This window comes from Dipodomys spectabilis, unplaced genomic scaffold (assembly GCF_019054845.1).
Source record: "Dipodomys spectabilis isolate Male_0828 unplaced genomic scaffold, ASM1905484v1 ptg000360l, whole genome shotgun sequence".
Lineage (NCBI taxonomy): Eukaryota > Metazoa > Chordata > Mammalia > Rodentia > Heteromyidae > Dipodomys > Dipodomys spectabilis.
Window position 1 is genome coordinate 4,458,000 of NW_024871037.1, and position 261,099 is coordinate 4,719,098.

The 261,099-nt window shown below is 45.3% G+C and overlaps 6 protein-coding genes and 1 non-coding gene across 8 annotated transcripts; 4 read left to right on the forward strand and 3 right to left on the reverse strand.

The window, feature by feature from the left end:
- The first annotated feature begins 7,691 nt into the window (after nt 1–7,691).
- On the forward strand, nt 7,692–38,654 carry Acp3 (acid phosphatase 3). The gene is made up of 11 exons (XM_042665918.1): nt 7,692–7,811; nt 13,078–13,173; nt 15,327–15,413; nt 16,105–16,257; nt 16,961–17,059; nt 19,480–19,572; nt 21,171–21,303; nt 23,549–23,631; nt 24,973–25,076; nt 27,520–27,689; nt 37,981–38,654. Exons 1-11 carry the CDS (start codon nt 7,692–7,694, stop codon nt 38,097–38,099), a joined length of 1,257 nt encoding a protein of 418 aa, XP_042521852.1. The 3' UTR covers nt 38,100–38,654.
- Nucleotides 38,655–58,389: 19,735 nt separating this feature from the next.
- On the forward strand, nt 58,390–148,035 carry Dnajc13 (DnaJ heat shock protein family (Hsp40) member C13). Of its 2 annotated transcripts, none has more exons than XM_042665875.1 (56): nt 58,390–58,410; nt 66,733–66,813; nt 77,926–78,001; nt 78,653–78,802; nt 79,316–79,357; nt 82,389–82,589; nt 85,383–85,589; nt 85,680–85,775; nt 86,678–86,769; nt 87,659–87,825; nt 87,911–87,990; nt 88,097–88,266; nt 88,684–88,783; nt 90,387–90,494; nt 91,233–91,388; nt 92,706–92,762; nt 95,043–95,164; nt 97,620–97,695; nt 97,946–98,041; nt 98,614–98,757; nt 100,138–100,220; nt 101,729–101,882; nt 104,771–104,874; nt 104,958–105,117; nt 106,844–106,906; nt 109,469–109,570; nt 110,410–110,514; nt 111,408–111,610; nt 112,451–112,535; nt 114,133–114,287; nt 114,958–115,003; nt 118,044–118,198; nt 119,601–119,802; nt 120,925–121,040; nt 122,045–122,123; nt 124,068–124,203; nt 124,418–124,602; nt 125,280–125,354; nt 126,105–126,224; nt 126,829–127,008; nt 128,125–128,292; nt 129,874–129,987; nt 131,379–131,495; nt 131,785–131,962; nt 132,419–132,510; nt 134,115–134,214; nt 134,479–134,553; nt 135,147–135,259; nt 137,497–137,666; nt 137,846–137,888; nt 138,389–138,562; nt 139,759–139,938; nt 140,249–140,389; nt 141,815–141,958; nt 143,233–143,332; nt 147,164–148,035. In XM_042665875.1, exons 2-56 carry the CDS (start codon nt 66,746–66,748, stop codon nt 147,268–147,270), a joined length of 6,732 nt encoding a protein of 2,243 aa, XP_042521809.1. In that variant the 5' UTR covers nt 58,390–58,410; nt 66,733–66,745; the 3' UTR covers nt 147,271–148,035. The 2 variants fall into 2 exon arrangements, with proteins under 2 accessions (XP_042521809.1, XP_042521808.1); XM_042665874.1 differs by lacking the exon at nt 58,390–58,410 and adding an exon at nt 58,558–58,654.
- A 2,920-nt stretch (nt 148,036–150,955) lies between these two features.
- Nucleotides 150,956–179,346, forward strand: Nphp3 (nephrocystin 3). The gene is made up of 27 exons (XM_042665879.1): nt 150,956–151,315; nt 152,204–152,329; nt 152,942–153,092; nt 153,612–153,764; nt 155,432–155,565; nt 155,897–156,057; nt 157,377–157,533; nt 158,646–158,720; nt 159,061–159,234; nt 160,298–160,401; nt 161,904–162,018; nt 163,222–163,365; nt 164,088–164,185; nt 165,112–165,214; nt 165,793–165,875; nt 166,877–167,015; nt 168,918–169,082; nt 170,258–170,352; nt 171,444–171,566; nt 172,579–172,768; nt 172,871–173,112; nt 173,412–173,487; nt 174,265–174,392; nt 175,236–175,476; nt 176,032–176,157; nt 177,153–177,268; nt 177,677–179,346. Exons 1-27 carry the CDS (start codon nt 150,956–150,958, stop codon nt 177,849–177,851), a joined length of 3,954 nt encoding a protein of 1,317 aa, XP_042521813.1. The 3' UTR covers nt 177,852–179,346.
- Nucleotides 175,762–175,864, reverse strand: LOC122095758. The gene has a single exon (XR_006145192.1). It is a non-coding gene; the product is annotated as a U6 spliceosomal RNA (small nuclear RNA).
- A 2,077-nt stretch (nt 179,347–181,423) lies between the features above and the next one.
- Uba5 (ubiquitin like modifier activating enzyme 5) lies at nt 181,424–191,343 on the reverse strand. The gene is made up of 12 exons (XM_042665882.1): nt 191,131–191,343; nt 189,648–189,693; nt 189,451–189,540; nt 187,602–187,711; nt 186,336–186,422; nt 185,964–186,048; nt 184,692–184,796; nt 184,157–184,284; nt 183,408–183,543; nt 182,501–182,585; nt 182,266–182,372; nt 181,424–181,557 (listed from the first exon to the last, which is right to left on the reverse strand). The coding sequence occupies exons 1-12, from the start codon at nt 191,316–191,318 to the stop codon at nt 181,474–181,476; spliced, it is 1,251 nt and encodes a 416-aa protein (XP_042521816.1). The 5' UTR covers nt 191,319–191,343; the 3' UTR covers nt 181,424–181,473.
- Nucleotides 191,344–191,898: 555 nt separating this feature from the next.
- On the forward strand, nt 191,899–230,253 carry Acad11 (acyl-CoA dehydrogenase family member 11). The gene is made up of 20 exons (XM_042665881.1): nt 191,899–192,079; nt 196,736–196,835; nt 197,858–197,983; nt 198,767–198,928; nt 200,052–200,216; nt 201,712–201,853; nt 202,375–202,496; nt 203,187–203,293; nt 205,205–205,331; nt 208,034–208,111; nt 208,682–208,820; nt 210,583–210,690; nt 211,636–211,734; nt 221,172–221,238; nt 221,922–222,007; nt 224,147–224,218; nt 225,013–225,167; nt 227,537–227,653; nt 228,354–228,463; nt 229,704–230,253. Exons 1-20 carry the CDS (start codon nt 191,931–191,933, stop codon nt 229,816–229,818), a joined length of 2,346 nt encoding a protein of 781 aa, XP_042521815.1. The 5' UTR covers nt 191,899–191,930; the 3' UTR covers nt 229,819–230,253.
- Ackr4 (atypical chemokine receptor 4) lies at nt 213,130–217,078 on the reverse strand. Its single transcript, XM_042665883.1, has 2 exons — nt 216,984–217,078; nt 213,130–214,599 (listed from the first exon to the last, which is right to left on the reverse strand). The coding sequence occupies exon 2, from the start codon at nt 214,597–214,599 to the stop codon at nt 213,532–213,534; it is 1,068 nt and encodes a 355-aa protein (XP_042521817.1). The 5' UTR covers nt 216,984–217,078; the 3' UTR covers nt 213,130–213,531.
- Nucleotides 230,254–261,099: the final 30,846 nt, after the last annotated feature.

Here is a 261,099-nt window from a genome sequence, read left to right on the forward strand (position 1 = left end):
ACCTAGCGCTTCTCTGTTTACTTGAAGAACCTCCATGTAAGATTGAGATCATTCACGAGTGTCTCGATAGAGCTTGAATCTCTGGAGCTTCTGAGTCAGATCTTTTTCTATGTCTACATGCCCCATAAGTAAACTTGACCATGTATGCATCTTCACAAATATACAATCCAAAGAGCGAGGACTGGCTCTGTCCGGCCAAGGGTAGGGTAGAGCACTCACAAATCAGAAGAGGTGTTTGTTGTAACATTGCTTGAGTCTCCACAGGCTTCTGATGCTACAGGTGAGAGTACTTCTGAGTGCAAAGTCTCAGGGAGCTCTTTTATTTTTCGTGTTGGTTGTGGGGCTTGAACTCTGGGCCTGGGCGCTGTCCCTCAGCTCTTCAGCTCAAGGCGAATGCTCTACCACTGGAGCCACAGTGCCATTTCTGGTTTTCTGGTAGTTTGTTGGAGATTAGAGTCTCATGGACTTTCCTGTCCGGAGCTGCTTTGAACCACGATCCTCAGATCTCAGCCTCCTGAGTAGCTAGGATGACAGGCGTGGGCTACCACCCCTGGCCCGTCAAAATATTAAAGCTCAATAAATATTTCAGGAGGAAGAAGAGATCAAGGGAAGGAAAGAGAGGGAGGAAATATACACACTTAATGTCTGGCTTGTGAATGGCATGTCTTCAAAGTGCCGAAAATGAATAAATATCTTTTAAAGGTAGAATGTGTGTGTGTGTGTGTGTGTGTGTGTGTGTGTGTGTGTGTGTGTGTGTGCGCGCACGCGCGCACGCATGCGCAAGTGTACATATGTGCACGTTCTGGGGCTTAAACTCTGGGCTTCACACCCTTGCTTAGCTTTTACATTCAAGGCTGGTGTTTTACCACTTCTGGCTCTTTTTTTGCTGGTTCATTGGAGATAAGAGCCTCACAAACTTTTCCTGTTTGGATTGGCTTTGAACCCAGGATTCTCAGATCTCAGCCCCTTGACTGAGATCTAGGATGAAAGGCACCGGCCTATAGCACCTGGCTCCAAAGGCAGAATTTTAGTTGCTGTTACTTGGGTCTCTTTGTAGCAGATAAAGTCCCGTTCATGGAAAAAAATTCAAATGTTTCAATAATAATAATAACAATAATAATAAAGGTGGTGGTGGTAGTAGTACTTAAAAGTTAGTGTGTGAGGAAGTGGCGCTGTGGCTCAAGTGGTAGAGCGCTTGCCTTGAGCTGAAGAGCGCAGGGATAGCACCCAAGTCCAGAGTTCAAGCCCCACGACCGACCAAAAAAAAAAAAAAAAAGTTAGTGTGTGACCACGCTGTAGGCTAACATAAGGTCATAGAGACGGGCACAGGTGTGGCCTGTACATCAAGAAATAGAATGTGATTTTTCTCCTAACTGGGCAGATGGCTCAGCAGATCCGCTCTCCTGCCCTCAGACAGCGGTCTGTGTGTATCTAGCTCTAGCAAGTCCACAGCCCGCGCCCCTCCCCCTCCCCCAGGGATCAGGTGTTCATGGTGCACCTGTGGTTTCTGGAAGTTAAGGTTAGATGAAAGACAATGCATTCTAACCCTACAAGTAGCTGGCAGGTGACTCAGAGAGCCGCGTGTTACCACAGGGGTGGATTTGAGGAAGGAAGCCATTTACGCTGACCACATAAAGGATACAGGAAAGGAGCTGGGAAGGTGGCTCAGTGGTAGACCACTTGCCTTGCATGCATGAGGCCCTGGGTTCGATTCCTCAGCACCACATAAGCAAAAAGAATAAAGCCAGAAGTGGCACTGTGGCTCAAGTGGTAGAGCGCTAGTCTTGAGCTGAAGAGCTGAGGGACAGCGCCCAGGCCCAGAGTTCAGGCCCCACGACTGGACCAAAAAAAAAAAAAAGGAATCTCACAGACTTTTCCTTCTCCACCATGGCTCCTATAACCCCTCGGATCTCAGTCTCCTGAGTTAGCTAGGATTACAGGTGTGAGCCACTGGTGCCCAGTATAAGTTCATAAGGCTTTTTTTTTTTTTCTGGTCAGTCGTGGGGCTTGAACTCTGGGCCTGGGCGCTGTCCCTCAGCTCTTCAGCTCAAGGCGAGCGCTCCACAGCACCACTTCTGGCTTTTTTCTGCTTATGTGGTTGATGTGGAGGAATTGAACCCAGGGCCCTCATGCATGCCAGGCAAGCGCTCTTACCACTGAGCCACCTTCCCAGCCCTCCAGAATGATTCTTGATGATGCCATGGCTCTAGTCTCTCAAGTCAGTGGGTTCTGATGATGAGAAAAAGCAGGTCCTGGAGAGATGGGAAGGTTTATGGGGGAGGCCGGCCCCAGGCAGGTAATGAAAGTGCGGTTTGTGCCTGAGAGAGTTTGCTCTGTTCCATCTGTGAGATCAAAAGCACGCGTTGTACCTTTTTTCAGTTCTGAAGCCCTCAGTAAACTCATCCACCCAAACCTGTATTTCCTTGCAGAGGAAAAAAATATCAGAGAAAAGTTCAATCGTTTCATCTCAAAAGGAGACAGAATCCACCCTGTCCTGATCTTTGAGTCATGGCTAGAAATCAGAGTGAGGTGAGCAAGACATTTGCTTATTCAAGAAATGCACCCCCAAAAACTTTTCAATCAATACATTAAGTAATGCTTGAACATAATACTTAAATGGAAAAAAATTGCTAAATAATTTGTGATGAATACAAAAAAAATTTTTTTAAAAGATAGCTAAATCAGGCCAGATGTCTGTCTGTAGGTCATGCCTGTAATCCTAGCTACTCAGGAGACTTGAGATCTGAGGATTGAGGTTCGAAACCAGCCCAGAGATACAAAGCCAAAAGACTCCTTTTTTTGGGGTGGGGGAGGCCCGGTCATGGGGCCAGAACTCTGGGCCTGGGCGCTGTCCCTCAGCTCTTCAGCTCAAGGCTAGCGCTCTACCACTTGAGCCACAGTGCCTGGAGCTGAAGAGCTGAAGGACAGGCCCAGGCCCAGAGTTCAGGCCCCACGACCAGACCCCCCCCCCCCAAAATAAAAAAAAAGAAAAAAGAAAGACGGTGTTTGAGGATTCTCTAGCTCCTCCTCTGCTTGCAATCTGTGACCAACCAAGATGTCACCATATTGTCCTGATACAAAGAGCCAGGGGCCTGAGGACAGACAGCCTACTGATCTGATCTCACCCAACAATTCAAGAACTCCATGCAGCAGCTTGCAAAGAAACTCTCAATCCTGCCAACATCCACACGAATGAGGAAATGTCCCGGGGCCTGGCTGACACTTAATTATAGCCTTGAACAAAGAGCTTGAGTAGAGACTCATTTTAACCGATACCCAGACTCCTGACACAAGGAAAAAAATGTGATGATAAACTTGCCGTCTCTTCAGCCATTGTTTGCTTTGATTTGTTTTAGAGAAATAGATGAATACTCTTAAGTTGTTTTATATATATACAAATATATATATATTTGTGACTTCCAAACTGTTTCAATTATTATTTCCATCTGTTAACATTCATAGAAGTTGTTTTTTTTTTTAAATTTATTCAGGATGTGTGTGTGTGTGTGTGTGTGTGTGTGTGTGTGTGTGTGTGTGTGTGTGTGCCAATCCTGGGATTTGAATTAAGGGCTTGGGTGCTGTCCTTGAACATTTTTTTTTTTGCTCAAGATGTTCTACCACTTGAGCCACACTCATTTCCAGCTTTTTGGTGGTTCATTGGAGATTAAGAGTCTCGCAGACTCTCTTGCCCGGGGTTGGCTTTGAACCACAATCCTCAGATCTCAGCCTCCTGAGTACTTAGGATGACAGGCGTGAGCCACCAGCTCCTGGTTTCGGGCTTTTTTTTTTTTTAATGTGAATAAGTAGAGTGTGACCAGTAACAAAGTAAGAAAAGAAATAATAATAGTTCTTTCATGGAGAGATAACCAAAAAGTCTTCTTCAATTAAGTACATCTTGATTCCCACTCAATTTCAGTTAACTAAGTGAATGATGTACACTCCTGTTTGTCACCACTCTGCTTCTCCTTTGGTCATTAAGTTATAAGGGGGAAAAGAATAAAAATTTTACACACGAGTTTTGAAAAGCCATAATATTGAGTCTGAAAGATTCTCAGATAAAACACAGTCCTGCATGCTCTTTTCTTGAGCTTAGAACTCATAAAATCTGCTCAAAGAATTAAGAGTCAATGGGAATTAAAACAACAACAACAACACAAAAACATATGGATAGCTGGATGCTGGTAACTCATACCTGTCATCCTAGCTACTCAGGAGGCTGAGATCCGAGGGTTGTAGTTCAAAGCCAGCCTGGACGGGAAAGTTGGAATGAATCATACCTTCAATTAACTACCCAAAAAAAGCAGAGCTAGGGCTCAAGTGGTAGAGCACCACCCTTGGAGGAGGAGGAGGAGGAGGAGGAGGAGGAGGAGGAGGAGGAGGAGGAGGAGGAGGAGGAGGAGGAGGAGGTAGAACAGAGCATACAAAAGTGCCGCACGCAACTTTGACAGGAGGTCAGGGCTCCTAACTGGATTGAAGGCTGTGTCTAACCTGTCTAGATTCCGTGGTTTCACAACTGTGTTGTTGAACTCTCAGTGCCTAATAGATGAATGGATAAACTTAGACAGAACAGCTTTGAATAGAAGGGCAGAGTATTTCCTCAACGCCTTGTTATCAGGAGAGCCGATCTAGAGCAAAAGCTAATTGTGAGGTTGAAATAAACGTTTAATCAAGGGGCTGGGAAGGTGGCTCAGTGGTAGAGCGCTTGCCTCGCATGCATGAGGCCCTGGGTTCAATTCCTCAGCACCACAGAAGCAGAAAAAAGCTGGAAGTGGCACTGTGGCTCAAGTGGTAGAGCACTCGCCTTGAGCTGAAGAGCCGAGTTCAAGCCCCACAACCGACAAAAAAAAAAAAAAAAAACTCATCAAAAATAAGACAATGAGGCCAGGTGTGGGGGGCATATGCCTGTAATCCCAGCACTTGGGGAGTCTGAGATTCAAAGATTGAGAGTTTGAAGGCAGTTTGGGTTACATGGGTAAGAGCCTGTCAGAAGGAAAGAACAGGCAGACAGAGAAGATGAGAGAAAGAGACAAGGAAAGACAGAGAAAGGAGAGAGAGAGATGAGAGAAACAAAGAGATAGAGACAGGGGAAAGAGACGGAGGGAGAAGGGGGGAAGAAAGAAGGGAGGGAAGGAAGGAAAGAAGGAGGGAAGGAGGAAAGGAGGGAGGGAGGGGATTGGCAGGTAACTAATGAGATAGCCAAGAAAAGCTCTTGCAAGGTCCCTCAAGTATCTAACCCTAACACACACACACACACACACACACACACACACACACACGCCACTAATTCTTCACGCTAATTTCTCCATGCCAAAAGCACCACGGGTCTCCCACACACTACATTCCAGGGCATTCCATGACCACACAACAATGGGAGGATGTGGGGATGGGTGTGTGTCATCACCCTCCCTACACGCCGTGTGGGAAAAACCCACTGTTCCTCCTCCACGTTGCAGGTGGGGACGTCAGAACAGACGGCTTTTCCTCCTCCCACTCCTACAGACTCCCAAGAATCCGTGTCATCTTAGCCTATGGGATGGGACTGCCAGGAAGGGGATGGATGGAAAGCTAGAACTTCTCCCAGATGGTCTTCATCCACGCCCCACCCTCACCCCTCGTGAGAGGCAGGGGCGCAGCTCACCCCGAATGAAAGGCTGATGGGTCCAACCAGGTGACTAGGCTTGTGTGTTGAAACAATGTCAGGTCTGGAATGGAACTTCAAACTTGATGTTGAGATGCTGCAAGGGTTCCCCAAATGTCTTCAGGGGTGACTTAAAATAAAACTTGTCAACAGACTTACTTTTTTTTAAGGTTGGTTTGGGCTTGGTCTTTTGGGGTTGGGGTGTGTGTGTGTGTGTGTGTGTGTGTGTGTGTGTGTGTGTTGGTACTGGGGGGTTTTGAACTTAGGGCCTTGCATGCTTGCCTGGCTTTTGACATTTGAGGCCACACAGCTCTCCTTCCAGCATTTTTGTCTGTTAATTGGGGCTGAGAACATGGCTCAGTGTTAGAGTGCTCGCCTAGCACACATGAAGCCGTGGAGTCGATTCCTCAGTCCCACATACACAGAAAAAGCCGGAAGTGGCACTGTGGCTCAAGTGGTAGGGTGCTAGCCTTGAGCACAGAGCAGCTCAGGGACAGTGCCCAGACCCTGAGTTCAAGCCCCTAGACTGGCAAAAATTAAAATAAAGAATTTCATGGGCTTTTCATCCCAGGCTGGCTTTGAACTGCCATCCTCAGATCTCAGCTTCCTGAGTAGCCAGGAGGACAGGTGTGAGCCACTACAGATGGTGTTTTTGTTCATTTAAAAACAAAACCAGGACTGGGAAGGTGGCTCAGTGGTAGAGTGCTTGCCTTGCATGCATGAGGCCCTGGGTTCGATTCCTCAGCACCACATAAGCAAAAAGAAAAAAAGCCGGAAGTGGTGCTGTGGCTCAAGTGGTAGAGCGCTAGCCTTGAGCTGAAGAGCTGAGGGACAGCGCCCAGGCTCAGAGTTCAGGCCCCACGACCGGACCCAAAAAAACAAAAACAAAAACAAAAACAGGGGCTGGAAAGGTGGCTCAGTGGTAGAGCGCTTGCCTTGCATGCTCGAGGCCCTGGTTTCGATTCCTCAGCACCACATAAGCAAAAAGAAAAAAGCCGGAAGTGGCGCTGTGGCTCAGGTGGTAGAGTGCTAACTTTGAGCTGAAGAGCTGAGGGACAGTGCCCAGACCCAGACCGGATCCAAAAAAAACCCCCAAAACAAAACAAAACCAAAAACAAACAAACAAACCACTTCTATTGGCTATGTGAGAGCTTACAAAGTCCAAATACCATGTATGGTAGGAAAAGAGGCCATCGTGACTTCCAGACTTTTCTTGCTTACAGTTGTAGGATCAATATATAGTATATATTATATAATATATTATATAATTATATAGTAATATATAGTATATATTAGTATATATCATTAATATGTTATAATATATAACAATATTATATATTATCACTATATGTTATTATATATAGTATATTATATTACATATATGTTATATTAATTGATTATATTATTTATAGTATATTATATAGTATATTATAGTATATTATGATATAGTATATAATGATATTTGCTTGTTCATATTATGTATTATTTATAGTATAAGTATATTAATTAATACAACTACTACATTAATATGTATAATCATAAATATATAATATATAACTAAATTTTATTTTTTTATGTATTACTGGCCTAAACCTTCTAAAGCCAGGCTAGCTAGTATTTCTTTTCTTAAGTGACCCCCCACACACATCCAACACAGTATCACAACATTCCCCCCCCCCCAAAAAAAAAAAGAAAAAAGAAAAAAAAAGTTGCAAGATACACTGAACATCAAAGAAACACAGGCTCTCTGAAGGTGAGCCTTCAGTTCACAGCCTGGCCTGACCTCCTCCCCCCCTAACCCCCGCAGGGAGGCCTCTGTGGGAGATTGGGACACCCTTGAATTCAGAAATATTTGGACGCGATTTGCATGTCAAGCCCTACCTCCAACTTCCTGAAATTTTTTTTTCTTTACTGTTTATGAAGGTGGCTCCTCCCCCTATCTGTCAATCCCTTGATTAAATAGCTTCTCTTCCCAGTGAGTTCCCAAGCTGTACTCTCTTGACTCCTGCCATCAACAGGTTGGTTGGTTGTTTTTTTTTTCCACCCCCCCAACATGAGATCTACCTTCCCGGGCAGGACCCCGACAGCCCAGCACCCCGGCTTTCTGCTTCTTCTGCTCTCTCTCTGGCTACACTCAGGTGCTGTAGGCAAAGAGCTGAAGTGTGCAACGCTGGTGAGTACACTTTTCTCCTGGCTTTTCCTTCAGAAACCCTGGTACCCAGCAGAGTCATTGTTTTCTTTTCCCTCCCTGTGTCATCTCGGATAGAGCCAGCTTCAGACCACTCCGTGAATAATCAAGTTTCACAAGTTCCTCTTCATGAAGACAGAACATGTCTTGACCAGAAAAAAAAAAAAAGTTGTGCTGATTTTTTTTTCTTCTTCTCCATTTGCTTTTTGCCTACATTGTTGGTTATTGGCTTTAGGACTCTCGAACTCTGATTCCTTTCTGACCAGTCACACCTTCGGTCCAACCAGTCCACACACGACACCGGCCACAGCAGGTGCTGTTTATATAGTAAGAGATAACCTGGTTTCGTAGCATTTAATGATTATTTGTTTGCAAACCAAGAAAACTGTGTCTCTCTTTCTCTCTCTCTTTTTTTAAATTAAATAGCTCCTTCTGCTTACATTGGTCTGAAAATAGGAACACCTACTGGGTAAACAGTCTTTGTAACATCAAAGAGAAATTAATCTCCAGGGTTTTAGAACAATTTCCTGAAGTATAGATCTAGTGGATCCTAAAATGCAGGTTTTTTTCCCCTACGTTGTTTCTGTGTCTTATTTTGTTGTTGTTGTTGTTTTTCTTTTGCAGTTTTATCAACTTCGTGGGTAGGCAAAATGCTACGTGTTCATTTCTGCCTACAGGACAGTTTGTCTGTGTCTTATTTTATTCCCCTGTTTCCTTCTCTCTCTGCTCCTCTTTTCTTTCTCTTGCTTTCTTGCATTTATACATAGATAACCCGATCTGGCAAAAATGGACTGATACGTTTTCTTTCTGTACGAATACCCAAACTATTTTTATAGTTTGGAGGAAGGTTGTTATTATTATTATTTTAGTTTAGATATGAAACTTAAACATGGAGTCTTCTCTAAGTACCGTGTATTCAGGGCTTCCGTCTCTACTGTCTACAAAACAGATGATAACCATATGTTTATGTAAATCACGGTTCTTGGCCTAGTATATCTTGACCAAGTCAGGCGTCAACAACACTAGAGTCAAAAACCCAGAGAACTGTACTCTGTTAAAAGGAAACTACCAGTTCGTTCTTTGTGTTGTTGTGTGTGCTGGTCGGGGAGTTTGAACTCAAGAGACTGAATTGTTGTTTTTCTCTGAGCTTTTAGCACTCTTACCACTTGAGCCACAGCTCCACTTCCAGCTTTTGGTGATTCACTGGAGGTAAGAGTCTCATGGGGTTTTTGGCCTATGCTGGTTTGACCCTGAATCCTCAGACCTCAGCCTCCCAAGTAGATCGGATTACAGACGTGAGCCCCAAATGTGTGGCTATACCAATTAACTCTCAAATGGAGACTACAAGTTAATACTTCCCTCAGGTAAACCCATATACCAAGATAGCACTCTCCTGGAACTAAAAACAAACAAGCAAACAAATATTACATGAAGGGAATGTAAGCTGATTCCTATCATGGCTTGTTCCCTTTAATGGTAAATAAAGGGAAAATTAACCCTTAACAAAACAACTTTGCCCTATTGACTTAAGCCAAAAAAAAAATCACTCTCTTCTTTTTATTGGTTATAGAGACTATGTAACTACAAATGATTAAGCTGTATACTCTGGATCATCCTTAGAAAATTATCATGAAAGGGCTGGGAAGGTGGCTTGCCTTGCATGCCTGAGGCCCTGGGTTCGATTCCTCAGCACCACATAAGCAAAAAGAAAAAAGCCAGAAGTAGCGCTATGGCTCAAGAGGTAGAGCGCTAGCCTTGAGCTGAAGAGCTGAGGGACAGCGCCCAGGCCCAGAGTTCAGGCCCCACAACTGGACCCCCCCCCAAAAAAAAAAAAAAAGAAAGAAAGAAAGAAAATTATCAGGAAAGCCAGAATGAAAGTGCTAGTGTTTAAGTTGGGCACTGGGGGCTCACATTTGTATTACTAGCTACTCAGGAGGCTGAGATCTGAGGATCGCGGTTCAAAGCCAGCCCGGGGGCAGGAATGTCTATGAGACTCATCTGCAATGAACCACTTAGAAAACCAGAATTGGCGTTGTGGCTCAAGTGGTAGAGCGCTGGCCTTGAGCTGAAGAACGTTCGTTCAAGACCCATGACCACCACCACCAACAACAAAAAAAAGAGTACAAACACAAGAATCAGACCACATGAGCTTGAATGCCAGCTCAATCCCTCATGAGCTGTGTGATTTTAGGTAATTTAGCCCTTTCTGTGCCCCCAATATCTTCATCAGCAAAATGGGGATAATAGCACCTCAAGGACTCGTTGTAAGGCTTCAGTTGATACGTAAAAGTTTTAATAAGCCTATTTGGTAAATGCCTCAATGGTTGTTAGCTATTATTAATGTTGCATGTACACACAATTTCTCTGCATGGGTCTTAACAATGTTCACATAAGCAGTTCATTAAGATGCCAAGCATTTTTCTAATTATTCTCAAAAAGATAAAGTATGTCTTTTAAAAAGTTTCATCAGTTTTATTCTCAGCTTTGAGTCTCTGGCCTGATCAAATACATGATCAAAAATGTGATTCTAGAGCTGGGTGCCAGTAGCCCACACTTGTCATCCTAGCTACTCAGGAGGCTGAGATCTGAGGATCACAGTTCAAAGCCAGCCTGGGGCAGGAAAAGTCTATGAGACTCTTAGCTCCAAATGAACCACCAGAAAACCAGAAGTGGTGCTGTGGCTCAAGTGGTAGAGCGCTCACCTTGAGCTGAAGAGCTGAGGGACAGCGCCCAGGCCCAGAGTTCAAGGCCCAAGACTGGCACATGTGTGCGCGCGCTCTCTCTCTCTCTCTCTTTCTCTCTCTAATGTGTTTCTGAGAGTCACACAGTATGTTCAGATTTTCCTTGACTTACCACTCCATTGACTTCCTTTAAGACTTTTGTCTGGAAGAAGCTACTGCCCTTTTGTTTGCTTTTGTTGTTGTTTTTTTTTTTTTTGAGTCTGGTCATGGCTATCCCTCAGCTCTTCAGCTCAAGGCTAGCGCTCTACCACTTGAGCCACAGCGTCACTTCCGGTTTTTTTCTTTTTGCTTATGTGGTGCTGAGGAATCGAACCCAGGGCCTCCGGCATGCAAGGCAAGCGCTCAACCACTGAGCCCACCTTTCCAGCTCTGCTTTTATTTTCATTGTTCAGATTTGAACAACATTTATCTACAGGCACAAAACTTCTTAAGACCTACAAAATCTTTGTTTCTTTCACTTCTATTAAAGTAGCATTGCAACGATAGCTAACAGGTTATGAACAACCACCAGATGCCAGGCACTTAATTTTTTTCTTCTTTTTTGAGTTTCCCAAGCCTCCCTCAAGGCATACTAAGCTAATATAAGCTCAGTATTGCATATGAGTTAAAAAAAATAAATAAAAGCTGAAGCTTACCTTTAGTGGACCAGAGACTCAAGATGTAATTGTGATAACGGCATATCAAGAGCTTCCGGCCTGGCACAGGTGTAGTCCCAGTTATTCCAGAGATCTGGAGGATGACAGTTCAAAGTCAAACCATCAGAAAGCTGGGCTGGAGGCATATCTCCAGTGGTAGAGCACCAAGGAGGAGGAGAAGGAGGAAGAAGAAGAAGTTTGGGCTGAAATGATAAGTGGTGTCTATGTAGATGAATTCTACTCCCAAGGAGTAGCCTGCTGTGAAAGGAATCAGTGTAAAGACACATCTTGCACTCCTCAAGATTAATAAACCTTTATCCAGGGCCCAGGAGGAAGAAGAGGCCTGTAGGAAATGGAAATGCTCTGCAACGCACACACACAGGCAGCAAAGGCGTGGCGGGCTTTCCAGTTTTCAGGTCACATTTCAAATTCCTGCTTTGACAAATAGCCAGTCACTAGGTCACCCTGGGAGAATGACTTAGACATTCCCCGACTCAGACAAACATTTGCCTTATCCTGGAAAGGCAGTAATTCTACTAAGTGGCTTTTTTTTTTTTTTTTTTTCATTTTCCTGTGCACATAAAGTGTCAGTAGGAGAGTCGACTACAGGTTAGATAGAAGCATGCCAACAGTTAAACACACACACACACACACACACACACACACACACTAAAACAATAGTACTGGGGTTTGAACTCAGAGCTCCACACTTGCTCAGATGTTACTCTACCACTTGAGCCATACTCCCAAACTTGCCTTTTGATGATGATGACTATTATTATTATTGGTCAGTTGTGGGGCTTGAACTCTGGGTCTGGGCGCGGCCCCTCTTCAGCTCAAGGCGAGCCACAGCACCACTTCCGCTTTTCTGGTTGGTGGTTTACTGGAGTGAAGAATCTCATGGACTTTCCTCCCCAGGTTGGCTTTGAACTGTGAACCTCATATCTCAGCCTACTGAGTAGCTAGGATGACAGGCGTGAGCCACTGGCACCCGGCTTGATAATTTGGGGGGGGGGGGGAATGGCATAAATGTTTCTGGCTAGGTTGGCCTCCAACTGGGATCTTTCAGATTTCAGCCTCTTGAGTAGTTAGAATGACAGACATTAAGTCATCAGTGCCCGGCTACATTCTGTATGTAAAAAATCAAAGAAGTAATGCATCTAAATGGCCAAATAGCTCAAGATCAAGAGCAAACGTGGCCTCCTTAGCTGAGTAAGTGATAAAAGAGCAGAGCCCCAGAATATCATCATGAGGACTTGGATATACTTTCTCTCTCTGACCTGTATTTAGATGTAATTGTACTCGGCTACGATCCAGTCGGTTTGACGTGTTTCTCTGGGAGGCGTTGAGACATGTTGTGAGCTCTTTGGATGGGATAGCCCATAGAAACACAAATAAACCATCTCTCTTGGGGAGGAGGGGGAGGTGTGCCAGTTTGTACACATTTGATAGACTTGATAAAGATGACTGAATGAGTCCGGGCACAGGTGGGTCACGCCTATCATCCTAGCTACTCAGGAGGCTGAGATCTGAGGATCACGGTTCAAAGCCAGACCGGGCCAGGAAAGTGTGAGACTCTGATCTCCAATAAACCACCAGAAAACCAGAAGTGGTGCTGTGGCTCAAGTGGTAGAGTGCTTACCTTGAGCTGAAGAGCTCAGGGACAGCGCCCAGACTCAGAGTTCAAGACCCATAACCGACCAAAAGAAAAAAACCCTCTACAATGGGGTTTGTGTGTGTGTGTGTTGTGTGTGTGTGTGTGTGTATGTATCTATGTATAGATACATACACACATATATGTGTGTATATACATACATGCATACACATATGTGTGTATACACATATAGAGAGACACATATATTTTTCCCCCTTTAGGTGTTTCGGCATGGAGACCGAAGTCCCATTGAAACATTTCCCAATGACCCGATTATGGAGTCCTCTTGGCCACAAGGATTTGGCCAGCTCACCCAGGTTGGTTGGTTGGTTGGTTGGTTGGAGTTTTCAGCCCCAGATGCGAAGGGGTATGTGGAAGCTTCTCGGTTGGTCAGTTCATTCTCCGTGCAGCCAAAGGCTGGAGAGCACTGTCTTTAAATGGACCCTTAGCCCTCATGGAGAAGAGCCAAGGGATGTATTCGAGGGCCACCTCTGTCCCTTCATAGCCTACCATCTTCTAGCTCTTTAAAGAAGAGATGGGGCTGGGTGTTGGTGGCTCATCCTAGTTACTCAAGGAGGCTGCGATCTGAGGATCGTGGTTCAAATCCAGCCCAGACAGGAAAAGTCCGTGAGACTCTTTATCTCCAAGGAACCACTCAGAAAACCAGAAGTGGTGTGATGGCTCAAGTGGTAGAGCGCTTGCCTTGAGCTGAAGAGCTGAGGGACAGCGCCCAGGCCCAGAGTTCAATCCCCATGTATCCTTCCTAGGATCTGTGGTCCCAGTTTCCCCTGGCTTGTGCTTTATCCAGTGATACCCAAAGTTTCTTCCAGCGTATGGGAGCTGGGGCTCTTCCGGGAAACTTTAGACTAACCACAAGATTCCCATAATGTACTTGTTTCTCAAGCTCCCACATGCAAACATATCACTTGGGTGTCTCACTCAAATATAGATTGGGGCCAGGCATGGGAGCTGGGGTGCCAAGAAATCAGGAGGCCAACATCTGAGGATCGCGGGTTTGAAAGCCAACCAGGGTGGGGACATCCATGAGACTCATCTCCAATCCATCACCAGGGAGCCAGAAGTGGAGCTGTGGTTCAAGTGATAGAGCACCACAGCCTTGAGCAAAAAAAAAAAAAAAGGGGCTGGGAAGGTGGCTCAGTGGTAGAGCGCTTGTCTTGCATGCATGAGGCCCTGGGTTCGATTCCTCAGCACCACATAAGTAGAAAAAGAAAAGCCAGAAGTGGCGCTGTGGCTCAAGTGGTAGAGCGCTAGCCTTGAGCTGAAGAGCTGAAGGACAGTGCCCAGGCCTAGAGTTCAGGCCTTATCACTGGACCAAAAAGAAAAAAAAAAGCTAAGAGACAGCATCCATGCCCTGAGTTTGAGTTCCCCATAACTGGTACACACACACACACACACACACACACACACACACACACACACACACACACACACAGAGCAGATTCTAAGGCACAAGGCTGATTTGTGGTAAGCTGAGATTCTGTATATTTAGCACACTTCCAGACAATGACAATGGTACCAGTATGTGGACCACTTGTGTGTGTGTGTGTGTGTGTGTGTGTGTGTGTGTGTGTGTGTATGTGTGGTAGTACTGGAGTTTGAACTCAGGTTCCCATACTTCCTAGGAAGGTACTCTACCATTAGAGCCATACCCCAAGCCCCCCCCCCCCACTTTTTTTTTTTTCTCTAGCTATTTTCCTATATATAGATCTTCTACTTTTTCTCCAGGATAGGCCCCAGATAGGCAAGCCTCTGAACCTCTGACTCTAGCTGTACTGCCATTACAGGTGTGTATCACCACCCGGGATGTTTGTTGGCACAGAAGCTTGCTAACTTTTTTTGGCTTTTTGTCTTTGTTTTGGCCTGGGCAGCTGGCCAAAACTGTGACCCTTCAGCTCTCGGTCCCCTTCAGTAGCTAGAATTACAGGTGTATATAGCATACCCTGCCCTAGAGACAGTAACAGGTATCTGGAGGTCAAATTCCTATCCTCAGCCTGGGTGTTTTCTTTTTCTTTTTCTTTTTTTTTTTTTTTTGTCTGTTGTGGGCCTGGGCACTGTCCCTCAGCTCTTCAGCTTAAGGCAAGCACTCTACCACTTGAGCCACAGCACCACTTCCAGTTTTCTGGTGGTTCATTGGAGATCAGAGTCTTATGGACTTTCCTTCCCTGGGCTGGCTTTAAATTGTGATCCTCAGATCTCAGCCTCCTGAGTAGCTAGGATGACAGGTGTGAACCACAAGCACCTGGCTGGGTGCTTTCAAATCATGGTAATGATGAGTGGGGGAAATCTCTCCAGCACCCAAATCTCCACACGTGCTCACTGGTTAGCAGCATGACTTCACAGCTGTCAGGAATGCAGATTCCTGGGCTCTGTCCTGTACACAGTGCGTCAGAAATGTATGTTGTTGCTTTTATTTTTATTTTGTTGTGTTTTTCCCTCCTCCCCCTTATAGCTTGGCATGGAGCAGCATTATGAACTTGGCCAGTATATAAAGAAAAGATACAGAAAGCTCTTGAATGAGTCCTATAATCGTGAACAGGCAAGTTGAGGGAGTCCACTCTTAAAATAATGAAAATAATATGTGGGGGGGAAAAAGGTTTTCCTGTTTTTTTTGTTTTGGAAAGGGAGGGGGAACTTGTATAAGTCAAAGCTTTCATTTACACATGAGATCGTTTATAAGATTGTTTATAGATTTTTGTTTATAGGATTAGGGTTTTTTTTCCCTCTTAAATTTTTTTTGTCAGTTATGGGACTTGAACTCAGGGCCTGGGCGCTGTTCCTCAGCTCTTCAGCTCAAGGCAAGCACTCTACCACTTGAGCCACAGTGCCACTTCCAGCTTTTTCTGCTTATGTGGTGCTAAGGACCTCATGCATGCAAGGCAAGCACTATACCACTGAGCCACCTTCCCAGCCCCTCCCTCTTAAACATCTGTAGGAATATAACTTCAAATCTCTATGGATGCCTGTGTAGATACTTCGGCTTGGCAAGTAGCCACTTCATTGTCAGTGCCATTTTGTCAATCCATATTGGCCTACCAGGCTGCCCTGTCCTATGATAGGATCATAATATGATATATATCATGATTGGTTACGATGACCATGCTACACCGAGTCTGCTTATATATTTCGATGCAGATACTCAGCTCTTTCTCTCCCATACACGACAGAAAGAAAACCTGGAATTCTACTAACGAGGCTTCTGCTTTCATTTTTTTCCCCCCACATGCTAGGTGTATATTCGAAGCACAGATGTGGACCGGACTCTGATGAGTGCCATGACAAACCTCGCAGCCCTGTTTCCTCCGGAGGGAACCAGCATCTGGAATCCCACCCTCCTCTGGCAGCCTATCCCCGTGCATACCGTGTCTCTGTCTGAAGATCGGGTTGGTATATTCTGGGAGATGCCATGGGTTGGGAGGAGGAGGGAAGATTCCCGGGGAGAAGGAAGACTGTCTGTCTGCTCAGGACCTGTGGCTGTACCAATCTCCACATGCGCCTGGGTAGTGTTGCTTTAAATTTTGTTTTATTAGCCAGGTGCCGGTGGCTCACGCCTGTCATCCTAGCTGCTCAGGAGGCTGAGATCTGAGGATCTCGGTTCAAAGCCAGCCAGGACAGGAAAGTCCGTGAGATTCTTAGCTCCAATAAACTACTAGAAAACTAGAAGTGGTGCTGTGGCTCAAGTGGTAGAGCACTCACCTTGAGCTGAAAAGCTCAGGGACAGTGCCCAGGCCCTGAGTTCAAGCCCCACGACCAACCAAAAAAAAAAAAAAATGTTTTTAAGAGGGAAAAAAAAAACAATCCTATAAAAACCAGAAACTGTATCTACCAACAGTGTGTTCCTATTTAGGCACATTTATGAAAGTTGGGAAAATTAAAAAAAAAGTTCTACAGGTCAAGGTATATATCCACTAGTTTAAGACCCACAGGCCATTTGAACTTGTTCCCTCCAACTTTAAACTTTCCACGCAGCTCGAAGCACATTTGGATCTTTTAGACCTAATGAGGTTTGAAATTTTGGCATCGTTTCTTTGGCAAACATCTCCGGCTAGCTAAGCCTTTGGTGATCTGACTTCTTCTGTTTTTCAGCTGCTCTACCTGCCCTTAAGGAACTGCCCCCGTTTCCAAGAACTTGAGAGTGAGACTTTGAAATCGGAGGAATTCCAGAAAAGACTTCACCCATACAAGGTTAAAAGTGGCATCATCTTGTGGGGGTGCTAGCCTCTGAGGGCCAAAGCAAACGATGAATGTTTGATTCTTGGAAGGGCACCCTGAGCCAGGCTTCAGTGGTTCATGCCTGTAATCCCAGCTACTTGGCAGGCTGAGATCTCAAGATCACAGAGGGCTACTTGAAATACTACTTTTCTATGTGTGTTTTACTCCTCCCTCCCCCCAAAAAACAGTATATTTTTCCTTACTTTCTATTACCTTTTTTTTGGGAGGGGAGGGTCGGTTGTGGGGCTTGAACTCTGGACCTGGGCGCTGTCCCTCAGCTCTTCAGCTCAAGGCAAGTGCTCTACCACTTGAGCCACAGCGCCATTTCCAGTTTTCTGGTGGTTTATTGGAGGTAAGTGTCTCACAGACTTTCCTGCCTGGGCTGGCTTTGAACTGTGATCCTCAGATCTCAGCCTCCTGAGTAGCTAGCATGACAGGCATGAACCACCAGCACCTGCTTTCTTGTAATTATCTTAAAGATGAGCTTGGGACTTTAGTCATGTATCTACTTTTTTTTTTTAATGAGTTTAGGCTATATTTACAATGATATGCCTCTGGCTTTCTTACATTTGCACACCTCATTTTTTTTGGGGGGGGGGTCTACTCGTGGGGCCTGAACTCTGGGCCTGGGTGCTGTCCCTCAGCCCTTCAGCTCAAGGCTAGTGCTCTACGACTTGAGCCACAGCGCCACTTCCGGCTTTTTGCTTATGTGGTGCCGAGGAATCGAACCCAGGGCCTCATGCATGCTATTTGCATTGGCCAGCACAGATAGCACCATGCTGTCACTACCCGGTGCTGTAACAATGTTACACTGTCACAATGTGGTGATGCTACATGGTTGAGATGCTACAATGTTGTGACGTTTCAATGTCATTTGTTACAATGTTGCAGGATTACAATGTCAGTATCCCTTTTGGGCTTCCTTGCCTTGTCTTTGATTTTCCTGGGGTTTTTTGTTTGTTTGTTTGTTTGTTTCCTCTCCCAATTACATGTGTTGGCTTTTGAACTAGAATAGATATATTTTTGTTTTCCTTCCTTCCATCTTTCCTTCCTTCCCTCCCTCCCTTTCTTCCTTCTTTCTTTTTTTGTGAGCCAGTACAGGAATTTGAACTCAGGGCCTAGACCTTGTTTCTTAAGTTTTTTCACTCAAGGCTGGCACTCTATCATTAGAGCCATGGTTCTACTTTGGAAGCTTTGCTGGTTAATTAGAGTTAAAAAAAAAAAAAAGATCTCATGGGCTGGGAAGGTAGCTCAGTGGTAGAGTGCTTGCCTTGCACGCATAAGGCCCTGGGTTCAATTCCTCAGCACCACATAAGCAGAAAAAGCCGGAGGTGGCGCTGTGGCTCATGTGGTAGGGTGCTAGCATTGAGCTGAAGAGCTGAGGGACAGTGCCCAGGCCCAGAGTTCAGGCCCCACCTCTGACAAAAAGCAAACAAACAAACAAACAAAAAAATCTCATGGAGGGCTGGGAAGGTGGCTTAATGGTAGAGTGCTTGCCTCACCTACATGAAGCCCTGGGTTCGATTCCTCAGTACTACATACACAGAAAAAGCCAGAAGTGGTGCCATGGCTTAAGTGGTAGTGTGCTAACCTTGAGCCAAAAGAAGCTCAGAGCCAGTGCCCAGGCCCTGAGTTCAAGCCCCAGGACTAGCAGAAAATAAAAAATCCACTTGAAAAGTTTAGTGCAATTCTTCCAGGAAGTTACCTCACCCTAGAGCTCTTGTGGTTTTTTTTTTTTGTTTTTTTTTGTTTTTTGAGGGGAAGGGGGTCTTTAACCATTATTATAAAGCAAGGAATTTTATGGAAACCTGTCAAGGTTAGAACTAGCACAACTACTTTTCTGGGGGGAAAAATATATGTATATGTATATATGCAGCAGACAAATTCTATCCTTCCAAAAGACCCCAGAAATCACTGCTGATCTCATCAGTCAGATAACTAAGCACGGGTCTCAGCAACCCAAGAATGATCCAAGCGCAAGCCAGGTGTGGTGGTGGCTGAAGCCTGTAATTGTAGCTAGGTAGAGAGGGAGATCACTGTTGGCTAGACTCCATCTCGTCTAATGTCTGGGCATAATGGCCTACCTACCTGTTATCCCAGCGAGGGGAGAAGTTCAATGGGGAAGACTCACAACCCAGGCTGGCCTGGGCATAAGACAAAATGTGATACTAACCAATGCACAAAAAAAGGGCAAGGGGGGTGGAATTGGTAGGGTGTCTCACATGGTAGAGAGGGATAGGAAGTCAGTGTCTATCGGCTGTTTCTCCATACTTACCAGACAGGAGACATCAGGGCCCTGTTGAGGTTACTATCTGCAGATTTCTAGGATGAATCCAAACATGTGAAAAGACCAGAAACTGGTGTCATGAGTGTCTTTTTTTTTTTTTGGTTAGGACTTTATCGAAACTTTGCCATCGCTGTCAGGATTCCACGGACGAGACCTCTTTGGGATTTGGAGCAAAGTCTATGACCCTTTATATTGTGAGGTAAAAAAAAAAGAAAAGAAAGAAGAAAGGAAACCATGGTTAATTTGCAACCTGATGTAATGATACATGCCCATTTGCCTATACTTCTTTGGATGGAGAACTATAATTCTCATCTTGAAAATGTTGACTTTTCTCCACTGTTGACATTTTCATCCTTTTAGAGAATGGTAAACAAAAGCTGCCCTTTTCCCCCACACATTGTCACTCATTATCTGGCAGAGATTGAAAATGCTGTGTGCTTGCCTTGCATGCATGAGGCCCTGGGTTCAATTCCTCAGCACTACATAAGCAGAAAAAGCCAGAAGTGGGGGCTGTGGCTCTAGTGGTAGAGTGCTAGCCTTGAGCTGAAGAGCTAAAGGACAGCACCCAGGCCCAGAGTTCAGGCCCACAATTAACAAAAAAGAAAGAAAGAAAAGAAAAGAAGGAAGGAAGGAAAGAAGGAAGGAAGGGAGTTGAGCCCTGATCATGAGGGTTGTTTGTTTGTTTGTTTGTTTGTTTAATTGTGCTAGTACTGGGGCTTGAATTTAAGGAAGAGGCACTTTTGTGCTGAAGGCTGATGCTCTAGCACTTCAACCACAACTCTACTTCCTTTTTATTTCTGATTAATTGGGAGATCAAAGTCTCATGGACTTTTCCTGCCTGGCCTGGTTTTGAACCTTGATCTTCCAATCTCAACCTCTTGAGTAGTTAGGATTACAGATGTGAGCCTGTGGGGCCTGGCTGAAAATGTTAATGAAAGAGAAAGACAGACAGGCAGACACAAAAGCAGACAGAGACAGGCAGAGAGCAAATGCTATATAACATTATACAGAGAAGTAAATTACCCAATTTCTAGAACTAGAGCTATAGAAATAAACCAGCCAACTGTAAGACAAGTCGTCAGACGTGTCAGAGCAGGAAAGACCTGTGCTGTGTGACATGACGTATTTGAAAGGATCTGTTGGATAAATGACTGCTGTTTCTCTTACGACTATAAGGTAATTTCCATTCAACAGACTCCATCTCCTGGCTAAAGGAGTCATTGCTAGTCTGCTCTTCCCAGCCAATTCACTAAATCCTTAGGGCAAGTTTCTGACCACCCAGCTGCTTTGTTCCCACTTTGGATTTTTTTTCCTTCCCTTTTGTGTTGTGGCTTGAATTCAGGACATAATCCCTTAGCCTTTTTGCAAGGCTAGCACTCTTACTATGTGAGACACACCTCTGCTTCTGTTTTTTTGTTTGTTTGTTTGTTTTTGTTTTTTTGGTGGTTAACTAGAGATAAGAGTCTCATGGATATTTCTGCCCGGGCTGGCTTTGAACCTCGATTCTCAGATCTCAGCCTCCTTGAGTAACTAGGATGACAGGCATGAGCCACTGGCGCTCAGATTCCCTTTCTTCCTGACTGCAGAGTTTGGCTTGGGGATTGTTGGTCTTGCTTGCCGTAGGTATTAAACCTAGGGCCTGAAGCATGCTAAGAGTTCACAGTCTCTCACTGAACTCTACTCAGTTTCTTGAGGTATCTTCCCACAAGTCTTTCATTGATTTCTTTTGTTGTGCTTTTTACACACACACACACACACACACACATACACACACACTTTTTTTCCCCTCTGCTGCAGGGTGTCCACAATTTTACGTTACCTTCCTGGGCCACAGAGGATACCATGACTAAGCTGAAAGAATTATCAGAATTATCTCTCCTGTCTCTCTACGGAATTCACAAGCAGAAGGAGAAATCGAGACTCCAGGGAGGTAAGTATTTCCTTTTTCTTTTTGGCAACACCCAGTATTTGAAGCTTGCTCAGCTTGTTTTTTCAGCTGGTGCTCTATCACTTGAGCCATGCATCCAGTCTATTCTTTGGTCTTTGGCTATTTTGGGGGTCCTGCTGACTTTCTTCTGCCTAGGATGAGTTGGAACTGTGATTTCCCCCAGATCTTAGCTTCCTAAGTAGCTAGGATTACAGGTGTGAGTCACAAATGCATGACTAATATAAATGTATGACATGCTTGTGTGTGTGTGTGTGTGTGTGTGTGTGTGTGTGTGTGTGTGTGTGTGTGCACATGAGGAGAGTGGTATTTGGTTTTGTGGTTGGATGATCAGGTTCTGAATCCTAGTGAATAATCTAAGACATGCTTGAACTCAGGGCCTGGGGACTGTCCCTGAGCTTCTTTAGATCAAGGCTAGCACTCTACCTCTTGAGCCTCAGCACCACTTCAGGGTTTTTCTGTGCATGCAAGGCAAGCACTCTACCACTGAGCCACCTTCCCAGCCAATATGTGTATTCTAAAGAAGAGGCTTAAAGAACGCAGCATCTAGTACAGCACACAAGTCAAACATTGCTGTGTTACTATAATCATTCTTTTATCTCCTCTGGGCCTTGGTCTTCCCCATGCTGGCTCAGAGCTGAGTGAGCATTTCCTTCTCTTCCATATGAACATCACTGCCTACCCTAGAATTCAGGCGAGGGGTCCGAGCCCCAGGAAAATGAAGCCACTGTGTCTGAAAGATTACAGAGTGAATTTCCAAGTGGCTGGTTTGACCAAAGTAGTTTCCTTTCCTGAAACCCTGGCTGGTGGTCATTATTCAAGCTAGCAGAACATATTTTGTAGGTTAATTATGCACCACAATTTAGCATGTATTTCAATTGGCAAGCTTATGACAAATGTTTCCACTAGTGTTGAGTTTTTTGTTTTTTTTCTTGGTCAGTTGTAGGGCTTGAACTCTGGGCCTGGGAGCTGTCCCTCAGCTCTTCAGTTCAAGCTAACACTCTACCACTTGAGCTACAGCACCATTTCTGGTTTTCTGGGAGTTCATTAGAGATAAGAGTCTCAGGGACTTTCTTGCCCAAGCTAGCTAGCTTTGAACCACGATCCTCAGATCTCAGCCTCCTGAGTAGCTAGGATGACAGACTTTCTTGCCCAAGCTAGCTTTGAACCACGATCCTCAGATCTCAGCCTCCTGAGTAGCTAGGATGACAGGCATGAGCCGCCGGTGCCTGGCAGTGTGGAGATTTTTTTTTTTGGGTCCGGTTGTGGGGCCTGAACTCTGGGCCTGGGCTCTGTCCCTTAGCTCTTCAGCTCAAGGCTAGTGCTCTACCACTTGAGCCACAGCACTACTTCCGGCTTTTTTTTTCTTTTTGCTTATGTGGTGCTGAGGAATCGAACCCAGGGCCTCTGGAATGCAAGGCAAGCACTCTACCACTGAGCCACTTCCCAGCCCAGTGTGGCGATTTTTAATCGATGATGTTCTCCTTTAACTTGGCCTCTTTGTGTGCACGCATGTATGTTCCAGTCCTGAGGCTTGACCTCAGGGCCTTCTATTCTTTTGGATTGTTGTTGTTGTTTTGCTCATGACTGGCACTCTACCACTCAAGCTACACCTTTACTTCTGGCTTTTTGCTGGCTAATTCGAGATAAGAGTCTCTGCATACGCTTGTTCAAGCTACCTCCAAACTAAGAACTGTCAGATCTCAGCTCCTGAGTAGCTAGGATTAAAAGCATGGGCTGCTGGCACCCAGCACACTTGGGACACGTGGTAGCACGTGACACCTTTTCATCACACTGGCAGATACGGGCAGGAAGATGCTCAGTCCTCACAATCAGCCTAAGTGGAATAGAATAAAGAGTCCAGAACCAGGCAGGTTACAGCTAGAGCCTGAGCCCTACAAGGCCAGCTGACAGGACAGATCATGACACCAAATGGGAATTGAGTCCAAATATAATCAACATAGCTATTAAAACTGATGCTAGGGGGGCTGGGAAGGTGGCTTGGTAGAGCGTTTGCCTAGCATGCATGAAGCCCTGGGTTTGATTCTGCATATACCATATATACAAAAAAAAAGCCAGAAGTGGTGCTATGGCTCAAGTGGTAGAGTGCTCTTGCCTGAAGCTGAAGAGCTGAGAGACAATGCCCAGGCCCAGAGTTCAAACCCCACGATCGACAAATATATATATTTCTGATTGGTTCAGCTCCCTGGTTTTATCTACCTCCTTCAAGGTGTCCTGGTCAAGGAGATCCTCAAGCACCTGAAGAGTGCAACTCAGACAGAAAAATACAGGAAACTTGTTATGTATTCTGCGGTAAGTCTGGCTTGTTTTCATCTGTTCAAGCATCCATTTGTTCAAGCCCATAGTCTTTAGGAGGGCAACACCCCATCGATTCAGTGTGTGTGTGTGTGTGTGTGTGTGTCTGTGTGTGTGTGTCTGTGTGTGTGTGCATGTGTGTGTCTGTGTGTGTGTGCTGGTCTTGGGTTTTGAACCTCAGGGCCTGGGTGCTGTCCTGGAGCTTTTGTGCTCAAGGCTAGCACTCTACCACTTGACCCACAGTGCCACTTGCAGCTTCTGTTTATTTATTTATTTTGGTGGTTAAATGGAGATGAGAGTCTCATGGACTTTTCCTGACTGGGCTGGCTTTGAACCATGATCCTCAGATCTCAGCCTCCTGAGTTGCCAGGATGACAGGTGTGAGCTGTCAACACCCAGCTTCTACTTTGTCCCTTTTCTTCTCAGATTGGCTCATGTTCTTTTGCACTATATGTACATTGCCACATGGTTTAGGCAGCCAAATGTTGGCCCTATTTTATATAAGACGTGGGCGATGAGTCTTACCTACAATTAGATAGCTCACTTGTGTCCAAAGAGGAACTGAAAACCAACCCCCCACCCCCTGGCTTCTGTCCACTGTCAGGCAAACACTTTATTTATATGAATTACGCTACACTCTTTACTTCCTTCTATCTAAACTTCCCTAAACATGTACGGCCCTCCTACGCTCTTACAGGACTTTAAAACCTAAGCTGAGCGTGGCAGCATACCTCTGTAATCCCAGCTATACAGCAGTTGAAGATAAGGAGGGCTATGTCCAAAACTGGACGTAGGCCAAAAAGCAGAGACAGTACCTGAAAACTAAACTAAAAGCAAAAAGAGGCCGGAGTTGGGGGGGAGGAGATGTGTGGTTTCAATGGTGGAGTACTAACACAAATCCCTGAGTTCAAACCTCAATACTGCACTTCCCTCCTCCCACCAAAAATTTTTTAAATGACCTTAATCTTCAGAAAAATATAATTTAGCACTAATATATTCCAAATCACCTTAAAACTTTAATGAAAAACAATAAAAATTAGCAAAGACAGAGATTCACCTTACTGAGATAAGGCAGGAGAGTTAAATTCAGAAGACTCGATTCAAGTTCATTCTATGTAGGATTAAATGACATTCAGTTAACTGGGTCCTGTAACTTCATCACCTGGAAATAATCCATATACAGATCTGTATAGCACACAGTAGTGTTGCTCACTACACTCCCTTACATATTAAGCCACTGGGAATTTACTTGAAGGTCTGGGGGAGAGGGGGTGTACTGCATCCAGTATGAGCCAGAGGTGACCTTTGACACATGATTTCCCTTTGGAATCCCCATAGCATGACACTACTGTCAGTGGCCTACAGATGGCACTAGATGTCTACAACGGCATCCTTCCTCCCTATGCTGCCTGCCACTTGATGGAATTGTACCAGGAGAAGGGGTAAGCAGCTCACCAGAGCATGCTGGTTGGCTTCAGGGGTTTTTGCATCTGTCTGTCTGTCTGTCTGTCTGTCTGTCTGTCTGTCTGTCCGTCTGTCTTCAGTTTAATACTCAGAAGGAAGAAGGACAGTAACAGGATCTTTGCCCCTTTCTTCTTTGTCTTCATTGAAGTCCTTTATGGGGCTTTTGGATGTGTAAGTCACCTCATTCAGGCACTATAGAGGAAAAGGTGTGAAGAAAGCATTCTCAGTGATTTAAAAAAAAAAAAAAAAAACATTAAAAAAAAATAAAATGATGCCGGGCACCGGTGGCTCACGGCTGTCATCCTAGCTACTCAAGAGGCTGAGATCTGAGGATCGTTGTTCAAAGCCAGCCTGGGCAAGGAAAGTCAGAGATAAACCACCAGAAAACTAGAACTGGCACTGTGGCTCAAGTGGTAGAGTGCTCGCCTTGAGCTGAAGAGCTGAGGGACAGCACCTAGGCCCGGAGTTCAAGCCCCACCATCGACAAAAAAAAAAGTCAAAAGTTGTCTAGTGCCCCAATTTACTCCCAACTAAGTGGCTCCCAGAACATGGTAGTCTCTAGGTGTGAACACATCAGGAACGAGCAATAGTGCATGCAAGTGTCTCGTGATATACCCCCACCAATGTTGACATCCAACATTCTTTCATGTTCTCTGTCTCTGCCTGATTCTTGGAACAATTATAATATGGACTTTATAGGATGAGTTTGGTAGCATTCCTTCCCTTTTTATTTCATGAAAGAATCTGGGAGATACTTATATTTTTTTTTCTTCAAAAGACTGATAAGAGTTTAGCAACAAATCCATTCAGTCCTGGGGTTTTGTTTGTTTGTTTGTTTGGGACATAATTACTGCTTCAGTCATTGCTTTTATGGGTCTGTCCAAGTGGTTCATAGCCTCTTGGTTCCATTTTGGTAATGATGGAGAGGAAATATTGTCTAAGGCATTGCAAGCAGGTATGAAGAAGTGTATAAGGAATCTCAAAGAACATCGTGGCTCAACAGGGAGATAAGAGGAAAAGGAAGCAATAGGTTTATTTGAGTTAATCTATAACATATGCACTTCTAATTATACTAAGAGGCCTTAGTACAATTATTACAAACTAAAAGAAAAAAATGTTAATGGCAGAAAGTAAAGCAGACTTTGTGGTGGGGAATGGGTATCGGAGGGAAGGAGGAAGGCAAATGGAAAGAGTGAAGAAGGATACCTATGGCCATAGGTGTTTATTTACATATGCTTAATAATATGTATTACTGTACTGAATATGCAAATTGATGTGTATTAAATATGAAAATTGTGCTATTTTTATTTTCATATATGAAAACGATGCAAGCTGTTGAAATTGTTTTAGAGGGGGAGAAGGGCTGAATGAGAATGATAGAGGTGGGGCTGGGAAGATGGCTCAGCCATAGAGTGCTTGCCTTGCATGCCTGAGGCCCTTGGTTCGATTCCTCAGCACCACATAAGCAAAAAAAAAAAAAAAAAAGCCAGAAGTGGGGCTGAGGCTCAAGTGGTAGAGTACTGGTCTACAGTTGAAGAGTTGGGGGACAGAGCCCAGGCCCAGAGTTCAGGCCCCACCATCGAAAAAAAAAAAAATAGAGAGAGGGGCTTGGAAGGTGGCTCAGTGGTGGAGCGCTTGCCTTGCATGCCTGAGGCCCTGGGTTCGATTCCTCAGCACCACATAAGCAAAAAGAAAAAAGCCGGAAGTGGCGCTGTGACTCAAGTGGTAGAGCGCTAGCCTTGAGCTGAAGAGCTGAGGGACAGCGCCCAGGCCCAGACTTCAGGCCCCATGACCGGACCCAAAAAAAAAAAAAAAAAAGAGAGAGAGAATGATAGAGGTGGTGAGTTTGATCAGGAGATACTATATATGTCATGGGGAATACTCTTCTACAATTAACATGAGTTTTTTTTTGTTGGTTGTGGGGCTTGAACTCTGGGCGTGGGCACTGTCCCTAGCTCAAGGCAAGTGCTCTACCACTTGAGCCACAGCACCACTTCTTCTTTTCTGGTGGTTTATGGAGATAAGAGTCTCATGGACCTTCCTGCTCAGGCTGGCGTTGAACTGCAATCCTCAGATCTCAGCCTCCTGAGTAGCTAGGATGACAGGCGTGAGCCACCAGCGCCCAGCCTCATATGCTTTTTTGTTTTTTAGACTCATCAAAGTCACATCCAACCAGTCTTACTAACCATCTTATTTCAGTTTCTTCTCTGATCAAGGGCCTCTGTCCCCACCTGCAATGTCCCTCACAAATCTCCCCCACCAGCTCTATTCTGCCTCAGTCTCCCTAAATCTCCCAGCTAAATTGTCCACAATCTCTCTTTGATCCCACCGCTCCTCCCATGGACACGTGACACAGCCCAGGTAGGAGTCTGATACCACAACACTCACAAGCTCCCCTCTCCTCCGCCTCCCCCTTGGCAGAGAGTACTTCGTGGAGATGTATTACCGGAATGAGACGCACCGTGAGCCCTACCCCCTCACGCTGCCCGGCTGCACCCACAGCTGTCCCCTGGAGAAGGTTGTAGAGCTGCTCGCGCCTGTGATTCCCCAAGACTGGTCCACAGAGTGTATGACCACAAGCAACCACCAAGGTACTGAAGACCGAAGGGGTTGAGTACATACTTTGGCCCCGATCCTCAGCTTAGAAGGAGATGGGTTTAGTGGTGGTGGTGGTGGGGGTGACGATCATATATTTCAGGGACCTCCTCACCCCTCAAATTATAAGCGATTCCTCTCTCTTTAGCCCCTGCCTCTACCTGTCATAAACCTCAGCCTGGGTTTTCGTGGTCACTGTTAATATAAAAAACAGTTATCAGTACCCAGGTAGAATCAAGGCTAAGACATCGGGGCAAAGTTCATGGTTCCTGCTGTGAGCTAGGTGATTGGTCACACAGGATTCTATTGTTTAAGGCCTGGGGGGGGGGAGAGGGTGGAGTTGCTTGAATGAGATTGAGATGAGGCTAGGCTGGTAGAGGTTGAAGAGGAGCAGATTTCAGGCAACACCCACAAGGTTAGATGAGAGACCACAGTGAACTCTTGTAAGCCTAAGCTCAATAGCAAAAGGGTCAACCTATCAGCCCTTGCCTTGTCTGAAGGAAAAGCAAACAGGTAAGATACACAGGAGTTTTCTGCCCTGGGAACCTGGTTCTCGGGTTTGACATTTGTGTTGGCACATTCCAGGTAAGCAGAACTTGAAGGGAGAGAGAGAGATGGAGGGAGGGAGGAAGGAGGGGGAGAGAGAAAGAGAGAGAGAGAGAGAGAGAGAGAGAGAGAGCGCCTTTCAGTGGTGTCCTTTGTGTGTACCTTTGGAGGAACCCAAAATGGAGTTTCCCAGAGAGCTTTGCTGTGTGTCAGACTTACACACAGCAGCTCTTGAAACACAGGCATCGCCGTAAATAGATGAAATCTGAAAGGAAGGATTAAACTAGTGGAAAGAGGTGGACGAGGCATCTCTTGAAGTTCCAATGCCAGGAGATATTCTGGATTCTAAAGAATCCATTCAAGAGAGGACATCATGCCACATACCACCACCACCACCGCCACCGCCAACCTGTGGGAATGTTGAGGGTGGAGGGTGTGAGATCTGTTCAGAGAACAAAAAAGGCTTTGATTCTGGTGAATTCAGAAACCCCTAATCAAAACTCACAGGTCTGCTGAAACTGCTCACTGTGTAAGAAGAACTCAGTGTTCCGATAACACGGCAGATCTTGCTACCCAGCCAGGTGAACCCATCTAGAGAAACCGGGCTATTATTTCCAATTACGGATAACGCTGAGACAGTTTCCAGTGGATGCCTGAATCTAGCGCAAAACCCATTCCCTCTCTCCTGGTTAGTCACCAGAAGACTGACCGACACAAGACACGGACTGAATGATAAGGTCGCTTCCTGGGGTTCTCTTTCCTGTGTACGATGTTTGTCATCATTGGGGCCACTTGTAATCTTGCTCTAGCAGTGGGCCGAATGTAAATAACAACTTCTGAGAAGAGTGTGTGTGTTTCTATTTAATTGGAATAAAATTCCTGCAGGTGGATAGAAGGAGTGCTCTTTAAAAAAATACATAATATGTATATATAGGGATATATACATATATAGATATAGATCTTTGTTCTAATGTATCAGGAAGGAATATCTGAACTTAAATTGACTTGACCGGCTTAAATGCACATTTTAAAATCCAGACTTCATTCCCTGACATCAAAGCTAAGCTGCAGATGGCTAATTTTTCTGCTTCTTATTACTCTGGTTGCTGTGGGAACAAGAGTTACCCGGATTTGGAAGGGAGGAAGGAAGGCGGGACATTCTGCAAAGGCTTTCTGTAACAGGAAATAGTGCCCTTATGCAAACTCCAGCTGGACAAATGTTCCTAAGGGTGTACTACCTTATCCCATGTCCCAGTGACTTGAAACTGGGAATGGAGTGGAGGGAGTGACTAAGCAGAAAATCAGGCTTCAAAGCAATTCCTGCAGGTTGCATTCAAGGGGCCATTTCTGATAAGATAACATGATCAGTTCTATAAAAAGCAAGGCCTTATCTATTCCCCCATACCTCGGAGAGCCTAGGCCAGCTGTCAGGTGGCGCACCACAAATATTTGTTTAATTCATGTGTACTTAAGTTACCTTTCCTCCCTGAACCTACTCTTTATGTCTTTTTGTTGTTGTTTGTTGTTGGTCATGGCGCCTGAACTCAGGGCCCCTGGCACTGTCCCTTAGCTCTTCAGCTCAAGGTGAGCGCTCTACCACTTGAGCCACAGCGCCACTGCTGGCTTTTTCTGCTTATGGGGTGCTGAGGAATCGAACCCAGGGCCTCATGCATGCCAAGCAAGCATTCTACCACTGAGCCACCTTCCCAACCCCTTTATAACTTGATTAGCAGCAATACCACATCACCTGGGAGTCATATTTACTCCATTCTCTCCTTTGTCCCTCCATGATTCACCTCCTCTTGCTAAATCTACTCATAGTGGCTTTACAGAAGTCTTTTTTCTCAAAACAAAATGTCAGCCAAGGCACTGGTGGCTCATACCTGTATCCTAACTACTAAGGAGGCTGAGTTCAGAGGATCGTGATTTGAAGCCAGCCTGGGTAGGAAAGTCTGTGAGACCCATTGTCTCCAGTTAACTAGCCAAAAAAAGCCAAAAGTGGAGGTGTGGCTAAGTGCTCAAGCAAAAAAAGTCAAGTAAGAGCAAGAGGTCCTGAGTTAAGCCCCAATCTCTCTCTCTCTCTCTCTCTCTCTCTCTCTCTCACACACACACACACACACACACACACACACACACACACACATACACACACACATACACAGAGCATTCTCACACACACACAGAGCACACACGCACCAGTATCAGCAAGTCCATATCTAAATAGTACAAATCAAGCATTGTTGATGTTTAGACTCAGCTTACCAGCCCACCACTGATTTTAGCTCAGAGGACGTTTAAAAGCCTAGGCCACAAGGCCATGAGTTCTTCATTTGAACTTCTTTAAGGGAAAGAGACTGGACCTGTTCCGTACTGTCTACGTAGAGATGCGGGAGGCAGCAGGTGAAAATCGCCTGAAGGCAGATTGTCACTCAGTGTTGGGAAGTGACTGTCGCACTGGGAACTTCGCCTTGGATACTACAGAGCGAGTGAACCATGGAAGTTGGGGCCGAGTGATTTCTTACGAAGGCCCCCAGTTAGAAAATAAAACTCCAAGAGGCCCAGATACATTTGAGAAATATCTCCGACTTGAGAAATGTAATATTATTATTATTTAAGTGGAATACAGTAGGTATTGGTGGCTGACGCCTGTCATCCTAACTACTCAGGAGGCTGAGATCTGAGGATCACGGTTCAATGCCAGCCTGGGCAGGAAAGTCCATGAGACTCTTATCTCCAATGAACCACCAGAAAACTGGAAGTGGTGCTGTGGCTCAAGTGGCAGAGCACTAGGCTTGAGGGAAAAAAGCTCAAGGACAGTGCCCAGGCCCTGAGTTCAAGCCCCAGGACTGGCACACACACATACACACACACACACATACACACTCACACACACACATGCGTGGAATACAGGATACCTACAGTGTTTGCAGAAAACCAATACAGGAACTGAGGCAAAAGCATTAAATATATGATGTGTCCCGCATTCATTTCCACCCAAGAAATTCTACCCAGTCACCAGATCATTATCAATTAACCAGAGTCTCGGCTAGAAAATCCATGACAAGTGTAAATTCTATACTATGTGTCTTGAAAACAATAAATTATTTAAAAAACAAAACCAAAGCTTCTTTAATTTCAAAGTCTTACTAACCAGACTTTCTTCCTGAGCTGTCTCCCACTCCTACCTCAATATTTCATAAGGGACAGATTGACTAGTGAGAAGTTTCAAGACAATCCGTCTCCCTCTCCATTATCTTTGTGAGAAACTGCAGTCCAGACCCACATGCCCAAGAGTTCATTGTGAGCTGTGTATGTGTGTATGTGTGTGTGTGGGGGGGGGGAATCCTGGACACTATCCCTTAGCTTTTTCACTCAAGCCTAGCATTACTCTACCACTCAAGCCACAGCTCCACTTCTACCTTTTTTTTTTTGGTCAGTTGTGGGTCTTGAACTCTGGGCCTGGGTGCTGTCCCTCAGTTCTTCAGCTCAAGTTGAGCGCTCTACCGCACAGTTTCAAAACTGAGGGCCTTGTACAGACCCAATAACTAGCTATATTTACATATGTATGTGCCAGAATGTGTGTTACTTGACATTTACTTTCAGCGTAAGTAACGATGGTATTCTCCCCACCCCCGCCATTTTTGTTCTGGGAATGTAGCTTAGTGGTAGATCACTTGCCTACCAAGTACAAGGCCCCAGGTTCAATCCTAGCAACACACACACACACACACACACACACACACACACACACACACACACACACACACACCCCTCCCATACACTCAATAATATTCCTTCCTGCAACTTTCCTCCCTCAAAAGATGAAGACATCTGGTAAAGCGCCTTCGGCAATGCCTTCTTGCCATTGTCTTTGGTCTTTAGTTTGCCAGGCCATGCCTCTTTGTTCAAGATCTTGGAATGGATGCTAGTGTGTCTCAATCCACATCTCACTCCCACTCCTGCCCTTGGTGGAGGCAACTCTGATGTTCATTCAGTCATGACCTGGCCTCTGCCCTGCCCATCACCCCAGTACCCAATTCCAGATGGAGCCCTGGCTTGAGATTTTTTTTTTCCATTGTGATCTCTGACAAGTCAAGCTGAAAGCAACCAAGAGTGTGAGCCTCCTGCCACCATTTCTAGCTATGAGTGTTGACATTCTGATTCTAGGTCTTTCCGCATGGCTTGATTACATTGACCCTCACGAGCTGGGTGCTGGTGGTTCACACCTGTCATCCTAGCTACTCAGGACAGGCTGAGATCAAAGATGGTGGTTTGAAGCCAGCTGGAGTGGAAGAGTCTGTGAGACTTTTATCTTCAATGAACCACCACCCTCCTCCCCAAAAAAACCAGAAGTGGGGCTGTGTGGCTCTAGACGTGAGCACAAAATCTCAGCAGCCTCTAAGCCTTGAGTTCAGGCCTCATCTCACTCACTCACACACACACACACGCACACACACACACAATCTATCTCTATCTCTATCTTTATCTATCTATCCATCCATCCTCATTGGATTCTTTTCCTAGTCTATATAAGAAGGCCTATTTATTGTTCCCCAACTTCAGATTCCATTTCATCTTCTTTATTCTGATAAGGATAAGTAAAAATGTGTGTGTATGTGTGTGGGCGTGTGCACATGAGAATGTGAGAGAGAAAGAGAGAGACAGACAGACAGACAGAGTGAATTCAGGGCCTGGATACTGTCCCTCAGCTCAGCTCTTCAGCTCAAGACCAGCGCTCTACCACTTGCGCCACAGCACCACTTCTGGCTTTTTTTTCTGCTTATGTGGTGCTGAGGACTCGACCCCAGGGCCTCATGCATGGGAGGCAAGTGCTCTACCACTGAGCCACCTTCCCAGCCCCTGAACTTTCTTGTGTTCTCAGACTCTGTAGCCAGCTTCTCTTGGAAAGAAACCTTCTAACACCCCTTCATCCTGTTTCATATCCTGCGCTTGCTCTCCTCAATCCATGCTCAGCATGAGCGAAATGTCCAGGCCTTGGCCGTCTAAATCTACAACCCTTACTGCCACATCTAAGTAGAGAATTCTTTTTTTTTTTTGGTCGGCCCTGGGGCTTGAACTCTGGGCCTGGGCACTGTCCCTCAGCTCTTCAGCTCAAGCCGAGCGCTCTACCACTTGAGCCACAGTGCCACTTCCAGTTTTCTTGTGGTTTATTGGAGATAAGAGTCTCACGGACTTTCCTGCCTGGGCTGGCTTCAAACCTCTATCCTCAGATCTCAGCCTCCTGAGTAGCTAGATGACAGGCGTGAGCCCCTGCCTGGTGCCCTCTGTATCTTTTTTTTTTTTTTTTTGGTCCGGTCATGGGGCCTGAACTCTGAGACTGGGCGCTGTCCCTCAGCTCTTCAGCTCAAGGCTAGCGCTCTACCACTTGAGTCACAGCGCCACTTCCGGCTTTTTTCTTTTTGCTTATGTGGTGCTGAGGAATCGAACCCAGGGCCTCTGGCATGCAAGGCATGTGCTCTACCACTGAGCCACCTTCCCAGCCCCCTGCGCTCTGTATCTTATCAAAGATATTTCCATCACTCCCTACTAAGCCTAACACATCTCTACCATCTTCTCTTTTCCAGAGATTTTTTGTTTTGTTCTGTTTTGTAAAAGAATGGGCTGTGACACCTCCATGTATAATAGTAGCTCACTACATCCACTTATTACCCACCCCACCCCCATGGAAACTAGAAAACAACTCGGCCTAAATCCCCTGAATGTACCTTTTCCCATGTTCCAACTGGCCTGTGTGATACACCTCCATTTCAGTATCAGTCGCATGACTCTCCCACAGCTCCTTCTTCAACCCTATTTAACCTCCTAATGACATATGCAAGACCAATGATACCATCCTCCGGGCTCTAACTGAATTACTATTTGCCTTCTTGTGACACAAAGAAGCATCTGGCATCATAGAAAAAACTCTGGAGTAAGTTGGCAACCTAGGAGTTCCAGATTGCTAATTTTTCTACACATATTTATTAGCTTCTACTATGTCCTAAGTACCACAAATGACAACAACACACACACACACACACACACACACACACAATTCATAGCATCCTTGAAGCTTATATTCAATTACAAGAGTGGGAAGATAATTTGAAAAAAAAACGAAAGCCGGGTGCCAGTGGCTCACACCTGTCATCCTAGCTACTCAGGAGGCTGAGATCTGAGGATCGTGGTTCAAAGCCAGCCCACGCAGGAAAGTGTATGAGACTCTTATCTCCAATAAACCACCAGAAAACCAGAAGTGATGCTGTGACTCATGTGGTCGAGTGCTCACCTTGAGCTGAAGAGCTGAGGGACAGCGCCCAGGCCCAGAGTTCAAGCCCCATGACCAACTAAATAAATAAATAAATAAATGTAATAAAAATTCTCTGAAGATGAAAGGTCACAATTGTCAAATTGTCAGAGGGATATAATAAAGAAGGGTATATGGGTACAGTTTTTTTTTTTTTTTTTTTGGGTCTGGTCATAGGGCCTGAACTCTGGGCCTGGGCACTGTCCCTCAGCTCTTCAGCTCAAAGCGAGTGCTCTACCACTTGAGCCACAGCGCCACTTCCAGCTTTTTTCTCTTTGCTTATGTGGTGCTGAGGAATCGAACCCAGGGCCTCAGGCATGCAAGGCAAGCACTCTACCACTGAGCCACCTTCCCAGCCCATGGATACAGTTTTGAATAGTCACGGGGAAGACAAGATTTACACAAAGATGATAAAGGCTATGACCCAGTACAGAAGAGACCTGCGGGAAGAACATTCAGGCAATGCTAACAGCTGTTGCCAGAGTACTTAGGAAGTGTGTGTGGCTTGTTTGAAAACCAGTAAGAATGACGGTGTGGCCAGGGAGTGTAAGGAGAGAATGATAGGAGAGAGAGTGATGGGGGGGGGGAACAGATGGTTTTGAAGCCTCATAGGATGGACACCATCACCCACTGCCTACTTGGCTTTCGCTACTGTAGTGGCACGGCTGACTTGAGGTGATTCCGCTGCTGCCTTTAAAACAGAGTGTGAAGCAAAGGCCAAGTGGAAGCTAGAGAACAAATTAGGAGAGGCCGTTGTAGTGGTCCTGGCAAACTACAGTGATCCAACACGGGGAGAAGTAGGTGATTTACGGATTGGATTTTTAGTATAGAACCAAGAAGCTATTCTGACAGATCAGATATGGGATGGGAAAGAAAGAAAGGCTCAGGCTGGGAAGGTGGCTCAGTGGGTGAGTGCTTGCCTAGCATGCATGAAGCGCCTGGGTTTGATTCCTCAGTACCACATACACAGAAAAAGCCAGATGTGGTGCTGTGGCTCAAGAGGTAGAGTGCTAGCCTTGAGCAAAAGAAGCTCAGGGACAACGCCCAGGCCCTGAGTTCAAGCCCGGGACTAGGGAGAGGGGGAAAGGAGAGAGAGAGAGAGAGAGAGAGAGAGAGAGAGAGAGAGAGAGAGAGAGAGGAGAGAAAGTCTCTAAAAGTTTGATGATTATTAACTTTTTTTTTTGTCAGTCCTGGGGCTTGAACTCAGGGCCTGGGCGCTGTCCCTGAGCTTCTTTTTTGCGCAAGGCGAGCCCTCTACCACTTGAGCCACAGGGCCACTTCTGGTTTTCTGAGTGGTTTTATTGGAGATCAGAGTCTCCCGGACTTTCCTGCCTGGGCTGGCTTTGAACCGTGATCCTCAGATCTCAGCCTCCTGAGTAGCAAGGATGACAGGCGTGAGCCACTGGCGCCCGGCTTTGAATAGGTTTAATTTATAAATTATGATAATAAAAAAACAGAACATACTGCAACAAATGCTATGTGAATGCTAGCAGTATTACACTTATATGTCCGAGGGGAGATGGAGAGGGATGCGCAGAACTGTGCATCATTTAAAACATATGCATTATTTGTAGAATTTTCCATGTAATGTTTTCAAACGGTAGGCCAACATGAGTAAATGAACCACAGAAAGCAAAGATACTATAGATAAAGGAAAGGGGGTGGGGGGGTAGGTCCTGTCTGCCAGAGATACACTGGATAGGAGGAGCCTCCATCTGGAGAGAGATTAAGGCCAGAGATTGGAGCTTGCAAGTCATTAGTGATAGATGGTGTTTGAATACGGAGACTGTCCAAAGCCTCCAGATATATTATCTGCATAACACCCTGCCCCCCAACCAGATTATCTAATCTCTCTGCCTGTTTCTTTCCAACTACAAGGCAAAAATCAGTGACTTTTCATCTATGTGCCTGAAGTACTTGGGAGAGGTACTGGGATCAGAGAGGTTTTCTCTTCATTTCCTAAACCAATAGAAACATGTTCTCACTCTACCTCCTCTCTCTCTCTCTCTCTGTTCTGGAGCTTGAACTCTGGGCTTGGGTGCTGTCCCTTAGCTCTTCAGCTCAAGGTGAGCACTCTACCACTGGAGCCACAGTGCCACTTCTGGTTTTCTGGTGGTTCATTGGAGATAAAGAGTCTCACTGACTTTACTGCCCAGGCTAGCTTTGAACCATGATCCTCAGATCTCAGACTCCTGAGACAGGCATGAGCCACTGGCGCCTGGATCTTTCTTTTTTACAGTGATAAGAGAACTAATGGTCACTTTTCTGTGCTCACTGTAGTGGATGAGGGTGTGTGTAGAGGAGACAAAATGTTCTGGTGTGATAGTGATTTTGTTTTGTTTTTGTCGGTCATGGGGCTTGAACTCTGGGCTTGGGTGCTGACCTGCACTCTTCAGCTCAAGGCAAGCACTGTACTGCTTCAGCCACATCACCACATCCGGTTTTCTAGTGGTTTATTGGAGATAAGAGTCTTACTTTCCTACCCAGGCTGGCTTTGAACTGTGATCCTCAGATCTCAGCCTCTTGAGAAGCTAGGATGACAGGCGTCAGCCACCAGTGCCCGGCTCGTGATAGTAATTTTGTATCTGGTCTTTAAAACTACCCCATATTTTCTCAAGACTGAAGTTATACATATCATAGGGATATGTATAGAGGCTGCGGATACAACTCTAGTGATTGAAACCTGCCTGGCATCCTACAAGGCCTAGAATAAACTGAGTTCAAAACCCCACTGCTACCAAGGAGGGAAGGTGGGGGAGGTTCATGTATCATTAAAGGTATAGATTAACAATAGCACATGATCAGCCTGAAAAATGCTTTCCATAGCCCACACACGCTCAACATGTCCTTCCTACACCGTATTTACCTGAAAAGAAGGCTCAGTAAATGGAAAGATTACATTTCTTTTCAATTCAGTTGATTGCAGTGGATTGCTCAGAATTTTACTTGGACCTGGTGAACAAGAATAATCAGTAATTTAGTTACAGGGGAAGAAATGCAAAACATTTACTCAGAAGGCTAAGGCAGGAGGATCTGTAGTTTGAAGTCAACCTGAGCTATACAGTGAGACTCATTAAAAAAAAAAAAAGGCAGCATCATAAAGTTAGTAATGTGAGAGGACCATGGGAATTTTTTTTTTTTTTTGTCGGTCATGGGGCTTGAACTCTGGGCCTGGGTGCTGTCCCTGAGCATTTCAGCTCAAGGCCAGCGCTCTACCACTTGAGCCATAATAAACCACTTCTGGTTTTCCGAGTGGTTTATGGAAGATGAGTCTCATAGGACTTTCCTTGCCCAGGCTGGCTTAGAACTGTGATCCTCAGATCTCAGCTTCCTGAGCAGCTAGGATGACAGGCATGAGCCGTTGGTGCCTGGCTTCTTCAGATTTTCTTAATGCACAGATTTTTACACGAATGCCTTCCTCTGTCTTTCCACAGTTCTAAGGGTGATCCTCGCTATTGCCTTTTGCCTGGTGTCTGGTGTCCTCGTGGTGCTACTGTTCCTTCTCATCCGTCACGGGCCCTGCTGGCAGAGAGATGTCTATCGGAACATCTAAACTACAGCCGGACAAGAGCAGACAAGCAGGGCCAACTCTGGTGATACCTCATGTCTTAAGTGATGCAGAGTTTCTGAAGGACAGGCTTTTTGTTATGTGAGCATCGCTTGACCACACATCCTTTCTTGTGAACCTATCTATTTGGAGCATGGTGTGAGCTCACAGGTATCAGGGGCAGCTGCTGGACTCCCAGAGTACTTAGCTAGGTCTTCTCACCCTGAGCATCACAGGGTACTGAGCTAGGTCTTCTCACCACTGGGTATTGAGCTAGGTCTTCTGGTCACTGGGCAGGAGCACACCCTTTTCAAGTAGCCAGGAAGTCCGGAGAGAAACAAGAAGCCAAAATGCCACTGTCTTTTGTCTGGAGAGAAAAATAAAAAAGCAAAAGGTTAGAAAGTGAGATAAGGACCTAGGTTAGATAAGACTGGGTAACAGGGAAGGTTAGAATAGAAGTAGCATTACGCAGGTGGTCTTGAAAGAGAAAGCCCCCAATAAGAAACTATAAATAAACCTTCCTTTTAGCTATTTAGTAGTTTAATACCATAGTCATACACATCTCTGTGAAGCAATTACTTTCCTTTTTTTTGGTCAGTTGGGCTTGAACTCTGGGCCTGGGCACTGTCCCTCAGCTCTTCAGCTCAAGGCAAGTGTTCTACCACTTGAGCCACAGCACCACTTCCGGCTTTTTCTGCTTATGTGGTGCTGAGGAATCGAACCCAGGGCCTCATGCATGCAAGGCAAGCACTCTACCACTGAGCCACCTTCCCAGCCCCTGTGAAGCAATTTCGACCTAGTGTTTGATAGCTAGGAGACTTCTGTAGGTGTGTCTGTCACCTGCACATCTATACACTTATATCTGACATACTTCCAGGAGAGGTCTTAGTTCTGAGAAATAGTAATAGCCAGGTCATATTCACTGGCCCAGCTCAGGTCATTTCCCCACAATTTCAATACTGGGAAGTAACTAGAAAATTCATATGGCCACAATTTGGGGTTGTGGGTTTTTATTTTTTGTCTCCAGGATTAGAACTGGATTTTGTTTGTTTGTAGGTCATGGGCTTGAGCTCTGGGCACCTGGGCACTGTCCCTCAGCTCTTCAGCTCAAGACGAGCGTTCTACCACTTGAGCCACAGCACCACTTCTGGTTTTCTGGTGGTTCATTGGAGATAAGAGGCTCATGGGCTATCCTGCCTGGGCTGGCTTTGAACCGTGATCCTCAGATCTCAGCCTCCTGAGTAGCTAGGATTAGAGACGTGAGCCACTGGCGCCTGGTAGAACTGGATTTTTAATACAGTTTATATTACTTTTTTATTGAAAAAGTATGAGATCTTATATTGATAAGAACTGTTTCTGGCTATGATGAAATGATCATTTTTTTTTTAACAAACGTGTGTGTGTGTGTGTGTTTCTAGGAATCAAACCCAGGGCCTTGTACAAACTGGGCAATTACTCTGTCTCTGAGCTCAACCCCGAATTCTATCTAAACTCCATAAATGTTGAAGCAGGAGAAAAAGCTGATTGAGTGATGACAATCTGTCACCTCAATTCTGCTCAGGTTTTGGGGTCAAAACTTAGAATCAGTTCTTTCCTATCTTAAATCTTGATTTCCTAGCATACCGAGAGAGAGAGAGAGAGAGAGAGGCAGACACAGAGACAGAAAGACAGAGAGACAGAGACAGAGAGAAAGATCTGGACTAGATTAACAAAGAAATCACATCAAAATTCCATGTTCTAGGAGCAATATATATTTTTTTCATCTTATGCTCAGATGGGTCATCATCTGAGGCAGTGCTGTTCAAAGATGGTACTGTTGTAGCTTACTGCAAGGAAACTCACACAAGTTTACTCTAAACCATTTTGCCTTGCTCTGAATGCCCAACCGTTAGGTTGATGGGCCATTAGATCTCATTCCTCAGTCTGGCAATCTACCTCTTCTGATTGGACCAAAGATCTTAGATGGCACCTATGAGAAAGTCCTCTAGACATCTGTCAGACGCCCTTTTCTCTCAAGTCTCAGAAATCTTCCTCTCCATTGGGCCTCACAGCTTCTACCTGCTAAACACCCAGCACTTCCCTCCATGTCTCTAACTTTTTACACACTTCTCATTGAGCTAAAACTATTGCAAACAAAAGTCTGAAAAGAAACTGATGTTTCCTTTCCCTTTCTTTCTTTTTTTTAAAACACTGCTAGGGATGGAACTCTGGGTCTTGTGCCTGATATTCAAGTGTGCTGAGTTGTTTTCTGTTGCTGACAACTTCTGCAACACACACACACACACACACACACACACACACACACACACGTCATCTAAAGGGAAAGAGAAACAAAATAAGCAAGATCTGGCTACACTGTCTAGTTGACATTTTAATAAAGTAGCCATATCATGAAGCCTTATTTTCTTCTGCTAATAAGTGATAAGACTTTTAAACAATAATATAGAAGAAAAAAACACAAGTCATGGGCTTTTTCTTATTTATTCAATGAACATTGATGGAGGACTTCCTATTTGTGTTTTTTAAGATTTATTTTATTTGTTAGCATATATTAGTTGTGCAGTTTGTGATCTTGAGAATTTTTTTGTTGTTGTTGTTCGATCACGGGGCTTGAACTCTGGGCGCTGTCCCTCAGCTCTTCAGCTCAAGGCAAGTGCTCTACCACTTGAACCACAGTTCCACTTCAGGTTTTCTGGTGGTTTACTGGAGATAAGAGTCTTATGGACTTTCCTTCCCGGGCTGGCTTTGAACTGTGATCCTCAGATCTCAGCCTCCTTGGTAGCTAAGATGATAGGCATGAGCCACCGGCACCCAGCTGTTGAGACATTTCTATACATGCACACAGTGTATCCTCTTATCAGTCTTTTTTTTGTTTTTGGTCGTGGGGCTTGAACTCTGGGCCTGGGTGTTGTCCCTCAGCTCTTCAGCTCAAGGCGACTGCTCTACCACATGAGCCACAGTGCCACTTCCAGTTTTTTCTGCTTACATAGTGCTGAGGAATGAACCCAGGGCCTCATGCATGCAAGGCAAGCACTCTACCACTGAGCCACCTTCCCAGCCCCCCTCTTATCAGTCTTACCCTATCACTACCCATATCCGTCTTCCCTCCACTCTTAAAACAATTTTAATACGTTTTGTTTGTCCTCCTTTCATACATGCATGTAAACTATTTGCTACTCAATAAGCTAGATGCTAAACTGTCCTTCTCTGTTGGATTATTAAGATGTTGACTCCAATGGTGAATGCACACAAGGTTGGAAGAATGTAAAGGCAAAAGCTTTTTCTCCCATACTGACTTCTAATAAAGTGGTTTCTACTGTCTGTTCTGAGGGCTTTCCCCCACCGCATTTATCAATTTCCCTTCCTTCTACCATCTCTTTTGATACCTGTCAGGAAAAAGCTGGCTCTATTCAGCTGTTTCTTCTACTCTCTCTAGAGTAACTCTGTTAGTAAACAGTGTAATTGGTTTTTTTTTTCATATTTTATGACAGAATAAAGAATCACAAGTGACAAATGAACTGTAGTGCTAAAGTGAAGAGCTCAAAATGTACCATACCAATTTCTCAGGAAATAAGCTCATCTTCCAGTTTCAAAGGGAAAGCCTGTAGCAAAGTCTCTCTGCTGGTAAGAGTCAGATGGGTGAAATAGAACCTACCTATCCAGTTGCCATGATAACAACTATTGTTTGAGAAGATCCCCCTCTGTTCCATTTGAATCACAACAGAAAGGTTTGGACAGAATTCAGATTCAAGTATTGCACGCCAATGATAATTACATAAAAAGTAAGATGAGCTTATTTCCTGCACATATCGTGAAAAAATATCAATCATCTTCAGTATGTGTCTTCCTGGGCTATCATGTCAACTTTCTGGCGGGGGGGGGGGGGGGGGGATTAGTTATGAACTGAATGTTCTGTATACCCAATAACACTGTCAATCAAATGTGAGAAGACAACAACCACATTTTACCATGTGGGAGAATTCAGAAAGTTGATTTGTCAGATACATTTTGAGAAGTTAATTAAAGACACTGGAAGCCAGGCGCCTGTCATCCTAGTTACTCAGGAGGCTGAGATCTGAGGTTCAAAGCCAGCCCGGGCAAGGAAAGTCAGTGAGACTCTTATCTCCAATAAACTACTAGAAAACCAGAAGTGGCGCTGTGGTTCAACTGGTAGAGCGCTGGCCTTGAGCTGAAGAGCTGAGGGACAGCGCCCAGACCCAGAGTCCAAGCCTAATAACTAAAAACAAAAAAGACACTGGAATCTATGGGCAAAACAAAGAATGAAGTCTGAAGATCTGAGCTACCGGGGAACTGGATGAAACCGAGCACCCGGTGAAAGGAAGTGAAGACTTCTTGGCACCTATCCCGGAGAATAGCTGGCCTGAAGCTGTCGAAACACTAGATGGTTCTAGAAAACAAGTCTTAAATAACTACATCGCCTCCCTTCCTGTGGGTGAGATATACTGATGGGAAAATAGTCAAGTCTTGGTGACTTGCTGAAGGCAAACAGTAAAAAATAAATAAAAACCCTTCCAGTTGTAGGATCATGAGCAGTGTTGACACAGTTATAATGGTGAAAATATTATGTCTTTTTTAAGTTTAGATTCAGCCAGTAAATGAATTCTATAAGGATTAGTTTTGGTTATAGAAGAAATGATGACAACGGCCAATGTTGGGTACATTTTGGTTATGTGGATAGAAAACAATGGGAAAAGGGGTAGAAGGAACCCACATTTTCAATGGAGAGATAGGATACTGGAAAACAGAGTAAAGGATCTGGGGAAACAATGTCATTGTCCTGTCAGAAAATGACCTCCTCAAACTACTCCATACTCAATGTTAGTTCACTCCAAACAAAACAAGTGCATGTTAAGAGAGAGAGAGAGAGAGAGAGAAAGAGCCTCTAAAATCACGTAGACATGCCAGGCACTGGTGGCTCACACCTGTCATCCTAGCTACTCAGGAGGCTGAGATCTGAGGATCACAGTTCAAAGCCAGCCCGGGAAGGAAAGTTCGTGAGACTCTTATCTCCAATGAACCACCAGAAAACCGAATGTGGCGCTGTGGCTCAAGTGATAGAGCGCTCACTTTGAGCTGAAGAGCTGAGGGACAGCGCCCAGGCCCAGAGTTCAAGTCCTAAGCCCAACCAAAAAAAAAAAAAAAAATCTTGTGTTGGGCTGGGAAGGTGGCTCAGTGGTAGAGTGCTTGCTTTGCATGCATGAGGCCCTGGGTTTGAGTCTTTAAAACCACATAAGCAGAAAAAGCTGGAAGTGGTGCTGTGGCTCAAATGGTAGAGCGCTTGCCTTGGGCTGAAGAGCTGAGGGACAGTGCCCAGGCCCAGAGTTCAAGCCCCATGACCAACCAAAAAAAAAAAAAGATGAGGGCTTGAATAACTTAAGAGGAATACAGTAACTACCATCATATAGGAAAATTCAGCTTAAATTGTTTAATTAGTGAGTTTTGATGGAAGAGCATGATCACTGAAGCTCACCAGGAGCATCTCTGAATTTTCTTTTCTTTTTTTTGTCAGTTGTGGGGCTTGAACTCAGGGCCTGGGTGCTGTCCCTAAGCTCTTTTGCTCATGGCTAGCACTCTACCACTCTACCACTGTGAGCCACAGCACCACTTCTGGTTTTCTGGTAGTTAATTGGAGATGAGTCTCACGGACTTTCCTACCTGGGTTGGCTTCAAACTGTGATCCTCAGATCTCAGCCTCCTGAGTAGCTAGGATGACAGGTGTGAGCCACCAATGCCGGATACCTCTTGACTTTTAATCAACATCAGCGAAACTTAATTACATATTGAAGTTATTCAGATAACTGGGTTAGTAGAACACAGGTTATATGAATACTCATGTCTATTAATTAAACTGTTCATTGTTAAATTGTTAATTTATTTGAAGAAGAACAATTACAACTTTTCATTTTTATGTAGTAGACCTAGTTCCTGGTCTCAATTGTGTGTGACACAGATATTAATTCATAACTCAACAAGTAGCATTCGTTTTTTGTTGTTGTTGGTCATGAAGCTTGAACTCTGGGCCTGGGCACTCTCCTTCAGCTCTTCAGCTCAAAGTGACTACTCTACTGCTTAAGCCACAATGCCATTTCTGGTTTTCTGGTGGTTTATTGGAGGTAAGAGTCTCATAGACTTTTCTGCCCGGGCTGGTTTTGAACTACAATACTCAGATCTCAGCCTCCTTGATAGCTAGGATGATAGGTGTGAGCCACCAACACCCGGGTCTCACATTCAATTTTGAGAGCATAAAGCTGTATTATTCAACTATGAGAACAGGAGAGGAAGATTTTTATAATGATGAAGTTCAGAGTATCATTTTTTTATTGTAAAGGATTTATGCTATTGATGTCATATCAGTAAATTTCCCATTATTTCCTCTTCTAGAAAATTGATCATTTTACATATAGACTTATTTGCTTGAAATTATTTATTTATTTATTTAATTTTGCTGGTTTGGGGGCCTGATCTCTGAGCCTAGGCACTGTCCCTCAGCTCTTCAGCTCAAGGCTAGCGCCTACCACTTGAGCCACAGCACCACTTCCGGCTTCTTCTGCTTATGTGGTGCTGAGGAATCGAACCCAGGGCCTCATGCATGCAAGGCAAGCACTCTACCACTGAGCCACCTTCCCAGCCCCTTGAAATTATTTTTTAACATACATTGTAAAGTTTAAGTTAGGGTTCTATTTGTTTGGCTTCAAAGTAACAGAAATTTATTTCTTTAAAAAAGTTTTTTTGTTATTATAAAAGTGATATACAGGGCTGGGAAGGTGGCTTAGTGGTAGAGTGCTTGCCTAGCATGCATGAAGCCCTGGGTTCAATTCCTCAGTACCACATACACAGAAAAAGCCAGAAGTAGCTCTGTGGCTCAAGTGGTAGAGTGCTAGCCTTGTGCAGAGAGAGGCTCAGGCCCTGAGTTCAACTGGCAAAAAAAAAAAAAAAGTGGTGTACAGCTAGGTGCTGGTGGCTCCCGCTTGTTATTCTAGCTACTCAGGAGGCTGAGATCTGAGGCTCTCAGTTCAAAGCCAGCCTGGGTGGGCAGGAAAGTCCATGAGACTCTTTTCTCTAATAAACCACCAGGAAACTGGAAGTGGTGCTGTGCTCCCTTGCCCAAGTAGTAGAATGCTCACCTTGAGCTGAAGAGTTCAGGGACAGCGCCCAGGCCCAGAGCTCAAGCCCCACGACCAACAACAACAACAACAAAATTGTAAAAAGCCTGAATCTGGTCAGCTGGGAAAGTATCTTCATCCAGGCTACTGCTACCACTGAGAAAGACTCGGGGAAGACACAGGCACAAGTCTGGAAAGATGACAGTATTTATTTATGATCATGGGAAGAACCTTGGCATGGACTTGGGGGTGATACCACCACACGGGGTTATATGGAACCTGAGGGACATAAAACACTCAAGGGGTTCACAGATGTCTTCAAAGGATGTACCAAATATGGGAAGTCAGGGAAACCAACAAATCATGGTTGCTGTGGTAATCTGGGTGTGGCTGAGGATGACTGTGATGAGTTCTGGCGGGGAGGAGGGTCCTGGGGTTTTGACTACTGAGGACTTGCTGGAAGTGGGACAAGAATGTGTGGGTGGGGCTGGGAAGGTGACTCAGCGGTAGAGTGCTTGCCTTGCATGCATGAGGCCCTGGGTTCGATTCCTCAGCACCACATAAGCAGAAAAAGCCAGAAGTGGCGCTGTGGCTCAAGTGGTAGAGTGCTAGCTTTGAGCTGAAGAGCTGAGGGACAGCACCCAGGCCCAGAGCTCAGGCCCCATGACTGGCAAAAAAACAAAAAACAAAAACCAGAATGTGTGGGTGCCGAAGAGACGGGAGAAAAGGGGTCTGCAGGGGAGCGGTCGCGCCCCCTCAGCCCCCACCAAGAAGATTCACAGTGAAGAGTTTAGCAGAAACCTTTGCAGATCTCAACATGCTCCTTAAGGGTAAAAATAAAACAACCCAGCAAAGTATCAGTGGCTCACGCCTATCATCCTAACTATTCAGAACACTGAACTCTGAGGATTGAGGTTCAAAGCCAGCCCTGGCAGTAAATATCATGAGACTCATACGTCCAATTGGCCACCAAAAAGCCAGAAGGAGAACTGTGGCTCAAGTGCTTCATGCTAGCCTTGAGGAAGAAAGCTAAAGGGACAGCACACAGACCCTGAGTTCAAAGCCCCCCACCCCCACATACACAAACACACACGCATACACAAAGACTCTCAAAAACAAAATAGACATGGGGACTCACACTTGTAATCCTAAGGACTCCAGAGACTGAGACTGAGAGAATCATGGCTCCAAACCATCCTGACCAAAAATTCATGAGACCACCACTACATCTCAAACAACACAAAACAAAAAGAACTGGGTATGATGGCTGTCATTCTAGTTCAGGTGGGAAATACACAAATAGGAGGATTGTAGTCCAAGCCAACTTAGACAAAGAGTGAGACCCTCTCTTTAAAACATATAACCCCAGGTAAAACTGGGAACCAGTGGCTCATGCTTGTCATCCTAGCTACTCAGGAGGCTGAGATCTGAGGATTGCAGTTCAAAGCCAGCCCGGGCAGGAAAGTTCCTTGAGACTCTCATCTCCAATGAACCACCAGAAAACCCGAAGTGGCACTATGGCTCAAGTGGTAGATTGCTCACCTTGAGCTGAAGAGCGCAGGGACAGCACCCAAGCCCAGAGTTCAAGCCCCACAGCTGACCAAAACAAAAAACCACAGGTAAAAGGGTTGATGGCATGACTCAAGTGGTAGATGCCTGCTGAGCAAGTACCAAAGGCTGAGTTCAAATCCCAGTACTGCCTTCCACCCCTAACTGTTGAAATCTATAGCCCCGATGTTGAAGTTTTCTTTAGTGCCTAAGAAGTGACCTCCTTCCAAGCACATTTTTTTTTTTAATTTAATTTTATTTTATTTGAGAACATACTGTACAGAGGGGTTACAATTACATGGGCAGGATGATGCATACATTTCTTACCAAGCATTGCAGCCTCCTCCTTTGTTTACCCTTGACCTCCCTTCCCAGCCTCCCCCCTCCCCCCCACCAAGCACATTCTTGATGTTAAGAAAGAAGCACACCCCATGGATATATTCTGGCAAGAGGGATGCTTCCTCAAAGAGAACCTTGGGCAAGCACTCAGGACGATTTCAGATGGAAGTACTGCTCTCAGGAAATGACATTACCTGTGTGTGATTTCCCCCAAAGGCCTTTCCAGGGGGGAAAAGGGTAGAACAGGTTCAGGAGGGAGACAGACTCCAGAGCCTGAGTCCTTGTAGGCTGAAGCTGGGTGTGTTTATCTTGTTTTTTAACAGAAAAAAATTGACAAAGAACAGAAATATGTAGGGCAGTGTGAGGGGAGGGGCCCGCAGGGGAAGTTTATAGAGCCAGGACGTGAGAGAATATTTTTATCCAAGTATGTAATGCATTTATGCTTTAGATTGAGGGGAAAAAATGTACAAGATAAGCTACTAGTAGCTCACGCCTGTCATCCTATCTACTCAGGAGGAGATCTGAAGATGGTGGTTCAAAGCTAGCCCAGGCAAGGAAAGTCTGTGAGATTCTTAATCTGCAATGAACCACTCAAAAACCGGAAAAATGGTGCTGTGGTTCAAAGTGATAGAGCATTATTAGCATGTAGCACAAAGAGGCTCAGAGACAGTGCCCAAGCCTGGAATTCAAGCCCCACAACTGACAAAAAACAAAAAACAAGAAAGTTTGCATCCAAGGTTAATTTCTTATGGAAGGCACATATTTTCCACTAGGAAAATCAAAGGAGGGGTGGGGATGGGGGAGAATGGTTAAAGGGGAGAAACTGATTGAGATGTATTGTACTCATACACTGACACATAGTGTGATAATAGCCCCTCTGTACAACTACTTAAAGATAATAAAAAAGACACATATTTTATATGAATTAGCCTAAGTGTGCTATAGTCACATGCAGTAATACCCCAGACCCTACCAATTATTCACCGCTCACTCACTGACTCCTTCTTTTTTTGTGGGGGGGGAGGGTCTGGTCGTGGGGCCTGAACTCTGGGCCTGGACGCTGTCCCTCAGCTCTTCAGCTCAAGGCTAGTGCTCTAAATCACTTGAGCCACAGCGCCACTTCCGGCTTCTTTTTGCTTATGTGGTGTTGAGGAATGGAACCCAGGGTCTCATGCATGCAAGGCAAGTGCTCTACCACTGAGCCACCTTCCCAGCCCCACACTGACTCCTTCTAAAGCCAACTACCACTTCTCTATCTGTACCACCAAATGTCCTTCACAGGTGCACTATTTGTATTTCTGCTGTATTTTTTTTTCCTTGAGATATAATTATGTGCAGGAACACAGATGTTTCCCCTTGCATTACAACCGCCTTCAGTGGTCAGAACACTATCTTGCTATATAGAGGAGAGTCAGCAACCATCTAACCCTTGGACACTCCCACAGGGATGAAACCACCTGATGATCCTTCTTCTTAGAATGCATTCCTCGTCTTTAAGCGATTGCCTGGCTGGATTCAGGCAGAGAATGGAGAGGTTACAGTTTGTGGGTATGGTCTGCCATCTATTGTCTGTAAGTGTTCTTTGCATGCTTGCTTTCAGTTCAAAGATAGGATTCAAAATGCAAATATGGTTTTGTGTGTGTGTGTGTGTGTGTGTGTGTGTGTGTGTGTGTGTGTGGCTTGTGGGGCTTGAACTCTGGGCCTGGACACTGTCCCCGAGCTCTTCAGCTAAAGGCTAGTGCTCTACTACTTTGAGTCACAGCGCCACTTCCAGACTTCTGGTATCTTCATTGGAAATAAGACTCTCATGGGAACTTTTCTGCCCAGGCTGGCTTTGAACCGGATCTTCAGATCTCAGCCTCCTGAGTAGCTAGGATGATAGGCGTGAGCCACTGGTGCCCAGCTTGTTTTTTTTGTTTTGAAAGAGCAAGTGGTTATTCTTGCCTTTAGTATAAGCTATTCCTACATTAGGAAAATTTTCTTCTTTCTGCTTATGTGGTGCTGAGGAAGGAAAAATTTCTACAAGTAGAAAATAATTTTTTTTTTTTTGTCGGTCATGGGGCCTGAACTCGGTCTGGGCGCTGTCCCTCAGCTCTTCAGCCCAAGGCGAGCGCTCTACCACTTGAGCCACAGCACCACTTCCGGCTTTGTCTGCTTATGTGGTGCTGAGGAATTGAACCCAGGGCCTCATGCATGCAAAGCCAACACTCTACCACTGAGCCACCTTCCCAGCCCTAAAAAATGAATTCTTGTATACAGAATGCATATTCTACAAACCTTCTGACTCTTCCTGGCCCAGCTAGCGAAAATTACTTCTGACTCACTGAACACGAACAGCTGCTCTAACTGTAGTTTCTTTATCTGTACAGTGGGGTGATGGTATGGTTCATTTCATAGAACCAGGTGAATATTTCATGAATTAAAGCACCTGGCATAATCAACACTCTATACTGAATGACATTTACCATGCACAACAGGGATTGCAATACTTGATCCACTTTCAAACAGTTTGTGGGAAGCAAGGGTCAGGGTCAAGGTTTACAGTTGACAAGGATAGTACAGTAGACAGTGACGTGTAAAAGTGGATAAATCCAAAATGTGTAAAGAAATGAACTTTGTCCTAGCTACTCAGGAGGCTGAGCTCTGAGGATCATGGTTCAAACCCAGCCCAGACAGGACAAGTCCATGAGATTCTTCTCTCCAACAAACCACTCAGGAAACTGGAAGTGGCGCCGTGGCTCAAGTGGTAGAGTGCTCTTCTTGAGCTGAAGAGCTTAGGGACAGGGCTCAGGCCGAGTTCAAGCCCCATGATTGACCAAAAAATAAAAAGAAATGGGCTTTGAACAAAAAACTAGCAGGGTGACTGGCAGGACCATTTCTGCATCTGGGCTCTGGATCTTCAAAAGACTCAGAAGAACATGGAGGAGGGAGACAAGCAACATATCACAATGCCAGCTAGCTCAGAATAGGCACAGACTTGAACATTACACTACATGCCGATCAAGATACTGTTTCTTTTACGAAAAGTTATCCAAATGTTTTAAGCCAAGACCCTAAATTAACCACCTCTTAATTCTCTAGAGCAGCCCTGCTCAGAGTAATTGAAATGGTCTCCTAAGCAGTTACAGAAGTGCAGGGAAAAATCTGCCCTTTGATTTTTGTACCTCAACTCTCCCTCTTTGGGAAAAAAAAAAAATCCAGCACTGGTATTTAGCGAAATGCAAGCAAGAAAATGGTAGACTATGCTACAAAAGGGCAACACAATCCCTGCTCCTAGAAGGCCTTTTCTCAGCTACATCAGATGGGAATTGAGAGCCACAATATTGTTGATGGTCAGCACGAAGGCTTCAAAGCAGGAGATATTTTTCCTTCCTGAATGGGCTGGATTTATAAAGAGAGAAATGGGGAGCTGGGAAGGTGGCTCAGTGGTAGAGTGCTTGCCTTGCATGCATGAGGTCTTGGGTTCGATTCCTCAGCACCACATTGCAGAAAAAGCTGGAAGTGGCGCTGTGGCTCAAGTGGTAGAGCGCTAGCCTTGAGCTCAAGAGCTGAGGGACAGCGCCCAAGCCCAGAGTTCAAAACCCACGACTGACAATAAATAAATAAGTTGTATTGAGCAAATATGAATATGGAGCATAGTAGGAAAAGAAGAGGGTCTGAAGCATAAGAGTGGAAAGTGAAGGACTCACAGAGAAACAAGTACCTGTGATCTACCAATCTATTATCAATCCATCCTTCCATGTCATCCATCTATCATTCATCCATCTATTCTCCTTCTCTCCCTTCCTCCATCATCCACCATTAATCAATCTATCCACCCATCCATCCTTCCCTCCCTCCCTCCCTCCATCCAATCAGAGCTATGGACCAGTTCTCAGATTGGCTACTTAAGACTCTGTTTTTAGACAAGAGGAATGGGGGGTGGGGGGAGGGCCCTGGGAAGGTGGCTCAGTGGTAGAGCGCTTGTCTTGTATGCATGAGGCCCTGGGTTCACTTCCTCAGCATCACAGAAGCAGAAAAAACTGAAAGTGGCGCTGTGGCTCAAGTGGTAGAGCACTGGCCTTGAGCTGAAGAGCTGAGGGACAGCACCCAGGCCCAGAGTTCAGGACCCACGACTGACCAAAAGAGGAAAAAACTGAAAGTGGCGCTGTGGCTCAAGTGGTAGAGCACTGGCCTTGAGCTGAAGAGCTGAGGGACAGCACCCAGGCCCAGAGTTCAGGACCCACGACTGACCAAAAGAGGAATGAGCAAAAACCAGCTCCATTTTTTTTTTAATGATTAGAAACAGAAGTGTCAGCAAAACGTGTTGTTTTTGTTCTTTTTTTATCCACAGAGCTAGTGTGTTGTTCTCACAAGGCACTGGAGCTTTTTCAGTGAACAATCTCCTATTCTACTGCCAAATGCTGAGTGGACAGCCTGGTGTTAGCCACAGCTTGTTTTAATGAAGCTGGACAGTTTCTGTCCTAGCACTATACGAGGTAACAGGAGGAGGCGGTCCAACAGAAAACAGGATGAGGCAGACATTACATTAGCACTGAGAAGTCTAGCTGGGCTGGTATCCGGTCAGTTGCTCTGGAAGGTGAAATTTGGAATTACTCTTGTATCTTGTTATTATTTCCTCTGGTACTGGGGAAATTAAAAGCTTCACAAAGGCTTCACCACCATTTGCTGGAGTCCATTCAACTATTCTCCCTCTGTCTTTCTGTAATGTGCACAACATTCTGATTTATTACAGCATCTTTTCTTTTTGGGTCTGGTAGTAGGGCCTGAACTTTGGGCCTAGGCACTGTCTCTCAGCTCTTCAGCTCAAGGCTAGCGCTCTACCACTTGAGCCACAGTGTCACTTTCGGCTTTTTTTTTTTCCTTTTTGCTTATGTGGTGCTGAGGAATCGAACCCAGGGCCTCCTGCAATGAAGGCAAGCGCTCTACCACTGAGCCAACTTCCCAGCCCCAGCATTCTGATTTATTGATTCATAGAACTGTGACAATTCCACCTGACAAGCCCAATCAGTGTGGATATAAAATCCAATAAACAGCCAGGGACTGGTGGCTCACACCTGTCATCCTACCTACCAAGGAGGCTGAGATCTGAGGATCACAGTTCAAAGCTAGCCTGGGCAGTAAGGTCAGTGACTCTTATCTCCAATGAACCACCAGAAAACCGAATGTGGTGCTGTGGCTCAAGTGGTAGAGTGCTTGCCTTGAGCTGAAGAGCTCAGGGACAACGCTCAGGCCCAGAGTTCAAGCCCCACGACTGGCCAAAATAAACAAATATTCAATAAGCAGCCTTGGGTGGGGGCCAGAGGCTTGTTAACATGTAGAGCGCCATATGGTCCAGGCTGGTCCCTTAATACGCAGCTATGAAGTTTAGTGCTCATAGTCTCTGAGATGCTAGAGAACTTAGGGGAACTCATGTCTATAAGTGTGAATTAACAGTGATGCCCTGTCACTGAAGGTCAGGCTATATTCCCAAGGGGGGCAGAAGATCTGGGCTTCCTTTTGGGCTGTTCAAACTATCCCTCATTCCCATCAGGTTTATGATATTGGATCTGTCACCTGCCAGGAAATATACAGCGAAAGATGGTCAAGAGAATCATCTTGAAGGGACAGCAACAGGGAAGCATCGGTTAGCTTTCTCAGTGAAAACCACTCTGAATGATCCAACACCATGTGACCAAATGCCACAGGAGAGTTCAAGGGACCCTGAAGAACATTAACCTGGGTCTCTTGGGTAATAAATGTTGGTGGAGTAGTGAACCGACTCTTCAGGAGGTCTCTTTATTAAGCTGATGGTTGAATGCTTTTGGTCAAAGTCCCTTTGAGTGAGGTTGGGAAAGATAAAAGTAAGGCAAGAAAGAAAGAAAGAGAGAGAGAGAGGGAGGGAAGGAAGAAATGGAAGGAAGGAAGGAAGGAAGGAAGGAAGGAAGGAAGGAAGGAAGGAAGGAAGGGAGGGAGGAAGGAAGGCAGGCAGGCTACAAAGAGTAAAAAAAAAAAGATTAAGCACTCTTAGAGATAAAACCAGCAATCCTTATCCATACTTTGTATAGGTCATTACCTTTGTTCACTACGTATATAGTAACAGATTCATGTTAAAACATTGGGAGATTATGCCTAATGTTAAGATACATTTCTCTTTTTCCTAAAGACAACATTTACCAAAGGGAGTTAAGAGATGTGTTGGGGGGTAAGGGCAGGCAAGGTGATAGACACCTGTAAACCCAGCTTCTCAGGAGGCAGAAGCAGCGTGAGGATTGTGGTTTGAGACTGTCCCAGGGAAGTAAAATTTATGAGATTCTTATCTTCAATTAATCAGCAAAAAGGCAGAAATGGAGGTGTGGCTCAAGTGGTAGAGCACCAGCCTTGAGCAAAAAGCTAATTGAGCATGTCAGGCTCTGAGTTCAAACCCCTATACTGACACACACACACACACACACACACACACACACACAATGGAAGTCTAGAAGATGATTCTGCTTGCTTCAAGCCCACCACTTCAACTTAAGTGTTTTATTTATTTATGTCAGTTGAGGGGCTTGAACTCTGGGCCTGGGTGCTGTCCCTCAGTGATTCAGCTCAAGGCAAGCACTCTACCGCTTGAGCCACAGCGCCACTTCCGGTTTTCTGATACGTTCACTGGAGATAAAAGTCTCATGGCTTTTTTTTTTTTTTTTTTTTTTGGTCCGGTCGTGGAGCCTGAACTCTGGGCCTGGGCGCTGTCCCTCAGCTCTTCAGCTCAAGGCCAGCGCTCTACCACTTGAGCCACAGTGCCACTTCCGGCTTTTTTCTTTTTGCTTATGTGGTGCTGAGGAATCGAACCCAGGGTCTCAGGCATGCAAGGCAAGTGCTCTAACCACTGAGCCACCTTCCTAGCTCATGGCTTTTTCCTGTACTGGCTGACTTTGAACTGAGATCCTCAGAACTCAACTTCCTGAGTAGCAAGGATGTCTACGGCCATACCACCCTGAACGTTCCCAATCTAGTCTGAGTAACGAGGATGACAGGTCTAAGCCACCGGCACCTGGCAACTGAAGTGTTTTCTGACACTCACTTGTGCTGTTCAATGCTGTTCAAGAGAATTTTATATTTTCTAGCAACTCCACTTACAAGAAGAAACAAGTAAAACTAATTTTAATAATGTATTTGATTAAGATATTATCTTTCCAACATGGGACAAGGATGGTTTGTTTGGCCCCTAACTTTGGTTAGGCCCCTGAACCTTCTTCTAAGCTCATTTGTGCAACACTTTCTGGTAAAATCCAGTTTTAGCCAAAAAAAAAAAAAAAAGTCTAGTTAAATCAGTTTAACCACAACCTCCTATCCTTAGTAACTGATCATTCTTGATATCTGAACAGGTTCCTCATCCTCCATCCATTCCTTAACCACCCTAGTGTGTCTTAAGCAAGAATCCTGTTAGATGGGTTTAGCAAGAATTCTCCTTGGCCCCAATATTTCTGCTTAGTAATTTTCCATCCGCCTGCCCCAATAGTTATAAATTCTTGGTTATGAATTCCTACTTGTGGGCTGATTATTGTTGGCTCATACCCGTTATCCTAGCTATTCAGGAGTCTTAGGTCTGAGGATCATGTTTCAAAGCCAGCCTGGGAAATATGAGAATCTTTATCTCCAATGAACCACCAGAAATCCGGAAGTGGTGCTGTGGCTCAAGTGGTAGAGTGCTCGCCTTGAGTTGAAGAGTTCAGGGACAGTGTCTGGGCCCAGAGTTCAAGCCATATATATATATGGCTTTTGTCTATAAAGCTGTGAATTATAAGTGTATATCACATAAGCCAGGCTGTACAATTGATATGCCTGAACTATGAAAGTGTCAAAAACGAATGTGGATTTTTGAATAAAAAGCCAAATCCAGAAAGAGAAGTTTGGAGGTTTTCCTTGAGTTTGTTTCTCATTCTCAAAAGAGGAGGAGATAGGGACAGACTAACTTAACAGAAGTAGGGAGAGAAGAACCAAGCCTTCCTACTCCTGCCAGACTCTTGTGTTTAATTCTAGTATCTTAACATGAATAATGACAAGTGAGGGTAAATCAAAGAGCCCCCAGGGGAGTTGTAAAAAGGCTTGAACACCTCTGTGAACCACAGATAAAAGCATTAACAACGTGGCTTCTAAAGAATCCGTGGCTGGGCAGCTAGTGGCTCACGCCTGTAATCCTAACTACTCAGGAGGCTGAGATCTAAGGATCACAGTTCAAAGCCAGCCCAGGCAGGAAACTCCGTGAGACTCTTACCTCCAATAAGCCACTAGAAAATGGGAAGTGGCATTGTGGAGACTCTTACCTCCAATAAGCCATTAGAAAATGGGAAGTGGCATTGTGGCTCAAGCGTTAGAATGCTCGCCTTGAGCTGAAGAGCTGAGGGATAGCGCCCAAGTCCAGAGTTCAAGCCCCATGACCAAAAAAAAAAAAAAAAAAAGAATCTGCAGCTGGGTTAGAGGGAAGCAGAAGAGAAAGAAGGTATAGCATAGATAGCCATATTGGTAAATACTTAAAAGGGGAAAGCAATAGCAACAAATAAAACTACTCACTGAAGACAAGGTAAGATGGATGAATGCAAGGCAAGTGTTGTTTTTGTTTTGTTTTTTTTGGATGACAGGCATGAGTTACCAGTGCCCAGTTGTTTTGTTGTCTTATTCATTTATTTTTTAATGGAGAAAGATGTCACAGAGGCAGGAAATTTTTCACTCCGTAAGATAGAGGAAGTTCATATTACCTAGGGCTCCTCCCAACACTGAGAATAAATTTTATTGGTCCCAAATCCTGAAGAGAAAGAGATGGGGTAGAGGTTCAGTAGTTCACTGGCCTTGATGTTACCAGTCGTGTGAACAAATCTTGGTTTATCTTTTACGAACCAAGGTCACCTTGAGCAAGCCACTAAGACTCTCTAAGTGCTTCCTCTCTCAAATACAGTTCATCTCATTTTTACTTCTGCTATTATTCAAATGCTTTGTAAGTTATAATAAACCACATAAATAAGGTTCTGTGATTGCAGGGGATAAATGATTTTTTCTTTAAAAAGCCCCTTAACTGAGAGCTGTTCTTCTCCCCCCACCTTCCTACTCTATTTTGAGTCCTGCCTTCCTATACCCAGCTATTCCTGTTACCTTCATTCAGATTCTTTATTTTACTGTGAGACATAGAGTTTACTCTAAGGAGAAATGCAAATAAGTATTTTTTTGGTCAGCGATGGGGCTTGAACTCAAGGCCTGGGCATTGTCCCTGAGCTTTTTTGGTCAAGGCAAGCACTCTACCACTTTGAGCATAGTGCCACTTCTGGTTTTCTGGTGGTTTATTGGAGATCAGAGTCTCACAGACTTTCTTGCCTGGGCTGGCTTTGATTGCCATCCTTAGATCTCAGCCTCTTGAGACAGCTAGGATTACAGATGTGAGCCACCAAGCTTGGCTAGTCTTTCTTTTTTTCTTCTTCTTCTTCCCCCTCAAGAGGTAGGATAATGGATCAAGAGAGTCAAAATCTGTAAGAACTCTTTTTTTTTTTTTTGTCGGTCGTGGGGCCTGAACTCTGGGTCTGGGCACTGTCCCTCAGCTCTTCAGCTCAAGGCTAGCCCTCTACCACTGGAGCCAGAGCACCATTTCCGGCTTTTTCTGTTTATGTGATGCTGAGAAATAGAACCTAGGGCCTCATGCTTGTAAAGCAAGCACTCTACCGCTGAGCCACCTTCCCAGCCCCTGTAAGAACTCTTTTACCACTGTTTTCAGCCTGCAATTGCCATCTATAAGATGAATCAAGCGCTGAAAGGAACTCCAGGAAATTATGAGACATGCTACATATAAACAATAGAAAACTCCTTTTCAGAGACCTTTCACTGTCATAAAAATAATCTAGCCAAAAAGGTATTGCTTAAAAGTTTTTATAGATTTTTTTTCCTTTTTTTAAAGAAAGGATCTTTTTAGGTAGCCCAGGCTAGCTTTGAACTCTCTATCCTCCTACCTCAATAATGGAATTACAGGTGTGAACCACCTATATATATACATACATACATACATATATCTAATTGTTTGCCAGTGCTGGGGCTTGAACTCAGGGCCTGGACACGGTCTTTGAGCTTCTTTTTGCTCAAGGCTAGCACTCTACTACTTGAGCCATAGCACCACTTCTGGCTTTTTCTGTTTACGTGGTACTGAGGAATCGAACCCAGGGTTTTGTGTATGCTAGGCAAGCACTCTACCACTGAGCCATCTTCCCAGCCCTATATGTGCATGTGTTTTTAAATGGTGGGATTCACATCTCAGGTCTTGGAAGAGGAGACTGACCTTTCCTTCCTTTGCCAACAAATAACCCATCCTCCCCAGCTGAACTTTTTTCCCACATTAAAAAAAATTTTTTTTTAAATAAAGTTTGTGCTCTAAGTGTCTCTTGTTCAACCCCCCCCCCCCCCCCATAGTTTCAGGTTGCTGACCTCCAAACCCCCAGTTCTGGAGTCCAAGGACTGGAGTTTCAAACACCAGGTTACTTCCAGGCTGGGGCCCTGAAGTCTATCTGTCAGAGGAGGGTGATTTCCCTAGCTCAGAAGAGTTTTGAAGGATGACGTGTATTAAGTTCAACCCTAAGACACGTGAGCAGGATTAACCTTGTCCAGTACAAACCTGTCTGGGTTTTTCCCTCGGCTTCCAGACTGGGGGGGTGAGGAGGAGAAGGGTGGACACTATGAAAATAAATGACCACTTGTGGGCAGTGTGGGACGGGAAGGAGGGAAACTGAGGAAAAGTGAAGGAAAGGGGGTCTAAAAAGAGTCTAAAACAAAAAAAAAGGAAATGTACACATCACTCACTTCATAGACACGAAAACTGTATTTAAAGAAAAAGACTGAAAAAAGAAAAAGAAAAAAAAAAGTCTGGGCCTGAAAAATTACCTCAAGTCACGGAAGAGAAACCCAGAATGGAGGGCGCCGGGCCGTCCGTCCACAGGTGAGCAGCCCGGGAGTGGGCGCGGCTCACCGGAAGGGGCGTGGCTTGCGCCCGCGCGCGCGCCCGCGCACTACCCTCCGTTAACTCTGCGCATGTGCGCTGCCTAAGAGGCGGGACTACGGGCGTGCGTGGGGCAGGAAGAGGCCGGAAAGTGGGGCGGGACCCGTCTGGAGTATTTCCAGGAAGGGAGCGAATGAGAGCGCAGAGAGGGCGGGGAAAAGAGATTATACGATGCAAAACTGGGAGGGGGCGTGTCCAAGAAGGCGGAAGCAGCGCTATTATCAGCTGACCGGGCCCAGTGGCCTCGTGACAGCCTGGGGCGGCGAAGACGCAGGCGCAGTGAGCCCGGGTGAAGATGGCGGCCTCCAGAGTGAGCCTCTTGAGAGGCTGAGGGAGGAGGCGGAGGGGAGGGGGGTGGCGGGGGAACCCGTGGCGGTCGAACCTTCGAGGCTTGCGGCTGGTAGGGGGGGGAAAGGATAAAGGAGGCCGGAGAGGGGCGTCTCCTCCCCCTCCCCACACACCCACCCGCCCCTTCCGCCCCCAAACTTGTGGACGCCGCGGCCCGGCGGCGGGAGGAGCTCGGGGCCGGGGCCGCTCCGGCCTCCACCGCGAAGGTAACAGCCGCCGGCTCCGCGTCGCCGGGGCGGGGTGCGGCGAGGGCGTGGGGGGTCCCCGGGACGGGCGGGCGGCGCGGGGACCCCGGCTAGGCCGCGCCGAGGGGGACGGGGTCTCCGTGCACCCCGCGGCCGGGGCGCCGGCCTCGGCCCCGGTGACAGCCGACCTGGGCACGGTCCCTGTGCACACCTGCGGAGGTCGGTCTGTCGGTCTGTCTGTCAGTCTGTCACACATACACATACACACACACACACAGCCTCGCTAGTCTCTCCCACTCTCGTGTTCTCTGTCTGTCTGTCTGTCGGTCGGTCTCTCACACACACACACAGCCTCGCTAGTCTCTCCCACTCTCGTGTTCTCTTACACACACAACCCTGCTAATTTCTCTGTCTGTCTGTCTCTCTCACTTTCTCTCAGACACACACAGCCCTGCTATTCTCTTCCCTCACTCTCACACACTCACAACCCTGCTCATCTCCTCACTCTCACACACAGCCCTGCTATTCCCTCCCCCTGCACGCTTACACAGCGCTGAGGTTATCTCTCTGTCTCTCTCCCACTTTCTCTCACACAGCACTGCTATTCTCTCTCCTCTCTCTCACTGACACTCACACACAGCCCTACTAATCTCCCCCCCATCCCTGCCATTCTCTCCTCTCTCTCTCTCTCTCTCTCTCTCTCTCACACAGACCAGCCCTGCTATGCTCTCTCTCCTTCACGGTGTTGTTGTTTTTCTCCCTTCCAACCCATCACTGTCCCCCTCTGCACCTCCTCATTCCACACACACGCACACCCCACCCCATGTTCCTCCCGCGGGCTCCACCCTCGGGATTCCCATCCTTCCTTCCAGGATATGCCGGCAACTCTGGTTTCCTTAGGTCAGCCTATCCTTCCTGCCTTCCTTCCCCTCCTCCCCCTCCCACCCCTGCGTCCGGCTTAGACTTTGACTTTTCTTTGCTCAGCTTTGTTTCGTTTTACTAGGAAATGAAGAACAGCTGTGTCGTCTCTTCTCCAGCCCCCCTCTCTCTCTCTCTCCCCCTCCCTCTCCCCCTCCCTCCCTCTCCCTCTCCCCCACTCCCTCTCCCTCCTTCCCTCCCGCTCCTTCCCTCCCTCCCCTTGCCCCTTCCTCCCCTCTCTCTCCCCCCCTTTCTCCCTTCCCCCCTCCCTCTTTTTTTCTCTCTCTCTCCTCCAAATCGAGTTATTCTGCCCTTCTCCACCCCTCCAACCCCCAGGCTTCTTTTTGCAAGGAAGTTTTTTTTTTTTTTTTAATACAGTAGCCTTTCCTTGGCTGCGGTGATTTCATCTCTGAGTGGGGGTTGGTTGAAGTACAGCCCAACAGACCTGCTGGCTGGCTGTTAAAGGCATGTTGGAGACTTAACTACACTCGAAAGTGACATCTGTTTAAAACAGACAAAAGTCCCCCAGCTGTAGGGTGTGCAGCTTGCCACTTGTTTGGAAAACTTTTTATTGGTTGCTTCCTGCAGGATTCAGGTGTGGGGGGGTGGGGGGATGGAGAATACGGATAAAATCTCCCCTTAGCATAGCAGTGGTCTCCACCTAACATAAGTGGTCTTCCCCCAAGGGGATGATTTCTCCCTTCTTTCTCTCTGCCTTTCCCCATTTTATTTTTCCTTGTATCCTCCTCCCCCTCCAAGCAGGATCTTAATTGACACTTTAGCATCTTCTGTGAAGGACTTTATACACCAGAATTAGTTTGAACCTTTTGGGTGACTTGTGTTCGAAAAGTGGTTAAATATCAGAATCTCTCTTCAGGATCTCTTCCTAATGATTGTCTTTTTTTTTGGTGGGTGGGGGGGCAGTTAACAGTATTTTCTCCCTCACTTTATAAACCTCATAGATTTGTAGGTTTGAACCTACTGTCCATAGGGTGTCAGGAAACTGCTCACTGTGGTCAGATTCTTTAGTATATTACCAGTAATCTGCAAGTCTGTGAGTATTTGCAAAAAGGGAATTTATAGAAACTGCATGGTCAGAAATTCAGTATCCTGAAAATTCTGGATTCAACAGTTCTGGAGTTTCTGGGAAATTTGCTTCATTGTTTGATTTAATTTTGCTTGTAACATTAAAATCTTGTTAATTTTTTATTTAAAATATCATGTGAAACAATATTTCAGTCATTATTGGTCCAAAGTGATTTGGGCTATTAATATCATGATGCATTCAGGAAGCATAAGTCCTTGTTTGGAAAACATTGCATTTATACTCCTTTGAAAACAGGAAGCAGAACACATTAGGGAGGAAAAAAGAATCCGAGCCTTCTTAAGAAATAGGAATGTAAAGAACCTTAAAGCTAGAGTTCATCCAGTTCATGGAAAATACCAGCATTTGTAGTCCACTGAGAGGCTGTGGATACTTCTTTTTAAAGTAGCAATAATGAATAAAAGATGTTCATTATATATATATATAAATAAAACATCATATATAATGTTAATAAGTTTAGTTAGAAACAAGTACTTAACCTAAAAAGTAAGTAGACAAAATAAACATGTCATTAGTGAAAAACATTTATGGAATTGGGAAGAAAGCATGAGTTATTTGCAACAGTTTAGCTTTATCCACATATATATGGAAGCTAATTGTCCTAGTAAACTGTAATAATAGTAACTTTCTTGGAAAAAGGCTGGTAGCTGAGTCTAGTTCTTAACAGATACTATGGAGTTGAAAGAAAAAGGTGTGTTTTAATTTGGTTCCATTCCTCAATTAGTTATATTTGTACAGGTGAATTGGTAGTTTTTGTTGCATGTACTTCCCATTGCTTCTCTGACTGATGTACTAAAGATTAGTAAATTAAGTACTTAAAATGTGCGAAGTCGAAAAGAGGCTATGCAGGAAAACAGAGACACCTTTTTTGTTTTTTGGTCGGTCATGGGACTTGGACTGGGCCTGGGCACTGTCCCTCAGCTCTTCAACTCAAGGTGAGTGTTCTACCACTTGAGCCACTTCTGGTTTTCTGGTGGTTAATTGGAGATAAGAATCTCACAGACTTTCCTGGCTGGGCTGGCTTTGAACGGTGATCCTCAGATCTCAGCCTCCTGAGTAAGAGGCACAATTTTGATTGCTACTACTAGCTTTTGGCCGCAAGTGTTCACTGTAATGTTTGGCAATAAAGGACATTTTTTTGTTGTTGTTGTTGGTCATAGGGCTTAAACTCTGGGCCTGGGCGATGTCCCTCAGCTCTTCAGCTCAAGGCTAGCGGTCTACCACTTGAGCTACAGAACCACTTCTAGTTTTCTGGTGCTTCATTGGAGATGAGAATTTCATGGACTTTCCTGTCTGGGCTGGCTTCAGTGATCCTCAGATCTCAGCTTCCCAAGTAGCTAGGATGAACCAGTGGCACCCAGCTAGAAGAAATACTTTAGAGTTCCTCCTCTTCCTCCCCTTTCTCTATCTCTCCTCTTTGTGCAAGGCTAGCATTCTATCACTTCAGCCATACCTCCACTTCTGGCTTTTCATAGTTACTTAGAAATAAGAGTCTTATGGATTTTACTGCCCTGGCTGGCTTTGAAACATGACCCTCAGATCTCAGCCTCCTTAGCTAGGATGACTAGTGTGATCCACCATTACTTGGTTAAAAGTTCATTTTGATCTGGCAGTCAGTAGAAGGGCTCTAATATTGTAAATTCTAGGTAGTTATTTGGAGAAGCTTTTTTTAGTTCTAAGTTTTTTTTTTTTTTTTGGTCGGTCATGGTTCTTGAACTCTGGGCCTGAGCGCTCTCCCTCAGCTCTTTAGCTCAAGGCTAGCGCTCAACCACTTCAGCCACAGTGCCGCTTCCAGCTTTTTCTGCTTATGTGGTGCTGAGGAATGGAACCCTGGGTCTTATACATGCAAAGTAGGCACTCTACCACCTTCCCAGCCTCCAAGTTGCTATTACCACTGGTTTTCTTATTCTCTAGCGCTGAGTTCAAATTCTTAAACAAGTTGAGGAGCCTAAGCCAGGGTGTATTGAAACCTTAATTTGTGGTCAGTTGATGATTATTTTAAGAATTGTACATGCATTAATTTGTTGTTCATTAGAAGGATATACTACTTCCACCTGTATTTGACACATACGTTAGAACAAAAATTAAAAAGTGAGCTGTGTAACAATGACTTGGGTATAATTCTGGCTATTCAGGAGGCTGGGATCACAGGATCTTGGTTTGAGGCCAGCATGGTCAAGAAAAGTCTGAGAAAAAAAAAAAAAGGAAAAGGGCTGGGAAGGTGGCTCAGTGGTAGAGCGCTTGCCTTGCATGCCTGAGGCCCTGAGTTCGATTTCTCAGCACCACATAAGCAAAAAGAAAAAAGCCAGAAGTGGGGCTATGGCTCAAGTGGTAGAGCGCTAGCCTTGAGCTGAAGAGCTGAGGGACAGCGCCCAGGCCCAGAGTTCAGGCCCCACCACCGGACCCCCCTCCCAAAAAAAAAAAAGGAAAAGTCTGAGAGACTCCCATCTCTAACTAGTAAAATGTTGGACTGGAGGCGTGGTCAAATCACCAAGCAGGTTTGAAGGCCTGCCTGCGTTCAGGCCCCAGTTTGTTTATTGCTAGATAGTAAACCAGTAAAGAAATTTATAATGAATGCATGAGTGCACCCCTGTAGTCCCACCTACTTTGGAGACTGAGCCAGGAGGAGTGTTTGAGCTCAGGAGTCCAGCCTGGATTACATACTGAAACACTATCTTTAGTAACAAAGCTACCACCTGAAAGGAGGGTTAAAGTTCTCCTGTGCTTCCTGTATACAGTGCATCCAATTTAAAACAGTTTAAGTATAACGTTTTTTGGTTGGTCATAAGGCTTGAACTCAGGGCCTGGGTGCTGTTCCTGAACTCTTATCAGCTCAAGGTAAGCGCTCTACCACTTGAGCCACAGTGCCACTTGCAGGTTTCTGGTGGTTTGTTGGAGATAAGAATCTCACGGACATTCTGACCTGGGCTGGCTTTGAACCGTGATCCTCAGATCTCAGCCTCCTGAGTAGCTAGGAAGACTGGTGTGAGCCACCAGCACCCAGCATGTTATTCTCAGTCTTTACCAGAGAAATAGTTCTTCCTCCTGTATTTTCTTGAGATGTAGCTGTACAAGGAAGTGCTTCATAAATTTTTCCCATCATATGAGTGTGTCTATCATATTTTTAGATGCGGCTTCACAGTGTAGTAGGTAAATAACATTTTTCCACTGCAGGAGAGTTTGACCAGTCAAGGCAAAGTCAGTACTTCCCTAGTGGTGCATGCCTGTAGTCCCTAGTCACTCAGGAAGTGGAGATAGGAGAATTGCAGTTCTAGGCCAGCTGTGGCAAGAATTGACTGAGATGCTATCTCAAAAAGAAGCCAGATGTGGTGGAGAATGTCTCTAATTCCTTGGGAGATCAAGGCGAGCAGGAGGAAGATACTGATCCAAGGCCAGCCGGAGCAAAAAGCAGAAGACTCTATCTGAACAACAAACTAATTAAAACAAAAGCAAGATGGAGGTGTGATTTAATTGTTAGAGCACTTGCCCAGCAAGCACAGAAGCCCTGAATTCAGTCTCCAGTGTTGCCAAAAACAAACTTAGTTTTCCTTAAACATATAAAAAAATTTCACCTACCGCCAAGTTAAAAGAACTTTCCAGGAGGCACACATACTCCTACCTCCAAGACTTTCACACTAACATTTAAACTATATTTGCTGTAAGACAGGTGTGTTTATCTTTGTATCTACTCAACAATCCTTCCCAGTTTGATGCATTTCAAGACCAGCTCATGTTTTTAATTCTTTTTTTTTTTTTTGGTCCAGTCGTCGAACCTGAACTCTGGACCTGAGTGCTGTCCCTCAGCTCTTCAGCTCAAGGCTAGCGCTCTACCCCTTGAACCACAGTGCCACTTCCAGCTTTTTTCTTTTTGCTTATGTGGTGCTGAGGAATCGAACCCAGGGCCTCAGTGCATGCAAGGCAAGCACTCTACCACTGAGCCACCTTCCCAGCCCCATGTTTTTAATTCTTTACTTGAGAGCAGAGCTAATTATGAGCAGAGTAAATTCTATTCTTAAGAGACCAAGTGAGAAATTAGTTATCTTACTCTGTCTCCCAAATGGTTACATTTTCATCAAAATCACTTCCAGCTGAGTGTATAAAGTAAGTGCTGTAAACAGAATATCCTTGTTCAATTCCAGTTTTCTTATTCGCTAATTGTCCTATTTTTCTGAGTGTGTATTCTTTCATCCATGGCTATATGAGTGTTCTGAGTTTCATCTAACCCAAGCCTTGTGCACATACTTAATCTTGCTGAGCGGGCGGATTCTTCTGCTCATTTGGTGACTGTAGGCTGCCCGAAGCTCTGCCTGTCCTGCTGTGTTCAGTTGTCAGTCTGATGTCAGCTCCTGACTGGGCCTTCCAGTCTTGAGATTTTGTGTCAGATTCATGCATTGTCCTAGATCCTGATTTTATTCATAAATGATTGTAAGTGGATGCCAGCGTTACTGCCAGTAATAAAGACTGTTAAGACACTTACTAGAAAGCAAGAAACAGTGAATTGCACAAGGGGACTCTAGCCAAGATGCCCATTGCCCTGGATTTTACTCTGTGTGTGTGTGTGTGTGTTCCCAAGGATTGAACCCAGAGCCTTCTGCAGTCGAGCTAAGCACTGTACCACTGAGCTACATTCCCACCTCTTTTAAAACATACTTAAAAACTTCTTGCTACATAGCCAAAGCTGACCTGAAACTCTTGGTCCTTCTGCCTTAGGCTGTTCTTTAGCTGGGACTACAGGTGTTTGCTCCCACACCTTCCTAAATTGGGTTTTTTTTTTTTTTTTTTTTAACCCTCGTACAATTCTATTAAAAGAACCACCCGAGAAGTGGCAAAAACAAAGACAGCTCTGGTGATGTAATATTAGGATATAGAATGGAAAACAAGTAAGGCTGACTTGAAATATTTGGAGATGCCTTCAATGAAATAAAGGGCCTGTGAACTTGAGGTTTTTCTCATCCAAGTAAGCAGTGTAGGTCCTTGAGAATTTGAAATGGGGTTCCATCACGGGTTTGAAGGAGACTGAAATTTAAGTGATGAGTGGCAGAATGGCAAAGCCCAACAACACAGCTAACTACCAAGAGCTCATCCCACAATTTACATGGGTTTTTGGTTCTCTCTAGCTATTGCTTGATGTTTGAGCTTCTCAATACTAGAAATTCAACAAGATTTGCCACTATGGATCATGGAAATTAATGGTGGCTTAGAGGATTTTGTTGATAAGCAGTGATATCTAAACCACTTTTAGGGCTTATTAAAAATATGTAGAGGAGCAAGATGCAGTAGCTCACATCTATAATCCCAGCCACCTAGGAAGCAAAGGTGTGGAAGATCATGATTTGGGGGGCCAGTCCAGTCAGAAAGTTCACCAAGACAGCATCTCAACAAATAACATGGACATGGTGGTGCAAGTCTATGATCCCAGTTGGATGAGACGTGTATGGGTCCTGGTCTAAGATTGGCCCTGGGCAAAAACTCTGAGACCTTCTCTGAAAAATAGCTAAATCCAAAATGGCTGGAAGTGTGACTGAAGTGTGGATTAGACGTATAAGAAGGTATTGATCTGCGCAGATATTTTACATTTCTTACTCTGCGCATGCATGACTTCCATAATGGGGAAATTATTATTTGTAAATCGTTACTTACCCTTCTGAAACATAACAGTGACAGCCATCTTGCCAGCAAGCGGCTCAGCAGAAACCTAGGATTAATTTTGATGTCTCTGGCAAACGTTCTTCAGTGTTGTTGGGCGCTGGGAGATGCTTTCATCTGGCATTTCTTACTACTTTCCACGCTCAGAGGCTGCTGACTGAGAGCAGTTCTGCTCCTTAGGCAGCCCAGGATGCTGAAGAAGAGACGTGATTGAGGGACAATCACAGAATGGTGCTTATGTCCAGGAGGCAGAGAACAGATGGTCTTGCAGGTTGTGTGTGTGTGTGAAAGAGAGAGTGAGAGAAAGAGACACAGAGACAGGAGGGAGGGGGAGAGAGGGAGAGGATGAGAATTATTTGTGGTGTGACAGGAAAAAAAATTGAGCAACTGTGACACTGTATTAACTAGACCCACACTTTTTATTTTCCAGGTTTCAGCACAAAATGAACATAATTAGGGAAAATAAGGATTTGGCTTGTTTCTACACAACGAAACATTCATGGAGGGGAAAGTAAGTACTCCCGTTGGCTTTATTTCTTTCTGCTTCTGTCAAGTTACCATCTGAACACTACTGTCTTTCAGCATCCCGAATAATGCACAGTAACCCAGTAGTGCTGTTTAGCTCTTCCCTTCTGAAAAGCATATGTGTGTATTTTAAGTGCAAATGCTACACTTAGAATAAATTATTGTTCTTTTTTTTCTCTTGACATTTCCGTATCTGCTCTGGAACAGAGTAGTTTTAGGTTTTTGTTGTTGTTTTTGTTGCTGGTCCTAGGGCTTGAACTGAGGGTCTAGGGTGCTGTCCCTGAGCTTTTTTGCTCAAGGCGAATGCTCTATCACTTGAGTCATGGTGCCACTTCCAGCTTTTTGGTGGTTAATTGGAGATAAGAGTCTCATGGACTTTGCTGCCAAGGTTGGCTTCAGTTCTCAGTTCTCAGCCTTTTGAGTAGCTAGAACTACAGGCATGAACCACAGCTGCCTGATAGGAAGGAGTCTTTTCAGAAGTGAAAAGTAGGCATTAAAAGGAAAGAACTAGTTAGCCATTTTGGGTTGCTATCAGTGTTGAGGTTAACCAGTAGTGGCAGATTTGTTAAGTCTGCAACTTCATTAACCACATTTGAGCCTGCGTGCAATAAACACGTTTTCATATCTACTTGACTCTTGAAAGAAGTATCCTATTCACTGTAGAGAGGCTTGTAACCTATACTAAAAATTTTAAATTGGGTTCGATTACTTTATTTATGGTATAAATGCTTCTGTTTCCTCTGTTAGTTGGATGCTGATTCCTTCCCCATAGTGTTGTAAAGATTCGATGAAGTGGAGTAAATAAAGGTTTCTAAATCTACTTTGTGTGTTTGATGAATGGCATCCATGTACCTATAGAACTAGAGTTCTGGTCCTTTTGAGTGGTAATGGATAAAATGAGTATGTCATTCATTGGTGAATAGGTTTGCTAACTTATTCTAAATCAAGCCACAAGGAAAAATGTGGCATATGTATGTGCATAGCTTTTGGTTTTCTTTCTTTTTCTTTTTAAAATTTACTTTATTGTTGTTATAGAGGTGATGTATAGAGGGGTTACATGTACATAAGTCAGGTAATGAGTACATTTCCTTTCATACAGTGTCATCTATTCCCTCACTCTCTCCCAGTGCCTCCCTCCCATCTCCACCCACAGGTTGTATAGTTCACCTTTATCAATGTCCAGCGAGCTCTGCTGCTGCACTTTTTCACCCTTTTTCCCTTGAGTTTGTTCGTATTCCTAACTCTCCATTTTTAGTTGGGACAGAATGTGCCAGCCTCTTAGAGTGAGTGGTACACCACTCACACCTTGAACCCTTAGTGTTTAGTGGTAGATTACCCTGATCATCATACCATAATGCAATTTTAATGTGTATTACATACTGATACACTGATTTTCAAAACAATTTACTGTAATACCTCTTGTGAGTTTGCCAGTAATTGTGATCATCTGGAAACTTTAAAAACTCCATCTTAGGGAATAGTGACTAATGCTTACTAATGCTTAATATAATCATTTTATTTCCTCTTCTTTTTTTTTTTTTTTTTTGTAACAGTTTGAAGCAGAACTGTTTCTGTGCTCTTAGGACAATTCCTTTTTTTTTTTTTTTTTTTTGTTCGGTGGTGGGGCTTGAACTGTGGACTTAGGTGCTGTCACTCAGCTCTTCACCTCAAGGCTAGCACTTGAGCCACAGTGCCACTGCTGGTTTTCTGGTGGTTCATTGGAGATAAGAGTTTGATGGCTTTTCCTGCCCGGGCTGGCTTTGAACCGTGATCCTCAGATCTCGGCCTCCTGAGTAGCTAGGATTACAGACGTGAGCCACCAGCACCCGGCTTGAAACTTTTTTGTATGTTTTTTTTGTTTTTTTTTTTTTTTTGGGTCTGGTCATGGGGCCTGAACTCTGGGCCTGGGCGCTGTCCCTCAGCTCTTCAGCTCAAGGCTAGCACTCTACCACTTGAGCCACAGCACCACTTCGGCTTTTTTCTTATGTGGTGCTGAGGAATTGAACCCAGGGCCTCAGGCATGCAAGGCAAACACTCTACCACTGAGCCACCTTCCCAGCCCCCTCATACTTTCCTAAGTATGAAATTCCTTTTTTTTTTTTAGCATATTGGTGTAATGATGAAACATCACCACTGTTAGGATACTTTCAGCACCCAGAAAGTACTTCCTCTAAAAGCTGCTATAAGCAGTGGCAGTTTTTCCTCTTGCCCTTCCCTTCCTAGCATTTGGCTGGCACTCTCTGCTTTCTGTCTCTGGATTTGACTTTGGAACATGTCATAGAGATGTAACGTTACAGAACACGGCCTTCTGTGAATGCTTCTTCCCCACTGTGTTTTCAAGCTTCATCCATGCTGTAGCATGTGGCTGTACTTCATTGTATTACCACATAGTATTTCATTGGATGGATGGATGTGTCATGTCTTGTGTGTTCATTCATCAATAGGCATTTGTATTACTTCTGCTTTTTAAATATTGGGAGTAATGCTCCATGAATGTCCATGTAGGAGCGTTTGGAAGAATCTACATTTCTAATTCTCTTTGGCACATACATATTTTCACACCTAGGAGGGTTTATACTTGATGGCTTATCTGATAACTCTGTGGCATTACATTGCCAGCATCAAATGTATGAAAGCTCCAATTGCTCTTCATTTGTTTGTCTGTCCTGTTCTGACCATTTTCTATTGTGGATATGAACTAGTATCTCGTTGTGATTTTCACTCTCAATTCTCTAATGACCAGTGATGTTGAGTATCTTTCCATGTGTTCCCTTGGCTGGTTCTATAAATTCTTTGGTGGAATGTCTTTCAGATCCTCTGTGCTCATGTTTACATTAGTTGTTGTTTTTTTGATTGTAGAAGTGCATGAATTCTTGATTCTGAATACAAATCTCCTATTTAATGTGTGATTTATAAATAGTTTCTTCAGTGTTGCAATGGTCTTTTCCCTGTCCTTGTGATATTTAATGAAGTTTGTAATTTTATAATTATAATTTTGTATGAAAATGTAATTTTGATGAAATCTAACCTATCTACTTCTTTTGCCACTGTGCTTCTGGTGGTATCATTAATGGTAGAAACCATTATCTAATCTTAAAGGCACACAGACTTACTCCTACATTGTCTTCTAGTTTTATAACTTTAATTTTGAGATAATTTCTGTATGTTGGCATGAACCAAGGATTTACATTCACTTCTTTGTATGTAGACATCTAGTTATACCTGCATCATTTGTTTAAAGGAGTTGTTTTGAGATCTTGTCAAAATCATTTTTACTATGAATGTGGCTCTTAATTCAATTCCAGTGATCCTAAATGCGCACCTATCCTTAAGCCAGTACCATATTGCTTTGATTACTGTATCTTTGAGCTGTTTTGACATTGAGAAACAGGAGTCTACAACTTGGTTCTTTCTCAAGATTACTTTGACTATTTTCAGTTTCTTTTATTTCTGTAGGAATTTCTTAGTGAGTTGGTAGCTTAACAACAAAAAAAAACCAGCTGGGATTTTAATAAGGAATGTATTGAATCTGTAGGCCAATTAGAGGAGTATTGCTGTTGTAGTAGTATTAACTTTTCTGGTACACGCACACGAGGTCTTTCCACTTATTTGGATATTATTAACTTTCAACAGTGTTTTGTTATTTTCAGGGTTCAAACCTTTAATCTTTTAGCTTCTTCCTGAAGGCATTTACATTTTCCAGATAGTAATGGTTATTTCATTGTACATGTATATTATTATTATCATTAATTGGTGGTACCAGAGTTGAAATTCCAGGCCTCAGGCTTGCTAGACTGGAATTCTACTTAAGCCACATATCCAGCCCTATTTCTTGCTGGGTCTTTTCCCTTTTTATTTTTGCTTGTAGTAGTGAGGCTTGAACTCAGGGCCTCATGCTTTCGAAGTTTTCTTGCTCGTGACTGGTTAATTGGAGATGAGTCTCCTAGACTTTTCTGCCCCTAGACTTTTCTGCCCCGGCTGGTCCAAACCCTGACCCTCTAGATCTCAGTCTTCTAAGTAGCTAGGATAATGTGTATGAGCCACTGGGTATCTAGCTAGTCATTTTCAAGATACAGTCTCATGATAGGCATCATCTTTAAGAGATACTGTGCCCATGTACGCGGTGCTAATTGGTCCTAACATTTTTTTTGTGTGTGCCAGTCTTGGGGCTTGAACTCAGGGCCTGGGTGCTATTCCCCAGCTTTTTTGTGCTCAAGCCTAGCACTCTACAACTTGAGCCACAGCTCCACTTTCAGCTTTTTTTGGGTGGCTACTTAGAGATAAGAATCTCATGGACTTTTCCTGCCCAGACTGGTTTCAAACTGCAGTCCTCAGATCTCAGTCTGGTAAGCAGCTAGGATTACAGGTGTGAGCTACTAGTACCTGCAACCAGCCCAACTTCCAGCCCTGACATTTCAGGAAGATGTTTCTGATGATGGCAGTGAAGATGAAAACATTCTTTCTCTTCATATGCCTAACTTAGAGATATCGGATGTCCAGATGTTTCCCTCAAAGGTAAATAAATACTTTTGAACCATTTCAGCTTTGACAAAGTCTCCGTTGTGTCTTGCTTTGTGGCCTCCGCACATGTTGGCTAATGTAAATCCATCCCCTCTAAGTACAGCCTCCTTGCCTGGCCAAGGAACTTTTCTTGCAGTTGTCTTTTTGTTTCCTCTTGCAAACAGATAATTTATGTTTGTCTAAGAGGAGCAAGGAAGGGGACTAGACCTTGGGGAGGGAGAAACCCTTTGCTTTCATGAAAGCAAAATTTCCTTTTTGGCCTAAGAAAGCCATTTCAGGCAGGAAGGAAGGTGCAGATGTTGCAGTTAAAGCAGAAGTGAAGATTCACTGTGGAAAATTTCAAAGTAATAGAAGTTCTTAATTTTCTTGAGATGGGAATTCCAAATACTTCCATATTGGCATGCTTTAATTATGGCATTTGCTCTGAATGTAAGTAGCAATCTAGATTCTGAACAAGTTTTTATGACAGCACTTTAGGATAAATGGTAATCAGTCTATGGCATTCAATAACAGGTGTTCATGATGTTTTTAGTCTATATTTATTGACAGTCTATGAAATGATATGTACAGCGGAGATTAGAGCAAGTGAAGCCAGTGTGTTTGGATGCTTTCTTACAGATAGAACGAGAGTTGAGAAGGTATCAGTCATAACCTTGTGGTAGGTGTTTCAGCTCTCGGCACTGCCTGCCATCTTCTGTACCTCACAGGAGTTCACCCTTAATCCTCAGGCAGTCTGGAACTTAAACATCTTCCATGCGGAAGTACGAACTGGACCACATCTTTATAGAAGCATTGCATTCTAGATGCAGCGGTGCGCTAAGAACTAGCTCTCCGACCTGGAAGAGATAGCATTGCATTCTAGAATGGAAGCCCATAATGTCCGATGGTACATAGAATGGCTCTGAAATTGTTCCATGAGAAGTAGAGCATCTTCCTTGTTTAGTAGGGTAGATGTTCGTAGAGTATGTCCTCTCTTTCCTCCTTTCTCTTTCCTTAGGAATACACTTTTTTTTTTGTCTTGTCTTTTTTGGTATTGAAGATCGAACCCAGGACATCATACTTGCTAGGCAAGCGCTTTGCCACTGAGTTACGTCCCAGCCCAGGAATACACCTTTTTTTTTTTTTTTTTTGCCGGTCATGGGGCCTGAACTCAGTCTGGGCGCTGTCCCCCAGCTCTTCAGCTCAAGGCTAGTGCTCTGCCACTGGAGCCACAGCGCCACTTTTTCTGCTTATGTGGTACTGAGGAATTGAACCCAGGGCCTCATGCATGCAAGGCAAGCACTCTACCGCTGAGCCACCTTCCTAGCCCCAGGAATACACTTTTGATCAGAGTAGAACCTCTTAGGTGAACATGGATTTGTAGCCACACCAGAGGATTGTGGTGATAACAGCCCAGATGAATGACTGGTTTGCCCATTCATTTTGTTCTATGTTTTAAATATGAGCTTGCTATAAAGTAGTCATGGCTGTGGGAGGAATATTTATGTTGTGACACTAATTATTTTTAATTTTTGCCAGTCCTGGAACTTGAACTCAGAGCCTGGGCACTGTCCCTGAGCTGGTTTTGCTCAAGGCTAGTGCTCTACCACTTGAGCCACAGAGCCACTTCTGGCTTTTTTCTTCTGTGTATGTGGTACTAAGGAATGGAACCCAGGGTTTCATGCATGCAGCCCTAATTCTTATTAATAAACTTATTGTAGTGGACTTTGGGATCTCTTCTTTTCCACCATTATTCAACTAGTAGAACAATAGCAACCAGAAGAGCTAATGTTTTTTGGCTGCTTATCGGTGGGCCAGGCATGTGGGTTTCTTCTTAACACTCACATTATGTGATGATATGTGTATTATCACACTGCTCAGATGCAGAAACACACTTAGAGCTGTGAGACGAGGTATGGGAGAGGACACAGCTGGTGAGCAATCCAGGTGGCATTTGGATACAGACAATGTGTCTTAACCACTAAGCCACAGTGCTCCCTTTAATGGTGCTCACCAGTGATCTCCTGCCTTCGAGAGGATTTGTAATTCAGTTGTCCTTAATTCCTTACCAGATGGAATACAATTTTAGTTAAGTAGTGAGATTTTAAAATTTTAGTAACAAAAGGAACAACCACAATCATAGATTTTGTGTGGATCCTAAAGGTTTTAGTAGCCAAAACCTACCTTCAGATGGTTGAAGGAACTCTGGTGAGTGCGCTACAAAGGAGGAAGAATTCACCATGAAGATGTGAATGGTGAAAGAATTAGGTGTGGACTGTTTGAAGCTGAAAGAACTTGGACAGATTTGTAATGATTTCATTGGCAGATTTGTAGTGATATATATATATATTTGCCTTAGTGCTGACCAATATCTGATGGTATCAGAATACCTGATGGTATCCGTAGAAGGAAGTGAATAGAATTGTTCATAGGGAAGATTAGTTCTTTCCCTTATCAGTAGCGAACAACAAAAATCAGCCAACCTTGATACTCCAAAAGTTTTAAGCTGTATGTTATGGCACCTAGGCTGGGTGACATAAAAGGCTTCCTCCTACTCTGATTAGATCTGTTTGGCTCTTTTAGGGCCCTTCATTGAGCTGAGGACTTCGAACTTTAAAAGTAGTGCACACAGGTCTTATGACCTCAAGAGTTTGAGAACCATTGCTTTATACTCAGCATGAACTATTTTGTTAGTGTTTATCAAAAGCAAGTGATGCTTTCTGTTATAAGAAAAACTAAGCAATAATGGGTTTTCACTGTAGAAGAGTAGGATGTTGTGATGTTAACCCAATATTTTTGTGGTAGCTCTTTGTATTGACACATGTATATTTCTAACTGATATAAGCTGGTTAAGCATTCAGATCTTTGAGATGAACTTTGAGACAGTAATTGACAAAAATTCCGGCTGGTAGTACTTTGAAATTCATTGCAGATGTCTGAGGCAAGTAGTAATAGAATGTTGGAGGAAACACTTTTAAAGGACTGCTTATTTATTTATTTTTGTCATGGGGCTTGAACTCTGGGGCTTGGGTGCTTTCCCTGAGCTATTCAGCTCAAGGCAAGCACTCTACCACTTGAGCCACAGCACCACTTCTGGTATTCTGGTGGTTCATTGGAGATAAGAGTCTCACAGACTTTCCTTACCTTGGCTGGCTTTGAACTGTAATCCTTAGATCTCAGCCTCATGAGTAGCTAGGATTACAAGCATGAGCCACAGGTGCCCAACAAGCACTGTTTCTTATTCACTGCCAAATTATCAAAAGCTCAGTGTTAGACTCTTATTTAAATATTGGATCAGTCTAGGAAATACCTAATGCAGTTCTGATCTAGGTAAATGTTAAATTTCTTTTCTCAAAAGGAGAAAGTGATCACATCAAAAAAAAAAAAATCATGGTATAAAAATTGTTTTGAAGGTGGGGCCCTGGTGGCTCACGCCTGTAATCCTAGCTACTCAGGAGGCTGAGAGCTGAGGATCCCGGTTCAAAGCCAGCCCGGGCAGGAGAGACCGTGAGACTCCTATCTCCAATAAACCACCAGAAAACCGGAAGTGGCGCTGTAGCTCAAGTGGTAGAGCACTCGCCTTGAGCTGAAGAGCTGAGAGACAGCGCCCAGGCCCAGAGTTCAAGTCCCACGACTGACCAAAAAAAAAAAAAAATTGTTTTGAAGAAGAAAGTATTCATAAAGGCTAGAAAATTTAAAGATGTAGCATTTTTGTCTGCAGAAAATAGATGCAGAGGTATATTTATTTTGATAAGTTACAGTTTTTGTCTATTAAAAAACCTAAGTGCTTTAAATATGGACAATACCGCTAATCAGAAAAATGTAAACTAAGCTACATGATATATAATTCCTGATATCAATAAGAAATGACATATATATATATATATATATATATATATATATTAAAAAGCCTAATGATAACAAGTCCCAGTGAAGATGTAGCGACAAGGGAACCCTTATACTATTGATAGGAATGTAAATTAGTGCAGTCATTATTGAAAACCATATGAAGGGTCTCAAAAATTAAAAACGGAAGTACTATATGATCCAGAAATCCTACGATTGGGTATAAATGCAAAGGGAAAACAAAATCTAAAGGAAATAAAAAGACATGCAGTCTTGTTTGTTGTAGACTTATCCACAGTAGCTAAGAAATGGAAGCATTCTGAGTGGCCATTAACTGATGGATGCATAAGGAGAATGTGGCACATATATACAGTACTCACTCAGCATACAAGACAACGAAACCATGTTGTTAGTGACATAGATGCAACCGAAGGTCAAAATAAGCCCAGCATGAGCTTACTGATAGGTGGAGTCTTTTTTTTTTGGGTCCGGTCGTGGGGTCTGAACTTCTGGGCCTCAGCTCTTTTAGCTCAAGGCAAGCACTCTACCACTTGAGCCACAGCACCACTTCCGGCTTTGTTCTTTTTGCTTATGTGGTGCTGAGGAATCGAACCCAGGGCCTCATGCATGCAAGGCAAGTGCTCTACCACTGAGCTACCTCCCCAGCCCTGATAGGTGGAGTCTTGAAAAATTGTTCTTATAAACTTGAAAGTAGAATGGTGGTTACCTTAGGTCCGTGAAGTGGGGGACACGTGGACATGGAGAAAGATTGATCACTTTTTGTGCTTAGTAAGAAGTTCTGGGGGGTGGGGACATAGCACATGCACCAGACTCTGGGTCCCATCCCTACCACCACCCAAAAAACTTCCTAGTATGTTGTTATACAGCAGAGTGTATCTAGTTAAAGGTAACACACTGTTAATTTTTTAAAAAGCTACAAGAAAAGTTTAAATGTTTCCTAATAAAGAGATGATAAATGTCTGAAGGAATGGATACGTTTTAACTGGACTTGAGCTTTAAAGTTGTATACATACAGTTTTTATGTGTTAGTTAAAAATAAACTTTGTAAGTATGGATCTTAGGGGCTTAGATGTGGCGGAGAAGATTGGAAAAAGAAGTAGAAGAAAAAGATTTTCTTAACTGATCCTCATGCATATCATAGCAGTTAGCATTAGGGGCCTGTCAGGCATTACATTATATTAGTTTTGGTATATGTGTGGTGGTGGTCTGGTTTTTGTTTTTGTTTTTGTTTTTTTTTGCCAGATTTTTTCCAATTGGCTTGAACTCTGGGTTTGGGTACTGTCCCTGAGCTTTTTTGCCCAAGACTAGCGCTATACTGCTTGAGCCATAGCGCCACTTGACTCTTTTTCTGAGTAGTTCATTGGAGATAAGAGTCTTACGGACTTTCCTGCCCTGGCTGGCTTCGAACCGTGATCCTCAGATCTCAGACTCTCCTGAGTAGCCAGGCTTACAAGCGTGAGCACCAGCACCTGGCACATTTTTTTTAGCTTTTACAGAAGAAAAGAAATCCTGTAGTTTCAGGATTGTAAAACACCCAGTGCGAGACTAGAAGATAGAATTTGTGAATTTATACTTCTCTCAAACATTTTGTTGTGTCGTAGTGTTTTGGGTCATATACGCATTGTTTTGGTTCCTGTTAGTGGTTAAGCCTTTGAACTTTTGTGATTTTATAGCTGTTGAGATAAATCCTTGGGTCCCAGTGCTTTGGAGGGTGTAATTCTTTGTTGCTTTCTTAAAGTCTTCTGTGTCATGGTTGATTTTATGCTTAATTTTGAAATTTATCAGCATGGCATTACAGAATTATTTTTACTTATGCATCTTAGGTGGTGAATTTTTTTCTTAATTTTTATGTTTTCTTATCTTAATGTTTTTACCTATTTAAATATTCTGTATTTAAAGTACTAATTCTTCATCTTCAAATGTTTTTCTAATTCAGTGTCCACTTTTATACTTATAAACTCCTCCCTCTTCTAAAGGATTACTGATAATCCAAATGCTTTTCTTATTTATTTATTTTTTATTGTGAAAATACTGTACAGAGGGGTTACAATTACATGGGCAAGGTAATGAGTACATTTCTTATCAAGCATTGTAGCCTCCTCCTTTGTTTCCCCTTCCCATCTCATCCTCCCCCCGCCCCCACCCCCCAAATGCTTTTCTTGTTCAGATATATTACTTTAAGTGAAGGACTTAAGCCATGAAAATTTTGTGTTTGGGGTGTAGCCTTCCTATAGAATTGCAGCAACTAAATGCAATAAGGAGTTGCTCAAGTAGATATCAGAAGGCTAGGCTACGGCTGTGTCTGACCATTGCAAACCATAGTTTTTCCCCTTCCTTCCCATCATAGTTTTGTTGAAAGGATATTTCGAAAGACTGGGTAGTGTACAGTGTCTTTCATTGACATAAAAATTTTCCTTTAACTGTCTTTGTACATCTTCAACTGATAGCTTGTGAACTTGGTCTAGGTTCCATCCATGGGCCATATTTTTCTAGGTAGGAATCTTAATAGTTCACAGTAAAATGAACGATAGGTAGATTTTAATTCTAATAACATTTTAGGACATGAAAAATGTGAGAATGAAATAACAGAAGGGGTGGTTATGGTCAAGATAGTATTCATAAAGGGATATGTTAAAAATGTAGGAATAAACATTCCTTTTGTGTTTGATATCATGTATGTTTTCTTACATGACTTTTTAAGATTAAAGTAAGCACATGTCTCCCTTCACAGGTATAAACGAGTCTTTTCAATTGGAACCCATGCAATTACTACATATAATCCCAATACCTTAGAAGTAACAAATCAGGTAATTATGTTTTTAGCTGTTAAGAGTTTAAAAAAAATTTTTTTTTTGCTGTTAAGAGTTTGTATATAAAAACCTCCTGAATTTTAAAAGCTAGGATAGAACCCATTCACCATTTCCTGAAACCAGTATCTCTGGATACAAATGTCAAATGTGAAAGATGTTTCTGTACTTCTATATCATACTTTGTGCTCAGGACCAAAAATAAAGAAAGATATGGGGGGAGAGGGATATGTTTACATCTAAATTTTCAAGGGTGTAACTTTTGATATATTACTATTGATTGTAGCCATCTGTCTTTATGTGTACTGTTATTTAATACAAGCATAGATTGATTAGTCATACTTCAAGTAACTGGTATAAAATGCTTGTCATGGAACTAGGATTACTTGCTTTTAGGCAAGATTAACTGAACCTGGGTAATAAGTAAACATACTTAAAGATATTCTAACTTAGGCATACTTACAAGTTGTCTTTCCTAGTGGACACAAGTAACCCTAAGACCTTTTTTAATTCTTTTCGCTGTTTTAGACGCTTTATATTAATGTTGGTAATATGGATTTTTGTTGTTTCTTATGACTAACCTTGAGGGAATTTGAATTGTAGAACTGCTTATAAGATATACCTTCTAGACCATCCCTTTCTTCTTACCAGTGGCCTTATGGAGACATTTGCAGCATCAGCCCTGTTGGAAAAGGACAGGGAACAGAGTTCAACCTCACATTTCGTAAAGGCACTGGGAAAAAGTCAGAAACTTTAAAGTTTTCTACAGAGCACAGAACTGAACTCCTTACAGAAGCGTTGGTAAGAAAGGTTCTGTTTCTGAACGAAATCTCCTTTCTTTTTTTTTTTTAATGAAATACTTAGTGATGTTTTCATCTCATACCCATTATGCTTATTTTTTCAATTATATTTTTATTCTCATCCAAGTAGTTGTACAAGAGTTACCATTTAGCAAGTCCATTTATGAATACAGTGCATCTTGATCAGTATTTTTTTGTTTTTTGTTTTCTCATTAACCATTAACTGGATACTGTGAGACATTCACTTTCTTTAACATAAAAACTGGAAGTCTCATATTTAGGATTTTATTAGCTTTTTAAAATGCATGGTCAGGACAAAGCATTGCATGTTTAATCTGTCCTTGTTCATGGATAAAGCTCTATATTCTTTAGATTAAATATGCCCAACCTATAACTTTGATAGTTACCAAGTTAACTCCATTGTGATTTTTACTTCTTTTGGGTAAGCAGGGGGGGCGAACCAGGTCTCTTGCCAGTCTGTTTTCACAAACTATGGTTATGTTTTCTCTTTCAGAGATTTAGAACTGATTTTTCAGAGGGAAAAATCACAGGAAGGGTAAATATTTGACATTTTAAAACTACATTCTTTTATTTGTTGTCCTTTACTGTAGAAATCATGCCTTATAACTTCCATGTTATTTTTATGATAAAGACAAAAGGAAATACAATTTTGACAGCTCCCAATGTCACATAGAGAGAGAAATCTATCTGAGCAGGAAACTGTTGTGTCAAGAAGAAGACTTAATTCTGGCAAATGGGGGAAAATGTATCAAGTCAAACACATTAAAACCCTGGGATGCTTGTGGTAGGCTCAGGTATGGTGATGGATGTCTATAATCACAACTACTAAGAAGGCAAGAACAGGAAGATTGCTGACCAAGGCTGGCCTGGGCAAAAACATGAGACTATCTGAACAACAAATCAAAAGCAAAAGGACCTAAGGATGTGGCTCTAGTGGTAGAGTCCCCAGGAAGAGCAGGGCTTTGAGTTCAAACTTCAGTAGCCACATCAAAAGAGCAAGCAAGAGCCGGGTGCCGGTGGCTCATGCCTGTCATCCTAGCTTCTCGGGAGGCTGAGATATGAGGATCTCGGTTTAAAGCCAGCCCAGGCAGGAAACTCCATGAGAAAAACTGGAATGGTGCTGTGGCTCAAGTGGTAGAGCTGCTAGCCTTGAGCTGAAGAGCTGAGTGACAGCGCCCAGGCCCAGAGTTCAAGCCCTGCAACTGACCAAAAAAAAAAAAAAAAAGAGCAAGCAAAAAACAAACGCACACCCATGGAACATTACAAATATATAACAATCCAGGTGCTCCTTATTCAGTACTCTACACAGCAATACTACTATGTGTCGTACTAATGGTAAAGCTTATTGGAACAGGCAGTATTGCTCGACACAGAAGTTTCTTATTTGCAAAGTATGAAAAGTTCTAAGGTTTGAGCACACTGCAGCTGCCTTATTATGCATTCTTGTCGATCTGGCCCGTTCTAAAGCTTGGCATGGTGCACCGACAACTTCGGGGGAAATCATGTTGCTCCCAGCATCTTCACTTCCCCAGGCTGCAGCCATACCATACAGTAGCACCAAAGCTAAGCTTCTTGAGCTATTACGTTTATTACCAGGTATTCCTTTTTTTTTTTGTCGGTTGTGGGGCCTGAACTCTGGGCCTGGGCACTGTCCTTCAGCTCTTCAGCTCAAGGCTAGCGCTCTACCACTTGAGCCACAGTGCCATTTCTGGTTTTTTCTGCTTATATGGTGCCGAGGAATCAAACCCAGAGCCTCATGCATACAAGGCAAACACTCTACTACTGAGCCACCTTCCCAGCCTCAGATATTCCTTTTTCAGAGGTGGAAAATAATGCCTAAATTTACAGTACCATTCAAAACCATGGCTTCTGGCAAAAGGCAAGAATTGAATTCCAGTATGCTGGCAGCACCATTCCTTTCGGTCCCCAGCTCTCAGCCTCTCTGCAAGGATTCCACCGCTTGTATTCACCCACGGCCTGCCTGATTTCAACTCTAGCAATTGGCACTTGCCCAGCAACCGTTTAAAACTCTTGCATACAGAATGGCACAGTGCTGGCCTGTGGCTCCCGATGAGCCCCCATCAGATTTCTACAAATCCTAATTCAGTGTGCTTATTTTCATTATCTTATGTTGGCTGCTGGGTTTCCTATGTATCGCCTTCGTTTGGAAAGCACATCCTTCTAAAAGCCAACTTGCTTTTGTTCAGAAGCTTCCTTTTAGGTCACTTGGCTTCATTCACTTAATACTTTTCAGACCACAGAAGTTGAACCAGTATCATCACATATGTTAGGAGTGAGCAACTGCAAATGACACTTAAACTTCTTCCCCCGAAATGGAGGCTTCCCCCTCTCCCCCCGCCAAAAAAATGCTGTTCTGGCCGAGCAGCTCTTATATAAGTTGAATTTGGCCCCGAGGCCTTCCACTGTCCTAGTTAGCCTACTTTAAATCAGTGTCTCCCCAAATCCTTTAGGCTTGGCCTCTGCTACAGTTGTTAAGGATAATGACATGTTCCCATTAGCCTTTCTCATTGTGACAGCTGATCATCAGCTGGGAGGAATGGAGAAAGTCCTGTGCAGTGGGTTTGAGACACGTAGCAGTCATAGTTTGAAAAACATCGTCTCTTTTGTGGCCTGCCTCTCAACCCCATTCCTGCATCGACCTGTCCTTTAGTTCACAGTCAAGGCTCTAAATATACCCTTGGCTTAATGCAGGCACTTTCGTTTTCCTGCAGAATTCTTTTTTACAGAACTGGGCAGGGCATAGAGCTATAGGTCACTCATGTGAAATGACCCCTTGAAGGTCACTGCGGAGTTCAGGGTTGGGATGGGGATGGTTGCACAGGTGTACCTTTCTTTGAGTGTCCTGCTCTTTTTTGAAACTTACCAGAGAATTTCTTCCCTCAGTATCAAAACGAGTTGTTCTCTGGAGTGGCCATTTTTACCTTTAGAGTTGGGTAAGTGGCCACACATTGATATCCATCTAGATGGATAAAAAAACATTGTGGCATTTGGGTGTAGGAGATGATACTTATTTCGAATCTGGTGCATTGTTACCCTTATTTTTCCTTTAAGTTTATTTTTATTGGTACCACAGCATTTGGCTTAGTAGCCTCAATGAAACTTTCTGCTCCATTTGTTGCTTGTTGCCCAGGTTGCTCCCGGACCCCTTAGCTCTGACAGTCAGTTCCTGCCTCAGCATTGAGTAGCTAGGACTAAAGACAAATGCTATCATGCTCAGCTGGATTCTCTCCCCCCTCCCCCGCCACATACTCTATCTATATTTTTATAAAAGTAGCTTAAAGTTGTTTTACAAACTGTAACCCTTAAAACTTGGCTAATTAAAGAACATGTTTTCAATTAGAGTGAACATTCCTTATGAAATAAACAGCACCCTCCCCACCCACATGCATGGAGATGAACGTTTTGACAGTTTTGATAGTACCTGTACATATTTATATTGTTTAGATTTTTCTTTTTGATTGTTTTTTGACGCATACATTTAGTGAGGTTTTATTTTCTGGTAAGCTTACATTTGAACTTTGAAAAATAATAATATTTCTCTCTAGAGATATAACTGCTATAAGCATCACTGGAGTGACACAAGGAAACCTGTAATTTTGGAAGTAACTCCCGGAGGCTTTGACCAAATAAATCCTGCAACCAACAGAGTACTGTGCTCCTACGACTACAGAAACATTGAAGGCTTTGTAGATCTCTCCGATTATCAAGGGGGGTTTTGCATACTTTACGGAGGATTTAGCAGATTGGTAAGTAGTATTTTAGAAAGGGAACAGGATCTTTTACACTTCATTTTGATTTTCATATGAGTTTTCTGGGAGGAAGTATAGTATAAAAACAACAGGCTTTGATGTCAATGATAACTGAGCTTGAACTCTTTTGAAGCCTTGTGCATTGTAAGTTCTTCCTCTTGATTGGTTAAGACACTTTATGTAAAATGTCTTTTTGCATGGTGGGGATTGGTAATGTTATTGTTGTTATTTTTATTAGTGCTACTATTTTAACCTGAAAGTTTCCATTTTCTTTTTTTGAAAAAAAAAACACAAGTAATTAGAGGCAAGGTGTGCATGGCAGTTTATACCTATAGTCTTGTTTAGCAAACAAACAAAAGGAAACAAACCAGAAAAAACAGGAGATAGGGTTCAGTACCAGTTGAGCAGGCATGAGGCCCTAAAGAGTGTTCTGTCTTTTATCAAACTGTTTATGAAAGGAAATTTGGATATTTATTGAAATTTTAAATTTAGAATTGCACGATTTCATCTTCTAATTCTCACTTATTGATTAACAAATTATGTGAGTTACAGCAAAAGCTACTGAAGAGGCCAAGATCCTGTTTATTAATCACTAATAAAAACTGAAATACAGATTATGGCCATCTTAGAAAAAAATACCTTGTGTTAATAAAATTGAAACATCAGATCTCAAAGATAAGCAGTTAAAATCTTTAAATGGCACAAAAAATAAAAATTTAAAAAAAAAAAATCTTTAAATGGACAGGCCCAGCTGCCTTTGTTTGCAAGATTTCTTTCTCTGGAGTGTTTTGATTCCAATAGCTATTTTAGTATCCTGGTAACACTACACTGAGATTTAGTGTTTTGTGGACAAAATATCATTGCAGAGCAAGGCAAGCCCGGAATATTTAGATAGGTAAGAGCATAGATGGCAGCAGAAGAAAGGCTAACAGAATAATGGGAATTATGGATAATCTGGTTTGTGAAGAATAATTTGCTTTTTAGAGTTACAGGCCTTTTTCTGTCCTAGATCTCACACTGTCCTCACATGATAACAGGTGCCATCCTTGTTTCTCTTGATTAGGAACATCAGCTAGATATCTTGGTACATAGTTTATTCGAGACACTGAAGCAGAAGGCCTAAAGAAAAGCACGTTTCCTTCCCACCTCAAAGCAACCTAAAGCCTATTGTCCTGGTGCTCCCCTGACCGCTGTCTCTTCCCTGGGCAACGGATGTTTGCACTGATTTACCTCTTGGTAGAAAACCTGCTGGATTATAGGGATATGTTTTTTAAGGCCTGGCAGCACGACTGTCCAGATAGTACAACCAGCCATACAGTGGACATTAAAGATGGATATTATTTGATACTTTTTTTTTTTTTTGCCTGACCCGGGGCTTGAACTCAGGGCCTAGGTGTTGTGCCTGAACCTCTTGTGCTCAAAGCTAGCACTCTACCACTTGAACCACAGCGCCAGTTCCAACTCTTTCTGGGTAGTTTATTGGAGATAAGGTTCACAGACCACAGACTTCTTTGCCCAGGCTGCCTTCAGACTGTGATCCTCAGGAGTTTGAGATCTCTTGAGTAGTAGGATTACAGCTGTGAGCTACCTGTGCCCACCTTTGACATATTTATATACATATATATGTGTATATATATATATATATACGTATATATATATAAAACATATATAATATAACATATTGTTTGATAACAGCAAGAAGCTTTTGTTGGGATTATCCATTTTGTAAATACAGTAATTATTCCATGTGTTATGGGTTCTAGATCCATGGATTCGACCAACCATGAATCAGAAATATTCGGGAAAAACTTGCACATGTACTGAACAAGGGCAGACTTTTTTTGTCCTTGTCATCATTTCTTAAACAATATAAGAACTATTTGCAGTCTTTAGAGATGATTTAAAGTACATGGAAGGATATGTGTAAATAACATGCAAATTTTATGCTATTTTAGGTAAAGGACTTAAGCATCTGTGGATTTTGTTATTTGGGCTGAGGTTTCCTGGACCCAGTCCCTACGTAGACTGAGAATTAACTGTCTTGCCCTTTAAAAGACAGGAGCTACAATGAAGCAGGTCACTACAAATGCAAATCCCTAGCATTCAGCAACTTTTTTTTTCAGTATGTTCTGCTGCTACTGTGATAAGTTGCTAAGGAATAAAATTAAACATGAGCTGATCTAGTGCTTCTCAGCAGGAGAACTGTCGGCATTGTGGCCAGGACAAGTCTTTCTTGTATGGAACACTGCTACCTATCCTTTGCAGGACCTTAATGCATTTTGGCCAAGTACCAAGTGCACTTTGCATCCTTTTTCTTGTCAGTACAGCCTTGAAGGTTGGTTTGTAGCATCAGTAGGCCAATGACTGGAAGATGTTTCAACAATCTTGAATCTTTGCAAAGAAACTCACTATGTAAGGCAGATAAAACCAGAACTTCCTTGATTAAAAATAGAGACTCCTACCCACATAGTACCTCCCCCCACCCCCAATTGCTTGGGGCCCATTCTTAGAAGCCATGCTTACTATTTTTGCACATATGATAAAACTTAGACATTTAGAAGTTAGATAATTTCCATCAAATAAGTTCTTGCCAGACTCTTCTACCTCAGACATTGTGATTTTAACTGAGAAATTTCTAACTATAAGGTCTTGTGTATGTACCTCTGGTAAGTTCTATGGCTTTTTTTTTTTTTTTTCTTCTAAAATGACTAATCTCTTTCCTCTGGTTAAATATGGGCCATATTTTACTTATTTCAACCCTGACTCTTTTACATTTTAAAATTTGTGCAGCATTTATTTGCATCAGAGCAAAGAGAAGAGATTATCAAGAGCGCAATAGACCATGCTGGCAACTACATAGGTATTTCATTGAGGATCAGGAAAGAGCCTTTAGAATTTGAGCAATATTTGAATCTTCGCTTTGGAAAGTACAGCACAGATGAATCCATCACATCTTTAGCAGAGTTTGTGGTCCAAAAAATATCTCCTAGACATCCGGTAAGATCTATGTGTTGAAAATTTTAAAAAAATGTTTTTTTCTTGTGATTTGACAATTTTTATAATATATTTTAATTTTATTATTTGAAGGAACCTATCAAAAGAGTGCTGGCACTTACAGAGACATGTTTAGTAGAAAGAGATCCAGCAACTTACAATATTGCCACATTGAAGCCTTTGGGAGAGGTAAGTTTTCTGCATTATGAGGCTAACTGCACTTTCTTCTGTTGATCACTTTGACTAATTTTCTTTCTGTTTACTCATACCTAAAGAAAGGAAAACATGGGCTGAGAATGTGGCTTAGTGGTAGAGTGCTTGCCTAGTATGCGTGAAGCCCTGGGTTCGATTCCTCAGTACCACCTACACAGAAAAAGCTGGAAGTGGCACTGTGGCTCAAGTGGTAGAGTGCTAGCCTTTAGCAAAAGAAGCTCAGGGACAGAGCCCAGGCCCTGAGTTCAAGCCTCAGGATTGGCCAAAAAAAACAAACAAACAAAAAACAAGGATGGAAAACAGTCAGAATCTGTATTATTTCTTAATATTCTTGATCTTAGGGGCTGAGAAGGTGGCTCAGTGGTAGAGCACTTGCCTTGCATGCCTGAGGCCCTAGGTTCGATTCCTCAGCACTACATAAGCAAAAAGAAAAAAGCTGGAAGTGGCACTGTGGCTCAAGTGGTAGAGCGCTAGCCTTGAGCTGAAGAGCTGAGGGACAGCGCCCAGGCCCAGAGTTCAGGCCCCACGACCGGACCCCAAAAAAATTCTTGATCTTAGAGTAGCAAAGACTACAAAAAAGTTACTTTCTGAATACACAAAGAGTGGAACCTCTTGTTTCATAATGTCAAAAAATTTGAATGGGACTTTTAAACCTTAATTTTTTTCTAAGCAGGTTACATTTTTAGGATGGTTTTGGGTAAGAGTGTAGTACTAGGGTTTGAGCTCAGGGCTCTATCATTTGAGCCATGCCCTCAGCCCATAAATTACATTTTTTAAAAATAGTGACTTTTGTAAGCTTTGTGATGTCATTCAGTTTTTGTAATGATACACAACAAAATTAAACATCCTTTGTTGAACTTCCTTTCTGTTTTCATTAGGTATTTGCTTTGGTTTGTGACTCAGAAAACCCACAACTTTTTACCATTGAATTTATTAAAGGGCAGATTCGAAGATATTCTTCAACTGAAAGGTATTTTTATAAGCTTTTAAGATCTTAGCATGTGCAAAGCAGAGAGCTCAAAAAAAATCTCAAATGTTTATAATCTACAACTTTTGGAATTACTAACATATTTACATATTTAAAATGGATGAGTTTTTCAAATTCTTAAGACATGAAAAATGGCTTGTTTTTAAGTGAAACTGATGAAAACAAAGTATATTTTTTATAACTAATACCCTTACAAATATTTCAAAATAGCACTTCTTCCATGGTGGAGTTGTTTGGATATAGCTGCAAGTTAGTTTAAATGCATGTGAAGTTATTTCTTCCTTAGTGTCATCTGTAGTTACCAATTTTCCAGTGAATTGGGCTGGCCTGATTTTATATTGTAAAACCTGGCCATTCCTGTGGAATCATCATTAACACAACATAACAAAAATATTAAAACTACTGTGCTTTAAGTAACTTCCGGGCAGGGAAGGTGGCCCAGTGGTAGAGTGCTTGCCTCGCATGCATGAAACCCAGGGTTCGATTTCTCAGCACCACATAAATAGAAAAGGCCGGAAGTGGAGCTGTGGCTCAAGTGGTAGAGTGCTAGCCTTAGCAAAAAGAAGCTCAGGGATAGCGCCCTGGCCATCAGTTCAAGCCCTAGGACTGGTAACAAAAAAGAACAACTTCTGGAGCAACAAGGTAAAGGTGCAGTATGAGAACTCCTGGCTTTCTCCCAAAGCTCCATGCTTGCCTTGTACCTGTAGTGCATTTCTGAGCACATCACTTGCTGAAGTGCCTGTTCTACCTTCTACATCAAAATCCTCTTTAATTTTCAATCCCAATAACTTCTTTATATAGAGACACACACACTAAAAATAAATGTTTATATATACTTATTTATTTATTTTTATTTTGTACCTTGCTTTAGAGATTCCCTGCTAGCAAGTTTGCTGGATGGAGTAAGAGCCTCTGGGAACAGAGATGTCTGTGTAAAAATGACACCAACCCACAAAGGTCAGCGATGGGGTTTGCTCAGCATGCCCGTGGATGAGGAAGTGGAGAGCCTACACCTCCGATTCTTAGCTACGCCTCCCAGTGAGTATTTGATTTTTCATGTTAATTATCTTACGAACTGGAAGTGGAAGCCTCTAAATCTTCGTGTTGGACTTTTTCCTTTCAGATGGCAACTTTGCAGATGCTGTATTCAGGTTCAACGCTAATATTTCCTACAGTGGAGTTCTACATGCAGTAACACAGGATGTAAGATAAGTTTTTCATGTGTGTTTTTTTTTGTTTTAATCACAGTGTTCATTGTCATCAACTTTTGGTATGGAAATTTGCCTGAAAATACTCTTCCTTCACCTAGGGTCTGTTCTCAGAAAACAAAGAAAAACTGATCAATAATGCTATTACAGCACTGTTGTCCCAGGAGGGCGATGTCGTCGCCTCAAACGCAGAGCTAGAGAGTCAGTTCCAAGCTGTGAGGAGGCTTGTCGCTTCCAAAGCCGGGTTTCTGGCCTTCACTCAGCTTCCAAAGTAAGTTGCCTTTAGAGCTTCTCTTAGAGACTTTGAACAACTCAAAATAGAAAATGCTGAATAATTTATTTGTTTATGTCTGACTTAACCCTGGTACCTTTGCATGACCGCTGGGTAGTTTCTGTTCACGAGCCAAGAATAGGACAATTTGTGGGGTTGATAGGAGATGCTGGTCCCATACGCACTAGTGACATTACTGACTTGTTGTAGAAAAGCTGAATAGGAAATAATTTACCTTACAGTTGTATTTAACCTTAAGAACATTCCTGCTCAAAGGAGCTGTGATTATGAAAGCATCTATTCCAGAAAAGGTATTTAAAGTCTCCCATACCGCAGTGGAAACTTAAGAAGGATCTGTTCCGTTGTCGGAACAGATGTACTGATAGTGATCCCATGTGCTTGTCCTTGTTCCACAAGGTTCCGGGAGCGTCTGGGAGTGAAAGTGGTAAAAGCACTGAAGAGGAACAACAACGGTGTCATCCATGCGGCTGTCGACATGCTCTGTGCCCTCATGTGTGTAAGTTGTGTTGTTCTGAGGTTTCCACGAGCCCAGGTTTTCAGTGTACCAAAAGACATGCTTCTGTATTTCCTAAGTCGTTCTTGGTTTGTTCACACAGCCTTAGTTTTGCACAGGCTGTGTGTGCTAGAAGTACAGAGATGACAAGGCACTGTTACTAACACCGTCAGTCAGGTTGATGTATGTCCACAATATAAAGCAGTAGACCTTGGCATCACTCAAACACAGCATTTCAGTTTTCTTTGGTGGTAAGGAGAAGGTGAATTATTGTCAACCAGCTATTCTGGAGACATTACATTTAGTCTGAATCTTGAAGGTTGAGTAAGGCCTCTTTTAGTTCCAGGTAGGTTATCCTGAGACAGAGTAGCATATTCAAAGGCTATCTGTGAAAGGAGCAAGTTATTAAATATGGGTTATGAGGAAAAAAAAATAAATATGGGTTATGAGGTGTGTTCAGGGAGCAATTATTTCAGTGAGAGTTGTCTATAGATACTCATTGAAAACCTCTGTGTCAAACCAAGGAGCTAGATTTGTGTCTTTCAAAGGAATAGCTGAAAATTTGTTAAACGGGGGAATAGTAACGTGATACGAAGGACTGTCAAGGATAGATTATAAATATAGTTAGAAGTAGATAGGCCAAATCATCACAAAGGAATGAGATGCTGATCTATGGTAGTAAAAGGTTGGAGAAGGGACACTTACAAAAGTGGTTGAAACAATGAAGATGTAACTTGGTGACAGACTGTACGGAAAGAGGTAATTAATTGTTCAGTATAAATTTAAATTTAGTTTTTCACTTGTCAATTTTTGTGTGTTCTATCTGGTGCTTTCCCTTACATAAAGTGTTTTCGGCAAGTTTAATGATAGAACAAACCTAAGTCATCACATAAAACCTTGCTCTTATCCCCCCTCCTCCAGAATTACAATCTGGTTTGTTTTTTTTTTAATCATCTTTGCTCTTCCAAATAATTCCATAAAAGAATTAAACTAGAAACTAAAAGTCCTCAGTAGACACTAGGAATTAATGATGTGATTTAAGTAAATCAATGATCATTTGTAGCTTTCTGACAGTCTGTGAGGGAAGTACTGCCTCTCTTGTGTTACAGCCGAGGAACAACATGAGACTATACCTTGCCTGAAGTTGTCGCCCTCCGGAGTTAGTAGGAAAATTAGGACCTGAACTCTGTTTGCCACCATGCTTGGGGCTGGGGGGCTGAGCAGTGCTTGCTATTCTCACCATCAAAAGATAGTCACCGCGAGACAAAGAAGTATTGCTAATTTCAGCACTCTCTCAAATGTTCGGTTTTGTCCTTTCACATTTAAATTGCAAAATACTAGAGAGTAGGGGTGTTGTTCGCCTTTTAGCGAGTTTGGCCTGTAACTCCGAAGAGGGGACCTTGTCCAGTAATAGGCTCATTTACTCTTTGTTCTGATCGGGCACCAGTGAAACATCAGTTCTGCCCATTCATCACGAGTCCCCTATCTGCCTTGCACTTCAAAGACTACGTTTTGCGTCTTTCATAGTGTAGCAAATACTCAAATGACTTTTTGTGTGCTGCCAGCGTGAGACTGCTTATGCCTTATCACTATTTTTAATCAATAGCCCATGCATGATGACTATGACTTAAGACAAGAACAGCTAAACAAAGCTTCTCTTCTCTCTTCAAAGAAGTTTCTGGAAAACTTACTGGAGAAATTTAATTCCCATGTGGTAAGTGGTCATTAAACTTGTCTTCAAAAGATTGCCTTATGAAAACAATGTGTCTTCATTTGGAAGATACTGTTTGATTATTGACAGGCATTCTGGAAGTGTAACCTGGGCTGATTTTTGTTGTGGCCCCTGAATTTGGTCAAATTTGGCCTACTAGTGTTCATATAGTTCAGCTCAGTCACTGGCAATACAATATTTTGTTTCAGTAAAGTATCCCCTCGGGAACACATGCATTGCAAAACCTTTAAGTTTGTATAGTGATATTCTAAATTTCTGTTCATTTTTCTTCAAAACTGTCACTGATATAAATGTTGCTAAAAATAAGTCAGAGCTTCCCCTTAACTATCAATTCCTCTGTTAATGGTAACAGTTTCAGAGATGAAAATTCTATAACATTTAGCAGGAACATCAGCAAATTGCTACAGTTTTGCAGTATTTTCAAAGACTGTTTTTATTCCAATACATACTAACTTCAGCTAATATATACATTTGAGAAGTCTACAAACCTGAACATTGCTTATGTTGCCTTGGAGAATGATGGGCCATCGATTGGCTGCCAGGGTGTAGGAAGTACTGCTTAGGCTCACCAAAGTTGGAACCTCACTCACATTGAGAAACTGAAGGCAGTGTTTACACGTGACATTCAGAAGTAAGCGAAAGAAGCACATGGTGTCCTTGTGTTTTAGCTGAAAGCTCCCCATGTCTGAGTCTTTAAGGCCATGTGTTGTTTTGTTTCAGGATCATGGGACTGGAGCCCTAGTTATTAGTTCACTCTTGGACTTCCTTACCTTTGCCCTGTGTGCTCCGTACAGTGAGACAACCGAAGGGCAGCAATTTGATATGCTCTTAGAGATGGTAGCCTCCAATGGAAGAACCCTCTTTAAGCTCTTTCAGGTGAGACTTTGAATGTTTCTTACCAAATGACCACTAATTTAAGAGGAGCACTTTTGGAGTCTGTCGGTTTGTTCCCCTGTGCTGCGCTGGCTAACTTAAACCATACCCTGCACACACTGTGAAGTGTTCTACCAGCCTGGTCAGAATCTTTCCAATAATGTGTGTTTCTATTGTAATGATGAGTGTGGCCATTCACATTGCCACATCACAACGTGTTTGCTCTCAGGTTTCTTGATGCTTCGTGAGCCCTGCTGATGGCTGTTGACCACTGTCTCATCTAGTTTGCCCATCTTTTCCATCTTAGATGTGGTGGTAAACACTTCGCCCCACTCCCTGTGGTTGGTTTGAAGTTCTCTTTTCTTTACAAGTTCCCAAATAATGAGTCTTAGCAGGACTATTCATAAACACTGGAAGGACATCAGTTATTCCATACAATAGCATCCAATTTATTGTGTACGTAGATGCTTTTTTTTTGTTATTTTGTGACCCATTTCAATTCAGTATGTATCGTTTAAGTAAGTATAATTGTTATTCAGATAGTTGTATATTCATATTGTGGCTGCAGTCGTAGGTTAAGGGACCCAACTCCTGGGTTTCACATGTCAGGTCCAGCCACTCACCTCAGCGGGCCAAATAAAGAAACAAGTAGTGGTGGAGGGGAGGGAAGGGAAATTTATTCACCTGTAAGGGATACCTCAGGAAGAGTAAAGACAAGGGCAAAGCAGCACTGTGGTCCATCTCCACAGTCCAGACTTGAGCTTTAAGTCTAAACAGAAAGAATTGGCAAGGGGGGTGTGAAGTATTCTTATTATTATTAAACAGTCTAGGTCATAGATGGTCTGAAGTGTTCAGAGCTACTGTCTGGTTGCTTCTTACCTCAGGACTGATCAGACGGGGCCTGGTTACAATAAGAAAGCCATTGTTGCCTGGCAGGAGTAACTTCATCTCCTTTTTATCCACCAGTCCTGTTGGTCCAGGCTCATCGCAGTAGACACAAAAGCACCCAACTTTTATCCTGCTGTTAGTTACCCTTTGGATGTTTGCAGTCCCAAATCAGAAGAAAAAAGCAGTTTCTGAGTGCCTGTTGCAGTATGCGTGTCACCCTGTTTCTTACTAATGTGTGCAACTGATATTTGCATAACGGTCTCTGAAAAGCTGCGTGGTAATAACACCTGAAATATTTAACCAAGCTGTGATTTTGATGTGTCTCCCCTCCTAATTTCTGGCTCAAAATTTGCTCTTGAAGAGCAGCAACTGCAGGTGTCAGAGTCACCTTGGTTTTTGTTCACGGGTACTTTCTCCTCCTCCATTTTACAGCATCCTTCCTTGGCAATTATAAAGGGAGCTGGATTGGTGATGAAGGCAATCATAGAGGTGAGAACAATTTTGAAATTGTAAACTTGAGAGTTGATTGACTAGTTCAGTTGTACTGACAGAATTTGCCATTTGGTCTTACATGGAAAGCAGCCTCTGGGTAAGAAAAACATTTAAATCTTTATTCAGCATTTAGTTTTTAATCAATTGCAGAAATAATCCTAAAAATGAGTTTCAAGCTCTTAAGTTTTTTTTTTCCTGCCTTGTTTTATTTAAAAGGATTAAAATTTACCATTTTCTCTTCCTCATTCATTGAGGGATGATATAATCTTGAGGTATTGAGATTATGTAGAAATGTACTTACGGAGTTAGTTCAGAGCAAAATGATACCAATTAAGAATGACAAGCCGGGCACCAGTGGCTCACGCCTGTCATCCTAGTGACACAGGAAGCTGAGATCTGGGGATCATGGTTCAAAGCCAGGCTGTGCAGGAATTGTCCAGTGAACCATCAGAAAACCCGAAGTGGCGCTGTTGCTCAAGTGGTAGAATGCTTGCCTTGAGCTGAAGAGATCAGGGTCCAGGCCCAGAGTTCAAGCCTCATGACCTACCAAAAAAAAGGATGACAAAAAGCACATATTTAGTTAAGCTGTAAGTCTGCAGACATGCTGTAGTAGGCCACATAACAGTGCTCCAGGATTAGTTGCTTAACATGGTTATAAATGCCATCTGCATACTGTGATGGTTACAATGACATCAAGCTATATGGCTTTTGAATTCTTGTATTTTGTTGTCATGCTAGCAGCTTGGATAAAATATAAGATGTTCTATTCGCCAAAGAAACTTAGCCATTGTGATGTATAAATATAACTCACAACTAAATAATAAGCACTGATTTTGGATGGGATAAAACATCAATGTTGGGGTTGGGTTTTTTGTTGTTGTCGCATTTTTAGTATTTCATTACTACTAAGGCTACATTTCTCCCTCTACCTAATGAGTTCTGTAGTTAGTTGAAGCTTCCAAAAGTAAGTACCACATCTGTCATGTTTACAATGTATAATGGCCAAAGAAATTTAGGACTGTGAGGCCAAATGAAAGTACTTTGGCTCTTGACCTACCAACATGCTACCACCATTCCTATAATATGCACCAGTCAGATATTTATTACATGCAGAAATACTCGTTGATTGCCTTGTAATGCCAAAACCATTCACTTTGGGCTTCCGTTCAACCACATGTGTTAGATTCATAGCTAGTGATTAGAATCAATATCTGTGACTTTCTTTATATTCAAATCCTGGTAAATCTCATTATTTTTTTCTGATTGTAAAAGCAAAATTGGATTATACAGAAAAAAAAAAAAACACAAGAACCAAACAAAATTAAATTTCTGTATTCTTATTGCCCAGAAATATGTTCATCTCAGACTACATGTCATTCGCAATGATGCGAATGTAGATTACATACATGTGTCTTTGGAATATTTGTGCCAAATCCTCCTCTTTTTCACTAATGTGAGCATTTTTGCTTTTCCGCTGATGGCCTTAAATATCACATTGCTTATTTCATTCATAGATATTCTATTACCATTAGTTTTTAGTAGCCCTCTTTGTGATTGCCAAGTGAGTCTTTGTAAGCCAGGTGAAATCAGAATAGAAAGAACTGCCTGTATCACATCATCTTTAAAAAACAAAGGATTTCATTCACCACGAAAATGAACATACCATTACTAACGAAAGCAAGCCAGGTAAGCAAGCAGGTGCCTTTGACAGGAATTGCTGATTTCTTTGAGTCGCCTCTTTGTTGGCTAATATATATTCAGGAAATGAACCTAATTGTAATAAGAAATTCAGCTTAGTTCATAAGGTAAATTCATCTGGAAACTTTAAACCTCATGCCAAAGGCAAACATCTTAAAACCTACTTCTGCTTACTCACTCTATTATTTTGGGATACTCAGATGTTGTATTTGGAGTTTTTTTTTTTTTTTTTTTTGGGTCTGGTCGTGGGGCCTGAACTCTGGGCCTGGGCGCTGTCCCTCAGCTCTTCAGCTCAAGGCTAGTGCTCTACCACTTGAGCCACAGCGCCACTTCCAGCTTTTTTCTTTTTGCTTATGTGGTGCTGAGGAATCGAACCCAGGGCCTCGAGCATGCAAGGCAAGCGCTCTACCACTGAGCCACCTTCCCAGCCCTTGGAGTTTGTTTTTTGTTTCTTGTTTCTTTTTTTTACTGTGTAGTAGATAATTTAATTTTGTTTAGAGATGCAAAATTAGTTTTTTAATGTTGTGATAGCTTCTTGGAGATTGCTGTCTTAGGGATCATCTCACCCTTTTTCCAAAGGAAGGTGACAAAGAAATTGCTACCAAAATGCAGGAGCTTGCCCTCAGTGAAGGCGCCTTACCTCGACACCTGCACACTGCAATGTTTACAATAAGTTCAGATCCGAGGATGCTTACCCATAGGTAGGTGACTTAATTAATTCCCTCTAAGTTAAAGGTATCTGTTGGAGAATGGATTTAGGTCTTGTATAGAACAAACACAGGTGGATGGCACGAATGTTCCCATTGGTTTTGGTACACCCATTCCGTTTCCTTCCCTTAATGAAGGGTAATTGTTCATATGATCATTGCATAGCTTGATCAGGTGGAAAACTGACCCTTTTTTTTCCTCTTGCCCATACTGGGACATGGAAGACTTGAAGACACTTTATGCAGCTGTAGTACCCTTTCCTTCCTGTGACTTTGCACACACACGACCCTGGGTGGAAAGCGTGAACAGTTAATTTTTCAATGACTTTTGTCAGTTCGGTCTTCAAAACAAAAGGATGGAGGAGAAAGAGAAGGAAAAGAAAGAGAAGGAAGGAAAGGGGAAAAAAAGTAAATGTAAATGTATTTCCGGCCTAAACTAGCCTTATCCTGACTCTCTTTTAGTTAAACAATTAATTCTCCCTTGGCATATTTCTTTCCTCCAGTAGCCATCCAAATACAAGGAGCCACACAAATCTGCTCATTTGCTCTAGGCCACATGCACGGCAGCCCTAAGCAAGCCAGATTATGGCATCAGTAAAAAACAATGTCCATCGTAAATATTGGACTTGATGAGTAAGAGCATGAGGTACTGACCAAGCAGCCCTGTAAATCTGCCTTTGTCATTGCCCCACGTCCAGCTATTGTGTGTTGTTTTATATTCTTACGCTTCTATTGTTGACAGTAATAGAATTTGAACTCAGAACTTTGCGTTTACCAGGCAGGTGCTCTACTGCTCAAACCACCTCTAGTCCATTTCGCTTTAGTTATTTTTCATTTGGAGTTTCTGGTTTTGCCATCACAAGCCTTAGACTGCAATCCTCCTACTTATGACTCCTGTGTAAATGGAATAACAAGTGTGCACCACCACACCCATGTTGGTTGAGATGGGAGTCTAACTTTTTGCCTTGCCTGGCCTTGAGCCATTATCCTTTCCATCTCTGATTCCTGCGTAGCTGGGATTGTAACAGTGAGCCACCTTGCCCAGACTTGTTTAAATCTATTGCAGGAAGCTGTCTGAATCCCTCACTTGTAAAGATTAACCACAAAAAGTAACCTCCTGTGTTGCCTGAGAGGATGGAAAACTGCACAAGGAAGTCTGTTTCCTCGGCATTGTCTTACTAGGAATCCATCATTAAAATGGAGACTTTGTTACCTTGCTCACTCCCTCCTTGCGTTCAGCATCTGTTGCATTCTGCATTCATGGCTAACCAGTTAAATTCTCTAATGTGATTAGTTAGTGGTTTTATCAGAGAAGCGTTTTTGAAAAAAAAATCCAAAATGTTAATAGTAATGAAATTTACAGATAGGGTAGACACAGAAACAAAATTCTAGTGTCCATTTTCTGATGGAAAAGTAGTTTTACAATCTGAGTTTTGGTATTAATGTGTTAATGTATAAACATGTATGTCAGAAGGTGGTTATTTGGCTATTTCCCTTATAGTTTTTATGACCACTCTTACTGTAAATGTTCAAAGTTTAGAAAGGTCAACTGTGAGTAAAACAGTTCTTGCTAGTAAGGAGCTCTCATTGGAGGAGATATCCTGGAGATTCTGAAGGTTAGTAAGTGGCCAGACTGCAGAGTCAATGTGGGTCTTAAATGTTTCACTTAGAACTAAAAGTTGCTCTTACTGCTAAAGCAGCGTAAGTAGAGTCATCTGCTGTAAGTACTCTAGGTTATTATCTGTACTCCAAAACTGAAAATACATTGTGTTTCAACCTTTGACCTTGTCAGAAAAGGTATCTCAGAATGTGACTGCTGTCTTTTGCTTGTGGTCAGAATTCCAGAGTAGATGGATGGGCACCTGCTGTTCACGCCTTGGATATTCTTTGTAGGCTGAGATAAGAAGAATTGAGGTTAACGAGCAGCCTAAACAAAACAGATCACCTTGTCTCTGAAACTTCATCAGCAAAAAGACAGTTTGGAAGTGTGGCTCAGGTGGTAGAGCACCAGCCTGTTATCAACCATGAGACCCTGAGATCAAACCCTAGTATCACTCAGAAGAATTAGTAATTCCTGAGAGGGCTACAGTATTGTGTTATTGTCAGTTTATCCTGACTTGTTCAACCAACAAGTTGTATCATCAAGAATTTACATTGTTCCTTTTGCATTCTTTAAATGGGGAAATTCTTCATCTTCTGGTCCTTTGAAAATTAGCATAGCTATTAGAGAAGTATGTTAATTTAGAGAAAATTCTAGAATATTAACATTTGCATTACTTACTACCTTAACTATTTCTCCATACTGAATACTAGTTTTTGGTAATTTTTAACATGAATGACTTTTTGACTATAGTTGTATTATAATTCTATGATATTTTGTTCTTAAAAATTCCTTTCTGTTCTAGCTGAGATAAAGCAGCAAACCTTTCTCAACGTCTGCTTTTTTCAGACAGCTAAGTAGACATTTAGTGGGACTCTGGACAGCTGATAATGCAACCGCGACAAACTTGTTGAAACGCATTTTGGTAAGTCAGTGTTTTTATCCAGTAAGATGTAAATATGTTATTTATACTGCAGGAGTGGACTTGATCACTGAAAAGTTACTTATAGGACTTAGTATCTTGTAGGCTCCGTGTTCCCCCTCCCCCCACCAGTGACTTAATCATAAGTTTAATTTATCTGGCCTTTGAAGGCCAGATTATCTCTTGTGTTGTTTGTTTTGGAAATGGATTTTTTTTTGTTTTATTTTTAAAGTTTGTTTTTCCTTTTTTTTAGCCCCCAGGCTTGTTGGCTTACTTAGACAGCTCAGATGCAGTTCCTGAGAAGGATGCTGATAGGATGCATGTTCGTGATAATGTGAAAATTGCAATGGTAAGTACGCCATCCTCCATGACCCATCCGCATGAAATCACTCACACACGCTCCACGCTGAAAATTACCTCAGCATCTCTCCTGGTACGCTCTTAGGATAATTTTTTTTTTTTTTGGGTCGGGTCGTGGGGCCTGAACTCTGGGCCTGGGTGCTGTCCCTCAGCTCTTCAGCTCAAGGCTAGCGCTCTACCGCTTGAGCCACAGTACCACTTTCGGCTTTTTTCTGTTTGCTTATGTGGTGCTGAGGAATCGAACCCAGGGCCTCAGGCATGCAAGGCAAGCGCTCTACCACTGAGCCACCTTCCCAGCCCTGCTCTTAGGATAATTCTTGTCCTGTCCTCAGCCCTTGGTCTATACCCATCACCCACTTGCCCCTTGCCTCACTTCCAAAAAGGAGTTGTTGTGAACCCACGGTAAAAAAAGTTAGCATCTCTTGGGCAGAAAGTATAATTTATGTAGAAGCTCTCTCTTCGTTTATTCACCAAATGTCATTTGAAGTACTATCCTGGGCCGAATATAGAGCACCTAATTTCACAGCTAGGTGTGTAATGGCTTTCAACATTCTTTTATAGGATCAGTATGGAAAGTTTAATAAAGTACCAGAGTGGCAAAGACTAGCTGGAAAAGCTGCTAAAGAAGTTGAAAAATTTGCCAAAGAAAAAGTGGATCTCGTGTTGATGCACTGGAGAGATAGGATGGGCATTGCTCAGAAAGAGGTAAAAAAGAGTGTCTGCTTCCTGCCTTCAGCCATTTCCTCATGTCATGTGTCTGACTACTTGTTGCTCTTCACAGATGGTTTGCAGGTATTTCTCAGGGAATACTTGAAGCCCCTGATCATGTTGTAATGTAAAATATTACAGATATTTCTGTTACACACCTCTATGTACACAAGTACATACATATCTCACATTGTGAGCCAATGTTGATGCCAAACATGCCGCTTAAAAGATCTTTGTGATGATTTTTATTTGGGCCTGGTTTCTGTTTTTAACCCTAATTTCTTTAGGATGCAGTGGATTGTCTTTGTGTCTGTTTATTCCTAGCAACACTGCCATCCAAGTACAGAAGGATCTTGTGCTTTAATCTGACAACTGTGGTCAAGACCAGCTGGCTTGTTTTTGCAGTCTGATGCATTTCTTACATGATCTGCACATTAATTTAAGTCTTTCCTTTATATCTGCAGCTCTCTGTCGGATCAGGGATGATCATCATTGGCTAGTGTGTAAAATGGGTGTTATTTCCTATGTGTTTCACTTTGGGAATGTTTAGCCAGTTATGACTCTTGCCCTCTTCTTCAGTGTGTACAGTTGATGGGGGGGTGTTGGGTTATTCTTTTTCTCTATGGCATTTTTGTTTTCTCAACATTAGATGACAGCTGGTCTTTTGTCTTGGACAGTAGGGAGTTAGTTATTTCATCTGTACTTTCTCTTTTTGGTGTTTTGTAGGAGTTGAATAAACGGTGATATTTTGCATTTGATATCTTTTTATGACTGTCTTAGTTGCCTGCATGCAAACGTTTGAAACGAATCACTGGTGTACTAGCGATCACTAACCTTACAAGATTCAGTGTTTGTTTACAGGAGTTCTGGGCTATATTAAAAATATTCTATAGGAAGTGGTGCTGTAGCTCAAGTGGTAGAGCGCTTGCCTTGAGCTGAAGAGCTGAAGTGCCTAGGCCCAGAGTTCAAGCCCCATGACCGTCCAAAAAAAAAACCCCCCAAAAAAGACTTGGAGAATAGGGCTGGAAAGATGGCTCAGTGGTAGAGTGCTTGTCTTGCATGCATGAGACCCTGGGTTCAATTCCTCAGCACCACATAAGCAGAAAACGCTGGAAGTGGCACTTTGGCTCACTAGCCTTGAGCTGAAGAGCTGAGGGACAGCACCTAGGCCCAGAGTTCAGACCCCACAGCCTCCCCCCCCCCCCCCCCAAAAAAAAATTCTATAACTCTAGAAAAATGTGTGCTGGCAAATTACTCTCTCCGGTAAAATCCAGTGTAGTCATTTTTTCCCCTATGGTCAACACTTCAGTTGTTTTTTGTTTCTGTCAAATTTTGATGAAAGTAATGTTTCTTCTTTTTTTTAATTTCCTTTTTCAGAATATCAGTCAGAAGCCAGTAGTTCTTCGGAAGAGACGACAAAGAATAAAAATAGAGGCAAATTGGGATCTCTTCTATTATAGGTAATGTTTTAACAACATAATTTAAACGTGATTCTGTCATTATAGGAGTCGCAGCAGATTTTCTTTCTCTGGAAACAATACTTTATGCCACAGGTATTTTTATACTGTCAAGTTCAGTGTGTATAAAAGTTCAGATTGGTTTGCTTAGTAGAGATGCTTCTATAAAATGAAGGCTTTTTTATTAAGGATTTTATTAAGGCCCCAAAGACAGTTCGTTGTGGCTTAGAAAGAATTACATACTAACAACTTAATGGACACTGAGTCTAAAAAGAGGAGAAGGATGCAAATATAAGGCTAGTTCACCTCAGATACCTTCCCAGCCCTCGTTCTCCTTATCGTCCCCCGATGGACGCACTAACTTCAAGCTTCCCAGTCTCAAAGTTGACTGAGGCTGATTGTGCCACTGAGGCTGATTGTGCCTCGGTTAATAAAGGGAAATACTTAGTTTTGCAGATTTTCCGCACTGCTTTTTAGCATAAGTACCGTGTAGCCAGCATTTCCTTACGTGTCCCCTTGAGATTTCTTCCCTCAGAAATTCTTAGGAGTGTTGTCCTGTCGAACCTCCGTGAAACTGAAATGAGACTTTGTTAGGAGGATTCCTGACTGGAGCCAGCCCGTGCATCCCCAGCTTTATTGGAATAGTTATTCTGCGAGTGTAAGAAAGACAGTTTGAAAATGCTCTGTCATAGCCTGCTAGTTTGACAGTATTGTGTTTTGTCTTTAAGGTTCAAATTCCTAAAGTCCAAAAGTCCTGTCCCCAATCTGAAACTTACTATCTGACAATACAATTGTTTTCTTACTCGAATTTAGAGTAGCAGCACAAATGAAAATGTCAGTTTAGTTTTTCAAATTCTACAGATTTGTTTTGCAGTTTAGGTTCATTTTTTTTTTTTTTTTTTGCCAGTTGTGGGGCCTGAACTCTGGGCCTGGGTGCTGTCCCTCAGCTCTTTGGCCCAAGACTAGCGCTTTACCACTTGGAGCCACAGTGCCACTTCTGGCCTTTTCTGCTTATGGGGTGCTGAGGAATCGAACCCAGGGCCTCATGCATGCAAAGCAAGCACTGTACCACTGAACCACCTTCCCAGCCCAAGGTTCATTTTTTGTTCTCAACATTTTATTATGAACGCTTTTAGACACAAATAGTGGAAGAATTGTATGGTGAATACATAGTATTAATAAGATTCTACCATTAACACATTGTATTTTCCTTTTTTTTTTTCTTTTTTCTTTTTGCCAGTCCTGGGGCTTGAACTCAGGGCCTGGGCACTGTCCCTGAGCTGCTTTTGCTTAAGGCTAGCACTCTATCACCTGAGCCACAGTGCCACTTCCAGCTTTTTCTGTGTATGTGGTACTGAGGAATGGAACCCAGGGCTTCATGCATGTTAGGCAAGCATTCTACCACTACGCCACCTTCCCAGCCCTGGATTTTTTTCTTGACAAAGTTTAGTAATTCTGATTTTATTTTCATAATTCTGATCATTTTATTCTGACTATAATTCTGTTTCTAGGTTTAGTCAAGACCATGCCAGATCAAACCTTATTTGGAATTTCAAAACACGAGAAGAGCTGAAAGATACTCTTGAATCTGAAATGAGAACATTTAATATTGATAGAGAGCTTGGTAGCACTAATGTTATTTCCTGGAACCACCATGAATTCGAGGTATAGTTTCATTTTGCAGTGTATTCATCTTAGTATCAAGTATTTACTATTTTTGGATTGATTAAAAAAATGCTTGCTAATTACATAGCTTATGTCCTTACCATTCCTCTGTAATATTATGGAGGAAATGATTGGAACATTTTCGTCTTTGAGTGAAACAGAAATAAAAATTAATTTTGTTAAATATCTGCTTTATGCCCAAGAATCGAGTAGGAGGTTTAATGACCTATGCATTCCAAATTTGTTCTTTGCATTTTTTTTTTTTCCATTTGGGGGGCTTTTAAATTCTTTCCCTATAGGAATATAGACTGTATGCCAGGTTCTTATATAGCTTACTTGATTAATTTTTTGTGGTAATTGGATTCTGAATGGGACTGCATTTTGCTATCACAATATTCATGTGAGGACCATGGAAAGCAAGAACAAGAACTGTTCATGGAGTATAATTTTATGTGTGTATAGTTTTAAGTGTATATCTACCTTGACTATAATACATACAGTCATATGCTGCATAATGATGTTTTGGTCTAGTAGCGCCTAGTGACATTGTTAACTACCTGTCTCACTTGGAGTTAAGCATGCTCCGTAATGTTTGCACAAGATCGAAATCACCCAACAACTCAGAAAGTCTCCCCATCATTAGGTGACTGTGTAATTGAGAGTTACAACAGATAATAAGTTTGCACTTGCAGAGATCTTTCATCCAGCTACATTTCTAAAGCATATAATAATTTGGATGTTGTCTACTTCTCGGTCTCTATTTTCCCTTATCTCCGTAGCCACTCAATATTTTCTGACCTCAGTCAGTTTTCAGACCTCTTTTCATTTGTATTCCTTGCCTTAATGTCTCATCAAGTCTCACGACTTAAAATGCTTTTTGTGCTGATGGCTTCTCCATTTCTGTCTCCTGCTTAGGTTTATGACTACATCCTTTTATCCCATAATTGCACGTAGAGGAATCATCTGGAGCTTCGCTCCTGATCGTGATCCCTTGTAAAGACTATTTGTCTTGCCATCTTTCAGATCTTCCATAATGTGTGCTCCTTATGTTTTAGTGCAAAGCCTCAATGCGGTCCTTCCCTTTATACTCCACATCCAGTTTGTCAGCAAACCCTGTTGAGTCAACCTTTAGACTTTACGCGTAACTCAGCCCTCTCTTCTCACTGTTGGATTTATCTGTATATCCGCCTCACCTTGGCCTCCCTGTGGTCTGTTGTCAACCTAGCAGCAGGGTGGTCCTATTTTGTTTATTTATTTATTTATTTGCCTCTTCTGGGACATGAACTCTAGGCCTGTGCTCTGTCCCTGAGTTTCTTCTGCTCGAGGCTAGTGCTTTTCCACTTGAGCCACAGCGCCACTTCTGGCTTTTTTTCTGAGTATTTTATTGGAGATAAAAGAGTCTCGTGGACTGTCCTGCCCAGGCTGGCTTCAAACTGTGGTCCTCACATCGCAGCCTCCTGAGTAGCTACCATTAATGGGTGTGGGTCACTGGCACCTGGCAAGGATGGGCCTATCAAAACACAAGCAGCTCATTCTGTTTCTTTCCACAGAACCTTTTCTTGTCACTCAGTAAAAATCAGGGTTCTTGAAATGGCACACAGGCAGGGTATGCGTCCCCCCAGGCCACAGACATTTGTGGCTTTATCTCACACTACTCGCCCTCTGATGTTGCTGCAACCACATGGGGTCCCTGGAACAACACATGTTCTTGCCTCAGGGATGTCCTGATTGGTGTCAGCCTCTGTGTAGAAGGAACTTTTCCTCTGACAGCCTCCTAACTTGCTTTCTCATCTCCTTCAGATCTTTTCCTGGATGTCATTTCTGGGTTTTCCCAACAGCCCCGTGGAAACACAGCCCCTTCATACGTATACATGTGTGGGACTGCACTTCCTCTCTCTACCCCTCAGTTTCCCTGCTGTATTTCACTCTGTGACACTTCTATCATCCTACTTTTCCAGACATTCTTTTTTTTTTTGGCCCGGTCGTGGGGCCTGAACTCTGGGCTGGGCGCTGTCCCTCAGCTCTTCAGCTCAAGGCTAGCGCTCCACCACTTTGAGCCACAGCGCCACTCCTGGCTTTTTTCTTTTTGCTTATGTGGTGCTGAGGAACCGAACCCAGGGCCTCATGCATGCAAGGCAAGCGCTCTACCACTGAGCCACCTTCCCAGCCCTTTTCCAGACATTCTTATGCTTGCTCCCCCTCTGCTAAATCTCCAGTGCATGGTGGTATAGATGCTTAGTAAGTAGAAGTTAAGTGAGTGGAGTGCTCTGAATTTAGAAGAGGAAAGCGGAATGGAGACTTTATGCCTAAGAGAACAGACTTGTAAAACTGTAAATACATAGAGCATGTCATTTCTGGAGCTCTGAGGGTTTTCTGTCATCTTTGCTTGAGATAAACAGCCTGAGTGCTCGGGTTTCTTCTCCCCGTTGCCTCTGTGTAGTTGCTTGGGTAGTCTGACACACAGAAAAGGCCCTGCATACAACTATAAACTGTGGTCCATGCATTGGTTGTAAGTCTTGGGATATCAGCAAGGGAGAGCTCTGGGGTTTGAGGGTGGTCTCAAAATGGCCTGTGTGTGCCTGGCAATACTGCCGTGAACCATCTACTCCCGACCTGTCTCTAGCAAGCCAGAAGCTGAAGAAGCAGATCCCGGTGATGCCGGGCAGTGCTGCAGCACCTTTTAGCAGCAAACCATGCAGTCATGAAACTGCTGTGAATAGTTTTCAGCTTAGTCATGACTGAGCTAGTTAGACTCATCATACTGAATCACCAGGTATGGTAAGAAACGACAAGCTCTGAACAAAGACAATTACAAGAAATAATCTGGCAGAAAATGCTAAAAAAAGGTCTGTTATAAAGTAAAATGTTGTTTTTTATTTGTTTTTAAGGTTAAATATGAGTGCCTGGCAGAGGAAATAAAAATTGGAGACTATTATCTGAGATTACTGTTAGAGGAAGATGAGAATGAAGAGAGTGGATCGATTAAGAGATCGTGAGCTGCCTTTTCTTCTCGTCCCATTGGTTCTCACTCTTTGTTTTATGGGTTTTTGTATTGAGACTTCTTTTTAAATCTAGGTATGAATTTTTCAATGAGCTCTATCATCGCTTTCTGCTCACTCCCAAAGTAAACATGAAGTGTTTGTGTTTACAAGCCCTTGCTATTGTTTACGGCCGGTGTCATGAAGAAATAGGACCCTTTACTGATACCAGATACATCATTGGAATGCTGGAGCGGGTAAGCACAGGGCTCCTCCATAGTGTCAGGGGAGTTCGTACTAAGCTTTCAGATTAATTTTTACTTGACCATTTATTGTGAGCTTTCTGAGTACTTTTTATATATTTTTTGTTATATTTACCCAAATCTTTTAAGTTAGATGAAAAGTGATTAATGGACTAATATTTGTCCAGGCTAATTTATTGTTATGCTTTCAGTTTTTGCTTTTTAACAACTTTACTGACCTATTTGCCAGTCTTTTTGAAGTGTGACCAATGAGCTGACAGATACATGTACAGGAAACGATGACTTTTAAAATGGTGTGCGTCTTTGGTTTTCCATCTGGGAAAAAAAAAAAAAACTTGCAAATGAAACAAAATTAGCATACTAAATTGAAAGTGTGAAAATAGTAAAAAAAATTTTTGAGGACTACAGTGGAATCAGGAACTAGCCAGACGCTGGTAGCTCATGCCTGTAATTCTAGCTACTCAAGAGGCTGAGATCTGAGGATCGCAGTTCAAAGCCAGTCCCCACAGGAACATCGGTGAGACTCTTAAGTGGTGCTGTGGTTCAAGGGTAGAGTGCTCGCCTTGAGCTGAAGAGCTGAGGGACAGTGCTCAGCCCCAGAGTTCAAGACCCACAACCAACAAAAAACAAACAAACAGGGAACTTAGCAAGCACATTTAAAAACTTTTGTGCAGTTCGTCCCATTGCAGTTGAGTGAGATAGGGGACAAAGTCTTCATTGTGTAGCACACCGGGTGTTAGCTGTGGTAGAGACCTTGCATTTTTCTTTCATTTGTGTTAGTATTTTACGTTCGACAGGTTAACTGCTATATAGAACAATACTTCCAAGTTACCAAACAGCCATCTATAATCACACTTGCAAAACTGAGTGATGCATTGTAAGAGACAGCTTCTGAATACATGCACAAACATGCCCAAAGAGTAACTTTATAGGACTGAAATCCTTAGTGTTTGTTAAAACAAAATTGTAGTAATTGCTATAATGGTATAATTTCATTATGCTAGTGAATTTTTTTTTTTTTTTTGAGACAGGGTCTTACAATGTAGCCCAGGCTGCTGTAATCCTCCTCCTCAGTCTCCTCAGAGCTGAGATGATAGGCATGCACACCATACCCAGTTCTACCTCACTCTTATTCCAGTTAGCTGGAAGACTGGTAGCATACCAATTTCCTTTTAAGCAGATACATTTTTTCTTCTTATTTATGTTAATGATGATACCTCACTTCCCAATTCTGTGAAAATTTTACCAATTCAAGAGTATCATCTATTTCAATTTTTATGTATCTCCTTAAAGCTGTCTTTTAATCTATTAAATGACTAAAAGGTATGTACAGTTTTTCGAAAACTGGATCAGTTGTGTAAAATTACAGGGAATGTGAGACATTGAGGAATTGCAGCCATTCATAGGTATCTGTCATTTTTCTTCTTAGTGTTTAAAGGTACTGTTACCTTGTCAGTCTATTTTGTGAAATGATAGTAATGTTTTTCATTAACGTGTCTATTCATTCGGACTTTTTTTGTTGTTAGAGCACAAGTTTTATTTATTTATTTTCAAATTCTTTATTGTGATTAAGTGATTACATAATTTCCCAAATTTCACAGTATTGTGGGATAGTGATGCTTAAAGTCACAAACACATTCTAACTTTCATGGGGCAAATTGTCTATTGTGGTCTATAACATTCATGTCACTCAGACTCATATGTTCCTTTATTTCAATAGTGCACAGATAAACTTGAACGAGACAGACTGATCCTCTTTCTAAACAAGTTGATCCTTAATAAGGTATGGTATTTTCGCAAAACTACGCTATCATTTCCAGGTCACAAGAATTAACTTCCAGTTTGAGTTAATTATCTAGAGCCAATTCTTTGACCTTTTTTCCATAAGAAAGCTGTGAGTCTTGCCAGTGGGGTTCCTGGAGTATTCTGCCTTCCTATGACAAGTGTCAAATGAGCTAGTGATAACAAACTTCTGAATGGAGAGTAAGAGGAATGGCATCACTAGCTGATTTTTCTTTAAGAGAGGACATTTAGAACACATACAGTGCAAATATTTACACAGTGATAAAAATAAATAAAATAAGTGCCTACCTGACATAAAAATAGAAAGCCTTACACTTTTCAGTGTATTTTTGTGGGCAGGGGTTAGGTACAAGGGGAAGAGAAAGACAAGACACACAGACAAGGTCACATTATGTACATTGTGTAGCTTAGGCTGGCCTAGAACTTGTGATCATCCTGCTTCAACCTCTCGAATTCTAGGATTATTGGCATGTACTACTGCCCCTAAAATCAGTATACATTTTGATGATTAAAAAAAAATAATTTGGCCAGGCACCAGTGGCTCACACCTGAGGATCAACATTCAAAGCCAGCCAGGGCAGAAAAGTCCCTGTGAGACTCTTATCTCCAATTAACCACTTAAAAACTGGAAGTGGAGCTGTGACTCAAAAGTGGTAGAGTGCTAGACTTGAGCAAAAGAACTCAGGGACAGTGTCCAGGCCCTGACTTCAAGCCCCATGACTGACCAAAATATAAATAAAATAATAATTTGAAGATATCAAAAGAAGAATCACTTTATTCTTGTTTTCTTTTTGAAGATCGTTCACTAGGTTCATTCTGGTTTTTAATAAGAACTCTATGATACATAATTTTAATTTACCATTACGTGATGTTGAAATTTCAGTTGAAGCAGATGTTTATTCCTTGTAGTTTTGATAAACACTTGAATAGATTTTTCTTTTGTTGATCCTGGGGCCTGAACTCAGGGCTGGACTCTGTCCCAGGGCTCGGTGCTCAAGGATAGTGCTCTTCCTCACCTGAGCCACAGTGCTACTTTCAGCTTTTTCTGAGTAGTTTGTTGGAGATCAGAGTTTCACGGGCTTAAGGATCGTGCCTGAGCTGGCTTTGAACCATGATCCTGAGATCTCAGTATCCTGACTAGCTAGAAGTACAGGTGTGAGCCACTGGTGCCTGGCCAGATTTTTCTTTTAATGCTTTTTTTTTTTTTGTAAGTCATGGAGCGTGAACTCAGGGCCTGGGCGCTGTCCCTTAGCTCCTTTGTTTATGACTAACTCTCTACTACTTTGAGCTACAGCTCTACTTCCAGTTTTCTGGTGGTTAATTGGAGATAAGAATCTCACTGCTGGACGAAAGGGAATCCTGAATTAGGGGGCGAGGATGTGGAAATACAAGACATAAGACAAAGGATGGGGTCAGGAGGTCTGCAGCTCAAGACTGCAGCACCGTTTATTTTTAACTTTCTTTAATATATACTATTACAATAGTCCAGGAAAACAAGGAAAATTTCAGTAAAAACAGTGTAGTAAAAACAAGACAAGGTCAACTGGTAGAAAGTAAAACAAACTCGGCAGACATAGCAAAGCAATCCCAGGCACCTGGTGTTTTTTAAGTAAGCCAGCTCCTTGTATGTGCCTTCAAGTGAGCACCGGGGTCAAGATGACCTTTAAGCTTTACTGGGCTCCCAACATCTCACTGCCTTTCCTGCCTGGGCTGCCTTTGGAACTGTGATCCTCAGCCTTTTGAGTAGCTAGGATTACAGGTATGAGCCACCAGTGCCCATTTCAGAAATTTTAAGTTATTATTTCTACCTAAATTCTAAGCAATTATAGCTTTTATTTTAGATTACATAAACTGGATTATTAAAAGAGAACTAGCCTTGAGCTGAAGAGCTGAGGGACAGCGCTCAGGCCCAGAGTTCAAGCCCCATGACCGACCAAAAAAAATATTCTAATGTAACAGATTTTATTTTATTTCATTTATTTTATTTATTTTTTTGGTCCAGTTGTGGGGCCTGAACTCTGAGCCTGGGCGCTGTCCCTCAGCTCTTCAGCTCGAGGCTAGCACTCTACTACTTGAGCCACAGCACCACTTCCGGCTTTTTTCTTTTTGCTTATGTGGTGCTGAGGAATCGAACCCAGGGCCTCATGCATTGCAAGGCAAGCGCTCTGCCGCTGAGCCACCTTCCCAGCCCACAGATTTTATTTTTTATCACATAATAACCTCTATTAATAAAAAACACCTTGGCAAGATAATTGTATAACCACACTGTTATCATGTCAGTCTTTAATTTGTTTATTTTTGTGGGGATATTTTCTCAACATACTTAAGTAGAAATTCTTACTGTGATGGCTTCATAAATAGTTTAACCCTTTTTAACCCAAATTCATGTTTCTTGGGAACAAAATCCAGAAAGCACTGATATTACCAGTTGTGTGCTAATCATTTCCAAAGAACTTAACAAAGCCTTCCTCTGAGTATCTTTTAGGTAGTAGTTACCTGTCAATGATAACAACCTTAGACGATGTTTTTTTCATTCTTCCAGAAAAATGTAAAAGATCTCATGGATTCAAATGGGATCAGGATCCTCGTGGACCTGCTCACCCTCGCCCATCTCCACGTGAGCCGAGCTACGGTTCCACTGCAAGTATGTGTGCCTGCTGAGCCTTCTGGCAAAACATGCTTCCCACACAATTTAGAGCCCTTGCAGATCGTTTTAGTGTGTGTTCTCAGTAAAGTACAGCACTAGTGCCAAAAAGGTGAAGGGTCCAGAATGGACAGTAACGATCCAGTTTTACTATTCCACTCTCTTTATTCTGCATCTCTAATGTGGTCTCTTGATGCAGTGTGATCTTTAGGATTTAAGCTGAATTGCTCAGTCAAATAACTAGAGCTTTGCTATTAACAAGCAGTTTGCCCCTAAAGGATCTGGAGGCCTTCTGAGACAAGAGGACAGAGCCTCCAGTGTTACTCGAAGGCCTTTTCTACTGCCAACTTATAAAAGGGGTTTCTATTTAGTTTGTTTGATTTTGTTCTTTAGTTATGTGTTGCATTTAATAGCATTTGAATGCTACATGAAAGCATAACATCAGGATTTTTCTGTTCTTAGGACTAACAGGACTCCTAATGCTTGTTAAATACCATCACAGTGTGCCAGACATTGTCTGCTATGCACACCACACATACACTTCCCAATGAGGTGATAACCATCATTTCCCCGTGTTTCAGTGAGGGAGCTGTGGAGCAGAGCTGCTAGGTACACTGCCAGAGATCACGCAGAAGCGGTGGGGCTGGGTTACAGCCCAGAAGTCTCTGCCCTTCCTCACTTGGCAATACTTCTGTAGCTCACTTAAAATTTTGGATGAATTCCTAAAGGGTCATAAGCCCCCAAATTTGTACTGTGTAGCTTGTTTTATGATACTTACCCCCTTTGATCTCTGCCTGGAAAAATAACTCATTTGTTGTTGCTGTTATTGTTTAACTCAGAGCAATGTAATTGAAGCTGCTCCAGATATGAAAAGAGAAAGTGAGAAGGAATGGTATTTTGGCAATGCAGACAAAGAAAGGAGTGGTCCGTATGGCTTCCATGAGGTACGCCATTGTCTTGGAGAAACTCTCTATCTCTCCCTCTATGATTGTTCTTGTTTGTTTGGTTTCTGACACAGTCTCGCTGGTAGGTTGGTTTTGAACTTTTCTGCCTCAGCCTCCTTGGTAACAGGTGTATACACACGTCAGACAGGCCTCCAACTTTCTTATGCCCTCCTGACTAGCACTCACAGAGATGTATACTCTTAAAAAATGATTCAAATGCTTTTAACAACTCTTAAGCCCCTCCAGTTCCATCCCTACCTGAAGAATTACATGGCTTGTGCTCCCAGAGAACTACATATGTATAAAAGATCAGGCTTCAAGCCTTATTTATAAGCCATTATTGAGGTAACAATCAAGGTCTCAGTGACTTTTTGTGTAATAGCTATTGATGTCTTAATAACTGTCAAACTAATGCTTTTTTTTTCTATACGATATAAAGTAAGTTCTAGTATAGTATGTTGAGTTGTGCCTTTGCAGTTTTAGAGCTTACGCAAGTTATCATTTGCAAAGCATTTGAGCCTATCCTCTATCTTCCCTCTCTTGGGCTGTTGGGAGTTAGCCACAAATTGTTTTACAGAAGACCAGCTCCTGCTTAACAATGTTTTTCCTGTTCCACTCTGTCTACAGTTTTTATTCTTAACAATGTTTGTCATATCATGCACCTGACCAAATAAGTGGTTCTTTTTTTTTTAACTATGATCCATATTTAAGTTTCTAAAAGCCTGTCGACAGAGACTTGGTTTCTTGTCAATGAATTTGCATCTTTATTTCCCAGTATCTCACTAGGGTAGTACATTCCCGTTTTCACATGTTATTTACTGTGATGTAGAAAACTTGGGCAGACTTTTCCGTGTATATATTGTCAACAATAACAATGCTTTCCATCAATTAAGATGCAAGAATTATGGACCAAAGGAATGTTAAATGCAAAAACTCGATGCTGGGCTCAAGGCATGGACGGATGGAGACCACTTCAGGCAATACCCCAGCTCAAGTGGTGCCTGTTAGCCAGCGGACAGGCCGTGCTGAACGAGACCGACCTCGCTACCCTTATATTGAACATGTTGATCACAATGTGTGGATATTTTCCAAGCAGGTAATGTGTGGTGGATGTTTTTACGGTTGACACGGTTTTTATGGTTGACAGTAATATTTCTGTGAGTTACACGTGAGTGTGTTTGGAAATAGACAGCTCTAGTCTTGTTACTGGTAAGTGCCAACTCCCAATCTGGTGTAGATCTGGAGTAGAGGGCGATCCTAGGCTCATCTCTCATCCACCTGAATAATAAAGGATGAGGGCTACAATAGCTATAATTTATACCCTATGCCTAGAACTGTTTCATCTTTACAAAATATTTTGTTCTAGCCCATATCGAAAATACCTCGTGATACACATTGCTGAGGAAATGACACAAACATACAAAGTTAAAACCACACATACTTGAGGTGTTTGTGTTTCCAGTCGTGTTAAAAAAAAAAAATCTGCTTACACTCAGAATGGTACAGTTAGCATTTAGGAATGAATAGTGTAGCATTAGATTGAAGGCTATATTTGGAAAGTGCTGAGCACAGTTCAGTTAAGGGTTAAATTTATGATATGCCCTTTGACAATGCCCTTTGGGGGGACTTTCCCACTGGCAGTGTGTTGGACAACACAAGGTTTTACCAATTAAATAATAAATAAGAGTCTCTGGCTCTTCTAGGGTACTGTTTTTGAAGGAAATCTTTTGGAAGGAAATGAAGTCAATTTAAGCAGCCAAGTAGATTTAAGCCAGAAATTCCTAATCATGTTCCCAGCTGTATGAGAGCTTAGTCTTCATTAACAAAAAAAAGTAAGGTAACCCACTTCATGCCTAGTAGAATGTCTTGTCGTATGCGATGAAGATACAGATTTTAGTAAATACGTTGAATGCTGACCTCAGAAAATGTTTTCTAGGGATCAAGATAACGCCATCATTCGGCCTTTACCCAGAGTGAAAAGACTGCTGTCAGACAGCACTTGCCTTCCCCATATTATTCAGGTGGGTTCCTTCAGTGACAGCAGGCTAGGGACAGTATTTGAGAAGTATCATCTCTTCCGTAATGGGGATAACGAGATCTTTATTTTATTTTTGTTGGTCATGGGCCTTGAACTCTGGGCTTGGGTGCTGTCCCTGTGTTCTTCAGCTCAAGGTGAGCACTCTACCGCTTGAGCCACAGTGCCATTTCTGGTTTTCTAGTGGTTTATTGGAGATAAGAGTCTGACAGACTTTCCTACCTGGTCTGGCTTTGAACTAAGATCCTCAGTTCTCACCCTCCTCAGTAGCTAGGATGACAGGCATGAGCCACCAGTGCCCAGCTACGAGATCTTATCTTTATTTTATTCTGTCCCATATTTATAAGTCCCTGAATTGCATTTACATGATTGACTCTTAATTAAGTTTGTAATCGGCATCCAATGTGGAAGGATTGGAGACTTCCCATGTTTAGGTTCCTGGATGCACAGATTCCAGGGTACTCTTAAGGGCGTTCTTAAATCGCACCGCTGTACTCTCTGGGAAGTGTTGACTATAGAGGGCTGTGCAGGCTGCTGGGTCACACACTAGCCGGCCAAGCTCTCGGACATCGTGGATTCTATCTTAACCGCAAGGAGGTCCTGCAGTCTGAACAACCTAGGCCTCAGATTGTGACCGGTCTCAGAATTCAAGGACAGCAGCTAATGCAAAGCGCTGAGTTGGAATGGTATACTGTAGTAGAGCAGCGTTCCTTTTACATTCTTTGTTCTGCATTATGTCATGCTGAGGGGATTTACCTGAAACTCAGATTAGCATCAAACACAAATAAGTGAGATCCCAGAAATTTCAGAGATACATTAACCTCCTGTCTATCAATCATTCATTCGTCAACTATATCTTCTTAACGTTAACTGTACAAAACTTTACCTTAAAGCCAAGCCACCAGTGGCTCTCATCTGTAATCCTAGCTACTCATGAGGCTGAGATCTGAGGGTTATCATTCAAAACCAGCCTGGGCAGGAAAGTCTGTGAGACCCTTGTCTCCAGCTAAGCACCAAAAATAAAAGCCAGGAGTGGGGCTCTGGCTTAAGTGGTAGAGCACTTGCCTTGAACACAAAAGCTCAGGAACTGCAGCAAGGCCCAGAGTTGAGTTCAAGCCTCAGGACTGGCACCACCCTCCCCCACCCCTCCCAACCAAAAAACTTAACCTTAAGATCTGTGAAGCACCCCTTCTAATCTGCTTGCTCTCTTTGATTTTTCTGTTCCATCCTGGAGTCCTCAGGAGACTATTCATGTTGCCTGAGCTGAATTCCACTTGTTCAGCGTAGAGCTAGTCTTTTTGTTTCTTTTTCCATTAACAGAAAAGTCCACTGAGGAAGATCTTCAGAGAAGAAGCAGTTCTACCCATAACATTGTGATAGGACCAGCTTCAGGCATATTTGAGCTATAATGCTGAACATGCTCTGATCAATTCCGGTTGATGGATTACTCTCTGTATTAAATATTATAGAATGAATCTTTTTTAAAAAAAAAAATCTGTTAGTCTGGAAGGCCAGCTTGCTAACGTAAGAATTTGCAGCCTTGGAGTAACTCATGAAGCAAAATGTTTTATTCACTTTCTCAGCTGCTGCTGACCTTTGACCCCATCCTTGTTGAGAAGGTTGCCATCCTGTTATACCACATCATGCAAGATAACCCACAGTTGCCTCGCCTGTACCTGAGTGGAGTGTTCTTCTTCATCATGATGTACACCGGTTCCAATGTGCTTCCCGTTGCTCGGTAAGAATTCAAGGAGGACCTGTGTAAAATGACGTGAGTGATAAGTGGGCATATTTATCTGGAATATATTTGTATGGGATTTTTGTGATTTTTGTTTCTTCATTCATTCATTTGGCCGTACTAAAGTTTGGGCGAAGGGCATTGCGCTAATTGAGCTTGCTTGCTTCAGCCGGTGCTCTGCCGCAAGAGCCTACAACCTAGCTTTTTGCTGGTTATGTTAGAGGAAGTCACATGGTCTTTTATATCCAGCCTGGCCTCAAACTTGGATCCCTCCAGATCTCGGCCTCTTGAGCAGCTAAGATTACAGGCCTAATTTTTTTATTACAAAAGTTAACCTGACTCCATGTCTGAAAAGTTGGAATCATACTGCTTTGCCACATCTAATGTTTGAATTTCATCATTTAGTATTTTAAAACATACTATTACTGTGTTTTTATTGTACATGCAGTTTTACTTTAAAAAAATTGTTACATAGCCTTAATATGTCCATACTTTAAAATCATCCAATCACATTAAATTCTTGCTGTACAGTGATGTGGAATGTGGATTTATAAGTTGGTTTTCTGACTTTGTTTTCAATCCATAAAAGACTATGTAGTCCTTAGAAACTCAGGATGGCTAAAACCATATCAACTCCTGTTTCTAACAAGTATTTTATTTCTCTTTCTAGGTTTTTGAAATATACACATACCAAACAGGCTTTCAAATCAGAGGAGGTAAGCCAGATTAATGTTCCCAATGTTTTGAATTAGTATTCTGCCATATCAGTAGCACTTTAAATATTTTTCAGCTATGCATGTTTCCAAGGTTATAGGTACTTGGGGGCAAATATTGCTTTATTCGGTTTTTACATTCTTCGTTTTACATTGCACATAGAAGATCTACACAAATTTATTTAATGAAAATGAGTATTGCCCATTAGACTTACTTTGAGATTTCAGTCATTAGTTATTGATAGCTCTGTGAATGTCAGTTATTCTCTTTGAGTAACCTTTAGATTGTAGAGTTGGTTTTTGTTTTTGTTTTGGTAAATCTTTTATTGTAAAGCTCAGCCTCATCTAGTCAACTGAGACTTGTAAGACTTGGGCCTTCTTTGTGTTCAGATCTCAAGACAGAGGAGCTAGGTTTCTGTGTTGAAGCTGCTTCATTTTTCACTTGTTCTCAAGTGTTTGTGACATTTTACTAAGACACACACACAGACACAGACACAGAGACACACACACACACACACACACACACACACACACACAAACACACTCACACACACCCTCTACCTACCTTACCCAGGAAGCTTAACCTGAAACTTTATTTCCTGTTTTGTAAAAAAAAAAAAAACAATTATTGTCAAAACATACCTGAAGATGCTTCAAAATGTGTTACGCTTTTCATGAATTATTTATCATTTTACATTTTATCCAGAGCAGTAGAAATCTCTGTGTAGAGTACTAATCAAAGACAGCTGAATACTTGTCCAGTAGATAGTAGATCAAGATGTTGACTTGGAAGAGTAGTAATTGAAGCCCTAAAGAATCATTTTCCCTAATAATAATGAAAATGATGTCCCTGACAACATAATTTCTGTAGCTTTTTACAAATAAAAAATTATTCTATTGGGGAAAAATGGTCTCATGATAATCTTTACTGTAGTAGTAGGTATTTGGGGTCATTTTTTTCCTTTGTTTCTATGCAGCAATACACATTCAATCTTTTGAAAAATAATTTTGTATTGGGGGGCTGGGAATGTGGCTAAGCGGTAGAGTGCTTGCCTAGCATGCATGAAACCCTGGGTTCAATTACCCAGCACCACACATACAGAAAAAGCCAGAAGTGGTGCTGTGGCTCAAGTGGTAGAGGGCTAGCCTTAAGCAAAAAGCTCAGGGACAGTGCCCAGGCCCCAAGGTCAAGCCCCAGGACTGGCCCAAAAACAACAACAAAATTTTGTGTTTTGGAATAGTTACACCAAAACTATGGCAGGATTTTGAATGAAGTAGTTACCAAACAATAGGATTCCAAACAACAGAACAAAACAATTTTCACCCAAAAGTTGAACAGATGGAGAATTTGTTATGTTCAATACCAAAAAGTTTAAAAACTGTCATCAATTCTAATTTATATCCAATTGGAAAATGTTATTTGAGGGCTTTTTTCTCCCTGTTCCTTTGACCTGTCTCAGAGAAGTAAGAGTAAAACAAGTTAAATTTGCCTACAAAGAAACAAAATGTTGAAGGCATGGTTCAGAGTGAAAATACCTGTCTAGCAAGAATTAGGCCCAGTGTTCAAACTCAGTACTGCTAAAATAAAAATTTAAGAACTCAGAAAGGCCTTTATATTCACTAAGATTCATCAGATAAAGGAACGAGTTTAAAATTTTAGTAAGGTAACTGACGACCATTAATCTTAACTCCATTTGGCCAGCCAGAGAACATGGACTCCTCACAGAAAGCCTCTGCCTAAATCCCACTCAGATTTCATAAGGACAGCCTTTTTGAAATCCTTAAGATCTTCTGTATGCTCTTGTTTTTGAGAGAACAGCAGGTATAGGTAGGAACTGTAGTTGAAGATGTCATTGGAGATAGCTGATGATAATCTTTTTTTTTGGGGGGGGGGGGGTCCAGTCATAGGGCCTGAACTCTGGGCCTGGGCACTGTCCCTCAGCTCTTCAGCTCAAGGCGAGAGCTCTACCACTTGAGCCATAGCACCACTTCTGGCTTTTTTTCATTTTGCTTATGTGGTGCTGAGGAATCAAACCCAGGGACTCATGCATGCAAGGCAAGCACTCTACCACCGAGCCACCTTCCCAGCCCAAGCTGATGGAATCTTAATGGAATCTTTCTTGGGTTGGCCATAACTATCACACATTGCCTAAGGCTGGTTGCTCTAAATTAACACTGAGAGAGCACCCAGCCCTTGAGAAGATGAAGACCATTGTGAGGCTGGAGACAGCAAGTTCCACCTGGGTACTCCTCTAGCAGTTTGTACCAGACATTTTCTATTTATTATTCCTAACAAATGAAAGCAGTTTGCTCTAGTTGTACTCTTTTTAATTGTAACTTAATTTTGTCAAGGAGTTGAAGCCTAACGTGATACGTTATACTTGTAATCCTAGCTACTCAGGAGGCCAAAATCCAAAGAGTCACAGTTTAGGGCTACCCCAGGCCAAAAAAAAAAGTTCACGAGACCAATATTAACCCCTCCTCTATATATGTAGATGGTACATACGTGTGTGTGTGTGTGTGTGTGTGTGTGTGTGTGTGTGTGTGTATGTGTGTGTGTATCTTTATCAACCAGTAAATAAAATGGAGGCTAGCTTAGGTGAAACTCAAGATGCTTTTCAAAAACACAAGCTGAAAAGACTGGGAGAGTGGTTTAAGTGTTTAGAGAATGCCTGCCTAGCAAGCATGAGACCCCGAGTTCAAGTCCTAGTAACTGCCACAATATACCAAAAATCTTTCTGTAGCTGGGCACTGGTGGCTCACACCTATAATCCTAGCTACTTAGGAGGGTGAGATCTGAGGATCGAGGTTCAAAGCCAGCCCGGACAGGAAAGGCCATGAGACTCATCTCCAATAAACCACCAGAAAACCAGAATTGGCACTGTGGCTCAATTGGTAAAGCATTAGCCTTGAGCTGAAGAGCTGAGGGACAGCGCCCAGGCCCAGAGTTCAAGCCCCACAGCTGGCCAAAAAAAAAAAACAACTTTTTGTATTTTAAAGGTAATTGTTCATGTTTCTAACTATATATTTTTTTATTTTAAAGACAAAAGGACAAGATATTTTTCAGAGAAGTATTCTTGGACACATTCTACCTGAAGCAATGGTTTGTTACTTAGAAAACTATGAGCCTGAAAGGTTTTCTGAGATTTTTCTAGGAGAATTTGACACTCCAGAAGCAATCTGGAGCAGTGAAATGAGGTAAGTAGCCAGTTAATTCTATTTTATGTTCATAGATTGTGCTGCTCACCGCTTCTTCGACTTCTGTGAAAGAAATGTTTTCACCAATTTGATCATCTAAAGTGACAAGAGTTGTTGATGAGTTTTCATAAGGCCCCCTAAGCTTATTTCTGTTCCTACCTGATTTGACAGTTACTGTTTCTTTATAGAGCTTTTTATAAGAGCATGACCTGGTACTACTAGTGCTTCTTAAGAATCAGGTTAGAGAGCTGGAAGGTGGCTTAGTGGTAGAGTGCTTGCCTAGCATGCACGAAGCCCTGGGTTCCATTCCTCAGTACCACATACACAGAAAAAGCCAGAAGTGGCGCTGTGGCTCAAGTGGTAGAGTGCTAACCTTGAGCAAAATAAGCTCAGAGACAATGCCCCTGGGTTCAAAGCCCAGAACTGGGGGTGAAAAAATCAGGTTAGAGAAGAGGTAAACTTTTATTTTGATAGTGCACTGGTAATGCAGTAACCCCACCTTATTTAGATTAACGATGCACAGTTTTGACTAAGTGTAGTCAAAAAGATGAGTAAAATCAAAAGAAATTTCAAAAACAGCAATTTTAAATTCCCAGACATGCCTTACCCAGCTCCTTTGATCTACTGCTCTCAAATCCATGTTACGATCTGTTGTGTTTTAAATTGTATGATCCAGTGTTTCTCTTTGTGAAAATTCACCTCCTCTAAAATCAAAGAAAAAACCATAAAGGGCATGTAAAGTGCATAATTGGAATGAAGACGTTAGACTTGTTGAAGGGTGTCATTTTTCAAGAACACATAGCAATGTGAATAACCTAGCATGGTTTTTTGAGTGCTAATCTTTTTCTTCTTCGGTTGGCTGAATCCCTGTATAAGAGATGTGTCTGTCTCTCTGTGTCTGACTAAATCCAATTCTACTCACTGTAGCACAGGCTAGAACCTGTTGTTCTAGAGTAATCAAAGTAAATAGCATGGAATGAGCTTCCCCGGGAAGTAATAGGGTACCTGGGCTCCCTTGTTGCACCCTACTGCATGCAGATGCTGTCTGATGGCTTTTTAGCAGCTGTTTTTTAATAGAAGAATGAAGAATATGGGCTCCTTTTCCTCAGATTTTCTTTACAGAAATTATTAAAGATAAGTTTGTTTCCACTGGTTCTTTTTAGACCTGAAAGTGGAATGAATACATAACTTTTAAGCTCTTGTTTTCAGTCTGTAATTGAGTTATTCTATCATCTGTGTCATTAATCTTGCATGATTACTTATCTTACCCTTCTCTTTAAAGTAACATAAGACCTTCAGAATATAGAAGGGGTAAAGTTTCATTGAGAAAGTGAACTGGTAGTACAGTAAACCAGCTTGATTCAGATTCAGAATGCTTGAATAGAGATTTCTGTACTTGTAGGCGCCTTATGATAGAGAAGATTGCTGCCCATCTTGCTGACTTCACACCTCGTCTTCAGAGTAACACAAGAGCCCTCTATCAATATTGTCCCATCCCAGTTATCAACTATCCGCAGCTAGAAAACGAACTATTTTGTAATATTTATTACCTCAAGCAACTCTGTGATACAATCCGGTTTCCAGATTGGCCAATTAAAGACCCGGTAAGGTTCAGTTTGCACCTTCTTACACCACAAAAACATTTTCGAGCCACTTTCGGGTATTTTTTCCCCTTTCACCATTAAAAATGATAATAGCTTTCTTAAATATCCCTTCAACAAATTTTACAGTAGTGCATGTCTACAGTTCCAGCAACCTGGGAGGCTTCTGGCACATGGAAGGATTACCTGAATGTTGAGTTTGAGGCCAGCCTGGTCAACAAACTGTCATGCCTTCTCCAAAAGAAAAAAATCAATTCTTCCTTCCTTTTAAGCATTATATAATTTTTAAGCATTATAATTTTAATGTAGTTGGGTAAATCTCAAAATGATACATAACTTTTTGAGGGAGCATTATAAACATCGTAGTCTCGATCTTTTGTGATAGAGACAAGGTAAATTCCTGCATATAGCACAATTATAGACACAATTATGTAGCTTGGTGACATCTTGTCTTTATAGCTGATTGACTAGCTCATGGTGTTGAAGTTAGGCAATCTGAGATAGAATTTCAACTTGATCATTAGAGCTATTTAATGCTCAGTACAGTGTCTGATTTCCCCAAGCCTCGGTTCTCACATCTACACGGTGGTAGCAGTAGTCACAGCCATTGTCTCCAACGGTACTGTTAAATTGTAAAGATTGAGAATCCACATAAGTATGTTTCCTGGGCACACATCCAATGTAATCTCATTTGTGTAGCTGGGTGTGCTGTGTCTTTTCATGGGATCCTTGTAAACTTAGCCCTTGGGTTTTTATGAGGAGCTAGAATGAAATAGGCAAATAGGCCTGGCTACTCCTGTCTCCACCCTCCACCCCCCACTTTTTTTTTCCCCATGCCAGTAACAGAGCTTATATATTATCATTGTTATCTAAAAGAACAATTACCACGATTTATTCATACTGATTGCTCCTTACTAATTAGTTGATTGATTTTAACTTGGTCTTGCTATGTCTAATAATAGAAAAAAGGAGAGAAAAATAAAGTGATTTTTGATTGTTTGTATTGCAGAAAGCTGTGGCTTGGTGAGCTTAGAAATGCTGACTTGGATGAAGGCAGCCAAATATTTCACAAATTATGTTCTGAATAACTTCAGTAGTTCTAAGCTTTAACTCTCTGTCCTTAAGGTCAAACTGCTAAAAGATACCCTGGATGCCTGGAAGAAGGAAGTAGAAAAGAAGCCGCCCACCATGTCAGTAGACGATGCCTATGAAGTGCTGAACCTGCCTCCGGGACAGGGCCCGTAAGTTAGTTGTTCTCATACTGCCATTGCGCATACCCCACGCTACCTAAACCACTGTTAGCAGAGAGAATTTCATTCCATCAGCATCTCTCTTTTTCCTTTTCCTTTTTTTTTTTTTTTTGGTCTTTTCTTTGATACATATGTCTATTGAGGACAAAAAACAATAGGACTCTCTTCATGTGATTCATGTATTACAGCTTTATTATTATTGCAAATTCACCATTACAGTCATATGATTTATGTCTTACTGATTTATTATTACAAGTTACTCTCTTCTGTTCTCTGAGATATATATATATATATATATAAAATCATTGGCATGTATTAATGAAGTTCTGTATACAAAGTGCCTGACATACTGAACTCACTCACATTTCTATTCTCTTCCTTCCTCCTAGTCTTATACATGAGGAAAAGATTGACTTGCTAGCTAGCAGTTGCCTAGAGTACTGAATGACAAGAAGAAAGAAAGTGGGTTCACGTTAGTAATCCATCAGTGAAACTTTATAGTAGCCTATCTATGGTTTAAACAAAAAAGGCTTAAAAGGCTTTTTTTGTTTTGACATATAGACTAAAAATTTTTGTGCTCTTTCGTTTTGCAACATTAATATATAATATCATATTTTAGGGTTTGAGTTGGCTTTTTTTGGACCCAGTTTTGACAATGTAAAAAAAAAAATTGTGGGATGGTAGGGGAAAAACAAAGGAGGGGGGTAACAATGCTTGATAGGAAATCTACTTATAATCTTACTCATGTAACTGTATACTATTTTTACAATTTAAAAAAGCATATTTTTTAAAAAATTGTATTTTCAGACCTTTCCAGATAACTTGTAGTTTATATCTTTTAACTGTAACAACCACATAAAAAATACTCCCTACTGGGTTTAATTTGATGCTACATTTGGTCATATGTATGATCGCCTATCATTCCTGCTCTCAGAGCCTTAATCATTGTAGATGGTTGTATGTGTGCTTTCTTACACAACTTGCTTACTTAACAGGCACGATGAGAGCAAGATTAGAAAAGCTTACTTCCGACTGGCACAGAAGTACCACCCCGATAAGAATCCAGAAGGGAGGGTAGGTACCGCCCTTGGAATTGGGACCCTGGGGTGACTTCTGTTGCCCTTCTAACAGCAGGAGGAAAGATGCCACCTTCTGAGCCACAACCTGCCTCAACATCTCCTCCTTAGCATCTGTTCGGTTCACTTCTAGCCACGCGCTCATGCTGTCTCCGTGAGTCATCCTCCCTCAGTTTGTCCTGGTAGTTGTTGCTCAAGGACAGACACATTCTCTCCTCTTCCTCATGTCTGCTTGAGAATTAACTCCAGTGGACAATCATAAGAAGAACGGAGAGTTGTCCTCATGGGTGGATGTAACTCTCCTGAGGTGATGCCACTGCCATCAGATGATGTGAAGGAACTGGCAGATTGTTTCCCTGACATCAGTATCATCTGTATCATGTTAACTGGGGAAATGGAAATATCGGTCCATATTTTAAACCATAAGCTGTCAGCCACTGATTCTGCCTTCTTCAGTGTGAATCCGTCAAAGATGAAGTCACAGAATAGTCATTTAAAAGTAACCGTCTGTTGCTAGAAATGGAACAATTTCTACTAACTTCAAGTTAGTGGCTTTTGTAGGAATTATAGCACCCTGAATAAGAGTTGACATGGAAAACATGCCACCGTCGTATATGTAGCATGGTTTTACCAAAAGCCTGAGTGCTTTATTTATTGTTTACTCTTTGTTTTGTCTGTCAGGACTGGAGTTTGTATTTGGGGCCTTGTACTTGCTCGGCAGGTGTTGTATCACTTAAACCACACCCCATCTCTTTTTTCCTCTGGTTGTTTTTAAGATAGGTTCTCATGTTTTTGCACATGCCAGCCTGGACTTTGATCCTCCTGTTTATGCTTCCTGTATAGTTGGGTACATACTACCCTGCCCAGTTTTTGTTGTTGTTGTTGTTTTTATTAGTTAAGAAGAGGTTTTGTAGATTTTTGCCTTTGGCTGGCCAATAAGTTCTATCCTCACAATCTTGAGGATGTTAGGATTATGAGTGGGAGCTATGGAGCCTGACCGTTGCTTAGAACCTTGTAGCAATCTGTATTCATCTTATTGAAAAAAAGTAACAAGATAGAATGCTTGAAATGTTATTAAATTGATAGACTAGACTTACCCTCCCAAATATTAAAACGTGGTAAAACTACAGTTAGTTAAATTATGTCAGACTAACACAAGAATCAACATGTAGATCAATGGAACATGATACGGCTAGTGTAGAAGTGGAAAGCCCATGATACGGCTAGTGTAGAAGTGGAAAGCCCATGATACGGCTAGTGTAGAAGTGGAAAGCCCGTATTTAACAGGTATTAATGTTGGCTACTGATTGACATTGTTCCCGAGCAAGTTACTTAGTATCCTGAGTTGCAGAGTCCTTGTGAACAAAATGAAGACAATGACATTTAGCACTGTACCTGACATAGTGCTCCATGAACAGTAGCTATTCCTAACTTTAGTTTTTCTCAGTTGATTCAGAAACTCTCTTTAGTGTATGAGTTTAATATGATAAATTTAACATATATTTAAAAATCTTATTTGAAGGATTTTTTTTTTTTTTTTTAGTAATCAGTATCGCGCGATTCCTGACTGGTTATTTTGTGGGGAAAAACATGAAACAAAAGTATAAAGGGGCTGGGAAGGTGGCTTAGTGGTAGAACACTTGCCTTGCATGCATGAGGCCCTGGGTTCGATTTCTCAGCACCACATAAGCAAAAAGAAAAAAACTGGAAATGGCGCTGTGGCTCAAGTGGTAGAGCGCTAGTCTTGAGCTGAAGAGCTGAGGGTCAGCGCCCAGGCCCTGAGTTCAGGCCCCACGACCAGAAACCCCCCCCCCCCCCAAAAAAAAAAAAGTCTAAAGTAATAGCTAAGTAGTTACTGGTAAATTATAAACCAACCAGGTCTCAACAAGTTGTCATTTCAGTTGTTACAAAATAAAACTTATTTGTCTCTGGTTACATACAGGATATGTTTGAAAAAGTGAATAAAGCATATGAATTTTTATGTACCAAATCAACAAAAATAGTGGATGGACCAGATCCAGAGAATATCATTTTAATTCTGAAAACTCAAAGCATCCTCTTCAATCGTCACAAAGAAGGTAAATCTTTGGTCTTGCAAATTTTTTATTTGTCCTCTAGCTAATTTCTACCCTGCTACTGTTTGTGTAGCATGCTCTCATAGGTTTTGCATCATTTTTACAGAAGATGCTTGAAATTTTTTTTTTTTGACAAGGGAAAAAGAGTTTTTTTTTCGAAGCATGATGAGTTTGTTATGCTTCTTGTTTTCCCCAGATTAACCTCTGTTTATTTCAGACTTACAGCCTTACAAATATGCGGGGTACCCCATGCTAATTAGAACTATCACCATGGAGACCTCTGATGACCTCCTCTTCTCTAAGGAATCACCGCTGCTGCCTGCGGCCGCAGAACTGGCTTTCCATACCGTCAACTGCTCAGCCCTCAATGCCGAAGAGCTCAGGAGAGAGAATGGAATAGAGGTGATGTGAACGGCCTTTGGGCTTACCTTCAACCTGCTTGAAGTATATGCCATGTCTCTTGAAAATAGAGAATCCCCCCCCCCCCCCACACACACACACCCCTCATGGCAGTTAGCACAGTCTCTCTTCCTTTCACCTGTTAACACAAGACACATGATCTCTCTGTTCTACCTGAAGGTGGAGTTTTATTCAGTGACAACTGGACAGTCAGTTGAACTGTCAGTTCAAAATTGGTTAAATTAGTGCTGCTTAAAAAGCTCATTGGGAGCCAGGTGCCAGTGGCTCACACCTGTCATCTTAGCTACACAGGAGGCTGAGATCTGAGGATCATGGTCCAAAGCCAGCCAGGGCAGAAAATTTCCCATGAGACTCTTATCTCCAACTAACCATCAGAAAACTGAAAGTGGCACTGTGGCTTAAGTAGTAGAGAGCTCCCATTGAGCTGAAGAGCTGAGAGATAGCACTCAGTACCAGAGTTCAAGCCCCACAACCAACCAACCAAAAAAAAAAAAAAAAAAAAAAAAGCTCATTGGGAATGCATTTTCAAAAGGACAAAATTTTCATCCCTTTTTTTCCTTGTTTACATAACAAACATTAATTGAGCAAACATTTTAGGTACAGAATATCTTCTTGAGACTTCCAGGTGGGAGAACTAATGGCTCCTTCTTCCTCTGCAGGTGTTACAGGAGGCATTTAGTCGCTGTGTGGCTGTCTTGAATCGCTCTAGTAAACCAACTGACATGTCAGTACAGGTGAGACTCAGCCCTGTGACTAAAAGGTTATGCTAGGCTAGTGATTCGAGTACAGCAGACTTGAGCCTCAAATGGAATTCATGAAGACTTGACTTACTGCCCCACCCTCAGCTGATCTGACTTTCTAGTCAAGCAGGTCTACGGTCGGGACCCAGGAGGGGCTGAGGCTGCTGCTCTGTGCACCCACTTTGAATCTGTCTTCTCAGAGCAGAGAGAACCCTTATGTCTTGGTCAGACATCTGTCATTCTGTTTCACACTTTTGTCATTTGTGGTTTTACATAGCTTCTTCCCCTTTCCTCAATTAACTTCCCTGTCTTACCTCCCCACTCTGATTATTATAAATGTCTTTTTCTTAATTAAAAAAGGTTCTTTGATAGAAAATTTATATTTGAAATTGTAGAGCATGTATTTTTATGTGATTTTTTGTTGTTGTTGGTTTGAGAAATTTAGAATATAGTTGAGTACTGGCTTGTGGGTTTTATCCTCTGTTTTGAAGAATTGGGGAATTCATGTGAATAAGCTGAACAAAAGCACCGTAATCAAGAGTCCAGGAAAATTCCTGTACAAAGGTTCAGAGAGTTAATATTGGAGGTTTTGAGAAAATATTAGTGAGAGAATAGAAATGCTCTATTTAATTTTTCATATACATCATTACTCTCAAATATCTGCTGATTTGATCTCCACTGTTTTAAGTAACGAATGCATCTGTGACCTGACTGCTTTCTCCCTGTCTTCTGCGCTGGCCACAGGTGTGTGGACACATAAGCAAATGCTATAGCGTGGCTGCTCAGTTTGAAGAGTGCCGAGAGAAGATCACAGAGATGCCTGGCATCATCAAGGATCTCTGCCGGGTGCTCTATTTTGGCAAGGTAAAAATTCATGTTTGTCCTTCCCACGTCCAGTCAGCAATGGCTTTTCTTGTCACTTAGCCAGACCTCCCAAGTTATCACTAGCTGTGTACCCACAAGTGTTTCTGAGCGAATTATTTGGAGATGTGTTGGAAAGAACAGGATGTGGAGGTATTCATCTTCGAGGCATCTAGGGCGATGGAGATGCCTCCTGCACCCTTCGCTCCTTGATGTCCTTAGAAATATTTAGTGAGAATCCAAATTCTGGTAAGATAAAGTGAAGTCCTATGCCATTGTGCAGGATGTCACTTTAAGATCCCTGGCGATTTGTTACTACCACGGTGTGCCTGAGCATTCTTTCTAGAAAAATCAAAAATCTTAGACACAAAATAGAGAAGGCCATATTCCCGGTCCTGCTAGCCTTAGTAGTTCTGGAATTTTGTCCTAAGTTCACTTGGTATGATACGCCTTAAATAATACACAATTGGCACTTAATTTAGAATTGAAAATGTAAGAAGTAACTGTTTTTACAGGATCAGATAGCTACTTTCCAAGCACTAACAGCCAGTTTCCCCTAGGAGCTTCTGTTTATGCCCTGGAAGGTAATTCTTACATTCTCCTTCAGAGTATTCCTCGTGTGGCTGCCCTCGGAGTAGAATGTGTCAGTTCTTTTGCTGTGGATTTCTGGCTCCAGACACACCTATTTCAGGCCGGAATTTTGTGGCACCTGCTCGGTTATCTGTTTAACTATGACTACACGCTAGAGGAGAGCGGCATTCAGAAGAGTGAAGAAACAAACCAGCAGGTGACCTGTCATTCACTGCATTGATAGTGAATTTGCGCCCAAGCCCATTAGGCTGATACTAGCTTTCTGGGAAGCAAAGTATGAGCTGTTGAGGGGGAAATAAGCTGTTTACCAAGATGACTGCTTCTCTTTCTCTGTAAGTCCCGGTTTCTGGGACTTACAGCCTGGTCTTAGACTCATCATGGAGGCCAAAGTTAGCCTTGAACTCCCTGCATAGCTCAGACTGGTCTCAAACTCTTCATCTTCCTGCCTCACCCTCCCAAGTGCCTGACTAAAGCAGTGTATCTTAACCACTTGTTCTTGAAAGATTCAAGAGAGAAGAATTTGCAAGAGCATATGGTGGTGACATAATGTAATATATTCTTCATGTCTCAGACTCAACTTTATGATTTGTTGTGATTGTTTGTATAATAGGAAAAAGAATGCATCAGAGTATTAGAAATAGCTCCAGCAAGAACTTGAGTAGTTTTCTGCCTTCTCTCTCCTTTCTGATCAGTTGTTATTCGTTGCTCATGTTGTCAGCATGTGCCCTTAGCAGACAAAAGTCTACCTTCCTCTCCTTACTCCTATAGGGATTCTGTAAAGATAAGGCCTGGGTATGACTCCCTATATTCTGGTAATCTTTCCTATAAATATCTTCTCCTCCTCCTCCTCTCCTTCCCCTGTCCCTTCTCTTACTCCCTCCCTCTCTTTCCTCCCTCTCTCTCCTCCCTCTCCTTCTCCCTCATCCCTACTTCTTGCCAGTCCTAGGGCTTGAACTAAGGGAGCCTAGGCGCTGTCCCTGAGCTTCTTTGTGCTCAAGGCTCTACCACCTGAGCCACAGTGCCACTTCTGGCTTTTTCTCTGTACGTGGTACTGTGGAATCGAACCCAGGGCTTCACTCATGCTATGTGAGCACTCTTACCACTGAACCACATTCTCAGCCTGAAATAAACTTCTAATGTATAAGCCAATACTGGTGTTGGGACTCCTGTGCCCTACTTCTTTCTTTCTTTCTTTCTTTCTTTCTTTTTTTTCTTTTGTCTTAGAACTCTTTTCATACAGTTTTGCTTCCATTGACTTGTTGTTACCTATATAAGATACATCTCTAATGTCCTGATTCTTTTTTAATAACAGGAAGTGGCCAACAGTCTTGCAAAACTGAGTGTACACGCTCTCAGTCGCCTTGGAGGGTACTTGCCTGAAGACCAAGCAACCCCAGAAAACCCAACTGTAAGGAAAAGTTTAGCTGGCATGCTGACACCCTATATTGCTAGAAAGCTCGCTGTGGTCAGTGCCACTGAGGTACGTACTGCAGAATCAGCCTGGTTTTTGATGACCACCACTGTGTGATCCTTTGGAAGTCTTAGCCACGAAATTCTGTTTATTCTGCATAGATGGTAGTGATGACAGCTCTTCGAGTCTAGTCCCTGTAAACACACTTCCTGTTTCTCGGGGGTGGAGCCTCCCATAATTCTTACCACCCTTGAGTCCCAAGACACAGAACAAGGAGAATGAGCTTGGAATGGTGTTTCACAGTGGGGAGAGTACCAGAAGGCAGTGGACCAAGTCTGTGTCTATCTACACTCTTCTTAAAGGCTGTAGATTATCCCAGTTCAAGTTGAAATGTTGAAAGTAAACACACACACATGCACGCAGAGATGTCTTCTTTTACTATAGCACTAAAAATTATATAATCTACAAACGGGACACTATGTACCCACTAAGGAAATTAGAGTGGGCCCAGGGGACTGTACCAAATGTTAGCCTTAGTTACCTTTGAAAGGCAGAATAATAGACTGCTTTCTCGTGTTTCCCTCTCATGATCACCTCTTACTTTTATAAGGGAAAAGGCCTCAGGTTTCCAGATTTACAGGATCTTGAGAACTTTGGCCACCTATTTGCTTTTTTAATCCTGTACCTGAGTCTGTGTTCTTGTGCAGACCATGTTTTCCAGTAGCCTGAGGAGAGGTCTAGAGTCAGGAATCTAGCTCTGGTCTGCTTGGACTTTGTGCTCACCACTGATACTTTTTGCTGACCGAGAACATTCCCTCTTGAAATACCTGCAAGTTAGCAAATAGCTCCTGAAAAGTTTTGAGTCATTTAAAATCAAATCTTGTACAAGTTCTGCCTGAACTTAATAAGCCATTTATTTTTTTAAACTACTAGGTCTTCAAGTTGTATTTTTCCTAACCTTGTAGTTTTTAAGTTATTTTGCTCTGCTGGTCATTAACCTCTTGGATACAAGATCAGATGGCTTTGTAGCAATGTACTGTCTCTGCTTTCCTCCCCAATGTAACTGAAAATCTCTATGGAACATGGGAAGATTTTTCCTCAGACATTTAAGCACCTGGCATAGTGTTACACTGTCTTTGAGGACAGCCAAAGAAAGGAGGGCATCATCTCTGCCCCTAGAACTCTGGCCTGTGGCCATGAAAGTGGGAACCGAATTTCCTCTGTAAATCTCACATTAACTTGTGTGTGTGTGTGTCAGGAGGTATGCCTCACAGAGACTTAGATTTTGTTTTCAGCTATATGTGTGTAATAAAGACACTGTGGCAGGATTCTTAGTATTTACAGTGTTTCTTAAGTACTTGGAACATTTGAGTTTTCTCCATGACAGAACAGAATCAAGATGGTTGAAATCGGACTCAAATTGGAATGCCAGTTTTGCTTTTTCTGAGTTATGAGACCTGTGGCAAGTGATGTGGTTTCTGCAGGTGCAGAACGGATGATGTCAGCACCCCTGTGAGAACAACTGAGGTCCTTAATACAGTCCATCGTGCCTGAGAGGCACCGTTACAGTGTGCGCTGTGCACTGAATGTACAGGGAAGCCTGGCTCACTGCTTCCCCGAAGGCTACAACAGTAACATTCTGTCTCCTAGATTTTGAAGATGCTGAACAGCAACACAGACAACCCCTATTTGATATGGAACAATTCCACAAGAGCAGAACTGCTGGAGTTTCTTGAATCACAACAAGAAAGCATGATCAAGAAAGTATGTTCACATTTGACAAATTATTGAGTAATTTATTCTGATGGGTCACCCGAAAGTACAGCTTGTGTTGATGAAGCAGAAATGCACTCTATCAATATTTCCTAATCAAGCCAACAGGATTTCTGTCTTGTTGCCACAGCTTTCTTATTTTAATCAGTTTTATGCCCAGAGGGTTTTTTTTTTTTTTTTTTTGTCAGTTGTGGGGCTTGAACTCTGGGCTTGGGTGCTGTCCCTGTGCTCTTCAGCTCAAGGCAAGCGCTCTACTGCCTGAGCCACAGCGCCACTTCTGGTTTTCTAGTGGTTTATTAGAGAGTCTCACAGACTTTCCTGCCTGGGCTGGCTTTGAACCGTGATCTTCAGATCACAGCCTCCTGAGTAGCTAGGATTACATGCGTGAGCCACCGGCGCCTGGCTTTATTTTAGTTCTTTACTTGAGCTTCTATAGTAAGTCACACTTGATTTCCAGCCCCAGAATGGAAATCTTCTCCTGTCCTGCCACCTTCTGGTGGGCAGGGTGTAAACAAAGAAAGACATAATTGTGAATTTAAAAGAAGGGAAGGGGAGAAAGCCTGGATAGCCCATCTATTAGATGGGTAAATACTGATGACTTAAAGAAAATCGTGTTTGGCGCTTTGGAACTTATTAGAGCAGTTATAATTGTCCCATGCTCAATTGCTGAGAATTTGTTTCATCTGATTTCCATGAGAGTGACTCTGGAGGTAGAAATATTTTGAGGACTGCAGAGCTAAGGGGAGCAGTTCGCACGTGTGAGAGTAGCCTTCATGAGGCGGCCTTTTTGTTTAGACTTCACAATTTATCATCTGCTGTTACATGTTATTTTAATACCACCTAAATACCTTGTGATTTCAACCTAAACCTTCCTGTAAACTGTTTTCTCCTGTCCTTTCTTTAGCAGAAAGAATGGTCTTGATTTTTCAAGATACCATCTTTTTTTTGTCCAGAGACTGTTTACAAACCCTTAGATTCATTGCATTATTTAACAACAACAACAACAATAACAACAAGAAACAGTCCCAATGTGTTTCTCAGCTCTGTCCTCCTGAAGCCTGCTAGACCAGCAGGCTGACTGTGGAGCTAGAAAAGCCTAGTGTTAAGAGTTGCTCTAGTTCTAATTCCTGACCCACTTCTGTGAGCTTTAAAAATGAGTTACAATAGTTTTACTTAAAGTTTAAGAGTATAATATTACAACAGTAATACCCTGTCTTCTAGAGTATAAATGTTTACATTGTCTTGAGTACTGTGATATATGCATGATACTGCATTTTTCCTGTTACATTACTAAACCTAATTGGCATAGGCTTATAAACTAGACATCAGTGGTTCCTAATCATATTTTTAACAGTCTGTTTACTTTTTTTTTTTTTTAACAGGGTGATTGTGACAAGACTTATGGGTCAGAATTTGTCTACAGTGAACATGCCAAAGAACTTATTGTGGGGGAGATTTTTGTTAGGGTGTACAATGAAACCCCTACTTTCCAACTAGAGGTACGCTCCCTGCTTTTTTTGTCTGATGTCTTTGACAGTCTGTTACCGGAAGCTACTACTGTATTCATACTCCCTCTATATTTTGAGATACAATGCCATTTATAGAGTTTGGCAAAGAAACGGCTGGTCTGTTCTCTCTCACCTGCACCCATTAGGTGTTCATAATACAATTTAATCATGCATATTCACTTGGCGTAGCTTGAAGTTTTTCTCTTTTGCCGGGAAGGCTTCATTATAGATTACTAAAGAGGATATGTGTGCTTTTTAAATGTCCATCTGCTTGACTTAGGTGCCTAAAGCATTTGCCGCAAGTCTGTTGGATTACATTGGCTCTCAGGCCCAGTACCTGCACACGTTCATGGCCATCACACATGCTGCGAAGGTGGAGTCCGAGCAGCACGGAGACCGCCTGCCGAGAGTGGAGATGGCTTTGGAGGCACTCAGAAATGTCATCAAGTACAATCCAGGTGTGTGATCAAACCCAAGGGCGGCAACCCCCGTGAAGTAGAAAAGCCTAGGCACTGTCCCTGAGCTTCTTTTTGCTCAAGGCCAGCATTCTACCACATGAGCCATGGGACCACTTCTGGCCTTTTCTGTTTCTGTGGTACTGAGCAATCAAACCCAGGGCTTCCTGCATGCTAGACAAACACTACCACGAAGCCACATTCCCAACCCTTTCTTTGCCTTTAAAGTTACACTGCTGCCTAAGCTCCTCCACTCACTCTGTGGAATAAATGTTTAGAAGATTGTATCAGAGACATGATCAACAGCAGCAGTACTTACCACTTTCTTTCTCTTTTTTATTCTCTCTCAATACTGGAGTTTGAACTTTGGGGCCTCACAGCCCAAGTATATTGGTTCAATTTTGTAATTTAGGATATCTCCGAGACATTACAAACTAACCATTTATTCTTGCTCTCTAGGGTCTGAAAGCGAATGCATTGGGCACTTTAAGTTGATATTCTCCCTTCTCCGAGTCCATGGGGCTGGTCACGTGCAGCAGCTGGCATTAGAGGTGAGTACCCGGTACTGAAGCATGCCGTGTTCCCTCCTGCTTACTCCTCCCCGTGTGAGAGTGTGCATCTTTTTTCATTTTGCCTGTTAAGTCATAGAACTTTAAAAGTTGAGTTAACGCTGATGAGCAAACCTGGCACCTATCGCTGGCGGTGCATCTGCTTATGGTCACTGTCTGCCACGCATCAGTGCTCAGATTGTTTTGCATGATGCCACGCGTATAGGCTTCTTTGAGAAGCGTCAAGAGCCACAGGTCTTCAAGGAGTTCCCCAGTCCCCTCTGCTGGCTGCACTCGGGGCTTTCACCCAGAGAACTGCTCCTTTCCCCTCATCTGCTCTTCCGTTCTTAGAGACCGGGCATGGAGTAAGCTTTCCAGTGAGGTTTGCAGACCCCTTGGTGTGCCGTTCACAGGCATTCCCTCGGAAAGCCAGCTGCTCCAAATCTATGGGTCTCAAGGGTCCCGGAGAAGTTGGTGACCCCTACTGTAGAAGAACAAAGTGTCTGTTCTTCTGGGATGCTGTTTGGGTTCAATTTTTCCTCTGACAGAAGTGACTCTTTGTCCAGGCGACCTAAAGGGACTAAAGGTCATTCTTCACATGATGCTCCCCATTGCAACACACAGAATTTATCACCAAGAAAACCAAATCCACCCCTGCAGGAATCATACAAGCATAGTTTTTGAATAATGTGTATGATGCATCTGAAGACTTTGATTTAGACTGAATGATTAATAGGACAGTAATAAACGTAAGAGTTAGGTGAGAGGGCATCCCATGTGGAAGAAAAACACACATATTTCTGTATAGCTGAGAGATTATAGACATCTGTCTATTGCACTGGGTGTTAAAGACATTTGCGCTCTCTCTCTAAAAGTAGAAGAAAGTCCCCATATTGAGGATCATTATCTCCTCGTTACCCTCTGCTACCAATCTGATTGGAGTGCCATGGTTAGAAGCCATGGTTCTGGAATATGTTCTGGTATTTTTATTTATTTATTTTTTTTGTCTAAAGATCATTGTTGGTAGGGAATAAGAATGACTAATAGATAAGGTAAATGTGATCAAAGCACATTATATGCAGGTATGGACATACTATAGTGAACCCCCTTGGTATAATTAGCATATTCATTGAGGAAAGGGTTAGTGTCAAAAAAAAAAATCAAAGTTACCAAAGCCAATCTGTTAAAATTCCTTCTGTCAGTACGGGGCATTGGCCTGCTTTTTAAGCAAACACTGCACTATTTGAGCCTCAACCTGGCTCTTTTGTGTTTCCAATAGGGTCTCATCTTTATGCAAGGGTCAACCTGTATCATAGTCTTCCTATTTATGCTTCCCGCATATCTAGGATGATAGTGTGCCCCACCAACACCTGGCTTTTTATTGGTTGAGATGAGGTCTAATGCACTTTTATCCAGTCAAACCACAGTCCTCCCAATCTTCTGAGTAGCTAGAATCATAGGCATGAGCCCGATGAGCCTGATGAAACTAAACTCTTATAAACGTTACTTTGTTTTTCACTTTTTTCATTTTTGAAAATTTTCTGACTTAGTCTGATTTAAATAGAAAATCGTATCTAAAAGTTTTAATGTTGGCGATTAATTTTTAGGTTGTGAATATAGTGACATCTAACCAGGACTGTGTGAACAACATTGCAGAGTCGGTGGTTCTGTCCAATTTGTTGGCTCTCCTGCATTCATTGCCATCAAGTAGGTATATTCGTAAGAGGAATTTTAAAAACCGTAGCTTGACCGACCCTCAGAGGGGACTATCTGCAGAGCTCTAAAACCCTGGGCTGGGGAAATAAGCTAGGGCTTTCTCATTGTAACACAGCCACAGTAACATCTGTCTTGTGGAGATTAACTGTCATACCCCATACAGAACATCTAGTTAAAGAGCTGGTGCTGAGCTGATTTTCAATGAATGTCAGCTAACTGGTCCGTGCATTCCTTGAAATATCTTCTACTCTGCAGGTCGTCAGCTTGTTCTGGAAACTCTTTATGCTTTGGTGTCAAGTACAAAAATAATCAAAGAAGCAATGGCAAAGGGTAATGTATAGTTTTTTTCATCCAGTCATATGCAATATGATCAGGGTTTTTGTTGGTTCTTTTTGAGCTACTTTGTGCAGTCTGATGAGTTTGAAGAATGCTTTATAAGATTTAAAAATTTTAAATATCAGACTGCTGATAGCTGGATATGGTAGCATGTCTATAACCCCAGCTACTTGAGAGATTGAGGCAGTAAGCTCATTTGTGCCTGGGAGTTCAAGGCCAGCGTAGGCAACATAGTGAGTCCCTGTGTCCAATTTTTAATAAAAAGGAAAGGCTGGGCGCCGGTGGCTCACGCCTGTCATCCTAGCTACGCTGGAGGCTGAGATCTGAGGATCATGGTTCAAAGTCAGCCCAGGCAGGAAAAGTCTATGAGACTCTGATCTCCACTGAACCACCAGAAAACCGGAAGTGGTGCTGTGGCTCAACGGGTAGAGTGCTAGCTAGTCTTGAGCTAAAGAGCTGAGGGATAGCACCTAGGCCCTGAGTTCAAGCCCCATGACCGAAAAAAAAAAAAAAGAAAAATGAATTACAGTGCATTGTGTTGAAATAAGTTGCAGTTGGATCTGATTTTTTTCTTTTGTCCTTTACAGGGGCTTTGATTTATTTATTAGATATGTTCTGCAATTCAACACATCCACAGGTTCGAGCCCAAACAGCAGAACTTTTTGCCAAGATGACAGCGGATAAACTGATTGGTCCAAAGGTGAGCACAGAATAAGTTCTAGGAAGAAACTTTGTTAAACCTTTTAACTTTGGAAATGTATCATAAAGTTTGTCTGCGATAGTAAGGCTGAGGAAATGATTGGAAGATCGACACACTGAAACTTGCTACATGTGTCTATATTAGTGTTTGTGAAAACGAATCGGGGAAGCCTGTGCCCAAATTGAGAAGTTGTAAGAGTGTGTGTAAAGTACAATGGTAAACTCTTCATCTCTGTGGGGAGAAAATAATTTCAGGTTACAACCGAAGATAGGCTAGACATTCCCATCCAAAGATTGGCCTGTGTCAGTAGCTACCAAAGGCATTAGTGATCATTATATGATTTGTATCTTTTTATCTTTTTTTTTTTTTTTTGGTGGGGTCCGGTCATGGGGCTTGAACTCTGGGCCTGGGCGCTGTCCCTCAGCTCTTCAGCTCAAGGCTAGCGCTCTACCACTTGAGCCACAGCGCCACTTCTGGCTTTTTTTCTTTTTGCTTATGTGGTGCTGAGGAATTGAACCCAGGGCCTCATACATGCAAGGCAAGTGCTCTACCACTGAGCCACCTTCCCAGCCTCATGATTTGTATCTTATATTCTACATCTCATTTAACAAACCAAATCTGGGGATGATTTTTGGATCAGTGGACTAGTTTGCATATCAGGAACCTGTTGAAACAATTAAGTCTGAATGTAATTTATCCAGATGTGGTTGTATCCAAGCCTTCCCATCTTACTATTAAAGCAGTTTCCCCAGAAGCAGTCCTCACAGGCGCACAACCTGTGCTAGTCTGTTGATCAGCACCTCAGAGACACCGGCAGGAGGGGCATGACGGAAAGGCGCCTGGACTCCACCGCTTGCCTCAGTCTTGTTAGCCTGGCTGGGTCCTAGGAGTCTGCATTCTTAATCCATTCCCTCAGTTGTTCTTTTGGAGCCTGCCCAGACTAGCCTTTGAGAATCATTGTTGGGGAAGTCTCCTAAGCTCCTTGGGTAAGGAAGAGGCTACAGATGGCTGCCTCTGTCTAAAGCCCTGCACGTGTGGTGCCTCCACACCAAGTTCATGGTGAACAGAACCCTCTCACAGTATCTTCTGTAATAGGAAAATTGTTTGGCTCCAGTTACTTCTTGGCTCTTGAGCCTGATCTCTCACCAAGTCACTGAGAATCTCATGGGCCCTTTAGAGGTAATTACTCAGCCTTGAGCAGGCTCGATGAGGTGAGGTGGTTAAATTTGGATGCATACAGAATTCTGGTCCACACACAAGGAATGCTGACAGCTTCGTTTTGAGTTTTCCTTAAAGACCTGGGTACACACGACTAATATTCTTCACACAGTGATGCCCAGTTATTGTGGTGCTGGACATTGGGCTGGGCCCCACATCTATCACAGAGCTACATTCCCGGCCCCTTGCTTTCCTTGTTTTGTTTTGTGGTCGTGACTCTCCAGGTCCCCTGCCTTCTACCTCAGCCTCCCAAGTGCTGAGATTTGCAGGGGAGTAAGTCCTACCCTTTTGTGTCAGTTTCTTCTCAGTTTCCTGAGAAGCTAGATTGACAGCCACCAGCACACAGCACTAACTCCCCTTTTTAGTGCTTCTTTTTTAATTCTTTTTGGAAAAAGCCACAGTTTGACATCAAACAAAAGTAGAGCCAGGCCTGTAATCCTAGCTTCTCGGGAGGCTGAGATCTGATGCTCCTGATTTGAAGCCAGGTGGGGCAGGATAGTTTGTGAGACTCTTATCGCCAATTAATTACCAAAAAAAAAAGGAAGTGGAGCTGTAGTGCAAAGAAGAGTGCTAGACTTGGGCAAAAAAATGCTCAGGGACAGCACTAAGCCTCTGAGCTCAAGCTCCAGGATCAGCACCCAAAAGAAAAATACTGACAGAGTAGAGCAAGAGAAATGCCCACAAAAGCACCTGTAAGACACAAAGGTGTAACATGAGAAAAAGTTGTTTGTGTGGGGGATCGTTGGACGGGCAGGAGGGCTACGGGAGCTGCGCACAGGCCGTTCTTGGGAAGCACCTGCCTCATTTGAAGCGGGGAGGGGGAAGGAGAAACTAGACAGGTAAATAGGGCCGGGTCATAGACCACAGTTTGTCTTTCTTCCCATTCCAGATCTTGAAATACTGGCCATTCGCCACAAGCCATTGCACCAATAGTACCGATTTTCTATCTTCGAAAAGCAGGCCAGATGTGCAGATGTTTCCAATAGATGTTGTTTTCTTTCCCAAACCTCCTCCCGTAGGTTCGAATTACATTAATGAAATTTCTGCCTAGCGTTTTCATGGATGCTATGAGAGACAACCCGGAAGCTGCTGTGCATATTTTCGAAGGAACCCACGAGAACCCCGAGTTGATTTGGAATGATAGTTCCAGAGACAAAGTGTCCACCACAGTGAGAGAAATGATGCTAGAGTGAGTAAAAGCCCAAGGGGAGGAGCCGCCTAGTGGGCACGTGCGCCCTCCCCTCCTTCCCCTCCCCCCTCCCCCCCTCGCCCCTGTAGGCTTTCTCGAGAGACTGGTGAAAGTGTTATTTGTGACTAAAGTTTGGTATCCTCTCCCCACCCCCACCCCCTTTTTTTTTTCCCTGAAAGGCACTTTAAAAATCAGCGGGACAACCCTGATATAAACTGGAAGGTAAACTATTATTTTGTGGGATTTCTGGGTAGTTGCTGATTTTTGTGTGTTTTTTAAAAAAATTCCTGCCAAGTCAGCTTACTGTAGATCTCTAGTGATGTTAAGACCCGTCAATGTGCTTGCCCTTGGAAGATGAGGTTTCAGGCATAAAAAGTAGGGATGCTCAAGAGGAACACAGAGGTCCAGTGCCTATGTGCATCTGATCCTATAAAATAATATTTATTGAAATGAACTCCAGGAAAAGGAAACAAGGTTTTTCTTGTTGTTGTTGTTTTGTTTTTTTTTAGTAGGAATGCTCCCTTTTGAAGTAGTAAAAGCATGCTTTCTGAACTTTACTGAGAAGGAATGAGACTCAAAAGTAATCTGATGACATTTAGTTAATAGTAAAGATAATTATAAAGATTTAGTTGATTGTAAAGAATTCCCCTGTTAGAACTTGCTTCATAAGGAAGTAATGATTTTTAAGTGACTGGCCCATGCCGATTGCTCTTTACCCACAGTTACCTGAAGATTTCGCTGTGGTGTTTGGAGAGGCCGAGGGTGAACTTGCCGTGGGAGGGGTTTTCTTGAGGATCTTCATCGCACAGCCAGCGTGGGTTTTAAGAAAGCCCCGGGAGTTTCTGATAGCACTGCTGGAAAAGTTCACCGAGCTCTTGGAGAAGAACAATCCTCACGTAAGCTCCTCTCATCCTCGGAACACATCAGAAGTTGTGCTGAATATTCATTCAAATCACAGATGCCCATTGATTTTTTGGGGGGAAGTGGGAGGTGGGGAGGGAGGTGGCATTTTCAGTAGTGAAATTCTTAATAAAATAGCTCCTTGTAGGAAACAAAGTTAGAAGTGCTCACGTGGGCGGATGCATTCTTCAGTGTATTCACAGAGCTCTAACAGGCTGGTGGGCCCTTTGTTTTCAGCTTTATTGTGTAGGAGGAGCCTCAGCATCCAGGGCTTCTCTGCCAGTCACCCCGGCCCTCTCAGCCCTTGGTGTGTACGGCTGCCCATGTGTACATCCAGGCGAGCAGAATGTCTGCTGCAGTCCTGGGGCTTGAAAGTCTATACCTGCTATCTCATTGGCTGAGCGAGATGGGTTTTGACCGCAGAACTGGCTGAAGAGATACTTCCCATGTCACTTACTGTAGTCAAGTTGCCTTTTCCAACCATTTTACTGCATCTGTGGTTTGCTTATAATAGGTAGGAGGACAGCTTTTTAAACCGATCCCAGGCAAAGGCCCTAGGACCGCTGAAAGTAAAGCAGCATTTTTGGTGTGTGTGTATATGTAGGATAATAGAAGCCGTAGTGTTTATAATCCATTATCAACAATACAAAAATCACCATGGCATCCAGACACTGAATACTTTTTAAATTTTATCTTGAGACAGTCTGTTTCAGGCTGGCCTCCAACTCTTGGTCATCTACCTTAGCCTCCCAAGCACTGGAATTTCAGGTGTATGTGACCATGCCCAACTCCCCAAATCAAACTTTTTAGTATCCATGTGCTCAAAGCTTTTAGTTTCTGGATTTTTGGATTAGGATAGTTCACTGACAAAGGCTATGCGACTGGCAAAGGCTATGAAATACTTCTGGACCAAAGATAAGGGATATTTGATCCGTAGTTGAAGCTGTGATAGAGTAGGGAAAACGTTTCCCTAGTTCTGCATTCTGATGGGCTATTGGTGCCGTCCAACATTAACTGTCGTATGTTCTGAAAATTTCTAGTAATGTGTATTTCATGTCTACATGATGGTACTAGTATCTCATGGTATCTTTTCAACCCCTCGTTTTGCACATGAGATACATTGCCAAGGCCATGTGAAACCCTAAGTACCCTACGATTGACTTGCATTGCCGGTTTGTCTCCTGCTGTCCAGGGGGAGACTCTGGAGACCTTGACCATGGCCACAGTGTGTCTCTTCAGTGCCCAGCCCCAGCTGGCAGATCAAGTCCCCCCCCTGGGCCATCTTCCCAAAGTCATCCAGGCGATGAACCACAGAAACAACGCCATTCCTAAGAGTGCCATTCGGGTCATCCACGTCCTGTCGGACAATGAGGTACTGACAGGTCCACCCCAGCTCATAGCTCCAGAACTCTCCTCCCTGGTGCTCTCTCCCCCGCCCCAGACTCAGGGGCGGGTGCATGGCCAGGCCGAGCCCTCTCCTACCACGGCAGGCCCTGCTGCGCATGTGCGAGTTGCACTGTATTCACATCCTCAAAAAGACGGAATCAAGGAGAGGAGAGTTGAATCAGCTCATTATCCAATCTGAGAGATTTTTTTTTTAGAAATCCATTTTGTGGCTGTAGTATCAGCCATGATGTATAGAACCCAGCTCCCCCACAAGTAACCTCTCCCGGGCTTCTCAGCTGTGCGTTCGCGCCATGGCGTCGCTAGAGACCATTGGCCCCCTGATGAACGGGATGAGGAAGCGAGCAGACACCATCGGTCTGGCCTGCGAAGCAATCAATCGCATGTTCCAGAAGGAGCAGAGTGAACTGGTCGCACAAGTAAGTGACTTCTACAGTAGGTACCAATGTTCCAATCAAGGTTTAGTGAGAGGCCACTTTTTATATAGAATTTGTGCACGCACCATTTTGCAAATACTGAATATGCACACCAAAAGTGAGGCCAGCTACCAAAAGCCTGATGGACTTCAGAAGTTGGCTCATGGCTGGGAAGGTAGCTCTGCAGTACAGTGCTCGCCTAGCACACAGGAAGCCACATACACAGGAAAAGCTGCAAGTAGCACTGTGGCTCAAGTGGTAGAGCACTTGCCTTGAGCAAAAGAAGCTCAGGCACAGTGCCCAGGCCCTGAGTTTGAGCCCCAGGACTGGCAAAACAAAAAAATTTGCTCATATTCTGAGTATCCTTTGCCTACCCTGAACAGTTTGCTTTTTCCTCTTCTTTGGAAGGATGCATCCTGTTTGCTCATTCTATTCTTCCCTGAGTCACATTTAGAATTACACCAAGGTTTTGGTGGAGACTGTTTGCCTAGTGAAGGGAGAACTTAGTGGGTACATGCAGATGCAGAGGCACTGGAGAACTGAGATAGCAAATTTAGCAACTATTGTAAAAGTTGTCCTCTTAAAACAGGACACATTCACCTATAAACAGAACCCACAATCAGATTCCTGACACAGGGAGATAGCAGTTACCTGGGAGACATTGAAGTTTCCATTAGAAGGAATAACATTTTGAGATCTATCGCCGCCTAATGATTTTTGCGACAAAAAATATTTTGTATTTCCGCTAGTTAACTTTTATTTTCCTGGTAGACAGTGTTTACATATAGCAGCAGCATCACTGTGTCTCACAAATATACACATAAAAACAAGAAAGTGTTGGGCTGGGAAGGTAGCTCAGTGCTAGAGCGCTTGCCTTGCATGCCTGAGACCCTGGGTTCGATTCCTCAGCACCACATAAGCAAAAAGAAAAAAGCCGGAAGTGGCACTGTGGCTCAAGTGGTAGAGCACTAGCCTTGAGCTGAAGAGCTGAGGGACAGCGCCCTGGCCCAGAGTTCAGGCCCCACAACCGGACCCAAAAAAAAATTGTGGATACAAAAACAAGAAAGTGTGTTCACCTTAAAAGTCCTTTGATGGTGTCGCATCACCTGCTGGTTGTCATCCTCATAGACAAGGTCCTGTGTCTTTATCATGGGCCTCCTGCCACTATACCTCTCAGGGCTTGAACTCTGGGCCTAGGTGCTGTCCCTGAGCCTCTTTTGCATGAGGCTAGCGCTCTACCACTTGTGCCACAGCACCACTTCTGGCTTTTGTGTTTGATGGTTCATTAGCGATAAGAGTCTCACAGACTTTTCTGGCTGGGCTGGCTCTGAACGTGTGTGTGTGTGGGGGGGGGGGTTATATGTGTATGTAAGTATACGTATTTATGTATATATACACATGTGTGTATATGTTTACTCTTCTTTCCAGGCTCTGAAAGTGGATTTGGTCCCTTACCTCCTGAAGTTGCTTGAAGGCATAGGCCTTGAGAATCTGGACAGCCCCTCTGCCACGAAGGCTCAGATCGTCAAAGCCCTCAAGGCAATGACCCGAAGCCTGCAGTATGGAGAACAGGTGAGTGTGCAAGAGGCGCCTTCGGTGTCCTCCTTACAAGCTGTGCTCAAAGCCAGCAGCAGCTCAGCCATGTGCTCAGGTCCACTCAGAGGCCAGGCTGGGGGGTGGGGGCAGGTGGTACCCAGTGGGCATCAGCGCTGCTGCAGGTGATGGCTGCCGTTCTGTACCCGGCTATTGGGGGACTTGGTACTACTTACTCCAGACCCACCTCTAGTTCCAGGAGGGTACTGGTGGATGTTATAACTCCATTCATAACCTCTCAGAGGCTGCTCAGAAAATAGGGCCTCATGCTGGTCTTCATCCCTTTGATTAGTGAAGTGAAGTGCTGGTTTTCCTTTTCTTCTGCGAATGAGATGTGTGTTGACGTGTTCTAAGGGCAGGCATGTACTGACCTCGGTGACGTCATCCACCTCAGTCTTACTGCCGCATCTGAATCTGAGTTCATCTAGTGAGGCCTCGTCTTCTAGTGGTCTTTGTTTATTGAATTGAAATTGGCATAGTACAGACAGAGCTATTTTACGGTGAATAGTTAATTGACATTTAGCTCAGTATCATTTCACAAGTTACCACTGGTTCTAGTTTTAAAACCTCCACATTTTTCATACCTGTGAAAGGTTGCTCTATAGTCTTTTTTGGGGGTGGGGGGGTAGGTTGTGGGACTTTTGAACTCCAGGCCTGGGCACTGTCCTTGAACTCCTCAGCTCAAGGCAACCACTCTACCACTTGAGCCATAGCGCCACTTCCGTTTTTCTGGTGGTTTATTGGAGAGAAGAGCCTCGCAGGGACTTTCCTGCCCAGTCTGGCTTTGAACCTTGATCCTCAGATCTCAGCTTCCTGAGTAGCTAGCACAGGCGTGAGCCACAGGCGCCCAGCTGCTCTGTAGTGTTTTCCCCAGTTTTGCAGCCATGTCCCAGAGCCCTCAAGAAATTCATCAACCATACCCTGCTGTCTACCTCTGTTTCTGTCACATTGCTCGCGCTTGGAATCTTCCTACCTAAGTTAGATGCGCCCTAGTATGTTGTAGGTTCCCGCATTGTGACGGAGACTGGCTTGAGAAGTCAGGTCTGGCTAGTGACTTAGGCCAGCTCAGGCCCCAGGTAAAGTTTTAGAGGAGCGCCTGCTGTCGCTCCGCCCTCCTCTTCTCCTTCTGCGCGCCCCTTCCCTCCCCCACCCCCCCCACCCCCCAAGCATAGCTTGCCTTGCTGGCTGCCTCATTCTCCCAACATGCAGTCTTCCATTGAGTTCTGCTGTAAGAGCTTGTTCTGCTTTCCTAGGTGAATGAAATCCTGTCTCGTTCTTCCATCTGGAGCGCCTTCAAAGATCAGAAACACGATCTGTTCATTTCTGACTCACAGACAGCAGGATACCTCACAGGTGAGTCACACCTCCCTGCTTATCCTGAGATACCTGGCAGCGGCCCCCAACCCTTCCTTTGGCCCCAAATAGACTTGGACTAGCATTCCGAGTGTTTCCCTGAGCTGCCTACCACTCACCTTCCTTGCTGGTGCTGCGGGCACCCTAGCGAGCCTCTGACAGCATGTGGACAGTTGTCTTTCAGCCTAATTAATTGGCTTTCAGAATACAAGATGGTTCTTTGCCATCTGCTGGGAGTGGCCTATCAGGAAACATTAGCCTGTTGGCTCTCCTAACCAGAGATGAAGTCAGTAATTAAGAGAATAAAAAGGGGCTGGGAAGGTGGCTCAGTGGTAGAGCGCTTGCCTTGCATGCCTGAGGCCCTGGGTTCCATTCCTCAGCACCACATAAGCAAAAAGAAAAAAGCTGGAAGTGGCACTGTGGCTCAAGTGGTAGAGCGCTAGCCTTGAGCTGAAGAGCTGAGGGACAGCGCCCAGGCCCAGAGTTCAGGCCCCATGACCGGACCCAGGAAAAAAAAAAGAGGAAAAAAAATAGCAGTGTCTAGTACAGTTGCCTTAGTAAGCCTGATTGCTAGTATAGAATAATAAAATCATGAAGAATGAATCCTAAATATTCAGAAACAGAACCTTGGGATCTCACCTGGCTTTCATTTGACATGGTCCTGACGTATGTACTGCATTTCCTTCACTGTGACCACTTTCATATTAACCCACCTTAGTTGGGGCTGAGCCCTAAGATTTATAAACATGTAGAGTGTTGGCTGTCAGTCCTGTGTGAGGAAGTGTCACAGGTTCTCCTTCCCATTCTCTATCTCTGTGCCTGAATTCTAGGGAGAGAAACACCCAGAATCTTCTCTTGGTCTTTGCCATATCTCAGTCTCACATTGGGAGCAAAGCTTCCGTGCAGGGGTATGTTCTCACGGACACATGAAACACTGCCTCGAGACTGTTTGCAGCTTAGTCTCCATGCTCGGGGCATTACATGCCCAGCTGTATGTGTAAGGAATGACTGGGAAAATCTACACAGAAACTGGCCCCAGAATAGTCTAATGTCAGTGTCAGTTATAAGCGTCTCAAAAGGAAGGTTTCTTAAAGTGCTTTTTGTTCTCTATTCCATTTTCATACACTCAAAAAAAATTTTTTTAATGCAAGTATGACTTACGAGTTGTAGAGGAGATGTCATTCAAGTGACACCACTTAACCTCAGGATTAAAGTCCTAGGTAAGATTGCTCAGGGCCAATGAAACACAGCAAGGCTGGCATAGGGTTTTGTTTCCTGGTAAGTTATTTAAGAGGCCTTTGGGAACCCTCCCTCTCCGCAGCGTCCCCACCCCCCACCCCACCCCGCTGGGATGTAGATACACAGAAGGTTGCTCACTGCCCAGGGCTGCAGGTGGCAGCAAGTTCAGAGCCCCCTGAAAATCATTTCAGTGATGAAAAACTCCAGGGTACCTCACTGAGGAAAATCAGCAGCCAAAAGGATAACAGGAAACAAGGAGCTGAGGGGAAATTGCTTTTGGAATGAAACACAGAGAACTTTCTACACATTCATTCATTCAATCATTCAGTCTCCCCCCCCGCCCCCCACCTCTCTGTCTGTCTCTCTCTATTGTAGTAGCCAGTTCCCATTCGTTGGCTTCTTTGTTAATTTCTACTCTTTTCTCAATCCTCTCAAACCCCACTTTAGTTCCCACACACCCTAGTTTCCTCCCCTTCCTCCCACTTTTCTCTGGAGAGCACAGCTGTGCTCCCCGAGGCCGGGGCAAGGACGAGCTGAGTACCACGAATCAGCTGTCATGCACAGAAGCCAGTGACGGGGGTGGGACCAGGTCTCTTCTTGCTCGTTCTGTCAGGTCACAATTTAGAATTTAGAACCGAGAGGTTCCCACATTTTTTTTCTCAGTTCCTAATGCCTTATTTCTGTCTTCATAATATTTTGGCATAGTAGGCCAAAAGAAATGTCACCAAGTTCAGCATATGAAGTAGTTATCATCCGAACGAACACCTGGCAAGCCGTTGCTTGTATAGCCTTGGCAGTCCGGTCTCCACCCGGCCCAGCAAGAGGACCGCAGTGGTCTCGGCTGCCTGTGTTTGGCTCCCTTCTCTGACTCTGTCTTCGATGTGAACTAAGTGGAGCTCACAGTCAGAGCTACTCAGAAACTCTTACTACTCCAAAGGCTTTGAGGTGTTACTGATAAGGCCCACACGTACCCACAGGCTTGCTGGGCAGAAAGCTCTATGATGGCATCTCGCTGCTGTAGCTGTGAGCTGTGGGGAGACCCTCGTGGCAGAGGGGGTGCTCACAGCAAGGTGGGAGGTACCTTGAAAGTCTTAATTCGCAGAAAGAAGTTTGCTGGATACCCAGGGCTCACGCCTGTCATCCTAGCTGCTCAGGAGGCTGAGATCTGAGGATTCAGGTTTGAAGCCAGTCCAGGCAGGAAAGTCTGTGAGACAAAACAAAATACAGAAATCAGAAAGGAGGAGTTGATGGATGCAGGCCCCTTGGTCCTTCTGAGTGTTCCAAGGACAGGGCTCCCAGCCCCTGGGCTTCGGCTAGCTGTGGTCACAGCTTGTGAAGGCAGAACAGCCCGGAGTCCTATCACCACCCTGGCTGTGTCTGCCCGGGCCATTCTGTATCTTCGGTGCCAGTGCTCGAAACGGTGAGAAAGCAGTTCACCGAACGGGGGGCCTCCATCCTGCCGAGTCCTGTGAGTCCACAGCCTGCATCGCGCCGCTCTGCTGTTTGCACCTCCTCACGACTTCCCTCGCTGCTTACATTTCTTTTCTCCCCTCAGGTGTCTCTCCTTCCCTTCTAACTGGCAGCAGCCCCCTTCACCTCAGGAGTGGGCTTTAGATCCGCTCTGCCAGGCAGCTTGCTAACTTCTGTGTAGCTCTCTGAAGCAGGTAGAGAAACATTTTGCTACATGCATGCCGCTCCCACCGCCTCTCTAGGGAACCCTCCGCTGTCCTGTGGTCCTTTGCCTCTGTCGCCTCCAATTCTGGCTCACAGACCCGCCCAGTTCACAGTACCATGCTGTCCCAGTACTGACCGAACAGCCCGGTCCTGGTCCCAGTGCGTGCAGCGTTCCCAAGATGGAATGCCAGGCCTTCCCTCCGCCTTGTTCCAAGTAAACTAGACGGCCAAAGCCAGCAGGACACTCATGCGGCCAATCCAATCCTGATAAATAGCTGGCACGAGCAGCATTTTTACGCCACAGACACTGATCGAGCCGAAGAACACGTGTCAGGGAGATACTGATCCTTTTTCCAGAGCATTTTTGTTATTGTTGTTCTGACCTGACTCCTGGATGTCCAGAGCCTTCCTCTTCTTCCCAGAATCCTTGCTGTTAAGAGAACTCCCTGTGCCTTTGGGTCCCCTGGTAGCTTAGCCTTTCTCTAAACCAAATGAGACTGGGTTTAACTGGAATGGTGAGCAAATCGTTTGGGGGTGTCATCGATGGTGTCAGATGTGTGTGTTGGGTGACGTGTGCTTCTCTCTGTTCGTTTCCATTCCCCCCCCTCACCCACGAGTTTGCTTTTTTTTTTTCAGTGTCTAGAAATTTTTGAAAGCTCGAATGTCCCAGATACGAAAAGGAACATGTTTTCTGTATTCCCCCCACCCCCTTCCCATCCAGCACAGATAGCAAAGCGCTTTCCAAGTGTGTCACGTCATAAAAGCAAAGCCCGTGGACGGGGCTCTCGGCGCCGTCTGCCGAGGTGCAGCTGTGTGTCTAGGTGACTCTCTGTCCCCCCGGGGCCGGGGCATCGCGTCCAGCTCTGGCCGTGGGCCCCACTGGGTACAGAGGCGCACGCGCTCCTTCCTCTCTTGCAGGACCTGGCGTGGCTGGATACCTTACCGCGGGTACATCGTCAGCCGTCATGTCCAACCTGCCGCCTCCTGTAGACCACGAGGCGGGGGACCTCGGCTACCAGACTTGAAACAAACACTCGACGTGCGGTGACCGGCGCAAAGGCCAGTGCCGCCTCCACATTCCTCCAGCCGCCACGTTGAAGCAAACTCTCTTAACTGCCTTTCTCCTGGTCTCACGACAGTGTTACTCCTTTTTCTATGAATATATTTTTATTTAGGAAAACGTCAGTGATTCTGATCGTCTCCACGTGACGAGAAAAGCACTCTGTGGATCACCCTAAGTGGTTACCCGAGAAGTGTGTTCGTTTTTTTTTTTCTTCTCCCCTTGACGTACGTAAGCACATTTTGTTCCTTTGTACCTGTTTACAAGACTGTGAATCAAAAAAATGAAACTTACTTCCTAGTTTTTATAATTTTGAATTAGTGTGACTGTGGGATTAAGCTACAGTCTCCAGAAATTGGGCTAAGTCACCCATCCCCAGAAACTCCCCCCCCCCCCCCCCCCCCAGGTTTCTGCGGCCATCTCCCTGGCACTGAACACCATTAGGTTTTGTCCCCCGTTACCTGTTCACCGGTGTCCCTGTCATTAACCTCCCGAGAGCGCACATCGGTATGCATACCTGGCTTTACCAAACTGAATGAAGAGGAACTCGTGCAAAAAAAAAAAAGTAAAAATGGATGTCAAGATGTTAATGTAAGAGATTAGTGTAATTGTGAAATGTTCTATACATTATCAACTATATAAAGCTTTCTATATTGAATGTACATTATACAGATCGTTCCTATGTGTACATAAAAAATTTTAAAAATAAAGGGATTGACTGCTTTGTTAATGAGATATGTTTGTTCCCGTTTCATTCCCCCCCTCTCCCCCCCACCCCCGCCCCCGCCCCACAGAAAACCCCACCTACCCATGTTACTTCTAAGACAGACTTGAGGGCGGCTCCCGCACCAGCTCCTCCCTTGGTTGGCAGCTGTTGTCGATGCTTTCCTTAGTCCTAGCCCCATCTGAGTTTCCACAAGCAGGTGGCACCCCTCCTCTTCCGGTGCCAGGCTGGTCATGAGTACTTAAACGTGTGATATTTAAATCTCAACCCTCATTCTGAGGTTTTCAAACAATTAAAAGGGGCAGAGCATATGTGGAGTGACAGCCCCTCCAATGTGACCCTGTGGAAATAAATACACAAACACTTGTTGCACAGCCACGTGGCTTAGGGGTTTGGTCCATCACAGCTGCAAATCACTAGCTCAGAACTGTCAGATTTACCTGGCAACACTGAGAAACCGAGAGCCATAGCAGTCCCCACCGCAGTGTTTTGTTTTCCTGAACACTGAGAGAACATACATATTGTAAATACTTGGGAGAGACCAAGTCCCATTTCCTCCATCAGCGCTGATAGTCCCATACCAAATGGCGGCAGATCTTTAGGGGATAGTTAGAGTGACACGTGTCACACAGCCTCACTTCAAATCCTCAGAGCAGATCTTAGGGTTTGCTAAGGATGTCTGTCAGAGTGACTGAGACAGGTCTGGGACTTAGCTTGTAGAGAGCTGGTGGCTGCTTTTCCTGACGCGGAGGCCCAGGAGGGGGCCTTTGCCACGCCCCAGAGAAACGTTTTTGGTCACCTAGTAATTGGAGGCTTGTGCAGGTAACTTGGGCTTGGGGAGGAAGGCTTCCTTCCCCTCACTCTCTCATGGGGCATGCTTGGGTGGGGCTCAGCTGGCAAAAATAATGGTTCTTTCCTCTTCTGCAGTACCTTTGCTGACTTGCAATTCTTTTTTTCTTCTTTTTCCTCCAGTCCTGGGACTTGAACTCAGGGCCTGAGCTGCTTCTAGCGCCCGACCACTTGAGCCACAGCGCCACTTCCAGCTTGTCCTGTGTACATGATACTGAGGGAATCGAACCCTGGGCTTTGTGCGTCTACTGCTGAGCCATGTTCCCAGCCCCTGGCTGCTTGTTCTGAACCAGTCTACCTTACTCTCTCCCCTGGCCAGTGGCCACATGTGAGTCTGTCACAAGTACCTAGGGCTGTGCTCCAGGGACAGGACCTGGCCGGGAGTCATTCAGTTTTTATTTTAAATTCTCTTCCCTGGGACCTCCCTACAGCCCTCTGGTAATTCTATTTTTTTCCCTATTATTCATTCCCTGTCTGGTGAGAAAAACGATCACGATGGCCAGGCCTTTGGAGATTCTGATCCGAATGGATCTGGGGAAAGTCCAGAAGGACATCGTATTTTTGTTGTTGTTTTCCTTTCAGGCTTTCCAGAACAATTCCCCCTCCCTCCCCCCCTGCCCAGCCAAGGTTGCTGTGACTTCGATCAACTTTCCGAAGGTGACATTACCCAGAGTCCACGGGAGGGGGGGGGGATTCCTAGCGAAGAGGACCCAGGTGAGGAGAGAGGCGGCGGGGTGCGGAAGAGACGGGGGAGGGAGAGGAGGAGGAGGAGGAGGACGGAGATGTCAGCTCCGGCATGGGCTCTCCACCCCCCCCCTCGGCCCCCCCTCACCGCGGTCTGGGTTCGCCCAGCACCGGGCGGGCGTCCTTGGCGTCCACGCATCGCGCAGGCCTAAGGATAGGGGCAGAAGAATCCGTCAGGAACGGGGCTCCCGGGCTCCCACGCGCCTGCGTGTGCGGCCCCTGGGCGCCGGGTCCCAGAGAGCACCGGCCCGCGGTTCCGCCACGCCCACTCGGGGGCCACGCCCGCTCAGAGGCCACGCCCACTCAGAGGCCACACCCCCGCTGAGCTCTCTTCCCCGCCCATTCCGCCTCCTTCGCCCCGCTTCATCCACTCAGCCCCGCCTACAGGGCTTCCTCGCCCAACCCCACACTTGGGCCCTCCCTACTCAGTGCCCCGCCCACCCCAGCCATGCCACGTCCCCTCCCATTGCCCCGCCCCTCTTAGTTCATGCCCCGCCGCACCCACCGCGCTGCCCCGCCTATCCCACAGCCCGCTCTACTCTACCCCGCCCAGGCCCCGCCCACCACGCTGCCCCGCCCATCCCACCACCCGGCTCCCCTCTACCCGCCCAGGCCCCGCCCACCACGCTGCCCCGCCTATCCCACCGCCCAGCTCCCCTCTACCCCGCCCAGGCCCCGCCCACCACGCTGCCCCGCCCATCCCACCGCCCGGCTCCCCTCTACCCCGCCCAGGCGCCGCCCACCACGCTTGCCCCGCCCATAGCACCACCCGGCTCCCCTCTACCCCGCCCAGGCCCCGCCCATACCACCGCCTGGCTCCTCTCCACTCCGCCTGGGCCCCGCCCACCACGCTGCCCCGCCCATACCACCACCCAGCTCCTCTCTGCCCCGCCCAGGCCCCGCCCACCACGCTGCCCCGCCTATCCCACCGCCCGGCTCCTCTCCACTCCGCCTGGGCCCCGCCCACCACGCTGCCCCGCCTATCCCACCGCCCGGCTCCTCTCTGCCCCGCCCAGGCCCCGCCCACCACGCTGCCCCGCCTATCCCACCGCCCGGCTCCTCTCTGCCCCGCTCAGGTCCCGCCCACCACGCTGCCCCGCCTATCCCACCGCCCGGCTCCTCTCCACTCCGCCTGGGCCCCGCCCACCACGCTGCCCCGCCCATACCACCACCCAGCTCCCCTCTACCCAGCCCAGGCCCCGCCCACCACGCTGCCCCGCCTATCCCACCGCCCGGCTCCTCTCCACTCCGCCTGGGCCCCGCCCCGCGCCCCGCAGGCCCTGGTGCTGTGGCGCTCCTCAGGTCCAAGGCGGCCGCCGCCGCCTCCGCCGCCATGGGCACGGCCTCGTCGCTCGTGAGCCCCGCGGGGGAGGTGATTGAGGACACGTACGGGGCCGGCGGCGGCGAGGCCTGCGAGATCCCCGTGGAGGTGAAGCCCAAGGCGCGGCTGCTGCGCGGCTCGCTGCGGCGGGGCGCGGCGGGGCCGGCGGCGGGCGCGGCCGGGCTGCCGGGCGCCAGCTTCCGGTCCACCGGCTCGTCGGTGCCCGAGCTGGAGTGCGCGGCGGCCGAGCTCGAGCGGCTTCGGAAGGAGTACGAGATCTTCCGGGTCAGCAAGGGCCAGGAGGTGCTGTCGCTGGGCCGCCGGGAGGCGCAGCTCGACTCCGAGAACCGGCGGCTGCGTGCCGAGCTGCAGGTGACGTCGGGGGAGACTGAGGCACGGGGAGAGGGCGGGGAGACTGAGGCACGGGGCGGGAGACTGAGCCACAGCGAGACTGAGGCACGGGGAGACTGACGGGGGGAGAGACTGAGGCACGGAGAGGGGGGAGCTGAGGCATGGGGAGACTGAGGCACGGGGCGGGGGGGGGCAGGCATGGGGCAGGAGACTGGGGGGGGGGGCGGAGGGATGTAAGGAAACTGAGGCCCGGGCGAGGACACTGAGACCTGGGGAGGTGGGGGGAACTGCGGCCCGTGAGGGAGTCTGAGGCCAGGGTCAGGGAAACTGAGGGCGGGGGAGGCCAGGGGAGACTGAGGGGGAGGGGTTGGGAGACTGAGGCACGCCCCCAGGCTCCCCAAAACCAGTCATGGCTGAAAGTTGAGGGGATATATCCCCTCCTTCCCCCTCCCCCGGCAGCGGCCCCACGCTAAGGCTAAGGCCTGACTATGTTGAGGCTTGTGTTCTGGGGTTTGAACCCAGGCCTTGGTGCTTTACCACTTGAACCACGCGGGCAAGTCCAAGTTCTTTTTGTTTGCCTTTGAACTTCAACCCCACAGACCTCAGGCTCCTGAGTAGGTGGGAATTACAGGTATGGGCCGCCGGTGCCCTGCTGTGTTTTGAGATAGGGTTTCCCTAATTTTACCCCTGTGACAGGCGCACACACGTGTGTGTGTGTGTGTGTGTGTGTGTGAGGACAAGCCCTGTTGTCCTCATTCGTGTCAGTAACAGCAAAGACACAGCAGCTTGTCACTGGTAAAAGCAAACAGGTGATTCCAGTGCTAGGATGTGTAGCACAGACTTGAGAACGCAGAGTTCTAGAGAAAAGGAGGTGTGTCTGTGGAGCGGTAACAAGGTAAATCATTCCAGGCACTTCAGAAAACCTATCAGAAGATTCTCCGAGAGAAAGAAAGCGCTCTAGAAGCAAAATACCAAGCAATGGAGAGAGCGGCTACGTTTGAACAGGACCGGGATAAAGTGAAAAGGCAGTTCAAGGTAAAGCCGTACACACGCCCGCCCCCAGACCCACAGAGTACACACGGGATGCTGGACTCCAAGTCAGTGGTAGAAGTCACAGAAGATTGTGAGAGCTAGGGAAGAGCGTGTCTTACAATATTCAGTTGACTGGGTGACGTGGAGGTAGCGTCAAAGAACAGATGCAAAAGTGAGCATTTTAATAGAGATGATTTTTACTTTTTGTGTTTGATTTTTATGCCTGTGCTGGGTCTTGAACTCAGGGGCTGGATACTGTCCCTTAGCTTTTTTTCACTCAGGGCTGACACTCCAGCACTTGAACCACAGCTCCATTTCCAGCTTTTTTTTTTGGTCCTGGGGCTTGAACTCTGGGCCTGGATGCTATCCCTGAGCTTTTTCACTCAAGGCGAGTGCTCTACCACTTGAGCCACAGCGCCACTTCCGGTTTTCTGGTGGTTCATTAAAGAGTCTCACAGACTTTCTTGCCCCCGCTGGCTTTGAACCTCAGTCCTCAGATCTCAGCCTCCTGAGTAGCTAGGATAACAGGAGTGAGCCACCAGTACGTGGCTGGTATAAACTTTTGATTGAGGAACGGGTAGGGAAGTTTGAAAATTAAACCTGTCCTTTTAAAAGATTTTCAGGGAGACGAAAGAGAATGAGATTCAGGACTTACTGCGAGCCAAGCGCGAGCTGGAGAGCAAACTTCAGAGGCTCCAGGCTCAGGGCATCCAAGTGTTCGACCCCGGGGAGTCTGATTCAGACGACAACTGCACGGATGTCACTGGTACGTGTGTTCCCTGCTTGTGACAGTGACCTTTTGACATCACCGCGGTGATGGTAGACTTTGAGTGACGCTGTGTTCCTTTGACTCACCTTTATTAGTGAGTTACTGCATGGGCCACTGACCCAAATAGACTGACACGTCCATTCTCCCCTCCCCCTCTCTCCATCTGTCTCTTCCTGTCTTTGTCTCTGCATCTCTGTCTGTCTCGTCTCCCTGAGCTCTTCAGTTCAAAGCTAGCACTCTACCACTTGAGCCACCGCGCCACTTCTGGTTTTCTGGTGGTTCATTGGAGATTAAAGCTTCACAGACTTTTCCTGCCTGGGCTGTTTGGGCTGGTTTTGAACTGTGATCCTCAGATCTCAGCCTCCTGAGTAGCTAGGATGACAGGCGTGAGCCACTGGCGCCTGGAAATTTTGTAGTGTTTCTTTTTAATTGTTTAATTAAAACTGCTGTTGAATGCATGTGGCAAGGTGTCAATAACTTGGTCTTTTCACAAGATGCCAATCGTTTGGGTTGCAGCTGCTGGTACCCAGTGTGAAGACTGGGCGGGTGGAGCCCTGGGCAGCGAGCCCTCCCTGGGGAGCATGGTCCAGCTCCAGCAGTCCTTCCGAGGGCCTGAGTTTGCACACAGTTCCATCGACGTGGAGGGCCCCTTCGCCAACATCAACAGAGGTAATGCAGGCCGCTGGCCCCGTGACCTGGCTTAGGGGTTAGGTCGGGGATGTGTGTAATACCTGCCACGGGAGGTGCCATCAGCAGGCTGCAGGTGGTATTTGTGTTCTGTGTGTTCTCGTGCACTGATGTGTGACCCACCAGGGTTGCTGGGGTGACCTGATTTCTTATTTATTTTTGTTGGTTGTGGGGCTTGAACTCTGGGCCTGGGCGCCATCCCTCAGCTCTTCAGCTCAAGGCAAGCAAGCGCTCTACCACTTGAGCCACAGCACCACTTCCAGTTTTCTGGTGGTTCATTGGAGATCAGAGTCTCACGGATTTTTCTTGCCCTGGCTGGCTTTGAACTGTGATCCTCAGATCTCAGCCTCCTGAGTGGCTAGGATGACAAGCATGAGCCACCAGTGCCAACAATGCTCCAGCCTCCCTGGCCAACCAGGTCTAGTGAGTGCCGCTGTTCTGAGTCCTCAGACTGTGACGTAGATGAACTGCAGAATAGTAGGTTTTATCTTTTCCCTCTGCTCCTTTATGATAGTAAAGGTTAGAACATGTTACAAAGCAATTGTAAATTAAAAAAAAAAAACAGCTGTCAAGCACTGGTATCTCATACATGTAATCCTCGCTCTTCAGGAGGCTGAGATCTGAGGATCCCACTTCAAAGTCAGCCCAGGCAGTGAAATCCATGAGACTCTCAATCAACCACCACAAAAGCTGGGAATGGAGGTGTGGTTCAAGTGGTGGAGTGCCAGCCACGAGTGAAAAGGCCAAGTGAGAATTCAAGGTCTTGAGTTCAAGCCCCAATGCTAGTCAAGCCCCAATACTAGTGTGCACGTGCGTGTGTGTGCGCGCGCACACACACACACACACACACACAAAGTTTCAGTTAAAAGAATTGTCTTAGTATTTTCTTTTCTTTCTTTTTTTTTGGGGGGTCCAGTCATGGGCCCTGAACTCGGCCTGGGTGCTGTCCCTCAGCTCTCAGCTCAAGGCTAGTGCTCTACCACTTGAGCCACAGCGCCACTTCTGGCTTTTTTTTTTTTTTTTTTCTGCTTATGTGGTCCTGAGGAATCAAACCCAGGGCCTCGAGCATGCAAGGCAAGCGCTCTACCACTGAGCCACCTTCCCAGCCCTCATCTTAATATTTTCATATACTTTAATTATCTACTTTTTTTTCAAGAAGCTGTAAAGCTCACAGAAGCTTAGCATCAGTGCAGACCGAAGGAGTCCTAAGTAGCTTTATTCCTCTTTCTGAAACTATTTATTTTTCTATTAGCAAACTGAAATCATTTGCCTAAGCCGGGCTGGAGTTTTACTTCTCACCAAATAGCATAAAGACCACTTTCCCCTTGATTGTCCTTCTCAAGCGTGGTGTAATCCAAGAAGGTAGAACACTAGGTCATCCTGGGAATACGAGGCTCCCACAAGTAGCAAAATCACAGCAATTCACACAAAACAGAGCCGGAGCCGTGGGCACCCGGGGGAAGACCTCATGACCTTCACCGCTTCCAGCGTGGGGAGTGTTTGAGGTTAGAGAGTTGACAGTTTTCTAGAAATGATGTTCCTGCTGAGCTGCGAGCTCAGATCCCGTACCAGGCACCTGTTGTTTCCGTGAATCACGCGGTCGGGGTGTTCGGGCGCTTCTCCGTGACTGATGGTCGCTTTCTTTCCAGACGACTGGGACGCTGCGGTGGCGGGTTTGTTGCAGGTGACTCCCTTGCTCTTGAACTGTCTGTGGAGTAACTCTGTCAGGTGCTACCTCCTCTACACAGATGAGACGCAGCCGGAAGTGGATCTTTTCCTTCAGGTGAGGGTGATTTGCCAACTCTCTATCCATTGCTTGAAGACACTCATTACTTCGTCATCTAATTTATTACGGACCAACCCCTTTTACAGTAAATATGTCTGCCTTATTAAGGTTAGTGTTTTGTCACGGGGAAGGCTTTGAGCTATGCAGATCTAATGGATCTATATTTGATTTTCTTAGAGCAACAAGACATTAAGTGTCCCTGACCAAAATGTTAACAAAAAAAACTACCAAAACAAACTTTTGGAAACTATTGGGAAATACCCAGTATACTTCATCTTTACTTTTTAATTAGATGTAATATGCTCGTATGTATCTTTCTTACTTTCAGGACTATGCCCCTAAACTCAAAAGAATGTGCGAGACCCTGGGGTATTTCTTCCATGTGATTTATTTTCCAATTGATGTTGAAAATCAGTACCTCACCCTAAGAAAATGGGAGCTTGAGAAGAGTTCTGTAGTTATTTTGTTTGTCCATTCAACATTGCCAAGGTAAGCTGGGGGAAAAAAAAAATCTGTCATTTACTAGAAACATGAACCGTGAATGAAATTGAGTTTGTCGTGTGAACCTTAAATGTTAGTTCTGATTGCATTCTTATAACAAAACAACTAGGGGAAAAATCAATCCTATAACAACTTCACATTCTTGGCAATGGTGACTAGTGCAGCAGTGAACATGGATGTATAGGTGTCTTTACAGTATCCTGGCTCATGATGCTCAGGGTAGATGCCCAGGGGTGGTATGGCCAGGTCGTAGGGAAGGTCTGGGTTTAGTGTTTTGAGAGACCTCCAGTCTGCTGTCCAGAGGGGTTGTATTCGTTTACTTTCCCATCAACAGTGCAATAATCTTCCTTTTTCCCCCATATCCTTGCCAACATGTGTTGTTATTCGAATCGACAATGTTGACTGATCTAACTCTGGGGTGAGATAGAAAAGAGTTGTTTTGATTTACATTTCCTTTATGGCTAGGGGTGTTGAACATTTCCTCCTATGTTTCTTTGCCACTCTTCCCTCTTCTCCTGAGAAGTCTCTCCCTAGCTCCTTTGCCCAGTTAGTGATTGGTTTATTAGCTTTGCGAGGGGTTACTTTCTTGAACTTCTAATATCCTTTTGGATATTAGGCCTTTGTCTGATATATTGCCTGTAAAGGTCTTCTTACAGTCTGTTGGCTGTTTTTCTAGTTAGTAACCATGTCCTTTGTTATACAGAAACTTCATTTTTTTATTTTTAGTTTTTTTGTTGGTCATAGGGCTTGAATTCTGGGCCTTGGCGCTGTCCCTCAGCTCTTCAGCTCAAGGATAGCAGCTCTGCCACTTAAACCACAGTGCCACTTCTGGTTTTCTGGTAGTTCATTGAAGATAGTCTCACAGACTTTCCTGTCTGGGCTGGCTTTGAACTGCGATCCTCAGATCTCAGCCTCCTAAGTAGCTAGGATGACAGGAGTGAGCCACCAGTGCCTGGCTGAAACTTTTTATTTTGATATAATCCCATATTAAATCTGCAAATAAGGTAGGCTTGCGGTGGTAGTTCTTTCCTAGACACACACACACACACACACACACACACACACACAACTTGCCTCTCTAGATCACTTTCATTTACCATTTCCTAGAAAGGAAAAGTAGTTGCACTGTTTCTGTGCTGTAGAAAAACCTCAGCAGATTATTTTGTGTCAGAAATAGAGCTCTGCTTCCCCAGGCCTTTCCTGGCTCCTTGTTCTTGTGGCATCAGCTCTGCTGAGGGTGCTTACGGGAGCCAATGGCTCACCACCACAATGCACTGTAACCCAAGAAAGGCCCATTTTCTACGCAGCTTTTTATGGGAAGACTGTGAAGAGGCTTTTCTGAAAAACACAGAAGGGAAACCACGATTGATTTATCATCTCTTGGAAGATGGGAAAGTCACTTCTGACTCTGTCCAGCAGTTGATCGAGCAGGTTTCTAACTTAAACAACACCAGCAAAGCCAAGGTAAAAATCCATAGGAGTTTTTTTTGTTTTGTTTGTTATTTATTTATTTATTTTTTTCTGTGGGTCGTGGGGCCTGAATTCTGGGCCTGGCGCTGTCCCTCAGTTCTTTAGCTCAAGGCAAGCGCTCTACCACTTGAGCCACTGCTCCACTTCCAGTTTTTTCTGCTTATGTGGTGCTGAGGACTCGAACCCAGGGCCTCATGCATGCAAGGCAAGCACTCTACCACTGAGCCACCTTCCCAGCACCTTGTTTTGTTTCTGAAGAATGTGCTTGGCAGAGGAAAGCACCAAAGAGAAGGTGGGCGCATGGGCCAGGCATGCTTGGAGGTTGAAAGGGAGCTCGTGTGGCTGGGACAGGTGAAGGACGAGGAAAGGAGGAGAGTTGTCCCCACTTGATCCTGAAGAACATCAAGAACAGGATTGCGGACTGGGAAGGTGACTCAATGGTAGAGTGCTTGTCTAGCATGCATGAGGCCCTGGTTCAATTCCTCAGCACCACATCAGCAGAAAAAAGCTGGAAGTGGAGCTGTGGCTCAAGTGGTAGTGTGCTAGCCTTGAGCAAAAGAAGTTCAGGGACAGCGTCCAGGCCCTGAGTTCAAGCGCCAGGATTGGCAAAACAAAAAGAACAGGACCGGAGGGACATGGCTTTTGCAGGTCTTGGCGTGGTTCTCGGCCAATGATCTCTTTGGTTGCTGTGTAGAGTTGATCAGAGATTGGCGGGAAGGGGATACAGTCTGCAAGCAATAGGCTGGTCCTGGGAGATGCATGACATCCTGTATCATGTATATATCCTCTGTCTCCAGAGCTGGGTGATCATTCTGCCTAGGAGAAGCAGGATGCATGCCTTTGTGTCTCATTGCCCTGTTACACTGTTACTCTTTGTTGATCTCAGACAAATTACTTACCTTGCCTCAGTTTCCCCCTCTGTCAAGATGGGGTAATGATAGCTCCCTCACGAGGCTGTCATGAGAAGCAATTAGCCTATGTGCATGAAGCACTGGGGGCGGGGAGAGGGGTTCTTCTGGACTTGTGACCCCAGTTCAGTGTTTACCACCCTGGCCTCTGTGCTGTCTTCTTACTGTTGCGCCTCTTTTCTGTTTGAACCCTCCCAGATCATTGGCCACTCAGGAGACCCCGCAGAGGGAGTATACAAAGTGTACATCTGTGTGGAGAAGATCATCAAGCAGGTAAACACATGAGTATGGTAAATCGCCGTGCATCTCTCGTGGCACAGCCGATGCAGAGAAGCTGGTGGTCAGGCCCATGTTAGCCACCATTTTGGTTAAGTCATTGTGCGAGCTGGCCTGGAACAAGATCCTCCTGTTTACACCTCCCACAAAGCTGGGACGTCAGGCATACGCCAGCCACCATGCTCAGCCATCCATTTGTTCTCGCAGGTTACTATACAAAGACCAGAGGTTTGGCCTCGCCCTCCTCACGAGGCGGAGCCCATGGAAGGCTCAGACTTCCTGCTGTGGGGTTTCGGTTCTCAGTCACTTTTCTCCTCCCCTTGTTCTCTGTGTTTAGGACATACTGGGCTTTGAAAACACAGACTTAGAAACCACCGAGCTGGGCAGTGAAGATTCCATGGTGGACGAAGATGACCTGGGGGATGTCCTCTGGGACATTCACGACGAACAGGAGCAGATGGAAATGTTTCAGCAGGCCTCTAGCTCAGCCCAGGAGCTGGGATTCGAGAAAGTAAGTGTTCTGACTCTACTCCAGGTTCCACTTAAAGGCTGTCCTATGACGATGTTCCCCCTGGAGCGCAGACACGGTTTATGGGCATGTTCTCTCGAAGTCTGATTGTCCATGTGGAGACATGCCTGAGTCTAGACAGTATGAGAGATGTGTGACATGCAGATATGTTTGTGGCTAGGCACTGGTGGCTTCCGCCTGTCATCCTAGCTACTCAGGAGGCTGAGATCTGAGGATGGTGGTTCAAAGCCAGCCCGGGCAGGAGAGTCCTTGAGACTCTTATCTCCAATAAGCCACCAGAAAACTGGAAGTAGCACTGTGGTTCAAAGTGGTAGAGCGCTTGCTTTGAGCTGAAAAGCTGAGGGACAGCGCCCAGGCCCAGAGTTCAAACCCCATGACCAACAAAAAAAACAAGAAAAGAAGAAAAGCTGTGAGCACCAGACATGCAGTGCTGTAGATCAGGACTTCTCATTTTTTCATCTTCTACAATTCTGGGATTGAGATAGCTAGGACACTTGGTAAAAATCGCACTGCTCTCGTCTTCCAAATATTGAGTGTTTGAAAACTGAACCCAAGAAAAAAGATCATGCACTCAGCCAATCAATCCTGTGTCTGTGTACTGAGCAGCCCTAGTAGCTAAACAAATAGATTGATCCTGACACATACAAAGATAGATGTCTGCATTCAGAAAGTACTCAGGAGCCAAGCACAGTAGCGCATGCCTGTAGCCCTGGCTAGTCAGGGCACTGATATCAGAAGATCGTGGTTTTGAGGCCAGACCAAGCAAAAAGTATGAGTCACACCTCCCTTTCCCCCCCTGGGCACACGCATTGTATGATTTGGGGGACAGAACACCTGGATGTGTGCACCCCATCCTCCTCCCCCATTCTTAATTCACTGTCACAGGTATTTTCAGGAGCCACAAGGACAGACAGGGCCCAGGCCCTGGCCAGCGGTGGGGGAATTCTTTCTTCCTGGAAGCATATCCCCGTGTTTCCAGACAATCATCAGAAGCTGTGCCAAGGCACCCACTGCCTCCTAATGCAGGTTCCTCTCTCGTTTCCAGTATTACCAACGCCTGAATGATCTGGTAGCGGCCCCAGCCCCGATTCCACCGCTGCTGGTGTCCGGAGGACCCGGTTCTGGCAAGTCCCTTCTTTTATCCAAGTGGTACGAGATGCAGCGCGCTCAAATCGTTCTTGACAGCCCCACACGTGGCCTGAGTTCCCACTGCATGCGGGCCCGTACCAAACACGAAGCTCAGCAGAAGAGGAGAGCGGGTTGTCAAATTCAGACGTCCGAGAAAAGATGCAGGATGAGGAAGGGATAGGAAATGTGAGCATGTGTGTTTATGTGCGGAAGCGGCACGCAGGAGCACGGGGTAAGGAGTAGGCGGGGTGTGACATGGAATTAGGCAGATCACACTGGGAGCAGCTCCTCTTGGCAGTTACTGGCTTCATCTTCAACGTTGCACTGAGATGTAAAATAGGAGCCGGGGCGCCCGTGGCTCATCCCAGTCATCCTAGCTACTCAGGAGGCTGAGATCTGAGACTGGCGGTTCAAAGCCAGCCCCCAACAGAAAAGTCCATGAGACTCTTATCTTCAATGAAGCACCAGAAAACCAGAAGTAAAGCTGTGGCTCATCGAAGAGCTGAGGGACAGCGCCTAGGCCCAGGGTTCAAGCCCCACAACGACAAAAAAAGAAAAAAGAAAAGATTTAAAATATATGAAGCAAGACAGATATAGACAAAAGCCCTATGAACAGTAAAATATATTCTAAGGAACATCAAAATTATCAGTAAGGGTTGGGAAGGTGGCTCAGTGGTAGAGTACTTGCCTCATATGCATGAGTACCTGGGTTCGATTCCTCAGCACCACAGAAAAAGTTGGAAGTGGTGCTGTGGCTCAAGTGGTAGAGCCCTCGCCTTAAGCTGAAGAGCTGAGGAACAGCACCCAGGCCCAGAGTTAAAGCCCCACAACTGACCAAAAAAAAAAAAAAAAAAATAGAAAAAGAAGCTAAGGAGCATTTATATTTCATTATAGTATTTTTTCAAGTGAGGATACTTGGCTTTTATTCACAATTATTCACTTCATAGTGTCAGCTCATGTCATTGATACTTGCCCTTTAAAGTGACACATAGGGCTGGGAAGGTGGCTCAGTGGTAAAGCGCTTGCCTTGCATGCATGAGGCCCTGGGTTCGATTTCTCAGCACCACATAAGCAAAAAGAAAAAACCCGGAAGTGGCACTATGGCTCTTTAGCTGAAAAGCTGAGGGACAGTGCCCGGGCCCACAGTTCAGGCCCCACGACTGGACCCCCTCTTCCCCCCCAAAAAAACAAGACACGTAGTAAATATTTTCCCTCCTAACAGACTTCCCCTGGGGGCAGCCTATTTTTAGTGTCTGACTAGTGCCATAACCTCGGCCCCAAACCACGTTAGCTTGAGTGAACTAACCTGAAGTCTAGGGTTTCAAACAAGCCTGCAGTGGTGAACACAATGTACAAACACCTGTGACACAGAATGAACCAGAAACCCCGTGTCCCCACGAACAACCCAGGGACACCACTCACAGCCCGGCAGCCCTGACATCCAGCTCTCCACAGATGCCTGTGTCGTGGATGGCAGGCGAGTGGCATGGCTTATATGTAAGCGTGTGTGTCTTGTCTTTCAGGATTCAGCTGCAACAGAGCACGGCCCCCGGCACCCTGATCCTCTCCCACTTTGTGGGCAGACCCAAGTCCAGCAGCGCGGAGGCCACCTCCATCATCAAGAGGCTGATGCTCAAGGTAGAGGGGGGCTGGTCTTCCGGACTGGGGAGCATCCGTCAGTACCCAAGTGGGCGGGGAGCTGATTCCTCAGCTGTCTCCCAGAACCCCTCAGATCCAAAAGCCGAAGCTTTCTGATCCCACACCACCTCCCCTCCTCCCTCGTGTCAGCTTCCCAGCGTTCATTTCCTTAAGCTGTCTTCTAATTGTTCAGAAGGGCTGTTACAGCATGAATTTTTCACTGTAAGCCACTGTAGCCCAGCTGACCGTCTGCAAATACGTGTGTCTGTGTATGTGTGATCCTGCTTGTATTCACCCAGAGGGCGTGTTAGGTCTGACTTCCATAGAGCAGGGAAAGCAGGCCCCTCTGTCTTCCTGAACCTGGCTCACACTCAGTACGATGCTTGTTTCCAGAGCCATCCGTGCTTCTGCAAATGACATATTATCATTCTTCCTGATGAGTAAAATTCCATTGATAGATATATTGACAGATATTGATAGATATCAATATGATTGAGAGATCTATTGATATAGATCTATCAATATCTGTATAGATATCTGTCAATATCTACAGATCTATCAATATATAGATACACATATATCTATATGTATCTAATACTATATGTCTATCTATATATATATATCAATACCATTGATAGGTCCATATGTATAGCTGTATCTACATTTATATTGGTACATGTCAATATCTATAGATATAAATATATATAAATATAGCTATATAAATCTGTAGATTTATATACATACATATATCTACAGTTGAGAGATCTGTCTATAGATCTATGTATTTGTTGATAGATATTGACACATATCTACATATATATTTATATAGATATACATATATCTATATTTATAGATATTTATACAGATGTATGTAAATGTATATCAATACAGTTGATAGACCTATTTATATCTATAGATCAATAGCTATTGATATTGTTATATATCTGGCTACATAGATATACATATCTCTCTGTATCTGATATATCTATATCTATAGGTGCATATATGAGATACATGTCTATACCTCACACATTTTCTTGACCATTCATAGGCATCTGGGCCATGTAGAACTACCCCTCACTACCCCCATGACTACCCCCATGTTCCCTTAGGGACTCCTCTGGGGAACCGGGGGGGGGGGGGAGGGGGGGGACAAGCAGACCTCCTGGAGCTCCATTCTCCTTTGTGCATGTTACCTTGTAGCTGATGCAGCACTCCTGGGCAGTATCTGCACCAACCCTGGACCCTGCGAAGCTTCTGGAAGAATTCCCACGTTGGCTAGAAAAGCTGTCAGCGCGCCATCAGGGCAGCATCCTCATCGTCATCGATTCCATCGATCAGGTGCAGGTACAGGTGTCCCCTGCCTTTCCATCAGCACCCGCTCCCCCCCCCCCCCCCCCCCCACGGAAAGGAAGACAGACACGCTGCCCACTCGAGGCTCTGGCAGGAATCTAAGGTCTATGCTGGCAGGAAGTGGTTGCTGCTGTTCCTTGATCTGCAGGACGATGAGGTTAGCTGTGGGATCTTAGTGGAGAGGAGAGCGCTAGGACGCCTGCGCCCATTCTGACGAGGAAGCCTGTGGAAAAGCCCGAATGTGTTCCTGTCTGCCAGCACCGTCTCCTTAGAAGAGACCAAAAGCATTTTACACTGTTAGCAAAAACTACTTCTTTTGATATATTTTAGGGCATGCGCACAGATATGTGTGTGTGTGTGTGTGTGTGTGTACGCTGATACCAGCACTTGAACTCAGGGCCCCATACTCAGTTTGCTTGCTTGCTCATTGCTGGCACTCCACCACTTGAGACATACCTCCAATCTGGCTTTTTGCCGATTAACAGGAGATAGAGTACCACGGGTTTTTCTGCACAGCCTGGCTTTGAACTGGAATCCCCTGGATCATAGTCTCCTAAGTAGCTATGATCATAGGCGTCCACCCCCAAATAAGATTTTTATCCCTACTCATTGAAGGGACACCTAAGAAGAATTGGATTGTTCATCAGGGGGACTCTTCTTACATTGCGTTGAAATACTCTGATTAGTCGTCCGCCTTCCGTTCTCATGTTCTGCAGCAAGTAGACAAGCACATGAGCTGGCTGATCGATCCACTGCCGGTGAATGTCAGAGTCGTGGTTTCCGTGAATGTGGAAACATGCCCTGCAGCCTGGAGGTACACTGACTTTAGGGCGCTTCCCTTCCGTGGAATGCTAGGAGGAAAAACAAAGAAAAGCCTTTTTTGTGTGTGCTTTTATTTTATTTTTGTCAGTTGTGAGTGTTGAACTCTGGGCCTGGGCACTGTCCCTGAGTTCTTCAGCTGAAGGTGAGCGTTCTACCACTTGAGCCACGGCGCCGTTTTAGTTTTCTGGTGGTTCACTGGAAATGAGAGTCTCACAGACTTCCCTGCCCAGGCTAGCTTTGAACTGCAATCCTCAGATCTCAGCCACTTGAATAGCTAGGGTGATAGGCGTGAGCCACCGGCGCCCAGCGGGTATATTTTTTTGAATGTGGTTGAATTGCATTGCCAATGTTAGATCGGAGGAAATGGTGTTGAATCTATGGTTAAGAAAAATTGGAGCCGGGCGCTGGTGGCTCACGCCTGCAATCCTAGCTACTCAGGAGGCTGAGATCTGAGGATCGCAGTTCAAAGCCAGCCCGGGCAGGAGAGACCGTGAGACTCCTATCTCCAATAAAAACCACCAGAAAACCGAAAGTGGCGCTGTAGCTCAAGTGGTAGAGAGCTCGCCTTGAGCTGAAGAGTTCAAGCCCCACGACTGACCAAAAAAAAAAAAAAAGAAAGAAAAATTGGGAGGGGCTGAGAATGTGGCTCAGTGGTAGAGCGCTTGCCTTGCATGCTCGAGGCCCTGGGTTCGATTCCTCAGCACTACATAAGCAAAAAAGAAAAAAGCTGGAAGTGGCACTGTGGCTCAAGTGGTAGAGTGCTAGCCTTGAGCTGAAGAGCTGAGGGACAGCGCCCAGGCCCAGAGTTCAGGACCCACGACCGTAACAAAAAAAAAAAAAAAGAAAAGAAAAATTGTGGAAAGGGGCTAGGAATTCCAATCTAATAGAATTTTCGTTTTTCTTTTCTTTAAATAAAAGGTTGTGGCCTACGCTTCATCTTGACCCCTTAAATCCAAAAGATGCAAAACGTATAATAGTGGCCGAATGTCAATCTGTGGACATCATGCTGTGCAAAGAACAGGTGAGGGTTTTACATTTTGATGCCAGCTTCCATCTTCGTTGGCTTTCTGAGAAAATACCTAATGTCATAGTTAAATTCAGGATAAGCCTGTTGTTCCAAAGAAATGGGAATGTAGTAGTAACTTTGGTAAATGCATTCCTTCCCTCTTTAACGATATTAAACCATGAAAAAGATTCTGGATATGGAGCCAGACATGCTACTTCATGCTATGATCCTAGCTTCTCAGGAGGCTGAGCTCTGAGGGTCGCGATTCAAAGCCAGCCCAGGCAGGAAAGTCCATTGAGACTCTTATCTCCAGTGAACCACCAGAATCGGAAGTGGCGCTGTGGCTCAAGTGGTAGAGCGTTCACCTCAAGCTGAAGAGCTTGAGGGACCAGAGTTCAAGACCCACAACTGATCAAAGTAAAAGCGCCTTTTCCCATTGGCTGTATCTGCTGCGTGCAGCTGGGTGGCTGTCTCTGAGCAAGTGGCCTAAGGCCAGAGTTGTGCTTAGGTTTGTGTGAGGCGCACGGGTGGAGGCTGCTTCATTCTGGGTCTCGGTGTTTCTTTCCTCTCTGTCTCTCTGGCGGCGTGGGCAGGAGCAGCAGCTGGAGAGGCACTGTCGCTCGGCTACCACCTGTAATCCCCTGCACGTCACTCTTCTTGGCAAAATGATGGCTCGGTAAGTGCTGGTGACCCTTCATGGCCGTCTGTGTGTTTTGTGATCCCCGCGCCCTCGGGCCTAGTGCTGTGAGCCAAGGGCTTTCCCCACCCGTGGCGCTCCCCCAGGCGGCCACCAAGCTTCCCACCTGCCTGAGCCCCACCAGCCTCCCAGCATCCATGGACAGCTCTGATTTTCCACACACTGACCCTTTTGCCTACCGGGTTGCAAAAGGCCTCTTCCCACGCAAGTGGGGCCACGCGGGAGACTCCTTCCCGCCAGCTAAGCTCACGGGAACATGAGGAGTAAGTTGAGTTATAAAGAAAGATGTTACTTTGTGACCGCAGGTGTGCCTCAGGTGGCAGAGTGGCTGCCCAGCACCTGTGCGGTCCTGAGTTCAAACCTCAGTACCGCCAACAATAATAAATCAGGGAGGGAAAGAGGCTGAAAAGCCGAGAAGGGGGGAGCTAGGCACTGGTGGCTCATGCCTGTCATCCTACCTACTCAGGACGCTGAGATCTGAGGATCGCACGCAGGAAAGTTCCCATGAGACTCTAATCTCCAGTGAACCAGCAGAAAACCAGAAGTGGCGCTGTGGCTCAAGTAGTAGAGTGTTCACCTTGAGCTGAAGAGCTGAGGGACAGCGCCCAGGCCCACAGTAAAGCCCCATGACTGACAAAAAATAAAAAAAGCTCAGGGACAGAACCCACACCCTGAGTTCAAGCCCCAGGACTGGCCAGAAAGAAAAAAAGAAAATCGCAGGAGTAGTGTGGTGTTCATGCACCAGAGTACTTAGCAATCACTGAACATAGATCTTGCCCGTGTTTACTGTCTTGAATCAGATGGTGTGCTAAAAAAAAACCCAGGTCCCCCCAAACAGTCATCTGGCCCTATCTTCTTGGTTAGCACCTGTTACACAGTTGCCACGCAAATTCCCAACATCGCCTTGTGTTAATATTCTGCAAATTTTCACCCTTGTCGCCAGTCTGTAAGAAAACAAAATGCATTCTCCATTCCAACAGTGCGGGGAGAGCGGGCAGCCTGGATGCGGTGCTCTGCCAGTGTCTGCAGTGTGAAGACACCGTGTCCTTATACAGGCTCATCCTGCGCTCCGTCCACGACTCCTTGCCAGAAGAGGGCCACAGAGAGCTGATGAGACAGGTAAGCTGCACCCCACATCAGGAGGGAAGGACGCTCACCCCGTCCCAGCTACATGGATTGAAGTAAACCAGCTCTCTTATTGTGTCATTAAACAGACATCACGCATATATACGAGTTCTGGGGTGCTCACTGAAATGCCTTCCTCTTGTTGAGCGTTCATTTTGTCTTCATTGATGTCCTTCCTTCTCATGTGGATGGCTGGTTCAGGTCCTTCACCTCATTTTTAATTGGGTTGTCTTCTGACTGGTTGTCTTCTTAGTGTGTGTCATGTGACTAACGGATGGTTCTTTTTATGAACCAAGTGTATCTTCTGCACGGGTGTGGATACTGCCCGTCAAAGGTCTAACTCTCACATGACACTGAGTTTGTTTCTGGGCCCCTTGTCTCCAGCTTTGCCTATTTGCCAATATCACACTAAGTTACTAGAGCTGTAAGCATTCATTCACAGATGGTTTGATAACTCCTTGTCTTATTACTCTTCATAGCTTGGATTAATTTTCTGTAGTTTTAGAGTACACCTGGACATGAGCAGGTCAGGGGAAGTTGAGGCAGAAGACAAACAATACTTATCCAGTTTTATAAACAAAACATGCTCTGCAAGTACCACCGGAACTCATTTCAGAATCTGCGAATGGTACTTGACCTTAAAAGATTCATTTAGGGAGAATGAGCGGAGCCTTCATGGAAAGCAGCTAAGTCAGTCTCCAGTGCCGAGCCTCTATCTTCTGTCGCTCCTCTCAGTAATATTTTATCATCTTCCACGGTGCTGCGCACCTCATTTAACAGTTGTTTCTGAAGACTAGGGCCTGGCTCTGGGAGTCGAGCACCTTCCTAGCAAGCACAAGGCTCCAAGTTCAAGGTCCAACACCACCCATTTTGTTGTTGCTGTTGTTGACTCTGCCGTTGTTTGTGAATATATATTCCACCCTGCTTGCTCATAGCTGATGTTCTAAATGTTTGAGTCACATGTCCAGCTCAATACATTCAACTGTGATTTTTATTTTTGGAAATTAGTATCTAAGCACCTTGCTGAACTCAGAATTTGAAGCAGGATCCATTTGTGGGTTGATTTCTCAGCTTTGATGAATCCGGGGCAGGCGTGCTTCTTCCTGTCCCCGGTGCCCATGGCAGATGAGGTCTGCTCACAGAAGAGGGGATCCCGCAGCTCTGACTGGGCAGGCGTTCCTGCCGGAATCCCCGGCCCCGACTGAGCTCTCCTCTTCCCTCCCACTGTGGGCATGAAACCCAAGGCCTGGAGTGATCCCGACTTGCCCCACTCACATCAGCTCCAGCACCAGCCACTCTCATCCCTGATCAACACAAGAAGCCACAGAAGGCCTTTGAAATCTGTTATTACTTTTTTTTTTTTGTCAGTCGTAGGGCTTGAACTCTGGGCCTGGGCGCTATCCCTCAGCTCTTCAGCTCAAGGCTAGCACTCTACCACTTGAGCCACAGCGCCACTTCTACGGTTTTCTGATAGTTCATTGGAGAAAAGAGTCTCACGGGGACTTTCTTACCTGAGCTGCCTTTGAATCATGATCCTCAGATCTCAGTGTCCTGAGTAGTAGCTAGGATGACAGGCGTGAGCCACTGGCGCCCAGCTTCTGTCATTACTTTTAAGAACACGTGTCATGCAATTTTAATTTTTACCAAGTTATTTTCTCTATGTCGTCAATCTTGGGTGTCTGTTGTACACATGCGCTTTGTTGCAGGAAACCTGCTTTTGTTTTGGGGGAGCTTTTGGTGGGGTATTTTTTTTTTTGTTTTAATTTACTGATCGTTAGAATAACAAGTTGAGGTAAAACAAAAAATGTAATCAGCTTAAGACTCTTGGCAATCTTCCTGGTGGCTGGATACTTGCAGAGGTGCTTGGCAACCATCATTTGTGCGTTCTCTGCCTAGATCCTCTGCCTGGTCAGTATTAGCCACAATGGCCTGAGCGAGTCGGAGCTAATGGAGCTCTATCCCGAGATGACCTGGGCTGGGCTGACCTCCCTCATCCACAGCCTTCACCAGCTGTGTCTGTTGACATACGGCTGTGGGCTACTCAGATTTCAGCATCTGCAGGTGAGTGATATTTCAAGCTTTTTTTTTTTTTGGTCCAACACTGGGACTTGAACTTGGTTACCTGACACTTTTGCTCTCTGGCTCGTGCTCTATCACCGGAGCCACACCTCCAACCCCTCAAACATCTTTGACTAAGATCTGTAATTGATAGGTGGCAATGTATCATTCCACATTACAGTGTATGAGATCTGAGGAGGGTGGTTTGAAGCCAGCCCAGGCAGGATGAGACCCTATTTCTTGTCATTTTTTGCCAGTCCTGGGACTTGAACTCAGGGCCTGGGCACTGTCCCTGTGCTTCTTTTGGCTCAAGGCTAGCACTCTACCACTTGAGTCACAGCACCACTTCTGGCTTTATCTGAGTAGTTTATTGAAAATAAGAGTCTCAGGGTTAATGAAATACGGTTCTTTTTTCATGAAAGGTAGTATTAAGAGCAAATGTCCTCCAACATTTGTTATTTGGATTGACAATGTAGCCAAGCCTTATTGAGGCAATATAGACTCTGAAGACTTGCAATTGTTATTCCTCTGTATGTTGTCTCTATTGTCATAGACAAGTAAATTAATCTTTTAAAAAAAAAAAAAAAAAAAGAGTCTCAGGGATTTTTCTGCCTGGGCTGGCTTTGAACTGTGATCCTCAGATCTCAGCCTCCTGAGTAACTAGGATGACATATTTGAGCCACTGGCACCCAGCTGTGAGATTCTTATCTATATATATTAGATATACTATGTCTATATATTATCTCTATATATTAGACTTATATATATTTGTGTAATATACATAAATGTATATATAAGATACATATGTAAGATAAATTTACATAAGATACATAAATATATATACATATTTAAACAGGGCTGGAGGCGTGGCTCACGTGGTAGAACACAAGGAAAAATGGATTAACAAAAAGCTTGCATTAAAATTGTGCCTTGAGTTCTTAAACCAATCATTTAGGAAATTTTACTCAAATATATCACATGACTGTAGCCTGGATTTAAAAATACTGTGAGGCCATTTCTAGTATAAGACTACGGAGGTGAAATCATTTATAAATTCCTCGGCATCCACTTGTCAAATGTCTTCTCGACCAGTGGTACTTTGTGACCAGTGGTACTTTGTGGTACGAACTCTGTTTTGGGTTCAGTAGAGTCCAGCGTTGTTGTTTTCTCATTCTCAGGCCTGGGAAACAGTGCGGCTGGAGTACATGGATGGGCCCCAGGCCATCTCTTCCTACCGGCAAAAGCTGATTAGCTACTTCACCCTGCAGCTAAGGTGAGGAAACCTCTGTGCGTGCTTGTAACTTCTGCCTGCTCTCGCTGTGTGTCCTCACCTCTCTATGCAGAAAAACTTCTTACCCAAAGGGAAAAAACACCACCACCAAAAGTAAGATCCTTTCCCGATTAGTGCCAAAAGAGTGAAAAATGACTCTGTGTGCAAGTCTTCTCGTGTTATGTTAAAGGTTAAGGTGAAATCTTTGCAGGACCATTTTATTTATTTTATTCTTTTAAATGTGTGCATCTATCTCTGTGTATTTGGAGTTATTGAAGGTTTAAAAAGAAAAAAAAAAGCTCAATTTGATAAAAATCCCTTTTAAGTATCACGTTTTAGCGCCCTGGGTTTTAGCTTCTTTTAGTGTGCTCCAGTCTTGTATCTTCTTCCCCATCAATGTCCAATAGTTGAGATGATCATTGACTTTATATTTTATATGAAGATTAGTAAAGTTTGTGATATCTTCGTGGGAGAGGCAGGACTGAGATTTGAACTTGGGGTCTCATTCTCTCAGTTTTCTTCCTCATGGCTGGCACTCTACCCCTTGAACCAGATCTCTAGTCTGGCATTTTTTGGTCAATTGCGGGACTTGAACTCTTGTCCTGGGCGCTGTCCCTCAGCTCTTCAGCTCAAGGCTCTATCACTTGACCCACAGCACCATTCTGGTTTTCTGGTGGTTCACTGGAGATAAGGGTCTCACAGACTTTCCTGCCCGAGCTGGCTTTGAACCGCGATCCTCAGAGCTCAGCCTCCTGAGTAGCTGGGGTGACAGGCATGAGCCACCGGCGCCCAGCTTCAGTCTGGCTTTCTTTCCTTTTTCCTGGTTCATTGGTGATGAACGGCTCACAGACTTTTCTGTCTACACTGGCATTGAACTTCAGTCTCCCAGAGCTCATCTTCCTGTCACTAGAATGACAGGCATCGGTGCTGGCTGAGTTTCTGCTTTGGCATTCCTTTCTCTGCGTGGGATTACGCATAGAGTCAGGCACGTGGGGTGATGGGTGGTTCCTCCTCCACTGTCCCTCTGAAGACAGGCGAGGGTGGGGGGAGTTGTGTACGAAGCAGTCACTGAGCATGCTCCATCCTCTCTCCAGTCAGGACCGGGTGACCTGGCGGGGTGCAGATGAGCTGCCCTGGCTTCTCCAGCAGCAAGGAAGCGGCCATGAGCTGCAGGATTGCCTGCGGAACCTCCCCTTGGCTCAGAGCCTTTACAGACGGTAAGCAGCCCATTCTAGAACATCTCCCCCTCCCCCCACGGAGGCCTGCAGGAACCTCAGACACCGAGCCTTCAAACCAGACTCCGGATCCCAAAGGCAGTGGATTAAAGAAGGAATCGCCCCCATTCACACATACGTTCTTGCCCTGCACGTCTCTGCTGAGAGCGGGAGTTCTCCAGTGGCATCTTGTCACTAACCAAGTGTCTCACCTGCCAAACTTCAGGAAGGGATTTTTCTGACCCTTGGAAATCTAGACATTTGTCTTTAAAAAAGTTACTTAATTTGTTTTGGTCCTAAAGAAAGTTCTTTTTTTCATCCTGGAAATTACTGTGGTCCCCACTTTTTTTTTTTTTTTCTTGGTTGGTCGTGGGGCTTGAACTCTGGGCCTGGGCACTGTCCCTCAGCTCTTCAGCTCAAGGCTAACACCTACCACTTGAGCCACAGCGCTACTTCCAGCTTTTTCTGCTTATGTGGTGCTGAGGAATCAAACCCAGGGCCTCATGCATGCAAGGCAAGCACTCTACCACTGAGCCACCTTCCCAGCCCCTGTCTAGAATTCTTGACAGAAACAACTTGAGGGAGGAAGACTTATTTTGCACATGGCTTCAGAGGATACAGTCTGTGGTGGCTGGAACCAGTGCTCTAGGCGGGGGCAGAACATCATGGTGGGAGAAGGTGGACAATTTTCCCCTCATGGTGGACTGGAAGCCCGCCTCCTCCAGCCAGGCTCCACCCCCACTCCCAAGTGCCTTCAACCTCCCCAAACAGCGCCACCAGGTGGTGGCCGTGTGTGAGGAGTTCCTTGTCCAGGCCATAACAGCAACTGGTAACACCTCCCAGCACTCACCGTGGTGCTGAGATAGTGAGCTGGAGGAAGGGGGGCAAAGGGGGGGGGGGTTGGTCAGTCAGCCTGACCTCTGACCTCACCCCACTCTGCTGGTCCACAAAGGAACTGCCAGTAACTTCTTCCAAGTTGGTGGCTCACCTGGTGGCTGTCATTGGTTTGCCACAGAGGACACCTGGCTGAGCTACTCAGCTACTGGCAGTGTGTGGGCAAAGACAAAAGCTCCATGGCTGCAGAGTACTTCGACGCCCTGAAGCAGTATGAGAAGACCTGCGCCGGCGGCGACGGCCTGATCTGCCTGGCTGATCTCTACGAGACGCTGGGCCGCTTTCTCAAGGATCTGGGCCTCCTCAGCCAGGTGAGTCCAGGTGGGGGCTGGGGGAAGCCAAGGTGGGGGGCGGCTCTCCCCATTTACTCCTCTCGGGTCAGCCCTCTCTGATCCTTTTTTCCCCTCCGCCAGGCCGTGGTACCTCTGCAGCGGTCCCTAGAAATCCGAGAGACAGCTTTGGATCCAGACCACCCGAGAGTAGCCCAGTCTCTGCGCCAGCTGGCGAGCGTGTACGTGCAGTGGAAGAAGTTCGGGAACGCGGAGCAGCTGTACACACAGGCGCTGGAGATCTCCGAGAACGCCTATGGTGCCGGCCACCCACACACCGCCCGGGAGCTGGACGCGCTCGCAGCCCTGTGCCAGAAACAGAACAAGTATGGCCCGCAGCTGCGCAGTCTGGGCGTGCGTTGCGTTGAGTTGGGCTGGGCCTTAGACCCTCAGCATGGGGTAAACCAGCTAAACACCATGGATCTCCCCCCTCTCCCCCCCACCAAAGGACTCACTCAGCTCTGTTTTCTTGGGACTACTAAGCTGTGTAGACTGTCACTAGAATACCGCCAGATCACAAGCAAGAAAGGACCTGGGCTTTGTGTAAGGAGTGATTTTCATGTCACTGAAGTAAGACACCTTGAACTTGCGTGTGTTTGATCTGAGCTGCTTCTTCTCTCTTAAGATACGAACAAGCCGAGCATTTCAGGAAAAAGTCCTCTAAAATACGCCAGAAAGCTACAAGGAGGAAAAGCAACTTGGTAAGTATTTCTTTTGGGTTGAACTTTAGAGTATCATAACTGCAGAGAGGCTGTGTTTGAAGAGCTTCCTCTTTTAAAGCGACTTCCAGAGTCTGTCTTTTTTTTTTTTTTTTTTTGGTCGGTCATGGGGCTTGAACTCTGGGCCTGGGCGCTGTCCCTCAGCTCTTCAGCTCGATACGACCACTGTACCGCTTGAGCCACAGCGCCACTTCCAGTTTTCTGCTGGTTCATTGGAGATGAGAGTCTCACAGACTTTCCTGCCTGGGCTGGCTTTGTTTGAACTGTGATCCTCAAATCTCAGCCTCTTGAGTGTCTAGGATGACATGTTCTCCTCATCTCTTTTGAAGTACATTATGCTGTGTACTGACAAAATAGAATAGATAAATGGAATAGATAAATTTGAGACTATGTTTTGTTTTGTTTTGGTTGGTCATGGGGCTTGAACTCTGGGCCTGGGCGCTGTCCCTCAGCTCTTCAGCTCAAGGCGAGCGCTCTACCACCTGAGCCACAGCACCACTTCCGGCTTTTTTCTTTTTGCTTATGTGGTGCTGAGGAATCGAACCCAGGGCCTCAAGGCATGAGAGACAAGCACTCTACCACTGAGCCAGCTTCCCAGCACCCCCCTCTGATATATTCTTAATAGATTTGCTATGCTACTTAGTTAGCAGTCCTCTAGACAGAAGCGAGCAGCGGGAGAGCTCTTAGGTCGCTGCTGGTCTGTGGCTCGTGAGTCAGGTGCGGCGCCTAGCGCTTCCGTGTTTCCTCTGTTGGCTGCAGCGTGCATTTGCCCTCTTGCGGCGACGGGCCTTGCAGTTAGAAGAGCTCACTCTGGGCAAGGACACGCCCGACAGTGCCCGCACCCTCAATGAGCTGGGCGTCCTCTACTATCTGCAGAACAACCTGGGGTGAGTACCTCGCTGCTCACAACCAACGCGTCCAGTCAAACTAAGTACTCTTCAGGCTGAGGAGTCCAGAGCCAGAAGTGCACTGGGTCACTCCTCCATACCTTAGTGATGAGAGCTCACAGGAGAACAAACTATCAATGGAGGGAGCTGCAGCTGTGAACCGCAGTTTACCTAGGATATAAAGCAGGCAATCTGGCTTTATTTAGATTTCCGAATTAAAAATATGGATGTTGGGGCTGGGAAGGTGGCTCAGTGGTACAGTGCTTGCCTTGCATGCATGAGGCCCTGGGTTCGATTCCCCAGCACCACATAAGCAGAAAAAGCTGGAAGTGGCGCTGTGGCTCAAGTGGTAGAGCGCTCGCCTTGAGCTGAAGAGCTGAGGGACAGCGCCCAGACCCAGAGTTCAGGCCCCACGACTGACAAAAAGAAAGAAAAAAGTATGGATGTTGTCTGAATGCATAAATAGGTATTTATTTAGGCTTCTTTGGATGTCAAAGAACTAACAAGCGAAGAACTTCCCAAAAATGCAGTGCGTTGTCAGTCTGTGAGTAACTGAGGTCCGGTTGCCATGAGGGTTGTTTCGCAAGCAGCCTGTGGGTTTGTCTTTACAAGTGCAGCAGGGTGCACAAATCCTTGGCTGGAGCCGTGGATCAAGTAGAAGCAGCACTTACTGAACAAGCCTGAGACTCTGGGTTCAAATCTCTACTACTTCCCCCTACCTTCCCCGCTCCAAAAACAAAATCAACAAATGAAACTGATTCCATTTTGTACATTGTTAAGGCAGTAGAGGTCTCCGATCGCTAGAGAATCAGTTGCTGAAGCTCTTTTGGGTTTTGCTCCTAGCACAGCTGAGCAGTTTCTGAGGCGCTCCTTAGAAATGAGGGAACGTGTCCTAGGGCCCGAGCACCCCGACTGTGCCCAGTCACTCAACAACCTGGCAGCGATCTGCAATGAAAAGAAGCAGTACGACAAGGCAGCAGAGCTGTACGAGAGGGCACTGGAGCTGCGGCGGCGTGCGCTCGCTCCTGACCACCCGTCTCTGGCCTACACAGCAAAGCATCTAGCAATCTTGTATAAGAAAATGGTAAGCCCGGCGCCGCGGCTCACGCCTGTCATCCTAATTACTCAGGAGGTTGAGATCTGAGGATCGCAGTTCAAAGCCAGCCCAAGCAAGGAAAGTCTGTGAGACTCTTTATCTCCAATGAACCACCAGAAAACTGGAAGCGGCTCTGTGGCTCAAGTGGTAGAGCACTAGCCTAAAGCACAAATAGTCTCAGGGATAGCGCCCAGGCCCAGAGTTCAAGCCCCACAAAAAAGTATGTTTCTCTTTGGACAGCGTCACCCCTTCCCTTGCTCTCTCCTAGTTTTTCACTATCTAGAACACTTCACAAATGTGCAGGTCATTCCCACACAGGGGCCATACTAAACTTCTCTGCATTGTTCCGACGTTAGTCCACATGATACTACAGCAAACGGTTTTCTTTTTTAAGACAAGGTCTTCTATGTAGCCTGGGCCCCAGCATCACAGTTCTTTTGCCTCAACCCCCTGATGACCGATTCTATGTATGGGGCTGTTCTGATCGACTAGTATTTATTGTCTTAACTGTTTTCAATATACATTTATTTATTTATTTTATAGGGAAAACTTAACAAAGCCGTCCCTCTGTATGAACTGGCCGTCGAAATTCGTCAGAAATCCTTTGGCTCAAAGCATCCTAGCGTAGCCACTGCCTTGGTGAACTTAGCAGTGCTTTATAGCCAGATGGTAAGTTTAACTACTTTGTTCTCAGTGGTACCAGGGCCTTGAGCTTAGGAGACGGCACTCTTTAACACTTGAGCCAAACCTTCAGACCCCTGCCACCATCTCCCCACTCCCTGCCACACACTACTTTTCTTAAATCTCTTACCCTTTTCATATTGTATTGTTTTCAGAGAGGGGCTCACACTTTTTACTCAGGCTGGCCTCAGACTTCAATCCTCCTCTGGATGGGCTGGGGTCATGAACAGCCATGTCCGATCAACTTTCTACATCTAGGCTTTTTATAAGTGAAAGATTTTAACGTATTAATAATAATTTAAAAAAAAAAACAACCAGGGGCTGGGAAGGTGGCTCAGTGGTAGAGCGCTTGCCTTGCATGCATGAGGCCCTGGGTTCCATTCCTCAGCACCACATAAGCAAAAAAAGCCAGAAGTGGTACTGTGGCTCAAGTGGTAGAGCACTCGCCTTGAGCTGAAGAGCTGAGGGACAGCGCCGTCCAGGCCCTGAGTTCAAGCCCCACAACCAAAACAACAACATAAAAATCGGACAATGGCTGAGTAAAAATAAAGACAATTTAGGACTACTGTTTATCTACTGACACTTCTTTTTATAATACTTAAGCCATGAGTGAAATGGTATTTGTAAGGTCACCCCTTTCTGAACGTTGAAAACACCAACGGAGTGTTCAGTTCAGAGACAGGCTTCGTGTTTTTTCAGTTCTGGAGATTGCTGCGTCCGTGTGTGGAAGGAGCTGGCGGCTTCTGCCTATGGCGCCCACCCAGCAATAAAGACGCAGATTTTTAATGAATACTGTTGGCGTGAAAGTCAAAGGGGATGGGCCAGGTGTCAAATTCCAACTTCCATCATACTGCCTCTCCCCTGGCAACTCTTCCCAAGTCGTGCCGTTCTTTACTGTCTTTTTAGAATATACACGTCTTTAAAATGCTTACCAAAATAGTGATTGTACTATCACTTTGTTTTTTAAAATTATTTTAAATAAGAAAAAGCACACAGAGGCCTTGCCCTTATATGAACAAGCCTTGAAGATCTATGAAGCCAGCCTGGGGCGGATGCATCCTCGAGTCGGAGAAACTCTAAAAAACCTAGCTGTGCTCAGGTGAGGTCACGCACCTTCTCCTCCCCCCCCCCCCCCCCCCACTCCCCCGCTCACCATAGGACAGCACAGCACGCTCCTACGAGTGGCTTCTTCCGTAGAGGGGAAGGCTGGTTGGCAGTGGTCTCCATTTAAGACATCCAGAAGGAGATGCAGGTTGCAAGAAGGGAGGGTATCCTGGCAGGCAGCAGCCAGCAGGTGGGTCTACTTGCCACCCACAGTGTCCATTTGGTGCCCATAGGGCTGGCTCACTGGTCAGTACCTGCCGAGGGTCTGTGTGCTAGACGTGATCTGAGTGAATATACTAGAAAAAGGGGGGGGGAGGTGCGCGTAGGTATTCACAACTTTTTTTTATTATCCCATAAACTCATTTAAAAGTGTTTAAAAATGTTCTCATGTTTATCTCAAAAGTTACGAGGAAGGAGATTTTGAAAAAGCTGCAGAACTGTACAAAAGAGCAATGGAAATCAAAGAGTCAGAAACATCGCTGTTGGGTGGAAAAGCTCCTTCGAGACACTCATCAAGTGGAGACACAGCCAGTCTAAAAACCACGCACTCGGCTGGGCAAGGTGGCTCACGCCTGTAATCCCAGCCGCCCTGGAGGCTGAGGTGGAGAGGATCAAGACTCAAGGTGTGTGAACAAAGAAGTCCCAGTGAGCTCATCACAACCAAAGAAAAGCCAGGCACTGTGGTGCTACGTCGCCAAAGGAACCATAAATAGGAGGACTGCAGTCTGGGCCGGCCCAGATAAAAAGTGAGACCCTACTTGAAAAACAATGAAAGCAGAAAGTGCTGGAGCACGGGACTGTGGTCGGGGGCGAGGCCCTGAGTTCAGACCCCACTGCTGCCCACCCCACTTCAAAAAAAAAAAAAAACTTCATTTTCCTGCTTTCCCTCCTCAAGGACAAAGGGAATAGTAGAAACTACAAAGCTGAGCAACTGGGCAAAATAAGCATTTGGATTTTAAGCCTTCCTGTTTTGATTTTTACCAAGTATGATTTAAAGGCCATTCAGACGGAGTTGGTACCAGACTACACTGTGTCAGATGGGGTGCACTAACGGCATTACCAGAGTCTGCCGGTGCGTTAGTGTGAGCCAAGCCGGGGAGTGTTGTCTGTCTGTCTGTCTGGGAAGAGCAGGCACAGCGAGCGCACAGGGCTCGAGGACTTGTCTTTTCCTCTCGGGACCAACGCAGCCTCTCCAGCCATGCCCCACCTTTGCGTCCCCAGGGCAGTTGTATACCAGGTCTCTACCTCATCATGTGAAAGTGTCCGGGACTAACGGCATGCTGTCCAGAAGTGGTTGGGATTGATCTCCAGTGGAACAGGAAGTCCTCACTGCGACACTGTGCTTTTATTATTACTTGAGCTTTTCCCTCGGTGAGTCGCGGTGCCGGGCTTTGTGCGCGTGTCTCTGTGCTCTGTGGGAAGCGACAGCAGCCACGCGCCAGGCTCCGTGTTCTCCACCATCCTCCCAAGTGGCCTTCACCCAGCGGCGTCACCGCTCACCACCAACTCAAAGCAGTCTGCCCTTTTGATGCCAAACACTCAGTATCTTTATAGACTTGATGAATACCGTTTGGGGTATTGCTGGCTTTGTCATCCTTTGTGCATCTATACAAAGTCATCCATTTTAATACTGAGTCTACTAAAGGTGTGAAAGGTGTAAAAAACAAAAACCACCACCCCATACTTCACGGCTAGAACACCAAAGTGCAAACTGATTCAAGTTCTCTTTCCTTTCCCTATAAACAAGAGGATTGCCTTCTGCATAATGACTGGAGGAAGACGCTGCTGAGCGTTTTTCTTGAAGACTGGAACGCCGTGGGTGCTCGTGCAGTGTCTGTCTCTCAGTGCTTGGCCCCGAGGCCCCGCTCCTCCGGCTGGGCTAGGAACACATGTAGCAAGTTCTCAGGCCTGGGACATCCCAAGTGAGAATCTGCGCTTCAGCCAGGCCGCTCGGGAACACTCATGGGCCCATGCTTCAGTCACTGACATGTTACAAGAAACGGGGTGCTGGGTGCCCATGGCTCATGCCTGTCATCCTAGCTACTCAGGAGGCTGAGATCTGAGGATCACAGTTTAAAGCCAGCCCAGGCAGGAAAGTCCAAGACTCTTATCTCCAATGAACCACTCAGAAAACTGGAAGTGGTGCTGTGGCTCAAGTGGTAGAGCACTCGCCTTGAGCTGAAGAGCTGAGGGACAGCGCCCAGGCTCAGTTCAAGCCCCACAACAGACAAAAAAAAAAAAAAAAGGCTGAGAGAGCAAAGAAGATCAAATAGAAACGTAACATCTCGGAGTCTGCTACCTACCAAAGGAGTAGATAACTGGGTCCCCACGTACAGGAGACACTGGTTTTGTGGCTGTTGTGATGGTTTACTGTAGGTCTTAGTGGCGTCATTTAATGCTATAAATTAACAAGTGTATCACGTTAAAAGAAAAACAGTTCAATCTGTACACTCAAGAAGAACCTGGGGAAAAGCCTAAGAATAATATCTCTATTATAATAAATGCATATTATGTATAATATATATACAATGTATTATACATTGTGCATTAATATATAGTATATATTATACATAGTATAACAGTATACATTATAACTAAGCCAGTTCCTTCAGTCTGACAGTACCCTGTCTGTGGGGTACAAAAGTATCCTAAGTCCCCTATCTCCTCTGGACCAAGTGGCCTATGTAATGTGTGTTATATACATATTATATATTGTGTATATATTATGTATACTGTATGTATTATGCATACATATAATATGTTTAATATATACATCTAGTATATGCAGTATATGTATATATAAAATATACATATATACATACTGTATATAGTATGTATAATATATATATGTAGTGTGTATATATATATATATATATATACATATTGTATGTATATATTTTGTTCCTCCAAACCTTGACCTTAAGAAAACTTTGAAGAAGGTGCTAATAGTTCTTCAAAGTGACTCTACAGCAAAATTTAATTTTAGTTGGGGGAGGGGGATGATCACTATATATTTCAAAAGAATTAAACGTACAATATATAATTTGGTCACATTATTGTTTTGTTTATTGTGCTAGTGATAGGCACTGTTAAAATACTTGATGGAGACAGCCGTAACAGACACCATGTGTGCCTGTGTCAGGTCCTCCAACCGGAAAACTAGGTTCTCATTAAAATACCCCTTCACACGGAGAAAGGCGGGGCTCAGACACCTCAATCCTAAACTCAACTGGAGTTACAACCAACAAATCCCTGTCAATGCCTTCCGGAAAAGAAAGGGGAAAGATGAAAGTGTAACGGGAGGAATCCCAGCTTCCTTGGTAAGTATGAAGTTACTGCTCATCAGCATGGGCTCGCAATGTACAGCTGTCATGGGATGATACCTACAAGATCCTTACGGGAAGAAATCTGTAGGACATATTTTCCTACTACACAGAAAACCCATCTACTCAGCAGGCTGAGAACTGGAGGGATCTTGGTTCTAAGCCAGGGTAAGCAAAAAAGTCTGATACTCCAGCTCCAAAACTAATGGGAGGCGTGGCTCGCAGGGCTGAGTGGCAGCAAAGCAAGTGCAAGGCCTTGAGTTCAAGGCCCAGCAGCGGCTACGACTGCGTGTTATTTCTTGTTTTTCTTGAAGCCGCTGGCTCTGCATCCATCCATGCAAAGCTCCCTCAGCTGTCGTCATTCATAAGCGACGCCAGAGAAAACCCATTTATGTGAGTTTGCAACTTAGTAGGGAAACATCCTTCCGGGGAATGAACACGTCTGGTGGTCACTGGATGGGATGAGCAGCATTCACACGCACTGTGGGGCGGGATCCATGCGTGCCTCCCTGTGGGAAACCCCAGCTTTCACCTGTCTTGCAAACATGGAGCTCAGAGGTCTGGAAACCTTCCCACTGACGCCATGTGGCTGCTTTGTCATCAGGAAACACTGGAAGTTTCTATTTTACGGTGGGTCCAGGTCATAGTAGTGGACTGTGTCCTCCTTTCCTCCCGCCAGACACAGAGCTCGAAGTCATGTGTGGCAGGAGGCGGCCCGCTGCGCACAAGGGGAAAGTAACAGCCGCTGGAGCCTCACCAAGTACAACAGTGCGGTGCAGATGTGCGCCCTACGTTTTATTAGCTTTCTTTTTTCCTTTTTCTTTGCATTTCAAGGGAATAGTTTAAGCACAAAATGAACTACATGCCAGCCCACCAGCTATAGGTTCTTCATCTTGGCCATGAGGTCTTCCAAGCTCTCGCCAGAATCTTCCACTGCTACTCCAGGCGCAGGGTCTTGATGCTGTTCGCAGAAGAGGGGAACGTGTGAGCTCAGGGCCTGTGCAGAACAACCCTAGCCACATCCAAGGAGATGGAGGCCAGCTTTCCTCTCATAGACATGCGCAGCAATTGTTAGCAGAAACAGAGGTTTCTCCAAGGCCCATGCCCATGCCTTCACAAAGGTGTTTCCACCAGCATAGTTTTAAAACATAGTTAAAATAACCAATGTAAAAAAGAAAAATCCTCAGTCAAAAAACTTATACAGTTGGACACTATGGCTCACGCCTGTCACCCTCGCTACTCAGGAGGCTGAGATCTGAGGATTGCTGTTCAAAGCCAGCCTGGGCAGGAAAGTGCAGGAGACTCTGATCTCCAATGCACCACCAGAAAACCGGAAGTGGCACTGTGGCTCAAGTGGTAGAGTGCTCACCTTGAGCACAAAAAGGTTCAGGGATAGCTCCCAGGCCCTGAGTTCAGGTCCCATGACTGATTAAAAAAAAAATTAGACATTGAGTAAACAGAAGCATTTTATGTCTGTCTTCAAAGAACTTCAAGTGAGCCAAACAAAAACCCCCACATTAACACTGAACACCCCTTTCTCTCATCTTAAAGCCAATGCTGTAAGATACCCACCACACTGACTCTTCAACATCACAGGCAGAAGCAAAAGGGAAGCCCACATTTTCCCTGCCCACCACTGACTTACGAGCAACCCGGGTTTGACAAGCACCTGTGTGGGGAGAGTGTATGCCACTGTGATGCCTTTGGGCAAGTCGGGCACTGGACCTGAAGACTTCCTCAGCTCCTCTTCCGACACCTCAGACACCAGCTCTATACCTGTGCAAGGACGATCAGGAAGAAACACCTTCACCAAGGCGGGCACTGTCACCACCCAATTGGTCTTCTATTCACAGCACAGGAAATGTGACAGGAAGCTACAAGTCAACGTGTCAAAGAACACCCACCCCACTCATTGTCCTCGTGCACGACCTCTTCCTCCTCCTCCTCCCCCTGGCCGGCCTCCGGCGTGCGCTGCTCAGCCGCCTTTCTCTGCAAAATCAAACAGCCAGTTTCCACTTCCTCACGTCTCTGAACCATGAGAGATTCACCCAGGTCCTCTATCTTAGCAACACCCAGAAAGGACTTTAAAAATATACTAAATAGCCAAGCACTGGTGGCTCACGCCTGTCATCCTAGCTACTTAAGAGGCTGAGATCTGAGGATGGCAGTTCAAAGCCAGCCTGGGCAGGAAAGTCCAAGAGACTCTTACCCCCAATAAACCACTCAGAAAATTGGAATTGACACTGTGGCTCAAGTGGTAGAGTACTTGCCTTGAGCTGAAGAGCTGAGGGACAGCACCCAGGCCCAGAGTTCACAGAAAGAAAAAAAAAAGCGGGGAGGGCAAGATGGAAAGAGTTACAGAGGGTGAAGTTGATTAGGATATGTTGTATTCATGTGTGGAAATGTCACAATGAAACCCCTTGTTCAACTAATACTCATTTTAAAAAACCTGAGCCCATTTATCTTGATCCCAAGTGTGCTTTTTTGTGTTTTTGCCAGTCCTGGGACTTGAACTCAGGGCCTGGGCGCTGTCCCTGAGCTCTTTTGTTCAAGGCAAGCGCTCTACCACTTGAGCCACAGCGCCACTTCTGGTTTTCTGGTGGTTCATTGGAGATAAGAGTCTCATAGGGAATTTCCTGCCTGGGCTGGCTTTGAACCGTGATCCTCAGATCTCAGCCTCCTGAGTAGCTAGGATGGCAGGCGTGTGTGCTTGTCTTTCCCATCGCTGATGGAGGCAGAACAAGCCCGGGGTGGGGGCGGGGCATGTGGGGTGGGGGCGGGGCGTGCAGGGTGGGGGCGGGGCGTGCGTACCTCATGCTCCTCCTGCCGCCTCCTGCAGTTGCGGTCATTGCACTGGGGGTTTGGCTTCATGGACATCGTGGGGAAGAAATCCTGCATCGCATTGTAGCCCAGGTAGAAGCTGATGGTGCCAAAGTTTAACAGAAACCTAGAGAAACAAACCACACAAGTGACAGAAATGAACACTGCACAGGTGCTCCGGCTGCCCAGAGATGTGTGATGCAAAAATACCAGTGCCAAATGACCTTGTACCCGTGCCCATGCCACACGTGTTTCCATGTGCAATATGAATACATTCAACATTTCTGCATAAACAGACGTGTATGCATAAATAAAAAGTATGAGCTGGTGGCTCACGCCTATCATCCTAACTACTTAGGAGGCTGAGATCTGAGGATCGTGGTTCAAAGCCAGCCCAGGCAGGAAAGTCCAAGACTCTTATCTCCAATAAATCACCAGAAAATCGGAAGTAGTGTTGTGGCTCAAGTGGTAGAGCGCTTGCCTTGAGCTGAAGAGCTGAGGGACAGCACCCAGGCCCAGAGTTCAAGACCCATGACAGGCAAATAAAAACTACACACACCTATTTATGATAAAAACACACACTACCATACACATCTATCAAAAACTTGTGTAACATGAAGTTTTAACGGCCTAATAAAAATGCCAATTGAGTTAAGCGCGGGCGGTTGTAATATGTCCTGAGGTTAACTCCGTGTTTGCCAGACACAAACACGGCCACGTGTGGGCCGGGCTACACTTACTTGAGCACGTTCTGCACCAGGACACCCGCCACCACCCCCATGGTGGTCGGGAGGCTGGCAGCGCACACGCCATCGCGCTTCAGCGTCTTCTCGTCCATGTTCGCCGCAACTACCAGTGGCGGAGCGCACTGCATGAGAGAGCATGAGAGCAATTTCAAAAGCGGGGAAGTATAGCATGTGTGCTAAGTCCTATTCCACCAGACCCACATGTAATTTTCTTTTTCTTTTGCATTACCAGGGTTTGACCCCAGGGATTTATGCGTGATAGGCAGGTGCCCTAGACTTGAGTTAGGCCCCCCGGCCCTGTTTTGAGCTGGAGACTCCCTTTTTTTTGCCTCTCCCATGTGTGGTTTCCCATCACGACCAGGATGATAGGCGTGACTCCTGCCCGGCTGTACGGTTGACACTGTGTCTCGCAGGTGACAATGCTCCCGATCCCCAGTGAACTGAGCAGCTGGGACTACAGCGGTAAACCACCACCCACAGCTCAAGTTCATTGTTCAATTCCCCTCCACGTCCAAGCACTGCCGCATACCGCAAAGCAGGCGGACTGCCCGGGAACCATGAGCTGGATGTGGCCCGACACTGCGTTCTCGCTGACCCCGGACTCCATCCAGGTCTGTCCGAGTTCATTGCACGCCTGCAGGGAGAGGAGCACGAGGAAGGAAGATTCACAATGCACAGCAATTGGCGATCCATTTTTTCGGGGATCAGCACAAGCTGTGTGACATTCCCTGTCAGGTTAATGCAAAAACTAATGTTTCTCTAGAACTTCAGCAGCAACAACGGTGAATGTCACATAAGAAGTGAAAAACAAAAAAAAAAGTGTGAAAAAAATTTTATAAATATTTTAAGACAAACAAGGTTTTCCTCGATATTTATGTTGTTTATTCGCTCACAATAAAAAGTTAAAACCAAAGCTGAGCAGGGGTTAAGTATGATAAAGCACATGTTCACTTCATAGCCATGAGGCCAGAAGTACCCGCTGCTTTCCCTTGGCATAAAAGTCCCGGCTATGGCAACACAGCTCGGCAGAGGAAGTGGGACCCACAGCTGTTGCCACAGTTTTGAAAGTAGGCTAACAGAACATTAAAAACAAATAGGGCCAAGCGGGGGCTCACGCCTGTCATCCTAGTTACTCAGGAGGCTGAGATCTGAGGATTGTGATTCAAAGCCAGCCCAGGCAGGTAAGTCTGTGAGACTCTTATATCAAATAAGAGAAACAAGAAAGGACAAAGAAGAAAAAGAAGCAGCAGAAGATGCAGAAGCAGCAAGAGCGGAAGACGCAAGAGAGGAAGCAGCAGCAGAAGATACAGCAGCAGCAGCAACAGCCGCCGCCACTGCTGCCAGAGTAGAGCTGTGGCTCAAATGACAGAGCACTATCCTTGAGCTAAAGGGACAGTGCCCAGGTGAGTTCAAGCCCCAGGTCGGGCAAATGTTTTTATTTTTTGTTGGTCTGGGGCGTGAACTCTGGGCCTGGGCACCATCCCTCAGCTCTTCAGCTCAAGACCAGCGCTCTACCACTTGAGCCACAGCACCACTTCCAGTTTTCTGGTGGTTCATTGGAGATAAGAGTCATATGGACTTTCCTGCCCAGGCTGGCTTTGAATCACGATCCTCAGATCTCAGCCTCCTGAGAAGCTAGGATGACAGGCGCATGAGCCACCAGCACCCAGCTGGGCAAACGTTTTTTAGAAAAGCAAACAGGGTTTGTGCTGAGCACTGTGTCCAGTGTAGGGTTGCACATTGATGACCTGTAAGGGGTCCAGGTGGCGCAGGGCAGGGAGAGCTCTGCAGCAATACTCACCGTGTTGATTGCCATCCGAGCTTCAAAGTTGTCCACACAGCTGAGCACCAGGTCCACGGGCCTCCCTTCTTCCATGCCGCCACCACTGCTCACAGAGAACAAACTTCATTTGAAAAACATATCAGGAGGCTGGATGCTGGTGGCTCAGGCCTGTCATCCTAGCTACTCAGGAGGCTGAGATCTGAGGATTGTGGTTCAAAGCCAGCCTCGGCAAGAAAGTCCCCATGAGACTCTTATCTCCAATGAACCACCAGCAAACCGGAAATGGCGCTGTGGCTCAAGTGGTAGAGCTCTTGCCTTGAGCTGAAGAGCTGAGGGACAGCGCCCAGGCCCAGAGTTCAAGCCCCACGACCAACAAAATAAAATCTTTACCTTATTCTGTCCATGAAATGTTGAAAGTTTTCCACTGTGGTAATATTGTAGTTATGGACTTCAAAAAGAACATCAGGATTAATGTTCCTAAGAGAGAAAAGGGAGATGATTATAATGTCTACCTATAGAATTAGCAAGAAATAATGCCAAATAGAGGGGGGGGGGAAGGAGGGATGGGGAAGGTGGGTGGGAGATGGGAAGGAATGGGAAGGGGAAACAAAGGAGGAGGCAACAATGCTTGATAATAAAAAATGTACTCGTAACCCCTCTGTACGGTATTTTCACAATTAAAAAAAAAAAAATAGAACCAGGCGCCGGTGGGTCACGCCTGTCACCCTAGTCACTTGGGAGGCTGAGAGCTGAGAATCTTGTTTGAAGCCACCCAGGGGCAGGAAAGTCTGTGAGACTCTTAGAAGCCAAAAGCAGATGTGTGGCTTAAGTGGTAGAGCACTAACCTGAAGCAAAAGCTGCTCAGGGACAGCACCTAAGTTCTGAGTTCACCCAAGGACCAGCACAAAATAAAAAGTAACAGGACATAGTTTTAAGCACTAAAGATTATGTAATCTCTCTTAAAAAAGTAGAATTCAAGTTATTTGAAGGATATCCAAAGTCCTTATCTTCTTTTGTTCCACTTCAGGTTAAAAATTTTGTACTTTTAACTGGGCGCCGATGGTGCACACCTGTCATCCTAACTACTCAGGAGGCTGAGATCTGAGGATCACAGTCCCAAGCCAGCCTGAGCAGGAAAGTCTGTGAGACTCTTACCTCCAATGAACCACCTGAAAACAGAAGTGGCGCCGTGGCTCAAGTGGTAGAGTGCTCGCCTTGAGCTGAAGAGCTAAGGGACAGCGCCCAGGCCCAGAGTTCAAGCCCCACAAGCGACAAAAAAAAAAAAAAAAGAATCAGAGCAATAATATTCCATAAAATGGCAGGAAACTCAAATTTCAGGGTCCAAAATCAAGCTTCACTGGTGCAGAGATATGCTAATTCCTCTGTGGGCTGCCCGTGGCTGCTGTCTGGTGGTATGCACCTGTGGCTCTCCCCAGAGAGACCCTGTGAGCCTCCAACACTGAAATGCGCATGACCCAGCTCGGTGTGCACAAGCACTGCCAGCCATAGCCCTAAGAGCCAAGAGGACTCCTGGCGCAAGCGACATCTGCCATTTTTATAGCAGAAAGAAGACTCGCGAGAGTGGTAACACAGGAGGCTAACTCAGACCACACACACACACACACACACCATAGATTGCCCCGCAGGTCTGCTTACCTCAAGGTGTGCTCCGCTGCCTGCACTTTGCTCAGCCCCGCCTGGTGAGGCTGGAAGAAGAGGCGGTTCATGTTGGCCAGCTCCACCTTGTCGTAGTCAAAGAGTAGCAGCTGCAAAGAAGACGGCGTTCCAATGAGAGAAATACCGATGGGCGAGAAGGAACAGCAAATGCGGTTTGAGGACGGTCTGAGTGCATGCAAAGACTCAAGATGTTCTACAGTACGTAAGCAGCTTTTGTTATCCACTTAGGGTCCCTGGTAAAGGCTGCTGTGTTAAAGTGTAGTGAAATTGGAATTTAAAGTGAAATGTCTTCAAAATGCTGCCCGGCTTCTCTAAATTACTTCATTGAGAAAATAAGGTTCACCTCATTAAAAAAAAAAAAAAAAAAGAATTATGCCAAAATCCAAATGTACCTTGTGTGTGTGTGTGTGTGTGTGTGTGTGTGTGTGTGTGTCTGTCTGTCTGTCTGTCTATCTGTCTGTCTGTCTGCCTGCCTGCCTGCCTGTCTGTCATAGGTATTGAACTCTGGGCCTGGGCGCTGTCCCTCAACTCTTCAGCTCAAGGCGAGCATTCTACCACTTGAGCCACAGCCCACTTCTGGTTTTCTGGTGGTTCATTGGGGCTTGGAACATCAATCCTCAGATTTCAGCCTCCTGAGAAGCTAGGATGACAGGCCTGAGTGACCAGCACCTGGCTAGGTCACATTTCTTAAAGAATGGTTTAGAACCAACAAGCTCCCTTCCTTGTCTGAAATTCTATAAATCTGCAATGTCATTCTCAGCATGCATGCCCTGAGTTCAAGCCCCAGAACCAACCTAAATAAACAAAAAATCAAATAAAACAACAACAACAAAAAAAAAAGGTATGATAGGTGAGGAGACTCATACCTGTAATTCTACCTAGGAAGCTGAGATCTAAGGATTGTGGCTTGAAGTCAAAAATTATTCGAGAGCCAGATGCAAGTGACCCACACCTGTAATCTTAGCTACTCAGGAGGCTGAGATCTGAAGGTCACGATTCAAGGCCATCCTGGGCAGTAAAGTCGGTGAGACTTATCTCCAATTAAGCACCAAGCCAAAAGTGGATTTTTGGCTCAAGTGGTAAAGCACTAACCCTGAGCAAAAAAGCTTAGAGACAATAATACCCAGGCCCTGAGTTCAAGCCTCAGGACCTTCACGTGTGTGTGGAAGAATATTTGCTCTATCAAGATGATAAAGGCATATAATTGTGTATCTAAGGTCATGAGCCTCATCTTTATAACATTGCACTGAACTCCAATATCAGGTTACTTCTTCCTACTGAAAATACAAATCAAGTCTTAAAAGTTAAAAAAGAAAAAAACTTACATATGTATATATTGTGGAAATGAGGGTATAACTCTGTGGTAGAGCACCTTCCTACCACGCACAGGCCCTGGGGTTCCACCCCCATCACCCCTATCCCCCAAATCTACAGCTTTCTCTAGCTCAAGTTCAACAACAAGGAAAGTACGTTTTCTAGCATGTTTACATGTTCAATGAAACATTAGGTGCTTTAGTGTTTCACTCCCATCAGATTCTACAGCCTTCTCTCCTAGGTTCTAGACCTATTGTATGCCAAATGAACAGAAATTCTCAAACACAATTCGAATGGTCTTTGGGTTATGAGCAAGTATATCAGCTTGTATTTGGACAGGGGTCTGCCTCAACCCTTTGGGTTAAAAAGAACCCTCTGAATAAATACATCACAAATCAACAGACTACTGATTGGGGAGTTGGGGGGGGGGGGTGTCATAATTTGTACCTGATTTGCTCCTGGAGGGAGACATACCCTAGATGAGGGGGGGGGGGGGGGAAAGCAGTATTTTTACCTTACCAATGCCACACCTCGTCAGCATTTCAGCAGTCACACTACCAACGCCGCCGACACCTACTATTGCTACAGCAAAGGTGCGGATTTTCTAGGGAAAAGCAGAATTGTGTGTGTGTGTTAGCTCTTCATTTAATCCGCCAACAAAAATTATCTTCATTTACTGAGAAGGTCTTTGGAAACTTTGGTTTAGCATACCTCATAGTCTCTTACAATTCCCATTCGCTTCAATGCCATCAGGCGACTTTAAAATAAAAAGAAAAGGAAAAAAAATGCTTTAAGGCTTGAAATTGCTTAGCCACTAATGATATAAATAGGTGTTTGCTAGCAGAAGATGAACAGCAAAGCTCAATCGTTACTGTTGCTCTTAAAGGTGGAATCGTTTGTGGTCGGCTCTTTCTAGATGAAGCTAACTTAGGGAGGGGACTGGAAGCAGATACCTCCTAGGTAGTCTGGGGAATAGCATTGTTCTAAAGCTCCTTCTGATGGGTGGCTCAGATGGGCGTCCAATGGCTTCCATGCTGAGTGGGTTAACACTTTCCTGTTCGTGTGGAACACTGATGCTCTGTCATCAGAATCAACTCAGGGGTAGAATCCCACTCACTTGTGGCCTCTGCCCATAATGGATGACATCTATACTTTTAGTAAGCACCTACTGCATGCCAAGGACTCTAAAAGATACCTTAAGCATTACTGCTAACCTGTTCTGTTATTCTTCTTAGTGTAACTGTCAGCTACATATAAAGCCTCTGTTCTGGTACATGATCACATTTACATATACAACTGAAGTCTTGGCTATCAACTAACACCTCATCTCCTGAGTAGCAATTTTAAGAAAGGAAAATGACACAAATGTTTAGAGGAGTTCTGAAAGCTCTGTGATTATTATAGTATCAACAGATCATCTTTTATTAACATAATTTCTGAAAGATGACCTTAAATACGACTCATATTCCTTCACATTTCATGTGGGAGTTTTCATTTGTAAATATTTTTAAAAATATCTAAACCTCCTAGCTACTCAGGAGGCTGAGATCTGAGGATCGTGGTCCAAAGCCAGCCCGGGCACGAACGTTGGTGAGACTCTTATCTCCAATGAACCACCAGAAAACCAGAGTTGGTGCTGGGGCTCAAGTGGTAAAGCTGCTCCCCTTGAGCTGAAGAGCTGAGGGACAGCGTCCAGGCCCCACGAGTGATTAAAAAAAATTAAAAAAAAAAATCACACCCTGCCTGGCTCTGCCACTGAGGCCTTCTGTGTCACACACACACACACACACAGAAGACCACTTCACCATAGGGGTGGGTGGGGCTTGGCAGGCTACTCATACAGGTGACACTGGATGTGACTTCTGGGGGGAGAGAGGCGAAGCGAGGCGGCCCAGGCCCGGGCGACACGCGTGGACAGGAACCAGACCATATGGAAGCTTAGCTGGGATGTTGCTTTTTTTTCCCCTTCTTCTTAGACAAGAGTCTCTTCTGACTAGCCCTAAGACGTGGCCTTACCGATTCAATATTAAAAAGAGAACTGCCCAGACCCTGGGGAAGGCGGCGGGAGGGTCGGGTGAGGGGCTGGGGGGAGGGGAACGTTCCGTGGCCTCGTCCCTCCTCCCTCCCCCCCCGCCCAGCCTCCCCCCCCCGCCCAGCCTCCCCCCCCGCCCACCCTCCCCCCCCCGCCCCTCACCTGTAGGGGTTCGAATCCACCACCTCCGCGCTCATCTTCTCGATGCGGGCCCGGCCTGCCGCTCCATCGCCGCAGCCGCCGCCTCCCCCGGGGCCCCGCCGACTCCTCTCCACGGCCAGTTCCCGCTCCAGCTCCTGGATCCGCCGCCGCAGCCGCTCCACCGTCTCGGCCACGGCCGGGCTGTCCATGGCGGCCGCCGTCCCCGGCCTGGGCCTCCGCCGCCGCCGCCGCCCCACGCTGCCCGCCGCCGGGCTGCGCCCGACACCACGGCCGCTCGGAACGTCGCCTCCCTCACCCGCCGCCGACTCCCGGGCCAGGGCCTCCCTGCAGAGCCGCCGGTACGGACACGTCTCCGTCACGCCCACCGTCCCACTTCCGGTGCGTCGCCATCATCGCTCCCCCCAGCCCACTTCCGGTGAGCCTCCGTCATCGCTTCGCTTCCCCCTCCGCAAATTCTTCTAGAACAGGCAGCGGCAATAGCCTCGGGAGGATCGTAGGTGCCCATCACGAGTAGATAGATGGCGACGTTTCTAACTTACTAAAGCCCGCGGCGAGAAACGTTCCGGACCTTTTTATTCCAGAGCTCTAGATCCCACCGGACTCTTTCCTCTTGCACACACAGGGTTGAGTCTTCCTTCTGCCCGTCAGGCGGAGCCCCGCCCACCGGGGTTGCTGAGCAACGGCGCTCCGGGCGCGCGTGATTGGCTAGAATCAGGCCCCGCCCCTCCCCCGGACGTCTCCCTAAATAGCGGACCTGGGCCCGCGGGCGGCCGGTCTGTCAGAGGCGGCGGCGGACAGCCATGGAGCCGCGAGTCCCCGGCCAGCCCGACACCACCGAGGTGCGGCCTCAGCACCGTTTCGACCGCCATTCTCTGGAGGCCTACTTAAGCCAGCACGTGCCTGGCTTCGGGGCCGACCCCCGGGCCGCTCTCCGTGTCACTCAGTTCAGGTATCTATCCGTCCCGGACGGGGCGTCCCGGGCCTGAAGGCCTTCGCGGGCCCCGCGCCCCCCAGCTCGGGCCGCGCGGCGTCCCCTCTCCGGCGAACCCCAGCTTGCGGGCCGGAAGGGAAGCCAACTCCTCTGTGCCAGGGAATCTTGTGGGAAGAGTGAAATTCAAATCCTTCCTCTCCTTTTCCTCTTCTTCCTCCTCCTCTTCCTCCTCCTCCTCCTTTTTCCTCCTCCTCCTCTTCCTCCTCCTCCTCTTCCTCCTTCTCCTTCTTCATCTTCCTCCTCCTCCTCCTTCCTCCTTCCTTCTCCTCCTCCTCCTACTCTTCCTCTTCTTCCTCCTTCCTCTTCCTCCTCTTCCTCCTCCTCCTCTTCCTCCTTCTTCTTCATCTTCCTCCTCCTCCTCCTTCCTCCTTCCTTCTCCTCCTCCTCTTCCTCTTCTTCCTCCTTCCTCTTCCTCCTCTTCCTCCTCCTCCTCCTCTTCCTACTCCTCCTCCTCCTCCTTCCTCCTCCTCCACCACTTCCTCCTCCTCCTCCTCTTCCTCCTTCCTCCTCCTCCTCCTCCTCTTCTTCCTCCTCTTCCTTCTATTCTCCTCTTTCTCCTCCTCCTCCTCCTTCAAAGGCCTTCCTCCTCCCCCCCCCACCTCGTCCTCCTCCTCCTCTTCTCCTCCTCCCCCCCCCCAATTGGCTTTATTTCCCTGAAGTGTGTATGTATTCAGATCCTAAGGAATGCCCTTCCTGACCTTTTGTACCCTTAACTTTAACACAAAAGGGCTTTTTTCTTCTTCCTCCTTCCCCCTTCTTCCTCACTCTCCTGCTCCCCCTCCCCCTTAATTGGCTTTGTTTCCCTGGAGTGTGTATGTATTCAGATCCTAAGGAATAAAATTGAGTTTCTACGAAGGTACCTCTCCCTGCCCACCTCCCCCCCACTACCACCCATCTGGTTTTTAGTCTGATGTTTGATAATTGACACAAACTAATTTTATACTTTATTTACAATAGTGGGTTTTTTTTTTATTAAACAAAGGAGGGTTATGGGAGTCCCTGCTTCCGAGAAATTATATCTGCCTCATTCTCTGGAGTTTTACGTTACATAAACTTGGAGAACCTTTCTCCTGATTTGTAATCCTTGCCCGTTTTTTTTTTTCCTTTTTGATTCGTCTTAAAACGTTCTAAAGTCGTATGGAAGGAAGGACTCAAATGTTGCAATAACAGTGTGGTAATAGTAGTCTTCTACCACATTTATGTTTTAACTGTTGGTGTCGGTTACCATGCAAATAGTAGAAAAGGAAATGGGTCAGAGGGAACAGAGGGTTAAAAATTAATCCTAGCACCTCAGGAAGCTGGGATGTGAGGATGGAGGTTCAATTTCAGGTTTGGCAGAAAAGTCCAAAGAGACTCTTTATCTCCTATCGACCATCAAAAAGTTAGAACTGGAGGCATGGCTCAAGTGATAGAGTACCAGTCTTAGGTAAAAAAAAGAACCAAAAGCCCATAGTTAGTTCAAGCCTCAGCACTGGCTGGTATATACACACACATACACACAAATACACGTTAGCCCTCCCACCCCACAACAACTCCCAAGAAGAGATAGTGGAAGGAACAGTGAGGTGGAACAAAGATTAGCAAGACTTCTAACCTAGAAAGCTGTGTTGTAAACAAAACAGACCAAACTTCAAAGTTCAGCTCTCATGCAATTATAAAATGACTGGTGAACAAGTTGTGTTTATTGTGGCACAATTCACAGGGTCCAGGTTGTGGAATCAGCGTAAGTACTCCTCAAAGATGAATGGTTAAAGAAAATACGGTACAAATACAACAAGGGGGAAAAAAATGGAGTGTTATTCAGCCATAGAGTAGAATGAGATGGCATCTGCAGGAAAGTGGATGGAACGAGAAACTGTCACATTAAGCAAAATCAACTGGATTCAGAAAAACAAATGCTACATGTTTTTCTCTCATGTCCAGAATCTAGCTCCATAAATCCAAATAAAACACAAGAAGCCTGAACATAACAGGAGGATTGCTTGTGGAGGGGCGGGGTAAGGGGGGGCAATGGAAGGTGATAGGGATGGTGAATTAGATCCAAGTACATGATATACATTGTGCAGACACACAGTCATGAAACCCGTCATGTGGTACAATAAGTCACTGGAAAGGAAAACTAGGAAAGCCCCCAGTTCCCAATTCATGTGGGGGAGGAGAGCGAATGAGAGGTAGAATTAAAAATTAGTTCAAGTCTCCAGCCTGGAATCCTTGTGTTGTAAACCAAGTAGAACAAAGTTCAAATTTCACCCATTGGAGTTCGGCCAGCTTGGCCTTTGGACATCAGCTCCTGCTCTAACCAAAAGTGGATCGTGTTGATCTTCTACTGCTTTGGGAGAGTTGTCCAGCCAAAAGCGAATTAATTCTCAAGTTGATGTGAAAACCTGAATCATGCTCCGTTTATTGTTCATCAGCATTTACACAGCTAAGCATGGTGGTGCATACCTGTAATCTTGGCACTCCAGAAGCAGAGGCAGGAGAATCACTATTTCAAGACACAGCCCGGACTATGGTCGTGACTTCCAGGCCAGCTTGATCTCATTTCAGAAATGTTCCATTAGCCTGATTGAATATTTTTATGGAAGTGTGGATTCCACAGCATGAAAAACTATTGAAATTGGAGACAATCTCATCTATAATATACCAAGTAGCTATGATAAGTCACGTGCCCAGAAGATGTCAGGTAGGTAAGAAGAGAAAGTTGAAGAAAACACAACAAAGATCATTCCATTTTTGCCAGGGTAACAGGAAATACAGGGTTATCTTGAACTGAAATAGAGATAGCAGAAGAAAAGCAAGTTTAGAGGGAGAATTATCCATCAACTTTGGAATATTGCAGGGGCCTTTTAGATGTTCCAATGTGTATGTAATTCAGGGTGCAGTTGGATGTATGACTCTGCAGGTCATGGCAGAGATCTGGAATACAGATCAATTTAAGAGTCATTGGCAAGTAGAACGTTTACAGCTTTGAGATGGACGTATTGACCTAGAAAATACATCTGCATGAAGTGGAGATTTAGAGCCTGGTCCTTAAGACATTGAATATTAAGATCTTAAGATGTTGGAGACTTAAGAAGAGCTAATGCCTGTGATCCTAGCATCTCAGGAGGCTGAGATCTGAGGATCACAGTTCAAAGCCAGCCCAGGCAGCAAAGTCCCTGTGAGACTCTTATCTCCAATTAACCACTCAAAAGCCAGAAGTGAGGCTGTGGCTCAAGTGGTAGAGAGCTTGCCTTGAATTGAAGAGCTCAGAGACAGCGCCCAGGCCCAGAGTTCAAGCTCCACAACCAACAAAAAACAAAAGCAAAAGGAAGGCACTAAGGAACAGAGAGCTGTGGGGGAGAATCATGATTTGTGTCAGTGACCTTGAAAAGTAACTTCAATGGAAAGATGGAAATGCAAGTTTGATCAAAATGGGTCTTGGAACAGAAGATGAGTTGGAATAGGGAGCATTTCCACAAAGGTGAATAGAATTTTTATTTTGTGCCAGTCCTGGGGCTTGAACTCAGAACCTAGGCACTGTCCCTGAGCCTTTGCTATCAAACTGGCACTCAACCACTTGAGCCACAGCTCCACTCCACTTCTGGCTTTTGGTACTTAATGAGAATATCATCGATTTGTGTGCCCAGGCTTGCTTCAAATTGTGATCCTCAGATCTCAGCCTCCTAAGTAGCTAGGATGACAGCATAAGCCACCAGTGCCTGGCTGTGAATCGAATTTTCAAGGGGATTGAGAAGTGGCTTAAGAAGAGATGTCTATTTGTTTTAAATCACAGCATACCTGAGCCAGGCACTGGTGGCTCACGCCTGTCATCCTAGCTATCGGGAGGCTGAGATCTGAGGATCATGGTTCAAAGCCAGCCTGGGTAGGAAAGTCTGAGACTCTTATCTCCAATGAACCACTAGAAAGCCGGCAGTGGCTTCACCTTGGGCAAAAAGAGCTCAAAACCGACAACAATAGTAATAATAATAGCATACCTGGTATGAATGGCTTATATTTGTAATCCTAGCTACTCAGGAAGCTAAGCTATGCAGGACAAGGCATCGGACCACTGGACCATACTTCCAGTTCTTTTTTTGCACTGGTTATTTTGAAATACAGTCTTGCTTTTTGTCTAGATCCATACACCTGGAACAAGGTCTTCCTATTTTGGGCTTCCCAAAATAGATGGGATAGTAGGTATGTACTACTACGCTAGCTTCTTATCTTTTTTTTTTTTTTTTCTGGTCCTGGGGCCTGAACTCTGGGCCTGGGCGCTGTCCCTCAGCTCTTCAGCTCAAGGCTAGCACTCTACCACTTGAGCTTCACTTCTGGCTTTTTCTGCTTATGTGGTGCTGAGGGATCGAACCCAGGGCCTCATGCATGCAAGGCAAGCGCTCTACCACTGAGCCACCTTCTCAGACCCCTAGCTTCTTATCTTGAGATGGAGTCTCCCATACTCCCTTGAGCCCTGGCTGGCCTGGGAACCTGCCTTTCTACCTGCTGCTTTGTCACAGGTTTGATTTCCTTCAATCATTCATTCAATTTCCTGTTTCTTCTGACATTTCAGGCAGATGCGGGGGAAGAAGCAAAACACATCTTTATGGCTGGCCTTTCTGTTTTGTTTTTGTCTAGGTCAGGACAGTCCAATCCTACCTTTTACCTCCAAAAGGGCACGCAAGGATACGTGCTCAGGAAAAAGCCTCCAGGTTTACTTCTTCCCAAAGCACACAAGGTATGCATAGAAATACAGTCTCAACACAGAGCGGTTCCAGCTGCTTGTAAAAAAAAGTCATCTTGTATTTGCCAACTAGTACGAATGCATTTTATTTCTAGTCAAAAATCCACTTGAAGCTGGGCACCGGTGGCTCACACCTGACATCCTAGCTATTCAAGAGGCTGAGATATGAGGATCACAGTTCAAAGCCAGCGCAGGCAGGAAAGGCTGTGAGACTCTTACCTCCCACGAACCACCAAAAAACCGGAAGTGGCACTGTGGCTCAAGTGGTAGAGCGCTCACCTTGAGCTGAAGAGCTGAGGGACAGCGCCCAGGCCCAGAGTTCAAGCCCCATGACTGACCAAAAAAAAAATATTGAATTGTAAATTCCTTTTATTTTTAAAAAAGAGGTTTGGGGTTAAAATCTAAAGCTAGCTCCCCTTCCCTCTTCCTCTCTTCCCTTTCCCCTTCCTTCCTAACTTCGTTAATGGTGCTGGGACTCAAACCCAGGACACCCTGCCTGTTAGGTAAGTTTTCTATCAATGAGCTACATCCCCAGCCCACAGCTATTGAGCAAACCCAGCCCTCTCGTGGGTTCTGTTCTCCCCTGTGCAGTTGACTACACATATATAACCAGCCAGTGGCTATCTTCAGTGCTAATCATCTCTTGATGGCTGTGGTACAGCCCTGGGGGACCCTTTCTGAGCCCCCTTGGGAAGATGGGAAAGGAGAGTAAGCCCATGAGCAGAAAACTGCTAGGCAGAAAGCGATGTTTCACAATGAAAAAAACTGTGTGGAATACTGAGGTCAGAAACTATTACCGCACAGAACCCCAGCCTATAATCCTGACTAACCCATCATTTTTAGTGCCCATCTAACTTATCATCGTAATGACTGCACTGACTCCTTTTTAGAAAATGATGATGCTCAGGGTTATTTATTGGCATTATTTGGCAGTTGATTTCTAGTGAAGGTTTAGCACGAAAGTTATTGAATAATTTCCACTTCTTCTTTTTTTAATTTCTCCTCATCCTATGCAGATTGATAGAGAATTTAGAGTCCAGCAAGCTTTGTTTTCCGCGGGATTTCCCGTTCCCCAGCCATTGCTATACTGCAGTGATGTGTCCATCATCGGGACTGAATTTTATCTGATGGAATACGTGCAGGTAAGTGAGTGATCTCTGTCTGTCTGCTACTCTAATTTTTCATAATGTTGCTTTCATTGGATGAAATATTACAGCCGGGCTTTGATGACTCACACCTGTTATCCTAGCTACACAGGAGGCGGAGATCTGAGGATAGAGGTTCAAAGCCAGCCAGGGCAGGAAAGTGTGTGAGACTCTTATCTCCAATTAACTGCCAGAAAACCAGAAGTGGAACTGTGGCTCAAAATGGTAGAGGGCTAGCCTTGGGCAAAAAGAGCTCAAGGATAGCGCCCAGGTCCAGAGTTTAAGCCCCATTACCGAAAAAAAAAAGGAAAGAAATTTTACTATAATATTCTTAACGTGGTATAGTTTATTCAACTAAAATGTTGAATAACCTAAAACATTGTCAGGGCTTTAATTTTTCTTTTAATTTGAGCATATGTGAGAAGGGAAGGCTGGAATGGGTTAGGAACCAATTTAATAATTAAGGCACATTGGTTTATTTCTTACACTTCCCCCTAGGTGTCAGTAATGAGCTACCTATACTAAAATCCCAAAAGTCCCAGAGATGTTGGGCTCAGGGAACCTACCCCATTATAGAAGGACCAGATCACTAAGAATAAATCCAAATTGCTTTTTAATTGTGCATGGGGGGGGGGGGTGAAATTCAAGTTGGGTTTAGTTTTATCCTTTAGGTTCACCTTGATAGACCCTAGTGTTTTCCTTTTGTCCTGTGTTTCTAACATACGACATAGTCCAGGTTTGGACTGTCAAACTGACTTCCTGGAGTAATCCCTCCCATAGGGTCGGATCTTTCGTGACTTCTCACTTCCCGGATTGAGTCAAGCGGAACGCTCAGCCATCTATGTCGCCATGGTCGAGACACTGGCCCGGCTCCATTCCTTGAGCATAAGCTCATTGCAGCTGCAAGGGTACGGCTCAGGTGCCGGGTACTGCAGGCGGCAGGTAATGCGTGCATCACGCGCACACACACACACACAATACATGTATATTTTTATACGTAAAATATATAACATAACGACATATTTATATATTACATAATGTTATATCTTATAACGTTAAGCAATATATGCCATATATTTTGTTCGGCAAAGCCATCTGTGGCAGATTCTTCTTCACTTCATTTACCAAGATATTTCCTGCCCAGTTTTTCCTCTCTGAGTTGTGCTAACGGTCAATGACTTAGCTTTACCAAGATCAGCCTGTTGCGTAGCTAGGATTACAGGCGTGAGCCACCAGTGCCCAGCCATCGGTGCCATTACTCCCACTTCACTTCCTTGGCCTACACTGAATCAGGTGATGCCTGAGGAAGTGGCGGAGACACAATTTGAGACTAGGTCAGTAAGGCTCCGAAGATAAATACATGTTTACCCTGCGGTGCTAAGTTGTACAGAGATGCACTGGGCAATACAGAGTTCCTAAGAAGATAAATAATGTAATAACTCTACTTGTTGGAGAACCTCGAGTGTGTTTGCTTCTACTTTCTTTTCAGGAGTGATTTGTTTCCTTTGAGCACCCAGAATACTTCTTTATTTGGATGTGTGTATTTGAAGGCATTTTGTTTTTCTCTCATAGTCCTTACTGATAAAGACTAGAACACACATCTCGCAGTGCAAAGGCTACCCCCTGCCCTCCTCTGCCCCAACAGAAAGCTAGATAACCAGGCTGGGAAGGTGGCTCAATGGTAGAGCGCTCACCTAGCATGCATGAAGCCCTGCGTTCGATTCCTCAGCACCACATACATAGAAAAAAGCCGGAAGTGGTGCTGTGGCTCAAGTGGTAGGGCGCTAGCCTTGAACGAAAGCAGCTCAGGGACAGCACCCAGGTCCTGAGTTCAAGCCCCAGGACTGGCAAAAAAAAAAAAAAAAAGCTAGATAACTAAAACAAAACTAGCTGGAAGGGAGACTTAGAGGTTTTAAGTCTTAGGCAGGTGTGAGTTTCACTTACAGGCTTTCATTTTGAGCACTTAGGAGCCACACGAAACTCGACGCCATTCAATTTAACTTCCGAATCCCTAAATCTTTCCTTCCACCCTCGGCTCTACCATTTTCCTCACCTGTGTTTTCAGGTCTCGACCTGGACGAAACAGTACGAGGCTGCCGCCCATCAGGACATCCCCGCCATGAGACAGCTGTCTGAGTGGCTCATGAAGAACTTGCCGGACAATGACAACGAGGAGAGTTTGATCCATGGGGATTTTAAATTAGATAATATCGTTTTCCACCACAAAGAGGTACTACAGACCAGGTTTTATGATCAATCTCATTGGATTATAGGCCTGATCCGAGACACAGGTACCCCATAGTGGTCTCCCCAGAGAATCGAAAGACCCCCGTACATTCCTCCTCTCATCCTATGGTTCAGAACTGTCTGCTCATTCAGGGCTTTTAGACACGAGCCATGCCGATGTTCTTGCCTGGATAGATGTGGTTCGCTTTCATGCAGGCTCTAATTACAAATGGAAGCTGATTGACCACTGAAGAAGGACCTGTAATTTTTTTTTTTTGGGTCCGGTCGTGGGGCCTGAACTCTGGGCCTGGGCGCTGTCCCTCAGCTCTTCAGCTCAAGGCTAGCGCTCTACCACTTGAGCCACAGTGCCACTTCCGGCTTTTTGCTTATGTGGTGCTGAGGAATCGAACCCAGGGCCTCAGGCATGCAAGGCAAGCGCTCTACCACTGAGCCACCTTCCCAGCCCTGGACCTGTAATTTTTTACATGTACAGTTCTACTCTCTTTCATTCTCTCCCGCCTTCCCACCCCCACCAATACCACAGCACCACAGCTTGAACTCAAAAGCCTCCAGTTCATTTGCCCTGCTTAGCGAGCATCCTACCACTTGGACCACACCCCCAGTCAAGCTTTGTCCTGGTTACCTGGAGAGAGAGGCTCTCAAATTTTTCAGCCCACAACTGGCTTTGCAGTTTGGTCCTCAGATCTCAACCTCTTGAGTTAGCTAGTATTACAGGTGTGAGCCGCTGGTATCTATCACTATTTCCAAAGACATTTTCCAACTCTTAGTCAAAATATGAAGCTTGTCCATGTTTGTGTTCTCTCCCCTAGTTCGTCACGTTGTTGCATAATGTGGCTCACACCTATAGTTCTTGCTACTCAGGAGGCTGAATCTCGGTTCAAAGCCAACCCTGGACAGAAAACGCCAAGAAACTCTTACCTCCAATTAAACACCAGACAGGATATGTGTGGCTCAAGTGATAGCGTGCCAGTTGCGATTAATCAAGAAAGCCAACTGATAGCAAGAGGCACTGAGTTCAAGCCCTCCCACCCCCCAAATGGTATATTATATAGCAGTTACAGGTTTTGGCTATCATGTTTGTCACATACTTAAATTCATCACCAGAGCAAATGCTTAACTATACATGCAAACTCAACACCTGCCCAGGAGTAGAGATCTTAACATAGTCCTGGCCATAAATCCCTTCTCAAACATCCAAAGATTTGTACGCTTCAGAAAATATGAGTGGCTGTGTGCTGTCTGTCTCAGTAATGAGAGATACCGTTTGCTGTTGTTTTGCCAGTTCTGGGGCTTGAACTCAGGGTCTGGGCACTATCCCTGAGCTGGTTTTGCTCAAGGCTAGCCCTCTGCCACTTGAGCCACAATACCATTTGCAGCTTTTTAATCTGTTGATGTGGTACCGAGGAATCAAACCCAGGGCTTCATGGATGCCAGACAAGCACTCTCCCACTGAGCCGCCTTTTCACTTTGAATTTCAGTGTCGTGTGATAGCCGTCCTGGACTGGGAGCTGTCCACCATTGGTCACCCCTTGTCCGATGTCGCTCATCTATCCATGTTCTACTTTTGGCCACGGACAATTCCAATGATAAACCGAGGTTCTCATTTTCACACAAGCACAGGTACAAAAGCGTCATATGTACATTGCTATGATAATAAACCCGTCTTCATTATTGTCACCGCTAAATATACGTCTTGCAGTTTTGGATTTTTTTTTTTTGTCTCTTAATGTTTCTAGCCAGGCACCAGTGGCTCACGCCTGTCATCCTAGCTGAGGATCATGGTTCAAAGCTAGCCTGGACAGGAAAGTCTGTGAGACTTATTTCCAATAAAACACCAGAAAACCAGAGGTGGCGCTGTGGCTCAAATGGTAGAGCGCTCACCTTGAGCTGAAGAGCTGAGGGACAGCGCCCAGGCCCAGAGTTCAAGCCCCACAACCGACAAAAAAAAAAAAAAGTATTTCCCGTGTATCAGTGATATCTTTCTGAGTTTCACATCCCAGGTGGGGTCGTCGACACAAGTGGAGGAATGGTTATTCCGTCTAGTTTTGCATACCATCTGCTGGTTCACATGCTATCGTGTGATTTTTGTACATTGTCTTTGACAAGCCAGATGACCTTTCTGGTATGTGCTGCGTGTATAGGGTTGCCATCAATGGAGGAGCTGATCTCCGTGTACTGCCACTGCAGAGGGATTCCTTCTAATCTTCCCAACTGGAACTTCTTCCTTGCCCTCTCCTACTTTAAATTCGCTGGAATATCACAGGTAAGTAAGCATTTGAAACATGTTTCACCGTTATTTCCTCATGTTCTGTTGACAGTATTTTCTAATCTCCAAGGGGTGTGTGTGTGTGTGTGTGTGTGTGTGTGTGTGTGTGTGTGTGTGTGTGTGTGTGTGTGTGTGTAATTTTGAGAAGAAACGGAGCCAAGTTTATGAGGTTTTTCTCAAGAACATTTTATTTTATTTACTTTTTTGGTGTCAGTCCTGTGGGGCTTGAACTCGGGGCCCAGGCTCTGTCCCTGAGCTTCCTTTGCTCAAGGCTGGCACTCTACCACTTGAGCCGCAGCTCCCTCCACTTCCCAGCTATTTTTGGTAGTTAATTGGAAATCATCATTACATTAATCCAGATTCCAGATGCTTTGAGTCTTAAGGGGTTTAAAAATTTGAGATGCTTGGGACTGAGAAGGTGGCTCAGTGGTCGGGTGCTCACCTAGCATGCATGAAGCCCTGAGTTTGATTCCTCAGCACCACATACACAGCGCTGTGGCTCATGTGGTAGAGCGCTAGCCTTGAGTAAAAAAAAGCTCAAGGACAGTGCCCAGGCCCTGAGTTCAAGCCCCAGGACTAGAAGAAAAAAAATTGAGATGCTTCATCAAGATTAGAAATTAGAAGGAAAAGACAGTTGAAGGACATTTGCTGGTGAATTTTAATTGTTCTATGCTTATTTGCTCATAGGGAGTGTACAGCAGATACCTTATGGGAAATAATTCATCTGAGGATAGCTTTCTGGTTGCCAATACTGTGCAGCCACTGGCAGAAACTGGATTACAACTGGCAAGAAGGTGAGGAAAATAGATTCTTTGCATAACTCAAATGAGAGCTGTCGAAGCGTATTCCACAAAGCCTTGGCAGTCTGCATTTACACAGTTCACAAATCATTGTTACATAAATGGGAGCCCTAAACTGTAATGGAATAGGAAGTGTTTTTTGTTTTGTTTTTTTGTTTTGCTGGTCATGGAGCCTGAACTCTGGGCCTGGGCGCTGTCCCTGGGCTCTTCAGCTCAAAGCTAGTGCTCTAACACTTGAGCCACAGCGCCACTTCTGGTTTTTCTGCTTATGTGGTGCTGAGGAATTGAAGCCAGGGCCTCATGCATGCCAGGCAAGCGATCTACCACTGAGCCACCTTCTCAGCCCCTGTTTTTTTTTTGTTTTTAATGTCAGGATTGCTCTTACTAACCATAGCAATTTTGTTGTTGTTGTTTTCTTATGCTGGTAGTAGGGCTTGAACTCAGGACCTGGATGCTATCCCTTGGCTTTATTCATTTAAGGTTGGCACTTAACCACTTGAGCCACACATCCACTTTCAGCTTTCTGTTGGTTAGTTGGAGATAAGAGCCTCATGGAAGCCAGGTGCCGATGGCTCACGCCTGTCACCCTAGTTCACAGGAGGCTGAGATCTGAGGATCACGGTTCAAAGCCAGCAAGGGCAGGAAAGTTCATGAGACTCTTTAGTGAACCACCAGAAAACCAGAAGTGGCACGGTGGCTTAAGTGGTAGAGCGCTCGCCTTGAGCTGAAGAGCTGAGGAACAGCGCCTAGGCCCAGAGTTCAAGCCCCACAACCAACAACAACAAAAAAGTCTCATGGACCTCCTTACCTGCACTGGGCTGGCTTTGAACTATAGCCCTCAGATGTCAACCTCCTGAGTAGCTAGGATTACAGGCAAAAGCCACTGCTGCCTGGCCACAACATTTTTTAAAATAAAGAAATATGTTATAGTTCTAAACATAAGTTGACCTAAAATACTTTTTGTTGTTGTTGCTGGTCATGGGGCTTGAATTCAGGCTGTGGGCACTGTCCCTAAGTTCTTTTGTTCAAGACTTAGTACTCTACCACTTTGAGTTACAGGGCCATATCAGGGTTTTTAAGTTAATTGGAGATAAAGAGTCTCACAGGACTTTCCTGCCCAGGCTGGCTTCAAACCACGATCCTCAGATCTCAGCCTTCTGAGTACCTAGAATGACAGGCATGAGCTACTGGCACCTGGGTCCAAAATAGTTTTTGAATTCCCATATTTATGATCAAAAATATTTTTGCCAGCTTGAATGTAATAGCTGTTTAAATATAGATAGCACTCTCATGTTGCCTTCTAATATTGAAGGCACGCATAGCTATGTAAAAGTACATTTAAGTGGGTTTCTTAATTTAGAAATATGGCTTTCTCTCACAGCAGCGAAACTGCATGAAAGTTTGTGTGGACATTTGCTGAGTGGCATTGGCACTCCGGTCTCTGTCAGGGGAGTACTCTGTTTTATTTTGTTTTTTGTCAGTCCTGGGTCTTGAACTCTGGGCCTGGACGCTGTCCCTCAGCTCTTCAGCTCAAGGCGAGTGCTCTACCACTTGAGCCACAGCGCCACTTCTGGCTTTTCCTGCTTATGTGGTGCTAAGGAATCAAACCCAGGGCCTCATGCATGCAAGGCAAGCACTCTACCACTAAGCCACCTTCCCAGCCCTGTGGGGAGCATTCTTTGAGGCACACCCTATGCTTGGTCGGCCACACCCCCACTGCCCACTTGGTGCATGCGTGGTCCTGTCCCTGAGAAAGTCGGCCCAAGCCTCAGCCCCTTCTGCACAATACTTTGGCTTAGCTGGATGTCCTTCACATTTCCTAGAGAAGCTAGGTCTAGTAGCGATTTTGGACATCTTTGTAACCTCTGTTTGTTCATTTTCTTCTTCTTCTTCTTTTGGCCAAAGATCTTTTAATACCGAGCTGCCCCCAGTGGATAATACCAGACAGTTGTTCATGCAGACTACGAAAGGCCAGGAAGTCCTCAGGAAGGTGAAACACTTTATGAAACGCCACATCCTCCCTGCTGAAAAGGTATCGTATACACCCTGGCCTCGTGCGCTAGAGCACCGTGAGCTGTGGGAGGCAGAGCCACAGGGCTACTCTCCACACACAGTCCTCACGCAGACTCGCTGGGTCTCACACCAACACGGCTTTGTTTTGTTTTGTTTCCAGCACTGGGGATGGAACCCAGGGCTTCACGCGTGTGAAGCAGTGCTCAACCAGTGATCTGTATTCCCAGCATAGTGCACCAACATCCTAACGTCAGACGATGCCAGCTACTGAGTCTTGATCTCAGTTTCTAATGTCATACGTTGTCAGCTACGAAGATTCTTGATCTGAGTTTCTTGATACTTTTACATAATTGTAAATTCCCTATAAGCAAAAGAATGTAAGCTTCACTGAGTCTTTTTTCCAAATAACATTTAATGGGATTCATCGTGACATTACACACACACACACACACACACACACACACACACACACACTGCACTGTGATCCTATATCCTCTCTTATCCCCACCACCTCTCTCCAGTCCCCTTTTCACAGAGCCATCCTTATGACTTTTGGAAACTCCTAGAAAAGCATGAAGTAGAACATAACCCGTCGTCTGTGAAAATGTTTCAAACCTGTTCTCCCTATTTAAAATCTATAGGAAGTGCCCTAAAACCAGCATGTCATACAGGAACAAAGAACATAACATAGGATGCAGGGTACACTCCTTTTCTTTTGTCTTTTTTTTTTTTTTTTAGTTGGTTGTAGCCTTGAACTCAGCACCTGAGCACTGTCCCCAAGCTTTTGTGCTCAAGATTAGCGCTCTGCCACTTTGAACTTCAGCTCTACTTCTGTTTTGTTTTTTTTTTTGGGGGGGGGGGGAGGGGTGACTTAATTGGAAATAAGACTCTTATAGGCTTTCCTGGTCCAGGCTGGCTTTGAACCACAAGCCTCCGATCTCAGCCTCCTGAGTAGCTAGGATGACAGGTGCAAGCCACCGGTGCTCGCCTCCAGAGTACACTTTTAACACAAACATAACGTGGCACCTCCTCTCCTCTGAATAGGAATGGACCAGGGTAGGGAGAGAAGTGTTGATTTCTTTTGGACGACTTAAGTTGGAAGTGAACATGCTTTCTTGGAAGCTCAAGTATAGGATTCTGAACCAACACTCCCCCAAGTCATATCTCAGTGAAGAAAGAGGCAGCATGTTGAAGGTGGTGTATGAGAAGCCAGGCACCAGATGTAATTTCTGCTGTCCCTGACTCCCTGTGCTGTTCAGGGCTCTCCCCATTTCTCCAGTGGCGCGGTCTTCCTCTCTCTATCGCTACCTGGAATATCTCCTCTGCTGTCCTGTCTCTTCTCTTGGACAATCATGCCACGTATAGTTCTATCTAGCCATCTTCTCGTTTGATTTTCATTAATTTACATAAATTTGTTATAAATTATACCTATAAATATATGTGTTATATTTATATAAATAACTATATGTTATATAAATGGATGTTATATATAGATATATTGTTATATATTATATACATCTATTAATGTATCATACAATATATGTCGTATATAAATCTATATTATAACTTTCTTTTGAGCCAGGTTCTTGCTGTGTTTCCCAGGCTGGCCAAGAACCCTTATCTTCTTTTTTTTTTTTTTTGTCAGTTGTGGGGCTTGAATTTGGGGCTTAGGGTGCTGTCCCTGCACTCTTCCACTCAAGGCAAGCGCTCTACCACTTGAGCCACAGTGGAACTTCCCATTTTCTTTCTATTTTTTTTTTGGTCAGTCATGGGGCTTGAACTCTGGGCCTGGGTGCTGTCCCTCAGCTCTTCAGCTCAAGGCAATCACTCTACCACTTGAGCCACAGCGCCACTTCTGGTTTTCTGGTAGTTTATTGGAGATAAGAGTCTCATCGACTTTTCTGCCTGGGCTGTCTTTGAACCGCGATCCTCAGATCTCAGCCTCCTAAATAGCTAGGACGACAGGCGTAAGCCCTCCCTCCCCCCCCTCCCCACCAGGCTAGAACCCTTATCTTAATCATTCATCTAGCCTCAGCCTCCAGGCAGCTGGGACTAGAGGTACACACCACCACACCTGGTGTAATAAATTATGTTTCCCATTTTAAGGGTTCTTTCTGTAGGAAGGTATGTTATTGAATTTTGAGTCCTACTCTACCACAACTACATTTTAGGGGCTCAAAACATTAAACCACGTTTTCAAACAATTGCATCACCACCGGCATAATTGCTTAGCACTGTAGTCTCTCCCCCAGAGGTAACCAGAGACCAGGACATCCTAAGTGTGCTACACATTGTATCTATTACCGAACACAATAGCATCGACTGTTTTTATGGCACCATGAGAGGTGGAAATAACAAACGACCCTAAACAGGAAATCTTCCAATTCAGCTGACTTCCTGACAGAAACGACAGGAGCAGTGCAGCCTGGTGTCCAGGAATGCATGGATCCTCGTCTCCTTCCTGACTTTTTGCCAAGTAGTTGTTCATGGCCCGAGGAACTTATCAGGTCCCTTCCAGCACAGCTATACAATACTAAATACACATTTCAATTGTTTTGAATTTTTCACCTAACCACACAGGCACACACTGGGATGCTACTGATTAGCAGCTGAGAAAAGTCGCTTCACTTAAAAATGTATATTTTACATATTAATCAGTTTCCAATGTAGTTTTCTCTGTGTTAAATCAAGCTCACTTTTCCCCCTTTTTGTTGCTTTAAGGAGGTCCATGAGTACTATGTGCAAAATGAAAATTCAGCAGACATATGGAGACAGCCTTCTGTGATAGATAAACTCAAGGTAAGAAGCGGGGGAAAAAAAGCGATCATTGGAAAATTCCAATGCAGGCGTTTCTGGTGACCTTAGGTTTTGTTGCTTTCGTTATGTGAATGTGCCAGTAGTTGGGCGCCGGTGGCTCATGCCTGTAATCCTAGCTACTCAGGAGGCTGAGATCTAAGGATCGTGCTTCAAAGCCAGCCCTGTCAGGAAAAGTCCATGAGACTCTTCTCTCCAGTAAACCACCAGAAAATCGGAAGTGGCATTGTGGCTCAAGTGGTAGAGCACTTACCTTAAGCTGAAGAGTTGAGGGACAGCACCCAGGCCCAGAGTTCAAGCCCCATGACCAAAAAAAAAAAAAAAAAAGTATCAGTAATAACTTTTTTTTTGGGGGGGGGGATGTCCGGTCTTGGGGCCTGGAGGTGGCACTGTAGCTCAAGTGGTAGAGCGCTCACCTTGAGCTGAAGAGCTGAGGGACAGCGTCCAGGCCCCATGACCAACAACAACAAAAAAAAAAAGGTGTCTTGTATCATTCAGTTGCTTTAGGGTCATGGCAAACTCTGACGGTGCCGGCACATTCCCTCCCTTTGACAGGAAATGGCCAAGGCCGAGGGGCTGTGGAACCTGTTTCTGCCAGCCGTGAGTGGGCTCAGCCAAGTAGACTACGCCCTGATTGCAGAAGAAACCGGGAAGTGCCACTTCGCCCCCAACGTCTTCAACTGCCAGGCACCAGGTTACTATGCTACACAGCATTTTCTTGGCTCTTTTGTCTTCTTACATGACAGGCTTCTGCACAAAGCCATCGATGTATAGATTTTGTTACAGTTCTGCTTCTCAGTAACTTTGAAATGTAAAACAAGATGGAGTTTGGCCTCTCTCTGTCTCTCTCTTTTGTGCCAGTTACTAGGGCTTGAACTCGGGGCTTTGGCTGCCTTCCCTTCGCTGTTTTTGCTCAAGGCTGGTATTCCACCATTTGAGCCACAGCTCCACTTCCAGATTTTTGGTGGTTACTTGGAGAATAAGTGTCTTATGGTTTTGTCTGCCTGGCTGACTTCCAAGTGTGATCCTCAGATCTCAGCCTCCTGAGTAGCTAGGATTACAGGCATGAGCCACCAGCTCCCAACTTGACATAAGCACTTTCATAAAGGCAAAAACTTTTCATAGAAGTAACTGGGCCTATTTTTCAACACATAAGAAATCATTTCTCCAGCTTCTCATAAAAAACTGATAATTTGGGATTTTTTTTTTGGTCAGTCTTGGGGCTTGTCCCCTGAGCTGCTTTTTGCTTAAAGCTACTACTTATTTTTACTTAAGGCTACTGCTTTGAGCCACAGCTCCACTTCCAGCTTTTTCTGTATATGTGGTTCTGAGGAATCAGACCCAGGGCTTCATGTATGCTAGGCGAGCACTCTACCACGGAGCCACCTTCCCAACCATTGGAAAATGTTTTATTCAGTATTTATATTATTGGATCTATAACAAGTAACACCAACTTTGAAGCAAGCAAAGAAAGCAAACAATGAACTTCATTGATGGTAACTGAAGGCTTCTTTTCTCCCTCACTTGAAAAAGAAACATTAGTCTCCTGGCAACTTAGGCAGCTTTGTGGAACACTAGTTGTGTAAGGAGTTTCCAGACACAGTGCAGACTCCTCTGGGAAGACTGAAATCATACTTAACTCCCGACTTCACAGGCATTTCCCTCTCTGTCTTTTTTTTTTTTTTTTTGTCGGTCATGGGGCTTGAACTCTGGGCCTGGGCGATGTTCTTAAGCTCAAGGTTAGCACTCTACTACTTGAGCCACAGCTCCACTTCCAGCTTTTTCTGTTTATGTGGTACCGAGGAATTGAACCCAGGGCCTCATGCCTGTGAGGCAAGCACGCTACCACTGAGCCACCTTCCCAGGCCTTCCCTCTCTGTTCTTAAAGTCATCTTAAAGTCATCACCAGTGGTGATCATGAAAAGTTTCCCCTCAGTATCTAGGGTGAGCTGGGAAGGTAGCTCAGTGGTAGAGTGCTTGCCTAGCATGCATAAAGCCCTGGATTCAATTCCTCAGTACCACATACATAGAAAAAGCCAGAAGTGGTGCTGTGGCTCAAGTGATAGAGCATTAGCCTTGAGCAGAAGAAGCTCAGGGACAGCGCCCAGGCCCCACAACCGATTTTTTTTTTTTAAGGGTGCATATCCATATCACCCATACAAGATTCTGGATGTTGAACCAAGTTTGAAATAGAAAGCAAGAGTGCGGGGGGGGGGGGGGGGGGGAGCTGGACGCTGTCCCTCAGCTCTTCAGCTCAAGGCCAGCGCTCTACCACTTGAGCCACAGCGCCACTTCCGGTTTTCTGGTGGTTCATTGGAGATAAGAGTCTCACAGGGACTTTCCTGCCCAGGCTGGCTTCAAGCCATGATCCTCCGATCTCAGCTTCCTGCGTAGCTAGGATGACAGGTATGAGCCACCAGTGCCCGGCAGTAAGTGTTTTTGCTTCTGCTGTGCAGACACGGGGAACATGGAGGTGTTGCACTTGTATGGAAGTGAGGAGCAGAAGCGGCGCTGGCTGGAACCTCTTCTTCAGGGGCGCATCGCCTCTGCCTTCTGCATGACGGGTAAGTTCTTCCTGGGGCCGCTCTGCGGTCAGTGGAAGCTGTGCGGGATGTGACTGCATACCAGTCACCTTTGCTCATGATCCTAGTGGTCAATGTCGGATTCCAGCTTTTTGTTTTTTGTTTTGTCGGCTGTGGGGCTTGAACTCTGAGCCTGGGCGCTGTCCCTCAGCTCTTCAGCTCAAGGCTAGCACTCTACCACTTGAGTCACAGCGCCACTTCTGGCTTTCTCTGTGTATGTGGTACTGAGGAATTGAACCCAGGGCTTTATGCATGCTAGGCAAGCACTCTACCACTGAGCCACCTTCCCAGCTCACCCTAGATACTGAGGGAAAACTTTTCATGATCACCACTGGTGATGCCAGTTTTCTGGTGGTTCATTGGAGATAAGAGTCTCACGGGCCGGGCGCTGGTGGCTCACACCTGTAATCCTAGCTACTCAGGAGGCTGAGATCTGAGGATCGTGGTTCAAAGCCAGCCCGGGCAGGAAAGACCGTGAGACTCCTATCTCCAATAAACCACCAGAAAACCGGAAGTGGCGCTGTAGCTCAAGTGCTAGAGCGCTCGCCTTGAGCTGAAGAGCTGAGGGACAGCGCCCAGGCCCAGAGTTCAAGCCCCACGACCGACAAAAAAAAAAAAAAAAGAGTCTCACGGACTTTACTGCCCGGGCTGGCTTTGAACTGCGATCCTCAGATCTTAGCCTCCTGAGTAACCAGGATGGCAGGCATGAGCCACCAGCACCCGGCCTCCGATGTTGGATTCTTAAATGTGCAGAATAAATTTGCCCTCCCCTTCCAGGACACCACGTGACATTCTGGTGTCTGCGGAAATTGCAGCAGCCAATAAGACTTGCTGACTTATAACTGGCTTTGCTGAAACCGCTGTCCATGGGCAGTGAGCCAGTGGGAATCTTCTGGCCTGTTAAGTCTAGCCTTCGTTTCTTCATAGAGCCTGACGTGGCTTCAAGTGACGCCACAAATATCAAATGCAGCATCCGGCGCGATGGGGACAGCTACGTGGTGAACGGCAGGAAGTGGTGGAGCAGCGGTGAGTGTGTCTCCCCCCCCCCCCCCCCCCCCCCCCCCCCCCCCCCCGCCAACCACAGCAGAGCTGCCCTGTGTGCCGCATTGCACCGGGCCACGGGGCTTGTAGATGACTGTAGTCATGATGATCAGAACCCTCCAAATTCCACCTTTTCAAGTCGGCAGATAGTTGATAAGAGGAAAGTGTATTTTTCAAAAAGAAAGCTACACAGAAGCTGAGATCTGAATTTCACAGGTTGAAGCCAGCTCAGGCAGACAAAGCTGAGAGACTCTTACATTTAGTTAACAAACAAGAAGCTGGGCTCAGGTGGTATAGTGCCAGCCTTGAGCATAAAAGCCAAATGAGAAGCCTTTGCCCTGTACCAGCACACACACGAAAAAGTAAGCTATCAGGTTTCTAAAAAAATAACTTAGGATAAGGTCTGAGTGCATGCTGAGCACGTACAGCAGGCCATGGATTCAATCCCAAGCACTGATTGTGATGAGGGTAGTAATAATAATATAATTTGTTATGCCCCCTATTTCTATTGCTTAAAAGTATACATGTCAGCCTGGCACTGGTGGCTCACGCCTGTAAACCTATCTACTCAGGAGGCTAAGATCTGAGAATCAAGGTTCAAAGCCAGCCCGAGCAGTCTCCTTGAGATTCTTTTCTGTCCAGTCCACCACCAAGAAGCCAGAAGGAGAACTGTGGCTCAAGTGGTAGAGTGCTAGTCTTGAGCAGGAAAAGCTCAGAGACAGCGCCCAGACCCTGAGCTCACGCCCCAGAACTGGGTGTGTGTGTGTGTGTACATGTGTGCATGCGCACATGTGCATGTACTCACATACACACAGACCAAAAAAATTGGAGCCTAGATAACTATGATAATCTGAGGATTCCTTCCAGAATACACACGATAAAGCCAACAAGTGTCAGGAAATTAGTTATTATGTAAAGAAAATTGACAGCCTGGAAGCCAATTTTGTGTTTGGAAACTGACCAAGAATGTATGTAAGAGCCAGAGAGGCTTCTGAGCGCTTTTTTATTCTCTTTTTTTGAGGGGTGCAGTAGGAGAGGCTGGTTCGTTGTTATCCTTTCTGCAATCTTACGAAATCCTTGACAAATTAAGAAAACACAGAGAATCCAGTTTTGCCGCCCAGATGTTCAACTATTCCAATTATGCAGGGAACTTGTCCTTATATTAACACTTAAGTGATTAATTATGAAATGCGTCTCAACAGAAGTCTCTGCGTTACTCAGATTTAGATTGCCTAACTTACAACATGGTGGGTTTTTATTAAAAAATAAGTTTTATTTTGCAATTATTACAAATTCTCAAGGCAGTTACAAGGTAAAGAGTGACTCAGGGTCCCTTCCCCCCCCTCTCCCCCCTTCTTCCCCCGCCCCCCATAGAGAAGCCTGTGGGTTGATCTCACATAATTAGAGTATCGTAGCAAGCCCAGGAAGGTGAAACCGGTCCCAGCATATGGAGTTTTCCACATCATCGTGTAAGGCATGGATTTGTGTAACCACTACTGTCATCAAGCTATAAAACGACTCTCATCACCTCCAAGGTCTTCTTTTCACCTAACGCTTCTCTTTATGCCTGCAGCTAGTATTTCCCTATGATGTTAACTTTCACATTCTGACATTGCCCGGTCTTCTCGGCTTCTGTCTGCACCCCAAGTCACCCTCTTTGATATCAACTTGAAACCAGAGTTTCAGAGCCACACAGATGGGTTTTTGTTGTCTGTTTGTTTTTGGCCTGAGGAAGGCACGTCATGCCCATGACCGGAAGGAAAGGCAGCACACTTTGGCCTTTTAAATGCTAAAGGAGCTGGTGGGCTCCGTGGCTGCATCCGAGTCAAAGGCAATCTCCTCCACGGCCTGTCTGCGCCTCCTCCATGGCCCGTATCTCTTGGCCACCTTCATCACATGGGTCTTAAAGGAGGCGCCCAGAAAGGTGTAGAGGAGAGGGTTGAGGCAGCTGTGGGCCAGCGCGACGCTCTCCGTGACCTGCCTGGCCACGTCCAGGCGCTTACTGGCCTCGCAGGTGGTGACCAGCGAGTAGATACTGCCCATAGCCTGGCAGAGCTTGACGACATTGTAAGGCAGCTGGGTGGCGACGAAAACCAGCACCACGGCCAGCAGCACCCGCAGCGGCCCAGACCTCTTCCCATCGGGCATCCTGATGAGCGCCCGCGCCGTGAGCCAGTAGCACACCCCCATGACCAGGAAGGGCACCGCAAACCCCACGCAGACCTCCAGCATCTGGATGGCTGCCCTCACCGGTGCCCCCAGCAGGTAGGGGAAGGCGGGAACGCACCTGCCCCCAGCGTTGACCGTATAAAACACCAGCTTGGGGAGACTGAGCAAGAGCGCGGCTGTCCACACGCCGCAGCACACAAGCCAGCACGGCCGCCCTGCTGCCCCCGGCTGGCGGGGACCCCTGCTCACTGCCCGGTACCTGTCCACGCTGATGCACGCCAGGAAGTGCATGCCCGACACGAAGTTGAGCGTGTACAGGGCCGACGTGACCCGGCAGGCCGCCTCCCCCAGCACCCACCCGTGCACCGCGTTCACTGCCCAGAAGGGCAGCGTGCCCAGGAGCAGCAGATCGGCCACGGCCAGGTGCAGGAGGAACACGTCCGTCTTGGTCCTCCGCTTCTTGCAGAAGGCGTACACGGCCACCACGACCGAGTTGCCAGCCAGCCCCACCACGAAGGCCACGGCGAAGAAGGCCGGAAGGAAGACGCCGGCAAAGCGACGGACCTCCTCCTTCACACAGATCGCCTCGTACTGGCTGTAGTCATGGGTGCCGTTCAGCTCCCCGTCCTCGTAGTAATAATCGTCGGCCGACTGGTTTCCATCCAGACCCTGGGCTCCCATCTAGAGGGCGGAAAGAAGCCAGGACACTTGAGTCACACATACTGCGGAACAGTTTTTGGCTCAGCGACGCCCCCCTCTCTACACCACCCCCCATTTCCCCAGAGACTCCACTCCTGCACCCACCTCTGTGAGCTCCGATCGGTGCGCACGGGAGCCATATTGGGCAGTAGGCCTGAGATTAGACCCTCAGCATGTGTCTTCAGAGGTTCACTTTCCCCAGGACCAAACTCAAGCCTCAAATGGAAACCCCTCCAAAGATACTACAATTAATAAGTCAATTTAAATTTTGTTTTGTTTTGTCGGTCGTGGGGCCTGAACTCTGGGCCTGGGCGCTGTCCCTCAGCTCTTCAGCTCAAGGCGAGCCCTCTACCACCTGAGCCACAGAGCCACTGCTGTCTTTTTCTATGTATGTGGTACTGAGGAATTGAACCCAGGGCCTCATGCATATGAGGCAAGCACTCTACCACTGAGCCACCTTCCCAGCCCCATTTAATTTAACATTTTTTTAAAGCCCCTTAGAACTAGGTGCCCATGGCACACGCCTGTCATCCTAGCTGCCCAGGAGGCTGAGACCTGAGGATCGAGGTTCAAAGCCAGCCCGGGCAGGAAAGTCCGTGAGACTCCTATCTCCAATGAACCACTCAGAAAACCAGAAGTGGCACTGGGACTCAAGTGGTAGAGCGTTTGCCTTGAGCTGAAGAGCTGAGGGACAGCGCCCAGGCCCAGAGTTCAGGCCTCACAACCACCAACAACCAAAAAAGTACAAAAAACAAAAAGCTCCGTAGCAGGACACTCCAGGCTCCTTGGGTGGTAACTTGGTGCACCCCATGACTCTAGCACCCCTCCGGCTTTGGTTCCTCATCCTAGGCGGCCCTACCCCAACCCGACAGCAGGTGGCAGCAGCATGAGGAGCATCTGCACCCTTTTTCCTGTGGAGCGCCCCTTCTTAATGAACCTGCGTGTCCCCTCTCCAAAGAACCTTTCCAACCCAACACAGACCCGCCAGAGAACCGATCCCCACCCCTTCCCACGGAGAAAACGATGTGTTTTCCGGACCACACCGTCCCCCAGGGCAGAAGCTGTTTCACTGGTGACTGTTGCCACAGATTCACAAACTGCTCAGAAAACACACGTGAAGCCACCGAGTGTTGCCAGCAGGTGCAAAGCTGCTGCTGTTCTAGAATGGGGGGCAGGAAGCGTCCGTCTCCAGGTTACATGGCTGAGCCATGTGGAAGTCACAGCACCCCACAGGAGGAAGACAGCCTTAAGCAGAATCAATTCTGAAAAAAACTCTTCAAAACCACCTGCTTGGCTGGTGGCTCAGTGGTAGAGTGCTTGCCTAGCATGCATGAAGCCCTGGGTTCGATTCCTCAGCACCATCTAAGCAGAAAAAAAGCCGGAAGTGGTGCTGTGGCTCTAGTGGGAGAGTGCTCGCCTTGAGCTGAAGAGCAGAGGGACAGCGCCCAGGCCCAGAGTTCAGGCCCATGACCAACCAAAACAACAATAATGAAAAAACAAACAAACAAAAAAAGCCTGCTTACTTACTTTCAAGAAACTTAATCCTGCTAAATCGCTCTGGGTGCATGAGAAGAGCAAAATACAAGCTTTTATTAGGCAAAACCCACAATCCAGCAGTTTAAATTTATTGTTATTTGCTCATGTCTATTGTACAAAGGAGTTGCAATGTGATATTTCTACCACATGCACATACTTTGGTCAAACTCCCCCACCACTTCCTACCCTTCCCTCCTCCCCCCACCCCCCCCCAGTCGCCTCTCTTACTGCAGAATGACTATTTTCTTATCATTAAGGTCATTTGAAAATTTCCAATCTGGGAGACGATTACAGTCTTCCTTTTTTAATCTATTACTTATTTACACACTATGAACTTAGCTCTCTGTCTGTCACCATAGAAATCCAGAGCCTGGTAATACATAATACTAAGGAAGGCATTGTAAAATTGTAACCATTCACCTTACTAACAGTATGAGTAATTATAAATAGGAAGAGAAATTATTTTGCAGAAACTATCCTTCCTGGAAAATATAGACAAAAGACAGTTGAATGCTTTCTGTAATTATCATAAGGAGAAACAATAGTACTTCTGAAAGAAAACAGGGAAAAAATGGCACACCAAAACTTATTTTTAACTTGACAAAGCGCTGCAGATAAGCCATAGTATAATAAGCAGTAGTACAGAAAATTATTTTCTTGTTGCTACATTCACATTTTCACTTCAAATTTAAGGTATATTTCTGTTTTGACACCACCATTTTTAAATACCTATAAAACTTTCACTCCTCAAGCCTTTCTGTGTAGAGGTAGAAATACAAAATCACATTTCAGCCAGAATGAGAAACAAAAAATAAAAAGAAGGAACCTACCTGTTTAATTTATCCTGAAGCCGCAGGCTGGAGTGCAGATGGAAAAAAAAATGAAAAGACTTCGCTCTCTCTGTCTCTCTCTCTCTCTGTCTTTCTGTCTCTGTCTCCCCCTCTGTCTCTGTCTCTGTCTCTCCTCCTCTCTGTCTCTCTCTCTCTCTCTGTCTCTCTCTCTCTCCTACTAGTTTTGTTTTTAACACCCCGCCTTTATCTGGGATCCAAGAGAGCTTTCCTGAAATTTAACCACTTGAGTGCTTGATCTTTGATCTTATAGAAGAGTAGTCCTGGGCATCAATCCAAACTCTTCAAGCATCCTGGGATCCAAATGGGCACAGAGGATTTCCATCTCCCGAACTGCGGAGCTTGGCAGGTTTTTGCCACGGGACAGAAGCCCTCCTCTTCATGTCCCCTCCTTCCTGGCATGACAGGACACAGGCCTCCAAAACCTCTCTGTCTGGGCGGCTGCTGGGGTAAGAGACAGCCAGCCCTGGCCCTCTGTGTGCATCTGACTCTCCTCACATTTGCATGGCAGCAGCCCAACTGCCTTTCTCATGCAAGGCTGGCCTCCACGCCCACCTGAACAAGTGATTTTAGACACGTGCTGTGCCGTTCTCTTCTACAGCAGAGTGGACTGAGCCTTCTGGTCCATGCACAAAGAAAAGAGGCTCCCACTGGGCACCAGTGGCTCCCAGTTGTCATCCTAGCTGCTTAGGAGGCTGAGATCTAAAGATTAGGGTTCAAAGCCAGCCTGGCCAGACAAGTCCCTGCGAGAGACCCTTATCTCCAATCAACCACGCGGAAACAGAAGTGGCACTGTGACTCAAACTGGTAGAGCCACTCACCTTGATCGAAAGAGCTTCAGGGATAGCACTCAGGCCCTGAGTTCAAATCCTACAACCAACATAGCATACATAAATAAGAGGCATCCTGCAATGTGGCCACCACTTTGAACATCAGAACAGGAACTTGTGTTCTCCGTGTACACGGAAGCACTAAGAAAAGACCTGACCAGCACCCAGCTTAAGATGATATCTTGGGACCCAGCCAGGGTTTGTATATACTTCAGCAGCCTTGTACTACTGACACTAGTCATTTAGACTAGTGTCTAAATGTCTACTTTTGGAAGGTAGATCCCTAGGAAAAATAAACACGTGGGATATTTCTTCCCTAACTAGGGGTCAGTGTGATTTAAAAAAACAACAACAATAGCAACCAGAAAACCTTTTCCCTCTTTTTTATTAGTATTCATTCATTGTACAGAGGATTTCATTGTGGTAATTCCATACATAGATTTAATGTGTTTTGAGCAAACTCACCCCATTACTCTGTTTTTTGGGGGGTGGGGTGGGCGGTGAGTTGTAGGACTTGAACTCATGGCCTGGGTGCTGCCCCTGAACTCTTGCTCAAGGCTCTACCACTTTGAGCTATGGCACCACCTCTGGTTTTCTGGTGGTTAGTCGTTGGAGATCAGAGTCTCATGGACTTCCCTGCGCGGGCTAGCTTTGAACCGCCAGTTCCGTTACTCTTTCTTATCACTTTTTTTTTTTTTTTTTTTTTGGTTCAGATTTACCCCTTTTACCCTTTTCTTTCATGTATGAACTGATTTCACCCCCGCCCCCCAAAAAAAACCTGTCCCCTACCTTAACACCTGATCATTATCCTTAACACCTGATCATTATCCTTAACACCTGATCATTATGTCTCTTTGCTTTGAACTAGATTCCCCCGTAGGAGAGAGAACATGGGATGTCTGTCTTGCTCAGTTGTTGAATTTAATGTGGAGGTCTCCAGTTCCGTCCATTTTTCCTGCAAACAAAGTTTGCCAGTGGGAATTTGGTTGTGAAAGAAGACCCACCTCATAATGCTATTGTATTGCCCTTTGAGCTGTGACAGTTAGAACAGAAGCGAAGTGAAAGCTGAGCATTTCACATGGAGTTCAGTGTTGGTAGGGGAAACACCGGCAAGGCTTTGTGGATGCTCAGATGAGTCACATTCGGTGATTTTTTTTTTTTCTTTTTGGTGCTGGTCCTGGGATCTGAACTCAGGGCCTGGATGCTATCCCTGAGCTTTTTTTTTTTTTTCCCTCAAGGCTGGTGCCCTGCCACTCAAGCCACAGCTTCACTTCTGGCTTTTTTGGTACTTAATTGGGGTGAAGAGTCTCACGGACTTCCCTGCCCAGGCTGGCTTTGAACCACAATCTCAGATCTCAGCCTCCTGTAGCTAGGATGACAGGCGTGAGCCACCAGTGCGCCACTTATGTGATTTTTTTTTTAATATCTCTTGACTGTTATGTGTCTACATGCAATGATCATGATTTCCTCCCTACCCCTTAGAAAAATAATTTTGTTTACTAACTATGTGGTTTTAAGAGTCCCAGAACTTACAAATACCGTGCAAATATTCAGGAAGATGGCATTTTTTCCTCCTGACTCAATCCTGGTGCTCGGAACTGTCTCAGGATACCACAGAATCTGGCTTAAAAACAGAAAAACTTGATCCATTCCATCTGTTTCCATTCACGGAGCTCCATTACACAGCCGATAACGTGGAAATGTTCTCCGGGCGGCTCCTGTTTCCTCTCCTCTATCTCGTTGCTGACCATTTGTATCCTGTTCCTTAAAAATGCCACAAAAAAAGAAAGAAAGCAAAAAACACTTTTAGTAAATGGGCTGCTTGGCTGCTATGTCTGCCAGGTTCTTTCTGCTCGCAGCTGGGAGATGATACATTTGCGAGGCTTTCTCTGAAAGGTCAAGGTTAAACAGAAATATATTTTGTTTAAAAAAAAAACATGACATTTAAAGGAATAGGGAAACATTTCCTCTTTCCAATCTAACTGCTTCCTGGTCCCCTTTATCTAGTGATCAGATGATATTGCAAATACCCAGACTGGGTGGAGAAGATAATTCCCATCTTTATCTCATATTATCTCATATGTAACACAGCAGTAATTTACCTGTTTTTTTTGGGGGGATGGGGGAATGGGAGAGGCCATCGATCATGCTTCACATATTTGGTGTCTGATGATCAGCAGCCCCGTCCAACGGGCAGCTTTTTCTTTTCAGATGTCCTGTTCCAGTTGGGAAAGGGCCTCACCCTTTCTGGACTTAGATAAAAATCTCCTCTAGGACTGGGCCCAGATTATGACTTCAGAGAAATCAGGGTGCATCCCCTCGTTGGGGTGTAGACCTGTGTTCACAAGCCAGCTGGCTAGCCATCCCTTATTACTGGTGTCCAATTAGAAACGAGAACCAACAAGAAAACCCTCCAGAGCCCCACGTCCCGTCCCGTCCCGTCCCGCATCTCCACCTGCAGCACCCCGTGTTTCCTGCTCTCCCCCTATCCTAGCCACACACTGCCTCCCCCCCACCCCCCAACCAGCTGTCCTCGGTGCATGCCACCACTGGATTGGCCAGTTGGAATGCATTCATTTTAATTTTTGAAACATTTTAAATTAAATCTGTGTGGGTATGGGTGTCGTTCTCCACTTTGTCCGCTTACGGCTGGCACTCTGCCACTTGAGCCATACCTCACTTCTGGATTTTTGCTGGTTAAGTAGAGATCAGAGGTTTGTGGGCCAGGGCTTGAACCTCGATCCTCAGATTTCAGCCTCTGCAAGTCTCTAGGATGATGGATATAAGCCAACAGCACCTGGCTAATTTATTATTATCATCATTATTAAAAATCTTTTCCTGCATCCTTTGTATGTGAACAGTGTTTGAAGGCAGGGTCCAAGCCTCATCGTGCGTGTAAAGTAAGAGACATGGGGGACATCAGACATGCCCCGTTGTCTATGGGGTCACAGCTACCTCCTCTTCCCAGCTCCCGGTCACTGGGGCAGGACAGCTTCTGTCCACGCAATGCACTCTGGTCCTCCACCAGCCATTTCCTCCGTGACGTACAGCTTCATCCAACACATTATTACTTTAACAAATCAGAGTTGTTGTTGTTTCTTCCTAATCTGCCTGCCTGCCTGCCTGCCTGCCTGCCTGCCTGCCTGCCTTCCTTCCTTCCTTCCTTCCTTCCTTCCTTCCTTCCTTCCTTCTCTCTCTCTCTCTCTCTCTCTCTCTCTCTCTCTTTCTTTCTTTCTTTCGCCAGAGATAAACTTGGAAGGCTCAGAACCTTCAGGGGAGAAATGTCAAGGAAGAAATTTCCATTGATAACTATTTCTGCTCCTTTCCTCCCCGAGTTTAGGAGGGGGAAATCCCAACTGCAAAATCGCCATTGTTTTGGGAAGAACTGAAACTCCGTCCGTCTCCAGGTAACAAGATGAGTACGATGGAGGAATCTCTTCAGCGTTCACAGTCCATTTTTCTATCCGTTTAGTTTTTATGGGAAACACACCACTTGGGCTCACGAATCATTTATGATGTCCGAGGGGAAATGTTATGTACTTGTATTTTACAAGTCTCTTCATTTTTAATTTTATTTTTGTGCCAGTCTAGGGCTTGAACACTGGGCCTGGGTGCTGTCTCTGAGCTTTTTCGCTCAAGGTTGGCACCCTACCACTTGAGCCACAGCTCCACTTCCAGCTTTTTGGTGGTTAAATCGTCTCATGGACTTTCCTGCCCAGGCTGACTTCAAACCCTCGTCTTTAGCTCTCAGCCTTCTCAGTAGCTAGGGTGACAGGCCTGAGCCACTGGTGCCTGGCTTTGTATTTTACAAGCATGGTTCTGTTTTGTGGGTCGTGGGGCTTGAACTCAGGGCCTGGGCACCATCCCTCAGCTCTTCAGCTCAAGGCCAGCGCTCTACCACTTGAGCCACAACGCCACTTCTTGTTTTCTAGTGGTTCATTGGAGACAAGAGTCTCACGGACTTTCCTGCCCAGGCTGGCTTTGAACCACGATCCTCAGCTCTCACCCTCCTGAGTAGCCAGGATGACAGGCGTGAGCTACAGTGCTCAGCTGGGCAAGCTTTTCCTAACACTGCTTTCCTTCCGTCTAGACACAAACAGCACAGCATGATTCTCATTCCAATGGACACCCCTGGAGTGGAGGTCATAAGGCCCTTGTCGGTGTTTGGCTACCTGGGTAAGTGATCCATGATACCCTCTGACCTTAGCAAGAAGGAAAACAAGAAGCATGGCTCAGGGCTTGTAACCCTGAAGGGAAGAGCCCACGTCTACACGTGTAAGGCGTGTCCTGACAGCTGTCCAAATATCCAGATAGTGGAGGCCCTGCAGCATTCTGTCCTGGCCATCTGCTGTTTGGAAAGGGCAAGCCATAGTCCAGGAGGAAAGCAAAGACTGCTACCACCATGAGAGTGATGGAAGAGATAAATCAACAGTTTGTACACACACACACACACGCTTTTTTTCTTTTTTTCTTTGGTTGCTCATGGGACTTGAACCCTGGGCGCCGTCCCTCAGCTCTTCAGCTCAAGGTGACCTCCTCTACCACTTGAGCCACAGCACCACTTCTGGTTTTCTGGTGGTTCATTGGAGATCAGAGTCTCACAGGGACTTTCCTGCTCAGGCTGGCTTTGAACCGCAATCCTCCGATCTCAGCCTCCTGAGTAGCTAGGATGACAGGTGTGAGCCACCAGTGCCCGGCAACACAATTTTTTTTTAAGCTCCAGGTGCAGATCTTTACCAACCCTCAAGAACTGGGTTGAGTTTGACTTCTTTGAGTGCAAAACATTTTCCTTCTCTGGCTGCTGTAGAACTCCCCAGAATCTATTGTCTGCCATTCAGTATGGACACACGCAGAGCCCCGGCTTCTCCATGACCCATATAGCAGGACCTGCTCAAGGCCCAAGCACATAGTACACTTAAGATCCTTGACTCTGTGGAGCTACACACTGGTGGAAGGGAAAAATGGAAAAACAGGCAACAACTGGTCTGCCCAGCTTTCTCTGTAGCCTTGACCGGGACTGACGGGTATGACTGAGTAACAAATACTAGATTTGCAGCTACATAGATGTTTGAGGTTTTTGTTTTTGTTTTTGGTTGCTCATGGGGTTTGAACTCTGGGCCGGGGCTCTGTCCCTCAGCTCTTCAGCTCAAGGCCAGCGCTCTACCACTTGAGCCACAGCACCACTTCCAGTTTTCTGAGTGATTCATTGGAGATAAGAGTCTCATGAACTTTCCTGCTTGGGCTGGCTTTGAACCGTGATCCTCAGATCTCAGCCTCCTCAGTAGCTAGGATTACAGGCATGAGCCACCGGCGCTCGGCTAGATGTATGAGTTTTATAGCATGTTTGGCCTCCTCAGCTCCTCTATGGAGAGGTGCCAAGCTAGGGGTGCTGAGTGAACTGCAGTTAAGGAGACAGCCTGCAAAACAAGAACAGTGAATGTAAGTCCATCCCTCAGTTTTCAGCCTGAAACACACACACACACACACGCGCGCGCACACACACACACACACGCGCGTGCACACACACACACACACACCAACCTCTCCAAGTCCTGGTTTCCAAGAAGAACCTCCTGTTAAAAGGGCTGTCTGCTAACTCCATGTGGACAGGAAAAGGGTGTGCTGTTGGCAGGAGATCATTTCCAGAACCTTCTGAGCCAGAGGCATGGGCGGTGCCAAGACAAGAATCTGTCTTCTGGCCATGCCAGAGACAGGAAAACTTTTTTTTTTTCCTCTGAAATTTATCTGAATATTGTGTGTGTGCACACGTAGGTGCACGTATCTCCAGAGAAAAAGCAACATTAAATAGTTCAACAAAAGCTATAAAGGCCAGTTTTGTTTTTCCATAACCCTGAAGCTTTATAAAAATGAGAAAAACCTCTGGAATGAATGAGTTTTAAAACCCCCTCAACCTTAGCCAGTTGTTGAATTTTCAGAAGAGGAAGGTACTGGCAGTTCAGGGCAGAGGTCGACTTAGAAAGGTCCTTGAGACAGGCGCTGGTGGCTCACGCCTGTCATCCTAGCTACTCAGGAGGCTGAAACCTGAGGATCGCAGTTCAAAGCCAGCCCGGGCATGAAAGTCCATGAGACTCTTTATCTCCAATAAACTACCAGAAAACTGGAAGTGGGGCTGTGGCTCAAGTGGTAGAGCCTCGCCTTGAGCTGAAGAGCTGAGGGACAGCGCCCAGTCCCAGAGTTCAAGACCCACAACTTGGGGGGAAAAAAAAGTCCTTGCCCATCTATCCCAGCAGAACGTTTGTCTGTGACTCTGTGAGCTCATCGTTTCTCTGGGAACTTGTGTTTTCTGTTTCCCAGATCAGTCCCATGGAGGCCACATGGAGATCCATTTTAACCAAGTACGCGTTCCTGCCAGCAATTTAATACTAGGTGAGAGAAGGTGGGGACGGTTCCTCTCCAGCACAGCCGGTGACTATTTTCACATCTGTATCTGCAAGAGATGAATGAATGGACGGTCCGCCCTCAGTTGCGCTCCTGTCTCAAATGCACCATTTTAATCAAGGGCAGATTTTTTCCATTCTGTGGATTTTTTTTTTTCTCACAGGGAATAGTAGGTCTTCTTTAAATCTTAGAGGTGGTTCGGTACTTCCCATCAGTGTCAAACACAGCTGTATCTGAAAATTGTACAATTCAGAGCAACGTCATCTGGAGGCTTTTTCTCTACTTAAGAGAATCTCAGTCATTTGCCAATGGTAGTCGAGGCTGGTGGCTGAATGGCAGTTAACACTCAAGCCTGGATGGACTCCATCCTGCCTCTCAGCAGGAATCTCAGCCAGACCTCACAGAATTCCTCAAACCCTGTAAAGAATGCCACCTACCCAGCCCCCAGCCCCAACCCCCTTCGCCAAGCTGGTCCCAATGTGATTTTGATCACCCATCCACTCTCCCTCCTTCAGCCTTTCTTTGCCCCTGGTCCTGGATTCCGAATTCCCCTGCTCCTGCCCCTACGTACCTTTGTGACTGTTACAGCACAGGGAAAGTCGCCTTGAACGATCGATGACTCTTATAAACATAGAAAGCAACATTCGCCTCCATGTACCACGAAACCTCATGCTAGAATTGGCTTCCACACCAGAGGGCCACTTTTGATGAGTTGTCTGAGGGTGCGTACGGATGGCAGGATCGGCTGGGCGCCTTCTCACGTTCTCTCTCCCTGCTAACAGGGGAAGGCAGGGGCTTTGAGATATCCCAAGGCCGCCTCGGGCCGGGCAGAATCCACCACTGCATGAGAGCCGTCGGCGTGGCAGAGCGCGCGCTGCAGATCATGTGTGAGCGGTCGGCACAAAGGAGCGCCTTTAACAAGAAACTGTATGAGCACGTAAGGAGTTCCTTCTTTCCTTTTCTTTGCCAGTCCTGGGGCTTGAACTCAGGGCCCAGGAACTGTCCCTGAGCTGCTTTTTGCTCAAGGCTAGGATTCTCCCACTGGAGCCATAGGGCCACTTCAGCTTTTTCTGCGTATGTGGTGCTGAGGAATAGAACCCAGGGCTTCATGCATGCAAGGCAAGCACTCTACCACTGAGCCACACTCCCAGTCCCTTATTCTTTATTACTTCCTATTGGTAACCTGTCAGTATTAGATCAGATTTGTGTTGGTAGTATTGTATTTGCATTTGTTTAACAAGTATATTGATCCCAATATAAAGTACATTTAGGACTACTTTATACAATCCTGCAGGAACAATGTATTCCAGTGCTCAGTGTTACTCACAATAGCAACAGTTACTAATGCTAAGATTCCTAATAGCAATAGCGCAGAGGGTGGAGAGAGAAGGGAGAGGGCCAGGAAAAATAGTGATGGTTACTTGAGCTAATTGTGTGAAGTGTCTGTGCTCACTAGGTAAATTTTTTTTTTTTTTTGGGGGGGGGGTCAGTCATAGGGCTTGAACTCGGCCTGGGCGCTGTCTCTCAGCTCAAGGCGGGCACTCTACCACTTGAGCCACAGCACCACTTCCAGTTTTCAGGTGGTTCATGGGAGATAGTCTCACGGACTTTCCTGCCCAGGGTTGCCTTTGAACCTCGGATCCTCAGATCTCAGAACGATAGGCGTGAGCCACTGGCGCCTGGGCTTTTTAAAACAACACGCGCATCTTCATCGGAAACTTCATGCATCTGGCACAAATAAACGAGCTGGCAGAAACAAAAAGACATGTGTGTGCATGTCATAAACAGGAAACCTGAGCCAGCTCTTTTCTTTTTTTTCCTCCCCCCCCTACACCCCTCCTGGTTTGCAAAAGTAACATTTAATTTCCCTCAACTTGGAGACTCCTTCCAGCTGGCTTCTTGATTATTCCAGGCTGTCCAGCAAAGTTCCAGCTTTGTTAGACACTTGATGGCTTCCTAAAGCCCTCAGCCGCCACCCATGTTACGTTCTTCGGTAAATCTACTGTCTGTGAAGATTCATCCCAGAGAAGGCGAGTGTGTCCCTCTGCCTGTGTCTGGGAAAGATGAGAGGTACAGGCCTTTCTAGTCCTGTTCTTGAAACTGTAATTTCCAAGATCCGTAGCCAAGCAAGCTCCTAGGCATGGACCGATGCCCGTTTGAAGTGGTTAATTCGGAGCCTGGTTTCTGAGTCACACAATAAGAAACAGTGTGTGAGCCACAGATGACATTTTAAGTCTTGTAGTCATAAACTACATTTTATTTATTTATTCTTTTCACTAGCCCTGGGGCTTGAACTCAGGATCTGGGCACTGACCCCGAGCTTTAGTATTCAAAAGTTAGCGTTCTACCACTTGAGCCACAGATCCACTTCCAGCTTTTTTTTTTTTTTTTTGGTAGTTAATTGGAAGTTAGAGTCTCACAGATTTTTCCTGCCTAGGCTGGCTTTGAACACCAATCTTTAGATCTCAGCCTCCTAAGTAGCTAGGATGACAGGCGTGAGCCACCAGCACCCAGCTTATTTTATTTTGCAGGGACAGTTTCTCCTTATGCCGTTTCAGCCTCTTCAGTGCCAGGACCACAGGCGCACACCACCACACTGGCTTTGTAGCCACATGTTCAAAAACACGTAAAAAGAAAACAGATGAGCTTGATCTTTAAAAAAAAAGTTTTTAATTCCGCTACCGTATCCCAAATATGGTCCACATGGAATGTCTATAACAATATTATCAGTGAGAGGACTTTACATTGATTTTAGGGGGAAAAAACACACACACAAAACCAACCTTTAAATCTGAGTGTTGGACTGGGAAGGTGACTTAGTGGTAGAGCGCTTGCCTAGCATGCATGAAGCCCTGGGTTCGATTCCTCAGTACCACATACACAGAAAAAGCCAGAAGTGGAGCCGTGGCTCAACTGATAGAGTGCTAGCCTTGAGCAAAAAGCATCTCAGGGACAGCGCCCAGGCCCAGAGTTCAAACCCCAGGACTGGCAAAAAAAAAAAAAGAAACGAGATCTGAGTGTTCAGTTTATGTCACATCAGTCCAGACTCTCGACTGGCAGCTGTGCCGCCACCACACGTGGTTAGCGATGCTCACACTGAGCTTGCTGAAGGCGTGCCGGCCTTTCGTGGCTGGGCCACAGCTGGTCGTGGCCGTGGTTTGAGCCGGGCCCCATAGCTGTCCACCAGTCCGACCCGTCTCGGCAGGCTTCATTCCTCGCCGTCGGGGTGCCTGTCCTCAGGGCAGCGCCGTGTCCGCGGGGCGCCGGAGGTCACTAGCGTTCACAGCAGCCTGGCCTTGCCTGCAGGAGGTGGTGGCGCACTGGATCGCTGAGAGCCGTATCGCCATCGAGGAGATCCGCCTGCTGACGCTGAGCGCCGCCCACAGCATCGACACGCGAGGCAGCGCCGAGGCCAGGAAGGAGGTGAGCGCCGCCCCCCCCACACACACACCCTAGCAGCCCCGCGTGGGCCTGCTTCACACGAGATCCGTGTCCCTGGTTCACAGACGATCGAGTCTCCGACTCACAGATGATCCGTGTCCCTGGTTCACAGACCATCATGTCCCTGGTTCACAGATGATCGTGTCCCTGGTTCACACAAGATTCGAGTCCCTAGTTCACAGACTGTTGGGTCTCTGGCCCTGGGGCCGCACCAGGGGGTGGAGTGATTCTTCCTTAGCATTCTTGAGAGGCAGCACTGAGAGCAGGCAAAGCCCAGGCTTTGTCCTTTAGCCTTGTGAGCCCGGGCGGGGTGTCCAGCCCCCCCCCCCGCACCTTTGGCTCCGATCGTGGGGACAGCGGTGGTGACACAGCGCTTCGTGGGATGGTGGTGTCACACAGTCCCTTGCGGCTCCCCTGGAGTAAGGACAGAAACCACTTGGTTCTAAAAGCCCCTAAGAGAAAACGCAGTGAGGCGCGATCACCCACATTCCTCAGCACTCAGAGGTCCCCTGTGGTCCTCCCAGGAGGCAGCAGCAGCGCAGAAGCGAACACAGGCACGGTCCGGCCGCGTGGCCTCTGCCCAGAGGCCTTGGTGACTGAGGTTGGGGCGGAGCGCCGGAGACCCCCCTCCTTTCACAGAGAAGATCCCACCAACCCTCTCTGTGCCTTTCGCCCGGTGTAGATCGCCATGATCAAAGTGGCCGCCCCGCGGGCCGTGTGCAAGATCATCGACCGGGCCATCCAGGTGTGCGGGGGCGCAGGCGTCTCCCAGGACTTCCCTCTAGCCAACATGTGAGTACCCCCTCACCCAAGGGCGTCTCCACTCCTGGCTGGGTTGTAAGCTCCAGGCTGGAGCCCTCTGCCTGCCAACCGATGAGCATCGAAAACAACAGACTCTTCTCTTTAGTCGGTCTAGGGCCTTGAACTTGGGGCCTGGACGCCGTCCCTGAGCTCTTCAGCTCAAGGCGAGCGCTCTACCGCTTGAGCTACAACGTCACTTCCAGTTTTCTGAGTGGAGAAAAGAGTCTCACGGACTTTTCCTGCCCAGGCTGGCTTTGAACCGTGATCCTCAGATCTCAGCTTCCTGAGTAGCTAGGATGACAGGCGTGAATCACTGGCACAACAGGCATTTTAACTGCTAAATAGTCTTTCTCTAGCCAGGAATAGCGGTATATACCTATGATCCTAGTTCTCAAGAAGGATTTCAAGTTTCATGCCAGCCCGGGCTCTTCAGTGAGACCTTGTCTCAAAATAAATAAATAAATAAATGGCCAGGCACCCATGGCTCACGCCTGCCATCCAAATTACTCAGGAGGCTGAGATATTAAGATCACAGTTCAAAGCCAGCCTGGGGCAGGAAAGTCCATGGGACTCTGATCTCCAGTGAACCACCAGAAAACCAGAAGTGGCACTGTGGCTCAAGCAGTATAGAGGGCTGGCCTTGAGCTGAAGAGCTGAGGGACAGCGCCCAGGCCCAGAGTTCAAGCCACAACCAACCATAAATAAAATAAATGAAAAGGGTGGAAGTTGAGGTGTGTGGCTCAGGTGGAAGGGCCCCCGCCTAGCAAGCGCAGTGCCCCAAATTTCAATTCCAGGACTGCCAAACTCTCTCTGTGTCTGACAGGCTTGGAAATAAAATATACACATCTGGAATACGTGCTTTTGAGCTTTTTCTATTCCTGCCTTGGCAGGCTCAGGACTGTCTTGGGTTAGCATTACCAAGACATTGAAGTATGTTCCCCTGTGATATTTCCCCTTCCTCCCCCTCCCCCCCCCCCCCCAGTCTCTCTCTCTCTCATACTTGGAGCTAGAGGCGCCATCCCTTAGCTTTGTTGTTCAAGGCGGCCACTCTACCACTTGAGCCACAGCGCCACCTGCAGCCTTTTTGGTGATTCAGTAGAAATGAGCCTCACACACGTCCCGGCCCCAGGCTGGCTTTGAACCACCACCCTCAGCCCTCAGCCTCCAGAGCAGCTCGGATGAACAGGCGTGAGCCGCCCGCCAGCTGCTGCTGCTGCTGCTCTCTCTTCAGGTATGCCCTGTCTCGAACCCTGCGCTTAGCAGACGGCCCCGATGAAGTCCACCTGTCCGCAGTCGCCAAGATGGAGCTGCGGGAACAAGTCAAGAGGTTGGCAGCCAAGATGTAAGGAGGAGGAGCCGGCGCCCGGGCTCCCCACCAGCCATCGGCACAGGGCAGCCTCCTCCCTCCTCCTCTGGTCCCAGATGCTGAGATGGTGGCGTGGACGTCGGGTAAACAGAGAAGACACCCGCAGCTACCAGTAGGACTCCCCCCAGCTACCTCACCATCTACGCTCTCTCGGTTTTTACCTTGTACCAGGGTTTGGACTCAGAGCCGACACTCACTAGGGAGGTGTTCTGCCACTTGAACCATGTCCTCTGACCTTTCTGCCTGGGTTATTGCTGAGATGGGGGGTGTCTGGCTTTCTGCCTGGCTCACCATCCTCCTGTTTTCTGCCTCCCACACAGCTGGAATATCTGCCTGCCAGCTATTTCTTTTTCTTTTCTTTTTTCTTTTCTTTCTCTGTCTGGGCTTGAACTCTGGGCCTAGGCGCTGTCCCTCAGCTCAAGGTGAACACTCTACCCCTTGAGCCACAGCGCTACTTCCAGTTTGCTAGTGGTTTATTAGAGATGAGAGTCTCACGGAGTTTCCAGCCCAGGCTGGCTTTGAACCATGATCCTCAGATCTCAGCCTCCTGAGTAGCTAGGATGACAGACGTGAGCCACCAGCGCCCGGCCAGCTTTTTCTTAAATCAACATGGAGGTGGGGGGGGTCTCATGGACTCTTCTGCCTGGTGCTGGCCTCGAACTGTGATCCTCCCCGCCTCTGCCTCTGGAGTAGTCACAATTACGGGAGTGAACCGCGGTGCCCAGATACTATTTAATTTTGGAACTGAAACTCGTAACCAGATCATGAAGTAAATCTGACAGCCAATGTTTTTTATTTAATTTTTTTTTTTTTTTTGCCAGTCCAGGGCTTAGGCTCAGGGTCTGGCCGCTGCCCCTGAGCCTCTGCTCAAGGCGAGCGCTCTACCACTCGAGCCACAGCCCCACTTCCAGTTTTCTGGTGGTTTATTGGAGATAAGAGTCTCACGGACTTTCCCGCCCAGGCTGGCTTTGAACCGCGATCCTCAGATCTCAGCCTCCTGAGTAGCTAGGATGACAGGCGGTGAACCACCGGCACCCCGGCTACGTTTCTCTTCTTTCTTTTCTTTCTTTTTTTTTTTTTTTTAAACAATTAGTTTTATGAGGGACTTTCATCTCGACATGGCCTAGAGGCCACCTCAGAGAGCTATTTCTAAATCACTGGCACGGGTATATTTTCACATTATGATTTCTAGGGTTAAAATCAGGCCAGTACCAACAGGAATATTTCGTGTTACTTTGACAAACACGTAATTGTATTCCTTTTTTTTAAACATTCTTCTAGCAGTAAGATGAATGTTTGTACTGGATAAAGACACGGGACTGACTGTAAGCTCTGTAATGATAAATCTCTTAGTACTTCAACAGGAAGCTCTTAATTCCAAGAATGGCTGGAATGACTTGGGTAGATGAATCTGGTTTGTTTTTTTTTCCAACTGTAAATTTTGTGAAATCTAAACACAAAGAAACTATTTTGAATCAAAATCTGGCATCCAAATAGAGTGAAGGTGAAGTTCACAGGAGATTTAAAAAAAAAACTTGATATAAACACACACAAAAATCTCTCACCGGTACTACATATGTTTTAAGACTGATTACCTATTAAAGTTCTATTTTTGAAACGTTGAGTTAAAATGTATTAAAATGCCATGTGTTTCTTGTTAGGTTTTCGGCATGGATGATATTGGAGTGATAATCACTGGAATTGTTTTAACTTTTTTTTTTTTTTTTTTGGTCGGGACTTGAACTCTGGGCCTGGGCACTGTCCTCAGCGTAAGGCGAGCGCTCTACCACTTGAGTCACAGCGCCACTTCCAGTTTTCTGAGTGAGGAATAATTTAATACATGACGTGTGCTGCAGGAAAATATCCAGCCAGATGGTTTCCCCACAGTCCAGCGGGGATGACTATGGGGTCCCCCTCGATGGGAGGAGCCCGGGGCGATGCCTGGGGCGATGCCTGGGCCTCCTGCCAGCACCCCAGCCCAGAGATCGTGACCTGCGTCTGTGCGCATTCAACAACAACAAATCATCACCAAGGCTCGAACTCAGGGCCTCAGGCTCTCGCTCGGCTGAGTCTGCTCCCTGATGATGCTTAACCCCCTGAGCCATGCTTCTGCTTCTGGCTTTTTGGGTGAGTCTTATCGATCCGTCTGTCCAGGCTGGATTTGAGCCATGGCCCTCAGATTTCAGCCTCCTGAGTCGCTGGGATTCCAGGCGTGAGCCACCAGCCCTGGCCTGGAAATGGAACCTTAAATGTTCAATGTTGTCTGGGTCAGCCAGGTGCCGGCAGCTCTCACCTGTCATCCTAGCTACTCAGGAAGCTGAGATCTGAGGATCACGGTTCAAAGCCAGCCAGGGCAGGAAGTCATTGAGACTCTTATCTCCAATAAACCACCAGAAAACCAGAAGTGGCGCTGTGACTCAAGAGGTAGAGCACTCGCCTTGATCTGAAGAGCTGAGGGACAGCGCCCAGGCCCAGCGTTCAAACCTTATGACAGACAATAATAATAATAATAATAATCAGTCAGAAGCTGGGGCCGGCTTGCAGTGACAAAAGGCCTTGCACATCTCCTGGCCCCTGGATCGTGGATGGGGGGGGGGGGGCGGAGGAGGAGGATGGTCATGGCAGACGGGTGGCACCCGGGAAGGTGGCCAGGCAAACAGGCAGGACAGCAGGCGCCACGTGTGAATGAGTGCTTCCACCACCAGGTGGCGGTGTGTGACTTGGCAACCGTGAACTCGGTCATTTGCGCGTACCAAATACGTTCATTCCCTGGTGGCACGCTCGGCCTGGGTGTTTTATTCTCCTGCATGGTGACCTGGCCTTCCCCAGGGATCCTGCGGTCCTGGGAGCTTTTCCCGCACCGAGGGCACAAGGGCCCCGGGGTCTGAACACCCTCTGATGGCCGGTGCCCACTGCGCCTTGTGCCTAAGCCCTGTGGTGATTTTTCCCCTGTATCCTGTCCACAATGCCCATCCATCAGAAAGCAGATGAAGACTCCTCGGACTGGGCAGGTAGCTCGCAGTACAGTGCTCACCTCGCACGCATGAGTCCCTGGTTTCAATTCCTCCGTCTGCCACCTCCGCAGAAAAAGCCACAAGTGCATTGTGGTTCAAGCGGTAGAACGCCCGCCTTGAGCAAAAAAATAAAAATAAAAAGCTCGGGGATGAAGCACCCAGGCCCTGAGTTCAAGTCCCAGGACTGGCCAAAAAGAAAGAAAAACAAATCCTTGGAGTTGGAAGCTTCAAGGAGAATCCTGCCTTCCCCACGCACCTCAGGCGGGATGTCACTGCATCGTGCTCCTGACTCTCGTAACAGTGCTCGCAGAGGCCCGAGCCGGGAACTGTCCTGGGCTGTGTCTGCAGTTCCCGGGGTACACGTGTGATGGTCCCCGCTTCGGCACCCGCAGCCTGGACACCACACATGGTGTTCCAGCGGGGTGCTGGTGGACCGGCAGGAGGATGTGTATATGTATATACTGTCAGTCATGGGGCTTGAACTCTGGGCCTGAGTGCTGTCCCTCAGTCCTTCAGCTCAAGGAGAGTGCTCTACCACTTGAGCCACAGCGCCACTTCGGGTTTTCTGGTGGTTCATGGGAGACAAAGAGTTTCATAGACTTTCCTGTCCGGGCTGGCTTGGAACCCCAATCCTCAGATCTCAGCCTCCTGAGTAGCTAGAATGACAGGTGTGAGCCACCGGCGCCCGCCTTTCCATCCATATCTACTTTCAAGAAATAAATACACTGTGTGGCACGTGTCGTATCCACACTCGCTGGCCTTCTCTGTTTCCCCAGCCTTCTGTGTTTATTTGGAGTAGAATTCAGGGTGAGGTTGGCTCACCCTGTCTGCCTTTTTTTTTTTTTTTTTTTGTCATTCGTGGGGCCTGAACTCTGGGCCTGGGCGCTGTCCCTCAGCTCTTCAGCTCAAGGTGAGTGCTCTACCACTTGAGCCACAGTGCCACTCTGGCTTTTTCTGCTCATGTGGTGCTGAGGAATCGAACCCAGGGCCTCGTGCATGCAAGGCAAGCGTTCTACCACTGAGCCGCCTTCCCAGCCCCCGTCTGCCTTCTCGTGGGACAGTTCCTTCAAGTGAGGGAGCCCAGATGAAAAGAAACGAGCATAGAGCGTGACCAGCAGTGTCACTCCCGTGACGCACAGAGGCCTGCAGCCGCCCAAGCCAAGGGCACCGCTGGGCTCCTCCACCCAAGGCCACAGAGGCAGAAGGGCGGCTTTCTGTGCAGTCAGGAATCTCCATTCTCCCCATCGGTGGCCATCTGGGGTTGGGAACATTGGTCAGCGAGAGAACTTGCTGATCCGGAAGACAGCCCCAAAATACTTTTTCTTCAACTTATGGAAAAAACTGAGAGTGACTTTCCATACGTCCCATTGCTGACATGGGTTTTTGTTTAAAGACACATGGTGGAGAAATAACTGGATGGTTCCAGGGGTGGCTCAGTAGATGGGTAAAATGTGGCCAATGTGTGATGGTGTGTGTCTGGCCATCCCAGCCCCCGGGTGGGGTTGTGGGGCTTGAACTCTGGGCCTGGGCATTGCCCCTCGGCTCTTTACCTCAAGACGGGCGCTCTACCACTTGAGCCACAGTGCCACTTCTGGTTTTCTGAGTGTTTCATTGAAGATAAGAGTCTCACGGACTTTCCTGCCCGGGCTGGTTTTGAACCTTGATCCTCAGATCTCAGCCTCCTGAGTAGCTAGGATGACAGGCTTGAGCCCAGCTCATGTATTATCTTTTTAAGCCATTAGATTCGATAGGAATATTTAATGCAGTGTTAGATAACTCATCACAGAGAGAAGGGTAGCAGAAAGGATGGGGAGGGAAGGAAGGAAAGGAAGGAAGGAAGGAAGGAAGGGAGGGAGGGAGGGAGGAAGGGAGGGAGGGTGGTAGGAAGGAAGGAAAGAGGGAGGGAGGGAGGGAGGATGGAAGGAAGGAAAAGGAGGGAGGGTGGTAGGAAGGAAAGAAAGAAAGAAGAGGGAGGGAGGATGGAAGGAAGGAAGGAAGGGGAGGAGAGAGGGAGGAAGGAAGGAAATAAAGGAGTTATAGAAGCTGAAATTTATCCTTGACATGATCTGTTCTGGTTCCATCCATTTCCCTGCACACAACGTGATTTTATTCTTTCTCATGGCAGTGTAAAATTCCACAGTTTTTTAGATCCGCTTATCTATGGTGGGGCACCTGGGCTGTTTCCACAGCTTGGCTGTTGTGAATAGTACAGCGATGAACGTGGTTGTACAGGTGTCTTTATCCTATCCTGGCTCCTGAAGTTCGAGGTAGATGCCCAGGAGTGGTATGGCCGGGTCATAGGGAAGGCCTATGTTTAATTTTTTTTTTTTTTGCTTTCCAGAGTGGTTGCACTAGTTTACAACCCCACCAGCCTTGCAGTAGCATTCCTTTCTCCCCACAGTCCCTACAATGTTTGTTGTTTGAATTCACGATGTTGGCCCATCTAACGGTGGTGAGATGGAATCTCAGGGTTGTTTTGATTTGCATTTCCTTTCTGGGCAGGGATAATTTTGCCTTTCTTTGTTGCTTGCTTGCTTGGTTTTTTTCTTTCTTTCTTTCTTTCACCTCTTCTTCTGAGAAGTCTCTCCTTAGCTCCATATGGGGTGTGTGTGTGTGTGTGTGTGTGTGTGTGTGTGTGTGTGTGTGTGTTCCACGTGCTGGCCCTTTCCAGCGTAGGGACCAGGCTGCCCTAGGTGCTACCTGAGCTCCTCGTCTTACTCTTTCTGCCGTAACTGCTTTGGTAGACAGCAGGGCTCTGGTCAAGGCTAGAGAGAAGAGGAATTCCTTCTTTGCCCCGCTTTTCCAGGACTGTTGAGTTTCCTCCCTGGAGCTTTGCGAAGTCCCAGGGTTGACAGAGACATCGGCCATTCTCTTTAAGGAAATTCTTAATTCTTCTCAAAAGGCAAAGATCATGGGCAAAGCAAACAACAACAGCAAACAAATTAGTTCAGTCTTGGCCTGGTCTCCCAGGGTCTGATTAATTCTTCTCCAGGATTTCTGGAGTGACAGATTGCCCCATAAATATAAATAGGTCAACGTGATCTCACCTAAAATTAAAAAAAAAAAAAACATAAAAATGTGTTGGAACAAACTGCTATTATAGCTCTGTCCCAAACAGCTTCAGGCTAGTCAGTCGGGAATACTAAGGAACAGAAGGAGACAGAAATGATCAAAGTCAGGGGCTGGGAAGGCGGCTCAGTGGTAGAGCGTTTGCCTTGCATGAATGAGGCCCTGGGTTCCATTCATCAGCACCTCATAAGCAGAAAAATCCAGAAATGGCGCTGTGGCTCAAGTGGCAGAGTGGTCTCCTTGAGCTGAAGAGCTGAGGGACAGTGCCCAGGCCCAGAGTTCAAGCCCCAGGACCAACCAAAAAAGAAAAAATATGATCAAAGTCAGATTGTAGCATGCCCAAATCATAGCCTCCCTGTCTGTCCCTACACCTCTCAACCCAAGGAAGCACCCTCTGACGTGAAAGCAAAGATTCCCTTCAAATAACGGGTCGTTGGCAGTGTTCTCTGATGAGCAGGTAGGTTCACCTGAGAGGTTTTAAAGGCTTAGCCTTCCGTTTCATGATAGTCTATCTTCATCCTGATGATGTATGCAGGTATTCATAAACGTGAAGACCCCGGAGTTTGTGCTCAGCCTTTCAGCCCACATTGGGCAAATTACAGGTGTTCTGTATGTGGTGAGAATAACAATTACAGACGCTCCTGGTTTCAAACGGCATCTTGTTGGTGGCACACGCAGAAATGAGCAGATACACAGCTAGGCCTGTTCAACTTGCACCTTATTTCTGGTGGTGTAAGTATAAATAAATTTGTTGGGTCAGAGTACCTTGTGTGTGTGTATTTATATATATTCCAGTAGTAGGGCTTAACCTCAGGGCCTGGGTGCTGTTCCTTAGATTTTTTTTTTAGCTCAACCGTGGTTCTCTACCACTTGAGCCACAGCTCTACTTCCAGCTTTTTAGTGGTTCCTTGGAGATCAGAGTCTCACAGACTTTCCTTCCCTCGGGCTGGCTTTGAACCACGAGCCTCAGATCTCAGCCTCCTGAGTAGCTAGGATGACAGGAAAGAGCCACTAGCGCTCAATTGTTTTGTTTTTGTGCTTGTTTTTTAATAATCATGAGAACATTGGAATAAATTCATGATGAATTACTTCAACATATACTTTCTTTTTTTTTTTTTTAGTAGCCCCCAGAACTTCCAATTCTTGAAGAAAATCTTTGCTTCAGGAAAATGCTCCAAGCCTTTACTCATCATACAAATTAGTTTCATCGAAGGGTGAATTTAAAGTATAAATTTATGTGACCTTTTAGCGTGTCCTCTGACATTTTCTGTACCTCGTGAGCACCTAAAAAAAACAGCTTGATGATTGGTGTATAATTCAAAATGTGTTTATATATTCTAGCCCTGTTCACTCATAGGAATTTCAGAAGTGTCTTCCTCATTAAAAAAAAAAAAAAAAAGACAGCACATCTGAAGTGTCATAAAATGAGCAGGCCTTTTCCATGACAGATAGCCATTTTAAATTGAATACCTATAGCTCAGCCTTTGAATACTTGTTTTCCAACGTGGCTATCTAGAGATTTCAGAGCAAGAGATCTTAAGTCTTCTAATGTTAAATAAGTCGTACTGGTTGCTAAGATAATGGAACCAACCCAGATACTCCTCAGTAGATGAATGGATCAAGAAGATGTGAGATATATATATATATGAATTCTATGCTTCCATCAGAAAGAATGACACCACCCCATTCATAAGGAAATGGAAAGACAAAGAAAAAAATCATATTAAGTGAAGTAAGCCAGACCCAAAGCAACATAGGCTCCATGGTTTCCCTCATTTGTCACAATTAGTATATGTCTGGGCTAGTCCTAGAAGAGGATCAACGTAGCTCAATAGCGATGTACATATGACTGCACAAAATGATGCTAAGGGAAATGAACTCCACGATATGGAAACCAGAGGGTTTTGTGGGTTTCTTTGTTGCTGTGGTAACTATCAACACCGCAGCCCCAGCCTCTCCTTTGGGGACATCATAAAATTTACTCCAGATTGCTGTGATTGCTGAACAGCCTGCCGGACAGGTCACCTCAAACACTGACGCATAGATAACCAATACCATTATCATCTATATCTGGATGAGTTCCATTGCCTCTCCAAATGATCTCTCGTGAGATCAAAGTCAAGAATGGAAGACCGCCTGTTCAAGAAAGAGGAAGCCATATTACGAGTTGTAGCATGTTAAGGAAATAAGGGCTGGGAAGATGGCTCAGTGGTAGAGTGCTTGCCTAGCAGGCATGAGGCCCTGGGTTCGATTCCTCAGCACCACATAAACAGAAAAAGCCAGAAGTGGCGCTGTGGCTCAAGTGGTAGAGTATTCGCCTTGAGCTGAAGAACTGAGGATAGTGCTCAGGCCCAGAGTTCAAGCCCCACAACTGACAAAAAAAAAAAAAAGGAAAGAAAGAAAAGAAAAGAAACCCATAAAAGGAATGCATTTGGAGCAGCGGCTTTGACTCCATTGTATACATGGTAAAAGTCGGGAGGGCTGGAGGGGTTCAAAGACCCAGACCAATTTTATATCCATTGTCCTTGCTATGTAGATCAACAGAATGGGGTCCAGATTTCACAGGGTTCAAACACCATCCCATCCACCTATCCAGCTGGCATCCATTGGAGCAGGCCAACACATTTTGACATCAGCGCTCTTCAAATCCCTAGAACTGAATCTACTAAAACAAAAGAAGCGAAGTGGCCACTCCAGGACCCGGACCCATGCCCCCAATCTGTTATTCAAATGGGCCTTCTATGGAATGTTTATGGAGAGTTTATGAGGTGCTATGTAAAGGAAAAATTAAATACGCATGCGTTTGGAGGTTTTACGGGCCCTAAACCTGATTAAATCATTAAGCATTTGCTTATTGAGCCACAACCATCCTTCTGTTCTTTGACTCTAGAAGATTGGGTTGCCAGTTGGCAAGCAACAGTTTCCAGTGTGGAGAACGTTTAGCTTCTAGGTATAACAGATTTTTTTTCATAAGGGAGATAATTACAGAAGAAAAGGAAAGCAACCCGGGGGCAGGGGTGGAGGGTTATGTCTTGGAAAGGTAGGAAACGAAAAAAAAAATGTGTCTAGACATAGCGTTAATGTTAGATAAATATCCTCAGTGATGGTGAGCATAGGGTGAAATGATAATTCCGGTGTCATCCTAGCTACTCAGGAGGCTGAGCTCTGAGGATCACAGTTCAAAGCCAGCCCGGGCAAGGAAAGTCCGTGAGACTCTGATCTCCAATGAACCACTCAGAAAACCAGAAGTAGCTCTATGGCTCAAGTGGTAGAGCGCTCGCCTTGAGCTGAAGAGCTGAGGGACAGCGCCCAGGCCCAGAGTTCAAGCCCCACACCAACAAAAAAAGACAGAAATGCTTGTTGGCATCTCCAGTGAGTGAGGTTGAATCAAGCCGGACTGAAGTGAATTTGTTAATCAGCTTCAAGCTGCATGCTGTCTCGAGTGCACCTGTATGTGTATATTATAAAGCTTGTAATTTGATTTCTGAATGCAGTTGAGCTATTTCTTCCTTTCCCTTTGTCATCCATGAATAACAGAGGCTATGTATCATGGAGGAGGGAGGTTGGAGGGGGTGGGAATTCCCAGAATGGCTTCACCAAGTAATGACCTGTCAACTTTCACTTGGGCTTTTACGGTCGATTTTATAGAGATGTGAAGATAACCATATTCATCACACTGACAGCCTCACCATTATCATCCACCACGCTTCTGGATACACGGGCACGGCTGCCATTGTGACCGTGGGTGGGTTTCATCTGTGGTTCTTTGGCCTTGCTATGAATCCACCCTACAACCTACAACAGGAGAGATATTGCTCCTGGTATCTCCGTATCGGAGAGATCTACCCACTGCCTGCTCAGTGAAATGCCACTCTCGTATTACCCTTGGTTCTAACTCTTCCTGGCAAATGAAGCTCCACGTTGTTTGCCTAAAGGTGCATTGGGCGGCACTGACCCGCCCATCCAATGCATCTAGCTCCCTGGACGGTGAACTAGGACTGGAACTTGCATTATATATCAGCCCATTGCTCTAGTCAGTGAATACTGATTTACAGAGATTAAAAACGAGGCCTTACCAGGCGCCGGTGGCTCACGCCTGTCATCCTAGCTACTCAGGAGGCTGAGATCTGAGGATCGTGGTTCAAAGCCAGCCTGGGCAGGAAAGGCTGTGAGATTCTTATCTCCAATAAAACCACCAGAAAACCGGAAATGGCAATGTGGCTCAAGTGGTAGAGCGCTTGCCTGGAGCTGAAGGGACAGCGCCCAGGCCCAGAGTTCAAGCCTCAGGACCAACTAACTAACTAAATAAGTAAATCCACTGGGGGTCCAAGGAAGTTGTTCACTAGCTGCAAGATGGACCCTCCTAGATCAGTTCTGCGTCTCCTCTCTGTATACCTCCACCAACTGGCCGCTCTATCGGCTCATGTTCGTGGCTGTATACACCGTGGTGGATTACAGCAGGCCGTGTCTGGAGAACTGCTTCCGTCAACAGGACAGTTTCTTCGCAATCAGGACGCGACAAAGTCTAAAGACCTGTCACTGTGGTCTGTTCAGAGGCAGACCGCCATGCCTGGCAGAGGGGAGGAAGTTTCCCTTGCTTCCGCACCTGTAATCATAGCTCCTTGGGAGGCTGAGGTTGGGGAGGATTGCCGTTGGAGGCCAGGGTCCGAGGCCACACCGCCGGCATGTGCTCCATTTTGGACGGGATCTCAGTGGCGGGTGTTTGTGCATGATCCGAGAGAAGGGAGTCCAACATCTATGTTGTTGTTTTGTTGTTATTATTATTGTTTTGCCAGTAACCAACGGGCTTCGAACTTGCTGTGCTGACCACTCTACCACTTGAACCACATCTCTAAGTGGCTTGGAGTTCATCAGTTATCTTTGGGGACAGGAGTCTTAGGAACTTTTCCATCTCAGCTGGCTTTGAACTATGATCCTCTAGATCTCTGAGTAGCCCAGACGGCAGAATGAACCGCCAGTGCGTGGCATTCTCGACTTGGTCTGCCTTCCCTTTTGGAGTCATCTGGTCTTTGCTCATAGTAATTGATCTTAAGTGGTTTTCTTCTCAAAATATCTTTATGCCCTCCACCATCCATTAGTCATGAAGGTGATGAACCAGATATTCCGAGGTCTGTGTCATTGATTTGATGCCAGGGGAAAACAGTCTGGTTAAAGCTCATGGCTATTTTTTTTTCTTTTTAAAGGATAACCATAATGATAAGAAACCTTACATCAAAAGCGGACACTGGCTGGATAGACTTGAATATATAAACCGACCTTCATGAAAACCAGGTGAGAAATAGAGATTCTGACAGCAAAGGTACATTACTACTTCAAATACTCCCTGAAGTACTCTTCTTTTTTTTTTTTCTTTCCTTTTCACTTTCTCTTATTTGTCAAATAGGGACAGTAACACCCGTATAATCAAGATCCTCCTGGAAAACAGAACTGTGTGATAGCCCCTCTGTATCTGACACTGATCGTAAGTAATTCGGTCATATTATTGGGGGGGGGGTTGAGATTGAGATCTACCAACCAGAGACTCAAAGTTGGGTGGGGTGGGGGGACAGGCTGTGGTATAGTCACGCCCCCAACGACATGCAGGTTTGGGACAGGGTTACAGTAAAATCCATGAGACTCCCTCTCTGTGGTTAGAAACCGGGAGCTGTGGTGTGTACCTGCCATCCCAGCCACGACAGGAGACCTGAAACGGGCGGATCACAGTCCCGACCATAGCTCAGATGGAAAGTAAGACCTTATGTCAAAGAGAACCAGGGCAACAGAAGAAAATAGGCTAGAAAGGCGACTCGGTGGTAGAATGCCCGCCTAGCAAGCATGAGGCGCTCTCCTTTTTATTTTTCATCGTATCCCCGGTATGGCTGGTGTCCTAAAACCCACACATCTCAAGCTCATGAGGTTGTCCTGTGCGTCCTGTGGCAGAAGAGTCAGTTTGAAGAGTCCGTGGGAAAGACAGAAGGAAGGCTGGGAAGGTGGCTCAGTGGTAGAGCGCTTGCCTCGTATGCATGAGGCCCTGGGTTCGATTCTTCAGCACCACATAAGCAGAAAAAGCCCAAAGTGGTGCTGTGGCTCAAGTGGCAAAGCACTGACCTTGAGCCAAAGAAGCTCAGGGACGGCGCCCAGGCCCCGAGTTCAAGCCCCAGGACTGGAAAATAAATAAATAAATAAAATACCGCATCTAACTAGCAGTATGTATGCTCTGAGCACATGTACTGAAATCGATGACAACGTGAGTTTTCTGTGGGTATAAATATTTTAAAAAGGAAATGAAAATTAGCAAGCAGAGCAAGGAAAATGAATGTCACCCGGCCCGTGGTCTGTTTGGTGCCATCTTGGTATGGCCATAAAACACGGGGAGATGATGTTGGAAATGGGAGATCATCTCGGGCAAGAGCTTTGGGGCCATTTTGAGGAGTGACAGAGAGAGACGCCGTTCTCCTTTTGGATAAATCAAAAGGAGTTCAATGAATCTGAAAAAGGACCATAAAAAAAAAGCGGGGGGAGGGGGGGAGAACTTACTAGTAGGGGAAAAAAAAAATAATAAAACCATCAACGCATTTGTCAGAAGCCAGATTCCACCGTCTGGCTAAACATCATAGCAGACAGAAGCCCCGAAGTGAAGCAGAGGAAGTTGGGCGCTGGTGGCTCACGCCTGTCATCCCAGCTACTCAGGAGGCTGAGATCTGAGGATCCCGGTTCAAAGCCAGCCCCAGGCAGGAAAGTCCGTGAGACTCTTATCTCTGATAAACTACAAAAAAAAACATCAGAAGTGGAGCTGTGGCTCAAGTGGTAGAGTGCTTGTCTAGCATGCATGAAGCCCTGGGTTCGATTCCTCAGCACCATATACACAGAAAAAGCTGGAAGTGGCGCTGTGGCTCAAGAGGTAGGGCACTAGCCTGGGGCAAAAGAAGCTCAGGGACAGCAGTGCCCAGGCCCTGAGTTCAAGTCCCAGGACTGGCTTTAAAAAAAAAAAAAGCGCCAGGCACCAGTGGCTCACGCCTGTCATCCTAGCTACTCAGGAGGCTGAGATCTGAGGATCCCGGTTCAAAGCCAGCCCCGGGCAGGAAAGTCAGTGAGACTCTGATCTCCAATAAACCACTAGAAAACTGGAAATAGCACTGTGGCTCAAGTGGTAGCGCGCTCGCCTTGTGCTGAAGAGCTGAGGAACAGCGCCCAGGCCAGAGTTCAAGCCCCATGACTGACAAAACAAACAAACAAACAAGCAGATAAACTCAGGGACAGCCGTGCCCAGGCCCTGAGTTCAAGCCCCAGGACTGGCACACTGGCACAGAGCGGGGTGGGGTGGGGGGAGTGGAAGGAATAGGATTTGAACTACATCTCATCCTGACAAACTTCAAAGGCATGTCTGAGCTCCAAAAGTCCTAGCGGGCGGAGGAGATGAGGTGACATTTATTATTCATGCCGTCGGAGCAAGCGGCATGTGAAGGTGTGGAAGAGAGTTGGCTAATGAGCCCAGAAGTGCGGGAGTCGAGCCCCCTATGAGTCTCAGGAAACTTAGACGTTTGGGGTTCTCATGTTCTGTCTTGGTCGGTCCCATCTCTCAGCCGCAATTAGGGGACTCCGTGGATGAGTACGATGGAGGTCGCAAAACACTTTATTTTTATTCATGTGTATCACTTATACTCATTTATTTATTTCTGGCTCTTTCTTTCGCCTCTTAACCCTCTCTGTCTCCCACGTGCGGCCGAAACTGCGGGTAGAACGTCTTCTGAATCCATTCGTGTCTCTGCAGGCCTCGGAGCACCCATCTGAGATCCATCTCCAAGACACTAATGGCCTTCGGCCCTGCAGATGACCTCCACCTGCTCCTTGGCCAGCGCATGCAGTTCTTCACTGGAGCCACATGGCGACCATTTAGAATATTTTATATGCTCCAAGAACATATATATATATATGTATATATATGTGTATGTACATACATATATATACATATATATGTATATATATATATGGGCTGGGAAGGTGGCTCAGTGGTAGAGTGCTTGCCTACCATGCATGAAGCCCTGGGTTCGATTCCTCAGTACCAAATACACAGAAAAAGCCCAAAGTGATGCTATGGCTCAAGTGGTAGAGTACTAGCCTTGAGCAAAAAGAAGCTCAGGGACAGTGCCCAGGGCCTGAGTTCAAGCCCCAGGACTGGTTAAAAAAATCATATATATATATATATATATATATATATATATATATATATTTGATGATGAACTATATATATAAAGAATAGATTAAGGAGGAAACTCTTAGGACAGGAACACAAAGGTGCATCTAAAATAATATTTATCAAAAGGGAAACAAGAGGTTTGTTTTGTTGTTGTTGTTGTTGCTGAAAGAAGAAAGACTAGATTTCAATTTTCCTTAAGCGAAGACTTTTTAAGTTTTTGGTCAGTTGTGGGGCTTGAACTCTGGGCCTGGGCGCTGTCCCTCAGCTCTTCAGCTCAAGGGGAACACGCTACCACTTGAGCCACAGCGCCACTTCCAGTTTTCTGGTGGTTCATTGGAGAGAAGAGTTTCACGGACTTTTCTGCCCAGGGCTGGCTTTGAACCGTGATCCTCAGATCTCAGCCTCCTGAGAAACTAGGATGACAGGCGTGAGCCACTGGGCGCCCGGCTTTATTTTTGTCTTCATGTCACGTGAGATTGTGTTGCTTTCCGTGGCGAGTTCAACATGTCCCCCACACCCTCTGTCTAAACAATCTCCCTACATTGTAGTCTCCGATATTCACTTGTGATGGAGAAGCCAACACACATCAAGTTTCTGCCTGTACAAGGCTGCTCTGAGATCTCCCAGCCCTTTATTTCTCTGCTTTTTTTTCCCCCCTCTGCCTTTCTTTTCATTGTTGTTGTTCATGATCGCAATGCTTTTCTGACAATAACTCTTGGAAGTATAATCTCATTATGTCCTCCAGGGCCAGGTCTAGAGAAAATTGCTAGCAGCCTGTACTAACTCATCATCCTCTCGGGCTGGCAAAAATGTCTAGCCTGCATCTTAAGCCTGGTATGGTTCTATTAATAGAGCCAGCCTCAAAGCAGGCAAGTGGCTCTTGGGCACCTAGACTGGCACCCAAGGAAAATAGTGGATGCTCTTACTGAGTGAATGACCCTGACCACCAGGAGAAAGCTGTACATAGGCGAGGAACTAGAAATCATCTCCCTGACAGTGTGCAGTACCCAGAGTTCTCCGCGGTACACCACTCCCTTCATTGTGAGTTTCTAGCCTGTATCTTGAGTCTTGCTGCCAGCCACAGCATTGTGCTTATTATTTTTAGTACCTCATTGTACATCAAGAAAAGCCAAAGCCGGGCGCCGGTGGCTCCCGCCTGTCATACTAGCTACTCAGAAGGCTGAGATCTGAGGATTGCGGTTCAAAGCCAGCCCGGGCAGAAAGGTCCACGAGAGTCTTATCTCCAATAAATCACTTAGAACTCCAGGAGTGGCGGTGTGGCTCACGTGGTAGAGTGCCAGCCTTGAACACAAAAGCTCAGGGACAGGCCCAGGCCCTGAGTTCAAACCAGGAAGGAGAGTGGCACTTGGCTCCTGACACCAGCAGGGATTGCTTGAGAATGTTCCTGGACCCTCTCAGGTGGCAGCCAGTAACAGTTGCTGACATCCAAGTGCTATTTTTTCTTTCCTTTTTTTTTTTTCTTTAAAAGACTTAACATTCAGCATCTTCCAGCTCATGGTCTTAAAAACAACTTGTGTGTGTTTCTGTTGGTCGTGGGGCTTGAACTCTGGGCCTGGGCGCTGTCCCTCATCTTCAGCTCAAGGCAAGCGCTCTACCACTTGAGCCACAGCGCCACTTCCAGTTTTCTGGTGGTTCATTGGAGATCAGAGTCTCACGGACTTTCCTGCCCCAGGCTGGCTTTGAACCGTGATCCTCAGATCTCAGCTCCAGAGTAGCTAGGCTGATAGGCGTGAGCCACCCAGCTCTGAACTATTTTTCTTGTTTAAAGAAACTTCAGCCTCCCAACTATGGTTTCATGCGCTTGCCATCCACGTTATATGTCTGATGTGAATGAAAAGTCTAAAACGAGATGCATCTACGTGCGGGTAGATATAGTCAGCAGCCTCGTCTTCAATAATTCACTGTAAAGAGAGGCCGAGGAAGTGTTTTTCTCCACAGTTCCTTGCGAGCCAACTTGAAGACTGATTTATCTGTCTCTGATCACGCCAAGAAATGTAAATTCTTCTCGGGGTGAGTTGGGGGGAGGAGAGTGATTGGGTTGTCTGTCTTCCAGCGTATCTGTAATGAGAACAGAGGGGCCCTCCATCTGTCTACCATGACTTGGATGTCATCCCACAGAGACACAGTCTCTCCAAGGGTCGCCGGGCACCCTATAACTTCTTCCATACCAGCCAGCGCCTCTCTCCCTAATTACCTCTCTCAACAGAGAGATCAGGAATTCTTGAATCAGAAAAAAAAAAAAAAAAAGTGGGGGGAGGAGGGGAGGGAGAAGGGGAGAGTTTAAATTCTGAAATTACTACTGAGTCTCTGTGGGGCGTTTGAAAGAATTACTCCGTTTTGTCCAACTTTATTTTTTCCACCTTCCCCATAAAACGGAGGTGCCATGATTCCTGTCACCATTCATTCATTCATTCATTCATTCATTCGCTCACTCAGTTCTTATGGGGTGATGGATGACTTAGTATTATGCAGATGTCCCTCTTAGTGGTAAAATGAGACAATCTTCGCACCCTAGCACTGAGCAGATTTAAAAGCAAGCACAGCTGGGCACCGGTGGCGGATGCCTATCTTGTCATCCTAGCTACTCAGGAGGCTGAGATCTGAGGATGGCAGTTCAAAGCCAGCCCAGGCAGGAGAGTCCATGAGATTCTTATCTCCCATGAACCACTCAGAAAGCCAGAAGTGGTGCCATGGTTCAAATGGTAGAGCACCAGCCTTGAGCTGAAGAGCTGAGGGACAGCGCCCAGGCCCAAAGTTCAAGCCCCATGACTGACAAAAAAGAAAAAAGCAAAGCAGAACTGGGGTACTTAGGCCATTTGGGGCTGCTCAGCCTCTCAGGCAACCTTGTGTTCCGGGCCTTTCTGTCTCCTGATGAGAAGACAGGACCACTGTTTTGCTGTTTGACCCATTTAAGGTTCCTAAGAGGAAAAGCAGCTTATATACAGGCGCTGGCTTAAGGGATGTGCTGTGGAAATGGCTGAGATGCCTTTCTCCTTCACATAGCTCTTTTCAAAAGCTTTTGAGGACAGATAAGATGACGTTAGACCAAACCGGAGGAGATCTGCTGGGTCTGCATGAAATGTCTTTGGCCCTTTTGGCAGCCTGAGATTCTTGGGGAAGAAGTGTGTGTGTGTGTGTGTGTGTGTGTGTGTGTGTGTGTGTGTGTGTGTGTGTGTGTGCACGTATACGTGTGCATGCTGATCTTGGAGCTTGAATACAGGGCCTGGGCGCTGTCCCTGAATTTTTCACTCAAGGCGAGCGCGCTACCACTTGAGCCACAGCTCCACTTCTGGTTTTCTGAGTGGTTCATTCGAGATACAAGTCTCCTGGACTTTCCTGTCTGGGCTGGCTTTAAATCACCACCCTCAGATCTCAGCCTCCTGAGTAGCTAGGATGACAGGCGCGAGCCACTGGCACCCGGCTGCATTTGATATCTTGAACTCAGGGCCTCAGGCTCTTTTCTTTAAAGGCTGGTGCTCTACCACTTGAGTCACACCTTCTCTTCTGGCTTTTTTTTATTTGCTGGTTAATTGGAGACAAGAGTCTCATGGGCTTATCTGCCTGGATTGGCTTTGAACCATGATTTCCAGATCTCAGACTCCTGATTAGCTCGGATCACAGGTGTGAGCCACCCACACCCGATATGATAGTATTCTTTTAAGCTATTTTTCTTTTTCCTTTTGCCAGTCCTGGGACTTGAACTCAAGGCCTGGGCGCTATCCCTGAGCCTCTTGGTGCTGAAGGCTAGTACTCTACCCACTTGAGCCACAGTGCCACTTCTAGCTTTTTCTGTGTATGTGGTACCGAGGAATCAGACCCATGGCTCTACCACTAAACCTCATTCCCAGCCCTAAATACTAATTTTTTTTTTTTTTTTAATCAGTCATGGGGCTTGAACTCGGCCTGGGCGCTGTCCCTCAGCTCTTCAGCTCAAGGCGAGCGCTCTACCACTTGAGCTACAGCGCCACTTCCGGTTTTCTGGTGGTTTATTGGAGATAGGAGTCTCACGGTCTTTCCTGCCCGGGCTGGCTTTGAACCACGATCCTCAGATCTCAGCCTCCTGAGTAGCTAGGATTACAGGCGTGAGCCACCAGCGCCCTGCTAATACTAATTTTTTTTTTTAAAAGAGAGTTGTAACTCATACTTTAGGCCAACTGAAATGTCAGTGGAAGTCAATGATGCCATGGATTGTTTATAAAGGAAAACCATTCAGGGCAACATCTTATCTTCTCTTAACTGCTTTTCTTCAAGAGTTGCCTTGAACTGCAAGCACAGCCATCCAGGGTGGGTGTAACAACCTCTTCTCCGTATGCAAGCCACGCTCTGATTGGTTGATACTTGTTTCCAGGCCACACAGGTCCTACCTGTCCCTTGTCACCAACTTCCTAGAGTAGCTCCGTCTCAACAAATAGACTCTGCTCCAAGATGATGCAAGGGGAGCGGCAAAGTGACTTTCTTCTCTGTAGCCAGCCTGTCATAAGGATCATCCATCATCTCCCCTCAAACTCCCACTCTGGATTGAAGGCTTGCAGGAAACATGGACCTATTCTATATCTAGGATTTACCTGTCTGTCCCCACGATCCGCCATCTGGTCTACCTTCTTTGGCTTCCTGGGAGCTGCAGACAGCTCTCCTCTCCTCTTCTGTCACCTTCTGTTTCTCTGTGACTTCCAGCTGTCCTGTCACCTCCTTCAGGATTCCCCGATGCTCTTCCTCTCCTCAGGATACCAGGGAGTCACATGGAGGTTTTTTTTCTCTCATCCTTCACCTTGAGGTTAGCATCTTTCAACTGGGAGACAAATTGATTCAGAATAGTTTCCTAAGGTGTACCCTCCCACCTCCGGGGGAGGGTAGGCCTGAGGTTTGAACTCAGGGCCTAGGCGCTGTCCCTGAGCTTCTTTTCTTCAAGGTTAGCGCTCTACCACTTGAGCCACATGCACCACTTCCAGCTTTTTTTTTTTTTTTGGTAGTGTACTGGACATTAAGAGTCTTGGAGATTTTCCTGCCAGGGCTGGCCTCAAACTGCTCCTCAGATCTCAGTCTCCTGAATACCTAGGAGTATAGTTGTGAGCCACTGGTGCCTGGTTTTCTTAAGATAGCTCAAGCACACATATGAGGATTATGGAAAACACTGTTTTTTGGTGTGTTTTTTTTTTTGTTGGCCATGGGTCTTGAACTCTGGACCTGGGTGCTGTCCCTCAGCTCTTCAGCTCAAGGTGAGTACTCTATCACTTGAGCCACAGCTCCACTTCCGGTTTTCTGGTGGTTCACGGAAGATAAGAGTCTCACAGGCTTTCCTGCCCAGGCTGGCTTTGAACTGTGATCCTCAGATCTCAGCCTCCTGAGTAGCTAGGATGACAGGCGTGAGCCACCAGCACCTGGTTGGTTCTTATTTTTAAAATAAGAATGCCAGAGATTTGATATATGAATCTGTATTATCTTCAAGCAAGACATGTAATATGAAGAATCTCTCATACTGGTTTTCCACATGAGGCTGTCTTCTGTGGCAAATCACAGAGTTTATAAAGTTCTATGAAATACATTTCACCTGATCACTATTACGCCTAGCCAACCCTGCCATTGTAGTGTGAAAGGAAACTAGAGGAGACACTTTTTAAAATGAGAGCCGTTGGAGGCCCGGCTCAGGTGGTAGAGCACCAGTCAACGAGCAGCAGATACCAAGGTCGGGTCCTGGTCTCGGACAATAAAATAAGATAAAAAATGGGAGCAGTTGTATTCCAGTTAAATTTAGGGATACGGGAATTTGAGTTTCATGGATAGTCATGGGCCATGTTTTGGTCAATGAAGGACCACGTACAGCAGGGTGGTCCCATAAGATGATAGTTCCCAAGAAGTAGTAATCATCTTAGTTTGTCTAAGTATAATTCATGAGGTCTCCGTAAGAACAAAACCACCCACCATTTAAGTGCATCTCTCTAAGTATATCCCTGTTGTTAACGGGCATGTGACTGTAATTTTCACATCATGAACTAGGATCCTACTTTTGATCGGGTTTTCAATGTGTGTGTGTAGGGGGTTAGTCCTGGGGTTTGAAGTCAGGGCCTGGGTGCTGTCCCTGAGCTCTTTTGCTGAAGGGAAGCATTGTACCACTTTGAGCCACAGCTCTACTTCCGGCTTTTTGGTATTTATTTGGAGATTAGAGTCTCACGGACTTTCCTGCCTGGGCTGGCTTTGAACCGTGATTCTCAAATCTCAGCCTCCTGAGTAGCTAGGATGACAGGCGTGAGCCACCGATGCCCGGCTTTGGTTTTCAACTTTTTAAGGGTAGACAAGTCATTCTTCACTGTTGAGTTATGTGAAGGGAGATAAAGTTTGGGTTCTAGATTTTAGGGAATGACCAAGGAAAGGACCGGCATCGATGTGTGAGGGACACAACTCAGAAACATCAGTTAGAATCAGTGGTCCAGCCCACAGTTGCCAGATGGTCTGTAGATGTTCTGCTTTCCTTTGCTTGTCTTTTGCGTGTGAGAGAACGCTCGTTTCTCCTGTCTGGATCTCAGCCTTTGTATTCTTCAATGGTGTCTTGGCTAGTGGAAATTTCACTCCTTGGCCTCATGGCCAAGTCTGAAAGGAACTGAGTCCTTCGTTGAGGGGGAAAAAAAATCTCAGAAATGCTTGCATCAGACAATTCTTTAACTCTCATCCTCTTTAGCTAACCTCTGCCACCTTTAAGAGGTACTGGCTTAGTCGGTGCCAGGGGCTCACACTTGTAATCCTAGCTACTTGGGATGGTCAGCCCTGAGCAGGAAAATCTGTGAGCCTCTTACTATGAGATTTGCCACCGAAAAGCCAGAAGTAGAGGTGGGGCTCAAATGGTAGAGCACCAACCTTGAGTGAAAAAAAAAAGAAGCTAAAAGACAATACCCAGGCCCTGTCCAAGTCCCAGGACTGGAATTATTGTATAATATAATTTATACTACTCATTATTAAAGCGTAGTATTGACATATAGAAATATATCACGTATGTGATACATTATTTATATAATGCATGTGTATATATAGAAATAGAATACATTATTTATATATTATGCATGTGTATATATAGAAATAGCATAAGGAAGCTCACTAAAAACTGTTGAGAGGATGAGAAGCATTATAGGGCTGGGAAGATGGCTTAGTGGTAGAGTGCTCACCTAGCATGAGTGGAGCCCCAGGTTCTATTCCTCAGTACCACATATACAGAAAAAGCCAGAAGTGGCGCTGTGGCTCAAGTGGTAGAGCACTAGCCTTGAGAGGAAGAAGCTCAGGGACAGTGCCCAGGCCCTGAGTTCAAGAACTAGGACTGGCAGGAAGAGAGAGAGAGAGAGAGAGAGAGGAGCAGTATTCCAGTGGGTGAATTCAAAACGCATATATATTATGTGTATGTGTGGGAGTATCATAGTGGAATTGTGGAATTGATTTATAATCAGGTCCCCCAGATGTATGACTCTTCTGATAGTGTAATAAAGTATTCTCCTATGTACATTTTTCTGGGGGGTGAAATGTCATTCATCCCTTTTCTAGACCCTCTGAGATGTCGGGGACTAACTCAAGAGCAAAAATCTAGGCCCATTTGGTTTTGATCTGTGAGGTTTTTTTTTTCCCTATAGATCAAAGGTGTTATATTAAAAGATTAGGATTTTTTTTTTCTTTCTTTCTTTCTTTTTGGAATTTCTCCGAATCTATTCCATGTACCTAACGTCTCCCCCTCTCCCGCCCCCCTTCTTGAATGTCTCCCAGCTTGACATGACTTTTATCTTAAAAGAAGTGGAGCACGAACGGCTCTGTCTCTATTTGATGCATAAATAAACAGCAGCGGCAGGAAAAAAAAAAAGTGTTTAGCATCCGCATCTCATTTCAAGTCAGAAAAGTGACATCTTTGCTCTGCCTCTTGTCGTGTGGGTCGGGGAGAGCTTTCAAGTTGAAAGTACAGCCGCCCTCTTCATCCACCCACACCTCTCCTTGTCCCCTCTCTCCATCTCCTCTGGCTCACCTCACCCGCAGAGTGGAGCTCCGAATTCCCCGATATGGAGGAGGAAGAAAGAGGAGAGTGCTTGGTAGTGTCATTTTAATAAAATACCCCCCAGAAAGGAAAATGAATGCCCCAAATCCAGCAGTGGCTCAGAAAAATTAAACTTTCCTATGCTTGCATTCAAAATCCACCTGGAAAGAACTAGGGAATTTGCTTTTCTAAAATACAATCGTGCAACCAGGCGCCGGTGGCTCACGCCAATCTGAGGATCGTGGTTCAAAGCCAGCCTGAGCAGGAAAGGCTGTGAGACTCTTTTCTCCAAGAAACCACTCTGAAAACCCCAGAAGTGGCACTGTGGCTCAAGCAGTAGAGTGTTCGCCTTGAACTGAAGAGCTGAGGGACAGCACTCAGGCCCAGAGTTCAAGACCCATGACTGACAAAATAAAATAAAATACAACCATGCAAAACCCTTGAGGCTGCCGGTTACATAAGCAGAAAGATAAAATATATTCTCTGCCAGATGTGTTGAAATGGACCCCAGAAGAGTAGACATTTTCTGTTCCCTTTTATGCCAGCACCCAGGCTTCAGACTCTTGGCTTTTACTGTATGCACAGCTGTTAAGCTTTGCCACTTGGGTTGTGACTCCAGTCTAATATTTTACTGGTTCATTGGAGATGGAATCTTGTGGATTTTTTTTTTCTTCTCTGCTCTGCCTGGCTTCGAACCTTGATCCTCAGATCTCAGCCTCCTGAGTAGCTAGGATGACAGGCGGAAGCCACCGGCACCCGGCCATTTTTTTCTAAAGGAAAGAATTTCTTTCCCTTAAATGGCTTTAAGAGGGTGAGTCGATGTGTCAGGATAGCAGAGCAGGTTTTAGAAAGCTGTGACCTCCATTTGGTGCCAAAGAAAGAAAAACAGGAGCCGGTGCTGGCCGCGGGTAAATCCGAAAGATGGCTGCTCTGCCTGCGCTTAGATGGTGGCCTCTGTACTCTTCCAGTGGGGTCAGAGGTTGATGAAGGGGATAATTTGAGGCCACGAGCTCAGAGGAGCATGTGGAGGTTCCTGTGATTAGCCAGAAATGGGCAGCTGTGGGTGCCTTTCAAACTGCAACGTACAGCCCTGATTTCTATTTTCTTTCCTTTTGAATCAAGGACAGTGATCTCTCTTTCCCTTTCTCCCTCTCCCTCCCTCCTTCCCTCCCTTTCTCTCATTTTCTCTCTCTCTCTCTCTCTGCCAGATTTCCATGTTTTTTGTGTTTTTTTTTTTATTATTTTATTTTATTTGAGAACATACAGAGGGGTTGCAATTACATGGGCAGGATAATGCATACATTTCTTACCAAGCATTGCAGCCTCCTCCTTTGTTTACCCTTCACCTCCCTTCCCAGCCTCCCCCCTCCCCCCACATCGACGTTGTAAAGCTCGTTTTTGACATGACATTTTGTACTTCTCATTGTTGCAACAGGTCCACCTGAATCCTTAAACGACTTGTTTTTCCCCATCTCCTCCACAAGTTATACTGACATCAAATATAGTGAAAGTAGGGGTTACACTGTGGGGGAGGGACATACAAAGCAACAAAGAAATAATCTTATAAATGCGTTAGAAACACATGCATGAAAGAAAAAAATATTAAAATACATATTTAAGCGTTCATTTTCCTAACATCACATTATCTGACCTTTTCCGCTTGACTCATACATATACTAGATATTGCAAATAAGGGAAACCATGGGACCTATGTTTCTTTGGGCCTGGCTTACTTCACTTAATATAATTTTTTCCAAGGCTTTCCATTTCCTAACAAACAGGGCAATGTCATTCTTTCTGATGGAAGCATAGAATTCCATTGTGTATATATACCACATTTTCTTGATCCATTCATCTACTGAGGGGCATCTGGGTTGGTTCCATATCTTAGCTATGGTAAATAATGCTGCAATAAACATAGTTGTGCTGGTAGCTTTAGTGTAGTCTTGTTTGTAAACATTTGGGTAAATGCCCAAAAGTGGGATTGCTGGGTCATAGGGGAGCTCTATGTGAAGTCTTTTGAGGACAGATTTCCATGTTTTAATTCTTGCCTGTCACCCTATTGTATCAGGGTGACAGGTGTCCCCTCCCAAAAGAAAGAAAGAAGAGTATTCTTTACCTCACTTACGTAACTCCAATCCCTCCAGAAATCACCTTTAACAATAACAAGGAAAACTTTTTTTTTTTTGTTGGTTGTGGGCCTTGAACTCTGGGCCTGGGTGCTGTCCCTCAGCTCTTCAGCTCAAGGCAAGTGTTCTACTACTTGAGCCACAGCACCACTTCCAGTTTCCTGGTGGTTTATTGGAGATGAGAGCCTCATGATCTTTCCTGCCTGGGCTGGCTTTGAACCATGATCCTCAAATCTCAGTCTCCTGAGTAGCTAGGATGACAGGTGGGAGCCACCGACACCCAGCTCTCCTCCCAATTTTTTTTTTGGGGGGGGGCTTGAAAATACTGTAATGTGGCAACCGTCCTACAATGAACACACAGCATCCCCAGTCAGACATCACAAATGATAGGAGAATATATTCAAGTTTGCCTTACTTATGCAATCTTTCCTAAACATCACCCCTGTTTCCCTGAAGATCAGCACCATTCCATTCCATTTTGTCCTTCTCTGCTGTTCTTCATAGATGTTTGTTTATTTGTTTGTTCATTTGTGCCAGTACCAGGGCTTGAACTCAGGGCTGGGATGCTCTATCTTAGCTTTTTTTTTTTTTGGCTGGTACTCTACCACTTGAGCCACAGCACCACTTCCAGCTTTGTGCTGGTTCATTGGAAATAGGAGTCTCTTGAATTTTCCTGCCTGGGCTTTTTCCCCATTGTGATCCTCAGTGCTCAGCCTCCTGAATAGCTAGGATGACAGGTGTGAGCCACCGGTGCCTGAGAGTTTTACTCCCGAAGAATGTATTGCTCTACCTCATAGTTCAATTCCTGCTATTTTTGAACCGTGAAATGTGGCCTCAGGGTTGTCTGAGTTAACATTTCCCCTCAATACTGTACATTTAGGAATGTACCATATTGTGGCACATTGTTCATTTCTCTTGCTGTGTAGTATTCTGCTCTGTAAGATTTATCTCACAATTTATACATTCATTTCCCCTGGTCCTGGACATTGAGTTGTTTCCAGTTAGAGACTAATACTGAGAATTTTATTTTTGTTGTTGCCATTCCTGGGGCTTGAACTCAGGGTCTGGGCACTGTCCCTGAGCTTCTTTGTGCTCAAGGCTAGCACACTACCACTTGAGCCACAGTACCACTTCTGGCTTTTTCTGTGTATGTAGTACTGGGGAATCGAACCCAGGGTCTCATGCATGCAAGGCAAGCACTCTACCACTGTGAGCCACCTTCCCAGCCCCCGCAGAGCATTTTCATACAAGTCTTTTGAAGGGCATGAGCACGTGTTTCTGTAGGGAATGGAACTGCTGGGTCAGGAAGTTGTGTGCCTTTTCGACTTTCGTACGGACTGCTGCGCCTCTTCCAAAGTAGTTATATCATGCTCTGGTTGTCTATTTTTAATTATCATAATGGTGTACCCGAGTCAGGTGGTTAAGGGCTGCAGCTGGTTTTCCTTGCAAGAATAGGTTGGTAAATTTGGTTTGGGAACACAACGCCTGTTAGCCAACTCTCACCTTCCTTGATTAAATGCCTCCCCTCGGTGAGACGTTCCTCGTCTGGCCCCGATAATGAAGTTATGATTAACCTCTGACCTGTTATCCATACCACGGCACCAAAGTCACAGCCAGGGGTCTCAGAAGTACAGCCCTATCAGGCAAATAATTTGCAATGGGTATCATTTCCCTCGGGCTTTGGAGGCTTCTCTGCTAAAGCTTCTGTGATGTGTATTACAATCTGGGAATTAAAAAAAAAAAGTCTTTACTTTTAAGGCTATTTAAAAAGATGCCAAAGTAACAGAACGACTTAACACTTAAATGCCAAGCTGGGATTTAAAATACCAACGTTTTCTTCTCCACACTGGATCCCCGCAGGATATAAAGAGAAGGAAGGCGAAGCGACTCCGTGGCCGTCTGTCACCCTGCGCCTCCAGAAACTGAAAGCTCATCATATTCGTGGCTCAGCACCATTTCCACTTATTAATATTTTTAGTGACTTGCCGTAGAGAGCGGGCACAAAATGAAGAGCTTTTTAAAGGAAAAACAAAATAGCCCTCAGTGTCTATTCAGGCTGGAGACACGGCTAGAAGAAATTGTTGATATCAGCACCTGGGTTTGACACAGGCCCATCAAAGGTCTTGAACCATGGCTGGCTTTTTCTCCTGCACAACTCTATTGGTCACCATTATTATTATTATTATTATTCTGTCATCCAAAGACAGAATCACTGAGCATTCAGAATTTGGAATGTCTCATTTTCAGCTTAACCAAAAACCCTGATCAATAAGGAGATTTGGGGATCAGCTACTTGCAGTGCTCAAAAATCAAGTTAAAGATGATGGGCTGCCCAGCTAATGTTGTGACAAACCGCATGACATTAGAGGCTGAAGGAAATATGTAAGCACCAATGTATTTTTTTTGGGGGGGGGGAAGGAATTGGTCATTAATGTCCTTTGAATGCCTCCCCCAAAACCCATGGGGGAATTTCATGGCCATTGTAACAAGGTCAAAAGATGGAACCCATAACAGGAGATGGGCCCATGGAGGCCCCGCCCTCATGGGTGGGGCTAGTGATGTTCTAAGAGGTGATTGGCCCAGAAAGGCCCCACCCTTCTGGGGGTGGGACTAACGATAAGAGAATTGGTGATGGGTCCATGAAGGCCCCATCTTCATGGGCGGGGCTAATGATGTTATGAGAAGTGATTGGTCCATGAAGGCCCCACCTTCATTTGCTAATTTAACCTAAAAAAACAATATGGAAAAGTTGTAAAGCAGTGTAGATCCAATCTGTTAGTTTGATCTTTTTCTAATAACCATGATAGAAACAAACTCAAATCACTAAGCTGAATCAATAAGCTGAATCCCAGTGAGTTTCAAGTCTTTGCTGGGTTGGCAGGAGGAAGCCACCCCGGTTTAACTGCAAGGGAGGAAATGACAGCTCGTGACACATTTGTCAGGGGAGCCAAGGAAGCTGGGGAATGACAGGGGGACTTGAAAGGGTCCCCCTTCCTGTGCAGGGGGGGGGCATGGCTTCAGTGTGAAGATGACAGTCTTTTTCTTCTCTCCAGGGGAGGAGGAGCCAATTAACAGTGGCAAGCCAGGTAGGATGAGCTCTTCCACCTTTGATCATAAAAGGATTAATCACTGTTTTGCTAGTGACTCTGGCTTCTTCATAACAAGGAAGAAACCCCCCAGGAACATGTCTGGTCATTTCTTCCTGACATGCTGGCTACAGAGCTTGCTACAGAGGTGAGGCGGAGGACAGGAAAGGAGGAAGATGAGGGTAGATGGGAGTCACAATCCTCAGCAGCCATGAATATGTTAGACAAGAAGAAGAAGAAGAAGAGGAGGAGGAGGAGGAGGAGGAGGAGGAGGAGGAGAAGGAGGAGGAGGGAGGAGGAGGGTGGGGGGGTGGGGGGGAAGCATCTTAGAAAATGGTGTGCTTTCATGCACACAGCCGGTTCCATCCAGGGCCACTTTACAGGTATTATTTGTGGAATCCATTACGACACATTTAGAACAGTGGCTGTCGGTGTTGGTTGCATTTGTGAATCACCTGATGAGCTTTAAAAAAAAAAAAAGTCATCAAGGCCTAGTCTCGCCCTTAGAGCTTCTGAGTTAACTTGGACTGGGATGAGGCCCAGACAAAGGTATTTTTAAAAAGCACTCCAGGTGGCTCAAGTGTGCAGCTAGGATGCAGAGCTCCTGATTCTGAAGCAGAAGAGCCATGCTCAAAAGTGCTTTAAGTAAATGCAATAGATAGAGAAGTTTTATCGCCTGCATTAATTCAAAAAGGCTTGGAAATGATTCCCCAAAACCCTGAAAATTGTAATTCAGTAAGTAAAAGTCGGGAGTGAAATACTCTTCTACACCACCCCTTTGGCCAAGATATAAAAGATCCATGCTATCCCATGGTGACAAGAATATACAAAATTTAGCCAGGCGCTAGTGGCTTAAGCCTATAACCCTAGCTACTCAGGAGGATGAGAGCTGAAGCTCCAGATTCAAAGCCAGCCCAGACAAGAAAGTTTGGGAGATTCTTATCTCCAATTAGTCACCAAAATCCAGATGTGGAGGTGTGACTCAAGTGGTAGAGCATCAGCCTTAAGGAAAAAAAAAAGCCTAAAAGGACAGAGCCCACAGTCTGAGTTCAAGTCCCAATATCTTTTGTGGTTTTTATTTATTTGTTTGTTTTGGTTGGTCATGGGACTTGAACTCAGGGCCTGGGTGCTGTCCTTGAGCTTTTATACTCAAGGCTAGTGCTGTACCTCCTCCCTCATAGTTTAAGTGGAGGAAAAAAAAAAACTATAATGAATAATACCTTCCTTCATTTAATTTACAAAGACGTACTGATAACTGTGTGCCAAGCAGTCTTTAGTGGCATATGTGTGTGTATATAGATAGAGAGATATATAGATAGAGACAATCTAATCTCCATGCGCATAATGCATTGAAAATAGTCAAGAGCATTCTATGGATTCCTTATACTTGTTTTGCTGCCAAAAAAAAAAAAAAAGAGGCACGAAGAACTTTCCTAGTGATGAGAACCAGCGGGCAAGTCATTTCTTCCACCGGTAGCTGACAAAACGATTGAAGTCTGGTGTGAAGACATACTACAGCCCATGGATTTGACTCTCCCCAAGCATGGATTTAGAAAATCCTTTTTAGGTGATAATTGGCTGTGTGAAACTCACATTTTTTTTTTTTTTTTGGTGGAAGGAGCGTAGTATTCCTTCAGACAAGCAGTAGGTCTTTGTTTCCTCATCTGTCTGCTCTAAAGCCATGGCCATCCAAGTATCCAGAGGGTTATTGTTAGATCTTGTGGCTTAAGATTTCATTTGCAAACCTATCCATGGACGGCTGAGAGCAAATGCAGGAGAAATGAAACGTCTGGATTCACAGGGAAGGAAATGTTTGGCACCCAAGTCTTGCTTTGGAATATGAGGATGAGGATCCGAGGATCCCTGGGACTTTGACATTTCTCACTTCTAGAAAGATGCAGGGTGAACTTCCAGTGAGATGCCCTAGACTGGAGCACCAGCGCTGGCTCTTATAGACACACGCTGGTGGGGCTCAGATGAAATCTTTATCTCGTACACACAGCCCATCTGAGCATTCAGGGCAAACAAGGCTGGCTGTGGTGACTTAGTGCTCAAGGCTGTGTGTGTGTGTGTGTGTGTGTCCCTCTTCTGAGAGTCCTCACACTAATAGGTACCAAAAAATTAATCAAAAATTAAACACTGGACTAGGTGCTGTTGGCTCCCGCTTGTCATCCTAGCTACTCAGGAGGCTGAGATCTGAGGATCGTGGTTCAAAGCCAGCCCAGGTAGGAAAGTCCGTGAGACTCTTATCTCCAATAAAATACCCTTCTCTCCCCTCCCTCCTCCCCCCCCTCCAGAAAAAAAGCTGGAAGTGGAGCTGTGTGGTAGAGTGCTAATCTTGAACAAAAGGAGCTCAGGGGTGGTGCCAGGACCAGCACCAAAAAAGTATATTCATTTTTTCAATTTTTTTTTCTATTTTTCAATTGTTACAATAAAGGTGATGTACAGAGCGGTGACAGTTCCATAAGCCAGGTAAAGAGTACATTTTTTTTTTGGACAATCAATGTCACCCTTTCTCCTGCTTTCTCCCAGTATTTCCCTTCCACCCCCCCAACCCACAAGTTGTTATAGATCATTTTCAACATAAATTAAATTAAAAAAATACAAACCTGGAAGCAAATGGGTTCCCTTTCTTGCCAATGAGTAGAAAGGTTAAGGGTGCCGCGCCCCCTTTCTAAATTAACACTAGTTGTTTAAGATTATTGCCTTATTATTTTCCTTAGAATATCAAAACATCCTGTTTTATTTTTAATTATATGTTTGTTATCTTTTTTGTTTGTTTTATTGTCAGTTGTGGGGCTTGAACTCTGGGCCTAGGCGCTGTCCCTCAGCTCTTCAGCTCAAGGTGAGCGCTCTACCGCTTGAACCACAGCACCACTTCTGGTTTTCTGGTGGCTCACTGGAGATCAGAGTCTCCCCGACTTTTCCTGTCCGGGCTGGCTTTGAACCATGATCCTCAGATCTCTGCCTCCTGAGTAGCTAGGATGACAGGCGTGAGCCACCGGTGCCCAGCTATTTTTGTTATCTTTAAGTAGTGGTATGAAGGGGGTCACCGTTGTGCAAATTAATTTATAAGTGTCACCCCATTCATCATTCTCCCCCATCCTAACTCAGCCCCTGCCATCAATTTTCCTTCATTCACAGTATATGTCTTGAAAATTATAATTGCAAACTATGTCCTTGGCCATCATAAAAGGTGAAGGAAAGCAGTTCTAGGTGTGATCAACAGGGAATGCTGAGCTCTTAGACCTACTCAAAACCCCATACTTGTTATACCTTGTATCTCTGATAGCATTTAAGAGGTAAAGCCTTCAAAGCTAAAATCAGGGAGAGAAGAAAAAAAAATAGATAGTCCTGAAGGCTTCATCAATCTCCATCCATGACCATCACCTCATTGCTGGTAGATTATTGCCTTCTTTTTCTGGGGTTTAAAATGAGTGTAATTGACTCTTCATATAAGACAAGCCAGTGACAGGGAAATTGAGAAAATGTGTACTGGGGTCTATACAGCTTTTGACTTCAAGGATATTTCCCAAAGTAATTCCAGTCTAATGACTCCCCAGACATTTGCTTTGTCTTGAGACCAAAGGCAAGGACACAAAGATGTGCACGTGTCACATCATGCAAGTCCCAGCAAACGTTAGGAGCTCAAGTTGGAACTGGTCTACCTGGAATAGGTAGCATGGGGTTCCCTACAGATCTGTGTCATACTCAACTTGGCATGAAGACTACAGTCCTTTTGC

Bases quoted from the DNA above. Each gene is read 5' to 3' on its own strand.
- Nphp3 (XM_042665879.1), top strand. From the start codon at position 150,956: ATGGGCACGGCCTCGTCGCTCGTGAGCCCCGCGGGGGAGGTGATTGAG. The intron at 152,330-152,941 runs GTAAAGCCGTAC...TCCTTTTAAAAG, and splicing joins AAGTGAAAAGGCAGTTCAAG to ATTTTCAGGGAGACGAAAGA. The intron at 174,393-175,235 runs GTGAGTACCTCG...TTTTGCTCCTAG, and splicing joins TATCTGCAGAACAACCTGGG to CACAGCTGAGCAGTTTCTGA.
- Acad11 (XM_042665881.1), top strand. From the start codon at position 191,931: ATGGAGCCGCGAGTCCCCGGCCAGCCCGACACCACCGAGGTGCGGCCT. The intron at 196,836-197,857 runs GTATGCATAGAA...CATCCTATGCAG, and splicing joins TTCTTCCCAAAGCACACAAG to ATTGATAGAGAATTTAGAGT. The intron at 221,239-221,921 runs GTAACAAGATGA...CCTTCCGTCTAG, and splicing joins GAAACTCCGTCCGTCTCCAG to ACACAAACAGCACAGCATGA.
- Dnajc13 (XM_042665875.1), top strand. From the start codon at position 66,746: ATGAACATAATTAGGGAAAATAAGGATTTGGCTTGTTTCTACACAACG. The intron at 124,603-125,279 runs GTGATGTGAACG...CTTCCTCTGCAG, and splicing joins GGAGAGAGAATGGAATAGAG to GTGTTACAGGAGGCATTTAG. The intron at 134,215-134,478 runs GTAGGTATATTC...TCTACTCTGCAG, and splicing joins CCTGCATTCATTGCCATCAA to GTCGTCAGCTTGTTCTGGAA.
- Acp3 (XM_042665918.1), top strand. From the start codon at position 7,692: ATGAGATCTACCTTCCCGGGCAGGACCCCGACAGCCCAGCACCCCGGC. The intron at 23,632-24,972 runs GTAAGTCTGGCT...GAATCCCCATAG, and splicing joins AACTTGTTATGTATTCTGCG to CATGACACTACTGTCAGTGG. The intron at 27,690-37,980 runs GTACTGAAGACC...GTCTTTCCACAG, and splicing joins GACCACAAGCAACCACCAAG to TTCTAAGGGTGATCCTCGCT.
- Uba5 (XM_042665882.1), bottom strand. From the start codon at position 191,318: ATGGACAGCCCGGCCGTGGCCGAGACGGTGGAGCGGCTGCGGCGGCGG. The intron at 182,586-183,407 runs GTACGCACGCCC...TTGATTTTGCAG, and splicing joins GGCGGCAGGAGGAGCATGAG to AGAAAGGCGGCTGAGCAGCG. The intron at 181,558-182,265 runs GTGCTTGTCAAA...TTCTGCGAACAG, and splicing joins CATACACTCTCCCCACACAG to CATCAAGACCCTGCGCCTGG.
- Ackr4 (XM_042665883.1), bottom strand. From the start codon at position 214,599: ATGGGAGCCCAGGGTCTGGATGGAAACCAGTCGGCCGACGATTATTAC.